This window comes from Fringilla coelebs, assembly GCF_963513975.1.
Source record: "Fringilla coelebs genome assembly, chromosome: 1".
NCBI classification, from domain to species: domain Eukaryota; kingdom Metazoa; phylum Chordata; class Aves; order Passeriformes; family Fringillidae; genus Fringilla; species Fringilla coelebs.
The window spans coordinates 89,751,076-89,997,263 of record NC_140028.1 but is presented as its reverse complement, the minus strand read 5'-3'; the positions used below and the strand labels follow the sequence as shown (position 1 = coordinate 89,997,263).

The following is a 246,188-nucleotide window of genomic DNA, read 5'->3' as shown; positions in this document are numbered from 1 at the left end:
AGTGTATCCTACAAATAGACACACCACCATTAGAAAATAGAATATGAATTCTTCCATTTTTTTTAATATTTGTTTTAAAAAAGCTAGTGCAAGTACAATATTTTACACTGGAATTACAGAGAGTATGCACGCATATGGAAAAAAGTTCTCCTGTCACAATAAAAGCTCTTAACTATGTCTGTATGCACTTAAAATCTTCTCCTCTTTTCAATAAGGTGCAAAACGTTATTCCCTCCCTATTTTCTCCTTTGTACTGGCCATGTCAGCTCAATTTCTCCCCAACACAAAGCTGCGATATCCCTTTTACTGGGCCTACACTAGGAACTACACTGGAAGTGTGATTTGCAATAACCCTCATTAGTAATACTAGACAATTTAAAAAAAAATTACTTTAAAAACTACTGATGTCAAATGGCTGGACCTGACCCCGGCTCGGCCAAGCGCCACTGCCAGCTGCTGCCGGGAGTGGTGACATAGCTAGTACAAAATGGATTTCAGTAGCTCACCCAAACTGAAAAAGGTTGGGAAATTCCCCCACCCCCACTTTTGTAACACTGCAAAAAGAACAGTGTTCAACAAGTTAATACATTATTAAAAAAAAAAAAAAAAAGGAGCAAATACATACATTTGTGAGTTTCAACATTAGCTGACTGTCGTGAAGAGTTGCATCTATGCCTTACCAGATTAGTAACTTCGCGAAGCGCCTGGCTGTCCGAGCAACCTGCAGCCACCCCCGGCCCGTTTTTGCCCTCAGCTGCCCAGATCCAAACCCAGTGGACTGGAACAAGAATTCTGCAGAGGTTGTTCGACGGGAGAGTACCTGGGTCCTGGACTTTTAAAGCAAGTGCCAGGGTGGAATCCCCTCGCCAGCAGGTGTGAAGGGGCAGACCCGCACTGCCGGCAGGCAGAGCCAGTGGTCCCACCCTGGCTCCACCCTGGCTGAGGATCTGGGCCCTGTGAAGTTTCTGCCCACCACCAATCTTGTAGTACAGCAAGGACAGCTTCAACAAGTGACTCCGCTCGCTGCAAACAACACTTCCAATGCACACCTACTGCGTGGTCGAGGGAAAGGGCACAGGAGCTTTAACTGCTTAAAATAGAAACTAACAAAAAAGAAACAACCTTGGATGAAGCCTCCAAAAAATCCTCAGTGGAAGACTTGCGTCCTTTCAGCTAACAAGAAGAAAAAACCTATGGAAACCTTAGAGACGGTTATTGTATAAATACTACCTGTTGGCTGAATGCACTTCACCAGAACACAACTGGGGCTGGTTTCTGAGCGCCCAGGGGTCACTTGCACAGGGCGAGCGTTCCCATCCCCTGGGCCTGTGGGAGCCGAAGCTTGGGTCACCTCTGGGGAGGGGGATGGGAGCAGCCAGAAACTTTGCCCTCTCCACCCTGCCACCAGCTCCCAGCTGCCCAGCTCAATCTTTGGACAGGAAAAGGATCCTCTCTTCAGAAACTGCTTTAGGATCCTCTCCTTTTGGCTTCTGAAAAACATGAGTCTTGCCATTGGTCAAGACCGTCACTGGAACCGTGTGACCAGCTGCTCCTGGCGCTCTGGCAGCAGTGGTGGGAGAAAGGGGCAGTGACAGGGGCTGGAAGGCTGGGTCGCCTCAGGTACCATTCTGCTGCTAGTGCTGGGCAAGGATACCTTGTTACAAGCACTTCTAGCTTGTAGGTTGTACTCTTTGGATTTCATCTGGACCAGGAAGTGCTGAAAAAAAGCGGAACAGCATCCCCAGAGAGAGAAAAAAATGGGACCAAAAGGCCTCAGGTGGAAACTACGCAGGTTGGGCTCAGCTGGGCCTTGCATGCCCAGGGCACGGCCAAGGCCTCCCTCAAAACCAGCCTTGACCTTTGGGCTGCCAGGGGCTCCCTCAACGCAGGCAGAAGAGACTTAAAGCCAAACTACAACTGGAGAGTGAGACTCTCGTTTTGCACAGTAGCCACCCTTCGAAGTGCCTGGTAGCTGCACTCAGGAATTGCTGCTCCAAGGTGTATTTTCAGCACAGGAATTAACAGCGTGACTCCATTCCCCAGAAACGGGACCCATGTAATACGAACAGAAAATTAAGCACAGTTGTTCTTTAAGAGCCTTTTAAGTAATAATTCTTCCTGGCCAGAGCCAATACAAATCAGATCATCTAGACATGACATCTTCTATATACAAAAAACATGTAACTTTCAACCTTTCTCTGCTTTTGTATTTAAAAACTTTTTTTTTTTTTTTACAAACAAGGTATGAAACTCACTGTTCAAACAGAGCCATCTCTTTTTCAAACACTGAATGAATCATTCCAACATTCATTTTTCTTTTGTGCAATTTTTTAAAACATTACCTGTACTCCTCAATGTGAGTGCTTCAAAAAAAGTTTCTATTTTTAATAAGCTTCTCAAATTAGGTTTACATCAAAAAATATTCCCACAAGGTATAGTGCTACAAGAAAAGATCCTATCAGTAAAGGTAACACATCTGAAGCGAGGTCGTCTATGTAAAAGAAATTGAACTCTGGAGTAGAGGTGTGCAACGCGTTTGGAATTTCCCTATGGGCACAAAGCAAGGCTGTCCTCAGGACAGGGAATCAAGTGGACATGTAGGCATACACATAAAAAAAAATGCACACATAACTTCTTTGTGTGCAAACAGACACTTCTGCCTGGGGGTGTGTGTGCACATATGCGTATCTGCATCAACAAATTCTCATTTTGCTATGTATTACAGGATTTGGGAGAGTGGGAGGGTTGGAAAAACCAGAGAAAAGGAAATTACTGCCTCCACTCTGGTGGTATGTTCCCCTTGCTTTTCACATCAACACTGGCCAGAGCTCACAGTGGACTCTGCTGCTACCTGTGATGATGGGGAGGGAAGAAATGGAAACTCTACGAGTGCATATCTCATTCTGCCATTTGTCAAGTTTCTGGGACAGCAGAAGTGTTTCAATGGGCCAAATCCCCTCCACCTACCCAAGGCTTCTGCCCTGGTCAACCCCAACATTTTTCCAGTTGCCCAGTTAAGGTCAGGATCCGGCCCTGATTGAACCACACTTCAGTTTCACAAAGATTTATACATGTGCTTTACAGCAAGCCCCTGAGCAGCCTTTGCTGGCCAGCCCAGACCTCCCATGGACACATGTATAAGCGTTTGCAGAACTGGGTCCCATGACATGCAGAGCATTGCACCAAGAGCCACTCTGAAACAACACTATTAGTGTTTATAAGATTGAGAATTCGCTCTCCTTGACACAGGCTTTTTTTTTTTAAAGCAGTTGCAAGAATTAACAGAATTTCACCATTCCTTTTTACTACTGGCAACACACTTTAAAGTAATATAAATCTCTGCAGAGAGTGTATTTTCATGATAACCAACAGCTACAGTTCATGCTGAGCCTGCTGCTTTTGTATTGCAATCTAAATGAGATCTACAAAGTTTAAACCATGAGATGCAGGAAATCCAAACTTGTCTGTATCATTGTACATCCCTACTCCGGAGCAGTAAAAGTGCTGCTTCTGGTCACATCAGTGTACCACACATACACCAGCCCCATCCCTGAGTAAAAGGTGTGAAAGGTTTCTAAATGTTCCTTGATTTAAGGGAAACAAGAGTAGTGATGTCACTTCCCCATGCTGAGAAAATGACGGGAACGACAGGTCGAACAAAGCGACAGTGGAACAAAGGAATTAAAGGAATGAAAAAAGGAACGTGTGTCTCTCCCTTCCTCCCGAGGTCTGCATCTTTGAGGGAAAGCAAGTCTAAGGGCAAGGTACAAAATGGTAAAATAGGTCAACAGCGACTCCAATTCGGGTCTTGACCAGAGGACTCGAGGTAAGTGACATCAAACTCAAATTCCCCACGATGTGGCCCAGACAAACTGAAACAATGCCTAAGTTAGACGCTATAAGGAACAGTCACTGTATATATAGAGATATATAGATAGATAGACAGATAGATAGATAGATAGATAGATAGACAGACAAATAGATTTTTTTTTTTAAGAAATCCCTATAAAGAGGTTCTTGTTTTATTTTTCTTTGCCCTGACTAATTTCTTGGTGATTGTATGCATTTCGTTGTAAACTAAAGAGGCCTGCTACAAAAGGAAAGAAACAAATAGACAAAAAGAAAACTGCTCTTAGTTACTATTGCAAAGCGGCCGCCACGCAGAGCAGAGGCAGAGCCTCCTCCTTCGGCTTCACCTCAGCATCCCCATGCTTGCGGTGTTTTGCACCTGCCCTGGGGACTGATGGCACTCCCGGGCCTGGGGCTGCACCACAAGGGATGCTCAGGGCCAGAGGGAAAGGCAAAGCCCCACCTTGCAAAGGACTTGGCCCCAGTGGGAGCCAGCTCCTGTGTGCGTGTGCCCAGGCGGAAGGTGGCACTTGGCCATATGGTTGAATGCCACCCTCTGCCTGGATGCCATGTAGACATGAATACATCTCTTTTTTTGCCTTTTTTTTTTTTTTTTTTTCTTCCTGGATCTCTTTAAACAACAAATACAAAAAGGGTTCGTGTTTCCCGGGGCAAGGGATCTTCTACCCTTAATATGGTGTGGGTTTTTGGAGGGGGGAGGATAGGGAGGGACTTATTAATGGTGGGGGGCAGGGGGCAGGGAGAAAGGTAGAAAGAAAGAATTCAGAAGAGACAAAACCAGGGGAAATCAGAAGTGGGTATGAGATCTAGCTAACACTGCACAGGTGAGTCTAAGTTGGCACGTAAAGTATTGCACATCCTACAAAAGCTAAAGCATGGAAGGGGACAATCGTTTGGAAAGAACCAGTTATTTCAGAATTCCTCAGTCTGAAATACAAGCACAGAACTAATACATTCCTATTGCTCCAAATGTATTTTTTTATTATTATTAATTTTTTTTAGTGTTAGTTGAATAGATCCAGTCAGTTTAATAGCCCCTGCTTCCTTATTGACCACAAATGTGTATGTGTATGGTTTTACTTGAGATTTCTTTTTTTCTAAGTACACGTGAAGTACAGAAATAGTGGTAAGACTGTGAACTAAAATCTGTAATTCTTTCTATTCCTTTACCATCAAAGCTTAAAAAAAAACAGGAAACAAAATGAAACAATAAATTGCAAGTGCCCTGAGCAGAGTATATGGAAGATTAAGCAACTTCTCTGAGCAGAAATATTAACAAATAAGCACTAACTAAGCTGTGTGATTGTGAGAAGAAACCCACTCAGCTATTTGGTAGCCCGCTGAGAGGTTAATAAAATTCAAGGAAATTCAAAAAAAGTTTCAAGCTATTTTAAACATATTTCAACTTTTTGGTGCACCCCAGAATATGGTATAAAAACAATTAGGTCTGGTGTGAGCTAAATTTCAAGTAACAAGTAACAAGACTGAAAGATGGGGTTTGGGGTTAACATTTCTTCTCTCAAAGAAAAGCACTGTATTTCAGGGGAGAGGGAAAACAAGACTTTAAATAAATTTGTTCACTTTAGATTACTGTGTTTCTAATGATGGACTTTGATTTCCTGTTCTCCCTATGAGTACAGCTTCTTCAAAACTACCTGAAGGATGTGAACTCGCCAACCAAAAATGACGACACGAACGCTTGCTCACAGAGGGCCCGAGTGCGATCCCACTGCAATCCCACTGGGATCTTCCAAGAAGCAGCGACAGGCTTTAGCACTCAGCCCCGACACCCTTCATGCTCGCACCTCCCCGAGGCTCGTGCAGGAGGTTGGGTGCACAGCACCTCAGAGGATCCGGCCCTACACGGGGAAAGAAAAGACTGAACGCGTGAATCCCCCTGCTCCTACTTGGTTTGTACCAAACTCCTGAAATGTCGCCTTTCCAATGGGAAACGATGCAATTAAAATAACAAATAACAAATAATAATAACAATAAAATAACAATAGGTTTGTTTTCAAAACAAACAAACACCTTGCTTACTTATAGAAATGGTTTTTTTTTCTGGAAAACTCTCTCAGCAAGTCTGAAGAAAAATTCTCAGAGGTGTCCCGGTAGGACCTGGTTCTGTGTGGCCGATAAGGTAGAAAGACCAAAAATGAACTCTGAAAGGAACGTAACCCTATGAAATGGCCTAGAGCGTAGGCAGGTTAGTGAGTAATTGCTACATTTGTTTATGCTCTTTCAGACCCCCCCACCCCACAACATTATTAGGTAAAAACTGCAGGAATACCACACAAATGATAAACTCAAGATGTGCAAATTGCAAGATTCTTTAAAGTCCATCTTTTTCAAAAACACTGGACAATGATTTTTCCTCTTTCCTTTTTCCTTTCTCTTTTTTTTTTTTATTATGTCAGCTCGCATATGCCTTTAACTCTTTCTCAAGCATTAAAGTTTAAAAAGTGCCTCCTATTAAGTAGTCCTTTGTGGACAATGACTGTCACATACTAGTTCAATAATTCACATTCATCCCTTTGAAACCACATTAAAACTTTCAGCATCTTGCCTGTGAGAAAACTTTACATAGTTGCATGTAGTTACAGTGTTGAAGAGATTTGTTTGTTTGTTGTTGTTGCTTTCCGAGCAGATTAAAGTGATATACAGTACGTACTGAGTGTTAGACCAGGATGCTCAGCAATAAAGTGTGAACAGCATTTTAAGTGCTTAAAGACATTCTAGGTTCATCTTCAACAGCGGATTCCTGTGTCACACACCGCAATTTGAAAAAAGTGGCACCAGTTGTCCATAACCAAGAACTAAAACCAGTACTAGAGTTAAAGACAAAGATTTGCAACCTAACTGCAAACGATGGATGCCTGTGATCTCAAAGGGGCAGTCTGCGTCTACCTCGTGGAAGCAAATGTCAATGGCGTAACCCGGTCGATTTGTCTAACACTGCACAGAAACAGGATGGAGCCTGAGCCAGGCGCATCCGCAGAGCCAGAGGCCTCCTCGCACACCCACGCACACGCACCCACGCCACACGCACACACCCACCCCAACCCCCCGCCCTCAAGGGAAACCCTGCGGGGCCACCGGCGCGAGGCTCCGCACAGCCTCGCCCTCGCTGCCTCTGGGCAATGGAACTGCACTAGCAAGCAGAAAGGAAATGTGGTGTGGCAGTTTGCTTTAGGAATAAAAATCAGTGCAGTCAGACCCCATGGGGGAAAAATATATATATACATATACACACACACAAATATATATATATATATACACATATATATATATATATATGTATAGCAGAGCCTTGAGTAAGAGTTGGCTTGTTGTTGAAAACATCAGAGACTGTCTGATCCTTTTCAGTAACACACCCAAGGGTTGGTTGTGTCCTCAGCATCCACCTGGGGTGAGGAAACCTCATCACCAACCCACCAGAGAGCGGCTGTCCGGCCCTGGGGGCTGGCACGCACCCACACCCACACACACGCACGCACACGCACCCCGTGTTTGACACACACCTCTGCTACAGTTCCCTTCTCCTCACCTCCCCCCAGAAAAACTAGAACAGGAACCAGAACAACAAAACAAACAAAAAGCGACGAAAAGAAAACAAAATCACAGCTGGACCCTGTCCCACACGAGGTGCTAGAAAACAGGAGCCATGACAACACATTCATTTCCACTTAGGGTGTGTGAAGCAGATACTGCCCCTTCTGTAGCTCTCGATAAACCTAGTCACTGACAAACACTTGTGGAAAAACATATGCACCAGTCTCCTGCATAATACCAGCTGCAACTATAACAACAAGGTTATAACATAAACCTAAAATAAGATGATAACATGTAAATACTGGGTTATTTAGTCTACAGTACAGTAATCTGGATAAAAATGACAAGGGATAGCCTAATTTCCTTTCCCCAAACAACTTTTACTTTCCTACGTTGGATCGACCTTCAATGCAAATCTTAACCTCCTGAGGAATAAAAGAAGGCTTGGGAAGAGTCAAAGGTGGCTCCTCTTCTGATTTCTCTAGTTTTCGTGTTTCGGGGGCTGACCACCTCCTCTTCCTTGTTGCTGGGGGCTTGCTGGGTTCTGTTTTGGTGAGCAAAGGTGCTGCAGGCAATCCTATTTTGTCCGGAAACTTCAGTTCACCGTTCTCAGCCAACATCTGTGCGCTTCCCTGATTAATCCCGTTTTCCTGCTCCGCATACCTGTGTCTACTTCCAGCTAGACTGTCATTCTTTGAATGCTTCAGCAAGATACTAGCTGAGTCCATGGGCTGGCCCTTTTTAATAGAGCCGTTCTTCAGGTTCTTGAGTGTGAGCGATATGCAGACGTCCCCCACTGAGAGTTTGGAGCATGGCAAATCAAAGAGCTGGTTGGTTCTTTCAGGGCAGCACGATGACCAGCCTTGTCCAAATACAAAAAAAGGGTATTCTACCAAGACTTCCACGCTGACCTGCAGAAAGAGACGGGACAACACAGGAAGACAGAGGGAGAGAGAGGGGAGAGCATGAGATCACTCCGTGAGCCCTCACACGTGCAGTGCTTGCCACAGGGGAGAGGGATAAAGCTGGAATTGCAAAGGTGATATTCAATTTCTGCAAAATCAGAATATTGGTCACCAGACTTCATGCCAGCTGTTGTCACCAGCTCTTAATACTTTCTCTGAGCTCAGTATTTCATAGCACAAACTTCAGCAGGAATCGAGCTTTACCTTTATCCAGCCACTCAGACAGGCGTAAGAGTTAAAACAGCTTCAGCGTCTGGCCAATGGTTTCCTACCATCCCCTTGTGGTACCTAGAACTGTAATTTAAATCTAAAGACCCTTTCCAACCAGAGGCTGGCTCAAGAGAAGCTCTCAGTTCTGACATATGATTTTCTAAATGACCACAGGAATGTCATCCTGACCTCTATCTGAACAAGCACTCACTGAGCAGCGTGAAAGGGTGAAGGTACTCCAATTGCCATGGGAAGGCCACGAGCACATACAAAGTTGTAGCCATTAAGAGCAGCAAGTGAAAGCCTGCCTTCCCCCAGCAGTCTGTTACCAGTCCAGTTTCTTCCCTTCTCACACCTGGTCTTCCACTCTGCTGCAGAGTTTATCTCCTGCACTTCCTCAGGGAGGTGGTCGTCCTTCCTCCTCCTGTGGTTCCTGCCCTGTGTCTCCTTTTCTGTACCATGTCCCCTTTCCCTCTGGTTCACCCCAATTTAAAGACACATCTCGTTAGGAATCCTACCTAACCATCTTATGGGGAGCTGCCATGGCCAGAACAGACCAACAGCAGGTGCCTCAGGCTCCCTGACCTTGCAAATGCTGGGCCTTGAGGTCCCAACATGATAAAAAACACCTGATAAAACCATTATAAAATACCCACTTATCTTTGCACGTGGTAGCAGTCCAGCACTCACTGCAGGCTCAAACACTTGATGTGGACTCATGTGATTGTCAACCCACGGGGCTGACTCCCCCCCCTCCCCAGCACACTACAAAGAGAGCAGGAAATTCTGACTAATACTTCTTTAAAACTTGGCAAGTGTTTTTAACCGCTGCCTGTCACACCAGTGCGGTCTGAGACTGTAAGAGGCTGGCTTGTGCTGAAAACAGATACCCACTGCTCTGCTCCCACAGTCCTCATGTCCTCTGGAGCTCTTCTCAGGTATGGGGGCCCAATCCCACTGTGATGGTGCAACCCGAATTTGGTAGGGGTAAAAGAGTAGGAGATCACCTGAATACATGTGCTCACCTCATTTCTGAGCCATTCAGCAGCCACAGACTACACCAGCTGCCTGGAGAGTCTTTCCTCTCCAGGACCACAGACTCACTTAAAAGGAACATCACAGCAGGCTTGTGAAACCACCTCTCACCCCTGGAACGAGTAACGCCGTCACACCCAGCTTGGCTTTGCACCATTAAAAATGCATTTCCACACAGAAGCAGTTTGAGATGCACACTGCACTCCAGAGTTCCAACACATCTGTTCATAACGTTAAGTGTGAGCCTTGGGATGAAGTTGCACAGGCTGTCTCACAGGAGAAGCTGGAGTCTATGGAAGCACAGCCCCCAGCAGCCCTGCCCCTTCCCTGCCAGCAGTGTCACCCCCACAGCTGCTCTCCCTGCAAGCAGGGCCCCTGGTAGTGCCCCGCACACCCCACCAGCTCCACAGCCTATTTGGGCAAGAAGACTTGCTCAGGAATGTCTGACAGCTCGGAGACAGACGCTCCAGAACCAGGCAACCAATGATTCCCACCGGATATTGACGGTGCCTCTGACTACGTGCACGCCATGCACTAGCAGCCAACTGCTGTTTATGGAGGGTTAATTCTGTTGGAAAAAACCTAACTGAGTCTATAAATATATGCTATGCACTTCTGCAACTAGGCCAGTGGATAACACTGCATCCATTACCCTGCCACTCTACCTGCCCAACACAGTAAGCCGCTGTACAAGGAATTTCAAAAGGAGCAGTTTAGAAGTGTAAGATACTACATCAATTGTTGTCATGCTAAACTCTTTCCAACCAGAACTATTTGCCAACAGTCAAACTACACACACTGCAATAGTGGAAAGGGACCTGACTTGAGCCCTGGTTTAAGCTCTGAACTATGGAGAAACTGGGGTGAGGTAACCATGAAAGCCCCATCCCTTCATGTCACTGGATAGAAACACTCCAGAACGAGGATTTGCAGAAATATTTGCCCAGAGCTTGGGATTCTATTCCATACATATGCATCTCAGTTAATCTGGAGTCTAATCAGGAGCAGTAATGAGTATGCAGCATCCCCCATGGACTTACATGGAAGCTGCTGTCTGCACAAGAACTGAGGCTGTCTCCAGGCATGATCATCTGGTGGACACAGCTTTCTCCTTTATATTGCTTTGCTCACATCTTTCTTTCTTCCTGCTTGCCTGCTGCATTTTTTTTTTCTTTCCTTTTCTACTTTTCCATCCTTGTCAGAAGCTATTTGTACCTGTGGGAATCATACCTGGTTGTGTGCATCATCCTTACCAACACACAAGTTCCTCTTGATGTCAACACATTTCCACCACACATTATGCTTTTTTTTTAAATGTAGTATCCAAAACATTTGCCTGAAGGGTTGATCACTGAAACACATACCAGAATTGGTAGTGGTGATCATGAATAACACCAAAGATGGTGGAATGCTAGAATCCCCACAATCTGGTCACACTGTGCATGTACCACTTTTGATTTAAAATGGGTTCCCTCATGGATTATCAAGCCCTGTTTTAGCTGTCTGCTCCTGGATTCAGCTAAGGAGGGGTTTGAGGCAACCATCTTCTAAAAACAAGTTTAAGAACTTTGAAAGTTCAGTAAAAACACCCCCACAAATTTTTTTTTGACCACTGCATTAAAACACAAACCCCCTTATTTTAAAAGCTTCCCCCCGACCCCCCAGTATTTTGCCAAAATTATTATAGGAGAGAAGGAAATTTGGAACTTTTCTAGCTACTACTAAGAGGATAAAGTAAGAAACAAACATGTTGGTTCCTCTCAAAGCATACTGAGGTTCTATTGCAAGCTACAGTTATATTTCTACTTGTTAACACTGACTAGTGAAAGCAGCCGAAACTCTTCAGCGCAGCCACTGAAAACTGAAACTTTCTATAACCCTTTGTAATTTTTATTTCTCAGCCAAACTCAGTAGGCAACACAAGCTTAAGACAGCTTAAGAAATCCCAGCTGGAGCCAGAATACTTTTACTAGGGGCTAGAAGATCTGATGCCCAGGAAACACCCTTCCCAACATTTAGAAACACAACTTTAGTCCTGCGCCTCGCTGCAGCAACCAAAATAACAAGCACGAAAGCAAAAGGTGCCTAATGAAAGCGGTTCGTGTGAACAATATTTTAATAAATGTAAACATGCATTTTCCAATTAAGTGTTTTTCTCCATAATGCTATTAAAATGTGATGAAACTAGGAGTGGCAGGTTGGAAACAAAGAGAAGGAAGCAGTTCTAGAAACAATGTGCAATTACGCAGCAGAGCTCTCCACTGAAGGCCTTGCTTTGGGTGTTGAAAGGCTCCTCGGGCCCAAAAAACAACTGGGTGGATTCACAGAATAGAAGCTCTCCTTCTCATAGAAAGAAGCCTCTGCAGTGCCATGCTCCCACACCACCTCCCCTATTCAGAAAACTTCAGGACTTCTAATGTTCCCCCTGCACTCCGATGCCTTCACAAGAGTGGATTTCCTGTGAGAGATTTCTGGGGCTGTAGGCAGCACCTCGTGCCACGGAACCACTCTCCAGAACATGCCCTGACTGGGCACCCCCCCAGGCCTGCATCTATCCTAATTCAGTCCACTGTTACTATAGCAAAGGCAGGCAGGGCTGGAACGTCAGGGGCTGCTGCTCCCTGCAGTCACGCAATCCCGTCATTTCCCAAGAGAAGCTGCCTCTCGTCCAGCAGACCACAGGCTGCCGCCTTCATCACATGAGCTGTGTCATCTGCTGCACTCCCAGAACTCAGGAACGTGAGGACAGACCACAGCCACCCATCACTTGGAGACAAAAGGACTTACTGTCTATGACCAGGGGACACAGAGATCACATGAGGGGAAGGCTGGCAGAGATCTCCATCTGCAGCAGTGAACTGAGTCAACATCTCTTTCTGTGTCTATTACGGTGACAAGGATAAGGAAAAGGGGAGCTCAAAGAAAATGTAACCATTTGTGTGTGCATTGAAAGATGTAAGGGGAAAACTGAACTAGATGATGGTCTTAAATCATTTACACTAAACTAGTTAGGGCTACTAACTGCATGCTCTAATGGGACTTTCCCATTTCTAGTGGTTATGATTCCAGTTTGGTTTTGTTGGCTTAAAAAAAGAGGAAAATTAAGAACAGTATGCTTATCTTTTCCATTTAATCTATACTTTAGAAATGACTAGGAGCTGAAGTGTAGCATTTCAGAGAACTTATTTTGCATAGCGTGTGTGCTTTGACCTTAACATCAAGGGAGGTGAATTACTGGCTTCTGTGTTCTCCTGGCAGCAAAAGGATGGATAGGTAATCATGATGAAATTCTAACTACAAAAATAATATATGGTATTCCAAAGAGATGTAGATCCTCGGGTCTTGTCTTCTAGGCACCTTGACTGCACAGGAGTAGCAGCTGGACGTTGGGTTCTGGCCCAGTTGATACTTACTTGACTTGTTAATCCAGAGCCGGGATGCTGTGAAATGGAAACCTAGCATCCCTCCAGGGGTAAGGACAGTTAGTTTATTTATTTCAGTTACCAAGGCATTCAGGTGTGTTGATTTTCCTCTAGGTTTCCTGGAAGAGGGATGGATTTTCCAGGTGACTGGAGGACTGGAAAAGCAGGGAGGATGACTCCTTTCTGCCTAAGTGCTGTGCTGGGGAGGGCCAGCTGAGGGCTTGCAGTGACATGACACAAGAGTAGCTACCCGGTGCCTCCCTGTTTACATTACAGTGGTATATGCTCAGCTGAAAATAACCTCCTACCTCTGTCCCTCAACTGGTGAGAAAATTAGCTAGTGTTTGCACAGAGCTTGAAAATACAGATTCATCAATATTATAATGACTTCCCAGTGATCCCTGGGAGGAGCGAGTAAGTGAGCCAAAGCTAATGATAACAACCCTATTTTTGTATGGCACTTACTCTTTACAAGTTACACTCCCTTGGTAATACCACTCAAAAAGCTCTCTCCTTGCAGAAGCACGTATGCAAGTGAGAGTCAATTGTAATGAAATACTTTGTGGAGCTGCACTACACACACAGCTCTATCCCCCTGCACTCCAGAGTCAAGAGCTCTATTTCACACGGCAGCACCACAGTGCTGGTGCTCAGAGCAGCTCGCCAAAGTACTGCTCTTTCAGAGAGAAGACTAAGCCTCTTCACACAGGCAATCTTCTAAGGAGTAATGACTGCTGCACACCTGCAAATAGGGCTGAATACTTCCAGAGCACCACAGCAGGCTAAGGGTGAGGTCACAGAGACTTCGAGCATGTAGAAATGCACCCGCTCTCTCTCTCTCTCCTTCTCTCCCCCCTCCCAAAGGCAAAGGAAAACCAGCAGTAGTCCCTGCTAGGCAGGGACACAGCTGATCTGGGAAGAGACCCAAGTCCTGGAATCTGCAGGAAACCTAAATTAAATTTCTAATCATATCTCTACGTGACTCGCCCTCCATTCTGGAAGCATCCCTGGTGGGAAACACAGCTGGGGAGTATTTTGGCTGCGATGATGTCAGCCTGCTCCCTATAGGCTTCTCTGTAAGGTGACACTTTGCTGGGTGAGACCCGTGTGCCGGGCCCTGGATTTGTAGAGCCTCGGACTTGCTCCCTTTCTGCCAGAGGATGGCACTCCACCCCCTGAAAAAGAGCAGCTCTTCCCAGGACCGCAGTCCATTGCCTGCCTTGACGGGGCTGTGACCCAGACATGGCACAAATGCTATCTGCTCATTTGTACCTCTTCTTCTGTGCAGACACCGATGGCCTGGCTGCAGGCAGAGAAACGTGAGCAAGATGAAAATTGCAGAGTGGAGATTGCTAGTTTTGTAATCTCATTATTCAAGGTACCATGGCAAATTATAGTAACTGGTCCTTATCCAAGGACAGTTCCTCTAACCTGAGATGCACCAAAATACAGTTAAGCAGTGGGGAAAAAAACCATCTCTGTACTGGAAGCACGAGAGGCTCGACTTCAATCAGCTGTGCAGATGCAGGCACATGCATGAACAAACCCACACAGGGAATCTGCCTGTTTGACTTGAGAAGGAGGACATGCCGCGCGTGGTGATTCACCATGTGTGTACACTTGGCAAAGGACAGGCCACAGGCTGCTGAGACTGTAAGGAATTTTCTGTGTGATCTGCTCCTCAGTACCATCATGGTTTGCTTTTCTCCTCCAAACTATCAGCCTGAGGTGTGTTACTACCTGTGTCTGTGCCCAGTTCCTCTCATTCTCCTTCTTTCTCATTCTGCTTCTCCAGTGCTGAGGCTGCAGCATCAGAGGTGCAGATGGTGGAGTTCACAGCACTCACACCAAACCAAAAAGATTTGCAACAGGATTATCTAAACTGAGTACCTCCAGGAAGCCAAATGCTACACAGTACATCTGAACTTTTCAGCATCAACCAACAGAATCTAAATTGCTCAGAAAATGAACAGCATCAGGATAACACTTTCAAATCAATATGCACTTGTTCTCAACCTAAAAACACCTCTGGAAAGTTAAAGGTTTTCTTCCTGCTTTGCAAACAGAGAAGCAGAGGTCAGAAGCACAGCCTGCCCAGACACCTAGACAGCTTTTCCTTCCAAATTGCACTTGACCACAGAGTTTACATGAGCCATGCAATGTTAAAACCACCTTCAAGAGAAGCTTCAGAAAAACACTGTAGTGCATTTCAGTAACTTGTGTGCACGAGAACCATTACCAGGCCGCCCCAAGTTTTTAAGCCATGGAAATTCACTGCCTTGTGCTCGACCTATCTCTTTAGGGTCGGTTTTGATCTGATTCTATCTCGCCCTTTCTGGTGTGAATGGTAAAAATCACCTATCAAAATGAAAAATGTAACCTTTCATACTCCCTACATTATCTGGTATTTTAATCTAAACTCACAAAAAGCACATAAGTCTTCCTGTGAGTTCCCCAGCTATAAAAGAGACCCATTTGATATCCAAGAGTCTATGTCTATCACCAGCGTGACCTGATGGCTCCCCAGCACAGAGAAGGGGAAGGTTTTTGGTCTACAGTTTGAACCACAGATGGATGAAGAACCTAGCCCGAGTGGATCCAAAGCAAGTGAGCTGCGATGTGGCCTGGGGGGCCAGAGCATGCGTTCCAGTGCAACCCCCCAGCCCACCAGGCGTTGCCATTACCTGTGCTCGATGCTCCCCCACCGCAAACTGTATGACGGCGATGCCCGGGCTATGGCTGTCTTCAATCCTCTCCACAGTGCTGGAGTCTATTTTCAGGTCGTTGCTAATTTCCGCGCTCTGTATGAAGTCTTCTGTTTTCAAGTCCTCTACTTTCTTCAGCTCCCCGTTGGCCAGCTGGATGATCGACCCCTTCATGAAGTAAGGGGGCAGCGTGGGGGGCGCGGCGGCAGGGGAGGCAATGGACTGTACCACGGGCAGGTGGATCTGCGCCTGCACCATGGTGGCCTGGTAGGCAGGCTGGGTGGTGAGGGGCTCCGCGCTGAAGTTCTCGCTCTTGGGGACGGCGGTGGTGACGAACGTGTGAGGCACTGCTGCAAACTGAGGAGACGACGTGACGATCGCAGGCGTGACTCCCGACGGCTCGACGTCCGCGCTGCCGACCGGAATCAGCAGGGACTGCGCGCCCGGGATCACCAGGTGCTGCGGCAGGCTGCCGGGGTAGCCGATGGCTTGCTGCTGGCCGCTCAGGTAGCCGATCACCGGCGGCTGGGTCCCGGTGTAGAAAGCCGTCGCCGGCAGCCCCACAGGGAGTTGCTCGGAGGCGCTGTGGGTGGTCTGAATGACGGTGTGAGGGGACAGCGTGGCCACCGCCTTCACCCCCTCGTGGCCCAGAGCCTGCTGTGGAGACAAGGCGTAGGACCGGTGGGTCGGCTTTCCTAAGTGCAAACTTGCCTTGTCGTTGAGGGCTGAAGGAGAGGTCTCACGGTTGGCAGCCTGCTGCACCTCCATGTCCGCCGTGGGCGTGCTGCTGTTGGGGACCACCATGACAGAGGCTCGGACACCTGAGGAATCCCGCACGCCGTACTCGGCGGGGCTCGAGTGGACCACCACGTGCCTGGTCTCATAGTGATGGGGAGCTGGTTTATTGCCTGCTTTGACTAGACCCATGTCGGCAGAAGGCGAAATGCCGTACCTCCGGCTCTTCTCTATCTCGCCGTTCAGTACCTCCTTGGCCTGCATCGCCTGCAGCCGGCTGCTCTCGGGTTTCTTGGGGGGATCCCTGGTGACAAAGTGGCCCCCCGAGTCAGTGTACTGCACCACCACTTGGGAGGAAGGGCCGAGGGTGAGGGTGTGCGGGATCACCGTCTGATGTGGGTGCAGGGGGACTGGGATGGTTGGAGGAGAGACATTTCTGACGGTGCTCTGGGAAGAGCTGGAAATGTGGACGTACTGGTTCTGCTGGGTGGGTGGAGGAGACCCAGCAGCGATCAGTCCAGGCGTCCTGACCAGGTGCGGCTCAACCTTGTGCCCCTGCTGGCTTAAGCCGCTCATGCTGGCCAGCAAAGTGGAATAAGCCTCCAGCTGGGAGCGCTGGGATGGAGTGGTCGCAACGGCGGTGGCCGCCGCCACGGCGCCGGTCGCAGAATTGGCCGTTGGGGAAATCAGCTGCGAGGGGATGAATCCGGTGTACGATCCACTGTACTGGGGCCCGACGAACTGGAAGGTGTGCTGCAGGTGAGTGTACTGCACGGGGGAAACGGGGGTCCCTGACTGGGAGAGGGCGGGCGAGTACACTGTGGGAAGAGTGGTAGAGGCCGGAACGGACCTGGGCGCGCTCGGCGGGGAATAGTCCATCCCTGCAGACAGTGACTTGTGCAAACCCTGCTGCAAGCCTGCCTCCACCGAGGAGGTGCCCCCAGGCCGGTGCCGGCTGCCCAGGCAGCCCTGGCCACTGGGTGTGCTGGGGAGCCATGCCAGGTTATCTGCACGGTGGTTTTCGTTTGGCAGGACCGGCTTCACCTCCGAAGGCAGGCTGGTGGCAGGGATTTCTCGCTTCTTAGGTGGCAGGCATTCATTGCTCCGCTCTTGGTTGGATTTCATCTTTCGCCGTCCCCCCTCCACTGTGCTTGCTTCACTGTCTGGCTGGCTCTGATTTCAGTCTGATAAATGGAAAGTCACATTTGATTTCTGCAGGGGATCCAGTGACTTCATGAGGAATCATCTCCCTGTGAGCCCGATCCTCCGACAGCTCCTCTGGATTCTGCAACGAAAGGGTGGACAAGGGAGACAGGAGTCATATCATCAACAATGAGAAAGGAAAACAAATAAGCAGACACCCTAAATCAGCAAACAGGAAAAAGGCCTCTGGAGAATAAAATAAAAATGGTCAGGCATTGCCACTCTCATGTCAAGGAGCAGTTGACAGCTAGCTATGCTGTAAATAGCAGAAAAATCCTGGGCATGTCTGCTAAGACATCAGGAAAACATTAAAAAATTTAGGCATATCAGAAACAACCTGGCCATAACATGGCACATTTAGCAGCAGTTATTTATTTCCCAAGGCCTATTCTCCTTCCCCTACAAAAACCCTCCGTGTCTCTATGGTGCCTGCTTTGTTCTTCCAGCTTCTTCTTCCCCTGCAATGACGACACTGCCTTCACCCTAACGTGCCCTAAAAAAACACAGGCACACAGCAGGGAGCCCTGAGGAACAGGCACACACAAAATATTGTTAGCAACAAGTCACGGTGAGTGGTGCAGAGGGACGGTGGTGTGTCACTCCTAAACCCCTGAAACCCAGAGACACCGGCAGGGCGACTTCACGTGACACCTTGCAGGGCTGTGGAGGCAGCAGCTGTCTCCTGTCCCCCCTCCACACCACAGCTCATTACAGGGACACGTGTGCTTCATCTCCCAGTCTGGCAATGAAGCTCAGCCACGCAAGCTATTTACAGCAGCAGCCCAGAGCCAGGGATGGATCTGAGCCAGGTTTTTGATGTCTGGTGGGGTTTTTTTGACCCAGTGCTTTGAACTCCCTCTGTTACTGATGCCTCACATTCAGGTGTCCAGGCAGGACTCTGCTGGGAGGAACTCCCTGCCACATGCAGGTAGGCCAGAGCCAGGTGCTGGCACCACATCCATCTCTGGCAGGATCCAACCCCACTGTTTCTTAGCCGCTGCTGCACCACAGGAGCTGTTGGTACCACACTCATGGCCATGGCCACAGGTCCATGAGTTTGACTCAGGTGTCCTCAGTCTTGGGGACACCTGCCCAGAGCTGCTCAGAAAAGAGTGTTTGAGTTTCCTGATCCAAATCATGAGCCCCCACCACGGTAAAAACTCGCAGTTTCATATTGGGCTGATTTTGCTGTTGGAGCAAGTAAGCTGCTTTCTCTGCATCACCAATTTCATCCAAAGGCAACAAAGTCTTCCCAACTCTTCTATTACCTGCTAAAGAAAATGTTGTAACTGTAATGTGTATCACATTTACTCTCTTCCTGAAACCTTGCCTTGCCTAACCAACCTTCATGATGAGTGAAACTCTTCCTCAGCCCCTGCCCAGCCACCACCTGTCATCTGCATTTCTGGCTGTTTTGAAAGTTGTTCAAGAATGGGTGATGAGAAGCTGCGCCCCTCACATCAGGGACAGCTCAACAAGAAAAGCATGCATTACACGTAAGAATAGAGAGGAAGAATTAAGAGTGGATGTGAAAGAAGATGGAATTAGGATATAGCCCACTTTAAAGGGAATGCTGAGCAGCAGTAATGATACTTATCTTATGGCAAGTAATATTCCTTTGGGGGATTTCTTTCCCTGCTGCTTCACTTCTAATGAACAATAAGCCTGATGTTTATATGTGTACGAAGTACTTTGAAGACACACTAGACTCAGATTAAACCTATCTTTAAAAGCACTCTTTACGTTTATGGTCCTCCAAGCTGCTGTAAGCCTGTAGGAAAAGTCCAAACCTTCTAATGGTTTGATACAATCAGTGTTAAGTTAATTACTCCATTCTTTAAATATTGATAAACAGTAATGAAACAACAACAGCTAGAGCTGGAGAAGGGGGGTAAAGCACTGTTTCAGGGTAGATTCCCTGGCTTTGAGGAGATAGGGAGGATCAAAGAACTCAGGGCAGCTTCTGATGTGCAAGGGCTGGTGACACCCAGAGCGCAGCAGCCCAGGCTCTATCCTGACCTGCCCTGGTCTGTCAGCGCCATCACCTCGGCACCGGGGCTGCGGCGACGAGGGCAGCCAGGAGACAGGGCCCCTGCTAGATCAGCATGGGCCTTCCCCTCCTCCTAACAGTTGCTCAGCGTGTCTTGGCAACAGCTAAAATTATTATATTACACATGACTTACAGATTTTTCTTTTTAAGTTCGACTAAAAATAAAACTGCCGAGCTCACATTTGCGCAGTCATCCTTGGTTAACTTTAGCTCTCTGTAGCCTTCTGCCCCGGGCAGTCGGCTTGGGTAGGTAAGTCAGCAGATCCTGGACCAGGCAGCTGCCCAGGGGGGACATCCTCAGAATGGGGTGCTCATCCTGCTCCCCCTGCTACAGGGAGCTTGTGCTGGGCTTGGACCATCCTCCAGTCTCTTCTGGAACATGAGATGCAAATCCAGAATTTAAATGCGCTCCCACGGGGAAAAGCTGGGAGCAGAGGCAGAGGGTTGGCTTCTCTGCCTGCAACAGAGCAGAGAGCTTGTATATGGGACTGAATAGGGACAGCCTCTTTTGCTGTGATGGGTAAGCCAGGCTCCCCAAAACCAGTGGTTCCAAAAGTTCGAGGCATCTGGGTTCAGCTTCTCTGCATGGAAAGCAGTACTATGAAGCTCTATGAAATGGGGTAAAGTTTCATTATGCAGGAACTGAAGCAAAGATTTTATTCCACTAAATAGCATTGAACCACTGAGGTTTGGGTGGCCTCCAATGTCAAAGCTAACATCCTTCAAAAATACCAAGTACTAACTCCTTTGGGCTGTGCATTTTGGTTTTTTTGGTGTAAATCTTTCAGATGGCTGAGTTCATCTTTACCAGTAACAAAAGGACTGCCCAAAATCTCCTAGAGAACCAGGAGGAATGAGTAAATTTAATGGAGACAAGGGATGAGACAGCCATAGAGCAGTGAATACTGCCCCACTTTTTCAAGCCCAGGCACTTCACAGTGAGACTTTGAGCTCTTAACAGACATAGGACTGGATTTGCAAAAAATGGAAATATGCAGCATAAAACAGCCTACTTCTACTTCAAGATCTAAAAGTAAAACAGTAACTTTACAGCATTATTCAAGTTCCAGCAACAGTAAAGATAAGACAGGACTGATTTTGCTTGGGAAACAACAAAAGGGAGACAACCCAAACAAGAGTGTCTCAAAGGCAAGAGGTACAAGACCTGGTTAAGCATTTTTTTGCTGGCTGTCCTAGAAAGATGAGCTCCTGCCTTCTGTGGTGTGCCACAGGGTTTGTTATTTGCATGCTTTTTTTTTTTTTTTTTAAATTCAAGACATTTTTCCGACTGGAGCTTTCCTATAACTTCAGAGCTGCCAATCACGATTTGTAGATATGCAAACAAGCAGGAAACACCAGGTGATTTTTTGTTCCTGCGTGTGTCACAAGTGCGTGCGTGCGCGCAGGCATGTGTAATTATGGCTGGGAAGGTAAAAGGGACAAAGAGATCAGGGAGAGCAGCTGGACTTTGGTATCTCTGGCAGTGAGTACACATGGAACATTGCTAAACTGTCTGGACAGCCAGTGTCCGCTGGCAGTCTGCCCACACTCAAATTCCTGGAAAGGCTTAAGGCAGAAAAGTAATCACTTGGAGGAGTCACCATCTGGGCTTGCTCTGGTCCCAGAGGGATTGCTCACTGGAGCTCGGGATGTGCATTTTCATGCAAAACTCCGGGATCTCTTTGCAAAGCACTTTAAATCTCACTATGTTTCCCAAAACAACATTTTTCTACTTATTTCATCTAATAAATTTAAAACACAGGAGAGGATATTGGGTTATAGCCTCAGATGCTGACCGCCTTTATTTATCTGGAGTTCACTGCAGCAAAGGTAAAACCAGCGATGCAAGCGTCCAAACACAGCTACATGCTGTGTCCCACCACCCAGGACGGAGCCCTGGGGTGAAGAGAAGTTGGGGCCAGAACCACAAAACACAGCAGCACCTGGCTATGCAAACAGTGGGACTTTCACTGCCTTGAGAAATCAAGCACTTTCTCTGTCCCGTGGTGCAGCTAACATCCTTTTTTGGGTCTTTAAACCTTCTTCAAAAACTTGGTCCCTCCATCCTCCTCTGGTGTCTGACCCTTCCGCAGTTGCCAGCGAGCTCACACCGTCATGTGCCAGCAGGACAAAGGACTAGTGCAAGAAGTAAATACTCAAGGGGGGGAGCAGTCGTCAGCTTCTAACTTCAAGGGTATTCAGTTAAGCCAGTCGCATTGTCAAAAGGTTCCTTTGATCGCAAATCCTAAAAACACACAGAGTACTATGACCTTTCAACTTCCACTTTCCAGCTCCAGGTATGACCGGCAAACTCTCACATTTATCCGTGAGATACATCTAGCGCACATTTAAAAAAACTGTGTCTCTCCTCCATCAGACACTGTTGCCGTGCCTGGCACGTAGGTGTTAATGCAACATTCGCAGAGTCGAGCCTGATACGCGGCTCTTTCTGTCTGGGGTGTTACCGGGCAGATGCAGCAGCGCAGCCTGATGCTCCCGCCTCAAAGCACCCGCCCGTCCTATCACGAGTGAGTAATTTCGGCAGCGCTAGAAAGGAGCGAGAAGGGGAGGCACTTCGTCCCACCTCTCCCCTCCCCTCCAAGGAGGCTGGCATCTTGCAGGATCAGATTCAGAGAGGCGAAAAGACAGACACACTGCAGAGGGCTCCGCAGCTGCACTCTGCCTCTCAGATCCGTACGCCAGCTTTCTCCCCTCCCCGCCCCACAGCCTGCCCGCTGCCAGCTACATATTCGTGGTTGTAACTGCTGCAGATTCCATTAGCCCTGCCATGGGCAGCTCAGCGCAGGCCAACAATAGCTATAGGAGTTTATTGTCCAACCCGACCAATTTCACAGCTCCCTGGCAGAATTCCCGGGAGAGCCAACTGCAGAGATCCATTAATAAGGAACATGAAAACCTCTAATAAAATTTGAAATTTTCCTCCCAAAATGAAAGGATTCCCGATCAACACTGCATCCACAAGACAGATTGTCCGGTGCAGTGTTAGTTCTTATTATACTTCTGGGAATATGCCACAGCAAATTGCTACAGGTTTTGGCACAGTGAGCAGTAGTTCTGCACGTCCTTCCTCTCCCCAGGCACATCAGACAGACTCCACACACGACAAAAAGCAAGTGATATGAGCAAACCTCAGGGAGCACATCACCAGATGAGAGATCCTCAAAGACTCAACATTCCCATTAATTTAATGGAGTGGTATGTAGGTACCAGAGTTGAGAGAGGAAGGTTTAGGAGGAAAAAACAATGTAAGACATATTGCCAAAAGGATAGACAGATGATGGAGTTCCAGGACAGCCATTCATGAGTACGGGTGATACAAACTGATTATCAGAAAGCTACTCCACTGGTTAACTGTCTGTTTTTCCTACTTACCCTGAATTCTGAGGATAAGGAGAGATGTGCGTGTCCTAAGTAGGGCACTTGCCTCCTGAGCTGCTATGGTTAGACTGTGCTTAGTTAATAACACAATGTTATTATGCCTGATAGGCGCTGGTGAACTGCACAAGAACATGGCACTAAAATTATCTTTGGTTTTAGTTAAGCTAACTGCTGAATGAAGAGTTGGAATTAACCAGAAGTTTGCAGGTTTCTGCCATCAGATCATCTGGGTGCCATCCCTTCATTCTGCAGCAGGAGAGATGCCCTTATTTTCAGCATCTGTCCAAGTCGCTCTGTGCTCTGGGTGTGCAGCAGACCTTTCTGTCCTTTCTGTGCACACACACAGCCGTGCAGCTACACGTAAGCCTTGCAGGACTGTGAGTACTGTGGGTGATTTAAACAGATTCACAGCTGCCTACATCCTTTGTTTATACAGAAAAAAGCTTTCAGCAAAGGTGACCCCTCCTCTTCCAGCATGCTTTGCAGAGAAGTGGTACCAGAGCACAAAGTGCAAGATGCCAGGGAGGCAGCAAGCAAGGAAGCATTTCCTCCAAGAGCTGCAAGCTGACCCCATGTCAGGGCTGACACTGGAGGGCTGTATTGGCCATCCTGCCACCCTCCCAGCCCACCCCACAGCAGCATCCTCGCTCCCTGGCACAGAAACCCCCCCTTGCAATGCCAAACCTGGGCTCTCAGATGTCAGGGGTCAGGCCCAGCTTCTTGCTTCTGAAACGCACGATACTGGTTCTCAAATAAAAGATTTATTAAAATTATAAAGGTGAAGGCTATTGGTATTATTATTATTATTATTATTATTATTATTATTATTATTATTATTACTACTACTTATTTTAACTTGCCCCTCTGCTGTGTGAGGCCTTCTTTCAGGCTTAGGTCTCTAGCTTTTCCCTGCAGCCCACAAGATCAGAAACTTATTAGTTTGGCTAAAAGTGGAATTTCCCTTCTCATCATTTGACACCAAGAAACAGAATTTTGTGAAATAGCATCAGATATCCACAGATAAGAATGTATGAGCTGACAGTGCTGATTACAGTGAAGTTTTTCTGAGGGTGAAATGCTAGATTCCATAGTGTTCTGCCTCTGTGGGGGAAAGGAAAGGGTGTAACTGCTAAGTGAGGGTCTGAGCCTAGAGCAAAGCCATTTGAGTGTGCACAGCTTGATGCGCAGCTTTCTCTCTCAGCTGCACAACAGAAAGTGCACCTCAGCTGACCCTATGAGAAGCAGCTCCATCTGCAGCCACAAAGGAAGGTTCTGGGGCTGCTCAGGCCTGGGGTCTCAGCTCAGGCTGACTGCCAGCTGCATAGTCCCACGTGGCTGGAGCTCCCTCCAGCAGCTCGATGATTTACCACCATGCCGCACTGAAGCCTTTGCAGCCTGACAGAAGCCTGCCAAACCCCTTCAAAGCCCTGCTCCCTGAGCCTTGGAGTCAGCTGTGCCAGGATATGAGGACCACCAACCCAAGATGCTCAAGAAGGCAGCATTCCACTACACACATACCCAGAGTCTGTGGTGGCAGCATGGAAATCATGGAGCAAACTCATGTAAATGAAAGTACTCTTTTAAGCCCACCAACAAACAGAATGGAAAGGGGGATCCCACCTTTGCAACTCCACAAGTGGCCAGCGCAGCATCCAGTCTTTTATCTCCTGCTTTGCAGCGACTGCTGCCAGAGCCGGACATCTGACAGTGCTCAGTGACACCCTCTACTCTCACACCCATCCCCTAGAGGCGCTTCTGCAGCTTAAATGAGTGAATAGAGCTCATTTATAAACAAGTCTAATACAGAAATTACTTTGTTGATGTTTTTCATTTATCTAAAATGTGCCTACAATGTGGCTACAATGGGAGCTGCCTACACAATTTTCCATTGAAAATTTCACATGAGTGACTCTAAACGTAGCAACACCCACTCGCCACTCATTTTAACTTGTGACAGAAACTGTCATGCCTGTATGAACACATTTGTACTGCAGATATGTCACACAGGTCTCCTTCCATGTGTCTGAAAACGCTCGCTAACATTCTCTCCATCTTCTGCAAAACAAATTAAGAGAGACGCCTGGCTTCGCTGCCAGGAGACTTGAATAAGACCCCCACGAAAAATTACAGAAACCGGGGGCGTTTCACCCCTTTGAAGATCCAGCCAGAAACACCAGCAAGCAGCAGCCAACTCGGAGCAGCCATTTTACAGATAAGCACAGGCGCTCACGGGGAGGAGTGTGCCTTTAAGCCTGGCTGATAAGGGGACAGTGTGAGAGCACAGCTTTAGGGGAAGATTTGGAAAGGTCATCTGCATGCTCAGTGCCTTTCCTTGGAAGTCTTCCCTGCAGACTGCTTCTCTGGTAGATTCCACGTGCCAGCAAATTAGACTATAATTAGTCCATCTGTAAAGTGTGAAACATGAACTGATGTTAAATTCCCCTTGAAATGGATTCCAACACCTTGCCTTCGCTCAAACTTCATTCAGCAAAGCTTGAACTTGAAGCCATTTTGCAACAGCCCTTGCTCACTGCCTCAATGCTCGCTTGGTGCCCTCCCAAACCAGGATGACTGACCATCACTACTGAACAAACAGAAAAGCCAGCAGCTCGTGCTGGTCTCGAGGCACACTGCACATACCCCAGTGCTGCAGACAGAGAACAAGTTAAACATCCCCCTCAGACACCCTTTTTTCCTCTAACTCTTTATTTTTTTTCTTCTTCATTCCAGTCAGTTACATTTGGGTATGGCCTGCAGCATCACCCACTCGTCCTGCACAGACCCTCACGCTGACCATCTCAGCACAGGCAGTGTCGTGGGGGTCAGTGCATGCAGCACTACACACGAGCAAGAAGAAAGCCAGATCAACTCTTCTGCACCTTCTCTCTCTCTGCAACACCTCTCCAGGCCTTGCAGCCCACAAAACCAAGTGACTAGTTACTCTCCCTGATTCAATGAGTGGGGAGCCTCCCTCCTGTTTAATGGGGAGCAAGCAGATAAAATGTGCACAGAACCCAGATCCATCACCAATGTCACTTGACTGAGGCCAGCATGGCGAGGCTGAGATCGCCCCAACTGTTCTGATTAGGCAACACAGAAAACAATCAAAAGAAAATGAAATAATGCAGGATTATACAAACATGGCAGGTTCCACAGTCACAAGCTTCAGCTGCAATTAAAAAACCCACCCGTTCCAACTAAGAATGCAAATCATCATCGTTGCTCTCAAGCGGGGAACGTTGACAAATGAAGGCGGTGTGCTAACAGGCAGTGCCAGTACTCTTAATTTAAGTATGTGAGAAACAAAGGTATGTACCATCCGGGGCTGCCAGAAAGAACTTGCCTTAAACAACAGTCAAAAAGAACTCGGAGGACTTTAAAAAATTGCTTTTTTTAAACAAAAAAACAGATACAAGAAAACCTTTTGCTCTATTTTTCCCAGCCAGGTGAAGAAAGAACAAGAAAACAAAAAAAATCACACAGCTCCCATCAAGGTTATTTATATACAAGTTTTGAACTCAGGAACTAAAAAAATTCCTGCGTTGAACCTGTGGGTCCAGTGAATCACTGCTTGGAAACCTCAATGGATCTTTTGTAAAAGTCACTGAGCCACAAACATGCTTTCTCACCGCTGCGATCACTGCTGTGAAAGCACCTTACCCATGTGCCCCAGGAAATCCACGGCGCAAGACAAGTGACTCCCGGCACCAGTGAAATGGACAAGAGGATGACTAGCTACCTGCAGCTGGGTTCAATCCGAGAGCTGAGTAATTATTGCAGCCCTCTCCTGTGGCTCATATGGAGCGCAGCATGGAGCTATAAAGCGTTATGCAAGTCTAATGTGCTGCCAGATCTCTTCGAGCAGGCAGCAGCCAAGTCACTCCCTCCCACCATTGGCTCAGCTTCATTAACTTAATCAGGTATTCATTCATTCATTCACTCACTCATTCAAAAAAAAAAAAAAATTACTCTGAATCTGGCAAATAGCCAGTGCCATGCATGCATGGAGCATGCTCACATCAGCCACTGGGGCTGGAAGAAGAAGGATAACGTAACATTCCTCAAGCTCTGAACAGGGCTTTAGCTTTGCACGCAGCCCAGGCACAAACACGTCTTTGCCACGGCCTCCCCAAGAGCACAAAGGGCTTGGGAGGTGTGCTGAGGTCAGACGCTGGCGCTGGAGACCGCGGAATCGAGAGCAGCCCTGTAAGTCAGTGCAGCCAGCAGGAAGCTGAGTAGAGAACTTCCCCAGAGCAATGACTAATTAAGCAATTTGATTATTTAGAGGGGAAAAAAAAAGGAATTGTGGCAGGATCGACACAACTCATTTTGCTGCAAGGTTTGCTTCCCCCTTTCTTCTGCACTTACCACATACGTTGCACAATTTAGTCAAGACAGAAGGGACTAAAGCAGAACAGAAATAGGGTTTTAAAGAAAAAAAATTTAAAACAACAACAACAACAACAAAAAACAAAACAGAAAACAGAAGGGAAGCATCACTCAGCTAAAAGCAATTGGTAATGGAAGTCTGTTTGATCCCCATATTTATAAATGTAAGACTTCCTACAAATGCATGCAGCATTCAAGCATTGAATACAGCCCCCTTCCTTGTACAGTTCTTGCACTTACTTTTCTTACTCTTTGCATGTAAGTCTGCAAAGAATGTTATTACTTCCCTCTAGCTGTCATCAGAATGACTTTCACTGCATTTTTTCCCCAGCACACTACAGGAAAGCTGCTTCATAACTATTGCAAAAAACAGGCCTTGAGAGTCAGCTCTGACTTTACTGTGAAGAGCTTCACGCAAGGAGCCAGGCTGGACACTAAGGAAAGGGGAAAGGCATTACATTTCCCTCAGTGGAAGCTGAGCAAGAGCATGGAAGCAGTCAGCATCTCTCCTCCCTTACCTCATTCTGCCCTGTGTCTGTGTAAAAAAAAATACCAGATGGCAGATTACTCTGAGCAAGTCCATAAAAGTAACTTGGAAATATAAAGCACTTTGGACTTTTTCAAAATAGCGTTTATGGTTATATAATGAAAACAATATATCCTGGTGCAAATCTTCAGCCACAGACCTAGCTGACACGGCTCAAGAGCATCTACACTCCCCACCCTCCCCCAGTGATTAAAATCAGATGTTATAAGTCTCTATGCTCTGTTATTATGGAGAGCACAAATATTTTCTGTAGGAACTTCAGGTGCCTCTTCTGTAAGATGGCCTAAAAGTCACCACATCTGAAATCTTCTGTGGCCACCACCACAAACCATGATACAAATGGCATATTGGACAAACACTTTCAAAAAGGGTTATTAATGTAAGGCCAACACTTAGCTAAAGGTCTGCAGTTCAGATGCACTTAGCAAAAGCATTTAAAAGACTCCAAACCAGAACCTGTTACTCTGATCCTGACTCCACTCCTGACCATACCACAGAAGCCCATGGTTAACTTGAGGATCCCTTTCTGAAGCTCTCTGTAGGTGGGTGGTGCTGAAGAGAACCCGAGTAACTAGCAGACAAGCAAACACACAGCTTCTGAGGAGAAAGCTGTTGACATGTCCAAGGGCTACAAGTGAGATTTACACATTGCAGCTCATCAGCAAGTGAGCAGTGAGGTATGGCTGAACATCACTTCTTTACTACGTGACAGCACCATGGATTTGCTGACTATAAGAGAAAAACTATTCAGCATGCTTTCACTGCATTAATAGAATTAAAAAAGAGAAAGAGATGCAAAGGTGTCTGAAGGCAAGCTGCTTCTTAGTCCTTGGCCTCCTGCACTCCAGAGTGTGTAGGACACCAGCCAAGCAGTCTCGAAGTACTCTACACTGAAGTCAGCCTCCTTCACTGGAAGTTCAGTCTTGGGCTAAGGGCCTGTCAATTATCTAAGCTCTTAAGCGCTGTGGCCCTTTTGTTACCTTTCTGCCCATCTCTCATCCTTCTCCAAATGCGGTCCAAAGCTTGGAGGCTCATTCTTTTCATTTCACCTCCCTTCTCTTGCCCTGATGCAATTCAAGACACATTCAAGACACAGTACAAAGCCTTCCTCATCTGCCCAGGCCTAAGTTTCCCTGTCCTGCTTGAACAGCAGCTCAAGCCTTCTTCACTGCAGTCACCTCCTTTCCTGGCATCAGGGCATCAAATCCCCTGAAATTCCTTCTCCTGAGCCTCTCCTCCATGCATCATGCTCCATACATGGGAGCACCCAGCAAGGTGTGATTTCTGACACCAGAAGTAGCTCTGCAGTTTTAGAGCAGGCTATCAGAAGACGGTCAGGAACATAAAGGAGCAGGAGAAGAAAGCCAGCCTGGGAACACTGAGAATTTTATCCCAAATGATCCAAACTTTGCAGAAGTTGTAGTTTGGTCTAGATAAATAAAAGGGATGTGGTTTGAGCAATTCTGGTTGTTTATATGAGTAATTTCAATGCTCCCTCTGAAAGAATCATTAGAAGAGTGTGAGATTTCATGATTCAAGATAGGAGAATGAGAAGGCAATATTTCAGCACTGTGAAATGAGGCTTGCGTGTCTAACCACACTACCAGCTCAGAGTTCACTTCTCACAAGTGTCAAGTATATTTTCCATTCTGTACTTCTGCAAGCCCTAGTTCTGTCTGTTGTCATCACTCATGGGGATTTACCTAATCCCTGAAACGGCAAAAAAACATCATCTTTTTTGCTGGAGAAACAGAATCATGTCTCAAGCACTCTGAAAAATTCAAATTGTCTGTATCATTTATTGTAGCTTCATTCATCCACCCTGTGTTGACAGTATAAATACAAATGATGCCCATAACAAAATGCTGAACTGCAGTCCAATGTATTAGTGGTATTTCTTAGAGATTTCCACTCACTTTTGCTGCTTCTCTGCTCACATTCCTCACACTTCAGCATACTCAAGCAGCTGCCCGTTTATACAAAGCCTGAAAGAGAAATGTTGATTCCCTTCTTCATCAAAGCTGGTGACTTTAGCTCTATCCCCTGGTCTGAACTAGAAAGTAGGGCAAAGGCAATCAAAAGTTAGTGGTTCATTTGAAGTCTATCATCTTGCAACTCAGCTACAAAGGGAGACTCCAAAACTTTCTAAGCACAGAAATTCACCTTTCCAAAGTTTGATTTTAAACACTAGAGCCGCTATGTTGACCTTTAAATTCATGATATCACATTATACATGGCTGGTACAACTTGCTGTAGAGCTCCGCTCGTACACAAGTAAATGATGGTACAGTTCCAGATTTCTTTGGCACTCCTTGGACCCATGCCAGCAAATCCAGCTCAGAATTGCGTGTCCTCTACTGACAGAGCTCTCCTATCAACTACAGCCTTTTGCACAGGGCCCAGCAAACCTGTGTTAGCCCTTTTGTGGCGACAGACTCGTCTCCCCAAAGTTTGCCAAGGAGCTTCAATGGGTACTACCCAAAGGGCTCTGAAGTGCTACCCCCTGGCTGGGGCTAAGGCAAGACCTTGTGTGAAAACTTCTCTATCCAAGGATACCTTGCTAACCACCAGATTTCAGTTTCCACATCAGTTAAGGACCTCTCAGAAGCATTCCAACTAAATTAGGGGAAAGAAAGATTCAGCCTGGGATCTGAGTGCACAAAACCTTTGTGCATTCTTCTTGAAGTCAGAATTTAAGTGCTGCTCTCCCAGAGAAGAAAATAGTTAAAACAGGCTCAGATTCTCCCATTGCAAAGCAGAACCCAATGAAGAAACTCTCTTGAGAGAGGACAGCTCCTGGGGGGGGTCCCTTGCAAAACACTGCCTCATCTCACTAAGACATCCACTCCAGCCAGGACAAACAGGGAGCACTGACAAGACAGTCAGGCAGGTCTGATCATGGAGGCACCCTGTGTCTGGCTTCACAGTTTCAGAGGCAATAGCTGGGAATAGATGTGATGCATCCCACTGCTCTACAGCATCCCCTGCAGGCCCAAGAACATCTCTCACCATCGCCATTCCTACAGCAAAAAGGAAAACGGATTTTTTCCTGGTTTTATTTAAGCCCGTTTAGTTATGGACCAAGTGATTCTCCAGCTTCTGAGCTGCTTACCACTTTCTCTCTCTGCCTACTGTTTGTCTGAATGTGTAATGATTTTACATCTGTTAATCTGGTTTGGTTTCTTTTTCATACTGTTAGTAACTTGCAGACTCCTTATGGTAAATATGAAATAAAATGCTGTTTCTTCTGCCTTTTGTTCTTGTGCTTATGGATGAATGACATATTTTCTTAGAAACATGAAATAACTACTGCAATGAGTGATAGATAACCACTTTGGTACAATGGACACGTTATAAAAATATGGAATGATCATGAGATCATACAACCAGGATGACTAAAACAACAACATAATTTGTCAGAATTTATTCAGCTCCTAAGGAGAAAAAACCTTGACAACACCCTGCTGTAAGGTTAGTGAAACTAAAATCAAAATAAGGTACACAAGTCACTGTTGCCCTTTGGCTAAAATTAATTGAGAACTAATGGTGTCTAATAAAAAAGGCAGGAATTTTTCAAGGAAAAATTACATTAGGAAATGTTTGTTTTCAAACCTGAATCTGTTAGAGGCAAAAATGTTTGAATATATTTACAGCTGGGAAAAACTGCTGGAACTTCTTTGTAAATATTTTCCCAGTAATATTAAAAAAATTAAAACCTATTTGCTGGTTACAAAATTAAATGTTTTAAACACTTAATGAAGGTGTAATTAAAAAATGCTGTAACTACAACAGGAATTTACTTTAAAATGAAACCACTCTCTAGCTTGAATACAGGACTATAGGCTTTGCTGTACCATTTTGTAAAACATTTTCACCTATTACCTGATTTTCACTTTATCTCAGCTTTTTAAGTTTTTCTCCCGTTAGACCAAGAAATGTTTTTCTGAGATTGTGGAAATTCTCATGGGCTGAAATACCATTTCCTCTTATCTCTGATTTCTAATTAGATTTAAATCTTTCCTAGCTGGGGCAAGACCTACCCAAGCATTTTGAAACATATATATATATATGTATATGAAAATTCCCATCGTTGCTCTTGCCTGGCAAAAACCATGAGCTACACTGGAAAAGGAGTCTTTCTTCTTCTGTGACAGCATCATTCAGCTCACCTCCCAAAGGTTCAATTCTGCCTGCAAAGTCTTTCCTTTCAGTTCAAATTGCTGCCAAAACAGCACAGTATTCTCCCTGATGTACAGCCCGGTTGAGCTGACAGCTACCACACTGGATTAATGAGAGGGAAAAGAAGAAAGAGAGGGAAGGGCACTGCTATCCTGTCTGGTAAATTTGGGTTGAAGGAGCTGCAGCATCTCAGAAGCTGGTCCATTCCATTCAGTGGGGAAGGAAGGAGAGAGGAGATGTCTCTTGCACACGTGCTGCCTCAGCTGCTGTGGAAAGCTGCCTGCATGACTAACACAAGGGGCACCACAGAAAGATTTTATAATAATCTCTAAATAATAATCTTATAATAGTGGGGGATAATAATCTCCCATGGGTTGCACTGCTATAACTCTATCAGTGAAACCTTGTGCAATTCCAGTTCACTAGTGGGCTCCTGGCAAGGATGGGAATATGATTGTTACACCTATCCACTGAAAGTGTTGGAAGACTCTCAAAAATTAGATTTTAGCAGGTGATTTTGACAGCTCTGATTTGTGCTGCCACTCAACACAGCTGAAACCACTCCAATGAGGAGCTGCAAAGGTGGGGGTAACACAACTGAGACATCTGCACCACTCAGGTCAAGGCCTTGCCCAGGGCCCCTGCAGAGATCCATGGCAGCTGCTACTCCAAGTGTGAGAGCCCAAGAGGAGCAAAGCGCTCTGAAAACACTGCGAGCCACAGCACGGCCACACTGTACCAGCACCTAATGGCTCTTCCATGCAGTTGCTCTACCTACATCCATTAAAACCCCATACATGTCAGAGATAAATTACCAGCTGACAAAAAACCAGCAAAAAAAGCCCTGCATACCACCTACTGCACAGACCTAATGCTCTAATTAGACTAGGTGCCTCCTCACACAGCTTACTTCATTTAGGCAAATATTTCCAGTGGAACATGCAGACAAATCAGCCCTGGGATCACCAGCAGCAGCTGCTGCTTTCTGCATGCAGAGTGTTGAGCAAATCAAGAGAGATGAGTTGCTGCTCCCATCAGAATCTCAAAGATGTGGATGACAACGCTGGTTAATTAAAAGACACAGGATCAGACTAGAGGAAAATTGTTGCTCAACAGCTTAGACTGAAAATCAAGCTGGTCTGACAAGAACAGGAGCTTTACCAATTTTCAGTCTGTGGTCAAGTCTTTCTACGGCTCTGGTGTAAAATTACTTCTCCCCACACTGCTCTTTTCTGAACTACTGTTTGAGCATTTTTTTTTTCTTTATTCTCCTCATCTTAGCATTTCTGTCATTCTTGCTTCCTCTTAAATGTTAGTTTCTGTCCTTGCTTCAATATCACTTAAAATGCCACTATCACTAACAGCATGAGACTGAGTCAGAACTGAGACTGCGCACTCACTCACTTTTGATTCTAGGAAAGAATTACTAAAAGCCAAAAAAAGTACTGTGAATTACATGCCCTCTCACTAGTGCCCAGGACAGAAGAATTGCACTAGCACAGTATGTATACAATCACTATGAAGTGTTTATTGTGTCACACTCTACATAAAGATTTTTCACTCTGTCCTGTCTTTTCCCACCCCCCAACTTTAAGGCTAAAGAAAAAAACACTGAGAAGGTTGGCAGACTGATATGGGCATTAAATGATATTTCAACATGTTCTTAAGGATGTTTTTTCTCGTCACTCCCATTTTAACAACATTAACCATTGGTGAAGAAGCCTTCCTGAGGGGGCTTTCTTGTACCCTTGTTGGGGGCGTGGTGTGGGGGGGCATTTATTCTGTTCACATTCACTACAGAGAAGCCACACTTCACAGGCAGGTCAGTACGAAATTTCTGTAAAAACTCAAACTACTGATCTCAAACAAGTGTTAAACAATCTTAAATATGCATATGAATTGCCATTTGGTTTGGATTTAATGGCACAGATTATAATCTTTAAAGAGAAGAGCTGATGCAGGAAGTTTTCTTCACTTCCTACCTGCAGAATGTGGCCTGGAGACGTTGGATGCAGAGGAAGTAACACAATCAGCATCATTCTGGTCAGATAATAAAACTAATAGAACATTTTTTGATAGTTGTTAAATAAAGTTTTCTTCTTTACCACTAGAATTTGTTTATGGCTATGGGAACAAGATCAGTCCTTCCTTATATTAGGAATTTATTAAGAACCCAAATGACAATTAAATGAGCAGAAACAAACTCCCTCCATAAGCATGGGTTATATTAATGCAGTGGCAGTACTTGCAAAACATATAAGACAAAGTCTGTCCTGTGCCATTAGAAAGAAAAAGCCAGTGAAGATCAAGAGTCTTTAAAAATCAGTTATAGGAGATTATCTAATTACCATCATATTTAATAGTATATGGCTTTAATAATTTTCTGTTATCATCAACTGCTAGCACTAAAAGAAAATGGGAAATTGGCTCTAATGCCAATTGATAATGGGAAGGATACATTCTGCCCTCTGGGTCCTTGGTTTGGAGCCAGCTCAGGTTGAAAGTGAAAGTCATTCCTGCTGGGTACGTTTCTGAAGTGAGCTGGTGTTCTTAGGCTGGGTCCAATTCCACATGCACAGAACAAAACCCATCACCACAACAACTGGCTGTACTGGAGATGGAAATTCTTGAAAACATTCTGTCTATGGCTTTTTGTTAGCATGCAAATAGATCCTAGCCTGGAACGAGGATATTTATACAGGAATATTTATGCCAAAGTAAATCTCACCAACGGTGACTGTATGAAACTCGCATGCATTTTATATCGCTTTAAAACTAGAACGATTTGCCTTGCAGCATCAGGGGTGTTTTTACCCCTGTGCAACCCTATCAACTTTGGTGAGGGGCAACAAACCCAGGGACCACGAGGTCTAACAAGACTTCAGTAACACTGACAGCCAAATGTGCATCTCAGTATTATTGCTGCTCATTTTTAAAACGCCTGAGCAAGGCTCAGCTTCAAGGTGCATCCTGGGTCAGGCTGAATCTAGAGGACCTACACTGGCTGAAGAGTTTACAGTAGGTTTGTGTTCCCAGCAGGTCACCTTAAATCCAGCTAAACAAGCAGTCAAATTCAGTTAAACTAACGCAGGTGCAGGTCAATAAAGAGCTGAACAACTCTTCTTTTTTGGGAGGCTGGATACTGCAAAGTGTAAACCAACACCCTCTCCCTCGGGACAGCTCCTTTCCTGGCAGAGGCTGCAGCACATTAACAAGGCAGCACAGCTTGCATTGTAGCTGCTGTGCTGGCTCCATGGATTAATGGAGACTTTGTCCTCTGGGGCTGTCAGCCCCAAACCTTTCAAGAGAAATGAAACCTCCGAGAGGAAAAAAAGAAGAAAACCAGTAGTGGAATTACAAATAAGTGTCTTTCTGACTTTCAAATGAGACGTGAAGCATCTTCATTTACAATTTAATAATTCAGTAAGCACTTTATTGGAAGAGACTATCTAATGGGTTAATTTCCAAATGTCATTTATCTTTACTCATTGGGGATGACTTTCTATAATTCACTCGAGGCTGCAACACTCATAGATTAATTCATCACCCTCCAACTTGAGAAGATAAAAGCCTAACAAGCTCTAACCTGCTACACAGACTATATTTAAGCAGTACAGGATAATGATAAATATCTCCCATAAAATGTGTTCTCTTCACACTTCCTGCAAAAACTGCTGAGCGAGCCAGCTGGCGAGATGGAGCCGACGGTCCTTGCTCACAGCCCCACCATCCACACATGGGGAAACTGGAGCACTCCCTTCCCCAGCATCGCCCTGATCCCTGGCTGCCCACTGGCCTCCAGAGGTGAGCGCAATTTTGTCCCCTGCTGAGGGTTTCTGTGGCCCTGTCCACACCCCAGCAGTGACTCTCCTTGTGCCCGGCAGGCAGGCAGGAAAAGGCTGCTGGGGGCTGTGTGTGCAGGTTGGTTTCCATTAAACGCGCCCCACTTCCCGGGCTGGACCGAGCACTTAGCAGAACAAAATGCAGACTGGCTGTCTCCCCAGCAGAGAGGAATGACTATTGTAGGCAGAGTGGGGAAGCAGGAACCGGGAAGAAGGCAGATCAGGCAGCAGCACAGGCCATTGCAGGGCCCGGATGCAAACTGAATCACTCCTCGCTTCCTTCTTTCATGTGCGAGTGGTGGATGCTGATAAGCATTCAGGGAGCTCACGCTCTGACGCACTCCTGCCTCCCGAAGCCAGAGGAGGTCCAGGCCAGTCCGTGCATCGTCCCCTCCTTACCAGATGTTACTCCAATGCTTTCCAGGACTGCTTTTAACATCACAAAGATTTAACTGCAGCCAAGTTCAATGACCTCCAGCTGGAGCTGGCCTTCCTGCCCAGGGCCTGAAGCCTAAGTGACCTAAGAACAGCACCAGGATTTTCACCTAGCTCATCACCCCATGTGGGAACAATCTTGTATCTCCAAGCAATGCTGATAGTCAGCATCCTTCCAGCACCACCTTCCCCGAGTCCTCTCCTCACTTGCGTCATAGTGTTAAACACACACTGATCACTCGGTTTGGAGAACTGAGAGCAGAGCAAAGAGCCAGCCTTTCCAATGTGCTGAAGAGGAGTCCTTGGCTACAACTGCATTTCCCAGCCATCAGACCCTGGATGTGTGCCACTGGGAACTGGAAGGGTAAACCACTATGATTAAAAAGTATAGTTACCTTCTACAGACACACTTCCTCATCTAATTAATGCAAGACAAGAAGCCTTACTCCCAGCCACCTGGCCATTTTAATGGGCTGAACACATCCACCATATGATTTTCAAAGCTGCCCTTTAGGGTAAAGGTCATTTATTTTGTTGTGTTAAAAGCCCTCTAGGTCTTCACAAAGCCTGACTGTGTGGGAGCTGCAGAAGTCTCACTATCCTCTTCCAGGGATGTGTCTTCTTCCAGGCCAGCCAATATCAAAGTCTGATCTAGAAAAAAAAAGGCCTTACTCTGGGCCTCCACACTTTAATGAAGTCCTGTCCCCACAGCTGGCTGTGCACAATGCCTTCACATTTATGCTTCCCTCTCTCCCATGAGTTAGGGTAGCATCAGATTAGAAACAATACAATAAACAATTTAAACAATTTAATCCTTTCCTGCCAATTCTACCTACGTTTTATTTAGACAATGTATTTGGATTCCCAATGGTATTTCTTTTCAGATTATCATGAGCTCACTGCAGTTACTGTAGTTACATACCATTGACCAACCACTTTTTTCCCAAAATATCTTTGCAGAGGTGAATTCAATTCTTCAGCAGAGGCAGAAACATGACTAAATACTTGCTGCACAGATGAGCTAGTAGCACAAATTTTTTGGTCTAAATTTTAAACCTCAAAGAGATGCAATAACAAATGAATGAAGGTATATGAATACATGCAATGAAGAAGAAATCCTTAGTACCTCTCATGTATCTATTTCCATTTTCTGATTTCAAATTATGAACTACTGAGACAAGGAACTTTTTTACCAATTCTACTAAGAGTTTTCTTTGAAGCTGGAAGGAGATGCGGGGTCACAAGTTTATGAACTTATTGCATTTTCCCTGCAGCCTTATGTTGCATCAGTTTTGGTTTCCTTTTGTTTTTCTATCCATTCAGACCATAAGCATTTGGTGGAATGATCTGGCAGCCATTCTGCACAACACCTCGAGCAAAACAAAGTGAACCCATTTCTTGGTCACTTCATGAAGTTCTCACACAACAATACCTCATTGGTTTCCCAGGCTGCTGGCAGTGGGCAACACCCAGTTCCTTACAGAAAGGCAAAAACTATGAAAGCAATAATAATAATGCAACTAGGCACCCATAAACAGTGTAGAGCAACAGAAAAAGAGACTTCATTGACCACTACAGTTTCTACTCCTGACTGCTGAGTTGCATTGCTCACATAAGTGGCAGCTGCTCCAGCACCACTTAAGATCCCAACCTGGCCACTATGGGGCTGCAGTGTGTAACGTACACACAACTGCTGAGGGGAAGGTGCTCATTCCTGCTTACTACCTTTTCTTTACATCTGTCATTTTTGTGGAATCATTTGCCTTGTGTTGCTGAACACATTGCACTTGTGAGCAGGGACAGAGAACCAAGTTCAAACCCTTTTTCCAGTTCTCCCTGTTTTGCAGTTAAGAGCAGACACACTGGGACACTGACCAGATGTTGCAGTCAGTCACCTTCCATAACCAAGCTCCTATCCTCCCTGGGGCTGCACAGCTTCGTGGGATTTGGAAACACATATGAAATCCTGCCCCCAGAGGAAGGAAAGGTAAAACCTCTGTGAAATTTGTCAGGTTCAGCATTTTGACACATGCCATCTGGCTACTGCCACCAATATTTCTAAGCAAATGGAAGTCATCTGATGATACCCTGGGAAGTTTACCCCCCCAAAAAAATCTTTTCTTATACAGCATCAAGACATTACCAGCTGCCAGGCCACAAACATGGTCTTCCAGGAGAGGGTAACACTTCTACATATAAACTACGTCTCTGTATCTTATGATCAGGATGCCACTAATGTTGGGATAATTTGACAGATGGAAATCCACTCTCCAAAAGAAAACTGCATGGAATATGGTATCTTACAGAGAGTAACTTCAATTTCTGTGTGGGAAACAACTGTATGAGGAAGAAAGTCTGTGTGTTAATACCACAAGTAGGGGACAGTAACTTCTGTGCATCTTTAAAACTGTTCAAAACATGGTTATATCCCTGTTTCATAGCACTGGTTATGTTTGGTCCCTATATATGGCATAATTTACCACTACTTAATCTTTGGTGAAAAAGTAAACAAAATCTTGCGCAGCCACACTGCCCCTTAAACTGCTCCGCCCTGTCTTTTTAAAAAATTATTATTTCTTTTTTTAACAGCCCTAAGCAAAACTCTTAGGAATTTTTCTAAGGGAGTTTGTTAAGAGTTGGGTAGATTCATATGATAAAAATGCAGTTGTCCTCAAAACTTGTATAAACAAATCTATAAAAGTAAATAGTAGCCCTTAGAAGTATAAACACTCAACTTTAATTTTTACATAGTTTCCTTATCTAGCAATATTTTTTTTTTCTTAGTAGATACCTTTGCCAGCACCAAAACACAATGTTTTTCATACAGATCCAGTCACTGGGTATTTCTATGCACAAAACTGTTGACTGAGTGACTTTAGCTCATTTGAGTAGCAATCAAAGCCACTGTTTCTCTAGGTATGGACCTAAAATTCCAGTCAAGTGCCTATTAATGTGAAACCATGGGAAACCAGTCTGCTTAAAGTCTAATCACTGAGAACATTAAGTAACTTTTTTGGGAAGGCAGGCTTACATTCTCTGATGAACCGGACCACTGAGACTCCAGACGCGGTTGCCGCTGTGCCAAGCCACAGCTATCTGATGAGGGGGTGGAAAGGGGCGAAAATAGCATTTGAACAGGCAGAGACCATGAATCCAGTGCTTTGCAATGAGTTCACTCCAATGAACTTGTTAACCAAGCTCTGGGCAACCAAGCAACTTAATCCAAGCTGCAGCCCAACTAAGGCACACTGTGCATTACTACAGCAACAAAGTGACAGACCTATTTCCTGGGAAGCCAGAGAGGTTGTGACTTGGGCATGTTGTAAACTTGCTGGAAAGATTACATTTTAGTTTTTGCTGGGGTTTTTTTGTTTGGTTGGTTTTTTTGGTCATTCTTGTTGGGTTTTTTTTTAAGTGAATAAACATACGCAACAAACACTTACTTTCCTTAACTACTTCATAGGATGCAGTACTCCAGATTGGGTTTTCAGAGAAAACCAACCCTTCCAGAGAAAGGGCAGAACTGAACAAAAATGTTTATAGAACCTTGGTATCTCTAGGGGATGATTTTTGCTTTATTTTCTGGTATTTGCTATTGATTTTTATCTTGTCACACATGTGTCCATTTTTCTTTAATTTAATCCCTGCACTTGAAATCATTTCTCCTGGCAACGAATGACTCAGTGGTTAGTTAGACTGTGGACTCTCAAATCCTGTTTCCAACTCTTCATTTGCTCATAGGGCAAAAACATGTATACACATCTTTAAATCACAAGAAATCTATTCCAAATTTTAATGGCTTAACCTCATTGTGCCCCAGCATAGTAAGAGCTCTTTTTATAACTTTCACTTCACAGATGGGAACAAATACTTTGAGTTCTTCAGGGGATGCTGCAAACTGGCACTGGCAGCAGGCTGCATTAAAAGGTCACACTGAAAACTGTTGTGTTGAGGAAAAGGCACGTATCCTCTTTGAAACACCAGCAAAACAGGCTGAGGGGATAGGAAGCAGTTGGGGTGTGGACAGCTGGAAGCTGCTTCCATTTCAGTCATGACCCTCATCACTATTCTATTTAATGTTCTGGCAAGCTTTTCAGTGCTCTGGCATGACCCATCCAAAAAAAAAAAAAAAGAAAAGAACCACCACCAAACCACAAAAAACCACAAAAACACACCTTCATGCAAAGTAACAGAGTTAATTTTCATCCATCATCAAAAGTCATCTTTTAAAGGAAGTGTTCCCTTCCACATCATTCTGTGCCATTATTCAACTGACTTTAACAGGAAAATGAGGTATTTTAAACCCCTAAAACTGAAAAATAATTTCTGATATTCTGTTTTCTTGTAATAATACTGATGATGATGTCACTGAAAACTCACTCAGTAGAAAACTCTAGCAGTTTCTGAGTGACTCAATAGTTTCAGCGCAGTGCTGTCTTTCAGATTCAGTAACAGATTTTACTCCTGAACCTTGTCCCCTGATGTTTGTGAAACTACCCCAATCATATGGGTTATCTCTCCAGTCTTGGCAAATTATTCCAGCTTTAGTTTGTTTTAACACTGCTTTTCTTTCATCTCCCACTTCAGGTTCACTGTCCTTATGTCACCCCAAAGAGCAACCAAAGGATGAAGAGGGATTCTTGGGGAGAACAGAGATAAAACAGGAGGATAAAGGCAAGAAGCTATTTGTCTGCAATCCTGTTAGCAGGGAAAATGCTTTACAAGGCTACCTGGTGGGGAACATGCCTTGCCCATAGCAAAAAAGCCTCCATGTAGCTGCTTTGTAAAATTCCAAAGTATAAAACCCGTCTTTGAAGCCAAATTAATGATCCACAGCACGTTGGAAATTCTTCTGACACTTCCGTAGACATAACGTTCTTTCACCCTTTTGACTTTCAGCAGAGCCTCAGGAACAGACCTGCTCAGATTGATAAAACTTGGAAATAGAAAACACCAGCAGGGATTGCCACAATGGAAAACACAATGAGGAATACAGGGCATATATTTGTGCCCACAGCTATCCTTTCAAAGTTACTCCAGGCTGAACATTTTGGGATATAAAGGATGTATTCTGTGCACATTCTAATGGGCACAGGAGTTAAGAATGGGAATGACAAAGGATCTCATTCTCTTAATCTAGTTTCTTAATTCTTTCTCTTGGGTTTACCTGGTTAGTTTCCCTTTTTTTTTTAGCAGTAAAGTTTTCATTAGTATAATTCAGTCTGTGGAAAACTAAAAGACGATCTGCATTTATGGCTTGCTAAACACTATCATCAAAACTTTCTGCAAGGCTTAGACTATTACCTTAAAACAATGGAATTTCTGTAGGTCAAATCTTGTCCCTCCCACTAAAACAAAATTAAGGAAAAACAAACCAACCAAACCAATCAAACAAAAAGCCTAAGAGAGCCTGTTTAGGGACCTGAGAGTTCTCAGCCCTTCAGCAGAAGCCCCTAATTATAAGTGAAAGCTTGAGTCTCCCAGGAAATTTATAGATCCTGGAGAAATTTCCACTCCTTCAGCCTGTTGCCTGCCCTCCACTAGCCATGCCTTTCCCTTTGTGCACCTCTGCAAGGACCAGGCTGTCATTGATGACACTGCCAAAAGGATCACCATAAATTCCTGTGTAAAATTCTCCAAAACTCTACGCATTAGAGGCTGGAGCGTACCAAGCAACTTCCTCTCAGTTTCTTCACATCTTTTTTGGCCCAGTATCCTAAACAGACACAGCTCCAAATATTGCTGTCTTGTAGGAAGAAGCTGGCTGCATATCCTGCTCTCCCTTTTCTATCTAGCCCCTTACAAGTGCTCTGATCCCCTTAGGTGGTGAATCAGATCTAGGAGGCATGTATGAGGCTCCTTCCCAGCTGATGTGTTTCAGGGACAAGTGGCCTTCCAGGTTACAACTACTGCTAGGGTGCCCAGGTTAAACACATGGGACATTGCTTCTCTTCTTTTCTGCAAGGTCAGCCCACACTAGTTTCTCTAGGGGCTCTAGACTGCTCTGCAGAAAGGGAATCCATGGAGGATCACGTATGTGAAACCTGCATCTAAGAGCATCTGAGACCCAAAGGATACTACGTGGCCCAAAGGGCACTGAAGGAGGACATGCAAACTGCTTAGATGTACTAAGGGTTGCTTTCAGTGCCTCTTAATATCAGGCAAAGTTTGGTTCATGTTGTCTCACTTGATGCAGACAAGGGCAGCCTTTGTGCCCTTGAGTTACTTGGCTGGTGACTGAGGTTCTGATCATTTTTAAACAATAGCAGAGGAACTTTAATTAAAATCCATTTCTAGCCTGTAAAATGAGAGTGACTGCAACAGTGGCTTCAGACTTGCAGATCAGGCACCTGTGGGACAAAATATATTTATCAGTGCAGCACCTTGCAGGGGAGAGCTGTACATACCACAGGACAAATGCTGACCTCAGTTGCTAGGAGACTTTTCATTTACCTTATCACAAATGCCAGATTTAGACTAAAACAGGTAACAACCTCAGCTCCTTGATCTGCCCTCATTCTTGGGCTGCACACATTAATCCAGTGAGAGGACTTGCCATGTCTGAATGTCTGGATAATTTCCCTTTGGTAGCCCCTTTTGGCCTAATAAAAACCATTCCCTCTCTCCTCAACACATGCTGGAGTCTGCAGAAAGCAGCAAAGCATCACTGCAGCGCTCTGTGACCCTGAACAACCTCAACAGGTGTCTTGCTCTTGTGGAAAACACATGTTGCTCTGCCACTATTAATACACCAGGAGTGTGAACAGCATATGCATGTTTGTTTGCGTGGGGAGCATAAATTACGGAGATCCCAGGTTTGCAGTCATCACCTTTTGAAGCTACAGAGCTGTTTCTGGGGACAGCCGAGGTGCAGGGCCACAGGCACTTGGGATAAGGGAGGAGTGAAGCCCTGGGGGTCAGGCAGTCACGGGGAGCCTTCAAGGACAGACCCAGCATGCTGTGCAGCTGAAGGTCTCAATGCTCTGATGACCAAGAGGGTTCACAGATCAAGGAAGAAAATAAATTAATTGTGCTGCCTCCAGACTGCCTGGCTGAAGCCGTCCCTCTGTCAATCGCCTCCCCCATCACCACATGGACAAGATGCTCACTCCCCTCACTATTCAGTACAAGGCAGGAACTGGTGATTGTTTCAGATTTAAGAATTCAAAATAGCAAGTCAAATTGATTTCGTGGGAACCGAGATGAAGAGAAGTACTGTCAAGCACTCCCTCTACTTATCGAGTGATGAGTAGGAAAAAAAATAAAAAATCTTGCTGAGCTAACAGCTGTGGGGTGACATGTCCCAACAACTGTATTTTTCCTCTGGATAGTTCTGGATCCACACACAGCAGAAAAATAAGGCCTACTTCTGTAGCAAGGAAAAAGCAGCACAGATTATGAACTCATGGACAGAAATAAGGTTCATGCACAAGGCACAAAACCTTTCATCTTTTAATCTGACCACAGCTGCCACTTCCAAGCTATACCAAGTGGAAAAAGGGGAGAGATGATGGATGTAAAATGCTCTCTGCTCATTTATCTCAGGGCTTCCCAATTTTATCCACAGCCAGAAGAAACTATGTTCCTGGAACCTTTCCCTCATGGCTGGAAGATCTCTAGAAGGTGAAAAAGTCTTGGTTACGCAGTGCAGAATGCAAACGGAAAACACAAGGAAAGTAACGCTATTTTTTTCCCCTTGAATTCAAATAGCTGTGCCACAAACCCATCCCTGCTCTAAATTACTGATGCAAGAGAGAGATAACCAGACAACATACATATGCACCCCACACACCAAGTGTACAGGGACTAGAGAAAGCCTGCATTCTCTAAATTCATGGACAAAACAATGATAAAATAAACAAAAATATTTTAAAAATCCCACTGCTGACAGCTAAAGGGAGAGAAGACTAGCTTTTTATTGCCCCAGAGGGGTCATGCCTGTGCATGATGGAACTATGGCCATTAGCAACAGAGAATAGATGTAGGAAGTGTTACCACCCATGACATCCTTCGCAGCCGCTGGGGAGTCCAGACCTCACACACAGATAACATTTTTTTCCTGCAAAATGCACTGGTGAAGAAAGCATTCCCACACCCCTGCTCATTGTTCCCCCTCCCTTTGCAAAGGGATAGCTCATAGTGCTTCAAGAAAACAAGGTAAGAATCAGCCTGGACCATAACCTCCTACCAGTGAGGCAGTGTAAATACTATTGGTCCTCATGCAAAGAGTCAGTGAAATTAGGTCTTTGTGCAGCCAACTGGTCCTTGGCTGATGGGACCACCTTCACACTCTCAGGGCAGTACTGTACATCCCACCTCACCTTTTGTGTCCCCTAACCTTGGGCTCACACTGCTGATGATGGTCAGTGAGTAATCTAAAGCTCACTGCACCTGAAGTCTGTGCAAAAGATCAGGGAAAACCTCAGCTGTCTCCTCCTGCACCAGACTTCTTCCAGATTTGCCTCCCTCTCACCTGTTTCCTATCCAAAACTCACCTCCCAAAGCCCAGCAGAGAGCAAATCTATGGATGTATGGATTGCATGGAGCTGCAATTCCCTAATGCTGTCCCTCTCACTGTGGCTGTACAGGCCAAGGCAGGCCTGGGAGGGCACAGGTCAAGCTGCTCTTCACCTGAGGTGGCATTAAAATTTTTTTTTATTTTCTAAAGCACAGATAACAATCAAGCAAAACCAAAAGGGAATTCAACTTTTACAGGTCTTTGGAAAAATAACTATTAGAGCAAACAAGGCAGGAACTTGATGTTGTTGGAGCAGGGCTCCCTGCTTCTCTACCAGCAGGCAGCCTGCCCTGCCTGCCCTGCCTTCTCAGCCTGGTGCACAGAGCAGTGTGGTCTACAAGCCCCAGAGTCACCACCTGACTCTGTGTGGCATCCAGCAGCATGCTGATTCACAGCCATAGCTATACCTGCTTCCAGGTAGGTAGAAGATCCAGAGTGTAATTTGCAGGGACATCTGCAGAGCATTGCTTCCCTGCTCCATTTTCCTGATGCCTTCTGCCTATTGGCCTCTTTTCTGAGCCACCTTTCAGCAAGGGCAATGAAACAAAGCAAAGAATCCAGAAACACTTGGACTGGGGTATAGTCTTTAAGAGCACATTAGTGGCATTGCAATGGAAAGAGGCAGCAGCTGTGTCTTTCTCGCCATTCAGCTTGCTACAGCTTACTCCCTGCTTTCACACAATTGATTAGTTTGAAAGAAAAGTTTATCACAAAAGCATTCATTTAATTCAGCTATCCACGGAGGCCTCTGAAAACATGCATCACAGGTCCCATTCTCAGACTCATAATGATCAGCTCAGTCCCCTGCAGCCTCAAATCCCTTATTTAAAATGCACCTTTGCATCCCACTACAGTATTATAGAGCCGACAAAGCAGCAATTAAAGAAAAATATTTTTTAAAGGTAGGAATGGTGAGGGAATAATCAGAGATACAATTGTCAGAGCCTTGTGTTAACTAAGGACACCGGAGAAGTATGGCTGATCCAGCCTCCTCACCACTTAATGTGAATAAACAGCTTACGAGTGGGAGAGGCTGAAAGGGGAGCAGCCTCCTTCCCTGTCACGGGAGAGGGAATGTGATGATCACCAAGTACCAAAAAAGCTCTTATTTGTGAAAGCCATGAAGGGAAGGAGCCTGCTGCTCCTCCCCACAGCTTCCAAGCGGCGATCGTGAGCTCCCGGAGCACAGTGTCGCTCATCGCGCCATCACATGGCAAGTCTCACGCCATCTTCTCAACGCAGAAACACAACTGGGTTAAAAGACAAAAGCCTTGTGACATGCCTTTGTTTCTAACGAACTATCGAAGTTCTTGTACTCCTGTTTTCAGAAAAGCAGCCCTGAACCTAAGTCAGTGCCCCCAGCTTTTCCCAGAGCCGCGTGGACAGGCCTTCGTACCCTCAGAAAACACAGCACAGAATCCCCACACCACCGCAGAGCAGCTCCGCTCCCACAGCGGGCATGGATGCACAGCGAAGTCTGAGGTCTCCTGGCACAGAGCTCCCCTCTGGCCACTGGCCAGCCATGTGCTGTCTGCAAGCAAGGGGTCAATAGCCTGGGATGTACAGCAAACCCCTGGAAGGAAGGGCTGACCGACCATACCCTTTACGCCGCTCGCCTAACGGCTGGTGTCACTTAAATTAAAACACTGACCGTTAAGTTTGGTCCCTGGCAGGCTGCAAAGAGGCAAGGCAGAATTTTTCAGTTAGCTGAGAAGCAAAATAAACAGCACAGCCTTGACCTCATGCTCCTCTTGCCAATAAAGCCTAACCACGGAGCAGAAAGGACAAAACCCAAGCACAGAAGAAATATGATGGAGTGTAACATTTTCCCTCCAGCATTCGAGGGGCTGGCTCTTCCCTTGCAGAAGTGCCACTGTCACCAAACTCTCCACAGCACAAACACATGCACAGCCATGCATCTGCAATATAAAGGCCTGTACCTAACAACTACAGGAAGGGACCACACTGCTGTCCCTAGAGGTTTCCCTAAAAAGACAGTTTTACAAAGACTGGACACCAGAAAATGGCTTTGCAGCAGTTCAGCAGAACAATTTCTATAGCCCAGCTTTCACAATCAACTTCCTTCTCAAAGTGCCTTGGAGAAGCCTCCAAAAGACTCCTGGAGGATAGTTTTGAGGTAAAGTTGCAATGCTTCTCATGAAAACAAAGTGAAATGAAACATATGACAATAGTACAAATACCTTACGCTAAATGGCTCCTAAACAGAAAAGTCTAAGCTTTCCCAAGAAGGGTTCAAGATTGGACTGGGCTCTAGATCTGAAGACTTTAATGGCTTCCTCCTGCATTAGTGTGAGCATAGAACTTCATGGTCACTCAGCTCAGCCCTCCCACCGTGCTGCTGGCCTGTGAGTACAGTTCTCCTTCAGGCTGGCATCAACCGCCCCAGCTTCTGTAAACAAACTTATCGCCTGTTTAGAAGTAAAACAGAAGGGAAATGGACCAGGAAATTATCCAATATGGTTCTGAATGAGCATTTCAAGTGGCAGGGACCTCAGGAGTCCTATAGTTACCACTGCTGGAAAACAATTCCCTGCTAACAAAGACATAAAAAGACCCACCCAAGTAGGAGAAGGTCTGCAAAGCTATGGAACTAGGAGAAGCCATAAAAGAAAATACATTACTAAGGAAAAAGAAAAAATCAAAGCTAGAACACCAAAGGGGGAAGAAATAAGTCTCCAGGATTAGCAGAGAGAAGTACAGATTTAAGAAAGATCCATTATGTGAGTACAGCTTTGTAAAAGCTTACAACACCACGACCTTTAAAAATAGCTTTATTCCTATTGCCACAGTACCACCACAACCTGCATCAAATAAAGTCACAATTCGTCAAGGAGCTGAATGCACTGCCTTTAATGGGATTTCATGGTGCTCAGTAACTTGCAGGATTAGGTCCCTACCACAAAGCACTAAATTGTCTAAGAAAACACACACCAGGAAATGACAGTAAAACAACCCTGGAGAGTTACACTGTGCACAGTCTTTTATATATAACTTAACTCTATCAGCTGTTACAATAACAGATACATTCAACATCCCAAGCTGGAATTCTTATGCTGATGCAGGGTACTGAATGCTTTTGAAAAATGCACCGTCTTCCTTAGCTGTTACGTGCCAGATTAGAGTGAACATCCCAGCTTTTTATTGTGTGCTTTGGGGTGGGGGAGTTACCCTTTTTTTCAGTGACTTATTGCTCGTGAAAGTCATTGATGGCAACAGTTGGGTTACTTCCCATCCCAAACCATCCCTTATCAATCACCACCTTGCAAAGCCTGCATGTCCAAAGCACTGGTTACTCCAAATTGCTGTGGGGCAATATTGGTAAGGTTGTAGTTACATCCCTTTTTCCTTGGGCCACACTCACATTTAAATGTGTTGTTAAACCTGGGATTATCAGCTTCTTGTGCTGACAGTGAGACAGGCTGTGGGATGACCACAGCAGGGCTCCCAAGGGGCTGCCTCTTCCACTGGCAAGACACAGGCAGGGGGAATGGCATGGCCCATGCCCCTACACAGCATCTCTGCATGGAGATGGCAGCCATGGGGAGATGGCAGACACCAAGCTGTGCCAGGCAGCACTGCTGAGCACCCAGGATGGATAGTCACAAGGGACTCCATTCCTGAGTGAACAACAGAGGGTCTGAAGATAAGCACCCATGGACACTGACATTTGACATACCTAGAGGTCTCAGGAGCTTCTTTTGGTGACTAGGGTGATGTTCTACATAATTTTTTGTAAGAAAAGCACACTGGCACTCCAGGAGCAGGGATATGCCATCAACAAAATCCTTATGCTCTCCTTTCTTTCAAGGGTCAGATTAGAGAGGCCAATTTACACAAAAGTAGCATCACGCGTTTCTTTACTATAGTTTTTCATTGTGTCTTCAGGGCACATGGTAACAATCACAGAGGAAGGGACTTACACTCTAGATGCTTATCTGGAGAAACAACTAAGTGTGCAATTTCTACAAACCCAGGTGAAGAGATGCCAGCAGGTAGGGAAATGCCTATAGAGCCATCACTCTGTGGTTGCTGCAAAAGGGGGTGAGGCTCTGGGTGTAGGTATTGCTGATGGCAGAGGGTAAGGGTGACAGGAAGAGCCCCCCACCCTGGGAAAAAAAAAAGCAAAAAAAAAAAAAGCAAAAAAAAAAAGAAAGAAAAAAGAAAAACCACCCCAAACCAAAAACAACTAAAAAAAAGAGCTGCTTGCAATAGAAAAGACAGTCAATGGCAATAGAAGAAAAGACCCTGCAGGTTACTTCCTGCTGCTGAGTAGCCTGCCCATATTCAAACAAAGCCTACAGTCCCATTAGTGAGGACTGTGAAGCTAAGATGAGTTTGAACTCACCAGCAGTAAGGTTGTGCAAACAAGAACATCAGCCTAGTAGCCTTCTCTCTGAGAGTGTTTGTCAGGACTGACAATCCCTGCTCAAGGGACATGAGATCAAAACTGAAAAGGATGCTTGTAGGTCAGGTTTAAACCTCCAGAGCCTGTGGGTGGGTGAACAAAGAAGGGGTGGGCACATATGTAAAAATAAGAGACCACAAGACACCTGGTTTCTCAATACTGCTACTAGCCTATTCCTTCCAACACCATTAATAGCATGCCAGACTTCACAGAAACAAAAGCAAGCAGCCAAGCTCTTCCTCCCTCAAACAATAAAATAGAATAGTAAATCAGAGGCAAAGACTGATTCAATTAGCCCAAGATCTTTTTTGATAAAGATTACTCAAATAAGCCACATACGGAAGCTCTCCACATTTACAACATTTCTGCACCATTATTTGTAATAACATGACACCTCACTTTCCAGAAGGTGCCACACTGGATACTAATAGCACACTTATTATTAGATTTTCTGCATGGTTACATAAGCCTGCAAAAGGGGAAAAATGTAAATGATTCAAGAAGATATTCTTCTTGTGGTTCTCATGAAGTCTTTAGTATCTGAAGATTGAAGACAATCCCTCCTGGCAAGAAACAATCAATTTTTATGCTTCATTAAAAGAGTTCTTTTAGTACTTTTAACAAAATGCTCAAAGGCAAGTCAAGCAAAGAATATTTTTTTTTAAATCTAAATATTCTGCACTAAATTTTACTCTCAGATCTTCTGAACTCTTTTTTTCTAAATTAAAATGAAGCTGTGCATGCAACTTTGTGTTTATTTATTCCTTGCCATCCAACTATGATCTGAGGACATTCTACCCTGTCTAAACCCAAATGCACAAGTGGGCATGAATTTCAAAAGGGGACATTATGAAGACAAAAAGCAAGGGAGGCATGAACTACCTCTGGGAACACTGAAGCAAGAAGACATTCACCATAATACAAGGTAATAAGTCAATGTCAGCCCCACCAGAATAACTTACTCATGTCAATACACCGGCAGTAGGTGCTCCAGAGCCTGTCCACCTGCATGACAAGAGCACTTCTGCTCTTTTATTCAGGAATGCACAGGTAATAGCTGTGATTTCTTAAGTGCATGATGGCTTGTACAATCCCCAGGGGATCTTTTCCCCAAAATCAGCATCATCCCCAAAGTCCATCTCTGCACCCACTGGATCTAAGCCTGCTGGTCTCCCTCTGGAAATACCGTCTTACATGAAACACACCCAAAGGAATGGTGGGCTAAGCCATGCTATCAACCAAATTTATCTGGTATGACTTTACAGGTCCTTCAGCCATATCACAACACTACACACAGCATCCTACAATGCAGCAGATGCAGGAAGAGTTTACTACACACTACAGCATCTGTCCTTACCTATCAATGAGCAGAATGCTAATTTAAGTGTCATGTTGTCTCATACTTCACCGCTGTGCAAATGGCACATAAATGCCGCTGTCACTGGTGCATAGAGTTTGCTCGCAGATAAGTGCAATAAATCTAACACAAGTTCACAGGGCTGCCTGACAAGTAGCTGCAAGCAGGAGTCACTGTTCTTCTCTGTTTAAACATAAATGGTCTCTAGTAAAGTTAATTTTTGGAGGACTCAGCGCTGTTGCCTTAATGCATATGGAACAGTCCCCAGCTTGAGGCAAGCCTCCGGCAGGAGCAGGGAATGAGGTGGACATCACTGACACAGCAGAAGGTTTTGCCACTGCACTGCCAGATCCAACACCTCTCTAGATGGTGAAGACAGCTCGACAGCTAGCTCACCTTGTTTCTGGCAAACATGGTACTCTCACAGCTCATATGCAAAGACATACAGTGCATTCTGAGATGCTCATTGAATTGCCCATGTGGGCAATTCAAATTTCCATGAGATGGAAATTTTAGGGTACTGTATTACTGTACCTTCATCTACTGAAAAAACCCTAGGAATTAGGAAAGAAAAAATCAAGTACTGAGAAATTGCTACGCCTTTACAGACAGAGTAAACTGCAACAAGGGTATTTTAGATCCTGCATCCAGGTCATGGTACAGGAGGCCAAATTCAACCTGGTTTCTTTACCTAAACTACAGCTGGTAGTAGCCATGTTCTCTCTGTACATCCCTGGTAAGATGACTCCGATAAGCAAGCCACGATGACAAAGGGTGCTTGTAAGAAGCAACCATTACATTCTGGAGAAGCAAAACCATGACAAGAACCTGGGGACTCTACCCTGTGATCTCTGTTTGCAAGAAACAAAATTATTTTGTGTACTGATGGTCCTCAAATCCTTTGATGGATTTTCATAACTCTGGGAATTCAGAATTTTAACAAAGAACTTTTCTGTCCTCCAGTACCCCATGAAGGGCCTACAGGTAGCTTTGAACAAACATCAGAGTACATCTGCGTCCCTGCTCAGTTCATTGCCAAAAATGTACTTTGTGTGACCATTATTACTTAAGTTAGGCTTCTAAATCCATTTTTAGGAACCTGAAAAAATACTTGATTTTCAGATGTGCCAGGCAGCTGCATCTACTTGTTACTCAGAGAGAGGATGCAGTTGTTCAGCACCTTTGAGTATTGGACCAGCTTTATTTTGGTCCCTAACTTCAATCACACATAGAACAGCGGAGTCAAGTGAGATTCGAATCCTTTTCAGCGTCACGCTTTTTATACCAGCAAGTGATAAAGCTGCCTGTATTAGCGAACACAAAACCGAGCAGCTACTTGGAGCCACTTGTACCAGCGACATCCCACATTTAAGTAATTCCATTCAAGTGTAAATGAGGTGCATTGCAATTTCAGGATTATTTACTACATTTGTTTAGTACAATCACTTTGCAGGATGCCTTAAAGCGCTTTATTTGCAGAGCTGCAAAAATTGCCCCTAGGAATATGGATTCAAGGTGTCGCATTTTATTTTTTTGGAAACACTGAAAAATCTGAATAGAGCAACAAAAAAAAAAGCAACAGAAACACAATTTTGGAAACCTAGAAGAATGGTATAATATTCTTTTAAAAATGCAGCTCTCAAACTAGAAGGAAAAATGCTTGCTTGTCCCTCATGCAGCTGGAAGCTACCTGTATTTATGGAGGTATAGAAAGTAAAACAAGATAAGGAGGACTAATCTGTAATGTCTTGAGTTAACTTAATATACCAAGATTGAATTTGTAAGCAGATTATTATATTAATTATTTACAGTCTTGCCTTAAGAGGATGTACATTTTTGTGTGTGTCTGCACATTTGGAATTTTTTTTATACATTTATAACTGCTGATGTGAAGAGTTTTGTTCTTTGCCTTGGAAGAAATTATCTGTTCTGCCTTCATTTACACTGATCTAACTCTAAAATCCAACAGTTACATTGCTGTAAAATTACTATTATCAAGGGGAAGAACATTCTAAAATTATCCCTTCAGCAGAGAGCACGAAGCCTGAAACTCTCAGTGCTTTCAACACCATTTATCGGGACTGTGATCTCGGCACGGCTGGTAATGCAGGCAGCCGAAGCCATGAAAGGGAGCTTTGTGCCCAGCCACACACCAGGCCATGTAAGATTTCCAGCTTTTTGACTGGCCAACAGGGATGTTGCTCTTAGTAACACAGCAAGATTGATTAGGTACAATAAAAATAGGGCGTTTGGAAAGACAGCAGTGAAATAAAGTTCCTCCTCTATGAAAGCTGCTACAGTGCATGCAAGCAAAAATTTGCCGAGTAGTCAAAAAAAGGCAAAACGCTCAAATATTTCAGATGCTCAGCTAGTAAGAAGATTCAGAGATTTGTTTATAATGGGAAAAATCTCAGCCCTGTCTGATCCAGAACGAATGCAGCATGATATCTCTGGTGAAGCACGCACAAACCTACAACTGTATATCTCCAGCATATCATCCCATGACAGAACACTCAACTACTCACACTGTAATTGTGATGTTTGCCTTCAAGACCTTATTCTGACTTCTGCCAGGACTTTGCTCCCATGGGTGTAGGCTGGCCAGCTGAAAAAGATCTTCCCTGGAGAGCTGCCCTCCTTCAGAAGGCTCCAGCAGGCACATCCCAGACAGGATGCCAGAAAGCAGAAATGATTGAAGTGAACCAGCCTCCTCTCTGATGATCCATGTCCCATTTCCTCCCCTTTGGGACTGTTTCAGGGGATGTAGGCTTAGAAAACAGCTTTTTCCTAGGAAGACAAGGGTAGAGGGGGGCAGTCCTGTTGGCCAGCTGAAAACCACAGAGGCAGCTCCTTCACAGGTTGCTCCCAGGGCAGAAGGAACAGATTAGGACCAACATTTCTGTTGTATGCTGTATGAATCCTGCATTCTCAACAACATTTTGTGGATTTTCCTATCACAGACCCCTGAACCAGGTGATATGAACCTGGATCCACAGACAACTGTAAAATTTACCCTGATGTATTGCACTGTAGTAAAAATTTCACCAAAAAATGTGCTAGTTGAAAAAGGCTCTAAACCTATCAGCTAATCTTTTCCCAAGATGATTAAGAATGAATAACCCAGCACTGAAGTTTTACTCATCTGTCAAAAAGCATGATTGCCCAAAGTATGGGCAGGTGATGAGCTCTGTTCACAACTGGTACAAAGCAGGGTTTCCTAACTCCAAAACAAGTAGATGTTCCCCTGCTACCTCCACTCTGCTTCTCCATGCAAAGGCTAAGCATGGCACAGTCCTTCCTTTCTCCTGGCTCTTGCCAGCCTTTCAAACCAGGCAGGCAGGTGCCTGCTACGGGTAGCGAGCAGAAAGATGTGAGATGGTGATGATTCAGTGCTCACAGTGCTCTCCTGGCCCATGGGATGGCTTTTAAATGACCTCCTTTCACATTTCATTGTTCCATGACATCTTCATGGAGTTCAAGTTAGATTTTGGGCTGGGTAACCCTCTTTTCTCCCTTGGACTTTTGCCCTTCCTCTATAGTCCTCATCCACATGCCTGTTTCTTAGCATTTATATAGCTACCCATGAAGAGATACTGAAATTGTATACACAAAGAAATGCAGATTGGACCAGCTTTGCTGCAAATCCCTGCAGAGACAAGCCCAGATAGTCTCTCCCCGTGCTACAAAGTTTGCAGAGCTGCTTTAAATATCTCTTCTCTTCAGAACACAGATTGGCTCGTCGAGGTGGTATATACACATTACTCTGTATACTCTGTATGTGTGAACATATGTTTGATAGCTAGATCACTCTATTCCAATACATAAAACCGCGTATACACTTGTTCTTTTAAAACTTCGCTGCTGCTGACTTTCGTAGAGGTTCCCTCCAGGAATCTCACTCCTCTCTGCCCTGCTCGCCCCCGGGAAGGTTTTCTTCCAGCCATCAGCAGGACTTTCAGGTTGGCTCCAGAGCAGAGCAACGATGCTGCGAGCATCAGCCAGAGGGGGCTGCGAGAGTGTGTTGTGAGATGCAACAGCCTTGACGAGCTGAGGCTGCCGACTGTGCTAGAGGCTTTTCTCGCTTGCGTAAACCATTTCTTGAAATAATAATGCCTAAAATAGTGCAGCAAGTCTTCAGGTTCCTTGCTTTTTTATGCATGCAGAATTAAGCAGCCAGGATTGGAGATGTACATCTGCATGCTGACTGGCTATTAGAGCTGAATACCTGAGTCTAAGACTGTGTGCAAAAGCAGTCAGATCCTGGTGCCACCGAACTCACAGAGATGGTGTTGTGCGTTCAATCCGCAAGCAGTTTGTTAGCAGGGTCTCTGTCGTTCAGCGTTTTCTGACACAGATAGATGCTAATGGTAAAGAAAGGGGCCAGACTTCTTGGGATAATGCACTTGATGGTGATCAAAAATGTTTCCATGGAGCTTTACAGCAAAACAAAAATTGCTGCCCTTTATCTGATGTGCACACATTTCATACTTGCAATATGTCTAAAGTGATTTTATGACTAAATCCTGGGAAAAATGCAAAGAATGCTTGGCTAGAAGCATTCTTTTCCAGTAAAAACACAACATGGCTTATTAAATGCGGCACTTAGAGAAGGCTATTCAACATGAAGTGCATTTTTTTTTTTAGCTCAAGACCGAAAACATGTGTTCAGATATACGTTTTCTTTGGCTTCAGGCACCAATTTGACTGACTACATTAGAGGGGTCTCCAAACCCTTTTAGCGTACACTAGCTTCAGTACAAATGAAGTGCTATTCTATTAAACATGCCACGGTACTGCAGCTGAAGGCAAGGTTAAAACCTCCTGACTTTTTCAGAATATATTAAGCAGAAATAATGGAAACAAAAAGCTCCATTAGGTACCTCGTTAAGATTTTTGTAGTTGCTGATCAGCAACCTTGTTATGGCAACACTTTTCAAAGTCACTGCAAGAAATGTTAATTGTGGCAATGGCGGGTGGGGACAGTGCACAATGAACTGCGGGAGCAGTACTATTAGTGTTACCGTGAGAACAGATTATGCCATTTCCATTCTATCTTTGAATTCTGGTGGGTGTAGGGTGATGTGACTCTGAGTGATGTCAGATTACCCAGCCTACATTTTTCTTGGAAAGAAGCTCCTTCCTCCACTTCTCTGGCAGGAGGGCTTGTAAATACTGCACTTAGGAAATCGCAGCTTCATCAGACGCTGAAACGATCCCCGGGCTATCTGGAATTTTTTAGCTGGACCACTGGAAGGTGTACGCTGATTGAATACCTGGGAATACCAGAACATGCACACTTGGGCTTGTGACACGGTGAGAACTGATAGCAAGGGGTAGTTTTCTGCACTAATCGCCAGGAAACAGGACTTCACTCTCCCCAGTGTGGGCTGAAATCCAGACGATCTCAACCACATTTGTAAGCGGGTCACAATGTCACTCTTCTTCTCTCCCATTAAAAAACTAATTGTAAAAGCTTTTGTCTCTAATCTGCAGCTAACAAACCGGCAACTCTGCACAAAGGGGAAGAGTGCAACTCAGTCCAACACGCCTGAAGGGTTCTCAATCTCCACAGCGTGCAACTACAACCCATGCAACTGCCCGGAATACAGCCGGGCAGGAAATGCAATCAAATGCTGGGTTTTGCTTTGAAGCAGATGTGGATTTGCACATCTGTGCTCCCCCTCCCTGGCCCAGTATCCCCGGAAGGCCGTGTAGTAGAGGATGCCCAGGGACACACTGCGGTGCAGGGCCGCTCGCCCGGCACAGGCGCTGACCCACGCTGGGGCAGCGCGCAGACCTCTCCAGGTGGCTCCGCTAAACTCAGCAAGAGCGAGCAAATTTCCTCCCTCCCTGCTCCAACACATGCACAGAGGCTGCAGGACAGGCGGCCAAACCATAAGGATTACTCACTTTACATTCGAGCCAAAGATAAATGATTTTAAACTGCAGTCAGGGGTAAAACATGCTCTCTCCTTCTCAATGCCGAGGCACGTTTCCCAATCACGTGGATAGGTCATGCTGGCGCTGGCTTTGTTCAGCCAGGTGATTTTTTTTTTTCCTATCAGGGGCTGTGGACTGTGCTGCTGTGAGAGAAGAGATTGATTGTTTATTACTCTTTTTTGTTGTGCTGGCACAGGTGGGGAGCCAGAGATGCTGGTCTGGTTCAGTCTGTCACAATATACCAAAAGCCTGAGTTCTACTCACTTTAGGAGCACATATGAGGGTGGGCATGCTCCTTGCCCTCCCCCTTCTATACTGAAAAGCAGCTCCAGTAACTCTCAAACCAGAAAAAAACACCTGCAAACAGACCTAGAACGAAGCCCAGAAAGAAAGAGACATCAAACTGCTGATTTCTTCTGTTGCTGAACTCAGGCAGGACTGAGCGGGGATGAACTACACACATCATCTCCTTTTCTGTGAAAACCACTTGCATAAAACTACTCTCCCCTTCATACTGCACCAAACAAGCTCCTAGTGATACTAAGAGGCGAGATCTGCTGATGCCACAGCTACGAGATGGTGCCTGCATTAATCATTTCACCTCCTGCTTTTTAAATGCTTGAAAAATTCCCCTCTCACAATGGAAAAAAAAAAAACCCTCTCATATGTTAAGAAGCATTTGTTTCTTTTCTGAAGTAAACACAGGAATTGAATTATTCTTTTTCCTGCAGAAAAATATGATGCGGGGTTTTTTCACTTTTGCACTGGGTTAAGACAAAAAGAAAAAAACAAGAAAAAACACACCTGAAATCCACAAATTTGAAACTTTCTATTTTAATATCTTTTCCACATGCACTGAAGCTTTAAAAATTAATTCTGAAATTAATACTGAAAAAGAATAAAATTAATTCTGAAATTAATACCGAAAAAGAATAAAAACAAAAAGTAATTCTCAGGTTTGATGATCCTTAGCGCACACATACACTCTTACAGAAGAACACATACAGACTTTTCTATTAGAAAAGTCGTTCATACAGGGAAAGAAGTCTGTCCCCAGGTGCTCACAGAAATCCCAATTACACTACTGGAAGGTAGCAGGATGGAGAGACCAGCTAAAGCAGCCTTCAGTACACACCTGGGTCAGGAAACATTGCAGAACAACCCCTCAGCTCATCTCCCAAATGCGAGTACTCAAATGTGATGAAAGTAGAAGTAACATCACTTTGAGCCGAGTCTGCTGGTAATTACACACGTGTTAATATGTGCACATGTAAAAGGCAGAGACTGTTTCTCATACATGGAGATGTGTTTTTATTCATCTTGAGGCTGGTGTGCAGAGTTCTCCCCCTGCTGCACAATTCTACCCCTCGTGATCCTCCCTCGGCTCCTTCTGTTCCTGCCTCATTCTCCTGTAACCTTTCGGTGCCTGGTCTTTACTCCTGAGATACACTTAGCACTGAGCCATTTATATCTCATCCAAGATGCTTGTCTCACACTTGGCACACCTGATGAGCCCTAAAGGGAGCTGCTGCCATGTGAGGCTGATTTGCTCTACACTTAGTGCCACCTCATCCATATCAGTGTCCCATTTACCTTGACAATTACAACCCAGACCCACTGATGCGCCGCCCGCAAATGTCAGGACAAGCTCTGAGATGCGTGTTGCTCACTTCCTCTGCCTCTTAGATCTGCAGGGGAATCTCTGAATATTCTCCTGACCTGCTGAAGTTTTTCTGGTGCTTCCTAATTTTTGTGTGCTTAAACCAGATCTAGAAACCAATCCCTTGCACACTGTGTTTTGTTAGCAAAGCATAAGCAATTTTTCTCCAAGCATCTCTCTCGCTCCTTTACTGTTATCTATTTTAAGTAACTTTCAGCTGAGAAGAATGTCAGACTGACTGCTCTGGAGACCAAGGTATTTCAGACAAAGGAAACAAGCACAACTCCCTTTCTCTATGAAGAGTTGAAGGTGAGCTCTCTATCCTCTTCAAAACTGCATCTTCTTTCAGGCTGCCTTAATTGCTGAAAAATCCCTGTTCACCAAACTGATGTACTGCTGGGCAGGTACAAGACCCAACCTGTCCACACAAATCTTTTTGCAGGGCAGGACTCAAATCCCTAGATCAAGCAGGATGAGTTACACTGGTAAAGAGGTTGCTCTCTACTTCCATACAGTCCCATACCTCCACAGACAATGAACAGAGGCAGTCCTAGACAATGTGCCTATGTAGAAAGGCTTCAGCAGAGAGACACAGGGAGCCAGAAAATACAAACTCCTCTGCTGCTGCCCAGGGCCAGGTGGAGCCTTCCCAGCAGTCAGTCCAAGCAGACACACCAGCAAAATGTCCCTGGCTGAATTGTGCCCACGCAGCCAAGACAGCTGGTGAGAGTGAGCATCTCACTTCTCACTCCCCCTCTGGGGGAGGACAAGACTCTCTGTTTAGCCCTCAAAGGGGAAAAAAATCAGGATCTTGGCCTTCCAGTTCTGCTGTCAGCAATGCTGAAATCATCTAATTCCACAGGAAGAAGAAAGTGGCACTAGAGGAGCAAGAAGGGCCGCAGTAACAGGTAGCTACTACACCACAACCCTTCAAAACCACTCTTTCCAGTTAAATATTTCTCCACGTGAGAAATTACTTTCACTGAGCAAACAGAAGTCTTGTCATACCCTAAAAAATTCACTCATTCAGAGGCAAATAGGTTGGCTTCTGAAGACAAAGTTAAGCATGAGCCACAGAGATGGCTGCTGAGGAAGGCAGCGGTGCAGTTGAGTCATTAGGTTAAAATTAGTACACCAAAGGATGGGCAAGACAGGCATTCCATAGAATATTCTGTTGTGGTTTAACTTCAGCTGGCAACTAAGCATCAGAGCTGCTTGCTCTCTTTCCTCCAGTGGGATAGGGGAGGAAACTGGAAGGATAAAAGTGAGAAAACTCGTGGGTTGAGATAAAGACAGCTTCACAGGTAAAGCAGAAGCCATACACACAAGCCAAATGAAACAAGAAATTCATTCACCACTTCCCATCAGCAGACATGCGTTCAGCCAGGAAAGAAGGGCTCCATCATATGTAACAGTGACTTGGAAAGACAAATGCCATCACTTTGAACATCCCTCCTTTCCTGCTTTTCCCCCCAGCTTTATATGCTGAGCATGATGCCATATGGTCTGGAATATCCCCTGGGTCAGCTGTCCTGGCTGTGTCACCTCCCAGCTCCTTGTGCAGCCCCAGCCCACTCTCTGGTGGAGTGGTGTGAGGAGCAGAAAAGGCCCTGACACAGTGCAAGCCCAGGTCAGGATGAAAACATCTCTGTTACCAACCCTGTGTTCAGCACAAATCCAAGACACAGCTCCCTATGACCCTCTTTGAAGAATTTTGACTCTATCCCTGCCAAAACCAGCACAATTCTTCTGAGATCTAACTGTAATGGCAGACAGGACCATTTAGAAAATATCTCAGAATCTGAGTGCAGCAGGTCTGCTTACAAAAAAAAATACAGAGAGGACCATACTTTCTGTTGAATTCTACAGGACTTAGCAGAAACACAACTCCTGTTTCTATCATTCTTTACCACTGTTGAGATTCAGCTCCTTCTTGATTGTAAAAGTAAATTTAAAAAACAAATAAAAGGGAAAGAATAACTCACAAATATGGCCAAAAAATCACTACTTTCCTTGCAGATCTCAAGCATGGCCTTTAATTCAAAAGGTTCACAACCATTTTGAACCATCTTTGTTTTCTACAAGCATACATTTAGGAAGATACAATGCTGTCTGAGAGATGACCCTGACTGCTCCTTTGAAACAGGCTTACAAACAATGAAAACAACAAAAGCACATTAGCAAGCAGAAGCATGGTTCATTATTTGTAGGCATTACTCAAGTGTTGACAAATGCTGATAAAAAAATGAGTAAATCAGGCAACCAAAGCCCAGTGTATTACTAAGTGACAAAATAAACCTTGAAAACCTTGATCTGCAGGCAAACTCTATTTTTGGGTTGTTGAAAGCAGGCAGCCAGCCAGCAGTAGAAGATGATGTGCACAGTGACCAACTGCTACAGTGGTTCGTCACCATCACACAAATTGATTAAATATAGTCTGAATCAGTCATTTAATATAAGAGAAATAATGCCATTAAAATAGAATATGGTTTTCAGGATCAATACTTCCTGCTAAGGAAATAAAGGTTTTGACAACACCTTGATATATATTTCTGCCTTGCAGCCCATCTGTGTTCTGGTATTTCACTGGCAACAGGAAATCATTAACCTTGCTTTTCTGAGACTTGGAAAAGTACTAAACCCAGCTGTAGCATCTCAACCTGTATAAAGCTACACAAATCCTCTTCCTCACTTGGGGAGCTCTTGGAAAGGGGAAACACAGCATTGAAACACCAGGCAGCTGCAGATGCAGGATGCTGACACCCTGGTCCACTAACTGTAGTAGAGCCCTGCATGGGGAGCACCATGCAGGAATGTGTGCCCGCTCCCTGACCTTCTTCTCAGGAACCATCCAAGAATGCAATCTGTGCAAGCTTCAGGTGAACAGTCATCTCAGCCACAGACTTTCCTCTCCCTAAAACTTTGTAGCACAGACTTGAGCTGAAGGAAGTGAAAGGTTTTTCTCCTTAGATTCTCCATGGATTGGCAAAGAGAATAAAGAATCAGCAACCCAAAATCCCGCAGCAGCCTGGGGAGGGGGAGATAAACACTTCCATGTCATTCTTTTAAAGAGAACCTAATGGCAAGTAAAAGCTGTGAAGGATATTGTGCTGCAAACATAAGTGACAGAAAAAACTCACTAGGCTTATTAATAAAAAAATAAAGTCCCTAGTTTTCATCATACATATTGCAGCTTTCTAGCCATGTACTGGAAAACTACCTTTATGGCCAAAAAAACAAGGGACATAACTATGGAGACCAAGCCCCTACATGAAAAGTGGAATTCAAGAACTTATGACTTGCTTGGATACAGCAGAAAAGTGAATGAGTAAAACAGGCCTGTTCTGCTCAGTCATTCTCACTTGTAATGGCTGTATGCAGCTTGCCAACAGCTCTTCCTCAGCCCTGGAGAACAGCCTGACGAGCCCGTTCCAAGTGAAGTATAAAAAAGTTTATCACTAGGTAGTTTTACAGTAAGGCAACTTCTGCTCTCTTTCATTCGGTTGGTTTTTTTTGGGGGGGGTTTTGTACAACAAGCAGAAACAGTTGCAGGGCAGGAAGCTGAACAGAGAGGGATTTTTGTGTTTCCGCAAGGAAATCCCTATTCAAATATATGCTAAAATACAGTGCTCTTAGAAATCCCCGTGTGATTTCCAGATATTGTCAGTGTTGGCACTGCCCAGAGATAGCACAGCGAGGAGGAGAGACGCCTCAATGGTGATGTTCAGACCCCTGCCCAAGGCAGGCCCTCTCCTGTGCCTTTGCTCGGTGTAGATCAAATAACTCGAGTCACATGGCTTCCACCCCTTCCCACTGGGGACTATTCCACAGTCTAACAGATCTTACCAAATGGAAGTGTTTCTGGATTTCAGCCTACACTTTCTGCACTAAAATTTATCCCACTACTTCTAGTCATAGGACCACCCAAAACAGTTTTTCAAATTCAGATATTTATAATCCCTCAGGTGCAGCAGTGGTAGTTTTAACATCACTCTGCTCTTTCACCGTCTTTGTCTCTCACTCAGACAAACTGTATCATTTAATTCTTAATCTTTCTTCTCTATAGTCCATTAATCACTTTTGCTGTGGCTTGTCTGAATTCCCTGCAATTTGCCAAAGTCTTTCTGGTAATGAAAGACACACACACATATGAACTTTGTATCTCCTAAAGTGCTGCCTGATAAAAGGCATACAACTAATATGCATGCACACAGAAAGACACCAGACATTTTCCAAATTCATTCTTTTTATAGAAAGAGCTTAACTTCTTTCAGGCAGGAAGCAAAAAAGGCATTTGTCTTTTTAAGTCCCCTCAAAGAGGTGGAAAAGTCACACGTACTTTTTTTCAGATAAGAAACTGCCTGACTCCCAGCTGCTTTCCACAATTGCTCATTCCACCTTGCAAAAGCCATGTATTTATCGATGCCTACCTCTTCCAATTCTTTAAGGAATCTCACATTAAAACTTTATGTTCTGGTCTCAGAAATCATCTGGTCTCACCTTCAGGAACAGTTCAGCAACAGCTGCTTAACAGCAGCCTCTACCAATCCTACCAATCCCTCACTCTCTCCTTTGCCTACTTTTTGCTAGAAAAAATGGCCAGGGAGACAGGTCACAGATATGAACAGAGAAATCCAATTCAGCATTCCCTTTCCTTAGATTTTTAGAACTTCATGTCACTGATGAACAACACAACAATGAAGAGAAGGCATAATTTCCTTTGGGACCCAGAGTAAAACTCCTGCCCCCCTGATGAGGAAGCACACCTGTGCTCCACCAGATATCTTAGGCTGATTTTGGGCAAGTATATCATTGTCCTCTGTGCACCTGCTACCTTCTCCCAAAACTGATTTTTATATAGAACATATTAAAGCGTTTAACCCTGAATACTTTAAAGGCTATTCAGTAACTACCAACCATTGGAGAAGGTTAACTTTCTAGCTATAGTTTTGGGGAGATATAAAATAAAGATCTTGATTTTGTTCAGATGTGATTTCATGTGATATTAAGTTCTACTTAATTGCAGCAAGATGAGGAAAAAAATGGGTAAAAGAGTGCATATGACATTCAAATGCACTTTAAAATGAACATTCATTGACTGCGAGGCAGGGAAGAGGGAGAGAAGTCTTTGCAGATTAATGCCACTTACCTGCAGGCAAGTTCTTTCCTCTAGTAAGACAATTAGAGTGAGTATCTAGCATTAGAAGTCATTTTATTTCTTGCATTTGCCTAGGGCATTTTTATTTTAGAGACTTGCAAAACAAAAGTCAAAACCCCAAACATACTCAAATAGCCACTGAAAACCTATTTCCCTTTTTTAGTCTATTTGCAGGCTTACACTATCTAATACACATTAAGAAGACACACAAAAACTCTGCTCTACTCACTCGTTTCATACCAACAAAACATGTACATGCAAATACCCTGAGCATAAAGAGAAACTCTTAAAGTCATTATGACATTATTTGTACCCTGAAGCAAGTCATAATTTGTATGCACCCTGCCAAGTACTTTCTGTCAAAGCTAAAGTAATTATTGAGAAGTATGAAAGCAGGTGTCACTTCTGGCAAGTTGTAAGATAGCTTCATATTCTCAGTTGCAATGGGATAAAATGATCCCTAAAAAGAGCATAGCAGGCTATTACTTTACATCCAGTATATATGTGAAACATAACAGTTGCTGCGTGTACTTTTTTTTTTCCTTGTCTTTGGTATTTTAATTACAGATTCGAGCTCCTAAAAGACAAAACCTAAAAATATGTACAAAATCAATCCCATTTTGCATAATTTCTATTTAGTTTCATAACCAACTGTCAAGCCATCTGACCCTCATTTGCATGTGCTACAAGGCAGGCAGCCGAGCTCGCTTCCACGGCAGCGAGACACAGACTTTGTCCCTGCTCACTCCCACGTACCAACCTCCGGCTTCTCGGATGAGTCTCTGCTCCAGCACTTCAGGACAGAGGGGACAACGATTGTTATGATTACAGGGCCAAAACCTTTCCTACTTGGGTGCCTAGATTTAACTGCCTAACTCCATCTTTAGGCATCTGAATGGGCTGCCAGCGTTTCAAACACAAGCCCAGCATCTCCTACTTGTTTCTGTCAAACTTGCCAGAAAGAACATCTGCCTTTAATTAATTTCGAGAGCTGCAGGTATGCAGGACCTTTGAAAGCCATCCCGCTTGCTTCAGCCCCTAAACATAAATCCAGGTGCCTACCTCTAGGCAGTCAACTTTTAAAATGCTGAAAAAGAAAAAGGTAGTCTTATTAAATGAATAATATAAAAAGCCCCACACGCAGATAGTCTCAAGGCCCTTGGAGTCTTATTCCATACTTGACACGTGACGTGATGTAAAAGAAAGCACATCTGATTTTGTCAGAGAGTAGCACTTCATGCTGTAACTGGAGTATGTACATTGCTAGTAATTAGCATAATTATAGTAAGGAAAGACACTCCGGGAAACTTTCTTCAAAAGCTGCTCCTCTTCCTCAGATAAGCAACCAAGCAAACCAACCCCTCAAAGTAGTTGTATTTATGCTAACAGTTTAGGGAAATTGCAAATTTACTAGTGTAATTATTATGCAAGTTTATTTTATTTTACTTTCATTCAGCCAGACACCCACATTCTTGACAGTGTAGAACTTGAAAAGATTTCTTTTTTATTTAAAAACTGCAAACAGAAGAAAAATACAGGCTACCACCTGCCTCTGCAAATCTTTCACATGTGCATTTGTGCGTCTGAGCACTAAGCAACTGACTATCCTGTTAAGAATAATATTCAAACATGGCAGCAATATTCCACCCTACAACAGGGCACTGACTCAAAAGGCAACATGACAACACACGTTTGCATGTGTATAAAATGCTGTTCTCCATCAGGGACCAGGAATGCTTTGCTGTAAGACCAGAGATGTTCTTCCTGAGGCTGATCAGAGAAGTTCTTGGCTCCAGCACAGCGTGCTGTTGGACTTAGTAAAAAGACTCCCTGCTCTGGGGCTGTCCTATTTCTATTCAGGACATGCCAGGTAAAGTGTATGCATGTATGTGACTTCCTTATGAGCATGCAGGATCACATCTTTCCTTTGGATTAGAAAAAAATGGCACAAACCAGGCCTACAATACAAACACACCATGCAATTAGTCCGTACCTGTGAGGGGGAAAGGCTCATACTGCCACACCTGAATGCACAGTTTCAGACACTGTACTGTATCCTGAACTGAGCCACCAAAGGCACAAAATCCTCAGAACAAATGAACAAAATCATTGTCATTACTGTTGTTAGTATTTTTTTTTCTAAAAAAAAGCGCCTCAGATTCCAAGCAGGTTCAACCTCTAGGTGGAAAAGGAAAGGGGAAGGAAATATGCCTGGGGAAATGCATTTATGGAAGTTCTACATGAGCCTCATGTAACTACAAGGGATGGGGCAGTACTCCACAAAGGTCTTGTTTCTGCCACGACCAGGATGACACTTGGCCCAGCCCTGCCTCCAGCATCCTGAAGAAGCTGCAATTTGCTGTTATCATTGCTGTCATTTCAAAACTTCTCCCACAGTGATCATGTGGGCAACAACCTCTCTGCCACACCACATTCCCAGAGCTAGTGCTGCCCCAGGCCTCAGTGCGCAAGCTCTCCACAACTGGGATGGCACTGGAGGATTTATCCCATCGATCCCCAGTTTGCAAACGTTCCCAAATCATAGGCACAGGCAGGCAATCACCACCTCCTCCTCACCCACAGGAGCCCCAGCAGGCTGCAGCCAAGCTCGCTTTGTGGCCATGCCGTGGCAGGCTAATCCCCACACCTGCTCCAGTGGCTCGCTGAAAATGAGTTTTTAATCTTTGCAGACTGGCAGCTGTTCCCCCCAGCCATCAACAGCAGCCGCATCTCATTGCCACTCGCATCGAGGCAGGGGAGAGATGCCACACCTGCTGCCCAGCCACTGCTGCCGGGGGCAGCCGCAGAGAAGCCCGAGCTGGTGAAGCAGTACACCAAGGAGATGCTCCTTCTGTGCCTCCTCGTGCATGCAAGACTGAGAGCTGGGTACAAAGTGGATCTACCACATTCCCTCTGCACACTGCAACAGGATCTGCCTTGCACTCCCATCCTGCCCTTCCCACAGCACGAATGACCTGCCAGAAGCATAAAGGGGCTAAAGGGTGGTGTAGGGGTAAGAGGGTCTGGTCTTCCTCTGATACACCGAGCAGCTGCTTGACATGATGCACAGGGGAAATTTGTGCACGGGATGATGTCTGCCCAAGTGTGGAGAGGAGAATCCATCTCACCACCAGGGACATCTCCTTCCCTTGCTTCAGTCTGGACCTACAGCTACAGCTGTTACGCTTTGCGAAGATAGCAGCACAGCACAATTAGATACTTTGCAACCTTATCACATAAGCTCTTTACGGGCATGCACACGGGTCAGACAAAGGGCTGTAGGTGGCCCACCTTGCTTAGGAGGAGGCAGCTGAGATGCTGGCCTCTGAGTGCTCTGCCCTGGCTCATCTCTACCACTGAGAGCCAGCACACTACTCCTTACAGTGCTCCTTACAGCTCTGCAGCCTTCAGAGCAGCTCTGTCCAGAGAGACCAGCTGGCAGGCTGGCAGTGCCCACCTGGGTGAATTTCAAGGAGAACGCTGCACTTTGGATTCCCATAGGAAGGCAGGAGAGCAGCCACCTACACATACCCTGCTCCTCCCATGGCTCCTCCAGGCTCTGGGAGGTGGCCTGAAATAACAACACTACTCATTTTTCTTTGACATTCCCAAATGGAGGAAACAGGAAGAGCAGCCAAGCAATAGGAAGAACCAGAGAAGGCCATCACATATTTATTTGTCATGAATTATGCTTAGGAGAGCAATAGGCCCAACAAGCTATCACTCATCAAAGCAGGTTTTTACTGTGTGTCAGAGCACTGCATTACACTTCAGCAGAAGCATTAACTGGACACTAGAAGGACAGAGGTCTCTGCTGCTCCTCCCTTTCAACCCGTCTCCAATTTCATCATTCTTCTCACATTGTCTCTTAAGACTGTGTCTTGGAAAGAGAAATATTTTCTTTACTGCACAGGACAGGATGTTACTCTAGGACTTAACAGGAAAACCCCTACCCAACACAAATGTGCTTCTGGTAAGAAATTTCTCTGCTAAACTTTGGATGAAGCACACAAAATCAAACATGTGCACACCTCCTCAGTTCCTCATCAGAGAGAAAACACATTGGCAGAGGGATGTGCTAATGCAAACCCATGTGCTCTGGGTCCTGGCAGCTCAGGCTCAGAGCTGCAGCTCCTGGTGCTGGCCTCTGAAGACCTGTAATTCTGTTAGGAAGGCAGCAGGACTCTGAAAAAGTCTTGCACGTTATTCCTGAATGGTTTCCTTGACAAGAAATCTGCACACATAATGAGACCAACAAATGGTTCCAAAAGTGTCCCACTCATGGGCTGTTCCTGGGAAGATGTGTTGCTCCTGCGAGACCGGGCTGATGGCGACAGCCCAGATACACAGGGCTGGGCTCTGCCATTGAAAGTGACGGGACAGCACTTACTCTAAGGTAAGCATTCTCCAGCAAGGTTTGGGATGGGAACAGGGCGGCATTTTGTAGGTGGAGAGACAGTAACACTTTCAGAAGAACCGTTGATATCCGCAACTGAAATAAACCCAGCCAGTGAAGCTGATTTGAAAGCCTTGACACCTAAAGCACAGACACCAAGTGTACTCTTCTGGGTGCTTCTGTTGCTGCCCTGGCTTCTCACACCACAGGCTTGTGTCACCCAGCCCTGCAACCAAAACACGTGTGTTTTGTGCTGCAGTATCCTGTCACACAGGGACAGCCGTGAGAAACGCCGTTTGCAGGGAGACTGAGCAGCATCACCTTTCTTCCTTTTAGTGTCAGTAACAAACAGCAGAGAGCTGCCAATGGAACAAGGATATCACCCTTGCAGAGATGCAAAAAAAAAAAATCACAGGCATGACCCAATTTTCCCTGCACCTTACCACCCCGGAAACACTCTTTGAAGGGGTTAGTCCACCCACTGCAGTATTTCTGCTAGTGACTCACAAAATCCCACACGAGTCCGATACCATTTGCTTGATAAAACCAGCTGCCAAAATGAAACTATACATTTGGTGCTCGAAAAAACAGGGGAGAGATAAAAAAAACCCCAAACATAAAACCAACAAGATAAACCCCTACTAGTTGTTGTTGGTAGTGAAGTGGTGGAACATGAAATTCAGAGTGCGTGGTGCAAGAACAAGGGTGATGGTTGCACACAGCCCCTTTGCAGGCAGGGGTATGAAAGGGCTCTGCTACCAAGAATTCACCTTCTGTGTTGCAACTTACACAGATGTTCACATAATTTCTTGCATGTGGACAGCAAAAGCAGCACTAGTTTCAAGAATGCGATGGTCTGTATGCTAAGGATAAGAAAAGAAAACTTTCAATGTGTATCCAATGTAGCAAAACTGTTCCCAAATGCATTCAAAAGACCCTGAATTAAGTCAATTACAAAATTCAGACAGGACTTCACAGTGCTCTTTCTTCCTCTCATTTAAAAATGTAAATTAAATTATACTCAAGAATCAGGAGATTCAGGAACATTAAACATATTGGAGCATCACAGTGTTCAGTCACCGTTACAAAACATTAACTAAACTTGCTCTGAAAAATGTTTTGACTATTTATAGAGAAGCCAAGGAAGAAAAGACAAAAAGAAGATGCTTGCTGGGCTGTTGGGTTTTTTGGTTGGTTTGGGTTCGGTTTTTTTTTGGCAGACTCTATTTGCAAGCAGCCAAACTCCCTTCTGTTTCTGAAAGACAAACTAACAGAGCACTGAGGTCACAGGAAGAGATTACTTAAGGTTGTGCTTGAATTAGGGACAGCCTTTTACCAGGTGTTTGACCAAAACACACCAAACTCCAGCTCAAGCCCTGCCCTACCAAGGAATGCTGCTTAAATACTGCCTTAAAGAGAGATATTTCTATCAGCCTTCTCCTGAGCAGCCCTGGTAGGACTCCAGCCCAAACCCTACTGCAGGTTAAAGGCTGACATTTCATTCACTTCAAGGGATGCAGGGTCATGGCATAGGAAATTAAAACACCCTGCACTTATTTTGGGTGCCCAGCGCCCCTCAGGATGGAGCTGTCACACAGCTCCAAAAACTGGGAAGGGATTCTGCAGCAAATCCGCTCCTGTGACAAGTAAAGAATTTTTAATTTGGTCCATTTTCACAGCAGAAAAGAGATAAAATTTGTGTTCAAATAGGTGGCTGGAGAGAACATGCAGCAGGTGAAGGCCAATGCCAAAAATTCCAGTTAACTTAATTTAGGGTTTTAGTTGTTTTTTTCAATTTGACATATGAAAAGAATTTCTGAAGTGAACCAAAACTTACATAAGGAAAAAGGCAGGTAAGGAAATTTCAGAGGTACCTTATAGCAACACCTAAAAAGCATGCATGCCTCTCCCCACATAAAACAGGCTGCAAAGGGCACCAAGAGTCTGTTTGCATGTCCTCCCTAGAATAGCTTCAATATCACCAGAAACCTCAAGTATGCTCCCACCTTCCTTGTCAGCTGGGCAGAACAACAGCTCTTAAGAGCTGCTATTGGTTCAGTGAACTCAAAGGCTGTGGAACTGCACCATCAGCTGCCTGCAGCATGTTGCCCTCCCCCGTATATTGCTCTAATGATATGAGTACAAGAACTCTGTGTCACCTCCAAGTCCTGACATTTCCTCAAGCAAAAAGTAAAAAAGAATGAAGTAAGACAGCAGAAGGGAGTTACTCTGGAAAGCTGAGCAGCACCAAACAAAACTGCTAATGTTCTTTTGGCAAAGCAAAAGATTTGTATAACACTTTTTCCTCCTACTGAATGCATTTACTCTTAAAAATCGATTTCCTCTGACACTATTTATTGCTGCACATTACTCGGTGGTTCGAAGAAACTGCATGGAAAATCACAACGTTACGCTTGTTAAATTGACCCTACAGGGTCACACCACCAGTGCATGCATCATCCCAAGAGGCAAGCCTGCCAAAGTCATGCTGTGCATATCATCACTAAACCCAAGACAAAATGCAAATTTGGCTGTATCATAGCTTATTTGCATAGCTTTCCATTGGGCTCGTACAACCTTTTTTGCAAAATGCCAATTTACTTCACTTTCCTACAGCTTATTACCAGTGTGAGGTACTCACAGCTTTTATGCAAGGCAGACTTCGTGGTTAAAACATTAAAAGAGATAATTAAATGCCTTTTGGAAATAGAACATAGCCTTCAACATAATGACATACGGCATTTGACTGGGACACAGAAATGTTAACGCCCCTTTTCAAAGGTGCAGACTCTCCTCCTCTCTTACATGTGAGAGCTGCACAGCTTTTTCTGCTTTTTATCTGATCTGCAAAAGCAGAACTATTTGCTTGCAAACTATGAAGGGCCTGAATCCAGTTACTGAGTACACATTTCACTCACACTGATATCAGAATGGATGGCTGCCAGTTTAGTGTCTTGGCTGGCATTCAAACACGCTGATTGCTGAGCCTCCTTGGATTCTGCGTTCATGATTAAAAAAAAAAAAGAGAGAGAGAGGGAAGGAAAAAAATCCCCAAACACAAAACAAACCCTCCACAAACATTTCTGACATGCTATTGGGCTAATTTTCCCTCTCTCCTCTTTTGTAAGCTCGGTCTCTGGAAGCGAAAGCATGTAAGTAGCACTCTCTGTCGAGAGAAGCAAATAGGGAGTTTGGACTTTATCTCCCAAGCTACGTAGAACGATCATTAGTTCCCTCCTAGCCAAGAAATTTTCACACATGTAGCAGGGGCCAGCCCTCATTAAAGTCAGCAGCAGAGAAAAAGATCTGTTTACACTTCTGTATTCTCACTTGAAAAAATGGAGAAAAAAGCAAGAGAATGAAGAGCTTGAAATGCTCTGAGACTGATGTCACAGCGAGTGACAGGGAATGGAGAGGTTCCTTGCCTTACACAGACCTATTTTTTCCCTTCTGTTTTCTTCACTACTTACTACCAAAATCTACCAGGTTGAAAGGCAGGCCAAGAACTACTTGATCCCCTCTTCTGAGCTCCCAAACACCCCATCTCTGGGCACACTGCTTGGCATGGCTGGTGCTGTGCAAGCCCTGCTTTCTCTGGCACGGCAGCAGACGCTGTAGATCAGACCACTCAGACATTTCCATTGAACTTGACAGGTGTTTGTTAATAGGCTCTACAATACATTTGGGAAGGGCCTCCTGGAATTGTAAAATGCTTTATTACAACAGTTTAACAAGCCCAGTGCACACAGTTCAGTGTATTATTTTGTAAGGCTGTAAATGCAAGAGACCAAAATCTGAACTGTATGGCAATACACATGTAGCCTATAACTAACCCAATTAATGGCAAATGCAGTTGTACAGTATCTGTAATACTGGAGCTGATCCTGACAGGTCAGTCTGGGAGCCTTTCTGCTCCTTGCAGAATCTGTCATCCATGTATTAGCACAATTCACAGAAACCAGGTATATCTATTCGGTGATAACTCCTTGGACTAATTATTAGAAAATTCAATTTATGCTAATTTGCCTGAGGGGAGGGGAGCATAAAATTAACTTGACACATTTATTTAACTTTTTACATTATTATTATTACTTAAAAGTTATGACAGCATTGTGCCCAGAGGCCCCAGTCAGGATTGGAATCCCACTGTGCTCGGCATCCCGCTGCATGTGTGTGAATTTCCTCCCAGCTTAATTTCCAGGAAAAGGCCCCATCCTTGGGTAGTGGTTTGACCAAACTCTTATACAAGTGTTTGCCCTGAAGACAGGGAGCAAGGCCACGGAAATAAAAGGCACAAGTGGTGTAGTTGCATTAAGCCATCACATCCTACCATGCATGAGCAGCACTCACCAAAAACATTCCTATTTCTGAAGAACGCAACTGTTGAGTCACTTTGGTTTTTACTATTAAACACATCAACACGAGCAAGCCCTCTTCTCTACTGCTGTGTTTGCTTGCTTCTATTTTATAAACAGACCCTCATCCAATGAATGAAAAAAAATCCCACACGGGGTAAAAGGCCTCTGAAAAGAAAAAAGATACATGTCAGTAACCGATCCAGGGAATTGCCAAAATCTCACCTCTTATTTTAGATGCACAATGTGTAACAACACATTTTTTCCTTGCAGTGAACTTTGAAGTACCCTTTGAAGGATATCTGCCTCAGAGAAGCAGCTAGCTGATCCACCTGCCTTCATTTCTGGATGTACAAATGCCAAGCCTGAAAGGTCACCTTTTGGACAATCATAACAACTGATTGTCCTTGTCTAAGCTGGTCTTTTTATTTATATTCTATATGCTTAACCTCATTGAACAACTGTACTGGTCATACTATATTATCATATTAATCAACATGCTATCATCATATTGACTGAAACAAATTCAAATATTTTACAGTATTTAATCAGAACTAGGGAAAATGGGAACTTCTCTGAGTTGGGCCTTAAAATTAAACTACTGAGAGTACTGGCCAGTACTAAGTACACAAAGGAGTGAAAAAAGAATTGCTGAGAAAGGGAATGGTGCCTTCAGGAGTGATTAGAAGACTGTCAGAATTAGGAAAATATTAGCATCAGAATACCATCTCCTCCTCTGGCTCTTTGGCAGTGTTTTAGAAACAAGCCATCCATACTGTATGCTCTTAGTGTTTGCTGGGGCTAAAGGGCACCACACAAAAGTCAGCATGGTCTAACTTTCAAGGAGCCTCAGAGGCCCCTCAGCTCAGGGGCACGGGAGATGTCAGCAAGCACGCTCTGCTCCCCAGTCTTCCTCACACCCCAAAAAGAGCTGAGATTAGTCCACACAAGCAAAGAAAAAATAGAAACATCAGAAAAAAATTCACGTGAGTGGACTGTCCTAACAGCCCTATTTTAGGTCTGCATTTCAGCTGGGGTGAAAGCAAGCACACTCACCTTTCAGGCTGCTGCTCCCCCCCAACTAACTTGTCTCTCCGTGCCCAAACACTACAAAGACCTTGGAGCAAATTTAAACCAAACTCACACACTGGTGTAGCAGATGGAGTTGTCTTCTCCAGAACTGCAGGAGCCTATTTCAAAATGTGAGTTTGGTTAATGAGTCTTCTGCTAATGTTCTAGTTTCCTCTGCTTCTCTTTCTGCTGAAGATCACCGGAGTTGTTTCAGGGTTCAATTAAATATGTCAAGCTTTTTACATGCAGCTGCAACCTTGCAGCACAAAGTGACACGGAGGCAGGTGAAAGAAAAAGACTCTATGGTTTAGCCACACACAAATTCAGTGTATTTTGCATATCACTCCTGAAACAAACTGGCAGCCCACACCAAAAAGACTTTTGTCTGGGAAGAAAGTGACATTTGAGTCACCTTTGTTTTTCTCATTAGATATGAAGACATCAAACATTCCCCTCCTGTCTAATGGCTCCTTTTTTTGCTTCTATCTTATGAGCAGGGCATATACTTCTCTGTGGTCCTTTAGAGCACTGCCTGCTTGACTCAGCACTGTGACATCTTGTGTGCATGTAGATTGTCCCACCCTGATGAAGTGTGCAAGGTGCCACCCGCGGCTGAGCTGCCATCCTGGCAGGATGCTGCGCCACTCTAGCTGTTAATACCAGAAGGGTACATGAGGAACAGGTGTGTGAATTGCTGCTCCTGCCACCAGCAGAAAGCACCAGCTACCCATCCCCCCTTCACACTGCCACATTTTGCTGAAGAAGAGGCTTCTGAACTCTGTCGATTTTTGCCCTGCAGGCCACACAGTGCCTTTACCAGAGCTGTTAGTGAGACACCTTTGGCTAGATTATGCAGCGAGACAAACTTCTTGGAAGGGGAAATTTAGTCCTTTTAGCATTTTCCTCCTATCACTGGCTCTTTCTGTTCTTTTTAATTCCCAAAATAACAACAAAATATATTGTTTGACAACAGGCCTTTATCAGATTAAAAAAAAAAAAAATCAAATTAACCTGCTTACTTCAAAGCCATGCTCTCTTAATTTTAGCTGGCACATCATGAAAAAAATGGTCTAGAACTAACCTCAAACAGTCATCTGGAGAAAAACAACATATTTTCCCATGTCATCACCACTATAGCACATACTAACCACAACTATTCAGCCTGTCAATTTTCAGTTTATATTATGATAACTTTACCTAAAAGCATTTCATGGTTCAAAAACAGTAAGTGCAATGCCAAGGAAACATTTGCTGAACTGACGAGCATGGCAACACTGGTGTGAGGAATATGCTTTCTGCAAAATGGGAAGCAGTGTAAAAAAGAGATTTCACTGGGAACAACGGACTTTTCAGAAATTCCCCAAAACAGTGCTTCAGGTTGACTAAATCCCATAATCTAGGTTTAGTTTGGTCCTCGGGGGTGAATTTCCCACAAAAATCTCCAAGAACTGTGATGAATGGGAAAAGGAACACATGAATCTTTTTCACTTGCACTGGTATTTCCACTGCCACACAGAGGAAGGTTTTTCACATCTACTGAGCATTTAAGAGAGGTAAGAAAATACAGATTCATGCGAGTCTGGACAGGGGACTATGTGAAAGGCACAAACCCAATGCATTTTAGAAGGACTTTTGGCTGTGCTATCTTCATAATTCACAAGGAACTAAGCACCATACAGTCTTCAATTACTTTCCTCATTTTATGGAGACAAAGGAAATCTATCATGAATGAAGCAGTGTGGTTCAAATTCTATATTAAAACCCCTCAACTCTGACAATCATATACCCACACTCAGGCTTCAAAAACATTCTCATGTTACAACACTGCCAGTGTCACCATTCCAGAAGCAAATGAGAAGTTACTGCATAACCTCCCAGTGATCCAGAGCAAGGAGAGGATTGTTGAAACAGCAAGAACTGGAACTGTATGCTTAGGTAGGGACAGCAAACCAAGTGAAAAAACCTAAACCCAATGAAAACAAACAGAAACCCCTTGAGAAGCCTACAAAAACACTCTGCAGGCTATGCTACTACTCTCTTCCTTGTAGTGATTTGCCCAAATTTAGGCCATGGTGACACCATGAAAGTTTCCATAATAAATTAATTGGTAGCTAGCTTTGCTTTTGTGGGCTGCAAGAGCAGCCCAAGCCACTTTGCTTTGTGACTTCCTAAGGTGCAACTTAGACACTCCAGGGCAGCTTTACTCCCAGAGGTGAGCAGGAATGCATTTCCCCTTCTTGGTTTTGGTGGGAGATGCACTGAAGGTGAGGCATTCTCCCCTAGGACAACCAATTTCACTGCCAGCTGGACTCTAAATGAGCCTCCTTTAAAGAGCTATTGTTAAACCAGGCATTGTTCCCTGTTCCTCACTTTTTATGGATTAGGAAGGATGCTATTCCAATGTGCCCTCTCTGGACAGACCTTCTGCCTGGAAAGAAGTAAGAAATAGTGAGGAAGGGGTAAGGGTGGGGGGAAATGGGTTGAACCCTGCAAGTGAGCTTTCATTTATTTCAGAAGTGAGCAGTTATCTGTCTGCAGGGCCCCACATCCAAGCCTGACAGTCTGAAACAGAAGTTCGAGCAGATCTTCCATGAACTCACGGTGAGTCTGAGATAGACCACATCCAGCACTCAAAAACACAGAGCTGAGCCCCTCCACTGCTCCTACAGCAATTCCTGTCAGTGGATGTACTGCTGATGAAGCCAGGACTGTGTGGTGCCCAGGCACTGCTGCTGTTAGCTGTATCTGCCCCTCATCCCATGGAAGCTTTAAGGGAGCCACTAGGTGAAAGCACTGCAAGTTGTGTCCACCCACTCAATAAACTAACAGCCATTTTTTATGCAAGTACTGCAGCTCAGCAGTTGTACTATGGAATCTCACAAAGTATGAGACTTCCTTAATTTAGAAAAGCTGCATACTATATCAACTACTGAAAATCTTGGTGTGCAGCAGAAAATGTTTTGAGTCAACAGTCTCAAAAGTATATTTTTGTTTGATTTTACAGCATGTTTGATGTTTTCAAAATGAGACTTAAGGAAATGTAGTATCAGATTTGAAATCTTCTCTGTTGAATCTTTTATTATTTTCAGACTATGCAACGTGCTTTAGTTGATTTTTTAAAAAATCAAAATCAAAAAACCTTGCTTCACCATTGAGGCTTTATCATATCCGCAGTACTTACACATGTACCTAACTTGCAATCAGTCAAGCCGACTGCAGTCAAAAACACAAGAGGGTGTTAAAAAAAGTAAGTGTGCCCTGAAGTGTTGTCCTGAACAAAAACTAGACACAACTATGTATTAGGTGTCTCTAAAATAGGTCTTTCATGTCTAATAAGTACAGATCACAATATACATTGTGTATCAAAGGGTAGGTAAGAGATGCATGTCTTGAGGAAGGAAACTGAACAGAGAAGAACTGAAAGCCTCTGGGCATAAGATGTGATTGTTTTATTAGAAGGAAGATTATCACATAGAGGCCAAGGATAAAGTTGAAACTTGAAAGGAATATGAGTCAGGGAAGCTGTTCCAGATGGCAGAGCCATGTGGGATGTGACTACACCATCTACTGTGGAAATAAAAAGGAAGAAATGAAAACTAAGTGTTGCGAGAGCATATAGGACTGACAGTAAAATAAGAAAGAACTGAGAGCAGTAGAAGGAAATTAAAGGCAGAGTGATGAAATGAGTCCTTCAGAAATTCTGAAGTGCAGCAACACCACTTCAATCAGCCAATACAAAAAAGGCTCAGTCACACTGCTTCAGATAAACCCAAACGTCTCAGAGTTTCAATGCCTGCCCAGAGCACATTTTCTCTGCTTTTGGGTTTGACATATCATGTGGGCAGCTTCTCAGGAGAATCTCCAAGCATGCACTGAAGGAACAGTCAATTACCAGTATATCCACTTACTGCTGATTCCATCCCTAGTGTTATAGCCAACATCACAAGTGAGTTAGACAGAATTATGTAAGATGGTGTCTTGGGCAACTTAAGGGAATTTTTAAAAAGTGAAAATTAGGCTGAATGTTATAAGACTTGTTAACAAGTCCTTGAGAGAAGTGGAGGAAACCATGAGGTCTGGACACTGGGAACTTAATAAAGCAAACACCTTAAAAATGCATTGCAGTGACCTGTCCCATCCTGTCAGGAAAACAGACATGGCATGAAGCACATAAATAGGTCTTCTGCACCTCTTGCTTCAATGCAAACAGGAGGTACATGAAAATAAAGCAAAAATAATAACAGACAAGCTAATAGACAAAGATCTGAAACACATTCAGACACTATTTGCAGGATGTAAATTCCCTTTTATTCAAAGATGGGATTTTCAACCAGAAGTTAGAGGTGCCCTTCCTGGACTAATTAGTCTGTTCACTGTACAACAGCCCAGGGTGCTATCCACTATCATCCCAAATGGCTGCAAAGATTGGTGGATTTGGAAGCCAAGGTGCACATTGTCTGAAACCTCCATTCTCCACGCAAACATACACATGCACATTATGACTTCTTTTGCTTGGAGCATCCTTTAGTTACATTTATGTACTCAAATGCCCAGCCAAAATGGACTCTGACTACTAAAGCCAAAGCAGTAATAGTAAGTTCAACTCAAGAGATTCTTATTAAAATGGCAAATAAGTATGTTACATTTAAATAACCCCTGAAAATTATTTCAGAGACACGTCTGATCTTGACTTTCTTTACTGAAAGCATAACCTTAAGTCCATCAAGTCAATAAAAAGACTTGGAGACTTGAAAGCTGACTTTAGGCTACAGTTATTTTTTCCATGACTGATACTTTTCCAGTCATGTTTCTTCCTGGTCACGGCTTCTCCATTTCAAAGCAACTGAACTCTTAACCTGCCTAAACTAACATTGTTGAAAACAACTGATCTGAATGAAGGTAGCTTAAGAGCCTTGGTCTTCTTATAATTGCCTTTGTAGAAGCCACAGAGCCTGTGGTCAGTTGGCTACTTGCTTACATGTCCCCTCTTCCCAGTGAAAGGATGCTTCTGCAAATATTCCTTATTAAAAAAAAACAAACCAACCAACCAACCAACCAACCAAACAAACAAAAAACCCCACCAACAATATGGAAATCTCTCTTGCAAAGGATAAACTTGTTCTTCCAGGACACAAGATTAATCTGATTGCTTTAAACTCCCCTGGCTTTATCTGGGTGCATAAATGAGACATCTAACTGCTACAGCCATGTACGTCAGCCTGCCAGACACAAAGCAGAGCTAAAAACCAGCCTGCAACTCTTGCATATCTTTCACACTTATTCTTTCAGCCTTGAGGATGTTTTCTTGGTTAGTCAACTTTAAATCTATCTATTGTATATACAGTATTATTTAAAAACAGCACTCAAGCGTACAAGATAAACATGTACCCCACAGAGTTACTAAACAAGAGAATAAATTTGCATCCCTGTGAATTTACTACTGCCATGTAGTTGCCTCCAATGTACAGAACAATACAAAAGCAGAGTGCAATGCCAAGTAAGTGAGAGGGCTTTTGCAGAAAAAGGCCAGTGATCTAGAGACACAAAAAGAACTGTGCAAGGGAGAAGGTCAGCAGTTACTAAAAGCAGGGCTTGCCAGAAATTAAATGTGTATATTGATGACAGAGAGAGAATTTTTTAATGAGAACAGGAAGGCTCTTGCACTTGGTATACATGGGGAGAAGCTGCACAGTTACAAGGAAAGAGGGCAGCTCTTAATTTGCATTCACTGCAGAAGCTAGATACGAGCAGCATGAAGGGGACAGAGCACAAGAGCTTTGCCAAAGGTTCTAAAAGAATCCAGAAAAATTCAGAGCTCCTTGTGGCAGAGGAACCCAGCATTGTACAGAAGAGTGAAAACATCCCAGGAACATGAGAAAGTCATATTTCACGCAGCCAGAAACAAAAACACCTCCAGGATTTTGAATGGCAAATTCAGCCAGAGCCCTTCTAACAACACATCCTAAAGAACAGAGAGTAGGATTTGTGCTCTGCCTTCTCTCTGAATTTACCCATCTCTGCACCATCTTTGCTCTGGTGTCCTTCAACAGCCCAGCCTTGCTCCCCATCCTGCCATGCTGGCCTGGCAACTGGGCAAGGGATGCACAGTCCTCTGGATGGAGAGGTGGGACTCACTGCCGGCCATCATCAAGGAGAGCTACCAAGGCCAGAGCTTGGCTGTCTCTTTCCTCTCACTGTCAACAGTAGCTCATCCCTCTCACCTCCCCTGCCTGTTGAATTCAGCTGCAACAACAAAAATAATTGTAGGAATTTAATTGTCTTTGAGACTTTTGCTTCCGCGGGACTTGGTGGGAATTAGCCAAGACAGTGTTATGGGGAGAGGAGGGGAGAAATGGGGGTGGGCAATCAAACAGACAGGCAGCATCACCACCACACACACACCTCATGTCCTTGGAATCCAAACTAAAAACACCCAGGCTCCTGAGCAGAAATACTCGTAAAAACATTTCATAATGCTTTACCAAGGAGTGATATCAGTATAATTATCTGCATTTTATGGCTGCAGCACTGACTGGTCATGACACGCCTCAAGTCACCCATCAGATAACTATTCCTTCTGGTTCTGCCACTGTGTCTCCTGACTGCAAGTCAGTGCCTTACCAGTGGAATCATCCCAAACCACAGGCTACACAGGAGGAAAGGGCTGCTGGAGTTAATATATTAGTATCTAAACACCAGCTATTTGCTGACAGGACAGAGGAAAAAAAAATTATAAAGACATGACAAAAACCATGAAATGCAATTCTCTGTCCAAAAGACAAGACTGGCCTTTAACAGGTTCAGTGCGCTTAAATTGTAAATGCATTTAATGAAAAGGTAACATAAGACAAAACTGTGTGCTTAAATTAAGAACCAAAGGAGTATCTCAAAGAAGACTGAACAAGAGAGAAGACAGGATTTGAAACTCCAGCTTTCTGATTGGGTGTCTTCTCAAACTCCTGGAGCCCCCACTCTTAAAAACCCATCACGTTTCCTCTGCTCTTCAAATCCAGTCATGCATAGCACTATTAAACCAAACTTTACCAAAGCTGAATTTCTACCATTTCCCTTTTTCTTTTCGCATGTAAAAGAATAAAGTAACTGGCAGTTGCTCAGGATTAATTTAAATGATTCCTTATTTATTTAAAAATAAATTTATTTATTTTATCCCTTAGGTTTCAAATTCTTCATACCAGAATTAATTCTTACAAAGGGAGGAATGTTCTTATCATTGTAAGATGAATCTAAAAACAATTAGAAAATAAGAAGACAGGAATTATTGAATGAACTTTTTACTGCAATTAGTGATATGAAAGTGCAGCATGAATAGTTGGTTTATTTCTCTAATTGCATCTCTTTCTCTGTATCTCCTCCTTTTTTACTGTTTTCAGGTAAAGATCAAGGATACAATTTCTTCCCTATTCCACCATAAAACTGGAGTCAAGTAATGCCCAGCAAGTCTTAATCTCTGCCAGTCTCCTACCTGCTGTCAGCCTGTCTGACATCCCGGGACAGGAAATGCCTCAAACTGTATTCTATAAACTGTCCCACACTGCTGCTATGACTAGTCCTAAGACTGGTGGTTCTCATAGGCAATTGCAATTCTAGTGACAACCACTGTCTGAGATGAAAGGCTTTGCAGTGTTTGTTTTGAGCTGCTGCATTGCTACCACTACAAGTTACTGCATATTAATGCAATGTCAAAAGAAGTACCATGTTGGGATGTCAGGACACAGCCTTGCCCTCATTTTGTAACCTCCTCTATCGAGGTATCAAATTCTACTTCCTGGACCACCTTTGAACTGGATTAAAATAAATCAAGTGAAAGGACGCTGTCAGAAAGGAAAGACGAGAACACGTGGGAACAGTCCCCTAAATGAATGCTCCTCTCACTCTGCTACAAACATGTCCATATCCACTCTGATCAGGCAGGTAGGGTGGGTTAGAGCCACATGTAGCATCTTGGAGGGTCACACACTGTTTAGATAAGGCAGTGGTCTGACTAAGAGCCATGAGAAAGCCTCCTACAGTCTCTGTTCCAGTAAGATGGTTTACAGACAAACAATCATCAATCTGCAACTCCTCATCCCCCACACCATCTTCGCCAAAACAGAAATGGAAAGTACAAAAAAACCCCCATAGAACCAAGAAGAGACACTTTAGTATGACAAATCTTTTCTAAACCAAATCACTTGGGTTTTCCAGCACAATACAGGCACTGAGACTGAACCCATCTGAGTGTAATTTCAGTTTCAGCTACACTGATAATGCCAACTTTGCACAACCACAATCAAAGTTTGTTGTGCTCTTCGCGACATTTTGGAGTCCTGAAGGAACATGTAAATAGAAACACCTTCATTAAGCTTAAGTACATTGTCATAAGCCTTAAAATGCTAATCATAATTAAGTTAAGGACCATTTATCCTACTTCCAATTGCTTTCCCAAAGAAGCAATCACTAGTACTTTACATGTTACCTTTAGCACTGGTCTCATCACACAAGAGGGTTTGTGTTGGCATGGTGGTTTCCCTCTTTGACCAAGGATAAACACCATTCTCTTCTGCTTCAAGGCTCCAGCCCTGACATGCCAGACAGCCTTAGAAGCATGCAGAAGTTAACAAGCAGGCTCAGGGCTCAAGCTTGTAAGAGTAAAAACAGCTAATTCAGGTCTTCACAATGGGGACCATGGGTGCAAATACCGGCATTCGTCCCCTGTGACTGGTAGTTTCTCCTGCTGCTCCCCACTTCCAATTTCAGAGCAGTCATTTCAGTAAACAAAGCTCTTCCTGCTCCCTCAAACCATTTTTATGCATTTAATTGGTGCAGATCTGGGAGCAAAATGAAAACTGCCAATGCCAACCTGACCAAGGAGCAGCATTAAATCTGGAATTCTGATTGAGTTGTCTTGTTACAATGCTCCTGGCAAGCTCTTACTAGGCAACTCGACTGAAACCAGTCACTAAGTCATGATTTAAAACTGGTGAAATACCTGCACTGCAGTGAAAAATTATGTACACACTGATTTCATGTGTGGTTTATACAAAACAAACTTCCTCTAGAAAATGTGGAGTACAGCTCATTCTGAATCTACTCTGTCTTATACATGCGCCAGGGGGTGCAAAGCCAGCACACATCCGTTTGCAGGAACAAAACACATCCCTCTAGTACTAGACACACTGAGCCAGTGTTTACACTCTGATCTGCTAATAAGGAGACCCGGGAATTCCAGAACACGAGATTTATATTTATTGCTATTTTACATTGCCACAGAATGTGCCAAGTTTGGGCACTTTAAATGATGAGGGCTGCTATTGCACATTCCCTTATCAGTCTTTCACACAACTGCGTTACTGAAGCATCCTGATAAGAATGTCTAAAATGTCTGCTATGTTTTAAAACAGCAAACTCTTCCTTTTCAGCTCTGACCCAGCCATTTCAGTCAACAAAGCTCTTTCTAGTTTTTCAAAACACTTTCTACTCACTTAATGATTGAGCTCATACTGACTGTCTTAGAAACTGCAGCTCCCCAAAATAATACAGCACAGCTATTTATTCGTGGCTTGACGTGGTATTTTGAGGACTACTATTTCACAAGATGGAATGAAACATGAACATCCATCTTTTGACGAGATCCAAGTTCTGATCACGCTTCAGAACATTAACGCACCTTTTAAACGAAGTAAATCAGGAAACTGTGCGACTAAAAGGACCAACTTGCCAAACCCAGCATATGTTTTTGCACTTGCTTTTCCATTCCCAGGCTCACTCAGATCAATGTATATATAGATAGGCATACGTGTATGTGTGTATACATACGCATTTGTTCTCAACCGCATCTCCCAGGAAGTGCCAGTCAGAGGAAGAACAGTCAGTGAGTAAAAAGCCACGTCTACTATAATGAGTGAAAACAGTTTTATTTCTAGTCATTTTGAGATTGTCAAGGTCTTCTTTGATTGTTTCTTCTAAAACCTGTCTTCTGTAAGCTTACACAATGTCTTTGTAAAAATATTTGATAGAAAACTTAGCTGCAATTGAATGTTAAAATACTAAGGTATGGAAGTCACCTATCCCTACACTCATTTCATTCTGCAAGAACCCCACCTGGGAAGGAAGAAGGGAGAGGTGGAGTGGGAAAAGAACAGCTAATTAGCAAGGTTTCACAATCTAAGTGCTGAACTACTAATTCAACAAGCCAGCCCATTTTCCTGTCAGTCCGGCACGTACAAAGAGGATGAAAAGTCTAAGTTTTTCACACTTTTATTCCTCAGTTTTACCATTTGTGGTTGTCTGCCTTGGTACTTCTGTCCCCTCACACAATGCCCCCAAATCCCTCAGGCTCCAGAGCACCACCTCCAGAACCAGGAAAGTCATTCACATGCAAAAGAATGAACAGGACGGAAGGCACCCAGCAGGATGTGATTTTTGTGAGAGCAACGAGGCTACAGGCTATGAGCTGCTCAAGATCTTCCCTACCACTTAGTACCTTCACTGCAGTCCCAGCAAGCCACCCAAGGCTGAATGATGCTTGACAGCTTGTACAGTAAAACTGCAGGCAATACCTGTGCTGGCTGCACAGCTGCTGGCACAGACTCGGGGGTTTGCGCCAAGCGGGCTCAGGCACTGCGAGGGTACACGGCAGGGCCAGGCTGTACAGACACACTTGTTGGACCGTCACCAGCAGCACCCTGCTCAGTCTAATTAGCATAACCAGAGAATATGTAAGGAGAGAAGCAGGGCTAATTAGCCTGAGCAAAGCACCTTGTCAGCTTGGGAATCTCTGCACAGGGCTTGGATGCACAAATAGATGTACCCATCGTGACTGAGTCTTTCTTGCTCCCTGCAGTCAGCAGGTATTTCATTATGCCCAAGAACTACTTACTGCTGAAGCAACGTGTCTTGTCATGTGAGAGCAGAGTGGGGTGATTCCTCAGTTCTTAATGCTGCTTTTGAAGCAAAGAACTGCAGGGATCTTATATATCAACATATGATGCTTTCTACCACTGCTTGTGCTTAGACAGATACTCAACAGCCTTCCTTTGCGTGATCTTTTTTGAGGGAAGAGGATCCTCTTATGGTTGCTGGGTATTTGTTTATTTCTATTTCCTTGTATAGCATTCTAGGTAGTTGAAAAGGAGAGGAAGAACACAATGCTGAGAATAGTTTCACTACTTCACTGTACCTTCCCCATCTCAAAATACTCTCCAGATGGAAAGAGTTTATTTGGAAGTAGGCAAGCAGAAGGCTGACTGAAGAAAAGTGATAATTACATTAGAATAATAACAACAAGAAAACCCGGAGCTAATGAAGCCTGACAGCTTCATTTAATTTAAGAAAAGACTTTACCCTATAATGAAGACATATAAAGCTCTGCAGCCCTTTCTACGGATGCCATGAGGAGCAGCAGGACTGCTTACTAAGCCAAATCCCTTCAGCTGAACTGGTTTGACTGGTCAATGATAACAAGAAGGAAGGGCTTGTACTTAGATCTCCTTGACAGCTCTGCAGGCTATCCCTCAGGTTGAATAAAGATAGTTATACAAATGTTTTAATGGTAAAAGTAAAAGTAAAAAGGATCCTGGTGATTTGCACTGTGGAATTAACGGACTTGTCTTAACTCAGAAATATGTTAGGAGGACCTTCCCACTGCAAAAGGCAGCAGTACATGACTGAGTGACTAAGAAACAACATTTTGTCTCTTTTCCCCGTAAGAATCTGACTCTTTAACAAAGTCACTTGCAGAGCACAGCTTTACAAAAAAAACAACAAAAAAACCCCAAAAAACCCAACCAACCAAACAAACAAAAAAATACTCCTTTCAAACAACATAAAATAGGCCCAAAACATTTTAACTGTGAATATGAAAAGTGTCAGCTCCTCCAGGGCTCTTCCTGTTGCTCCACCCTGAGTGTCAAACTCCCTTTTACTTCACCAGAGGTTCATGGTTCATGTTACCTGAAGTTTCTTTTTGTCAGCTATTTACACCAGAAATGATAAATCAAGCTGTTGAGAAGATGAGTTTTATCTGCCAGAGACACAAACTCATGGGAGCTGAAAGCTTAAAGCACAATTTGCCCACTGCCTCCATTAAGGACACTTCTGTTGCAAGGAATCTCCGCAGCTCTGTTTATAAACGTACGCCTGTCCGGGAAGCCAAGACGCATTTTGCCCAGCTTCTTTCAACGGACACAGCTTTTGTAATGTTTTAGCAGGATTCACTGCAGTCCAAAAGTTGGAAGTGAGACAAAGGGAATTTATAAATCACCACCCCAATTCTGACTGAAGGTTGCCTGGCACAGAAAACCACAAATAATGTTCCTCCCCTCATCTCATGCAGCCCTCACTCCCCAAACAGATTTCTTCTATTACTAGTGCAATAACTTGGTAATAAGTTGCACTGCTGCAATAAACTTTATTTGCCATTGTAGGGAGGGTTTTTCTTTTATTTAAAGAGCTGCCAAGAAAACTCATTAGGAATAAATAAAAAACAGCACCTCCGGTTTGCTTAGTCTGTCTCTAGTTCTGACACCTCAACAGGAAAAGAAGCTAAAGGCAATCCTGTCAACTTGCTTATCTTCTTCCTCTTGACCTTTGTGCCATCAGGTGCCTCTGAAACATTCATCAGTGTCTGTAGCTGGAAGCAGCTAAGCTGATTAACAACAAGAAACATAAAACTCACTGAGAAGGAAACCTGATAACATCAATACACCCAGTTTGAATAAAAGTATCTGATACTCCTTCCCAAAATATGCATCGATGGTCAACATGCCTAACAGGCTGCAAACAAACCTGAAATAAATATGAATGAACAAATTGTTCAGAATAATATTCTGCTAGAAAGGGCTCATGATTCCTCTTAACTAACCTACCACTACCAGCAGCCTTTCCTTTTGAATGCACGCTCCAAAGAGAAAATAGGAAAAAATCTCCTCTCTAGGAGAGCTTAATTTATATTCTCTTCTTGCTGCTGCTGCCACAAACATTATCAGCTTTGAGAGAAGCATTGGCAGGTTATGAGATACTGTTAGGGTCATCATGGGCACAGCAAACCAGCTCACGAGCAATGCTAACTATCACAGCAGCAAAAGAAAGCGGCAGTGAAACATAAGAAGCATAAGAAAAGCGGAAAGAAATTCTCACAGGCATGAGACACCTGTGTTTTGATCAGCTTCACCCCAGAAACAACTTGTAAATAGTCGGGCAGCTTTCATGCCATGCTATAAACCTGTGAAGGCTAGGCTTGGTTCCCCCAATGCTTCTTCTTGGTTTCATTGGAAGTCTCTTGGACCAAGCAGAGCTGTCAGCAAGGATCAGAAATTTCTCCAGCTGGCACCACCAAGTTAAAGATAAGGAACCAAAAGTTACAGTGCTGAACTACAGGAGACACTTTTTGTGGCCTCATGGACCACACTAGTATTGTGATCATTAAAGGCATAATTCCCCTGCCTGCATTGCTGCATTTACCCTTTCCAAAGCACTGTGCACTAGGACTGCCTGGACTTCTCTAATGCCAAATCATGAAACAAAGCTGACAGCAAAAAGCTGGGGCAGCAGTTGAAGTGACTGCCAAAGAGAAATCTGTTTGCTCAGGCAAAAGCTGTTCTCAGTCCAAACATGGGAGTCATAATCTTACAGCCATTTGCTTGGAAGACAATGAAAGGAAGGCAGAACAGACTGGGAAACTACAGCTTGCCACGGTAGAGAAGAGAACAATCTTTGTGCCCAGATTTCTTTGCTCTGCAGGGTAAGTTTTACAAAGATGACAACCAGTAGCAACATGTAGTGGCCTCAGGCGTCCTGCCTGCCTATCAAAGACTTGGATTTTAGCCCTGGAGAAATTACAGCTTCTCACTTCTCTGGAACCTATACCGGACAAGAAGAAAGCAAGAGAGTAATGAATGACCTAACTAAAAATTACTTTAATACATGGATTGCATACTATAAGCCATGAACTTAGGATTGCAGGGAGAACTGAGAGGAGATATGGAGAAAGAAAACATCACGTATTGACAGGAACACCATAGCCATAGAAGACAAAAGACAACCAGCTGGGGCTGCTACAACAGCAAAGTCATCTACTGGAGTGGTAGAGGCTAGCACACTGAAAGAAAAGCATGGGTCCAGCAGATAAGCCCTGGAGACAAAAGAGGAAGCTCAGCAGTTCAGGCTGGAAAAGACAGCGAGGAAAAGGCAGCTTAGGAAATCATTAGTTGAAGAGCCAGAGAAGAGAAAGGTAAATCCAAGGAAGCTGCACAGATGTAAATAAAACAGGTACTTGGTCCTCTGGAGCACTGGTAGCTTACATTGCTGCACATCCTTCTGCAGGCACCTGGCCACCTCTCTGCTGGCTGGCAGGTGCAAACAGGTGCGGCCCAGCTCTCGCCTGCTGTCCCTAGGTGTCCATACACTGATCATACGGGGGATCCCCTAACAACAAAACAGCTCAGCTGCTGCCAGCTACCAAAGCCAGTTTGCCACCCCTGCAGCCTGACGATGGCCGTGGCTTCGAGGCCGAGAGAGGGGGTGAGCTGACCTGATGCACAGAAACTCCCACCACCACCACTCACTTTGCGTCTGCACAGGCACGTTTGCCCTGCAGGATTTCTGCAGCATCCATTTTAATCCAATGTTCAACAGCTGCCAAAAGTAAACCGCCAAACCGAAGGCCCAGAGTTATGGTCAGAGACTTTTTTTTGAAGCCCCACAAGAGACTCAAACTGTTTTAGCTTCCTCTCCCAAACGACAGCCTTGAGCTGTTCTCGCCTGGCTGCCGGAAGCCTGTGACGTGAAATAAAAGCCAGGAAATATGACTTTCTGAATAAACATTTATTTGGTGAGAAATACTTCTGATTTTTTGGCAGAGAAATGGCAGAAACCTGAAGCCCTATGTATAGCATGCCTGCAGAGAGCAATTTCTATTTAAAGGGAAGCTGCAGCTGTCTGTAGCTCTTAATGAAGAATAATGCCTAGGAATAAATTACTGCTGTTTCTGAGAGACATTTCTCAAATTAAAGCGATTCTTCCCTTTTTCCCTGTCACTATAAATACCAAGTGGCATGTACTGGGCTGTTGTTTGGAAGAATGGACACATGCAGCTCTGCCTTTTCTCAGCAGCCTGGTAATTTCCATAGAAAACCATGGGGTGATTTAGCATACGGATACCAAAGCGACACAAAAGCAGAGACATCCAGAATCATTAAGTCTGCATGTGTTAAAGCTTCCCATAGCTCTTCCAAGGTGTGTACAGCTCAGAACAGAAACCAGGCATCACTTCCAACCACGCCACAAAGCCGGCGTTGAGGCTCCAGGCGTGGGAGATGGCCGCTCACAGAGAACCGCCACGAAAGGCTCGCTAACCTTCCATTTCCATCACTTGCACAAGCCTCCTGCTCCCCCAGGCAGGCAGAGAAGGTGATGCTCTGGGGAGAGGGTGTGCCTGGGCTGCAGCCAGCCTGGCCAGGCAGCTCAGGAAGCAGCACTGACATCAGCTCCAGAAGCTGTCGCTCCCAGACCCGTCGCAGCTCCACGTGCCAGGAAAAACAGCCGGCAGCCGGGGGGGAGTACAGGGAGATAGGACCCAGGGTAAAGGAAGCAAGGAGGGCCAAGGAACAGAAAAAGAAGGCAGCAGCTCAAAAATGGGATGGAACTGGGGCTGAGCCATGCGCAACCATGGTCCCCCGGGACCCTCTTCAGAGTCAGCCCTTACAGCAGCAGGTTCCCCATTGAAGGCAGGGCATAGAAAGCCTGTCTGGGCAAGAAGTGGGGATGTTTACTATCCTACCATCTGCAGTTTGCCCAAAATAACAGTTATAGATATGAGATCAACTGAACACGTTTCTGTTATTGACACATACTGGATTTAGAGATTTATTTTCCATTTCCCACAAACCGTGCCAGAGGTTTTCGCATAAGCACAGAAAAAAAAAATTATGTGAAGAAATGCCTGCGAGTGAGGAACATGAAGAGTTTATTCATTGCTCCTGTTAGAATGTGTTTGTGTGGCTAGCACTGCAAAAAAGCTGTGGCATATGTTTTCAAGATGGAAAAAAAAACCTCAGGGTACCTATATTCTACTAGAAAATGACAAAACCGTATGCTGGAATACACAAGGTACCCTCTGGCAAGAGCAAAGGAGCCTTGTCTTGCTTCATTTTTGCCCGTACTAAAATAAACGTTCCTCCTTAATGAACCCTCCTAACATCCCTTTCTCTCTCCCCAGAAGTGGAATATGGACTTGATTTGTACAAGCACTGCTATTCCAGAAATGCATTTCATCCAAATGAAGAGAGCAGGAAAAAGGAAGCGAGAAATTTGTACTGTTTAGTAAACAGGCAGTTTCTAGGTGGATACAAGACACTGGTCTCAATTTACTGCACCCCTCCCTCCTCACACCCCCATTCCTCTGAAATTTGCCTGGGTGGCAGAAGGAGGCAGCAGAATGGAAGAAAACAGCTACCACTTGCAGTGGGAAAGGTTTGATCATTTTCCCCACATCTTAACACGACAGCACCCTGCAAACAGGGAAGAGAGAGCAATATTTTTCAGTAAATATGCCAGTATTTCCTTTCAGGAGAAACACTGTACCTCCTCATCTCTTTAAACTCCCTAAGAGTTTAAAGGAAAGAGGAGAGGAGGAGCCTAGCTGACTGCCTCCTTCTTGCAGCAGTGTTCTCCAAGCAGAAGCCAGGTGACGAAATACACTCTCAAGGAACTGCCAGAAATCTCTCCATCACCTACAAATGATTCCTCAAAAGGAACCAGTCCTGGAAGCCAGGGTAAGAGCAATTCTCAAGAACACTTTTTCCCATCCATACCTGGTAAGAAGAGTGCTACTTTTTCTGCACTAACCAAGGCCTCCTGAGTATAATCAGGGTTTTGGCACCACAATAGCAGAACATCACACTGTGCTTTAAGAGGGATGATTTTAAACTGTTTAGGATGGGGCAGAATGTAATGATCCCACTGACAGCATCTTCAACAGATATTCCATCCCCTGCAATGGCTGATGATTGCCTCTTTCAGTTTACCTGGCTGATCTGGCACACCACATACCTTACAGGACCCAGGAGATACTCTCCTTCATGCTGCTGAGGTGGTGCTGCTGTTGCAATCAGTGGAAGTGATTGCAACATGTTAAACAAACATCTCCTGTTATCCCAACAGCTCCGCATGCTAGGATGGTTGTTCATTATTACTACTACTACTACTGTTATTATTATTATTATTATTATTATTATTATTATTATTATTATTATTATTATTATTATTGTTGTTGTTGTTGTTGTTGTTGTTGTTGTTGTTATTAATTGTTATTGCTATTGTTATTGTTATTGTTATTATGGCTGTCCTCTCCCGTTCTAGGATGCCAGCATGCAAAGTAAGTCCTTGTGGTTATAAAGAAGCCTTTCAAAGGCTGGGAATAAGCTGATTCGGCCATGCCTGCTTGGATACATGGACAGTAAGAAGCTCCACATCTCAGAGGCCCCTTATTCATCTTAATGAGCTACTAACTTGGCAGCTTAGTGGTAACTAGTAAGTAACAATTCCAAATGTTGACTTTGTTAATTATTTCACTGTAAATCAATGCAGGTGGGAATGGCAAGAGATGATAAGAAATTTTCAGTGTCTTCTCTCATATTTATTTTGCAACTGGTTCTTGGGAAAGCAGCACCGCTTCAACTCTGTCTCAATCTGCTTCCCGAAGCCTGAACACAAAGGGAAAAGCAGAGCAAAGGAGGGTATCCAACTCTGAAGGAGCTAGAAGGCATGCCAGAAAATATATTTATATTTACTATATTAATGGAAAGCGCACAAACTAGTTTGCTGCAACTGGAAGAATCTGCAGCTTGTTTTATCTCTACTAACATCTTGAAGGACCACTGCATACTCTGGGCATAAGAATTAAATACTAACTTGCCTAACTTGGAAATCCCCATGGTTCTTTCTTAAGAAAAAAAATAAGGATTATTCTAAAACCTGGCAGGCAGAGAATTCTTGTTTTCCTCTTTTTGTGAGAATGTTTACATTTGATCTCCATGTTTGCCCATTTCAACCCAGAAAAGCAGTGAACTTCAAGAAAAAAACAATGAACATAAAAATATTCATGCTTTCTCTTTAGCCATCCCTCATGGGAACATTTTTTGGATTAATACCACAGCTGACTCAAGGTCTCAGTTAAGTGATTGCGTTTCCCTTGGAAAGGTGTGCTACTCCAGTTCCCATGAGCACAAACCTCTGAGAGGAGCATTTGTACTGGAAATACTCAAACTAATATACAAAACTGACCATCAGGAGTTTGGAATGCCAGAAATAACAACAGAAATAACTACATTTGCATTCCTCTACTTTGAAAGTGGTCAAATAACTTCAACCATTGTGCAAGCATGCATAAAACTCCTGAACCCAACCTGTAGATTCATGGACTGTTACCCATTGTATTTTTCATTCTTGTTAGGCTACACAGTCACATGGCCTTCCAATGCCGGCTCACATATTTAACTAAAAAGCAATAGCAGTATGACAAATAACTGTAGCAGTCCAAGCAAAAGAAACCCACCATCTTTCCTTAGATAATACTAGTCTTCCCTTAAATTTATTAAAAGGAAAAAAAAAAAGAGAGAGAGAAATTCAAGTCTTTGGTGCTCAGTGCATCACAGGAAAGAGACCAAACATTACAGGGAAGCTATTATCTCCCAAAAGATACAATTGGAAGTATTTGTTATCACTGCTAGGAACTCACAACATTCACTTTGTTCTTCTTCAGGGAATTCTGGATTATCCTTTAGCATGAAGATTTTTCAGAAGCTGCTGGATTGTTCACAGGTCCTCACTGGCTTTCCTCTTTCAAATAAAGTAAGGTAGAGCTGTAAAACAAAAGCAAAACCAAGTAAGAAAGGAAAGCAAGGGAAAAAAAAAGAGGAAAATCCATAGAGCTGTTTAACAAATGAACAATTGACTCCTACATCTCCTTGAAGCAAATGCATTTTTAATGAGCTCCCAAGATGAAGATTCTAGAACAGAGTGAGTGTATGGCAAACATTGATCTAGGATAGGAAGAGTCATTTGCCCTGTACATATTATCATAAAAAAATAAAACCCAGTTCAGAATTGCTGAAGCAGATACATAATTAAAATAATTCTTGGATACTTCTGTTGTTGTAACAAGAGAAAGAAAAAACTACTTGGAGTTGCTGTTTAGAAAAGTGTCTGCAAACAAAGTCCACAATGTGCAGAGATCCACACAGCAAGATTTTTGTTCTCAATGAACTTCTCCAAGGAAATGCAAACACCTATCTATTTCCATGGCTATCTGCAATATTATAACAGAGGAGTACTGAATCCAAAAATACACACACACACACGTTCTTTCTGTTCCTCAGTAGGAAGTATTTTTCATATTTGAGATTTTTAATATTGTGTGGTTCTTTCATTGATTTTTTTGGACAAAAATTAATTGCGGACCAACTCTTAATTTTTTTTTTTTTTTAACCTACTATACAAAGAATCAGACTATCCTCAGCCTTTTTATTGGGGTCTGAGGAAACTTCTGGGTTTCATTTTTATGTGAACCCCACACAGAATACTTGAACTTGAGTGTATATTTCAACAGGCCCCACACTGAGCTTTTCTCCTTGAGCCAGGTTCCCATGGTCTCCTTGTGCTTCCCAAATTCTTAATTTCACTTTATGCCACCAACATTTCATACCTCCTTAATGTAAGACTTCTCAAACATTTCACATGTCCCTTCAGGGTTTGTGCACATCCTACCAGCCTTATGGCAGAATCCATGTCCTCAAATCAAAAACAAGCGCAGGACCAAACTCTACACCTTAGACAGTGCAAACTCTCTTCTCTTGTTGGAGGAAACGAGGCAATCCAGAAAATTATTCATTTGACCTATCAAGCATCTGGCTTAGGACAGAATGATTCACTCTCTAGAAAGGTCTGGCTCTCTCTATAAAGTGAGTCTAGACACTGAGCTCAGATGAGATGGCTACATATGAATGCAGATGAATCTCACACTGCGTGAAGGCAGGAAACAAGTCAGACAGATGGACAAGCGCAGTTCATGGGTGAAGAGCAGAGGGAAGACAATGCAATGATTAAAAAAGTTGCTCTTCAAGAGAACTTTACACCCACGACTGTTTTAGTTGAACATACAAAGCAACAACAACAAAACCTTCCAAAGCCCAAAGCAGTATCTGCCCAGCTGATCCAGTTTTGGTGTAAGACTGCTCCTGGATTTACTGGCTAAGGTTAAGTGCTCACAGAGCAGCCTCTGTAAACAGCACCCAGCTGGTTGGGCAGGCACCTGGCAATGATGATGACAGTGATCACTAGTCTCAAGGTACAAGTGTCTTCGACCTCTCCCTGATGGACTGTAGCAATGCAAGATACTTGTTACAAAAATCTTCCCAGTTTAAGACACAGTAGCTTTTTAGGAGCTACAACTCCTGTGTGACAGAGGCACAGCTACCTCAAGAGCCTTCAGACACCCAGGCCCTGGCTATACTTTCAGGACTTTGGTCAACAACTCTCCTCTACTGCAGTAAGACTCCGCTGCTTATCTGACAGACAAACCCACCATCAGGGATGGTCTCACAAGATTTTTAACTTTAGAAAGCAGACCAAAGAGAGAAAAGTAACACAAATCTATTAAAAAAAAAAAAAAAACAAAAAAAACCAACTTGAAACTTTGCTTAAAACAAACCAATTTATTTTCAAGCCATTTATTTTTTTCTTTAAATTACAAGACGGTCACAATTAAAAAACCTCCATCTCAGCTCAAAATACTTAAACCATTTTGTTTCTAAGTGTTAAAATGAAAGATCTCAGCATTTGCAAATTATTTATGGGAGTTTTTTTCCCCCAAAATTGCAACCCTCAGAATTGCAATTTTTAATCCTTATCCCTTGTCATTTAGCATTCAGGGGAACCTTCAAATGGAGTCCAAATGACTATGGCAAAATATTTAGCTTTTCCAACAAAAATTGACGGCTTCCAATTGTTTTTAGTAAGAGCAGAGAAGTTTACTCCTTGCAAACTCCTGCTTGGATGGACTCCTGCAAGCCTCCCTGAGAGTCAGCTGTGTGGAACCCTGGGCTGACACCCACCACACTCAGTGACTAAGTCCTTCCACTAACTTCAACAAGTGGGATTAGGATTTTTGTTGGAATTCAGGACATCCCTCTGGCTGTCCTGGACTGCAAAGAGCCCTGCCAGAGAGCTCAGAGACCCTGGCACAGAGCCCAAGACACTTGTGGTTTTGATTATGACCCATAGAGCAAATTACCAACCTTATATGAAGATCTGCAAGCCACGACAGTTTGAGTAGAATGATAGTGAATTTATTATGGAGTGAAAAAATGGATTTTTGGAGTTTTTAGAATGGGGATTCAGGGGGCAAGATGAAGGAATCTGGGCATGTCCAGCCTTTCTCCTTCTCGACCTCCGTCTTCTGCTGTGATGTTGGCACTTTTGGATTGGTTTAGAGTAGAAGCTCACTGTCTAACATAGGTGATAGGTATTGAAAAGTAATTGTAACTATTGTACATGTAGTTTTTAGTATAAAAAGATTACACCTGCCTGGGGGCAGGCAGAGTGCCTCTGACTGTCTTGCTGAGCAGATCTCAGCTAGACAGGAGAAAAAATTTTATAGATTTGGTACAATAAACAACCTTGAGACTGAGAACTAAAGAGCTCTGACTCCTTCTTCGAACACCAAGCTAAGAAAAGAGACTTTCTAACGTATCTCAGAGTCACTCTAACCAACTAGAGAACCCAAAAGATTTTGATTCTGTTCAAGTTAGCAAGGCTCCAACTGCCCAAACCAGGGCTTTGATCACTGAATCAGGAGCGAGGCTGCTTGCCAGCTATGCAATGACCTCGTTATCAGCCTGGAACATGACTTGTAGACCACAGCACAGGGACACAGGAACAGGCCACAAGCAGTACCTGCGCAACACAGGGCAGTGGTGGTACTCTGGGGCAGATACCTTCTCCCCACACTCACATTTCACAGGAAAGATGATATGAAGCAAGGTAGCTTACACATCAGGCAAAAACAGGGGCAAGAGACCTTGTATTTACCACAGGGTGCCTTTGTACCATGCACACAGCCAGTTATTATGGAGCAGATTATGCACTATAAATTCACAAGCTAGTTTAATTTGCTACAGCTTGCTCACTTGACCTTACCCATAGGCACTTCACTCTGTGAGGGCCAAGGCATGTCTGCTTGCAAATGTTCCCAGACACTTTTATGCTTAAGATTTAAAGATAGCATAGCACAAAATTCAGGATGCATGGAGAGATGCTGCTTCTTGAAGCACAACCCTCACCCGAAGAGCAGAGCACTCAGTCCCTAATTGTGACAATCTTTTTGCTATGCAGATCTGATGGGCTCTGATGACATGCTCTTCATGGAACATGGAAAACAGTCATAACTTGGAGTGACCAGCAGAGAAATCTGGTTCACAGTACAATCAGGTCTTAACCAGACTTTGTGACTGAAGTTTCCACAGGATAACAAACCATTATCACATACACGGTTACCGATCGCATCTCCGCTATAAATGGGAAGCGTTACCAAGGAAGCTGTTTTTTTCATGGTCCCACAGCATTACGGTTACTCAAATATCACAGCAGAGCCCTGTCTTTGAGAGCTAAAAAGGACACTGTGCTGACAGATTAGAAGTGTAATTGAGACATGAACAGATCTCAAATGAAAGAACATGGAAGTATTTTGGGACTAAAATTGGACCCCAGGGCAATCAACAAATAAGGACTATAGTACAAGCGAGAACTGCAAATTGGCAAAACCTGAAAACCAGAAGTTGGCTACGTGCAATATCCTGTATTTATTCCAAGAAAAGGTCATGCTCTCCCATTTTGCTTTGAAGATCAGGCAGTGAGAGATTACCATTTTACTAGTCCTTTCCTGCAGGTTTTTAATTGTCATCCCTTGCTCTCTTGCATGACATAATTTGGTTTTCCTAATTCACAAATCAGCATTAGCTAATAAAACTGTTTAAGAGACGGCAGCCTTGTGCCCAAGTTGTTTCGTTGTTCGCTATTATCCCTCAAATAATCCTTCAACTCAAATAAAACCGGAATTCATTTCCTGCTTTATTCTCCCTCTACATGAAATAGTTTTAGACAGGTTCAATCCTGCCTCACCACAAATGGGAAAGGCGAGGTTTTATCTTCCTGGAGCGTGCATGATTTCAATTACCTAATGTGTGTATCATCTATCATGTCAGGAAAGAACTTCTAAATTATTTTCAACAGGTTTAGCTGACTTTACACAATGAGAAAAGATTCTTATGGAAATAAATTTGAAAAAAAGAAAAAATATTTTAAAAACCAGAAACCACAAACCAACCAAGAATTTAATATCTTTTAAATTTCAAGTTAATAAAACCTTCTCTAAACCAGCCATTCCAAACTTTGCCCATCTGAAAATCTTCTGACATTTTGTCTAGTGCATAAAGGCTGCTGCTGATGTTCTGCTAGTGTAAAAATTACTTAAATCCCAATTATGCCTAAAATTAATGCCATGGTGAAGCAATATCACCTTAGGACAGAAGAGGTTTTGTTTGCATAAAACAGGCAGGCATCGCTCTGATTTCTGTTTAGCATCCATTCCTCATTTGACACTTGATCCTCCAAGGCTTTGTCATGTAAACAAACATTTCCCATGGCTTTGCATGTGGTCCACAGTGAAATGCCCAACTTCACAAGGTGTTACACCCACTTTGTGGAGGGTGAATAACTGTATCTGGGTGCATGGGAACAGTGAATCAAGTTGTTAGCACTTTGCATATCCTGCAGGTCCTAAACCAGAAAAACAGGATGCAAGATCATGGGGCTCAGACAAGCAAGCAATCCATCCTGCCCCACAATTTGCAGCAGAGGGAAGAACTTTTATGTTGCCTTCCCCAGCTCTGTGAACATGTGACATCCCAGCCCAGCACATCTTTCCTGTGTGAAAAGCATCTCCAACGTGAGTGCTTACTCAGAGGGAAAATGCAGGACAGGAACATCTACCTGTGAACAGCAGAGATGGGAGCAGCACGCGGGGTTAAAAGGGCAAGGCTGCAGCTCCAGCACAGGAGCCACTGCTGAAGATGGCCACTGACTGCACAACGAAGGTTAGCTGTGAGTCATCTAGAAATCAGTGTCCTGAGATTTAATCTAAAGACCATTATTCATCATTGCTTCACCCACAGCAGGTATTTTTCACGACTTAAGGCTCAGGTAAACCACCCCTCATTTTAGCATCAGCCTATGCAAACAGACTGAGAGCTTTTAGCCGTACTCACTGGACTCATCTGCCCTTCCAAACCTCTTCATCTGGAAACCATGGAAGTAACTTTGCTCTCAGAGCCATCTGCACTGCTCTCGTTACCCATTCCCTACCTCAATACCTTTGAACAAGTGATTGGAAAACAGATGAAGGCTCATCACCGCAGTTGTACTTGGGAAGAAATGCAGAACAGCTCAAATTCACACTCTCCATTTACATGATGCCTAAGGACAGCACAAACACAAATCTAACTAGGACCTCAGAGACATCACTTTTACACAAATAACAGCAATCACAACCATACTCCTTATTTATACTTCACTAATACCCAGATTTTACAAAAAGGCATGAGGTTAGACTGTGCTTGGCCCTGTGCTTCACTTAGTGGTCTCAGTTTCCAAGTTCCACGTGATTTTTCCCCAGAAAGAGAGTGCAGCATAAGGTATTAAAATAACAAGCCAAGGGGTGGGCTGTGGCGCAACACACAATGCCACCAGGTGAAAACTAAGAGGAGCTTGTTCAGGTTGTTTTGTCCAAGCAGGAACAGTGCAGAACCACAAGAAGAAAAATACCTCACAAATACCTCCTATCAGATGTCAATGATGTACTTCTTAATAAAAATCCATCACCTTATTCACATCAGCACCCCCTATTTGCCACTTTTTTAAGGCTATCAAAGGAGGAATATTGGCGGGTGCGGGGGGCAGGGGGGGAATTTCAACACAGATCTACATTTCTCTGAGGATGCAACTTTCTTCATTCTCATACAGAGGTTTAAAGTAAAAACAACTCTGTTGCCTGCATGCTTGTAACATGGTCATCTCTACAGGTCTTCTGAGCAGAAGAGATTGAGAAAAGAATGCAAATGGTCCATAATAATTCAGGCTGAGAGCCAGTAATGTTGAACAGATATAAGCAATAAAAATAACCACTCTGGATGCTTCTGTTACATGACATAAATATTTCTCTTTTTCCTTTATGGAAGCTATTATGCAAAAAATGCAGCTCAGCCCTGAGTGGATACAATGAACCTCCTGCATATTTGAAGAACTGCAGCACCCTATTAACTTGCTACAGATGACAGCAAGCTCAAGGGCCTTCATAATATGTACAGACACCCCTCATACGATGGCCACAGCTCTCCTGCAAAGATGGTCTGAAAGGAGAACCCAAATGATGTGAGTTGCAAACAGTAGCAGCAGCAAAAGCAATGGCTGAGATTCTGTTTAATGGCAGGCAGTTATTTTAAGTAGCCAGAGGCAAAACCTCCTGAAGAAGATTGTTAATGCTACAACCCAGAAAACCAAGAGAAGAGGCTTGATCTCTGGTAAGAGCAGTAATTCCAGGAGATGCCCACAGTACCAACGCCCTGGTGCCGGTAAGATCTGAGTCTGTGCCATGGCCTTTGCCTCACTGGATTCAGCCACAGGTGCCCAGAGCTACTCATCTGCCACTTACGCAAAGTTTTCAGGGAGCAGCTTCCCCGTCTCCTCTACCTGTGCAGCACGCAGGGCTGAGGAGGACCTGACTTACTTACACCAGCTGCCAGGCTGGGGGGACACACACGGGCTCAGGCACGAACAACGACACCACCTGAGCTTGGCTTCCTTAGGAACCAGCCCAGAACGCACCCTTAACCTTCTCCCCACTTCCAGTGCCGCCACGTCTTCTGCACTGCTGATGCAACATGATACGGAGCTGGAAAACAAAGGCACTATTGACCAATTTTTTTGCAGGATTAAGATGACTATGCTGGCTTACAACAAAGATTTCAACTATTTCGACACCAAGTGCTAAGTAACAGGAACACGGCTTGGCAGTAATTCCAGAGATTACCTGTTGAAACATTAATGACAAACATCTTTTGATGTGGGTTGCTTTATGTGGTGCAAAAGGCAGCACTGTAATTATGCATTTCCTTTCTATGAATCTAGTATTTAACAGTAAAGCATGACTGGGGGGGACTGTTCACGTGTATGTTTGTGTACGTGCGTGTGTGTGTGTGTGTGTGTGTGTGTGTGTGAGGAAATACTCCACAGCTGAGCCTTCAATTTACCAGGGTGGCTGCACGTAGTAAATCTGCAACAGGGGAGCTCAGCCGTTTCATTCATCCTGCACCAAGCAGAGGGCTAAAACAATTGCCACGCTTAAGACAAATGTCAGTGTGAGTCATACCAGCCGGAGCGCAAACATGTTTGCTGTCGGGTGAGTCAGAATATCACATCGTGAATTCACAAATCTTCCTATAAATAATAATTTCAGAAATTGTTGCATTTCTTTATTACAATGGAACTTTAAGTATGATGCCAAATCTATAAAGGCTTTCCTGACTACAAAGAAAATGTTTTTTCTCCCATTCCCTTTTGCTTCTTATTGCGTGTATCTGCCTACAGTAGTAGGCTGCCTGCGGTACCTGAAGTGGTAATTGCATTGATTCGCACTCAGGAAAATGCAAGCATGGCTCAAAATAGGACCAAATGAGAGACAGCCCCCGTCCCCCTAAAAAAAAATATAACTAAATATAAGCAGTAGGACCTCTCATTTACTGGATAGGCTTTCTACATCTTTTCTGATGCCGTAATTCTGACAAGCTTTAGCATGTTCAGCACTCAGAGAAAAAGAACGTCATGCTGGCATGAGACACAGAGCAGCTGAGAAAAGGGGTGAGAAATGCTGGAGAAGTGGTGAGAGAGAGGCCAGGGCAGCATGGTGCGTGTGAGCAAGGAGGGACTGTGCCTGCACTGTGCTCCACAGTGTGAGCACCCACAGCTAAAGCACCATCCCTCCTTCAGGGAGTGCTCAGCCTTAAAACAGCGTGCAGAGACCATTCCTCCCCAAGAATATGAACGTACCTGGTAACAAAGTTAATGCACTGTAATGATTGGCAATGATTATCCTTGCCTAGCTCTAATTCAGGAAAGTATCTGAACCAGAAGTTATGCAAGTGCCTTTTGAAATAGGGTTGAACTCCAGGATATGACCAAATTTATGCAGGAGAGTCCTGATAAAGATATGTGTCGTGTCTGTGAGTAAGGGGGGGAAAGTGTTTTGGGTAAGGTTTTTGGGGGGGTGTTTCTAACTTGATTTTCAGTTGGGAATTTATTCTCATCTTACATGAAAGGGAATTCATACACATACAAATCTCCTTACATCAAATCAAGACAGTCTTGCTTTCGTCTAATTGTTTTGTGGAATAACCACTCAGAAGTTCATTTCTGTTATCTTTCTCAAACAAAATAAAAGGCCTTTTAGAAAAATTTTATTGCTAAAACAATGAAATCCTCCTGGGAATGACTTCGTTATGGAAATCAAGTGACAGTTTCTTTTATCTAGCCAAGCAGCAAGTCTGCATTTATAAAAGGCATTCTATGCACGAAGTACAGTGAGTAGGAGGACATGAAAATGCTATTTTTAAATCAGATTTCAGCATTCCTCCCATACAGATTTCCTGGACTAATAACAGCAACAACAATAATGATAATTAATAATGCCAAAAAAGGAGTATCATCTTCAAGGTGAGTGGCATGTGAGAAAGTGAATTGTAGTTAAGGACTTGTAAGATTTAGGGACAAATGTAAGGTCCTTTCAAATAAACTGGCATTGTGCCATGAATTTCACAGGATTTGAGATTTGCCCCCTAAATTTCATACTCTTTTTTTTTTGTTTTTTAAAGGCAATAAATTAACATTATGTGCAGCATATGCTGCATGTCTACCATTTGTTTTCTTGCAGGAATTGTTATTTTCAGAAACACCACTAAATGAGAAGTTAACTGTGGAGCTGTTGCTATCACTGTGTTTGGGTAAGTGACCATGGCAGCTTTTGGAACTGGGGAAGAAAGGGAAAAAAGCTCTGAGAAAACCCAGGGCCAAGCAATATTTTCAAATGCAACAAGAATAAGGGTAGGATGCAGACTTTGACCCAAAGCTTAAAAGAAGACACTGTAAAGATCCTTTTCTGCTTTGCTGACCTCTGGACCCGTCTCTCAGGACACTCACAGGGCAAAGAAGTTGAATTAACAAATACAGAGATAGTGTGGGTCAAATCCTTCCTCTCTGCCAGGAATACCTGTCTCCACCATGCTTGAAGTGCAATTTTCTGAGGGCAGATGTTAGCCACGATTACCAGAAGATTGTTACTCAATTGTGCTATTGTCTACCAGTAGTAATTAGAATAACCAAGAACACAAACAAGAATAATAAAAGTGAATGAAAGTGAGCAGGCAGTAACAAAATGCCCGGGACGCCGAGGTGCAACGTGAAACCTGCTGGAGTGCTGGCACTTGAGAGTAACCCAGCATTAGGAAGCCCCCATTTCCCATGAGATGAGAGCAAGGCAGAGAAATCACACATGCTGTCTGTCCCTCTCTTACACTCAGCAGCTCTAACACAGAGACACGTTGTAGTCTGGCACTGACTCATGTTTCAAACTCGGGAGCACCCCCAAGACATGTGCCTGCACACAACCCCTGCTCATCCCCTGGCTCGTGCTGGTGCCATGAGGTACCAACATTGTCCAAGTGATTTTCATCCATGTTTTTAATCCAGTGCAAACCCCTCAACAGCAGTAGCATGAAATGTGGAGGAGCAGTCTTGGCATGCTACCAACCCAGTGCAAAATCCGCCACCTAACTAAATCAGGTATGGTCTCTTTCGGAAAGACATTATTTAAGGACCATTCAGGGTATGTTTGGAAGCGCTTCTACTCTCTCACTCCCCTACAAGGCAAATCTTCATGTCATTAACCTTTATTTGCCTTTTAAACAGTAAAATGTAAGTCTGTTACAGAGTTCCAATTTGATATTTTGATCATCTCCATCTGCTTAATGGGAAACGTGCAGTGGTAAGAGAGGAAAAAAATAGGTATGACTGGAATAAGTTTGAGCTGTTTTCCTTTTTTGTCAATTGCCTTCTGCCAAACACGCTTGCTGCTGGTCACTTGCCTCGCTCACTGCCAGCAAGTGCTCAGCTGGGCACGTCACCAATATTTAACCCTCAATAAAATTAATTCACAGTAATGCTTTGCACTCATTTAGGGTTTTATATACCACTAACGCTTTGAAAAAATTAACTGCACGCTCTGTAACACACCTGCAAGGTAAATTGAGTATTGTTATTCATACCTTATGCAAAAGAGAATTTCACTGGAGATGGGATAATTGACCTGCCCAAAGCTATGCAATACAGGTGCTTCTGTTTCCTGGTTCTCTCTTTATGGCAACAGACCAGTTTCAGCCTTTTCTAAAATTCAGAGTGAGTTCTGTCTTCTGCATCTTTCTGCTGCTGAGGGAAAGCAGGGAGCAGGTTTCTGTGCCCAGTGGTATGAGTGGTACATGGGTGCTGTGGGACTGGTTCCTAGCTGCATTGCCTGTGGTGGGACCAGAATCAACAGGACTGCAGCACTCTTGTTTCTACCTCCCTATGGTAAACGAGGATTAGTTGCAGAAAATTATTTGATCTATATTTGGTCTACAATAATTTACTAATAATTCGGTAAAAGAAACATTAGAAGCCTTTTTCACAAAAGACTACCAAGTCTTAGCTTATCTGGATGTCTTCTAGTACTCCAAGGAGGACAGTAGAGGACTCAGCAGTGTACCACACACTGCTCCTCATACTCCCTCTCTCTTCCCCTCAACAGTAAAAAAAAAAGGGTAGGACTAAACACATAAAGGTTTCATCCCAGACAAACGATGGCAGGGTGGGAGCAGTGTCCACTGCCTGCTCCTGTGGGCTGCAGCCACTCCTGCTCACTGTCACATGGCAGAAAGCACCACACTGAGCTTGCCTTCAGCCAGCACTGGTGTACTGAATGGACCTGAACTGAGGTGAAAACCCTCACATGTCACAGGCTGGACAACAGATTAATGTAGTCAGAGATCCTGTTACAACACCAGCTGTTCCTCCTGCGCCACGACCAACAGACACAGGGTAGGTGAGACCCAACCACACTTACTGCATTAGAAATTAAAGAGTTCTTCCTGTAAAAGATCTGTAGGCTTATGTGCAGTGACACAATGACAGCAGAAATGCTAACTACCAGCCCTACCAGTGGATGCAATCGTCCCACTTCGAAAGAGGGCTTTTACTGGCAAAGCTCATCCCCGTTCACAGACCAAGTAAGCCCTACCTTTGATCAAAGCAGTTAAGACTGGAAAAGCACTTGAACACACTGATCAGCTCCTGAGCTAGGACAAGGCTTAAGTAGAGGGGTTTATCTCTCACAACCTCTCACTTTTAACCACGTTTGGTTGGGTCAGGGCCAACTTGGCATAACCAGATCCTGCCCGAGCTGCAGGTTTTGATTGCCCTCAAACTGTAGCTCAAGCCAAAGCCTCTTTAGCTATCACACCTAAAAGCACTGCCACCCCTGCAGATCAGCAGATGAGCTCCATAGTTTAAGTGGATTAGCTGTGCTGAGCAACCCTGCTACATTCAGTTCCACTGCTCAGTGCTCCAGCTTCAGTCAGCAGTGATCTTTTATACAGCTGCTCCAGGAGGGCTTGCTGCAGAGGACAGAGCCGGGCTAAGGAGAAGCTTATGCTGTCCTCAGGCTATAGGAGAAAGACAAGCTTGGAAGTTGGGCTCTGTGGGCTCCCCAAGGAACTCAGTGAGCCAATAGAGTTCTTGGAAAATCACCCCCTCCCACACCCTCTCTGGCGCCAGAGTTTGGGGTTGGCTTCCCACTACATTGTGTGACTAGGATGAAAAATATAAGCCTAAAACACCACACAGCACCTTGTCAGGACTTCTTATGAAAAATCCTCAGCAGTGGCACACAGCAGAGCACTGCATAAGCCACCACAGCAGCAGGATGCCCTCCTTATACCATCTTAGTCTGAGAGGAACAGCCTCTGCTGTGTCTTAGCAGCTACAAACCTCTGTTCCTGTAAACCATTTCCCATGTACACCATTATCCTTCCCTCAGCCACTCCTCCCAAAGGCAGCAGGCAGAAGTGCTGCTAACAGAGCATAATCAGTGTGAAGTTGTAACAGTGTGGGGGAATGTGGCAATTCATGGAAAATGTCTTCAACCAAAAGGCAATTAGCAGTGAGTCTAAATGCAGCAGCAGAAGGGAGTGGTTTCCTAACAAAACAAGCCCTGTTAAAAAAAAACAAAAAAACTCACTCTAATACTTGCTTTCCTCAAACAAGCAGCATTCTCAGGACTTTGAAAGCATGTAGAAAAAAATACCTCTGTGAAGCTTTCTGTAAAGATTATTCTTTATAGACACATTTGGCAGCCCTTTCTGCTCTGTCTCCTAATGCTATTGAGTATAACTATGTTAAGTCAATAAGCAAAGCCACTCAAAGGGGGTTTTTTTGAGGTTTTCTAGGCCAAGAGAGGAAACAGTGCAATAGGAAAGTTTTCAGAAGTGGGAGTTGTGCCTGCCTTGCTTCTAATTGTAGTGAAAATGTCAACCTCTGTGTTGTGTTTCAAGACTTTACACTTCAAAATCATTCCCTCTGTGCTTTGAATTGCTATACTTTTAAGCTAACTACTTCTGAAAGTGCTGTTTAAGAAATGACATCTTCAACCACATTTAATGTTGAGAATAAATCTAAATTTGCAAAGTCTCATTGGGTCCCTGCAAAAGTGAAATTTTTTTATTGTACTTGACAGCCATTCTCTTGGAAAGTATCTGTGCAGAAATTTAGTTTAAATTACTTCATATCAAGACATTTAAGAGAAAATGGGGGGTTGTTATAAGTTAAAATTAATTATGATCTTTTGACCTTAGATTAAAAAATCACCAACTTTCAAGCAGCAAACAGCATCAAAACGAATTAGTAACCTTACAACCTACCCCTGTGCAGGCATGTATTAATCGTATTTCAGAATCATCTCCAAACACACATGGCTAAAACAACTGAACAAGGCTGACTTGCTTTCTCCCTTGTAAACCACCAAAAGTGGAAGCAGGTTCAGGAACTATGGTGAGACTGACAGGCCCTAACTGCCTGTGGAAGGATGTTCTCTGCCAAACTGCAGGGAGCTGAGGGAACCTTGAGCTCTCCAAGTGTTCCTGCATACTTTTGACTATCAGGGTAATTAGAAGGCCATGCTGTCATGAAACACAGAATATTTATGTTGCTTCAGCCTTAACAATTTTAAAATATGGAAGATCATTTCAGTAGAGTCAAAGCAGAATCAGTAATGCTCAGATATATTTACACTCTGTTGCTCAGTGTAGTAAAACTAATTTGCAGTAAAGGTTTATTGCTAAATTCTTGGGGAGACAGAATAGGTAAGTAAGCAGCTCAGAACGTGCAGGCTCAGTCAGCTCAGTCAGGAGGAGCTATTTTCTACCTAGCGTGACAGTGCCCAGCACAAGGAGGCCCCAAGAATGACTCCAGTTCCCAAGTAATACTTTCACCAAGCAGAAAATTATACTGTACCTTGTGGGGCTGAACAACTTGAAGTATTATCTTGAGGTCTGCCAAAGCTGTTCCAGATGCCAGGCTTCAATTCAAGCCCATCTATTTTTCATATCCTTCTCCCAGACTGCCATCTCTCCGGTTTAAAGGAGCACAGCAACTACTTAACCCGCAGAAAAAAGCTTCTACTGCTGCTCAGGAATGACCCCCCTCCGGAGTATTTGGAAATCACACTGATCACCTGGCAAGGAAGTCCCACCCCACTTCTTGCTCACCACATGATAGATGCTTGGCTAGACCAAGCTGAGGGGCTACAAACAAGCTCTTTCATTGGCACTGGTTATTTCTGCACTTGAGAAGGAGGGATATATGGCCTTCCCTCTGCATTCTCCATGCATGGATATGATTCCTCCTCACTTCTTCCGAAACTAATAGGAAAAAAAACCCCCCAAAACCCCCCCAAAAAAAACCACCCCCCAAACAAACAAACAAACAAACAAACCAACAAACAAAAACACAAACCAAAAACCATAACCCAACAGGAGCAATGATGTCAGAGAGCCTTCTACTCCAAACTCCAGCACCAGCTCAGGCAAGAAGTGAGGAAACATAGCCCTATCACAAGGGAAACAGCTGAGCTATTGCACACAACAGCAACCCTTTTGACTTCACCAGAAAGTGCCAAACCCAGTACTAGTTTCCAAGTGGAAAGGCTGCCTTCCACTCACCATGCAGACTCCAGAAGAGCTGGACCAGCTTCTCAAATATCCCTTGTCTGCCACAGCAGCCCAGCAAACATTGCCATCTAATCATTCCCATAGTACACTAATCCCTTCCTGGCTTGGCACAAGGTGAGTACAAAGTTTTTGCTAATCTTGCATTTATAGTAATTTCCCCCTCCCTGTCTCATCGTGTGAATCATCCCTGTTTCCAAGCATCAAAGAGTTAATAGAAGAAAGAACCACCCTACCATGTGCTTCACTCAAGGGTAAGTGGACTGGCCAGCTACCAAAGCAGATTGTTAAAGACTGTACCAGGCTCCTGATTTCTTTTTCTCTCAACTGCAATAACGTAAGGATTGAATGTGGACATAAATGTAAACCTAGACCACATCTGCTGATAAAGCAGAGTCTTTGTACTTGCGCAACTGCCATTAACTGTACACAAAATACTTAAATTTCATTAATTCTTCTACATTCAAAAGCTGACCTGCAGTCTGCCCGAGGCAGCCAATATGAACTGCAGGCTCAGCAGAATTGCACATTAAAGACAGAAGGGAAACAGATTATAATACAAAATCAGACTGCTAGGAAAGTGAATCATTTGTGCAACTGTTAAACACTCAGAGCGTTTTGGGCACACTTTACCACACCAGATTACAACACAGCTCTGGTGGTTCTCTTCTGAAAGACAGCTTAACAGGTTTGTTAGGTTTGTGTTATTTGCCCCTTTCATCACAGGCATGAACAAAACTGGTGCCTTCAGGACTCTGTCATATTCCACTATTAAACTTTTCTTTTGAAGTAATTGAAGGTACTCTGCTATTTGAAGATTTCTACCTTCCCATAATTGCATTAATAGCTTGGAGCAGAGTGTACATGCATATGCAAAACGTTTCTTACCAAATATCTCTCAGGGAATTTCAGATGTGCATCTTTGCCATAAGTGTTCACGCTTCTTCTCGTAAGATAGCTTTGCAGCAGTATTCTAATTCTAACTAATTTTTTGGTAAGATACTTCCACCTTGCATTCATACCTGTCAGACATGGAATGTGGAGCTCCCTTGGTTAACTAGTACCAAACCATTTGAAGGTTTCTCCATTACCCATCAGGTATAAGCAGCTAGGACCTACCTAAAAGGACTCCATCTCTAGACAGTTTCATTTTGAATGACATACATTACCTTGGGCCAGCTTATTTCCATGTTGATTCATGTTCTGCTCTGCTGTGATCTCTAAGGAGAACAACTCAGGGACTCATCTGTCCCAAAGCCATTTGTCTCCTGTTTCAGATTCCTTCCTATTTCAAGTCTACCATAACTGACTTATAGGCAGGAAATCCACTCAGGGTTGTGACTGGTGACCCTTTCTACAGTTTGTATTAACATGATTATTTACATGATTGTAATTAATAAGAGGAAAATATTTTAATTTGCTAGCAAATTCAATTTTCACATCTATGAGCAACACAATCATGTCTAGAAATAGATGTTTACTCTTATATGCTGAGCTTGGAGACACAAAACAAGATGTATTCTTGAAGTGCCCACATGGCACCTATATCTAATACTGCAATCTCAAATTATGCAGAAATCTGTGGTAACCCAGTCTGTTTTCAGTTACCCAGTACCTTTCTAGCTAATGAATAGTTTAATTAAAAAAAAAAAAAGGGGGCAAGGGAAGGTTATGATAAAAATTCATACTCAGATTTCAAAGACCTAACAGTGTTGGAAGATGCACAGTAGATCACGCTCAGAGTACTTCATGCAAAAATATAAATCAAGAATTTTTTGTCCTTACACTCAGGGTTGCTTAAATGTGTGTGATTCATGTGGGAAGCCATTGCTAACAACAACAACAACAGTCTCTGCAACAAAAATGTAGAAACTAGAACTGAATCTTTGGGTTGAGGAGTACAGTGACTTTGCACAGGAATTGCACACACCCCATCTACTGGCTTTTCAGAAGACTGAGAATTTTAACAGCAGCAAGGCAAGATTATCTTGCACTGGAATTATTTACTGAGCCATGCCTGTGAGATTAGGGCTTGATTAAAGTACAGGAGAGCATCACCTATCCCAGAAGAACCCCAAAGCAATCCAGAACTGACAAAACTGTTCAGAGCCTACAATGGTAGAAATACAGGTCACAGGCTAAAAAAAGTAACCCAAATCATCACAGCACCTTGTCCATTGTGACAGAAAACTAATAAAGAATCAGAGAAAATGTTCCAGCTGACAGAGGTATTGGTTTTGCTGACTGCCTGCTGTGAGGCCTGCCTAGCTGCCTTTAAGAGCAGGGGCAGGGGTAACATCCAGCAGAACAGATAAAGGCAGCAAATGTTCACCCACCCACAGCAGAGACTTCAGTCAGTGGCTGTTGTGCCACCTCTGCAGCACCCAGGGAGCACAGCCATTGAAATTTTTAATTCAAGAAAGTTGCATGCCACGTCATTAGAAGAATTCACAACAAACTTCAGTCACAGAGTCAGAAATGGAACTCAAGTTATGCTCTGTCAATCAGGATGTTTGATCATGGCAAATCAAATTATCTGCTCGCCTCTGCTGAAAGCTTCCCAAAGCCGGTGCAATCTCCCACTCCTCTGGTAGCAGATGGTGAAAGTACTGAGAGTAAATCCAGCTGCTGGGAACATGGAAAGTTTTGCCATTGGAGTGTCAAATTGTGACACTTCTTTTCCCAATGAATTAGTAATGTTAATCCATCCACACTGCCTCCCCAATGTTGCCAGTGTCTGCCTATTCATCTCTAACTCCATAGTTGCAGGCAAGGGCTCATAGAAGTGGCCAACAGCCACCACAATGTCAATCTATGGTCTTAGGAGACTAAATACATTTAAATCTGTCAATACACTCTTGATATGAAACTTGCATAACACGTTGGCTGTTACTGATAGTTGTGTGAAATATAAGGTGGTGTGTGATATAGATTAGGGGGATTTTCAATGCCTCTTCACTTTTCACCCTGGATTTCAAATTAGTTTCATTACCAGTGAAGAAACTCATTCTTTATCACTGGTTTCTTTTACCAGTGCTGTCACACAGATGCATAATGGACACGATTTCTAGTAAAAGCCAAAATCACAGAAATTTTATTTGCATATAGGGTCAGAGATGTTTTGAAAACAAACTTTTCAATTATCTATGAAGTTTGGAGGAACTCAGCTCTACAGAAAGAAAATTATGTTTTTCCTTCACTTGCTACTGTCCTCCTCACAGACCAAAGCCTGCCCTTGCATCCAGGGTGACTTCAGCAGAGTGGACTGGGTTCAGAGCGACGTAATGCATTAAATGCTCATTTTTCATACAACAGATCAAATTTTGTTTTAAAAAGCTGTCTTTACTCAGAGCATTTTAAACCAACTGTTTGATAAGAGGCTACCGTTGCTGCTCACCCTTTCTTTCCATTTTCTGTGCAAAAGTTGTGAAGGTACAATACTGTTTTAAGATATACACTAGCCAAGGAGAGTACAGTGATGGGAAACTGGTATTTGTGTTTTGTCAGTACCGGCAAAGGTGTGTCTGCACAAAGCTGTGGCAACTGTCAGCAGCTTAAAGCAATTTAGATCTCTGCTTGTTTGTGTGCCAGGCAATCTTAAAGAGCTGCAGAACTCTCTCTTCTAAGCATTGAGATCTCAGTAACTTCAACTATATAAACGCCCCAAATTAAAACAGCATTTTCACCAATTTCTAGGAATACACCACAGTTTGGATGACACATTATTCCAGTGCTCAGTTTCTTCTGGACCTGAAGGCATCCTAGAGGTCTTAAAACTCAGCCTGCCTTCAGCTCCAACTGGAGCCAGACCAAGCATTCAGTGCTGGCACCAGACCCACTGCAGCGCCAGACCACGTTAAGCCAAGAGCTGGGGAGGTGTTTTTAGGAACCCTTGCAGAAGGCACCTCTGCCAACAAGGTTCAACGAGGTTTCTGCTGGTGACTTGAGAAGACATATTGAATGTCAATTGGCATGTTTATCTTCTTTAAACACTGAGCTTCCTTTCTAACATCTAATAGGGCAGGTTACTGGTTTAATTCTAATGGAAACTGATCAAAAGACCCTAGATTATTTGGCTGGCTTACCTTAAAAACTTTTCCTGCTTCAGTTTCCATGCAAACTATATTGAAATAGTATTCCTATGAATGGAGACCCTATCAACTAAAAATTAAGGAGATGAAGAAAACTACCTTTAGTACTGGGTTATGGATGAAAATGCCAAAAACCTCCCATGCCAACTGAAGGACCTGCTCCACAAATTTTCACAAGGACTACTTTGGAAAATAAAACCTAGAGAAGCATACTATATAAGGCCATTTGAAAATTCTATTCCTTATCTACAAAAGTTCTCAGTTGCCATCATGGTTCATTTATTTAGGGACAAAAGTAGCTGGCAAACTAGCGCAAAAAAAAAGGAACAAGTAAACACTGGCATTCTAAGTGTTCTCTGTAAGTGAAGATAAACAGCAGTGGTCAAGTGAAAACTGACCAGCTCTCTTTCCATACCGCTGGCTGGGAACAACCTGGATCAAGGCTATCAACCCATTTAAATGCAGAAATGCTTTCACGATTTCAAGGCAGAACAAATATTTCTTTTTGTCTGCACACTTTTTAGAAGACATGAACAGTAACTTCAGAACAGAACATAGATGCCTGTTAACAAAGCCAATAACAATTATTGCTGTGTCTAAGAATCAACAAAAAAACCCACCAGTGTATTCCAAAGGCATTCGCTCACAAAGCAAACTCACTCCACACAAGCCCCAGCACAGAAACGTGATAGTATCTCATGATTTATGTTCTCTCAGCAGGTTGTACCGGGTCCTCCAGATTCCATGCTTGCCTTTGAAAGCAATTAAGTTTCTAGCACTTCTGGGAGCGACAAAAGCTCTCACTATGAAAACCTGCATGCTGCACTCGTGCTGAGTCTGCAGCTTGGCAGACTGAAACAAAAGCACCACAAGAGGTGTGAACTTCCCCCACTTAACTCATCTGAAAGCATTAGTATGTGAAGGGCCATCTCTAACTTTGAAGCTATTTCCAAATCATGTCTTTGTCCAGTGCCCAAAGAGCCAGCTGCCGCTGTGATTTGGAGAACATTTGCAAAGCCCCTCTCAGCCTGGAAAGAAAAATCCCTTTTCTCATCAGCCTGCACACAGAAAGCTCTACAAGTTCAGCTAATGTGAACTACTCTAATTGCTCACAAGACAGAGTACCCTTACTTACATAAGAGCATGTCCAGACACCTCGATGAAACCTGGGTCCTGCTGTGCTATGCACTGTACAAACACCTGCTCCATGGAGTTTACAACTTGCACAGAGTAAACTGTACCTAAGGGAAGACAAGGGCAAGAAGCACATGTAGAGAAGTAATCAACAGGCATTTCACACAACTAGCGTGTGAATTCTGCTTGTAAATTATTATAGTACAGGAATGCTGCCTGATCAAAAAATAGATCTGTGATATATCCCTGGCTGAATAAAACAAACAGAATAGCAGCAAAGTCAAACTATTAAACATCCTGGCCCCAGCAACAAAAGCCCCAGTGCTGTTCAAAAAACAGACTGCCTGGACAAGGCACAACATCTTTTACCTTCTGAAGACAGAAAAAAGCCAAAGCCATTTCCCATCACTGCTCTAATTCTACCCAAACTGCAGGAGAGTGACCTTTCGAAGCCAGAGCGCTGAGCCAGTGTGACAAACACGGCAGTGGGGCGCGCGGAAGGGCGTGTGCCAATGGGCAGCCCCAGTACAGAGGGAGGGCAGCTCCTTCCAGGCAGGGTGGTGACAGTGACCCACCTCTTGCTTACAGCAAGGCACGCCGGCCTGAGACTCCAGCCAAGGGCAGTTACTCAGGGATTGCCCTTACACATGGAGTTCACATGTCATTTACTCTGGGCAAACGAACTTGCCAAGACCAACATTTTTTCACATCCACTTTTTTTCGCACCTTAGATTCAGCATGTTGGTTTTCAGGGTTTATCCTCAAAACTCCAAATGAAATCAGCTGGAGTGATGCATACTCAGCACCCAGTATTCTGTAATTTTATTTTTTACTTATCAGTGTACCTGTTTTCTCTGCTATACAGTAAGACACCCAATTCTGTGTAAGTACAATAATTTCAGATAGTGTCATTTTCAAAATTATTTAAGCTTAGTTATGAGAGTTAACCTGGCTCTGTTTCCTTCTGACAACATCTGTGGTTTCATAACTTTAGGTTTTTGTACCTCTCGCTCACCTGTTACAAAGCTAGACTTAGAAATTCAGCGAAATTATTTATCAGGGAGATCTGCAAAAAATTACCAACTGTGATTTTCTACCAGATTTAGAAGAACATTTCCTACTCTCATCTCCTTCACTTAAAGTTGCAATCATCTCTAAAAACCAGAGGTAAATACTTTTGGAGGCAGAAATGTGCTTAAAGACACATAATGGCAAGAGTATAAGATGCTTCAGTGCCCTCTAAGCCCTCTTTAAAGTGCTTAACGTCTTAGGATAAAAAGTATGAGCAACTGTGAGCTTGGTCACAAATAGTTCATTAAACATACAAACATATACAGACATGTCAGAAATGTTAAGCCAGGAGATAAAAGGCAAGGAAACACCAGAAATGTGGCCAATATGTAACATTTAATCTTTATTCTTAATTTTGTGACCACACAGGGCTTGTTTTCCACAGGAAATGGTGCCATTCATGGTATAGTAAAGCTATTACTCTAGCTTTTGGTATTACGGAATAAGAGATCCTCACTTTGTTTCATTCTCAGCATTAAAAATGGCCCTAGATGCTTTGCTTTAAAGACAGAGCAACTATTTCCTTCTAGGTTATTTTCTGGCTGTCACCATATTACCTAACTGCCTGATTCACTAAAATTAGCACATGTTCACAACACCCCGGTGAGGAGGGTTTTTTTCCCCCCATCACAGAGACAGAGAGACTGAAACTGTGGACAAAGGTCTCTTCCAAACCCAGCTATGCTGCTTGATGAGATTTTCCTCCCACACATGTGCTCAGCACCAGCTGCCCCTCTTCCTGTGCTGACTGTCTCCCTTCAGAAGTGCTAGCAGTCTGGTGTAAAAGCGTTTTGTAATCCATTATGGTGAAAATAAACTGGAGCAGCTACAAACTACTCTTTAGGCTCTTTTATGCTAACCCAGTTTTGCCTCCAACCAGCTGGGGAGGACTCACCAAAGAGGGTCCCATCCAAGGGGAAGTGCAGTGAGCACATGGGAAGCTTGTGCTGACAGAGGCAGACCCAAAATGGGCACCTGCCCTGGTCAAAATCATTACCAGGGCTGAAACTTTTAAATGGAAACAGACCTCTTCTTTTGAAGGAACAGACATAACTGCAAGCTATCAGGGATCTCACGTGAACCAAAGCTGTAGCACCCAGTTTGCAGTCACAGACACCCAGTTTGCAGTCACAGATTCATGCTGACAGCACAGGGACAGCAAGATTAAGGTGTGGGAGCAGGTGGAAAGAGATGAATTCACACGAGGTGCTACTGCCAGAAACACACTTGTTGCATCCTCTTGATGGAGATTGCTTCTCCACCACTGAGCTGCTCGAACAAACTGTATGAATGCTCTTCATCCACTTCAAGTGTGAAGTTAGACACTTTGAACAGACTTAGGTTTAAGCTAAACTGCATTTTCACACCAGTGTTTATGTACTGATGCAGAGGGACAGGATTGCAGGAGTCAGTCCACTGTCTCAGTAGGGCTACGAGGCTGCATCAAGTACTTGGGCTACAACAAACAACTGCAGGTGAAATGATCCTGTATCTTCACACCAGACAGGACAAACAGCATCCAAATGCAGCCTCAGGAATCACAAACTCCATACCAATGTACAGAACAGAGATTTCCCTTTTCTGTAGCTTAAGTTCTGTTGCTTTCCTCCTCAGACTCTACACCAGCTCCCTCTCGGTTTCTCAGCTTAATCCCAATCACATCACACAATCCACCCCTGGCAGTACCACCAGCTCCAAAATGCTGTCCCCACACTTGATGCTTTTGGCCTCAACTGCCCCTCCATCTCCTAGTTCAGATAGTGCCATGTTCCTCACTACGACTCCTGAGCACATCCTCCATAGCTTGTGTTCCCTCTCCATCCTTTCCTTCTGCTGCACCCTGTCTGGGCAAACAACAGCTTTTCTGAAAACATGGGACAACAATCTCCATTCTTTTGCCTCCTGTAGCCTAGGACCACAGCACTCAGGAGACCGATGTGGAAATATCAAAGCAAGTTCTTCAGCTCTAAAATACAGCATACTCAATGCTACCTAACGAGCTCCTGCTGTTTGAGTACAAAATGAGAGACATTAGACTTTATATACTGACTGATTATGGACAAGTTTTGCTGCAAATGTGAAGGCAAATCCCTCAGATTGGGGCAACTCTACAGCCAAATTTCAAATATTCACCCCCAAATGTGAAGGTGCTACACAGGTACTCAAATGAAACAGCTGACCTATTTTTTAAAAAGGTACAAAACATGTGGAGTTTTGTATCTTGTTCTCAAGACAACCTCAATCATTCATGCTGAAATGTAAAAAGAAAGAAAAATCAACACTAAACTGCCACTGCTTTTGGAAAAAAAAAAGTGAGTTTAAAAGGTTATCCTGGAAAAATCCTGAATGTTGTGCAATACTGATTGCAGGCAGTTCAATCTGCTTTTCCTACATTACTTGCCATTTCCTACAGCTACTACTGAGAAAGTCCCTCAAACAAATCCATGATGTAGAATAAAAATGAAAGATTATAGGCTCCAGTGCTCTCTGGACATATCTCAACAGGAGAACTACAGATTATAAAAAAGATGCCTATTAGTGAGGCAATAGATAGCTAACACAGAAGACAAGACAACCCTGTGTGCAGTGAATTTTTGACTCAGATATGCAAGAGACCAGAAATCTAAGTGTCACAGTAACAGCCTATTTACAAAAATTAGGAGGAAATGTTGATTGGTTTCTATAGACACAAACATTGTTATTGACACTTGAATCAAGCAACTGGTCTTATGTCTGAAAGCAAGGTCAATCTATGATCACTGTGGTTCAGCAGACAAAGAAAGATGGCAAGAAAATCTTGTTAATACATTACTTTCATCATCTAAGAGTCAGGTGATTTGGATACAAGAAAGCAAATAAAATTTCTTTAAACCAAACATTCAGTTCTTTCATGTAGCTTTTCAGAAGATGACTCTAATGTGAAAGTTTGTGGGTTTTGCTCCAGCAGCTGGGTGGGCTGGATTCTGATCCATTATGCAAATGACTCAAGCGTTTTTCATTTTCTAGGGTGCCAGCTACACTCCTGAACCCTCTACAAAGGGAACCACCAAAGCTGCTGAGCCTCACAAGAAAAGAACAACTAGGTATGAAACGTTTTTTCCTCAAAGATGACTACTACCCAATTTTATGGCATGACAGAGAGGAGTTGTAAAGTCACAGTCTCCTTGAGTAACTCTTTTGAAATAGAGGCAAAAGGTCTACCTTTCTAATTTTATTGAAAGAGAGGCAAGCAGGAAGATTATACCATGCAGCATTTCAGATCTGGGCTTTGCAGAGAATCTTTTCAACATTGAAGTTAAACCTCTCAGATTTTAAGGAAGAAAAAGAGAAAGAGAAAGAAAAAAACCCTGCAAAATAGGTCCTGCTTAGATGGGATCCCTCCCTTTGTTGGATGGGACCTTCCTATAAGGACAAACTTGACTTGCACTCTTGATGCTTCCTAATTACTCTCCTCCCCAAAATGAGAGGTTAAGCATGGGTTTGCAGGGGTGATTTAAAAACCAGAAGTCTTAAGGAGCAGCAGGCAGGCACTCTCCAAATGCAGGGGTGGAGAGAAGGTACAGATGGGCTGATCTCTCAGGTGCTCCACTGGAATCCAGGGAGCTGGGAGCGGGTCTGCAAAGGGACTTAAAACACTGCTGAGACTTTCTGAAAACCTCCTAAGATAAAAATCAGGGATTTAACCCCATCACACTGTATGACACAAACTCTGTCCTGTCTTCAAACACCACAAAACCCACATATTTCTAGCAGTACATATAGAAACACCTGACTTTTAATGCCTGTAATAAACTACATCTACACTGGGAGAGTCTGAAGCATTACTGCCATATCTTCATAACCTTGATGAGAGCTGTAGCACAAAGAAAGCCTGGATGGTTTTTTTATGCCATATAGACAGAGCTCTAAGTTGCTGACTTCTGTATTAAGTTGGACTTCCGGGCTCTCAACCATCTGAAACAAAAAAACCCCAAGCTCTGCAAACATTGTCTTGTCTTCTGCATTCATCTATTGCATAGGTCTATTATGTGGACCAAGATGAACTTTTTTTTTTCCACTGAACAGGTAAATATATATATGGGGAAAAAAACCAAAATACATGTATCAGTACGAGGCTTTCATGGCACTCTTAAAGAGTCAGGAAATACCAAAGAAGCAGCAAGGAAAATTGAAACCTTCCTCCAAGTGGAGATGAAATGAAACTAAGCCAAAGAGCGTTCTACTATTCCTCATGGAGAGTGCTCTGGCTGGAGAGCTCCTTTCCTCCATCTGGTGAATGTATCTTGACTAGTGAAAGATTAACACGGTACAAGAGAATGTAGCTGCAACCTGGTGTGAGTGCCAGGCTGAGCAAAGGGTTCAGCCAAATCCTCTCACTTTCAGGAGGAACTGCTGCAGGAAGAAGCATACCACGTCCAAATATACACTTATTTTCTGAAAATATGTAACTGCTCAGATCACAAGACAAGACAGAGATTGTGTACAGCCTGCTATTTATTTCATGGGGCACACAGGAGTTAATTTTGATTCACATGAATTTTGGATACCTGATTTAATAACATCCACATCCGTTAGTGTCAGGAACCGAAGTCAGAGGTTGAGGCAGGTAAGCAGTAGCAAATCAGTCTCCATGTTTTAAAAATCATCCTGATTTTCCTTTGAGTCTTCCAGGAAAATCAGATATACAGATCTCTCATCCTCACAATTCATCACTCTCTAGACTACGCAACAAGTCCCCATAATGTTCCACTTTGGCTAGCAGAGCAGTGAACAGATGTGGAAAAAAATTCACTCACTAGTGAAGAAATTCAGGGCAAGAAAATAAACCAGAATTAACTGGACTGTGTCCAGACCTCTTCACAGTTTTATGAAGAAGAATGTGAGGAAGCAGAGGATACACACTTTGATGTCAGAGACCCAGTTCCCCAACTGAAACATGAAAAACATGGTCTAGCAAGGGGTGTGAGGAAGATTTCCATCACCATAATTCACTAGATAGTGCTTTGGTGCAAACCTACATGACTTTCTAGGTTGAAGAGCTATAGCAACTTACATCAGATAAGATGGTGCCTCCCTGTATTTAAAGAAACACAATTCTTTAAGGTTCAGATGGTTATGGACTGGTCACAACAGACACCCTAAAATATCAGTAAGTTTGCAATAGGACATCTCAAGGGACACCCTACCCAGCATGTCTGGAACACCCACAGGGCAGGAAGCAAAGGGCTCTGAAGGGGGGTTTCCTGGAGCAAGAGCAAGTGAGCATCTGGAAAAAGTGTCCTTAAGCTTGAGATCACACTGGATGCAATACAGCGGAGGTTTGGGGTCTTCCCCTCTCCCAGATAACCTCGAGCAACTTGAACAAGAAGTCTTGTCTCTACTCATACATAGAAAACAGGTGAGAAGAGCCACGTACAAACTCCCTGTGCAGGAAAAACAGCCCAGGGTTTAACCTCCACTTCCATGCTGTGAAACAGCTTTTAAAAGCTGGAGAGAGGAGAGAGATTTGAGATAAATGGCTTGATTTATTACCCATGACTTTGCTAGAGGTTTGGGGTTTTTTCGACACCCTAGTCAGCAAAGAGAGAGAAAAAGAGAGAAAGATAGTTAATGTGAAGAGTCATCTGAAGGTCTAAATCTCCTGACAAGTGCTATCTAAACTTGGAGGCAAGGCAGTAGCTGACAGAAATGAGAAAATAAAAATGGAATTTGCATCAAGTGAAAGCTTCACGGACAAGCACTGTCACTTCATTTTGTTTTTAAACAACAAAACAATTCGACTAAGTGCAGAAGCAAAATGCAGGGGGTGTGCTGCAGGTTTAACAGTTGGGCTTTGGGAGTTGATACACAGATTGAAGTCTCCTCCAGAGCCCCAGGGCAAATTTCACTCTCTGAAGCAGTACTATAGAGGGAGAGTGTTCAGTGATGTGCCACTGTCTCTGAATGTATAAAGGCTCCAAATCAACGATGTGAGTTAGCTGAGGTAACTGAGCTGTGACCACGCTGAACAAATGGGAGCAGGGAGAGCAAATGAATGACAAAAGAATGAAAGACCACAATTTTAAAAATGGGGAAAAGGATTCAAGCAGAAGTGTGACCTACAGGATAGAACAGTTGCAAATGATTTGGCAAATTTATGAAGTCAGTCCTCAGCATCATTGATCTCTTATGAGCGTTTCTGTACTTCATCTGCAATATGATGCCAGGAGCAGCCAGTAGCAGTGAGAACAGCTGTAGGAGTTGCGCCCAGGTAGAGGAGCTCCTCCACTTAGTGAGAACTCAAGGAGAAGCAGGTTGAGGAGCATCAGTGAGAGAGAGAGACAGAATACTGAAACTGCACCCTATCTCCCCTCCCTGGGACAGGCCCAGCAGGCAGACAGGACACATGATACAGAAGATTCCCTGGTGTCTCTCGGCCTGGCTGAACTCAGTCACATTAGGGACAGGGGGCAATGGTGCCAAATTCCTGCCCGGCACAGCACGCATGTTCCCTATGTGCCTGCCACACCTTCCCAGGTGCCCTGGTACAACTGGCATGGGGCTATCCAAGTGGAACCAAACAACAACAAGGATGATAATGGTTCATCTGTTGGGGCCAGCTCTGTTTAATGTCTTTATCTATGATGTGGACAAGGGGATTGAATGCACCTTCGGTCAGTTTGCAGAAGACACCAAGCTGGGTGGGAGTATTAATCTGCTGGAGGGTAGGAAGGCTCTGTAGAGGGATCTGGACATGCTGAATCAATGGGCTGAAGCCAGTTTTATAAGGCTCAACAAGCAAAGTGCCAGCTCCTGCACTCGAGTTCCAACAACCCCATGCAATGTTACAGGCCTGGGATGGTGTGGCTGGAAAGCTGCCCAGTGGAAAAGGACCTGGGGCTGCTGGCCAGCAGGTGGCTGAACATGGGCCAGCATGTGCCCAGGTGTACCCTGGTTGCCAGTAAATCCAATGGCATCCTGTTCTGTATCAGCAATAGTGTGGCCAGCAGGAACAGGGCAGTGATTGTCCCCCTGGACTCAGCCCTGGTGAGGCCACACCCCAAATCCTGTGCTCAGTTTTGGGTCCCTCACCACAAGAAAGACACTAAGGGGCTGGAGTGTGTCCAGAGAATGGAAACTGAGCTGGGGAAGGGTCCAGAGCACAGGTCTCACGAGACTGAGGAAGCTGGAGTTGTTTAGCCTGAAGAAAAGAAGGCTCAGGGGGAACTTATCCCTCTCTACAAGTGCCTGAGAGGAGGCTGTAGCCAGGTGGGGCTGACCTCTTCTCCCAGGTAACAAGTGATAGGACAAGGAATCAAGCTGTACCAGGGGAGGTTGAGATTGGATATTAGAAAAAATTTCTTCATGGAAAGAGTTACAAAGCATGGGAGCAGTCTGCCCAGGGAATTAAAAACCATATACATGTGGCACTTAAGAACATGGTTTAGTGGTGGACTAGGTTAGGTTAACACTTGGACTCAATGATTTTAAAGTCCTTTCCAACAGTAACAATTCTGTTACTCTAAACATGAGGGAGGGCAGTTGCCCAGGTCATGCAAAACTGTGCTAATGAAATCATAGAGGAGAGCAGATCTCACGGGTCAGTGAAGAAGGGTTCCCCACACAACTGGAACCTTTACCTGCCAAAGAAACTAATTTTTGAAGTGGTTGCACCCCTCTACAGAAGCTTGCTAAAAAATTAAGACCAATGCTTAATCCCTGAGGCAGAGTGTGTATGAGAGGTTTTCTGGTTCCTTTGGCATTACAGAATTAAAGTAATTTCCTCCTTTTCATGACTTTCTCCCAATTTCAACTATCCACATCCAGAATTATTGCCCATTTAGAAAAGAAATACTACTGAAGGGACCACATCCATCAGAGTTCTTATTTCATTCCTCTGAAACTTGAAATTCTCACTAAGACACAGCACGAAGGATTTTCAAGCACAAGGTCCTTTGAACATACAGAACCAGACATCTCAACCTGCTTTTAGCAGACCATAAGATCTTCCCCATTAGGAGTCCCCTGGACATTCAACAATATTATATTAAACAAATACTGTGGGAAAACAGAAGACCTAAAAAGTCCATAAAAGAGGGAAGTGTATCTCAGCAACAGAAAGTACATGCTCACAGTACTCAGAAAAATAAATTCTTGCCTGCAATATTCATTAGTTTCAAACACAAGCTACCAGAGAAAAGTCTGGCTCAGAGAAACGGGGAAAATACAGATTCTGACTGAGCTATGCCTCGATGATTTTTTAAGATCAATTCATTGCAGTAATTAATTAGACAGATCACTCTTTTGTAGTCTTCTTTATTAGGTCACAAATCCATGCAAATTATTAATTTCTTCTACTACTTTTAGTAATGATCTGCTTGAGAAGTTGTCTTCGCTAAGTTCTTCAGTTTAATACTTATCTTGCAAATGTGCCAGTTGACTAAGAAGAGAGGAACAAAAGAAAAAAAAATCTGACACAAACCAGCAAATGTTAATCCAGAAGAACATTAGTTGTTAAGAAGAAAATACCAACAGTAGAACCAAAAATAGCTCTTCAACCATTTGTCTTTTCAAACTTGTTTTTTCTTCTTAGGCTCCATGCTTCTCATAACTGAATATTTCTTAGGCTTGTACTGGGGTCTCTCAGAACCTCTTTCCACTCAAAGAAAAATTGTCTTTTTCCCTATCACATTATTACCAACCATAATAAGTGCGTTTATTTCTTTTATCTCTGTGACTTTCTTGAGTTTTGTCTACTGTTTATCTAGGTGCAAAAGCTGGTGGTCAATGCTTGCCACTTTTTTATTAAGTATTCCAATGAAAAGTGATGCTGCATCTTACTCAAATGTAAGTTTAAGCCATCTCTACTTGGAACTAGGGAGGAACTAGGCTTTGCCGTTGGCAAAACTTTGCTGTAAATTCTTCTCTCATCCACCAGAATTTCTCCTATCACATGCACCTTTACATTTTATTTTTCTTTAAATGTGTGACTGGCTATCGAACCAAGTATTTTCCTTAGGCTCACAGAAGTCAGGTTTTATGCTATCCTAGTGTAAATTGAAATGATGGCCAAAGCAGAAAAGCAACAAAATGATCAAAAGTCACCTGTCAAAACAGGAATATGTAGCTGCTTGTAAAAGTCAAGATATGCTGTATCTTTCGTGGCATGCTGGAATTTTGTTGTAGTTGTTCCTTCCCAATAATTAACAGATGGCAGTTTAGTTTTAAAACAAGGGCATTTTTTAATCAGTGAACCATCTATGCTACTCAACCATCTGATCTGTCTCAAGGTCATTGTCTTCAGAAGTGGGTAAGAATTACATCATCTGTCCTACTATAGGATGGCAATTACATCATTGATCAATACCTGAGATCTTAGTGTGACCAACAAATTCATCTTAGGGATGAGTTACAATTGGGCAGATACCACAGAATGTAAGTCCTATTTGCTTCAATCCACACACCCATTAAGACTAAATTATAAAACTATCAACTCTCTTATTTGTAGTACAGCACAAGCTGAGAGCTAAGCAGTGCTGGGGTTAGGAAGGTGCCACAGTGGCATGCCTTTTGCAAAGGCAGAGAAGATCATCTTTGCTTTCAAGAGCTTACAGCAGCCTGAAGTGACAAGAGCAACGGAAGGTGGAGGAAAGATGTGTAAGCAGATGGCAGCAGACCACGTTATTTTTAAGCCTTTAGTGGTGATGCAGTTTGAGGTAGTCACATGTTCATCTTCAACAGCAATAAGCTATTTTAGTTCCCTCTTGCCTTGAAACAGACCTGGAACAAGCAAGCAGCAAGCTCCTGTGTCTTAGTGGAAGATGTGTGCACTTCTGTCTTCTGCTCCCCTGCAGCTGGTCTGGCAGTGAAACGTAGGGTTCTGCATGCTGTGGGAAAAGATCAGCTGAATGAAAGGAGCATGAAGGAAGGTCTGCAGGAAGTGGATAAAGATGATCCAGTCAAGACTGAAATTGAGTAGAAGAGGCTCAGGGAAAAGAGGAAAGTTGGACCGAACAACAAATCCGCTTAGGATAGAGATTTATATGCGGTTTGGACTCACAGTTTGTCTTCTGGCTGCTTTTGCCACTGTGCCTCTTCTGGCTCAAGTCTCCAAGAAGGGACAACTCCCTCGATCCCCCTTACAGGAACCTGTTGCAGAGGAAGAGCTTGCTTTGCTCACCTTTGCTCATGCAGGGCTCAAGCAGCCCTCAGGACCAGGGTAACCTGAGGAGAGCCCCACTAAAATGTTTCAGCAAATACCTACATTAAAATTCAATAGAGGGTGGCAACTCACCCATGGGGGTGGATGTATAATATACAGCAGTGCCTGGAGGCACTGACCAATTGGCTTCTCTACTGGCATACAGTGAATGACAGCCCCCATCTCAAATACAAGAAGAATATGAGTAGGAATAGGAGTCCCAGAGAGGGAGAATACTAAGTCAACATTTTCACCCCTGGATACACTAAATTAGGTACCAATCCATATTTTGGGACCTAAGTAGCTGGCCTCCTTCACAGCAGTGCTGTGTGCACCCAGAGGCCCATTAAAGTGAAGTAGAGGGTTGCAGGAGACTTCCCTGCTCTGAAAATCAGGCTGGGACTAACCAGATTTGATAGCTCTGACCTTAACAGATACAGCTGTGAAACACAGACAAGACTAGCACCAACAGGGAAATAATATGAGATTTCTAAAACACAAATTAAACGCTGAATCTTGCAAATACATACACTGTAGCTACATGTCCTGTAGCACCTCTAAGGGCAAAAACTGACTTGGCCATTTAAATGTGGGCTTTTAAAACACTTGATTTTGCAGGCTGTAGGTTGCCTGAAGGACAAGCAACCTCCTCTATCTTCTACTGTCAGATACACACAGTGGATATTTAGTGCCTATCACTCTGTCTTCTCCCTATAAATACAGAGATACAGTGTGGATGTCTTTAACACATGAAGTCAGTAAAAGCATGGCATCAGAGAACACAGCACAATGAACTCACCTTAAATAAGAAGTTTTTATTTCAGGTTAGGGCAAGGTAGTTAGTAACTGTTTTTCTGATAGGGACTACTCTTACAAATCTCTCATCATGAGGCAGGAAAACTCCCTGGCTTTGGAGTAAATAGCGAGGTAAGATTTGCCTCTGTGGGGCTCATTACAGGCTAAGGGCATTAGACCCTTTCTCTTGTAACAAATCCTTGGTGTATTTGCAGTAAAAAAAAAAAATTCAAAATTTTGTTTAAAGTACTTTAAGTTCAACGTTCAAAGCCTCAGATCACATTTGCAGCAGATTTAATAGGGCAGTACTGCTGGCCTCCAGAAGGGACTTCTTTACCCTTGCATACTAAAGAATAATTACACAAAGAAAGGCTAATTCTGCCATCCCTTGTACCAGGTTTATGCTAAAATAAGTCCACTGATGAATGAAATTAAAAAGGCATGAGACTGCAATAATCAAATACTGAATCTGGCCATAAAAAAATATAATCTGCGTTATCAAAAATGTAGTTGACTCAAGAGATTTCTTTTCCTTGTTTCCTACACAGAGACACTCTTTTTTTCACATAAGGAATTTTTGAAGAAGCAACGCCTGTAGGGTTCCGGGTTCATCACAAAGTTAAGTGCAAATTCCTCACAGGTAACAGGAAATTAAAAGACAACAGGAAAATAACTTGTCCATACAGCTTTCCATACAGATTTTCAAGCAGATAAATATGAAGTTAAATAAAAAATTAAATGCTGCTTCAGTTTCATGACTGCTAGCTCTTCATCCCTGTCCCAGAATCCAACTGTGTTCTGTGGAAGAAGAAACGCATCAGTGCTGCTCATTTCACCTACAATGAAAAGTAATTTATTGTGCCTAACTGTGAAAAGCATACTGGTATCATCATCTAGGAGTCTGTATCTCACAAGAGTTGTTTCTGTAATTTGCCCTTCTTTTGAAAAGAACTAAGATTAGAATAACTATGTAAAACCTGCAACTAATATTAAATTAATTGAATGCATAAAAAGTTGCTAGGATGATGGAGGTCAGAAAGAGATGTATGTGTGGCACAAAAGGAAGTACAATATAGTTATGAAAAACCTATTTCTTAATTACTAGTGAGACACCTTAGTCTCAGATATTACAAAAAAATTCAAGAAAAATAATCCTTTTCTCTCAAAATGTGTTTCTTGATAGCCAATTTGTTAATTTAAGAAATAATGCAGGAAAGAGTGAAAGAACTGATCATTATTTCTTCTGTGTTACTAAAAGGGAATCTGCATGAGCACAACTGAGGGGGAATAAACTGAAAATTAAACCTTTATCCTGAAGCACCTCAGCACTGGATACCCTTAAACACACCTAAAAATACCATCATTTTTCCTAGCAACATGGATGATAGCATTTGTATTTTGCCACTGGAGCATTAGCTAGTTAAGCTTAAGAAAACTCAAAAGAATAGCGTCAGAAAAGGGTTAGAACAGGAGTTGCATACCACACTGAATGCTCACACTGCTTTACAAGTCCCTTGACTGCACAGGAGGCACAGAAGGCGAGACCTTTCCAACAACCAACAACTGGTTTATGTCTGCTGTGGCAGATCTCTTCACTATGCAGCTACTCAGTTTCCAGACAGGTAAGATATAAATCCCTGAGCTCCTATTAGCACATCAACAAGAATAAACTCCAGTCTTTTACACTGCTGAAGTATTACATACAACAACAGAGACTCCTGCTTCTCAAATCCAGTGCCAGCATCTTCCAATACGCTTGCTTTCTACTCTCTCCCCTCTCACTCTTTGCTATCTGATGTTTTCAGTTACCTCATACACACCTCACTGATGCTCCAGCTCCCACCTACACTGTCTTCCCAAGCCTCAACGTGTAGCTCCTTCCCATGTTACTCAGCTTTCCTATTTATCTTCCCATCACTGGTAACCATCCCACTGCTCCTTCCCTAGGCTGATAATCTGTTTCTTAAAACAGGCCCTAAATTTTTTTTTCCCCTTATACCAAAAACTCATAAAACCTTTATAGGAATCTATGGAACTGATAACAGATCAAAGCATTGCCTTTGCCTTTACTTCCTTTAGAAGGAAGGACATGAAAAAATATCATCAAAGGCACAGTCAAATTTATAAAAACTAATTTGAATCAGAAAAAAAAAAAACCTCAGAACAGATGGTTTGACACCCTATCTCATCCAGCCAAGTACTGGACTCACAGAACCTCACTATATTACATGATTTCAGAAAGAAGGCACCTTTATCAGCATAAAACTAGGAGATCTTCAGGCTGTGCTGCTCAGAATAGAGCATAGAAAACTAAACCCAGCTGACTCCCACAAGAAGCTTTTCCACGCAAAAGTGGAAGGGATTAAAACCCCACACCGTAAGAAAAAGAAGCACAGTCTGATCAAACCTAATGCCCCCAAATGAGTCTGCAAGTTGGCAGCAACAACACAACTACAGAGAATAAATTTGGGGCTTCTTGGATCTTGACTACATCAAGCTGTTAAGAGGAAAACACTTCTCCTTCCTTAGCTGTGAAGTACGAAAAAGCAGTAGAAGGCAGCTGTGCTTTCTGACTTAACCTTGGTTAAAGAAAAACGCTACAAATCAGAGCCAGGGGAACTGTTCTCTGTGGATGCATTTCCTATTGAGGGTGGGGAGTTGGGCTCCTCTGGCCACCACTTCCACATGAGTGCATCTCCACAAACTGCAATCTCCTTTCCCTGGATAACCTTCATCACCAAATGCTGAACACACTGATGAAGCTGATGAACAGTTAAGTGGGGGAGCAGCTTGACCAACGGCTGATACAGCAAGTGTGTTGCATCACTTGATAGCAGCTTAAAGCATGAAAATTACTCTTTTGGCCCTATATCCTCTCCCTCCCCATCAAATGGGCACCTTCCACCTGCCAACATGGCAAGAGTGACTTTTGAAAGGAAGCACCTCAGGCAATCCAGAATTGCACACTGGCAGCAGTGAGCAGGAAAGAAATTTGCCTTGCAAAATAGCTGGGCCTCCGAAGTCCCAAGTGTGGCAGGGCACAGACAGAAATATTACAACCAGCTCCAACAGCACAGAAAGATGTATCGTGCAGGCTGCTCAAACTCACATATGGCCAAATAATGTTGCAAGAACCTTTGTGCAACAGGTAGGGGATTGGAAAAAGCAGTTTTTTAAAGAGAAAGCAGGGAAAATGGCACTCAGCAGGGAATCAAAGGTGAACAAAGCAGAATCCTCTGTCAAAAAGACTGATGCTCACTGATTCTGGAAAGGAAGATCTGTATCCATGTTGTACACAGAGTATGCCCAGTTTCGGGATCCAGTCTGCTCTCATCAACGGCTCTTTATAGCTGCCAACACCAGACTACAGCAGAACCAGGGCTTGTGCTTTCTAGCAGTGAAAGCAGGACCGGGGGTATATTCAAACAGATACTGATGCTACATACTCTCAGTTTTATTCTTGAACAGCAGAAACTGTAGTAGTAAAGGCTTGTTAAGCATACACAAGTCAGAGTATTTCTGCATGCAATTAATCATTATTAATTTGAAGATACTCTGTTAGCAATCCTATTTTCTGCTTCCTGAAACTCCAATTAATGAGGGCCAGCACTCAATCTAAAAATGTTTTATTTTATGTGTTGAACAAAAGCAACAACAAAAAAAAAAGTTATTGTCTAAACACACAAAATGTTCTCACAAAAAATTTCCTTGCAATTTTTGAGCAGAACAAATGACTTAAAAAGAGAGGTTGAGCAAGCCAGATTAAATAAGTATAGCACTTAAGAACTTGGAAGCAAAACAGTTTTTATTTAATAAGCATATAAGTGGTGTTTCTACCATCACTGCTATTAGCTTTCTGCTTTCTCCTCTCCAACGTCTGCAAATTATGATCTCAGAAAACAAGAAAAGGTGAAGTGTCTCTGAAACAAATGAGTGAGGAAATAAACATGTCTTGTTTGTGATAAATTTGCTACACACATTTTTGAATCTATAGTTTGCCTGTCTAAAAACATTTCCAATGGCCCTTTTGCGCTTAGGAGGAATAAAATTCACTTTCATTTTCCCTAGTATTTCAAGTGCTTAGGTATGAGAAAACCCAGGTTATTTCTTGAAACAATTTTGTCCCAATTAGGGGAAGATGAGGTTGATGACATTGCATCACACGACATATCTGCTGAAACACTTCATCTGTCTTCCATAAAATACTTCATGCCATTACTAAGGGTAGACCCTCTGCACCAGATCATAGTGAACATAACATCTGGACTCTTCTTTATAGTCCAATAATAGCACAGTGTGAAGACAACTGATCTTAATGGCCTTCAAGTCACAAGTATCCCCAGAAACTGAAGGGGAAGCTGTTTTCATCAATATAGGCTTTCATAGTGAGATTTCTAAGCACTGCATTTTGAGACAGTAGAAAAATCTGTAGCTATTTCAAATACTTTCGGAATACCTTTCCCTTACATCAGTCAGAAGGGCCAGCTATAAATACTCCAGCTGTCTAAGCATGTTCCTTTCATGATACACTAAGTGCTTTGAAACAATGCTGGTTGTTATTTCAGACCCTAAGCCAGGTTTGTTAAAATCTGCCCAAATATCATACACAGGAACATGCAAAAGATGAAAGAGCCATGCTACAAATAGAGCAACTGCAGAGGCTACTGTGGGCCCTGCCCACATACACTCCAGTGTATTTTTACACAAAGCCTAGCATTGCATCATGCGGGTGCCAGCTATAGCTTGTACCATGCTGCCAACAAAACAGGATCCAAAATCAGATAACAAGGAAAATTCTAGGGCAGTATCTGTGTACTAAGAGGAACAGAATTTGTTGGGTTTTTAAGAATCATCATTGTAATGCTTTACACAGACACTGAAAGCATGGATGCAGACAGCACTACAAGCATCAGTGAGAAATTATTTCAAACTCATCAGTCTGACTTACTTCTCCCCTCCTTTCAGGCTTTCTGAACCTTGAGAAACACTACCTGGCTGTTCTCTTTGTGCCAGAACAAACCACACCACTTCTCTGCCACTTGGACTTACCACAGTAAACTTTTAGATATTCACACAAGAAGACAGAAGACAAAACAAAAAATGCTACACAATCTTGTGGACGAAAAACATCTGATTGCTTGCAATTTAAAGCCTTGACTTTCTATTTCATTAAACAATAACCAGAGTTTATCTCAGAATAGAAAATTACAGCTCGAGCTGCACATCCACAGCTGAACCCAAGCTGTAGCCTTGTTCAATCATTTACTTTTGTAGGGGTTTAAAGAGTCAACAGTTCTGCCATCCTGCAAACATTTTTCACCCTTTATTTCCCTTTATTCTAGCTGAATGACGATGCTCTGTAGTAAAGTTCTGCTTGGCAGAGGTGCAGAAGAACCAGAAGTCTCTTCATGTTGCCCAATGAATATGCGGTGGAATCACCTCAAGAGCAACACGACAAACGCCTCCCAGTTTCCCTGTGGCTGCTGGTGCCACCCCTGCAGCAGCCAGTGCCCAGCTGAGCTCACAGTGACCCCGGGCTCCTCCGAGTGCCACCAGCGCAGCTGCGGTGCCAGCTGGCACCTGACAAAAAGTAGGAACATGAAAACTGAAACGAGGGTTGGGGAGGAGCGGGCAGGGCTCACAAGGCAGCTGGTCTGAGGTTGGCTCTGAGCAAACTAAGGATCAGGGCATGGGGTCATGCTAGAGAAGACCATCTCAGCAGCAAGAAGTACTTCAGATGCAAAGCTTTGAATTATAAACAATACAAAAAAAGAACACCCAGGCAAACTCCAGATTTTTAACATTCTATGTGCAGATCTTTACTACATTATTTACGTGCATGTTCATTAATAGTAAGCAAATTACAATGTGTGCCAGAGATCATGAATCCCCTCAATAATGTAATTCCATAGCCCTTCAGATCCTGAAGTACCACATGCAGTACTACTCTGAGGCTTCCATGTTGCAGTACAAAATGGAGGGTGGTGAAGGGAAAGGAACACATAGCACTTTCACAGCAGCTGTTAATGCTGTGGGTTACAGGCCAAAGAAACAGCTTTGGAGAAGCAGGGAGGGGAACCCATCTCCTCTCCCCAGACTGCACCCCAAGTAGTCTCTGAGGAAACTTGCCCTCACTCTTTCAGTGTATCACTTTGATCACACACATGGAACAGGCTGATACCTTCCTGACCGCAGCCCAGCAAACAAGACCGTCTTTCAGGCCAGCCAAAAATAATGACCCCTCAAGTGAGTCATAGAGCATATTGCCATTTATTATCCAAGACAGTTGCTTTAATAGTGCTGCTACACTGGGAATTCAGTTAACTCACCCCACAGACTGGATTTCAACATTATTTAAGCTGTTGGATTTCCATCAAAGGCTTAAAAGACTTGGTGATTTTTCATTTATTTTTAGTTTTTAAAACCATAGAAGAAATGTCACTCGACAAAGATTTATAGCTAGCCCAATGGCAAGTCTGGTGTTGGTTTGTAAGATTCCTGACAAACCCTACTACTTTAAAAAAGTAAATTTAAAGGAAAAATAAGACATTTTAGAGTAAGAACATTCCTATCAGAAATGACAAGTAACTTTCTCTTCTCCAGAGATCAGGCTTACCACATTTTTATGTGTACTGAATAGTCTGAGTTTTTTAATTGGAAAGCTATCAGACAAACTTTCTTGGTCCTTGTTTTTTCTGCTTTCCACCAATTTTTTCCTTCTGCTTCTCACTGACTTTTGAAGACTGTGGCTGATAAATACTATCATTTTCAGCTAGTAGCTTAGTCCTAATCAGGTCATATCCCAGTTCCCTGCCTGGGGTTCTACCCAACAAGCAACACTGATCCAGCAGAGCCATCCTCCTCTCTTGGTTGCCATAGATACTCTTTGGTGACCTTCTGACACATTTACTTGGCTGGCAAACAGAAACTGTCATCACATCAAGTGCTGGTTCCTCTTCTTCTCATTGTTATTAATATCACTCTTTTTACTAGTGGCACTAAGATCATTGCATACATATTCACTTACTGAGATTGCTATACAGCTTCACAGCGAGGTCTGAACTGCCTCTAACATGCCTCCTGCAACTGCTTCAGCAACTGAAACCACTCATACTAACCCAAAACACACACCAAACCCTCTTAGAAGACATTGTGCCAGTGGAAGGCTCCAAACTAGAAATACAATTTCAAAACCAAATCCAATCACAAAGAGCTTTATTAAGTTTGGGATTTATTACGGAAGCGCTTCAAATTTCTTTCTTAAATTATTCTTCCCAGCAGGCTAACTTTCTTTTACACTGCCTTCCTTTCCTTCTAAGGCATTTTATGATCCTTATTTTAAGATCTTTATTTTTGCTATAATCTGAGGAACAAAAGAGGTCACTAATACCTTTATTTGGTTTGTATAGTTGGAGAACATCTGGATCCGAAAATGACAAAAGAAGAAAAAAGCAAAAGAAGAAAAATTTCAAAAAATCCCACAAAACTTACATGAAGAAATCAAAGGTGCACGTTTCCTAAGAATATTCAAGTTGGAACAAAGAAAACTACAGAATATCAGAGTTTTCCATAGAATAAGTGATTCGATTTTCAATCATGGAAAAATAACTATATTTAGAAAGGCATAATACATAACTTTTTCTTCTGGTAAATTTAGCGCAATTGGAAGAACCAGATGGCCACGTAACTATGGAGTATTCATCTCTATCATCCTATGTAGAAACATTAGAAAAAAAAAAATCCTACATGTCTTGAGACTAGCCTGTGCAGACCACATAATAACAAATGAGATCATTATGTACAGCCTCCAAGCAAATGGTCTTTTGATTTTCATCAATTTATGTATGCTTTGGAATATCAAGTTATTATAATTCTTTGGTGTTAAAAAAGGCTTGAAGCACTATCCTTCCAATTTAGCCTAAAGATAATACAATGATAAACTTCTACTCCCAATAAATAATCACTAGGACACTTCAGTTATCAGAATTTGAAAACACTGGTGTTATGAAACATTGGTTTACTATTAAAGTGCAAGTGAAGAATGAAAAGCACAACTCCAAATCTCAATCTGAAAAAAGGAACACACTCACCCAAGCATCACTGATGCACACAGCAAAAAAAGCACCCCAGCAAAAAGAAAACTTTATTGCCACTTTAACATTCCTTAGTAAAGAAAGCTTCCTGGACAAGTTGTGTTGGCAGCTCCACAGCATCCTTTCCCAGAGTTTCACTCATGCAAGTTGATGGCATTGAAAAGCACGCTTACAACCACTGCTCAGTATTAAACAGGTCTCCAAAGTGCAGAAGGAGGAAGAATGATGCAGTGCCAAGACTCCTTGGGTGGGATTTGGGAGCCTCAGCTCTCTGCCATGCTGCCCTTTGGGCCATGAGCCTACCTTGGGACTTGACTCTGCAATCTGAGCAGTGGAGGCACCACACCTTCCTCATCTGAGGGGAGCACAGTCAGGACAGACACAGGGAAGCCTGAGAGAATTCAGGCTGGTTTTGACGCCCTGCATGCAGGCTTCCTGCATGGTGGGCTCTGGAAGCGTATCCTGCATTTCTGTGTTCTGCTTTCACCAAACAGAGCAGTAAAACTGGAGGAACTGGAAGGAATCGAGTAACTTTCACTTTGACAAGCACAATGAAATTCTGCCAGCCTTTCCACTTGAAAAATTACTGATTTAGACACACTCCAAAAATAATAGCAGTTCTGTTCTAACTTCATGGCTACAGCTATGGTAACATTTTCAGTACTGCCATGTTTCTGAAATACAATCAATGATTATTAAAAAGTTTTCTTAGAATAGCTTTGAGGTGAAATCTAATGTTCTGTTTTCATAGACTGCAAACAAATATGATCAGTGCTGACATGAAAAGCATTTGAACTGTGCAAACACTGTTTTCTTCTACAAGCAGTAAAGAAAAGCACCATCCAGGACTTGGTCTAGCTGATTACAAACTATTTCAAGCACTGTCTCTACGCATTGTGTTAAAAATAATATAATGAAGTTTTTTTATAACACAGAATTTAAAAACATGATGACAACTGAAGAACTATTCAGAACACAGGCTCTGGTTTTAAACTATATTCATGTCAGGGAGGGTCATGAGCAGATATTCTAATAGTACTTTCCCCCTTCCCCCCCCCCCAAAAAAAACTTTCATATAGAATGCCCTAAATGACACATCCCTCAAAGGATTTCCCTCCTGCTTGCCCACAAACTGTCCAGCCCCCACAAAGCTGAACGGATTGTGTGTCAGCCCAACTAATTAATTCAAGCTTACAAATAGCTACCCAATCATTGAAGGCTATATACCTACACAGTGTTTTCCCACACATATTTTACTTGTGTATTTTATGCTTAGACAGCCTAATATATTAATCAGTATGAAAAGAAGAGAAAGGCAAAATGAACTGTATGATTTAAGCCTGGTTCAAGATCATATTACTTGCCTAGAGAGTGTAAAGTGGCCTTTATATGTATGAAGATCAAACCCTGTGGGTTGCTCTAACCCAAAATATTGCTAGGTTTGACTTCAGCAGTTACAGTTCCCAAGAAGGAAAATATATTTATAGATATAGTCCCAAAGACCAAATAGTTCTTCAATCAGTAGACGTGTCATTCTAGAAGACATTGAATATGCATTGAACTCTTTAAGCTCTGATTAATTCTCTCAAGAACACTACTTGACCAGACCTTAAACACAGAAACAGTCTGATGATGATTTCAAACATGGTGGTTTTACCCTGCCCTCCTCCTTTTTTTCCCTTTTTTCTTCACGGTTCACATACATCTGCTCACTTCACTGACTTGAGGCTTACAGCAAGAAAATACAGTCATGAAACCCAGTTGTCATTAATTGCTAGTAACATCACAATTACAGCCAGGAAAAAAACACTGCTGAAAACTCAATATATTTTTATCTACACATATGTGACTACAAACAACTTCTTTGACACCAGATATGCCACGCATTCTGTACCCACCACTGCAGCTTCAACCATGAACTTATCTCTGCTTAACCCTTTAAAACACAAATAAGTTGTTATACTAACAAATAAAACAAAACCAAAATCCAGAAATCAACCTCCTGTGGTTTTCCTAACTAAACTACAGCGTCTTTCTTCTCAAGGGGAAACCTCAGCATTTGTGTACCTGTGAATTGGTTTTGGTGCTTTTGTAGCTAATTCAAACATTTCCCCATGCAAATCACCCAAGCTGTGGCAGACCACGGGTGTCCATGGCCAGGAACAGTGTAGGGAGCATCTTCCCGACCAGCCCAGACACCCTCTACACAAACCACATGCAACTCAGTTAACTAAGAGGGGCCTTTGGCACACATTTGGAGAAACCTCTGAACTCCTGTCTTTGTGACACAGCATGTGAAGTGCTGTACCACATGCACTCTGTAAACTTGATACCAAAGCTGGCTGGAAAATATCCACCAGCACTACCCTTAACTCCACGTTCCCACGGTCAGCAATCTCTCCCAGCTGAAGCCACGTGCCCCTTCTCAGCCACATGTGACACCTCACCCAAAATATCAGCCCATAAGGGGAAGGATCAGCATCAGCAAGCCAGGAGTGAGTTTTTTGGGTAGGTATTGGGGGCTTTTGGCTTGTTTCATTTGGTTTTAGGGGGTGGGGCAAGGGGTGGTGTTGAGCCAGCCCTATATTATGATGATAAAGCAACAGCACCAATGTTGGTGAGGCCAGAGCAAAATGGTGTTGTCATCTTTGGTGGTTCCCTTCTAGGAGGATGAGAGTATCTTAACTGAATGTCCAAAACATTAAATCTACTTTCAGTAATGGACAGAAAATTATATTTAACCAGAAGGCCTCAGTAACAGCTCTGTATCTCAATCACAGGCCCAGCACAAGCAGCCACAACTCACAGTGCCTCTACCACGTACTATCAGTACCTTGCAGACCAGGAGAGTTGAGGAGTCACTCCTACCCTCTCCCTCAGCAAATGGTCAGTTTGTCAACAGAGAAAAATTCTGCTAGGAAATGAAGAGTTTAGCAACTAATTTCCATTGAATTACTGGGCAATAATAATAAAAAAGAGTCCACTTTAAAGCAGCTTACTTATACAAGCAAAAACTGGGGTAACACACATCACTTCAGAGGTGTAGCAGAAAAAGGAGATTTGTCCTTCAGCTATAATCAATGAAGACCAAACACAGTCTTGCAGTTCTGCATGGAAAGGTCTCAAGCACTGGGAAGGAGGTCTTCAGTCAGTGCCACCCGCTTCAGCGACAGATGAATTAGGCTGACAGAGTGCCCATGTTTTGAACTTTCTCGTATAAAGGATAAATATAAACAGTCACATAGAGCAGATGGACAGTCAGACAGCTATTAAAAGCTCCACAGATAACCCTCTGGCACTATCACCCACATAAAACAGATACTGAAGAAATTTCATACACAATAGCTCTTGAGCTCAGATATTCTAAGGCAGTTAAGATCTAAAGAATATGCTTTTTATATTACACAGATGATTGTCCATTTATTTGGTAAGAGAAAGCCAGGCACACTCAACAACACACTTCTTGAACCATTAACAAAGCAGAATTCACTTTTTTGCTTCTCAGGTTTAGTGCACACGCAGAGAAGGAATTAATAACTATTACTAACCAGAGCAATACTGGAGCTTGTCAAATAAAGATCCATTTATTTTCAAAGTATTGCTGTTGCTAAAATTTACCAAAAATATTGTATCTTCTGATTGCTTCTCTCAACAGTCACTGTAGCAGCACAAAGCCAGGCAGAGGCAGCTGAACTGACACAAGTTGCAATCTCTGGCACTGTGTGCTTTTTAGCACAGCATTTTGAACTGGCAATGGAAAAGAAACCATTTTGAAGCACATTTCACTGAGGAGCTCCCAAGAAAAAGGTTGCAATCGCAGACTTTTACAGATGTTCCAACCTGCAATGCTTCACTCCCACCATTGTTCTAAACACTGAGTACACACCCTCCACTCCACACACACACTCACATGCAGATACACGTGCACGCTCACATGCACTCGGTGTCACACCATGTACCTCACTTCTAATAGTAAACCTGACAGAAAGGAATTTTATTTTTACACTTTCACACCTCCCACTCCTAATTAATGTCAGTCAGCATCTTCTGCATACTACAGAAGTACACACTGCAAATATACATGGCCTTATCTGTGCTCTGTGCAGGGCAGGGGCAAAAATTTCCATTCTTGCTAGAAATTGAGTAGGCTCTATGTGATGGATTCACACAGGAAGGATCTGGAGATGCACAACCCTCCTTCAATGACCCTCCTGAGAAGTCAATTAAAATGCTCTGACTTTTGGGGGGAATGTTTCTGTTGGTTGGTTTGTGCTTTTCACCCCGCAGCTATGAATCGGAAGCAATTCCCCAGTTCAGAAGAGTTGTTGCAGACTTCCCGAGGTGCAAGAGGGCTCAGGGACTTGCCAGTACATCCTGACAGCTGCCAGGAACAGTGGCAGTAGTGGGAGGGACAGCGAAGGAATTCTGCCAGTGACTTCAGTAGAGCCAGTCCACAGTGTTTGGATATCCATGGACCAGAGCCAGACCATTAAGAGCACTGGTACTTACGGGGTAAGCACCTCTACTTGCACTCCCCAGCTGTCCCAATAACACCACAGCAACAGAACTGAGGGTGGGAAAATCTTGCTCCCCAAACCCAAAGCAGACAAACTTGGTTTCCCAGCACACACACCACTCACTTCTTTTTATAGACTGCTTTTCTCTCGAATGCAAAAGTAAATCCAGCTCAGATGATTTCCCTGTCTTAACTTTTGTACAAGAGGAAGACAGAAAGCTAAAAAAAGAAAATTAGACGCTTCATGAAATCCGTGATTAAGACACAGAAACTATCAAGACAGATGGGCTGAAACACTCAGGGAGCTTCAGTTCAACAACCCATGTTTTTCAGAGATCTACAGTACGCTATTGTCTTCTCTGTTTAGAGATTTTAAATCCCATTTTTCATTGCAGTAATGTAACACCATTTCTAAACTTGGACTACACTTATTGGGTAGTCCAAAATAAACCCCAATATTTACTCAACTAGCACAAGGCCCTAGCACCTAACTACACAGTTTTCCCCCCCTCTTCGCTTCTTTTTTTTAGGGTGCGGGCAATGGTCACAGCTGCTGGCTTGTGAGCTTGCTGGGGAGGCAGAGCAGGGTGACTGCAGATGGGGGGAAAGTAAGAAGCAGCACCCAGCAGCTCCCTCTGCTCTGCTGCAGGCTTTGCTGCCGTGTTTGCCCACGGGAGGAGCTGCTCTCACTGTCCTTAGCAGGGTATTTCACGCACACAGAAATACGAGGCCAGCCACGCACAGAACTCCCTCTTATAAACGTTTGTCTCCCAAGGGCGAGAAGCAGAAGCCAACACTGCACACTCTGAAATGAGGAGCCAAATGCTTCTAGCAAGGGTGATCTTCCCCTCCACAAGCTCCTTGCTCACAGCAAGGACTCAGGCTGGTTCATCCTGCCACAGGATCTCTTCTTCCCTCAGAAATTGAGTCCTCTTTTCTGTGCAGCACGCAAAGCAGTCACTCACACAGGAAAAAAAAAAATAGAAGGGGCAGGGAAAAAATAAAAAAGGAAATCTGTGACTCTGTGCTTGGCAAAAGCCAGCGATCAGCAACAACTGCCGAAAGCTGAGTCACTTTTTTCCCTTCCACCTGGCAAGTGGCTGCCCCGATCCATTCAGCAGAAAGCCTCTTTCCACCAAAACTGGCATAAATCTGGAGTAATTCCCTCCATTTCAATGGAGCTGCTCAGGATTTATGGCAGCATGACACAACAAGCAGAATCCTGTGTGCTGAGAGCTACAAACCCTGGTTTTCCTGCAGGAGACGGTGCTGCTTTGCTCTTCAGGCTGTGATGCCAACCATGCAACAGCATTGATGCCACGGCTTGTTCTATTTTTCCTGATGCTGTCATCTCCAGCAGATGCTCTGCAAGCAGGACCTTTGGAGAAATCACCCTCTTTCACACACTGCAGGAGAATTTTGACGACCAGAACATTTATTAGCTTGAATTAATTATTTTTTCAGATTTCATTTTTCCCCCCCAGATTTCATTTAATGTTTTAATTTGGTTTAGCAAAGATTTATAAAATTATTATTTTTTAATGTCTCGCTGGGCTGTGTGAAACAGAGTTCAGAAGACAGCAGAAATATCTTCTGTGCAGATGATGTGTGAATAAGTAAGGGATGAGATCAAGATTTAAGGAATACCAATCAGCTTTACCAGACAATAATCTACTCTATTTATGTTCTCAGCTTAAGAAAAAGCATTGCTAGGGGATTTATGCATGCACTGGAAGGTTTCTAAAAGCAGGGAAAACCCTGAAAAAAACTACCTAATAATCCCCTCAGTATGCAATGCAGTGGCAAGCAGAATAAAAAATGGCAAATGAACACAACCCCCAACCTTTGAAACAGGGCTATTCCAACTGAAAAGAGCTTCAGCTTTACAGGAAACACATCACCTATGTAAAAAAAAAAAGCATTCATACATATACCAAGGCACTGACAGGGTTTTTCTAAACAAATGCAATGAGCCTTGTCTGTCCTGGCTAAGTACATTTACAACATTCAAGCACGGGATGTAGCTGCCTAGAAACAGCAGTGTTCATGTCGTCCTTTCAATATGGGGAACACAGTGTGCTATACAAATATTAATTTAGCCTGAACAACCAGTGAGGTATGCAAATATTACTCCCAGCTTCAACTGGGATTGATTTGAACACAGAGGAACAGCGAGGGGGATTTTTAGCAGTGCTTTAGGAAGCCAGCTCCCAGCCAGGGAGAGCTGGAATCTTGCACGTCTGCAAGCTCTTTCAGAAGCCCTGCCCCAACCAACCTCCTAGACCTGCCTGTTCTCTTCAGGCGACCCAGATGAGCAAACATTTTCTGTGTCCTGACTGGTTATGCTGCCAAATTCAACAAGGCAATTGTGCAGACATGGGTACACTGTGCAGCACCTCCCAGGTCCTGGTTTTTACATGGTTCAAGAAAAGCCACCACAGCTACTTAACCAGACAAGAGGAACTGCAAGAGACTCCTGCTGGGTACCACTACTGTCCAAAAAGCACTGATGGTGTAAAAGCAGAGAAAAGCAGCAGGAGTTTCAGCAGCTGACACTGGCTTCTTGTTTACTGGGTAAGTTGCAGAACCCCTGGGGCTCAGCTGATGAGGACAGGGCCTGAGCAGCAGTCCAGCAGGTCTCACTGTGTTTTTTGCCTTTTTAAAGTTCCACCTCTAATAGGGGAGGAAAGAAACATTTGTGAAGTCAAGCAGACAAGAAAAGGAGAGCTGAAACAATGCAGATCTAAGTGACCTGGAAAGAATGATCTCCTGCACCATTTTTTTCTACCATTCCACAGAATAGCAGTAGAGGAAAGTGAAAGGCAGACAATTGGGTATCTCAAGGACAGGGCACATAGAATTGCAACTGAGCACAACACCTTTAGAGCAGCAGCTCAAAGAAAACAATTCTCACAGCAACCATGATGCTGAAGACTATTCAACTCTCTTCCTCAAGAGCCTTGGTTTTAGCTTTTTACAATTCTGGCAATTAAGCAAATTAATATTTTAATAGAAAATGCTTAACATAAACATAAAGTATATTTTAAAATATTTTATTTAAAATCCTGTGATATCTGCTTCAGACTGATATTTTGAGGGCAAGTTTCAGGGAAAACATCAGCCATTTTGGAAAGCAGGCAAATATGTATCACTGACTGTTAAATTTACTGCTGCTGCTGCTAATTTACTTAGATATAAAAATGGCTTCAGGCTCTGGAGAAAGTCTGAAAATTTGGAAGAAGTATTATGCTGATCAGAGATGTGTTCTTAGCTATCCCTGTGAAAAAAATCTCCTATATTTGGTTAATTTTTAATCTTGGGGGTGGGAGGCCAGCAGCTCAATCTTCAGACCTTTCAGCAATGCAAACTTCACACCCCAGGCTTTGACACAGCTCTACATGGGCCACAGCACCTATGGAAGGACCTGTCTGCATAGGTTCACTGCAGAAGAAAAGACTGAGCTCTAAGTAGTTTTGGGATTTCTGAAGTCAAGAAACCACAGTTACTAAAGAAAGACACTGTACTTCAATGTACTATTCTTTACCTGAATATGTACAGAAAAGCAAAGAAACAGTTGGAGCTTCTAGGTTGATTTTTTTTTTTTTAAGAAAGAAAATCCATACAAGCAGCAAAGTGCAAGCACTTAAAAAATCCCCACCACAGAACTTAGCAGAGTAAATATTTTCTGGTAACCCAGCGTGCCAGCATAGAAGATTCATGGTCTGCTGTTCTCTAAAGCATCCTTCTCTTTCAGGAGCAGCACTCAGAGAGGGTGACACAATGCCAAGTTACTCTTCCCTGTATTCCAAGGCACCTCCACTCAAATGCCCCCAAATCCCATTTCTTCCTTGTCAGAAATCTTTGTTAACAAATTTCCCTTTTCGTTTATTTTGTGAACTGTGCTTGTCTTTTTTTGTTTGTAAACAAAGAAACAAAGAAAAAGCCAGAATGTAGCAAGGCTCTGCCAGAACTCAATTAATAAATAATGAGCATCGAGTGGTTTTGATCATTTCCTTCTGCGTGAGCCTCACAAACTGACAGTAAAACAGCATATGACCCTTTACAGAACAATTTTGCTATCACATCACATTACATCCTCCCTGGAAATTAAGAACACAAATTTGCCATTTTGAATGGGAACGGCCCATCCAGTTTGGTTCCGTGTTATGCGCTGGGAAGTCCAGAGCCAGCTGCAAGCCAGCACAGCAGGATTTGCAAAGCATCCATGTAGCCACACAGCAAACCCCAGCACAGCCTGCATTAACTCTGTCATTATACAGGTGTGACTTACACTATTTTGTTGGGCTTTTTGAAAGACATAACTTGAGCTCAAGTTCAAGCAATTCCTCAGGATGTACGAATCCACAGGGATGGGAAAAGCAGGAAAGGTGAGGAGTAAAGACACCCTATCCTGTTGCTACATCTGGAAGTATAGGGATGCAAGAAGTTACTTTCATATTCAAAACTGGAAAATGGGAAAAACAGGAATAAGAGGTGTTTAAAGAAGGAAGAGGCTGAGATCTGCCGAAAAACCGTGTTCGGTCATCTGGAAAAAAATAAAAAAGGATGGCTAGAGAGCACATTTTGCCACAGAGACAGTGCAAGGGAATAGAGAAACACACAAACAGAGACAACTACATGAGCAGTTTCCAGCATTGTGTTTAAAAATAGTGGCCAGGAAGACAGATTCTCATTCCATCTTTGTTGGCATAACTTTACTTGAGAGGAATATGCTAAATTTGTACCAGCCATAGATCTGCATCCTTCATTTATAAAGAGACAAAACCCAGTATTAATAACACCTTTCTGTGTCCTGGTGTTTATGAGCACACCATCTGTTTGCATTTGGAAACTGCCCACCATACATGCTAAATTGTCAAAGACACATGAAGTGGGCGAAAAGTTAATATTTCCATGACTTCAGCCCTAATTTGACTAACACCAGCACCAAGTGATCTCCATCCAAAGCATAAACATACTCCTTATAAACTGCTTAAATGCCAGTACTCTAAAGGCACAACTGTTCATGTGTTGTAATCTCTCTAATGAATAAAATTCAGCTGCATCCACAAAGAAAAGTAATGTTTGTTGACACATCACCGAAAGGAAGCAAATAATGGCTCACAATACTAAGAAACCTGATGAAAATGGAAGGGAAATTACCCTCTGAATAATTTTGCATGACCCATAAATTTTAGTGGGCTACAGGGAATACAAACTCAATCGTTCCATGTTGTTCTCTTGCAGATACTTTCATTTTTATATGTATACATAGATACACTTTTTAAATGCACATTTACTCTCTTTTTCTAACTGTTTAAATTGCTTTGGGTGCAAAGGAAAGACTGAATTTGGACTCTTGGATGAATCACATGCACAAACTTTCTGAAAAAAAAAGCATGTGAATAATAAAATAAACAAAACAAAAAAGAGGATAATTTTTCTTCCCTGTCTCTTTAAGATACTGATGCTTTTCAGCCACACGGTGAATGCTTCATTCAAATAACAGAACATGGATTTCTCTTAGTAACTGCAGCTATAATTGTAGCAACTGTTTATACTGCTTCCATCCTATCAGTGTTACAATTGTCCAAAGCAGAAAGCAGAACACTCAACTAAATTGCCCTCATTTCTTATAAACTCTTTTTTTTTTTTTTTTTTTTTTTGATTACAGAAAAAAATATCCAAACTCCTTCAGAATGTTACCCCTCTCTTCCGTTACCTCCTTTTGCTCTTGCTCCTTTGGCACCAAGAACATGAGAAAACAACACTGCTTTCCTTGCCTTCAATGTTTGGCAGCCTTTTCTTAAACAAAAACACTCTGATTCAGTGGATGCTCTGCCCACTATTACAAATAACATGCCCTTTCCAAAAGTGAATCTCTTAAGGACAGTGTGGGGTAGCTTTATCTGCAGTCATTCACCAACTAGTATCCCATTTAGGATCTAGTAAGATCTGGCTCTTAGCATCTTCCTCTGCTGTGTATGGCATTTGCATGCATATTATGCAAAACAGGGATGACAATAAATGGCCTGGGTTGTTGTGTTTACTCATACACAGAGAACATATCTCTCATGTATTCTCACTATCATGAAAAGGCACAGGCATGAAGAGTCCATCTCTGCATGGAAATAGCATGTTGGGCAGAGGGGAGGCAGTAACAAACCCAACTTCACTTACTCTTATACTGACAAGAAGAAAAAACTCCTGCATTGTCAAAATGCTAGACAAATTGTATCACTTAAAGCAGTTGCTACTCCTAGGTTTCAGTATGCTTCACTGGAAAGCAATTTTTTAATAGCATTATTAAGGTATCACACCATGATTTATTCTTATGTGGTTTTCAACTTGAAGTGGTTTTGCCTGCTGCATTTACTTTTTTGGCTTTAAGGAAGGGTGGCCCAATAATAATTAAATTTAAAAAACCAAACCCAGCACAAAATATAACCGCTTTGATTTACAGGGTCAGAGAAAGAGCTTTGAAATGTCCAATAAATCCAAACACTATTTCCAGTCTTCCTTCTCGTTCACTCACTATTCTGCGTATTTTCCTTTTTACCCTTGAATAACATAGGAATAAGCCAAGCATATTCCATTTATCTGCTCATTACATAACCTATTCCTGCTGTATTATCATTCTATACTTCAATAACTGCGCACATTCTTGTTACCCCATCACAATAAACCATCAGAACAAGGAAACAGACTTCAGTGTGTGGGTCTCACATTTTGGCAGGTTTAAGAAAGACAGGAAAAAGGGAAGAGGGGGGAAAAGAGCAGAGGAGAACAGGAGGGAAAGACAAAAGCAGGGCTTAGCCTTTCGCATGGGAAGGTATGCCAGAGGACAACCACAGTGCTTCTCAGCAAAGCTCCAGAGATCCAGGTCTGCAACAAGCTATGTGCTGAGCACTGGTATGGAGTGCTGAGCACCAGCTGCTCCCACTGCAGCAAAGCAGATCACTGCCTCACTCAGGACTGAGCTTCTGTGTCACAGACCCTCTCACTTGCTGCTGCCCCCAGCACATGGCATGCACCAATTGTCTTCCACAAGGGCTCCCAAGCCCCTTGGTGACACCATCGCATGAAGACCCTCACCTACAGCACGTGACAGGGAAGTGACCACTGTCACTGAGACCACTGTGGCAAACATCATGATGTCAGCTCTTTGACCCTGACACAACAGTCAAACACAGCAGCGATACAGAAGCCATTGTTTTAGCGATAAAATGCTAAGAAAGTCTAGGAAAACTATAAACTTAATCACCTAATTAATGAAACTAAACTCAAGTAATCTTCCCTCTTTAAAAACTCTGATGGAGCATCAATTACCTTCAGTCACTTAAATGAACAAAGTTCTCTATGGTGTTACTTCTCAACTCTCACAAAATACTCCTGGAAGTTTTTCGAGCATTATGGGAACACCTGAGTGCACGTGTTAAAATGCACATTTAACGAGCCTGGTTCTTCTCTCAGTGAAATCAGCTGCCCTTAATTTAAACAGCAGGAGACCTGGGCCTTTTCCACTGCCATGTTCCTTATCAGAGCTCTATAAATGTCACATCTTTATTTTATTAGTGAAAGACATATTTTATAGATTAACAATAAAAGCATTCTTGTATGTGAGTTTTCTAGCCCCTGTTGAGACTCTGAATTCTTGAAGGTCAAATAAAGCAGTCCATAGGAAGGGGGAGAAGAAAATGCTCTGCAATATCCTTTTAAAGAGCCTCCACAGCAAAGAGAGAATAAATAGCTGATTTGTTACATGGCTTTGAGGGCAGCCACAAATGCTAAGACCACAGGTAAATGAATCTGGTCATAAAAGGAGCAGCAGCTCATCCAGTACCGTATCTACATTAGTTAACTTTCTTTGTGATTCAAGTCCAAGACTTTGCATTGTTCTATTTCCGCCTATTCCTCTGCTCTGGATTCCCTTTGTGACACTTTTATCAATGGAAAATCGAGGGAGGGATTTCCAGCTGAGAGCCCAACAAAAAAACAGGAGGTTCAGTCTGGTTTTCTCACTTGCGCTGCAAGAACCATTTCAGCACTAGTAATAAAAGCAAAACTACACAAAGGGGAAAAAAAAAAAAAAAAGACATGACCTGAAATTATTTTAGCATCATAAATACTTTACCGCTCTTTATTCTGCAGCATGATTAGTGTCACACATTGGCACAATAATTTGCTAGCTTAAACAGAGCTCCTTGCAAATAACGAATTTGTATTAAGGGCTGCTGTCAGTTAGAATTCCAGGGAAATACAAAGGAAAAGATAACAGTGCCATTGGTCAGATCTACTCTTTGTTATGCCCTTGCAATTTGGACAGATTTGTAGCTGCAGTGTCATAATATTAAAAAGTCTGACTGCGTCCTCTGTGAGTGGTAAGGAAAATACACCCAAACAACAAGGGAAGGCAAGCAGCACAGTGGGATGGATTGAGCACAGGGTCATCCCCATGGCCTCACCTGCAGGTGTCATTACAGCAGCCCTGGCGCTGCCACAACCACAGCCAGTCAGGTGCTTAGTTTAGTTGTAACCTGAGGAGGTGTCTTTGAAAATGAGATAATTTGTACTAACAGGATTTTCAAGGTAATTTTCAGGGGATAGATTTGGTATCATTTAAGACCAGAAAAGACTAACAATCATACTTTTAAACATTATGGCAATACAGACCATTAATCTTGGGAGGCACATGGTATAGTAACAAGAGAGTAACAACTCCCATGCATTTATGTGAGCACCATTGAACACAGACAACACGGTCCTTGAAGTCCAGAGCTATTTTCATACACCGCCAAAGAGCTCCAGACACCACCACCTTCTCAAACAAAAAATGTCCCAAGGCTTTCAATAGTCAATTATCCAACCACTGCAGGCTCTGCTAGCATCCTAAAGACAAGTGAAATATCTTTCTCTTGTTCACATGTGTAGTCTGTAAGGGCTCTGCAGAGAGAAGTACCTTTTTGTTTCAGTAAGAAGTGGAGGAAGTTATCATCATCTCAGCTGCACAAGCTTGTCAAAACTGCAATAGGGCAAGAAGAGAAAAGCTGAGAGTAAAATACAAGGGTGGAGAATCAAATACAAAGACTGTCTTCTTAAAGATAGAGAATACGTAAAGATGTGCCTTAAATTAAAAAAAAAAAAAATTGGCAATCACCATCATGAAATAGCCTCAAAGTTCAGAAGGCATCTGAAAGAACATTGTATGGCACCCAAATTCTCTTCTATTTTTTTGGTCAGTTGGAAGAATATTTTCAAAAGCTCACATGGATTTCAGGTACCTAAACCATAACGAATTGTAAACTAGGAAACCTTGAGAACTTACTGCTAGCATTCTCTGAATCTGTAACACAGACCTGTTACAGGGAACAAGAGTTTGGGGAGAATCGCATACCAAATACCTGCCCTGTAGGTACCCCCAACAAGACAACATTGTTCTCATTCTTGCCAAGCAAGAAGGGATAAAATACTTGCAATGTTTTTGATGAAACTGCTGAGGAATTGTCTTCATTCCTAATGCCACAAAACCCAAAGTTTTTAAAACAGGCTACTATTTAAACCCAGTTTTACACTGAGCTTTTTATGTCCTCCCTAAGTCAATACATAAACTTCATAAATGATCAGGCAAACCCAGAGATCTGAGTTATATGTCCAGCTCCAACCATTTACTTTATTGTCTTCCACAACATACAGAGCAATTCTCATTAAGTAGCTGAATGTGTAAAAGCTCAGTAGAGAGCTAAGAAGTTCCTAAAACAAAAATAATCTATGGGGCAAACTATGTGTGAAAAAAATTAATATAACTTGCGTGAAGTCAAATGAAGTAACTGAAGGAAGTCTATGTGATCCCAGCAGACACAATCTATACCACATCACTGACAAATCAAACAGGAGGAAACATCCTTGAAAATATTCAGCTATTTGGAGTTTTCTCAGCTCCAAATCCAGACAGCAGCACATGAGTAGGTTACATTAACTAAATCCATCAAGAAAATCTCCATATAATGTCTGATCATTGCCTAGGGTCTGGTTTTTCACTGTGGCCAATCTCTGAGAAAGACATCAGAAAAGCAAAAAAACCCACACAACACTAAAACAAAGAAACAAACAAAACCACAAAAATACAATCAAACAAATAAAAACCCCCACAAAACAAGGGAAAATAGCACACACACAACTCAGACCTAATAACTACAAGCCAAAAAATAAAGTGAAGGAAGAAATCACTTCCCATCCCTGCAGGTAAGGTCGAAGTTCTCTAGCACTAGATTTGAAAACAATTAATATGAGACCAACAAGTTAAACGGTCTTAAAGGGTCTTTTTAATTTATTAAATATATTTTGCTTTAATCACATTAATTTTTCAGAAATGTACAATAATCTTTGTGGTTTAAAATTACTTTGTATTCATTTTTTAATGGAGAGTATTTTTATTCATCTAATACATTATCCTTTCAAGAAAATTATCATACTTGACTACAAGTACTTAACGGGGCACTAATTAATACTCCTATTTCTCCTCAGTTAAAACTCCTTTGAGAAATGAGGTCAGAAACCTGGTTTAACACAGAAGACACTTCTCAGAGGCTAAAGGGGGAAGGGACTCCACGGAGGACACCCCCTTTGAACGCCAACGCCCAGCCGGTCAGCGATCGCTCTGGCCGAGCCCGCAGCTGATGCTAAGCCCCCGAGCAGCAGCTGGCCCGGCAGCACGTCCCTCTGCCCCGCACCTCATGGACGACAAGAAGGAATTCTCCCACTTCTTGTTGTTTAACGGGGTGAGTTTTACTTTCCCCACTCCCGTCCGCTTGCGGCAGGCAACCTGCCGAGCTCTCCCCGGGAGCGCGGCCGAAGGGTTTGTCCTCCCTCCCTCCCACGGCCCGAAGGGTTTGCTCCCTCCCACAGCCGGTGCCGCTGCAGCCACTTGTTCCCCGCGCCGTGACACAAGGACGGGCGGGCGGCTCCACCTCCCTCGGCGCAGAGTCCCCGCCTGAGCCGCGGCGCCCTGCCAAGGCTCCTGCAGCGGCTGTGCCCCGCCAGGAACGCCGCAGGAAAACGCGGGTTACAAACACCTCCCGGAGCTGTTTCGGACTCGGGGAACTGCTGCGGGGTTAAAGGGCCAAAGCAGAGACCACGCGCAAGCGTTTCGGAAGCTCTCAGGAAATTTGCAGACACTCACCCATGGACTTCACATTTGGGTTCGCTCCGCATTGTCTACTAATTGCAATTATCTAAGAGCGGCTCCGCGATGGGAGGAGGGGAGGAGAAGAAGGCTTCCTTTTGGCACAGCTTCTTCAGAGTTCAAAGGACACATATGGCCTGCAAACACAGCGCAGGGAATAATGTAAAATTAAAGGAGGGATGAGAGGAAAATGAGAACGCAGCAGGGACAAGCGCTGTTCTGGATCTGCTTGACTGGAATTTTAAATAAAGAAACAGGAGGGAAAAAACCAACAAAACCCCCAGACTTATTTTAATTCCACATCTGAACAGAAGGAGGGATCACAGGAGGGGGCCCACATATGAAGGGAAGACCTCTGGGGAGCAGAACCTGAGCACTTCTGCGTGGGGCAGAGACCCCGAGCCCTACGGCCCCAGCCCGGCAGCAGGACCCAAAGGACTGCCCAGAGAGCAGGGCTGGAAGCTGCCAGAGATACAGCGCTTCAGGAAATGTACGACCAACACCTCCAAAGAGACAGGACGGGTTCACTTCAGAATAAACACGTGTACAGTACCAAACCTGCAGGGAAGGACAGCCTGTCTACCCACAGAGTAAAGCGAGGAAAAATAAAAGAGTCCAAATAGCGCAGGTCCCAATTTCCCTTGCGGTGCTCGTCTTGCCACACAAAGAGAGCCACACAAAAGTCAGCAGCCGGCTAGATGGTGCCTGTGTCCATGCCAAAGGCTGACACCTGCTTGTGGCCTTGTCTTTGTTAGGGCAGAAACCAAAGGCTGTTCTTCTCACTGCAGGGCATATCAAGCACAAAAAGAAAGAAATAAACAAAACAAAACAACAACAAAAAAATCCACAACAATTCTCGGTTGTAATTTCTACATAATTATTGCACAACAACCACCCATAATGAGAGAATGAATTTATAACCACACACAAGCTATATTTACCAGTGGACTGGTTACAAAGCAAAACAGCAGGAAACCACAATGTGTGTCTTCATCTTAGCTCCTCAGCAGTGGTGCAGAGCAAGGCTGCCCCTGCAGCAAGGCAGGCTGGGCAGGTGAAACCCAGGCACAACCACTGAAGAGGAGCACAGCCTTATGGGGACAGAACCTGGACCGAGCAGGGCACAAAGATGCTGCCAGATCGTCAAGGGAAGCTATGTAGAGGTGCAGCTAGAAAGACTTGTTTTTCCTCAGGGTTAAACAGTCAGCCATACCAAGAAAACTGAAGGGAGTCTTGCCTCCTTCCAGAAATTTTGATACCTAGGCAGAATTTTAAAAAAAACCTAACAAAAAAACCCCAAATTTAAAACCACCCCACAACTGGACATGCAGCTCCCTGTGCAATCAGGATCCAGGAGATGAACCACCCCTGCCCCTTGAAATGAACAGCCACTTGCAGACAGCACTTTGTGCTCTTCTCCCATCAGCTATTCAAGTTCGCCCCACAGCAAAACGGGCACAATTCAACCCAAACTGGGACAGTGGGATTGTGCCACAAGAGGAGGCTTGACGAGGTCAGCAGCTGAGCCCCAGATGACAACTTTTCATCAACTGGGGAGAGTTGATTTGGGTCTGCCTACCAGACACCATAAATTGCTGAGCTCGGGGGACCTTCACCCCTTCAACACTGCTTTTCAGGCAAATTTGGCCAAAACTGCCTCGCAACCTTGGAAGTTACTGGGCCAAGTTAAGGAAAGACAGGCAGCACACTCACAAGAGGCCCATTTCCTCAGGCTGACATCATACAAGCAGGCAGCATCCCTGCTGCCAGCAGTACACCCCTGACCACCTTGCCCCAGCTGCTCCTCCTCACCTCCCTCTGTGCCAGTACAAACCCTCACACTTTCCAGGCCAGCATGAGAATGATGGCGAGCTAGATCCAGGAACAGATCCTGCTGAAAACTTACCTTTTTCTTTTTTTTTTTTCCCAGGGATTATTTTTAACTTGGATCCTTTCCCAGACCCAGCTCAGAGCATGACTACACAACGCTTATGTCAGCACAAGGAAGCCATCTAATGAGCACCCATGAGGGGGGCAGGATCGCTGCCATCGCTATCCTCACCACCTTAATGAGCTTGTAAAACAACAGCCCATAGACAGCAGGTTAAAAAGTCACAGAGCTTCAGTAAATTGAGGATGGCACATACAAAACCAAAAAAATAAAAACCGAAACTCATACACACAGGTTACCTAGCCACTGCCATGTCAAGCTGCCAAAACACAGCAAAAGCACAGGGCCCTCCACTGAGGAAAAGCAACCCTGCAATCAGCTCCACCAAAACCCCAATGCAGAAGGGCTCCTGACACACACCCACGGAAAATCTTGGTCATTACTACTTCCTAAATAGGACACGCAAAGAAAACCCACAGCATGTAAACCACTGGTATCTCAAAATGACCTTTCTCTTATCTCTTTGGCTAGGCATGCTCTCTCTGCCCTGCTCTGTCCCCGGAGAGACACCAAACAGCCCAGCCCCAACTCAAGGAGGAAGCATAAAAGCAAAAGAGAAGGGAAGGTGAACAGATCAAACAATTCTCCTTCCTCATGACCTGTGGATGCAAACCCATCACAACACATTGTGTAAACTTAACACATGTTAAGATGGAGACAGAAATCCATGAGTACTGTCTCTGGTCTATGCTGACCAGTGCATTATTATTGCTCTGGTGGCAATCAGCGAATCTGTCATGAAAAAAAAGGATGTGTTGGGTTTGCTATCGATCCTTATAATTCCTGCCTGAGAACAATCATACCATCTTGAAATATAGCCCAAGAGAGCACAGTTATTCCGGAACTGAGCTGCTTTTGGAAGATGAGTAAAAAGCAGTTACATGCTCTTAGATATCTTCTTGAGATTGCAGACAATTGTTCCTGGCTTTACAGACACATTTTCTGATCCTTTAAGTATTCTCTTCCCCCTACTGCTGAAAGAGCCACACACAAATGAAGAAAAATCTGGCTATCCCAAGAAATCATGTAACTGACTATACACAGAGGGCTGTCAGGTAGGCACAAAATAAACTAACTGAATTAATATGATTTTTTTCTCCCTCTAATATCCTTCATTTATAGTCACTGTCAGTGTGACAACCAAGAACAGTAAGTGGAATGATTTCATGCATGATTTCATATCTCAATAGTTCATTAATATTGAGATATTCTATATCCCCTTGTGCAGCAGACAGTTTCTATCACTTACGTTGTATTAGGGCAACAGAGTAAGGCACCTCAAATGAAGTCTGGAGCAGTAACCATTCCCTCAAACCAGAGCTAAAACCCAGACTAAGAGATTGTGACAATTGCCAGATCACCTCTTTCTCCTCACTGAAGTCTGGACATCACCCGTGGATGGGGAGACAGAAGCACAAGCCTCTTAAGGAATCCAAAACTGCCCCCAAAAATGCATATGAAAACACATATTCCAAGCACGGCTAGAACAACAGTACCAAACAAAACATATGATGCTAATCCAAGTGTTACAACAAATTGTCCATTGTAGCTGGAAAACAGAGAAACACAGCCCTGAAAAGGGATCAGAACAATACTGACTTAAAAATTGTTAAGGGTTCTTGTTAAGTGTACATTCTAGCATATTCATGAAGCAGGTTTTTTTTTGAAGGTAGGAAAAAATATGAAAAAACAGGTTAACAAATGAAATGTAAATAGTAAGGAAAAATCAAAGATATAACCCAGAAGAAAGCTGAGCTAAGAAATACACAAATATTTTGTGTGCATATGTGTGTGAAATTTAATGTAATTCTTAATTCTAGGTGTCTTGGGTAACACCTGTCTGTTTTCCAGACCTGAGTTTCAGAAGTTTTACTGAAGTTTACTACTTTTTCACAAATGGATTCAGAAGGACCGTGGTCTCTTTAACAGTGAAGTTCTGTCCTCCATTGCACACATGTTCCCACTGACTCCAACCAGCCTAAGGTTAACTATAAATGCAATGGAAAGTCAAATACAAAGGTAGCTTGTTGCCTATTTTTTCCCTTTTTTCTGATGTGCTATTAGGCTATTCATAATTAATATAAAATACTTTTGTTTTTTAATTAACGGCTAGGACAAACAAAGCCTCTAATATTTTACAAACCTAATTGATGCATAATACTAGATATGTGTTCTAGGTCTCTGTTTTTTAGATCTTTATTACCAAATTCTGACTTCTTTTCATTCCATTAATGCTTTCAACAGGTTATTAAAAAGCACAGTCTTGCTAATTTACTGTAATGTTTAGGATACCTACTCTAAATTTATGGAAGCAATCAATAAATTGATCAATCAACAAACAGAAACAGAAAAGTGACGAAACATTTTGTTCTATTACTGTGGCAAATCTAAATGTTGTTTTAATTATTCATATAAATATCTCTAATGCATTAGTAAATGTGATGTATTGCACACCTACTTTTTTTACCCTTTTAAATTCTTGGGTCCCAATTCAGGAATGTGGTTCCTTGCAGAAATACAAAGAAGGCCTCTGAATACTTTTTTTAGTATTTGATTCTAAGTAGTCAAATGCTGTCCTGCTTTGGATCCACAATACCACAAGATTACTTACTCCACAGCACTCTCTGCTGAGAGCAGATCCATAGGGAAAGTCACATAATGTCACACAGCCTTGTAACACACCACACAACACAACCATGGGGCAGAAGCACCTCTCCATCGCTCCTGCCATAGCCAGCAAGCAAATTCCCAAACTGCTGCCTGGAAGGGGAGGCAATCATGTGTATTAATATTCCACTGAGCAAACTAGGATGAAGTGATGAGCTAGGGAATATCCTTCGGAAGACAGGTCAGGGTCTAAATTTTGGGCCTGCCTAGACAAGCCCCTCCTCCTTTTTCATCAACACTTAAAATTCTGTGCACCTTCTGTACCCAGGCAATGCCCCTCTCACTCATTCACAGCCACGCTCACTCTGCCTACCCAGTAGCTACACTGAAGTAGTAACTACCATCCTTGTCCCAGGAGAGACACCAACAGCACAAAGAAAGCTGCAAAGCCCGTGAGTGATTCTGCATAGAGGTGGAATTTTTCAAATTATGATAATGAGCTTCAAAAGAGAGTGCACAGAGCTGCACAGATACACTCCCTTTTTACGTCAGAAGGCACATAAAGGGTTGACTAACCTCTACTGCTTATTTTACATTATAATCTCACCCCTCCCTTATTTAGCAACTTCCTCCTTAAGCCTGGCATCTCTTCTCCATTTCCCTCACAATCTTGGGGCCTTTTCCTCTCGAGATTATAATCTATTGGAAGTTCCCCCTCCCTGACCACTACCCACATCACAGTCTTTGTTCTGGCTCCCTACAGCGCTCAGTGTCTGGACAGGCTTCACATTCATTCCAGATTTATTGCTGTCCTGCTCTTCAAAGCTTGTGAAGCAGGTTTTCATTCAGCTACCCTTGCCTGCCAGGATGGGGAGCAGTGCATGGAAACTGAAAAGAGTTCATGAGCACCAGGTGAGCAGGCCTTTGCAACTGAAACCCAAGGTAGAAATGCTCACTGTGTGTCTTATTTAGTTCAAAGGCGAAATGTTTCTGTCTAGGATGTCTGTTTGTATCTCAAGTCACAAAGAAGCCATTAGTACCAATAATGTGTCATTACGGGGGCGTCAGCAGAGACTCCACAGCTAAGGTTAATTTGAGATGCATAATTTAAAGCAGAAATAAAATCCCTCCATTTCACACTTTAATGACTCAATTCAAATCATTCTTCAAATTTGACACAGCAGCTCTTAAGGGGACAGTTGCATTTTTTTCTTGTCCCTTTTTGTTTTTTCTGGCCAATTTTAAGTAAAATACTTATCTAGTGCAGAAGTAAAATACACAGATCTTTCATTTACAACCACTTTAACCTGTCTTCCCCCTCACATTTCTTTTCAGCAGTTTCATACTTCACACATTCACTCTGACACATTAGAATATGCATGATACAGGCCACTTCCGCAAGTTAAAAAAAACCAAACCCGTTCAGAGTTAAAATTTCACTCATTGTAACCCCAGGGATTTTGCCAAGAGCAGCTGACAACACTGTTTATCTTAAACATACCACATCACTTAGGTAACAGTAGTACCCGCACAATTCTTTGTCCTTAGTATTTCTACTCTCAGCATCCTGCTAAGATACATTAAATACATAATCCTTGGTTTTCAAACTGAGGCAAAGACAGAAGGATGCTGTAGTTTCAACAAGTGCTTCAAGCTGGTCCAAGTCTCCCAAATCACAGATAATTTGTTCCGTCAGGCTACTTCCCTGAGAACAGCTGATAAAACACAGAAATAATTAAGCAAAAACCCATCACAACATAATGAAGCAGCGTGATAGTGAGATCTTCATCCTGCTGAGGACGCAACACCTCTCTATCAGACATCTCCTGCCTCTTGCTGTAGATTCTTCAATAAAGCTCACGTAATAATACAAAAATGCATAGAAACATAGAATGACTTTTGTCATCCAACACAACTCTATTTTGTTCTGGACTTTCAAGAAATCACAGTTCAAGCACACAGACATTCTTTGGAGAGCTGCCCTCAATGCTAAAAATGGCAATGGAATTGCACAAGGCAGGGGGGAGGGGAAGGAAGAAAATTCCAAGAAAACTTTGACTCATCCATTGTAATTCCTCAGGTTTTTGGAGCAGAGAATGGAATGCCGTCAAGCTAAAATTGACAGAGCTATTTTCTGATCTCTAAGTGATGTCAATACTTCACAAATCCACAAGTGCTGGGAAAATTTTTCTTTGCAAAATTCTAAGAATGACTCTTAAAATTTGTTGGGTTCGGGGAGGGGGGGAAACTCAGAGCTAAAAGAGGTACTTGAAATTAAACTCCTACGTAGGTGTGTTTTTGAATACTGAGAGTATTAGGCTTCACAGCTTTTTGCTACCTGTGACTCAGACTTGCTGCCACAGGTGTCAAGTCATCAGGGACTTAACTGGAGCTCTGCAGAAACCTACTGCTTTGTGAATATTTTTTTAACTATATGTTAAAAAAAATCACCCTCAAAGACAGACAAAAAGCAAGCTTTTCCACTCAGTAAAGACCTGAATCTTTCCAGCCACCAGATTTTACTGTCCTGTCACCTTTCACCTAGAAAAGCAGATTTTTCTGGTTTTCTGTTGTTTAATTCTTAATGTTTTCAGAACCATATCATGTCCACCAGCATTTTCAGAACAACACAATGTCAACAAAATCTAACAGGCAAAACAGCTTCAACAAAGTTCTGAGAATAACACATCTACTCTGGCACGCCAACACACTATTTTTAATTGAAGCTCATTAAAGATGTAATAGAAGAAAAATTATATTCACTTCCAGCACTGTTCCATCAATGCAGTGAGATAATCATGCTGCTGTACCATACATAAAGCAATATTTATGAGTAGTGGTTTAGGTAATTTAATGGAAAGGCAGAAAGCAATGATTCATTCCTTGTTCTATCTGTTGCTGAAAAATTACTTTTGCCAATTGCAGGGCCCAAGCAGGCACACAGAGAGATTGGTTTCAAATGTTAGTAAAACAGAGACCTGGAAAATGAAAAGAGACAAGTCAGTTGAAATGCCGAACAAAAGGAAAAAGTCTGGATTACAGATGAGAATTACTTTACAGAGCAGCATACAAATGCAGGCCTCTGAAGTAATTTAAACCAAATGCAGATTGAGACTGAAGTCATTTAGTGAGTCAGCACAGTAATAGGACACTAAAATTACATGTGAGAAAAGTGCAATCCTTTTGTGTAACATACTCTTTTTTATTCCAAATTTACCTGAAAACAAATTAATTGTATCCTTTGTGTTGTACCTTCTTCGTTTGGTTTGGACTCAACCCCTGCCTTCCAGAAAGAAACAAATTTTGCACAGGCTGACTAGTTGTGAGCTCTGATGTCTAGGACTTGAATTTCCCTTTCACAAAAGTTTCATCTCCAGACCATAACCACATTAATAAACAATCATTGGCATGAACACTACTGACCCTCTTCCAAGTTATGATTACTTTCCTCTGAAAATTCTTTTTTTTTTAAATTAACAGTTAAAACCAAAGCTGCAGAGAATCATTAAAGGTTCTGCCTCCCAGATTCTGCCATCCCAGAGGTTTCGATCACCTACAGCCTGATACAGATGGGGACTTCAGTGCTAAATATGTTCCCCATCAGTCAAAGAAAGGCTTTGCTTTCTATCTGCTTCAAATATTTTTTAAAACCATAACGGTTTAAAAAGCAATCTTCATCTCGGTCTTGCCTCATACTTTCAAAAAAATGTAATTCTGTGAAAGCCACAACAATTGCTTGTTCAACAGAGACTGCTACTCTCTGAAGTGCTTTCTCAGATAGATTTGTATGGACATACGTGGGAGAAGTGAATACTCCAAAAATATCCACAATAGATAACAAGTAGCATCTAGAAACAACAAAAAGAAACAAAAAGAAGAAAAAAAAAAGAAAAAGAAAGTACTCCAAATGCAGCCCAAATTGGAACAAATGCCTACAGTAGCAACAGCACAGGAAGAGCAAAATGTTATTGTACATTACTGGCCTGCAGCCCACAATTACAAAAAATACTGCAGTATTCCACAGTAACAGCGTAAAATATTATCATTTCAAACAAGCAGCTGCAGCACCCTGCCCACAGCAGCCACGTCGCAGAGAGCCGGGGGAGGTGAGGGCTGCCAAAGGACTCCCCACTGCAGAGGGGAAGCGGGCCACAGGGTTGGTCAACCTTGGGATGCCTTCTCCTGACACCCACGGCTCCCATCAGGGCACAAAGACCCGCTGCTCAGCAGCAAAATGCTCCCACATGGGCTCCAGCTGCTGAGCCCTCCAGCAGAAGGGAATAATGATGCTCACTCTGCACTCCCCTCTTGCTGTAGTGTGCCTTCTGCCAAATCTTCATTTTCATATTGTCTTGGATTCAATAAAATCTCCCCCATCCCAGCTCCCCTGCACTAATGCCTGTGGTACCCGGCCCCCTCCAACAGCCAGCCAACAGGTTTTAACAGTGGCCTAGCCAGGGGCTCCCAGAGCAGAGATTGGCATACAGTGCCATTGAGATGGCTACCATTCACCTCCCCAGACAGTGAGCAGCCACTCCACAGGTCAGCAGAAGAGGAGACAACACGCACACAAGTTTATCAGCAACGTTCGTGTCAACTGCTGTACCCGAAGATGGCCAGCACAGAGGGCAGTCCCACCACAGCAAAAAAAAACCCCAAAAAGCAACAGGTAAGTCCATCTGCTCATTGGCCTGCACTGCACACTAATGAATAGCCCTAAGGAGGATTAACACCTACCACATTTGTGTTCTGCATAGATCATAAAAAACGACCATCTAAGAAGCCACATCTTTTCTGCAAACTTAATGCACTTGCAGAACAAGCAATCAGAGGAAAAGCAAAGCAGAAACCCGAACTAATGCAGTTTTGGCTAACTAACTACCCCAGTTTCAGCTGAGATGGAGTTAATTTTCTTCCTAGTAGCTTGTAAGTTTTGTGGGTCTTGGAATTAGCATGAGAATAATGTTAATAACAACTCATGTTTTAGTTGCTCACTAGTCAAGGACTTATCCATTTCCACATTTTGCCAGCAAGGAGGTACAGAAGAAGCTGGGAGGGACCATGACCAGGACAGCTGGCCCAAACTGGCCAAAGGGATATTCCATACAATAGAGCATCCTGCTCAATCTGTCAGCCGGGGGAGTTGTCCAGGAGGGGCTGATGGCTGCTCGGGGACAGGCTGGGTATCAGTCAGTGGGTGGTGAGCAACTGTGCTATGTACCACTTGTCCTTCTCACATTTTATTTCCTTTCTCTTCTGGTTGTCTCTCTTTCCATTACATCATCATAATCATCATTACCACCACTACTGTATTATTGTTGCTGTTGTTATAGAATTAAACTGTTCTTATCTCACCACATGGGTTTTACCTACTTTTTTCCCAATTCTCTTACCCATCCCACTGTGGGGGTACATGGAGTGAGTGGCTGCATAGTACTTGGTTGTCATCTGAGATCAAGCCATGACACTCATGCTTCCTATACAGCCTGCAAATAGTACAGATTCTCCAGACAAAACTGCAAAGCCTGAGCTTTGCCAATGCTGCCTCAGGTATTTGGCCTCTCCCCACTGTCCAACAAGCCTGAAGTTAAGTTTGAAATACACAGACACTGTCGGGGCACGTTTTAGGGATATTCAAACCATGATGAAAACTGTTTCTCATGCAGCGAACCAGAGATTTGATGTTTTGAGGAGGGAACAAATTAACTGCCATACCTAAATACTTCCCAGTTCACCTGCATTTCTCATCTTTCCCACACCAGATTTTCTCTGCCAAATACAAAGGAGACTGTAGTGTATCTATGTGCAATATATATGCAATAAACTGCAGTAATATATGCACTAGATTGAAATACTGCATTTTTGTATCCTCATAAGCAATTCATTGGATGAAGGATGCAAAGTCCCACAGGGAGTACTGCACATACACATTAAATCTCTGGGTGGTGAATGTGACTCTGACGTATGTCTCTCTAGTGCATGCACAGCTAGAGGCTGAAAAGCCCTAAAATGTTGTGTCCAAGGGCAAAAGAAGAGGGAGAGAATAAAACAGAACCACATATCTATCAAGAAATGAAAAATTTAGGCCTTATGGATTTCTTGTCTACAATGTCAAAATTTTTCATGTCTGTAATTCAGCTACAGTATCTCAAGAGAGGGCTTTTCAGGAGGTGGGAGTCCAGCCACTGTGGCCTGATTTGCTCCATGCCAGGGTGATAAATCATTTCTTGATGTCTTGGAAATTTCAAGATCCTACTTCTAAAGCCTCCACTGTGATTTCAAAGACCTCCATCCAGAGGAGCGGTCTAACTCCTTAGAAGAAAAAAATACTCAGGGAAAAAAAGCATATGGCTGTATAACAGTCACCACCACAGAGGCCTTTCTCCTTTCCCTGAGTTGGTGTGTCCTGGCCACAGTGACTAGGAGAAAATAGCTGCTGTGCTTTTGCAATCACCTTCTAAGGCAGAGGAGAATGGTGGGTGAGAAAAAGTCAAAAACTTGTTTAAAAGCTGCAGTTTAAAATTTCTGGCTACTCCCATTTCATGAAGTAACTTAAAACCATTCACTGCTAGAAACTGTGTGAACCACTAACTTCAGATCTGGATCCTGCCTTTTGCAAAGCTGCTGGTGGGCTTGGATCCAAGGCTTTGGTTCAAGCTCTTATGTACTCCATACTGAAATTACTTATACTATACATCCTTTATAATAAATAGCCTCACAATGAGGAAGGAAAGTATCAACACAGTTCCTTTTTACATCACTCTTTCAAAAGTTTAGGGAAAGCACTGGAAACATTACAGCTTTTGAATATTTTGCTTTATGTGGTTTACAGGCAGCATAGTGAATGGCTGTGCAAGCTTCACCCATTTTCCTGGGACATGCAGTGTGACAGAGTGAGTCCCAGGCAGTCGCCACCAGAGCTGAGCAGAAGGGGCATGGTGACACTGGCACGGCCACGTCTCGCCACAGTGCTGCCCTGCACTGTGCCACTGCACTCTCCTGCCTCCCTGCAGTGAAGGTCTCCATTCTCTGTCCCCACCACCTCCTCTTTACAAAGGCTCACACACACATACTGAAACAAAAGAATAATTCCATTATGTGCCTGGCAGCCTGTGCACTTTCCTTCTGATTCACAATAGTGGCACCCTATTGAAAAGATCCATATACAGGGGGTGAGAAAAAAAAATCTTAAGTCTCTAGCAGGCACACATATTATCAAAGCCTCATTTCCACTTAACACAAGTTTCTTTGGGATCTAATGCAGCTGATTTGAAGGGAAAATACAAACAAACAAACAAAGTCTTCTTCCATTAGCCAGGGCAGGGGGTGGGGAAAATCGAACCAGTGCCATCTTTGTTGAAGAGCTCCACAAAACTAATGGGTCAGGAGAGCTGAGGAGCATGGTCAGGGGACAGTTTGTGACTGATCACTGCCATCTGAACATGGCACGCTGACAGATGAACGAAGAGCGAAACAAAAAAGGCACGTGTTTAATCTGGGCAGGCTCAGTCCCCTGTGTTCACTCCCAGTGCAAAATACAAAGCAGGAGAGAGTCAGTCTCTCTGCCTGCTCAGCTCAGCGCCCACATAAATCCCTGACATATACCACAAGACCTTCTCCATGCACACAAATGGGGACATCATTTCTCCACATGCTGAAAAAATAAGAAAGGAGAAGGATAGCGGTACAATTTAATATATCCTAAAATGGATCTTTTGGCACCAAAGAGGTTCCCTCAAATACTCTGACAATGAGCTCCTGCACTCTGTGATACCAAAAAAGCTAAAAACAACCTCAACGATTTTCTGAGTGTAACATAGAGCTGATAAAATTATTATAAAGGCCACACAGATGCTACGAAATACCTCTTCCTGAACTTCAATGTGCGCTTCCTCAGAGAGCAACAAGAAGGCAATTGTGAACGGAAAATCATGTGCCGTATCCTGGCCTGACATCAATGAAAAGAAGGCAGCAATAAAAGCATTTTGATTTATGCTCCAAGAAGGAATGCTTGCCTCCAAGAGAGTGGGATGGACAGAAAGCAAAGGTGGGCTGAGGGTGATCACACAACAGAGCACTTCTCTCCCACTGGTTTGGCCAACACTGTCACCAGCACCTAAAACGGGGCTTGCCCCAGAGCATTTCCCGACCTTAGCTTTCAAACAGGTTTGCATTAATACCTATTTTCACAACTACAAAAAGTGCCTCAGACTCCTGCTGAAAGAGTTTGTATTCCTATTTGGGCTCACAGTCCCTAGTGCAAGTCCTGCACATAAAAAGGAGTTGGCTACACTGATCTGAAAAACTTTTGACCTGCTCAGAAAAATCAGTAAAAATACCTACAAGACCACTACAATATCCCAAGCAATGGCCCCTGTCCACTGACCAGAAAGGGTATATTTAGTTCCCTGCAGTGGGCCTGTTGATTTCAAAAGAAACTTAATAGCTCTGTTCCTACAAAGCAAATACAGAGCAATCACCAGGGTTCAGCTACACTCTCCTCTCCTCTGAAATTTGGTAACCAACATATGTCTGCAAGTGCCACTTGCCAAAAGGTTTTGATTCTCTGCACATTTGTGGGAACGTACACCCTGCTTTTTCCAGGTTATATGTGTCTTTTTGATTTTACAGATTTCTTACAGCAGTTTTGTCTTTTTCAGCAAAATTGTGGGGCAGAACAGAGTAAATAACTTAAAAATTTTATTTAAGAAAGATGCTGGTGTTTTTTAGTGCTAATTTATGCAACATTTTCATTGGCTAAAAGTTTTACAACTGTAGCATTTTCTCCTTACTAGATTCAGGTTTGATTCTTTTCTAATGAGAAATGAAAACAAAACAAACAAACAAACAAACAAAAAAGAAGACTAGAGGGAAAAGGTGAGTTTCTCCTTGCGCCTTGTCATTGTCATTATTAAAAAAAAATTAACTCTGACAACACAATTCAGCCTCAGTCAGGGAACTTTTAGTTCAGTCGCTATTCAAATATCCAAGTGCAATTTGCCACTCTAGTTATGAAAGGGGACATTATTTTCTTTACACATTTAACTCCATTTGTTCAAAGGCACACTGATGAAGCAATTAAGGCAGATGTATTGTTAAAGCTGGTATAGAATTCAGAGGCTTTGCTAAGAAGTTTGGTATTTCAATGAGGTGTTTGAACATAAAAATGAGAACTATGTATTTAATATAAAAATATCACTTAAGAATGCTGCAAAATCAGATTACTCATGACATTATCACCAACAGTAAGAGATTAGTATATGCATTTTTCTGACTGCGTGTTCTATGTTCTTCAACAGCTTTCTTCAATAGCTCCCATATAATATAGATTCCAAACTAGGAACTATTTAGGCTCATGCCTAACTTTCAGGGAGAATAGCCTCATTGATTTAAACAGGGTTTAACCCTTATAAATGTCAGAATGATTGCCAGTTTGTGGGACTGAAACTCATGGGGGCCATTTACAAAAAGATAAGTGCATTGCATATTTTTACTGCCGTTTCTGGGTTTGCCATTACAGTTCTCTCCCTCCCTCTCCTGCCTGTTTTTATTGCCTTCAACAACAATATCATGACACTCCGAGGTAAATAATGAATAATTTAATTACAAACACACTGTAACTTATGACAAGACCCTGCAATCACTTACCTCAAATCATGAGTGTTTCAAGATGCAATTGTTAATCTCCTTTTCTCCCCCCTCTCACAGGAGATGTTGCAGACTTTTTTTTCTGGTATTTTGCATTAAAACTCTTTGCCTGTGCTCCAGGATCTTAAACAAAAACAAAAAAAGAAACACTAAGAATGAAAATGTCATTTCAAGCAATTGGTGGGTGGCTCAGGGGAAATCCCTGACCTTTTTTGAATGTATGTTTCATTATCTAAAGCAAGTGTGGTAACTTCCTCCAGCAGCAGCTCTTCTGTGAGCTGCACTTAAAAAAAAAAATTAAAAATACCCAAATGAACAAAAAAAAATAAAACACTGGTTTAGACCACTCAAAACCATGGCATTTTAAAAATTCATAAGATAGCACACTACAAAGTATTCATTTAAAGCACAATCCAGGATATACCAGACTCCACAAATTTATGATGGCGAAAATGGAAGAAAACCCAGAACACAAACCAGAAGAAAAATCATTATGTAAAGTATTAAACTGCTACACAGCTTTATTAGTGCTATCACTGTTACTACAATCACTAATAGAACATATACGGCCCTCTCCTTCAGTCTTCACTGAGTTCCTGTAGTATTTCTGTAGTAGCAGTGTGGGGGAAGTAGTAGCTGTGCTGGAGAAGCAATGCAGCATTAGCACTACAAAACCCAGCCCAGCTGTCGAGGGAGGAAGGAAGGGAGGAGGAGCAACAAAGTAGATGAGTTAAGAGTAACTGGCAGGTCTCTAATACAATCAATTTTGACATTCTCTACCATCACCAAAAAAGGTCTGAAGGCTTTTGACTTTTCAGTGAGTGCTGCTACCAAGAACAGTTTCTCACCGCCCACTGTTTCACCCTCCTCCCTCTCCCGTACCTGCAGCAAGGCTTGGCCAAGAGCCAGCTGAGTATGTAAGACTCCAAACCAGGCTCTGTCAGCAGGAAAACACTGCCAGCCAGTGCAGAGTTCACATTCCCTCTGAGAGCATGGTCTTGCATTTGCATGGCCTCTCTGGATTACAAGCATCCCAGCTATTTCTCTATGAACAATTTTTAGGACCAACAACCACATTCATTTTTGCTCTGTAAAAACTGTTCCCAGGGTTACACCTGTGGCTACCCCCGCTGAAGCCAACAAATTTACACAACATGACGAGAGGATTTGACCTTGTGTGCATGTAAGCCAGAACACTTTCATTTTCTTCCTTGGCTAGAACAGACAGGTCTGAATAATTTTCCCCTTCCTTTTAATTAAGAAATGAAGATAATATTCACAGCCTTCTGTGGCTTTATATACCTCAAAAAAGACAACTTTTCCAAAAGTGGTCAAAAAGTACAGGTTTCTACACCACAGTGTATTCCCCCACACACCCTGGAGGAAAACAACCCAAAACTTGAAGCGGACCACAACACACAAATAAAGAGGACCTTGACACCTGTACAAAGACTGTGCCTATGTCACCACTCCCCAAAGCTGCTTATGTACAAAATACTCTGATTAAATTAGCCTGGGCCCCTACTCAACCGTGCTTATTCCCTCTGACGTGGTGCTGCCTCTTCCTTCAAGGAGCCTGCTCTCACTCTACACCAGTCAAGGCTGCAGGAGCCAAGCCTACCACTTGCAGGAAGCAGACAAAGCCCTCTAAATCTGTGACACACGTCCAGAGAAGGCTGCAAGTTCAAAGTGAAATGAGGACAGTCTGTCCATGACTCATGCCACCTAGAAACCCTTCTTAATTTAAGAAAAAGTGTTAAAGGGATTATCTTACAGAGCGTCACCCTGCAGAATTAACTAGGTTCTGCCTCTCATTTTTTTCTTGAACTCAAATACTAGGTGGCCAAAGATCAAAATCAGCATAAAATCCTCCTGTTCTCACTTTACATACTTACATTTTAATGCTCTGTTAAAAGAGTCAAATAAAACTGTTTGATGGACAGATTCCCAGCTATCCTCCAGGCTTTTCTGCATGACCTATGGGCAAATGCTATGTGACACTTCCTGAAAGGCTGAAATAGCTCTGAATGACACTTGAGCTTCTATAGTACAACTACAGCGTGAGCATTTTGCTCCTAATGCACACTGTCACTTAACCCAAAATTTCCCCGGTCCCTGCCTCTACAACAAAAATAAGAGCATTCCCCCATCTCAGAGGGCAGATGCAAGGAACACAACACCCATGCTGATTTAGTGGACAATCTAGAAACAAGGAGAAAGTTATAGAAAGTTACAGATCTCTTAACTCAGGCTGAAACTTTGCATACCCAGAAAAAGACCCTGCAAACCAAAATAAGGAGTGAGTCATCAGCCTGCCCCTCTGAAACCATTTTGCTGGATAATCATTTCACTAGTACAACTCCCTTCTCCAGGGTGCTCCCAGCAAGCGTGGGGGACACTGAATGGATTCACTGTATTCGCACAACAGCTTTACAGCTGCTGAAAAAAGGCCTATTGTAGGCTTGCATTTTACTATCTTGAGTAGCATACATAAAGTTGCTGTACAGCTTCCATTACCCATCTGATCCTTACAGAAACAGGAGCAACAAATCAGCATTTGTCAAAAGAAAATAAATTTAACTGCGATGGAGCAAATAGTCGGTTTTCAAAAAAAAAAGAACAGAAGTAATAATTTCTATATCAGAGGGGATAAAACACTAAAAATTCAGCATCACAAAAATACTTTAAACTCATTCTGCCATCCTTTTTTTTTTGGTTACAATATAATATCTGTGAGCCAAATTCAAATTTCCCCATCAGAAAGGAGCATCAGGCTTGCCATACATATATGCACTTCCTGCAGTCATGAGGTGCACATGACTTGCACCTCCATGCATTTATAATATTTTCTCAGTAACCAAGATAGTATCAAAACCAACAGTGAACTCTTAAAACAGAATTGTTGGGTCACACTTTACAAAGACTCACTCAATAAGCCAGATAATCCTGGACTTTGCAAAACATGTGAGTAGATCTGAGCCCCTTTGTAGTGTCTGTGGAGTCAGGGAAAAAGACATGAATTAGGCACATTCCTCCCAGCATTCGACTACTCCACTCTCCCCCTTCTGGAGAAACGAATGCAGCTTCAAACAAATTAAAGGAATATCTTGTCAGCTCCTTCACTCTTCCCGGTGCAATAAATGAGGCGGTGCTTGGCTTCTCTAGCTCCCAGCAGAGGCAGGTCTGAAGTACAAATCCTCCTTCCTCCTCCCATACACACAGCATTAACCCTGCCAGCTGCAAAGATGCCGAATTGAGCCAGGGCTATCCAGCAGCCTATCCCAGCTGCAGCACATACTACTAGTAGCCCCCAAGAATTAAATGATGGTTGAACAGCACACATCTCCTCAAAACACAGCACTTCCCTCAAAAGCTACGAGATTGGACAAAAGTTAGAGGATCAATTTCTCTGCCTTCTGGCTTCAGAACTACAGGAACACAACAGGTGCTGTGCTGCTCTGCACTCAAAGGCAGAAATATTTTGCTTTTCAGTGAGAGCTGAGACAGGCACCACCCCTTGCTTTGCCAGCTTGGGACTTAAAGAAAATACCAAGAGAGCACAGCAGCCTGATAAAATACCAGCAGTAGAACGCCTCTTTTCCAGTCTTCCTTTATTTCACAGTGTGGCCTCTTTCAAAAGGTCGATAGAGCTGAATGGACTGAGATGATTTTCCATTCCAGATAAACTGCATGTACGCTATGTTAGAATGACTTGACTGTGATCAAAACTGATGAAAAACCACAGCAATGGAAACAAAGACTCAAGTAAAGAGAGAAATTAAACCTCAAGACAAGCTACAGAGAGAGACTCCTCTCTTATTTCTGGATTTGGGCAGGCTTACCTACCTCCAAGCATGGAGAGCAGACAAGACTGCCAGCCTCCTTTGCCATCCTCAGGGCAAGCAGTTCTGGGGTGGGCCTGGGCAAAAGTAGTGCTATTGCACGTGACAGGACAGAGCCAAGGCCAGTTGAGAGCAGTGGATTGCTAAAATGTGATCTCATTTTGGAATGAGCTATGAGGGATGAAGAAATGACAGCACCAGGCTCTCTGCACACCTCTCACCATGGGGACAGGAAGTCTTCCCCCCAGATCTCATAAGAATGGACCTACTACTCTCCCTTGCCTCTGCCAAGCGTCTGGCAGGCTCAGGCACACGTTCCTATGTGCTATTTACTCCTTTTCTTGCCTTCTGCTCATAAGCATGCACACACCATGAACTCCTCTCTTTTCTGAACAGCCAAAGTGACTTTATTGCATGATTTTTGGACTAGAGCTACCAGCCCACGCTCTCTGCCCCCATGCCTTGATGCCACCTGTTTATCATTACAAGGTGACACAGAGCCATGCTCTCCCCCACTTACCCTGAGGCGTGTCATGTCTTTCCAAGTCATAAAGCCCCAGCCTCATCAGGTGCTGACCTCAGGCTCTCCCTGGCACCCTAAGTGCCTCCTTTATCCCAGCATGAAGGTCTGAGAGAGACAGACTGCATCACAAGTCAGTGGCTTCATCCCTTGGCAGCGACCCTGCCATATGACTGCCTGTGCTCAGAGGCACAGCCCTCCTTGGCTCACGACCTCTGAAAACAAGGAATGCCAGTGGATACAGAGCTGAATACCCTCCACCCACTCTTTCACTGGCCAAGCTGCTCTGAACAGTAACATACATCCTCCTGTAAAAGTTCAGCGTGTTGCCCACAAAAAGCAGCAGGCAGGCATGCCTCTGCTAAAGAGCACATACAGTTTAGAAAGAGATGTTAAGAAAATGAAATATGGCGTGATATTCAATGTGCAGATACATTCTGGGTCCTTCAAAGGAAGGGCTCTAGAAAAACAATAGAAATTCCATGTTGTTTGGAACAGATGGGCCTCGTATTTTTTTCCTATTGCCTTCTGCTTTACTTACTCATCTCACCTACCTTCTAGCTATATGAGGTTGTTTTTTGGGATTTCGTTGCTTGCTGCCGTATAGAAAGATCTGAACAATCAATATTCCTTATACAATCATGTATCTCCAGTGACAGAGAGTACAGGAGACATTCAGGACATTTCAGAAGAAACCTGTGATGACCTTTGTTGCAGGAAACTTTGGAGGCCTTACCAAGCTGTTTTTAGAATAGAAATTTGACTAAGCCACAACCAGCTCATCACCACTGTGGTTTGGTCTTACTTTTTGAGAGTAGCAGGACTATGCCAGCAGCTAAAATCTTCCAGGCAGAGGAAGAAATGTTGTCACCTGCCTGGATTCAGTGAGTTGGTTGGCTACAAAGATTGGTTGGTTTTTTTGTAGTCAAACCTACTCTTTTAATCAAAAAGAGACAGGAAACTGAGAAAGACAATGCTTTTCTCTAAGTCTACTTCCAAACCTGTCTTTTATTAAAAAAACCCTGAAATACTGTACTCCTACTTCTGTCACCTCTACTTCTTTCTTTCCTTCAGCACAAGCCATAACATGAGCATTTCAGCAAATACCAGGTCTGGTTGTATGCTCCCTGGGCTGCCAGCTGTCAGATCCAGAAAGCAGGACTGTCACATCTGCCAGACCAGCTCTCACACCTACTGTCTCAGATAACATCATGTATTTTTCCAAGTCATGCTAGCAATAATATGACATTACACATCCCCTTCTCTGCCTCAGGACACACACCAAAAAGAGGCTGTACACCTTTAAATAAAGCATGCCCAGCCAGTGTCTTTTGATGGCCGAGAGCCTCAGCTGAGTGCAGTGTCTGTCTGAGCACCCTCTGTGACTGAAGGTTACAAGCACTGTCCCCACGTGAGCACATGCTCACATCAGCAGGTCAAGTACCAGCCACTAGACACGGGTCATTACTGGTTAAGCATCTAATGTGCACTTGGCATTCTACAAGCTCCTTAAAGAAGATACGATCCTTTCAGTAGAAAGGATCTTCTTCTTTCAAACTTCTCAAAACAGCCTTCCTTCTCAGAAGCCTACTCACATCAACCTTCCCCTTTCAGTAATAATTACAAAGAAAAGGGAAGAGAGTACAAAAAGAAAGAAAAATTATTAAACCCGTTTCACTAACTGGCACAACTACACACAATCACATCACTGAAAGATGCCTTTCTTTCCATGCCTTCATCTCACTACATCCCTATAGGGCAAAACTACCTTCTGCTTTTGCTAGATCAGGAATGCAGGTTTTAAAGCAAGTCTCCAGGTAATCCATCCTGCCTGGGCTTTCAGTTGTATTGTGGGGTGGTCCTGCAGCACATGAACAAATCCCTCTTGGCAGGAATTAACTAGAAGCATCATGTTCCCCAGAGTGAGCAGCCAGCAGCACCAGACGACTCAAGTAAAAGCAACCAGAAAACATGCCTGGTGCAAACCTCAGCATCCCACCACAGTTTTCATAGATACTCTCTCCAGTCGGTCCATGCTACTTTTTAATGTAGTCATAATCACAAAAATCAAATATTCTGCTGTCATTCATCTTTATGCCACCAAATTAAAAGATATTATTATATTCTATTCTAAAATTGCAACAGTGTAATACTGACAAGCAGCAAGAGCATCTTGAAACGAACAATGTAAAGAATAGATCAAAGTAGTTTCAGCTACAATAACTAACCTAATTTCTGTAGTTTTGCAATGAGCTCTTCTAGTCTTTAAATTATCTTCTCTTTGTCCTACACCAAAATAGTGAGAAAACAGTTACAGAAGGGGAAAAGTAAAACAAACTGAAAATTTTCTCTTCATCTTTCAGCGAAATAGTAAAGAGTTATTAGAAAAGGGAAAAAGTAAATCAAACTGGATAAAAATATCAGAAAAAGTACTACTTCTAAACCCCATGAAAGCTAATACTACTACCATTAAACCCCATGAAAGATAATAAACATAAGGCATAATAATAAAAATTCAGGCATTAGTTGTAAAAATTGCAGAAAATCCAGCAGAAAATTTTAGGCAGCAGTGCTTTTTTAATATATTGTCATCTGAGCTTATGTCAAATATCTTCTGTTTTTTGTCCTCACAGTAGATCTTTTGTTCTCTTTGAAAATGTCCTTAAATAGACCCTCAAAATCGACACTTATCATAACTAATTCAATTAATAAGACAGTCATCACATCTTTTTTCAGAGCATGAAAAGCCAAGAATTCTATGACATGATGTCTAGCTTTACTTTTTGCCACCCATTAAAAAATACCTACTGAGTCTGTGGAGGTTTTCAGGCCAGTGGCTAAAAGCCACCTGTACAAAATCCCCCATACTTGTTTCTCTTCCTCATCAGCTGTTTGTCCCTAGCAGTAGCAAGAGCATAACACACTAGAGTTTCACTGCAAGCTGCTAAGAAATACCTTGTGATAGAAACTTCCTTGCGTTCCAGGCACAGGAAACCAACTAAACCTCATAGATTAATCCGTTCAACTTTTGTTAAACTGTTCTGGACCTGGCAGCAAATTTGTGAGCAAAAGTGACATTGACCACCGTGCTGAGGACCTGGCTGAGGCCAAGTGAAATGCTCTCTTAGTATTCAAATCCTTCTTGAAAGCTTCTCTCTTCCTTCACACGCCTTCCACGCAGGAGACGACTCTGAGGTCACTGCAAGCAGGAAGCCCAAGCACAAAGGAAGTATGTGTAAAATCCACAGTCTCAACTTCACCACCACTGTCCATTTTCATGAATGAAAAAGGCAGAGTCAGTATGGGAAGCTGGGCCCTCTCACAATTGCTACCATGCTGTTTTTCCTTTCCCTCCAAAGCAATGTGGATCTGTGTTAGTTTCCTGCAAAGGCAATTGTTTCTACGTATTAAACCAGCCAGGGACATGTTTTCTAATATGGTTAATTTTTAACAGCACAGCTTTGGGCCTAACTCCTTGTCCTGCGTTTTCAAGAGCTGTTTGAGAAAGTTTGGGACCTTTAATAAGTGATCTGTGTGTTTAAACTGCATTCCCTGGTAACTCTATGCACAGGACAGAAAAAGTGGGTTGGGCTCTAACCTCCCAGCTCAGCAGCACAGACCAGCACCATGTTCCATCTGTCACACAGCCCTGGTCACATCACCTTGTCCATCTGTCCATTTGACTCATACAGAATATGTGAAATGAGTGAAGGTGCTGTTAGTTTAGAGTAAGCTGAACACTTACAACCCAGCATTTACCAATAAAGCACGGGTAAAGTAAAAGGATGTGGGATATTCTCCCTCATTAAAAGTCCAAGCAGTCCCATATGCAGTGGAGTCCATGAAGGCTGGTTCCTGTGGCTTTGCCTTCACATGACCCCATGCAAAGAAAGATGTACACTCTCAGCAAAGCTAACCCTGAGCAATGGCTGATCCCGTTGCTCTCTCACATTTCTGATAACACAGGCCAGCCTTCAGAAAGGTCAACCATTTCTGTTGTTGTTCTATACCCAAATCTTTGTTCCACAAAACTGCTCAGAGCTCTATCTGCCTGTTAAATTTAGCTGGAGTTGGTCAGTGGACTCCAACCTTACTACAGAGACTCAGGGAGATACAAAGATAGTGTACTCCAGAAGGAAAACAAACTAAAATATTCATCTTGGCCTGAGAAAAATTATGTTGAACTGGCAAGAAAGGTAAACCAATGGATCTGATGTTAAAACTCAGAACTGCAGTGCAAGTTCTGTAACATTCATCAGTAACCAAATAAAGCATTGTCTTGCCCAGGGAGGTTTATTTAACTTAGGCTGGTTTGAAACACAGCTTTACTTGTACTTACTGTGAATTGCATTCTGTTTATGAATAATATTAGGTCTATCTTCTGGGAAATTAAATTGTAATCTGTTGTCTGTTCCATTTCTTTAACACATTCAGTTTACTACTGTAACTTATTTGTGATTTACCAAATTCCAATTACAGAAAGTAGGACAAGATTTTGTTCCTATGCAAGACAGGAAAAGTACAGATAACAGATTCAAATCTGCTTCAAATGACAGAGGACAAGTAGATGTCTAGGGCTTTTGAGGGAACGTGAGATAATGAAAGGGTTTTTCCCGTGAAGGATCAAAACAAATTATTTTTCCTTTACGTTATTCATAATATAAGACAGATATCATTAGAAACAAAGCTAAGTTTATGGAACATTCACAATGTTGCCTATGGCTACATATGTCTTATTAATTTTGGTGAACAGAGTTTGTAACCAGAAAAATTATTTAGAGCCGAATTTATTTTGGATATTGCACCTCTTTACATACATACACATGTACTAATGCAAGCTGCAGTGCAGTCTAATCTCTCCATTCATTTATTCACCTAGGACAAAACTGTTTTCAACCTGCATATATTTGTCATGACAAAGCACTCAACAGTTTCATTTTCTGGCACCAGCCTGTGTCACTTTTAACATTATACTGTCTTTTCCAACGATTCCTTGACGTTAGACCTAGGATTTCTCTTTGGTGACTACAGCTAGTAACTATACTACCACTGTCCTGAAGAAAATGAAAGTAACCCTTCAGCCTGGATGAGCGACATTTGCAAGGAAACCAGCTGTGCAACTTTCTTTCAAATAGGCTGAAATAGACAACAACCCACTTTCCGTAGCTGGTATATTACTAAAAAAAAAAGGACAATGATAATTACATAATTGCTTTAAAATAAGTTTAAAAGCTACAAACACGCCTCCTTGTACTAGTCCCCTGACTCCTGTTTTGTGCTAAAATACATATGCCTCAACATATAGGTATATATTTAAATGCAATCTGCACTAGATTAATCAATTTAAGGCTCAAAAAATTTAAAGATATTTTGAAAGTCAGCAAGGACAATTAGGCTCCTTTAGGCTTATGATAATCATATAAAAGGACATAAAATTTGAGGTAAGATTCTTCCCCAGAGTGGTAAACAACCCTTCATTTCATGCAAGTGAGTAGCATCAAGCTCAGAAATTTGCTGTGTAGTATTTTCAGAAAGACACCTAAACTCTACAGAAATATTTCATCCACCTGTGAATGCACGACTTTCCTAGGCCTTTTCATAGTTATTAGTGGGATCTTCTCTTTATTATTAAAAACAAACTGTTCATCATTGTGAAAGAGTGAACTGCTCTCCCAAGTTCCAGTGAGTGTGATTGTCACCAAGCACTGACATATTTGTACTAGAGAAAAATGTTTCATTAAAAAAAAAATCCTTCGCTCTTACTTCAGTACTTTTTCAGGAGTGCTTTCCACATATGTTAAAATGTTACTTAAATTAGCATCTACTATTTAAAATTTGTGCTTTTGAAAAATAACAGCAGCTGATCAACACAAAACCATGATATTCTCATTTCTTGCGTCTTTTTGGAGCACTGGAGATTGGTATGCATAAACAAACAGAAATGAAATCCCTCCACATCCCATCGACATTATGAGCCACTCATTAGAAGTGGGAAAAGACAAGACTTATGATTTGGGGGTTTTCCTACCTCATAAGATTTTGCAGCACACTCCCCAGAATAAGCCAAGGAGGCTCTTTCAGGTCCTAAAGCATTTATATTCTGAACTTTAGGGGCTCCGGAAGTGAGCAGAACTACTCAGATGTACAAGTTAAACACCCACCCAGCCAGAACTGTAATCCAAGCCAGTCAGCAGTACCACTGTTAACTGTCTGGAGGAGCTGAATTTGTTCCTTCTGTCCCAAAGCTTTCCCTTTCTTTTTATTTCCAGAAGATGAAAGATAAAAGGGCCTTCTGCTATTTGTACTAATCACCTGTTAGTCACAGGAGTCTGAAAGGCAAACTGACACATCCACTCATTTTTACTGTTTCCAGTATTTACAGTATTATTTCTCCAGGACTGTGAAGCAGCTGCCAGTGATTACTAGAATTTGGCATGTAGAAGCTCATGTATATGAAAAAAACATGATCAAACAATATGCAGCTCATTAAAGAAAGTTCCTAACTCTGTTCCCTGCCCTAATACTTTGTTTTTATCTCCTGGAAATATTTACCACACCACCTGATTAGGCTGAGCTGCTTATGTATTTTGAAAATACAAATTATGCCATCAGTCATTCATGGTATGACAGTAAACGTGCAATTATACAACTCGGCAAGCTCCCGCAGTGCACCAAGGCAGGCACAGCCCCACACAGCACAACCACACTACCCAGCCTTTACTGATCTCACACTAAAACTTGGGCAATAAAACAGCCCACACTCCGAGGAACAAAGCTTGGACTGGCTCTAACACATTCACCAGAGTGATCAGAGCCATGTCTTTCCAGTCTGCATCTGCAGGCAAGGTGAGAGGGAAGCACTTGCAGAGGAATTAGTGACTGCACACTTTTCTAGATGTGTAACAAATCTACTTTCCCAGAGTTGGACTTCTGTGCCACGAAGTTAATGGACCTCAATCCTATGTCAAAACCCATTGTCATTCCTTCTTCTCTCTCCCCTTTCTTTTGTGCTTTTATGGTCCTCTATGTGAGGATTCAGTCCTTCACATACATGCAGAACTGTACTTCCAGGGTGTCACCCTTGGCTTGTAGGAGTAGGATCCAACCCTTTTAGATTGTGACAGCTCAACAGAATTTGCCTATGACCACCGGGACTGACAGGCAGCTTAAGAACCCTGGGAAATCTACGCTTCAGCTTTTACTTTGGTCCTCCTTTCTACCTCTCCTATGACACTTAAAAGCCCCCCACTACACAAAACTGGCAATAATATTTACAGTGAGCTAGAAGGCAGAAAAGTAAGAAATTATAGTGTATGTATAAAATTCATGCTGCTGTATTTATTTCCAGTCTCATGTCTCTGTCATAGCACAATTAAAACTCCCCAATGCTAAACAGCTGGTTTCCTCTCTGTTAATGTGATACGCTATCTTGACTCACATGATACTGGATTCACCCAAGGCTGCAACTCATTCAGAAAGCTAGCACACATGCCATGTCCCATTTAAAATCCAAATGAGGTTTTAAAAGATCGACCTACATCTACATAAACCTCATTCCTTACTCCTTCGGAGAGGAGAACATCATCTGAGCAAGACTTTCCACCCTCAGAGGTCCCAGCCAGTGGTCAGTTTGACTGGCATGACACAGGTAGCTGCAGAGGAACTGCTCTCTGCATGTCCTCGTGATGCAGAAAGGAAGAAGCAATCGGTCCCGCACAGATCTGCACGGCACCAGAGATCTATTTATACAGCTCTAGCAGGCTGAAACTCTGCACAGAAACTGCAGCCATCTCTTCAGCTTTCAAACTGAAGAAGGGGTGGATGTCTCTAATTCTGATTCCCATGGTGTTCCCTGCAAAAATGACAATCATTTTAATTTTGCGTGGGGTAGAGCTGCTGGCATGTTTCGCACGTCTTTCCCTACACCAGCTTCAAGATTCTTACACCTCAAGGATTATCAGCTTTGTCACTGGGTATTAGATTCCATATCTGAGATTTGTAATATGGCCACCCTAATCGAGGGTAACACTTCCCCACTAAGTTCAATAGGCACTGCAGCTTTTTTTTTTTTTTTAGCATATGACAATAATAAAACAATCAAAAAAAGACAATTTAGAATCATACTATACCCAACTGTCATTTGTAAGACTTTACTGTATCATTAGTCAGAGCTTCTGGTGACAATATAACCCACAAGGCTGAAACTTGAGTGGTTTATACATGTCATCAAAGCCTTAAAAGATAAAAATGCCACCTGAGAAAGTGGGAGTACTTAATTTTTTATAATACTTTTGTACTAGTATAAAGCATTCACTTAATTTAAATCAGTGACTTCTTTTCTTAAGGTATTTGTATCTGTTTGATCTTTTACAAATATCTATTTTTTTTTTCAGATCTAATAGTGCTGAGTACTTTGAAGACAACTTGCCAGGGTTTATTAATTAGAATTTCTACAAACCTTTGGGGGTTGGGTTTGGTGGGGGGTTTGTTTGTTTGTTTGTTTGTGCTAGTGTGTTAGATTTTTGTTGTTTGTTTATTTTGCTGGGTTTTTTTTCCTCCCCTCCAAACCAGGGCAGAGCATTGCAAATGCAAAATTCCAATCACCTCCCCCAGATACCAAATTCTTTTCATGAAGTGGCGGATTAGTTATGTTACTTGGTAACAGCTGTATGGTGTAGTGGCTTCTACTAGGTCTGTACAAACACATGTCCACAGGCTAGAAAACAAAACCAGACAAATTCTCAGCTAATGTGTAAATGCTAAACTCCAATGAAAACTAGCTGTAAAGGAATGCTGTGACTCAAACTCATCACAGCAATAGCTGTGGATATTACAACAAGTTACACAGGACTGATTATTACATATCAAAACTTGACTACTGACTTTCCTAGCACTGAAAATACTCATAAAAATGGAATAAGAACATTAAAACATTTTTTAAAAGTCATTGAAATTAAATATGGTCAAATTAGTTAATTTTATCACAGTTTTCCATTAGCTCATGTTGCTCTGCTACATTTTCAATGTATTCATGGACACAGGCATATGCATGCGCACACACACACACAGGTTGGTGAAGTAAAGGAAAAAGAAGAAAATTGGTTTTATGAACAACCAAAGAAGTAGAAATTAAATAACAGACTCGGCAGATCAATGAAGCACATGCTTGATTTCCATTATCTTCAGTAGAGCTTGACTACAGTTCAAGTGCTTTGATGAACGAGGATCCCCAAAACACAGTGCTCCTCAACCTGGTTGTCTGAGCACAGCTTTATGTGAAACAAAACACTTGAAAGCAACTAAAGGTATGGAAATGCTCAGGTTTAGCAAATGAAAGCCTTGTAGGAATTCTACTAGTTAGGAAAAAACCCTAAAATTTCATCACCTCTAGCAGCTTTTGAATAATGCAATGGTCTTTCTGGCAGCTTCATAAAACCATATGTAATCCACAGAAGAAGTTCTACAATGTCTCAGCACTTCCTGGGGACTTGGAGCAGTAGGGTAGCCTTGCAACACAAGCAGAGATTAATCATTTTCTAATGCACAGTAATAAATAATGTATCCCCCATAGTACATAAATTAAAGCTGTAATTTCATCCCAGTTCTGTGATGACACCAGAAGCCCAAGATGGAATTTCAGCCTCGTTATGACCAGTCAGGATACACATTATTCCTAAAATTATGATCTGAGAGTTTATAATGAACTGAGGAGTTCTGAAGGCATTACCAAAAAAGAAGAATATGTAATTACAAGCAGAAAATAAAATTATTAAGTCAGATAGTGTTTGCAGAACTTGCTAAAGTAAGCAGTAAATCTCATCCCTCAAAAGCCCACTCAGCATTTTTGTAGCAAGGCAAGCAAAGACCACTACTACTATCAAAAAACTGCAAGTTGTTCTAGTACCACAGGACAATGCCTCCACCACAGCAAACAGTAAGAAACTACATGCTGAAGTTCAGGATTTGTGTTACAGAGTCCTTATAATGTGGAATATATGTGCTCCTACAACCATACACAGCATTTCACTTGGAAGTCAAACAGGTATTGTACAGGTGCACAACAGGCATAAAATATCAGGATTAAGTCACAGTATATCTCAAATCCACACTCCTATCTGATAAGGAAGCTACTGAGCAAAACAAAATATTAATGATGAGAAGTTTTATCCTTCTAATGCAAATATATATATATATATGTACACATACACACAGAGTTTATACAGTGTAAAGGATCTCAAAAATTTTCATGAATAACATGGTCCTAATATTTCTCCTGCAGATAATTTCAAGAAATCTTATGAAGACTCAAAAGATACTTTACAAGTCTAACAACAAGCATTTTAATGCAAATAAGGTTTGAAGTATGAAGACCAAGAGCCAAAATAACCATCTATATAGAGTTAACTGTTATATTCACCCTGACTTTTGCTACCAATTCCCATGATTTTTAGCAAATCCCACAAGATTTCAAGGATGTCTGGAGCCAGCTTTCTTTCAGAGACAAGAAGAAAATAACTTTCTGACCGTCTTACACAAACAAGGCATGAAATTTCACAGGATCATTCACGGCCTGGAGTGGTTCCACATTCTGAACTTCTTTGCATGGTATTATTCACAGATTTATCTTATCCCCCCTCCCTCCCACCACATTCTTGATAACGTGAGACTCATAAATCATGCTCACTGTCTCTTGCTCTCTCTCCCCACCTCGCTTCACTTAGGTTTGTAGCTTAAAGAGCTGTAAAAAAAAAAGTAAAGGAGGGGAAATGTGAAGATTATGAAAAAAAAGTCAAATGAATTGGTGCAGAAAGATGATTTTTAAAAGCTGAAACTGTTTAAGCTTAGAGTAACAGCTTTTGAATATCTGATGCTTTCCCACAAGTCACTGTATTTTTTGTTCCTTCCAACTCTTCCTCTTCCCATTTCTATAATGGTAAAGTGTTCAGACTTGAATACCTGAACTTATATTTTCTATACTCATATTTGAGCACCTTAACAGTAATGTTCTCATATTCAAGGAGCCACTCACCCAGAGAAGCCTACTAATTTTTCTGTTCTCTTCTAATCTCTCTGATAACCAGCAAAATTTTAAATCTGCATATAACTATTTACGTGCCTACATCTGCATTTAAGGACACATTTTCACAGACCTATTTTCTCCCTTTTTGCCTTCCCTGACTATTCACACAAACCAAAAAAAGTACCAAAAATCATGAGAAAAGGACAAGGAAAGCAAGACAATTGTCTAAAGCTCCTTGCCTCCATGCTTTCTCCACAAGAAGCATATCATCACCTCTAAATAGCAACCTGAAACCTACTCAAGAGACTTACGTAAGTCATGAGTCAAGAACTAAAGCAGGGAGTGTCAAAACATTCAAAGACACAGTACCCTCTGCTCCTAGTAGTAAAGGAGTAACTGCTGAGAATATGCAAAGATGATCATTGCACAGGAGAAAAATCGCAGTAAAAACTTGTCAGAGACCGACAGAATCCCAGAATGGTTTGGGTTGGAAGGGACATTTGAAGAGCTGTTCCAAACCCTCCCTTGACACGTGCAGAGACATCTTCCCTGGATTATGTTGCTGAAATCCTACCATTCAAAAATCAGCCACACAAACTGAGCTACAGGCTTCAGCAACAGTAGTACACCGCTAGAAACCCTCTGACCTGGTATGATCTTGAAAGCTTTTTATGTCTCAAAGAACAATATAAGCTCCCACAAAAGTGTTAACATGTGCCCAAAGCATGCCTCCACCTGCCTTTTACTGGGGATTCAGAGAGAGAGAGTTTTCTATGGAATCTCTTAGACAGTAGGTTACGTTGCTCGTGAGATACTGCTCACAGGGAATGGCAATCCAACACAGGGACTAAAAGGTGACCCTGTAAATAAATGTCAGCTGCAAAATCAAATACCTCTCCTGAACAAACACTGCTATATTGACAGTGTAAACAAAATACAGAGAAGAGAAATAATTCCCCAATGAAAAAGAAAGAAGGAAAAATACCTAGAGGGAATGGCATATGGCAAGCTTAGGTCACTATAACTCCAGCCAGTGCAGGCTCTTCCCATTCTCATCACCATACCCCCTCCGTGCCTAAGTATAAATGGAAGGGTTACCTATCAAGTTCTCTTTCTTCAAGTAAATATCATTTTCACTTCATGTATTCTGAGGACTATATAACTTATCAATTCAGAAATTATTCTAAAATCATGCTTATATAATACATACCATATTAATTTACATTCTTACTGCACTACTCATACAAACACATACAATAACTGTTGCTCAGAATGCTTTTCTCCTATCTGGGAATTATCTTACACTTGCACTCTAAATTTAAAGGCATTTTAAAAAAAAATCTGTAAAACCTGAGCACTAGCCTATTAATTGGTCTTCTTTCCCTCATTGTTAGATCAACACACAACACACGACACATGGCCAAGGACTCAGAAGCAGTGAAAACTTCAGTGCTTGCAACCCAGGGAGAGAAGCAGGACTGCAGAAAGAAGAAGTACAATTGAAAGAGTCCCTATTTCTGACACAGCACATCTCAGAAGAAACACTGGCACCTGTCACAATTAACTGTGTGTGAGGACTTCCCTACTGACACCGTACCCAGAGATGTGGATTCTTCATCACACAGAATTTCAAGTTGCCTCCTGGAAAAAGGAAGGAGGAGAAGCATTGAAGGGTTTTTTCACAATGTTTGAAAATTATGTAACTCCACTAACTGAAGAAGACTCATTACCATTAACTTACTGCATTGTTGCAATACAGGCATTAAGAATCCAAAAGCAGAAGCTCTTGCTGCTTATCCAAGTATTGATGCTGATTTGTTCCTGACAAAATATAGGACAAATGAACATACTGCTAATGCATACTGTGTTAATTATTCTGCAGTGCCATATAGTAACCCTGATGGAAGTTCAAAGGAGTTGTGACAAATTCGGATGGAAACAGTAGTATATATAGTTTAAATTTGCATTCAGTCATTTGCAGCTATAACATGAGAGAACTGAGTTGGGAGGCTGCACTGCTGCCTAAATGATCTCACATTATGCTACCAGATTAAATACTCCTGTGAGATGAAACACTGTAGAGGGCTGAAGTTCAGAAAATCTATTTCAACCCTGTTTTCTAAACCTCAGTACAGCTCCAACTCTCTGTTATTGATACCAATTCAATGGAACACATTTACATTGCAAATCCACACCAGGCTTAAAAAGTCAACCAGTTAGTGCACAACACTGAGTGCAATGGAGGGCCTGCAGACACTTACAGACAACACATTGCCACAACAAAGCTTTAATTTAGAGGAAAAAGTACTGGCCTCTGGATTTGTAAGAACCACCCAGAGATAGGAACTGGGAGTACATAAATAAGCAGAAGCAATTCTATGAGCCTACACAAAGCGATTTCCAAAACTCATCCTCCCACATCTTCACTGGTGAGCTGAGCAGCAGCAGCAGCAAGTTGCTGTCTGGGACCCCTACAGGGCCCTGAAACTGGGCAAAACCCTGCTCTGTGTTCAGCCCAGCTACCCAGGACATCAATGCCCAGCCTACAGCCCATGGGACACAACACTGACCCACAAAATGCCCAATCCAGCTCATCACTCACTCACCCATGGACCTTCTGGCATCCTTTGCCCCTGGAAAAACACAGCAGAAGCTGCCTCACCCCAGGGCACCTTTGGCTCCCACAAGCCCACCGCAAATTGTGGCTTGCAGTACAAAAGGGGCTTGAGGCTAAGTCTCTCTGAACACAGCAGATCCTATAGCAAACTCCACCTGTCAGGGAAAACCCAGAGTCAAACCACTGCAGCCCACCCTCGCTGAGATGACCCAATGCACTCCTGAACACAGACACAACTAAACATATCAATGGTACATATAAGCTTTCTCAGTAAAAACAGATCTGCATGCATTTACAACATACAGCCTTATGTTTTGATACTGAAGTTTCGTTACCTCCCCCACGCTCCCTGAAATAAATATATTTTAAAAATTTCCGTTGGCTTTTTTCAATCATTAATCACATTCTACTAATAAATATTCTGACAGTGACATTGTTTAAACAACCTCTTCTCCACCCAAAATCCACTGGCAAAATCCACATGTAAGCTGACCATCACATAACCCTGCTTTTGAATGCTAATTGAAATCCACTTCCCCCAGCCAGCACAGTAAAGAGCTACTCTTTGAGAGGGGGAGTGCAGAAAAGAAATGAGAGAGGGGCCTTTGAGAGGAAATAAAAATAGGATCCCTTGATCCCACCATGACATGGCCCAGACATTCTCCCTGTGGGGGAAGACAATGTTTCTTACAGCAGTAAGAGTTTTTTTAACATTTTCTTCGCTTTTTTTTCCCCTGTGCAACTTTGCTTCCTGAAGAATGCTTTATATAAAAGACATGACATTTGGCAACCCAGCTCTGCTGCTTTGAGAAATTCTTTGGCAAGCATCCTACGTGCTGACTGCATTAAGCACATCAGTTTATTTATTTATTTATTTATTTATTTAGGCAGAAATCAGAAGGAGCAAGCCATACAATTAATGCACAACACAATATCACTTCATCCAGAAAAAATGGGAGAGGACCTGGGGAAGGAGGAGCTGGAGTTTCTCCTTTTGAGAAACCTCAGCATGGGAGCAAAAACGGTTCTCCAGCCTCCAACTGTTGTTGCTGTTCTGGAGCATACGCAGCGATTCTCAGATCTCAAGGCATTTAGGGAACATCAATTAATTAATTAATTAAGACTGGATTCCACATCAAAGGCAGGTATCATTACACATCTATTTTGCACATGGGTAAAACGAGCCACAAAGTGAACCTAAGCCTGTCCCGAGGCAGGAAGCACTGCCTTGCTCCTGCTGAGGGAAAGCTGCCTGCAGTATCCAGCAGGAGGGCTCAGCATTGGCCACCTGCAGACCCACACTTCCCCCCTCACATCACAAGAGAAAACAGAAAATAGAGATATTTCTACATGCCACCATCTTCCCAAGGGTGCAGCCTGTGTCTGTGAGGCACAAGAGCCCCTGTCCATAAGGACTGATTTCCTTTGCTCCACATTGTGTGCCCATGATGTGCCTCAGCACCGTTAGCAGCAGGTCAGGGACAGCACCATACATATCATCATGGTCATGGGCTGGGAAAAGCAAAATCTCTGAGGGTCAAGGACTCCAATGAGCAATAGCTATCTCCTAGTCAGATGCCACATGCTGAGCAGGAGGGCCCTACATTCGTTGCTTGGAGTTATGGACTGTATTAGTTAGGCTTACAAGAGAACAAGATGCTTCTCAGAAACAATGGAATACTTTTGCTTGTGACCACCATTAGCCCTATTTATTTACACCAGGGTTCAACAAAGCTTGGCAACACACTGCCAGGGACACCCAACAAGAGCAAATTCACAAAATCATGACGTTTTCAAGCTAAACAGGAAGGAGAGATGGGAACTGGAGATGACATAACACACCTGCCCAGAGACAGAAGCTGGCCATTCCACAAGCCTGGAAAGGTAAAGCTCCTGCACTAACCACATATCCCCTGGTATTTTCAAGCTAAACTGCTAGCAGCAAATGCCCCAGCCTATCCAAGGCATTGTTTAGCACACATAGCAGAAAAAATGTTGAAACATAGTCTGGTGCCTTCCACAGGAAGGAGCTACCAAGTCTCTAACCCTGCAGATTGGGTACTGAAAGGACTTTTCTCCATCTCAGAGGGCTGAAATGGGACTAGAGAGTCTACCTGATCAGGTGGTGCTGCTTCAAAGGCTGTGTCCATGGGCACAGATAAATCACTTAGCCTTTGCAATAATTTTAAGCAGGTTCAGAGTGGAGGGATCCTGCTTAGATCCTTCTTAGATCCTGTTTTAGAACCTCGGTCTAAAACAAGTGTTAGCTATTTAACACTGAAAAGTGCTTTCTACACACAAGTCTAAAAGAGACAGATGTGTGTTCTCATCTGTTGTGTGCGCCCTGATGTAAAAAAGAAGTCTAACTTTGTTCCTAGAAAAGAAAATCTGGCACAGCAATCTAAACCTGCCTGGTGTTTGCTAGAAGAATATGAGGACAACTGTTTTTCTTTTAAATAAAAAGTCTCGCATTACCCTCCCTTCCTGTTCTAAAACTTCTTCCAAGAATTTCTCTCCATTTCTAGGCCAATTTTTATGATATCCAAGTAGTTATCACAACAGCACTATAAAAGCACAACTCTTCAAGGTTTATTCAGAGCAAACAGACCTCAACCAGACTGCCAGTTTTGGCAGAAGTTTGGCAAGTCCTTGGTCCTACCAAGGACTCAATACAGTAAGACACAGAACTCAGCATCAGTAAAACTGTACAGCAACCTCTGCCAATCATCTGTCCTCAGTGAAACATTCACCAGGCTCTCCTTTGAAAAAGATTCAGGGATTTTAGTACTGAAAGGGGCCAAATGCACACAAATCTGTCCACAAAAAAATCACTTGTGAAATTCCCCTCAACTGAAGCAAGGAAATACCAAGCCTTCAGTAGTGTTCCTCAGTCACTCTCTTTAGCCTGGAAACAATGCACTAGCACTTTAAGTGGGGATTTCAGGCTTGGTGAATTGAGTTACTGATGCCCACGCAGGATACACGCCTTGGTCTTCAAGGTGGCTCTGAAAGTATAGGCCAAAAGCAAGCGAGGGAAACCTCAGCACAACTGGTTTCAAGCTATGATCTCATTAGCTCAACACGCAGGCTTGAAAGTACACACGAAATTTGAAGGCAAGGGGTTTTGGATCTGGGTGCATATACTACATGCTAAAACACAAAAATGCACACATTGTCCCAATGCAAAATTTCACACCAAATCATTAATAAACACAGATGTGTTTAAACAGAGGAAACAAAAATATTCTCCACCAAACATATCTGTAATGGCAACTTAGAGGAACTATCATATTTTAGCAGAGACTGGCAATCTCACTAGCCTGAGGTGCACAGTGCAGAGATGCTATGAAAGACAAAATTACATAGCTTAAAACTTATGTACAATTATTTTACTTAAGAGGAAGGAAAAGGTTATGACAGAGAGAAAAGACTTGGAGGTGCAGGGTGGGAAAAGGACACAACACATGAGAGAGGGACAAGACTGGGTTGTTTTTAGCTTAACACTTGCCAAGTGAAAAAGCAAACATGAGTCATAGTAAAGGTAACTCAAAGTGTGATGTGACTGCGATGGAGAGCTGAGCAGACCACACTGCATGAGTCAGCAGCACAGATAAAAAGGGTGATAAGAAGCAGCAGATGGGACATGTCTTTACTAAAACAACCCTGCAGGACACAGGCCTTCTTTGCTCTATTGAAACAGTCGTGCCAAGCTGCCACACGCTGGCTCGTACGCTTGCGATTCCTGTGAATCAAAGAACGCCACGCAGGGTTAGAAAAGCAGCAGGCAAACAGCTGCCGACAGATCCACATGCAAAAACCAGCCCAGAAAGCAAAGCAACAGCACCGCCCCAACACTCACACACCCTGACGAGCGCCTGGGACACCACCCTCCAAACCACTCAAGCGGCGGGGTGGGGAGGAAGAGAGCAGGGGAAGGAAGCAGTTACTGGAATCATGGCATTCAACCTGGCTGTCAGCCGGCTTTTCCCTTCCTGCTAGTCAGACTTGGCTTTCCTGGTGGGTGCAGACGGCAGGCGGCTGCAGTATCCCCACCCCGGCCACGTTCTGGCTCCCCTGCAAGCACCTGCAGAGCCCGGAGGCAGCTGCACCTGGAGAGCTCGTTCGTGTCTCAAGAAGCCGAAAGGGCAGCTGGGGCTACTTGCAGAGCTACACTCCAGTGGACCTGCAGCTCAGGTGGCTTTGCAAAACTCAGGTTTAAAGGTCCGTCTTTTTTTTCAGGGCTGCGCGCCCTGTTTGCTGCAAGAGCAGAACATTTAGCTCCATGTTCTTGGGCAGCAGAAGCCATACAGTCATATGCAAGGCCACATTACCTGAAAAATGCAAATGCTGCCCTGGCCACATGAATAACCTGCAGTGGTGGTTCCTCACTGTCAGGGTCCCTCCACTCTGAACCTGGTCAGGAAAGATGAAGGTCCTCTATCACAAGCTCAAATGAGGACAGAGACATAAGGCAAAGCTCAATTCTCCTTTCATCTCACTTCTTGGATGAGGTAAAATTATACCCTGCCTGTAAGGGGCAAGATGGAAAGTAAAATGCTCTATTTTTAGACACAAGATCCTGCTTCATCAGGTTCATCTAATTTCTAAGAAACAAACTTTGGCAAAGGTCTGCAGCTGAAGGGGATGAAAAATTACTTGTTTAATTTTCTTTTAGTGAAGCTCATAGCATGACTAGCATAAATCTAAGGAAATCCGCTTTAGCCACATAGACAGACCAGCTGTTTTATTTGGGATAGTCCCTATATTTTAGCAATATATATAGAAAGAGAGATAGAGTTTGTTTTCCCCAATCTGTCTTGCCAAAATAAGCGTGTTACGCCCAAGCATTTCAATGGAGCTAGAAGGTGTGTCTATTCCCCCTGCTCCAAACATCCTTATTTATAGATTTCAAAATTTGACAGGTATGCTGAGGAAGAGCAGTTGCTGAGCCTAACACACTCTGCACAGCAACAGATCTGTTGTAACAGATTACAGGCAGAGAGAGAGACAGGAAAGTGTCGTACTTTCCTTCTTTACACAAGTCCTTGCTTTCAAATGCAGCTTTTTTGGAGATAACGACAGCAAGGGCTTGTCTAAAATAAAGCTGGACTGAGAGCCAAGGCTCATTGCAGCCCCACAAACAGCAGAGCTTGGCTGGCTCTGCGCTTTGGTCATGCACTTTTCTAACCCAAGTGTGTATATTCCAAGAAGTAGGTAGAGGAACTGCTCCTCTACGGTTGTCAGGAACATTAGTGAAGGGGGAGGGTGGTCAGTCTGTATAAAAACCAGTAAAGTTAGTTTTCATTTCCTGTCAGTTTAATTTTTATCTTAGAGGCTTCATTAGCTGATATTTTCTGGCCTGCATGCAGTGGAACTCCTTTTGTTACTCACTCACAGAAGGTCCCTGTCAGCTGCCTGCAGTAAAGTGTCTGTGCTCCTGGAATCCACCCTGCCCTGCCCGCCATTCGCAGGCTGTAGCAGCCAGTGAATCAGTCTGCAACCACAAATTGTGGTGTGACCTTCCCCTTGTAAGTCTACAAACATACTCCTGATTATAGCATCCACTAGCAAACTGTTAAAAAAAAACCCAAACCACCTAACAACAAAGAAACAAACAAAATCCCAAAAACAAAACAACAAACAAACACAAAGAACCCCAAAAGATAAATGCACAGGATTCATGGAAGATGATACGCAATTTTTCCCCCAGACTAATCTTTCCATTACCCCTTGAAGGGTTTTGGCCATGCAGAAACACCCTCATGCTTATTTTACTGCTGGGTTTCACACTTACTGGTTTTCTTTGAACTCATGGTTCAAGTGCCTCTATTTCTTCTGCAGATGATTCCTGAAATTGCTGTGCAATTTGCATGTGGACATACAGTGTCAACTGACCTGAACAGAATTAATGACAAACTGTGATCAGAGTTCAGATGCAGACTCAGTGAGGACTCCCTTGACCTCAGCCTGGTGACAGTGCTGCACTTGCATAAATCCCACCACAGGGCTCTCAGGCCACTAGTGCAGAAACTGCTAAACAGTGACAAATGGATGACAAACCATGACTGATAGTTCTCCAAAAAGGCTCCTCATCTCTCAGCAACAGCCCCTGTCAATACACACACTTCTGAGCATCACCTTTCAAAAGGACCCATCAGATGCACTCATCCCTCTAAGCTGAGTTCCAAGACACAGTTAGGCAAGGGTGGCACCCTGCATCAGAGGCAGCTGAGGATAGGCATCAAGCTAGGAGAGAAGGCAAAGGTGCAAGTGAGGAAACACAAAGCTTATGATGCTAAGAGTTAACCAGCACAGTACATACCAGGAGCAGCAAGTTCTTCCCATGCCTGAACTCTGACCAGGAGTAATGCTGGGAAGAGTGTGCAGCCAAAGTCATGGCCAAGGGAGATGGAAGAGGGGCAATCACCCAATACTCCACCCATGCCCATCCCTGAAGATTTATCTCAGCACGACATCATTGATTCCTTCCCCACTTTCCAAGAACTGGCTTTTCTATATACATTAGAAAAATAAAATTTGTTTTTTCAGTATCTTTCTTTCCAGCTCGTGTTTGCAAAGCTCTCCAAGAAGAAAACTGGAAGACTCCACAAGTGATCAGTGTTATCACATTTGATCCATATGTGCCACCCATGGGACCAACAGCCATCACTGCCTTTTCTCTCCTGGAAGAGATTATGTAGCATATCAGAAAACAAAATTACTAACTTAATTCCTAAAATCTCTCAACAGTCTTCAGTCTCAGTTCCTCATTTACAGCTGGATGAATCCGAAAGACAGAGTCACTTTTGCAAGATCCAAGAATGTGACTGGGAACACAACAGCAAAGCCTCAAGCTCTGTTCCTCTCCTAAGTCTGCTACATAACCCTCTTCTCCCCCTCAGGGCAGAGTGGAGATGGGTCACCACCTTCTGCATACAGGCTAATATATATAAGTGATTTCTTTCTCATGCACTTATGTATGTAAATTAAGACATATTCTAAACTAGGTTATGACAATGTACATTACATTCAAATGTGGTATCTGTTGAAACTGTTCAAATTCAGGGTTGTTGTTTGATCAACATTTAGAGAAGGTTGTTTCCTGCTGAAGTCACAAAGAAAATCTCATTGCTATCAGTTAATGACTACACTTCTTAAACCAGGCCTGCCAGACAGCTTGCAGCAGCAGAGTCTTCTGCCAGACCTAAGAGGGTTTCTGTCATGTCAGTGCATTTAGCAGGCTAAATTATATAGCTGGTTCAAACGAAAGAAAGAGACTGGAAGTTGTAGATGTAAGGAAATAGGAGTTAAAATAATTTCTTAACAGAAGTGATATGCAAGAGTTCAAGATGATGATGATTCCCAAAACTCTTATCTAATGACCAAAAAAACAAATTTGACTTAATAACTAGAATTAACAGTTCCTTTTAAAAATTACTTAATTTTAATGCAAAACAAGCTGATTTTTTTCCCTCTTCTCCCCTCCTATTTTTCAGCTCCTATTTTAAGGAAGCATTTAGTTGCATGACAGAAGTGTTTCAGAATCTCCTTTTTGGGCGTTTTTGCTGAACATTTATTTTAATGTGAATATAGCCTCATACAAGTCACATGAAAAAAATCTAATCTAGTCAACAGTGAACAGAAAGCACACCACTGATTTTAAAAAAATAGAAAAATTAAAGGCCAACAGAAATCTATGTTGAAGCAGATTAGTGGTAGAACATCTGTAGAAATACAATATAGTACAAGTTTAAAAAAATAAATGAAATTATTTCAAGTACTGAACGCATTCTCTTCTTTAAGGACTATAACTAAAAAGAGTAAATGCAAAGCAAGATTTAGAAGCTGGTGATTTCTGTAAAGTTCTCCTGATTGCTGATTTTAGTCACAATTTAAATCAGCAGTTTAAATCCTTTGAAGAAACTCCACAGGAAGAGCAGTGCTGATTTATTTCTTATGTGATGGGACACTCAAGATCACGAGGAACATTAATTTTCTGATGCAAGCAGATACACTGACAGAGACAAGTGCACACTGCTATTCCATATTTAAAAAGGCAAGAGACTAAAATATATGCACATATGTGCACGTGTGAATACGTGTCCTCATTTTGTTATCACACTCGATCAGGACGCAGACCTGCATAGCAGCAGACTAGGAAGAGGAAGCTCTTGCAAAGAGCTAATGAGCATCAATTCTTGAGTGCTCAGGGCAACTCTTCCAGGCGCAGGAGCACCAGGAGTGGCTCAGCAGCAGGTCCCTTGGCATAGGCACAGCACTGTGAGGCCAGAGCTGCAGGGCCAGGGACAGGAACACACGGTGATGTCTGACTGCCCGGGGTTAGTGTGGATACTGCCAGGATTATGATAAGCCTTGCTAAATCCATGCCGGGCACATGGTGACTCTGCACCATCCTCTGCCACTGCTCCTAGGCCCGGGGTGAGGGTGACAGAACATCCTTCAGGACCGTCAAACCAGAGGCTACACTGAGCAGGACACAAGGAGCGTGGCTGCTCTCACATGGAGGCAAACTGGCCCTCCCAACTCTGGAAACTCTCCGAAGGACATCCTGGGGCAACTCCATCGCTCAGCTTGTTCTCATGCATCATAGCACCATATGAGACCTCCTCTTCCCTGTCATGCACAGTGACAAGAACAGGGGAAACTGTGTTTCAAAAAGAAAAGTACATTTTTGTACTATAGCAGAAATGGAGTTGAAAGACTTCAGGGAACCTGCAGGAACTTTCAGAGTCATTGAAGGGATCCTCCAGTGAAGAAAAAAGGGAGGAAAGCATCCATAGGGACACCACAAGGCATTTCTCAAGGCACTTATTGTAACAAGACAACAGAGAGTAACTTGTGTATAGATAGCAATGAGGTAATTAAAGCTTAGTTTTTCTCAGCCTGCCCCCTACTCCACATAAAAGAAGCCCATAAGTGCACAGACATCAAGATTGAAAACACAACATCTTGCTCCAGTTTAGCCCCCGTGCCTCTTAAAGTACTGCTGGCTTGACCATGGCCGTGCTATGTACAATCAATAACAGGTACTGATAGTGTTTGCACAATACTTCAATAAGCAAAGTCAACCAACATCTCTTCCTCTATTTCTGTATAGAGTAAGATATTTACAGGAACAGCCTTTTGAAACACTCCAGTAAAATTAGCTTGCTCAGATTTTTTTTTAAACTAGAACAGAGAGCAGAAGGGTATCATCATCATCATCGAGTTTTGTCCATAAGTCAGCTGTCTATTTGCTACTGGTATGTTGCAATAATGAATTGTCACTATCTCTTGAGTTATTTGCTGGGTTATTAGATTACCTAAGTTCACAGAATAAAATAAATAAGATTTCTTCATTATTTCCTGGGAAACGACCTTCAGAAGCATGTATTCCACCTCCTTTCCCAAAGCAATACCCAAAATATTCCCGTAGGAGGTTTGTCTGTTTTATAAAAACCTCCAGTGATGATGCTTCCACAACTTACTCAAAGGCAAATAACTGCAGGACCAAAATATCCTTATAATTTCAAAGCTTTCTTAAATGTTTACCTAAGTCTTGCCACCTTCATTTTGAGCCCATTTCTTTTAGACCTAACCCCAAGCAGTCAGGCCGTACAGCTTATTCCCCTCCTCCCCGGAGGAACCTTCCACATACTTGAACACTACTATCATGTCTGTTACTGGCCTTGTCCCCTGTAGACTAAACAATCCCTATTCTTTCATCTTCTTTCCCAGGTCATGTTTTCCAAATCTTTCATCATTTTTCCTGCCTTCTCCCTGGACACCACCCAGCTGGCTCTTGACTGCATTGTGCCCCAAACTAGATGTTAAGCCATTTCAAACACTGAATGGAGTGGTGGAGTTATTTAATGCCTTTTCTTTTGACACCCTAAACCAGTGGTTTTTTGAGGAACACAGATAGGGATGGGGAACCCTTGTTCCCTGTATGACTGTATGACACCTGTGGTCTCAGGTCTGCAACCCCTTTCCCTCTCAGATGCGCTGTCCTGCACACATGGACCAGGCCTGCAAGGATTTGAGCTGGGACACTTCCCTACAGGCATGGTCACCAGCTCCAGGGTCAGAACCGAAGCGGGCAGGGGATCAAAAGAAAAGCTGCCCACTCAGCAGAGCACTGGAAGCCCAGGTGCCAGGGGAGAGGAGAGAAGGTCGTGTCACAGGCTGGTTTTCTCTGCTGGTCAGGGAACCAGCTGGGATTTTTTACCACCCTATTCAACCAAACCAGGCCAAACAGCTACTCCAACACAGCCCAACACCTGCTCACAGACCTTCTAGTGTAGAACCACTACTGAGTCAGCGCCATTCTGTCTCATGCAACAGGATACTTCTATCTCTCTACAGCACTTCTATGTTTGTATCCTGGCTGGTTTTCACAATTTTTTTCCCAGATTATTTCTCCTGTTAGCCAGGACAGCGCAAAACTCTAATCCTGCCTTCCAAGAAGCCTGCAGCCCCCCTTCACACTTTTTATCCTATGTAAAATTAACTGCTCTCTCTGCTCCATCAATCATTTCAATAATGAAAACAGTGAGTATTACCAAAGCCAGGACAGACCCCTGGGGAGTCTCACTCACTCCAGTCTTGCAGTTTAACAGCAAACCATGAATAACTACTTTGACTAATGCCTGGTGAAATGCTGTGCACCCACATTACAGACCAGTTAACTAGACTTCCAGCCTGCCTCAAAGAAAGCTGTGTTAGAAAGCAGACAGAGCCCCCCATTAAAGAGGGAGTAATTTCAGTCAGACAGAGGGGTCCAATTACACTGTCATAGGCACTGTTGGAAAGTCTTTGCTAAACACTGCCATAAAAATGTAATGCATGCTGGTAGGAGAAAAACGAGGGTTGATAACCAAGCTTAGGATGACAGGAAGAACTTCAGCAGAACTGAGACAGCAGGAGCTTCACTTTGCTTCCAGCAAAAGAGAGACTTGGAAGAAGCAAACAGAAACACAATATAAAAGTTACAGGAATTTTGTGCCTTCCATCAACTGCTGCCGACTTAGCAGTAAAAGAAGATACTATCACACAGGTGTGGTTTTGTTTGGCTTATTTTAGTAAAACCAAAATGTTTTCTTAGCTCTTCCAGATGTTTTTCCAAAGTGCATTCTTTACTGCTCCCTAACAGCCTATTCTGCTCAAGGATCACAAACAAACCTGACAGATAGCAAAGACCATGGTTCCCAAAACCCTGATAAATGCTTTTAATCAACCACTGAAACATCCCCATCCCCATGCCACCACTAAGAGAAGCAAGTGGCAGTGGCTGGTGCCTGAAACAGGGAGAAAGGGTAAGTTCCATGGAAAGTGAAAGGTGAGGCAGCTTTCCAACACTGGCTCCCTCTGCTTGCCAAAATAGCAATGCCCAGCCCACGCCTCACTCCTACTTCTGTGGAAGATGCACTCACTTCCCAGGAGAGTTTACTCTCGCAATGCAGATGTGCTTCACTGAGGCAATCGCGCTCTGTTGCGTAACAGAAGGCAGAATTAAACAGTGTGTGCTGCTCGGTGCGTTTTTAAAATGTACACCACGAGTTACTGTGGAGTTCAGCGATGGTGCCAAGACTGTTAACACAATGATTTTAGCAGGGAAGAATACATCATATCCTCCCTACTCCCATGGCTTATTCGCGTCGTAATTTTGCAAAATCCTTTTGTACTCGTCAGTAAAATATAAAGTCACACATCTGTGTGACACATCTGTGTGACTTTTGTTTGATCTTTGGTGACTGGGGGTATCGTCACCTTGGGACCTAACACACCTGCACCAGTGGCAGGCGCAGGGCAGCTCTGGGAAGAACCTGGCAGGTGACTGCACCAAGGTGCTCAAAGCTGAACCCTTCACCCCATGTCCTACAAAAGAGGGATTAAAAAAAAAAAATTATTTATTTATTACAAGCAGAACACAGAAGCAATAATTTCCAGTCCCCCCTGTGAACAAGTAGGAGCAACATTGCAGATACTTCCATACTTTGAATAAGACTATACAAACATTTCAATTCTTCTCTGTTTCTGGGAGTTGCACAATGCCATTCCTCTTCAGAGGAATACAGGTCTTTTGTAAAATATATTATGCATAACCCAGTTTTCCACAGCAGAAAACTCACCAAGGGAATACTGTTCGCTCATACCAGAAATGCATCCCAAAATTACAGTAATTTATAGCCTCATTTTCATTGACAAAAGAAATAATACCATTCTCTTCTGACAAATATCAGTACACTGAAAAAGTAATGAATAAATGTCTATAAACAGGTATCAAATAAAGCAACTGTCAATCACTGCAACAAAACTTTAATTAAATCATATGGTAAGCAAAAAAAGAAGTAAAAACAAGTCATATAATCTGAAATCAAACTAAAAATCTGTCTGTCATGCCAAAGCAGAATTCAGGGCAGTAAAATACCATAACCTGTTAAGTAATCGGCCATCTAATTGTTAATTGTAAAGTTCTAACTTTACAAAGCAAAGACAAACATCAGATTCAGCAAAGTACTTTGGCATGTGCTAAAGTACATCTGTATTTTAGAAACATATTTTATGTGACTGAGTTTAAAACTCTGAAACTCTTCATATACACCTCTACTGTGATTTTTTTTTAAGAGAAAGAAAGTGATCTGCACAGTTCACATTTTAGTATTACAAATCAAATCAGCATACAGCCTCAGCTGAATACATATTTCTGGAGACACATCAGAAAGAAACCTGAGGATTAGCCCTAACACAAAAGGATGAGGGAGTTGCATGCTGTCATCCTGCCAATTTTCCAGAACAGAAGAGTTAGCAAATGAGGCATAAAGCAATGCGAGCAAAGAAACTCATACCTGCAAAAAAATGCAGAAGTATCAGGTGTGCAAGAAAATGATAGTAAGTACTATCAGGCCAAATCACAAGAACTGCTGACCAGCTGAAATTCCTTCTGGCCTCAGCTGGAAGTACTTAGCACCCATAAGGCTAGTTAAACTTATAAGCCATCCTAAATTGATGCTACAAATTAAATTTGAATATTCAGCACTACACTTTTTAATGTCTCTAACCTTCTACTGGAATCAATGTAAGGCAGCAGCACTAACTGAACCTCTAGTTACATTAAGGAAAATCTTCCTGAGTGCCTCCCTATCTGTTACTGTAAAATTAATACAGTCCTCTCTCTTTTATTTCTTATAGTGATAGAGGGAGCAACATCACATATATAGCTGTGCTATTGCTGTAGGGGAAAACCCAAAAAGTTCCCATTTAGTCTCTGAAAAATCTCTCATTACTGCAGCTGGAGGTACAAAGACAAAAGTGGGACACTGCGGGGCAAGCGCCGAAGAAAGAGACGCGCACTCAATAGGGCACATCTCGGAACAGGAATGCAGAGACCAGCCCCAGCTGGGACAGAGGGACAGTCACGTTGTGGTAGGGTCTGAGTCAGCTGCACACTTCTATATCTGCCAAAGTGGGCTGACAGGTTTCATTTGGCAAAGACTACTTCTGGGGGAGGGGGAAAGCCAAGGTGGGGATGAGGAGTTTCATACCTGCTTGGGGACAGCTTGTAAGTGACTAATTATTCTGATACATAGGATTTTAAAGAATTAAAAGAAAATAAATTAATTCATTAACTGAAGAAAAAAGGTTTAACTTATTGAATAAGACACCACTTTAAGAGGTTTCCCCACTTTCCCTGCTGTAAAGCACTTCAGAAAAATTCAGCCACTGAGCTACTGCTTCTCTTGACCTTTTCACTGAAAGAGAGCAGAGTAAAAACAGGAAAGAGCTAAACTGATATGCATTAAAGATGCTTCATGTTAGGAAAGTCTTTTGAGTCAATGCTGCAAATTCACTCTGTGTCAGATTTGCCAATACACTGCTTGCTAAAGGCTATCTATTGGGAGCAGCAGCAGTCAAAGCAGGCATGTTGCCTCTCAGCTGTTGCAGCAACACCGTACACACCGTATGATGCAGCTATGTAGCATTTGCATTTGGTGCTGGTTTTCCACACCCAAAAGTTCACTTCATGTCTTTTGATTAATTTATAATGTCCTGAGCCCCCAGGCAGATTTGGTCTGCTGATTTCCTTTTTCTTAACAATAATACAAATAAACATAGAAATGAATCTGTTGTCTGAGGAACCCTTCTACTAATTCTGTTCTTTGATGGTTTGGTTGATTTACTATGGTGAGGAATCAAGAGTGAAGTGGATCGTAGCTTAATACTGAGTGTGGTTAATCTTCCCTTTGCATAATGCTGGTACACTATGGCCCAAATACCAGAGATTTATTTGATGTGTACATGCTTTCAAGCATTAGTAAACAAGTTGCAGCCCATTATGAAAGAAGAGCAGATCCAAACAGTTGTGAAGCTCTTTATGTACTAGATTGGCATTGGCAGTGTAATATACTTACATCTGCATGCGTACTAGCTTTAAAACTCTGGGCACTATTTCATGACAAAACATCATTTTTCAAACTGTAACTAAAAATATGGCTGAGATCACTTCCCATGACCTGATGCACTGTTGTCGGAATCACAACAAAACTAAGCTAGAGGCACAGTCTTTTTCTCTTTTTCTTCTTATAATTGATTTTATTCCTCGTAACATAACCAAAATGAGGAAGAACTTATACTAGAGCCTCAAAAATGTACAGACACATTCATTCCCCTGAAAAAACACAAAGCATCTCTCACTTCTCATTTCTTAGTCTTCCATTACTTTGAAGAAGATGCTATAGAACACACAGAAGTGCTCTATGAAACATCACTGAATTTCTTACTTTACTAGTCCTCTCAAATAAATTAGAATCCTACATTCTATAACTAAAACATTCTTCTTGTTGTTCATGTACAAATAAAAACAAATTTCTTTCTTTAGAGGTTGGTCTTAAGAGCAAAGCATTAACTTAAAAATTAATTTTAATAGGGAAGTTTCAAGCAATGGTACAGTGGAAGAACTTGGAGTGCGCAGAAGTTACTTGCATGTGGCAATGCCCCCTGGATAAAAGACCCACTGTGGGTCTAGATTATTTTAACACACACAGGCAAAACCCACCCAAACTGTAATATTAGGTATCAATAAGTCATTCTCACAATATAGTGCATTTTTCCTACCTAGGAGAAGAATCATGGTCTCAGACACAGTCACCAGCTTTAGAGTGTGGCATTCCTTGCACTCTCACATACATAACGTGATTTTCAGCAGATCTCCCAGTGTTTATACTGACCCCCCACATAGGCTACAACTGTACAGCAGCTGTCACTGGCCTAGATTTTATCCTGTCCTGGGCTGAACACTGACTTGGGATGACTCAGAAAGAGTGGCCTCTGTTTTTTCCCCTGCTTAATAAATAAAGAAGCCACAACAGAGACAGAGAGAAATTCAGAGCTGGAAGCAGGAAGGACTGTTCAGACAGCAGTTCCAAAATCTCATCTGTAGAGGTGTAGAAAACGTACACTCCTAGAGCAAGGTCTTCAGATAAAGCCTCAAATCTTGGTGGCAACTATCAAATGGACACAAAAGTATATGCCTACAAAGGAGGTGCTGTGAGAACAAACAAATCAGTGACTGAGAGACGCCAGGATACCACAAAAAAGTAACACAGTAAGAAGAGAGGATGCCAATGTCTCAGATAAGCAGTTATGGCCATGTTTACTTAAACTGTTCTGCTGAGCTGTTCCCGTTTCAGGCAGAAAACTTTGATTAAAGGAAGAGACTTGCAGTTCTGTCTTCATATTTTTTTCCCTTCAAAGCATGAAAGAACTTCCTTTTTCAAAACCAATTTAACAAAGTTTACATCCAAACCCTCTCAGTCCCAAAAATGTCAGATCTGAGCTCTATTAAAAGCAGCAGTTAGTGCAGCCAAATGCTCCACAGTACATTTAATAGACTATAATATTTCTAAGGCCTTACTGCCTGAAGTCTATGATCTGGAAAACCAGCCAAGCACACCCACCCAAGAGCAACGACTGCTACAGGGAGAACTCTTATCTCCCTGTGGTCCTCTATCACCACTGGCATGAGCAGACCAGGGACTCTCCAGCTACAGACAGTGAGCATACAGACTCCCTCTCTGGCAAGAGGAAGCCTGAAGGAAGCAGACAAATTAGAAATGAAAGTTGCGCCAAGCATGTAAGCATAGAGCTACTGTTTCAAACTTCAGGTCCTGCCGTTTTATGGATGTGTTTTCTTATTTGATTTTATTGGACCCTTCTTCTCCTAGGCTACTGCTTCCCTCATATCACTTACAGTTCCTCCCATCCGCTTCTGCCTCACATCCTTCAGGCTGGAAGATTGCCCAGATCAGCTTCCCTAGTTCAACCACTAACTCCCTTGATGCCAGGGAGGACCAGAGTAGGCATCTGCTCCCAGCTCAGGTATGAGCACCCTGCACACCCAGCAGTACTTTCCCCTAGCTAGGCTAAAGGATGACTGGTACAAGCATTTTGATGCAGATTTCACAGTTGCCAGTTGTGACACTGGAAAATACAGTTCATGCAGTCTCCTGACAAAACACCACACCGCCTGTTCTTCCATATAAGGCATGCGTGTAGGAAAGTAAAATAGCTTTTCTAATAGGTTATGCAAAGAGAAGCGCTTCCTGGTACCTATTACAGCTGACTGTGAGCTAAAATGATTCTAATTACACTGTTCAGCTGAACTCCAGCAAGGTGCCATGAGTCCCAGCAGGAAGAGCTCTGCCTGAGCAAAACCCCCCATTGGGCCCCTCCCTGCAACCACGTGTGGGCAAGGCCCGTGCCAGGGGTACCCAGCCTGGCATGGCCTGCTGCTCCTCTTCTGTCACCAATGGCAGATGGCAGGAGCAAGGCTGTCCCCATCCGAGCAAGAATCTACTCCTAAATCAGGTTTTCTAAGCATCAAACCTGCTGCTGAGGAGCATTTTCCACTCTTGCCAGCCTGACTGCTCAAGATGAAGCAAAGGTTTGGATGACTGCAGCTCATTCCATGTTATCACGCCAATGGGTTGATGTGGATTCCCAGTGAAGCATGAGAGGCAGCACACTCAGATATGAGCCAGGCTGAACTTTTAGGAATGGTTTCTCATGTTTCAGGCACATACCATTTCACCTACCAGGGGTGTAGTGGAATTTTTAAAGATCAGTCAGAAACAGTGCAAGAAAAGGGGAAAACATTATTATTTGCCTATATCTAAATAATGAAATGAGGCATTTTTCACTTCCGTGTTTCAGGATCTCAAAAATAGGAAGGGGAGTGTTATCATTTATTACAAGGTATGAGAAATGAATGGATTCTGACAACAGAAACACTTTACTCCCTCTCATAACAGAAACAAGCAGAAAACATTTTACTCCAGAGGATGAGTTCTCCAGAAGGCTTTCAAGTTGTCTGAAAACAGCCATAACTATAACACTGCTCACAGAATGTTTGCTAACTTTATCAAAGATGCTCTCTATTAAACATTTATTTTTATATACATTCACTTAGCTATCCTATTATATTTTCAAAGTCAGCTCATTTAACTACTTTATTAGATCAATAAAGAATTTAGGATAGCAACAACTGCACATATAGTCAAACAGAAAAACAGAAGTGCTAATTGACTCAAAATGGACAGGGGAAAAACCAGGGAAAGTTACATTAAAATGAAACAGTATAATTAGAATTCTAAAAAACAATTGGCATCCCAAAAAAATAACTTTTATGACCTCTCTTCACCTGCAGAAAGGCCAAGCAACCTTTTACTCTTCTCCCACTTGCAAGGTTTTCCCAATAAAAGTGAAGCCCACTGTAGAACGACTGCACCAGCTGACAGCCTGCTTTGCTTTCCTGAGTCCCTGCTCTTCAGAGGCAGGCTCCAAGTCAAGAGGTTCACAGACCACAGTCATTGGTCACTGCTGCCACCACAGAGTACAAGCTAAAAACCACATTACACTGCAAACCAACACTCACAACCTCCAGCGAGGCCCGCAGCAGCCCGTAGGTACATTCCCGCCTTTGTGCACAGGCAGTGCAACACTTGTATCCAGTTATCCCTGAGGGGCAACGTTTCAAAAGGATAGAAAAATTTAGGTAATAGACATTATGCAACGCTTGAGTTGTGTTTAAACAAACTCCAGGCTTATCAATGAGTTGCCTTTTTTTTCAGTTCTCCTGAAAGAGTGCAGAAGGTGAGCAGGTTCACAGGCAGCCCCCACATTCCTCATTCCTCTTTCAACCCCGTACCTCAGTTGCAGCACTGGCATGGAGCACCCACAAGCATATGCTCTCAGGGTAAACCTGATCCTGCAACAGCACAGAGCAGCAGGAAAAACCCTTGAGGAGCAGCTGCTGCAGGGGCAGACTGAAAAATTAAAATCTGGTCACCTGCACGCAGGCAGCTCCCCATCTCTGAACAGCACACAGGCAGGGAGGCCCTAGCTTTCACAGTTTGAGATGAAAGAGCCCCAGCACTCCCATGATCCACTTCTGGAGGAGCCAAAATGTCCCCCCAGGAAGGACATCTCCCAGGTTTGATTGCCCTACTCCCAAGGGTTCACATGTTACTACATAGTTCTGACCAGAGGCATGAGCAATTTATCCCTCCTCAGCCAAGTGATGCCAGGAGAAATTATCTCTGGATTGAACTGCATAAGGCTCTGTGGTCCTGCCCGTGCCTCTTCCTAGCTCTTCCTCAATTTTTCCAAAAGGCAGGGTAATGAACTGCACTCAAGGGGGCACAGCATTGAGGTACACAGGCTTTGGAACAGCAAAAATGGTAAAAAAAATTCTGGGTCACAGTCCTGACTATGAGATTTTAGAATCACTAGCTATGAAGTTCATACTCCAAATGGCTAAAGATTCGGCTTTGAAAACAAGTATTTAATAATAATATAGAAGAGGAAGGTTGCGGACAGTTACACCTCAGGGTATTTCCAGAAATGACAAGTATTTTACCATGCAAACTCACAAATTCTGCAGCATACTGAATTTGAATATCTACTGTACATCCTGGCCATATACCATATTGCTAGCAAATGCCACAGTGCAAAATTTTTTTTTAAGACTCCCTATATCCCCAGTTAGACATTAGAATGCAGTTTACACAACAGTACAAAAAGCATGTTACATATAGCATGTTTTGGAGCAGTTACCATATGCTCTGTCAATAATCTATGGATTCATAGGGCCCCAATTTACAATAACACATTGGTCACTCACAGCTCCATGGAAGATTATTCCATTCACCATAACAATTAGCTGACGTTTAGGCTTATGTCACAATTCTTCAGTCACATTTTTATGTTGGTCAGCTCAAATATACCAATGTTGGGGTTCAGGATTTTTTTTATTGTTCCTATTTCTTTAAAGGTATGATCCTAATTTTATTAATTTGCACTAACATCAAGGAAGCAGGTTCAGACACTAAATCAGAAGATAAATGTTATCTTAACAATTTACTTCTATGCTCCTTTGAGCAACTATACTATAATTTTTTTAAAAAATATAGTTTAACCTATTATTGTACCACTGGCAGTAGAAGTGGTTTGAAAAACAGTTGAAGAAATAGAGAAAATACAGGATGTAAAAAAAGTAATTTGTTTCAGTATTATTACTCCCATTTTGGGCTGTGTTTCTGGGCAGTTAAAATTAAGACGCTTTTCTAAATTTTGGCATGGGGAACAGGCAGTAAAATAGATCTATCTAATCATCTGCAGCAGCAACCCATATTGTAACAGGCCAAAGTCTCAGAAGTATTTTATTTTCTTGGTTTCTGTTTAGAACAGAGTTCTGAATAGTCAGGTGAGTAGGTGGCCACAGAATAAAATGTCATTTACTAGTTACAGCCTAACCTAAGGTATAGGAGGTTCACTTTCCCCTCTGTAGCTCTAGACGCTCCCATACAATCACCAGCATTGAGAAAAATGACTTCAAAATAACACACTGGAATGCTTCCAAGATAACATTTTCCATTCCCTCTGTACATGCTGTGAATCACCTTACAAACTGCACAGCCCTGGAGAGTAAGATCTCCAATGCATTACTATCTTAGTCTAGGTTTCCTTTGTGAAAATGAGATTGTGCCTAACGAGTTTAATAACTCACAGGGCAGGCTGAAATGCCATTGGCATCACTGAGGGGTCAGGAGTCTGCCTGATTTGTACATTGCAGCAGGGGATTTGCATTTCTTAATACAAGTGCTGCTGTTACACCCTTTTTACAGGAATACCAGCAACTGCCAGGGATCTGTGATTCCCCAACAGGCAACAGTCCCCTGCAGAAGGTACCTCAGAGGGGTTGTTCCCATGTAGGTTACCCACACTGAGACACAAAGGCTTTGCCATCATTCCAGTGAACTGCCCAACATTTCCTCCTGTCTACAGTGGCATCACACAGCTAAAGAGAGCTGCTTACACTTGGCAAAGCAGAATGATGCCACTTCTACATAAATATGTTGCAGCACCTACAACTACAAGTATATAAAAATTTCAGAAGGTAAAGTGTACCTTGCTTTGGGTTAGTTGGGTTTTAAATACATACCTGCCTTTTTAATTTGTCTGGTAAGCAGTTTGTGCAGAAAGAAGCATTATACAGTAGAAAAGTATGCTAAAAAATTCCATTTGCATTCTAAAGATAAAAATTACCATTAATCACATCTGAAAATGAGAGAGTCTGAAAGCACAAGATATATTTTTGAAGGGAAAAAGTGGTCACAGCTACGAAAACACTTTCAGAAGGGAGGCTGACAAACTTTTCCTTCCTGTCCCAAAAAATAAAACGCCTTTAACTAGTTTGCATATAGCTAAACAGCTAAATTCAAACTGGTGCAACCTATACTACCCATACAAAGCCAAAAAGGTACTCTACATACTCCACTGACAATGAATTTTGGAAAGCAGTGTACCTATCAGTACTACAACCAGCTAAGTGACTTACCAAATCATCTATATAACAACAATTGCCAAAAGCCACTAAGAGATTTATCAACAGTGGGGCACATCCACACCAGCACTACACTGCAGAGAGTGACAGAACAGAAACATTCCTGCTCCTTCTGTGGGCTCGGCTTGAGCTGGCCTCTTCTGCTTGCAAAGTATCATCAGCTTTTCCAAGTCTACATCTTTATTGTGTATCCTCTTTGAGGGATGTTGTGAAAAGAAAGAGGAGGCACAGTCCTTGGGCTCCATCATGTAGGTAGGCTGAAACTTACTCATACATGGAGGGCTGTGTTCTCCTGGTCTCACCACACATAGCCACAAAAATCAAGCAAGCCGTAACAAATTTATAGTAAGGGATTGTGCACGCACTCACGTGCACACAGATGTGGGAGAGCGAGCTTGCCTGTTTAGAAAAAAGGGACTGTCAGCACTGTTTTATGTTTAGAAAAGAAAGGCCTCTCTTTAATAAAGTAACCTGTTGCCAAATCTCAACTTTACAGAGGATAACTTAGAGTCCATCTCAAGCAAGTTTGAGACTGGTCACAAGAGTATACATGCCCATATGTCTGTTCTTGAGCCCACATCCACTCACGTCTTTGTGCAAGTGAACCCAAAACACTTCATAGCCCTGTACTCTTAACCTTATTTCAAATAGTCTTCATCAAACTGCAAGTGGGGGAGGAAGGGGGAAGACAGAAATGGTAAAGATATCTCTTTGCTTCCAACTTTCCCTGCAGAGATATTACCAAACAGGATATAAAATGTCTAATCCTGAAAGGTAATTTTGTCACAGTTTTCACAAGGCCTTTTTTTCAATGTATATGAAAGGCTTTAAAACTTTTCTGTCTTTATCTGATCAAAATGATATCCTTCCTCCTGCTGCCCTGGCATTCTTTGTGGTGAACTGTTTCAGTATCAATATTAATATTCAAATGTCAAGTTTGTCACACTACATTTCCTGTATTATTTAAATCATTCAGAACAACTATTATCTATGAAATATGAAACAGTAAATTTTTGCTATCTGCTTAAAATTTCAGCAGCCCTATCTGGGACAGAAGAGCACTTATATTAGTCACATGGCATTTTACTTAGAAATGTAGCATTCAGCTTTTCTAGCAGTACTTCTGCATTTCCCCAAATTGTCTTTCGTTGTTTCTAGCAAAGCTACACATTTGTTCTTTTTCTGGAGTACAACCGAGCCCTGAATGTCAACCAAATGTATAGTATTTAGAATATATTCAGTATTCAGATATATATTCCCTAACTGATAGTGACTTTCACATATAGTGAACCCTTGAGCTTTGTGGGGTTTGGGGGGGCTTTTTTTTAATATTCATAGAATAGTAATTATGTCTTCCATTATTTATACTACTCTTAAAAAAATTACTCTTTTATTCCTGTTTCAGTACTTAGTTGAATCTATTTCTTTTGTGATTACCTAGGCTGTGGTCACACATCTTTGGCTGTAAGGGGTATTTTTACTGTAACATGTCGTGTCTTCAAAAGCAACATATTTTAGAGCTGCATAGCTGAAATGCACTGAACTGTCACTCCTTTCTACCAAGTTGCCAAAGTTCTGGAGAAACTTTCATATAATAGCACCAACTTAAAATAATGAATGCATAATAATCCACATACAGAAAGGTGCATGCTAATTAGATACATTTTTCTCCTTGTCAAAGAACAGCTTCACAAGGAAAGCATAAAAACCACACTGAGCCTTCCATTAACAGGGAACACTTGAGGCTATAGATCAAAATGAAACATCTCAAATAGCTTAAGGAGAGCTTTATTTTCAGTGTACGGCTTGATGATGCCATAAAGAACTTTGGTACCATTGCACAAGTCAGTTATTTCCTCCATTCTCCCCTCCAAAAGTGGAGGGTGATTGCAGAACATGCATGCTTCTTTCAGTCTTAATTCACTCCAAATTTGAGCCAAAGGGGTCTGATCCTAACACTCCAAAAGTCAACAGGAGGAACGCCAGTGGGAACAGGGCCTAAGACAACATTTCTACAGTAGTCAACAACACTGAGTTATATAAATACTTCCTAATATATCAATACTGACTGGTCATCAACATTTCCATTATAATCTTTGTACTTGGAGATAGCTGTATGTTGGATGCTGTCCATACTTCTCTCCAGCCAGCCGAAATGAATTGGTTGAGTGATACAAGGCCCTCTCTCTCCTCTGGAGACCTGCAGACAACTAATAGAACCATAATTTTTCACACAAATCAACAGCATCCTACCATCCTAGGCTGAATTCCAGTTTACCTACTTAGATACAATGTACTTTTGCAGGGCTATAAAAGGCAGCTTTGGTTTTGTTTCAGGAAATAAAGGGCTAGCATATTTTTCATGTAGTATGTCATGATGTCAAATAATCACGGCCAGAAATGCAACAATTAGGTGTGAACAACAGCTTCTGAATATGTGTCCTGCAATTCTTCTTCACTTTGTTCACAGTGCACTGAGAATTATAAATTTAGTAATAAACAGCAAAATCTAGTTACCAAAACAAGGAGCCTGTCACAAATGCTCTTGAAAAAATACCAGGCGTATTACTAGCATCACAAGCAGTATTCTTCCCACTCCTATCAAAAAAGCCATCCTTGAATTTGATCTCCTTGGACTCAGAAGAATGGCTGTTTGTCTACAGAGCCTCAGCACTATTATAACTAAACTCGTTATTTTAAAGTGCTTAGAGTACCTTGGGCATGACAGAAGACACAAAAAAACCCAAGTTCTGTTGGACAATATGAAACTCGTACTAATGTGACTTAATTCAAATTCACAAGATACGCTGAAGCTGTTCCAAAAAAGCATTAGGGCATATTTTGAGGACAAATACTAGGAGTAAAACACAAAACTTGTCTTAGTTTAACCAACCTCCCAACACAACTTCATGAATCTTTTTTAAATGAACCTGAGTCTTTTATCTCCTTCCTGCTCCTGGAAAGATGCTAATATTAGACCCACCAAACTGCACTGACCAAGAATCAGCTCTAGAAGTAATTCTTATTTCTGAAGAAATTAATTAATTAAGGGAACTGATTTTTAAGAGCAATGTGGGTAAAATGTGAGTGCAACTGCTTCATGCATTAGTTGAGAGGTTTAGCTGAAGGAATGGGCATACATGTTACCCTCAGTTTTTACAGTGAAACATGTTTGTTCCTTCACTTGCCCTTCCAGTACTTCTCAGTATAGACCCACTCATCTTCAAGCCTTCCCTGGACCAGAAGCTGAATGATGGCAAGGACAGGTATTTGCAAAGTAGTCCTATCACTGCCCCCCTGAAACTCAACAACTTCACTGTGTAAGATATAAACCTGTTGAGGAGAACTTGCTGTGAGACTGCAGAACACTCTGCTCTGCAGAACCTGGGCCAGAAACAGCATGGTGGACACCAGTTACACAGTGCTAACCAGGTGAGGTGGGGTGAACTCTGTGTGGAGGCTTAGACCACGCTCTTTCTTCACAGCTGAGGTGTTTCAGTGGTTTTTTCTAAGGTGCAAACACGCAGAGTTTATACATTTATGTTGACAGGTTAGCAGCTTTGCTCTCAGTAGTAACCACAATTTCTTTTGAAGTTTTCAGCTGAAGTTAAGAGACGACCCAGGTCAGTACTCACACATCACACACCACAGCTTTCCTCAAGCACAAGAAGAAAAACCCAGCAACGAAAAGCCCGGCTACAGAGTAAACACCACTTACACACATCACAAAAGCTCTTATTTTCCATGCCCATCCAAGACCACAGATTTCCTAAGACTGAACACTGGCTCTCCATTAAGGACCTCTGAGCCTATCCGAGTGTCTCAGCTCCCTGCCAACCTGCCAGCTCCCAACAACTGGGCATTGCGCATAACAGAACTGCCCTCAGCCAGCTACAGCAATGCACTCAGCATCCAGACAGCAGCTTCTTTTCATTCCATACCTTCTTGTACAGGCCTTTGTAAAACACACACACAAAATCTTTACTAGTATGGAGGGAAATCAGTGGCTACAACTGCAAAGCGCCGTGTTGCTAGCCAGAGACGAAGAGCACACAATCCGATGCTGAATGACTGCCAGCAAAGAGGAGTCGCAGCTTAAGGCCTCAAAAGCACTTGGAAAGCTGTTGCCTGGCTGATTACGTCCCCATGAAAGGGTAAGGCTCCAGAGCAGCGTGCACAGCAGATTAGAGGCAGGGCTCCCAGCAGTGCCGGCAGGAGCTGCAGAGCTGAGCCGACACACGTACTCTGCAAGTGCACCCTGGTGCGTACTCGCACGGCAACGTGCCTCCTAGGGAGAGCAATACCCGTGAGCGGACAGGCTGCAGTCCCTGGGCAGCCACCAGAGATACCTGCTCAACTTCCTCTGAAATGAACAGGTCCCTAAGAAAATTTAAACATCAAGTGAGGGATGTGGTAAAACTCCAATCAAAAAAAAAAGAAAAAAATTAGTAAGGGCAGTGTCTCTGAAAAAAGGGACAATTTGGCATTTGCAGTGTGTACAAGATGTCTTCATACACTTTCCTGATTCCTTGCCAGTAACTATTCAAAAAAGACCACTTAACAAGCAAACAGGTCTTCAGTACAACAAATAATAAAAAAGAGAGCAAAGCTTGTGCTATTTAAATATCATGAAACATTCTGCTAATCATGCACAGATGGAAGTACAGACGCTTCTGCCAGACGCCTTGTTCAGAAACTTTGCTCTATTTTTAATTATTTGATGCACAGAGGACCTGTTTGCTGATTAAAAGGGCACTGCCTTTAAAAGCACTCCATCAATATGGAGTCTAGCGTTGTTTTTAAAAGAGGACTTAAAAAGTAGTAACTCATACCTCCAAGCTCCTTGCACCAGTTTTTATAATCTTCTACCATGAGGTTGGGGTTTTTTTCAGATGTTTTTCTCACCTCAAGAAACTGCCTACATACGGGAAAAGTGAAACTAACTAACTAACTCAAGCTATTGTTAAATGCACTGAGTAAATAAATTTGGAAAATGTGTATTAATCAATTTGGAAAATGTGTATTTTCCTCTAATATCCATTAGTCTGTAACTTTTTGTTGTTACTTATAAAAAGAAGGGTTACCAATTTCCAGATAGAAGTTATTTTTGATGTTTTTCTGTTTAGTCAAAAGCCTCCTTTTTGAGAAAACATACCAAATCCAGAATTATCAATCAAAATAATTATTATATTGTTTGGGTTTTTTAAATCTACTATAACTACAGTATCATTCCAGTAGTCAGTTGATGGCAAAAGCATGCTGATACACGCGCACACACACACACACGCAAAAAAAACCCAACTTAAAAAAGCCCCTCTTACATATTTCCACTTCACACCTTAAGTGAACTTCACTCATTTGGTGGGTGCTTCATTCTGGTACTTCTCCATAGCAGTCCAGGAATTTTTCCCTCTCTGAAGAACCTCACTCAAAATGCATACTATGTCCCTTTTATTTTCTTTTTCTGAATGAAGTGCTTTTCAAAAATTCTTTTTTGATTTAACTTACATTTCACAATGTATTACTATAGAACTTTATCACTGGAGCAGAATCACAGTATGAGAAGTGATGATAAAGAAGCCCAAAGAAAAGTGCTCAAGCTGCTACTTTTGACCAATCAGTATAACACATGAAAATGGTATGACATTTTTTTAAATTTACATTAGCAATATGAATTATTGCTATTAATACAGTAAAAGAATCCTTTGATTAGAAGATCACATGATATGATAATAAAGTAATAGGTTCTCCTTTATTTTATGAGCAAATGACCCAGGCTCATGCTCAGGTACAGAGAAAATAACTGAATGAGTTTTGGTTTTGTGGTATTTCATTGTTTATGTTTTTAACAATGCCAGTATGTAACATTTTACAAACAAATGTATGCTACTGATTTGTTAGAGATCAGCTGACAAGCCTAAAAAGCAAGATGTCTGCTGAAGAGACACTGCAGCTAGAAAACAGGGAACACTGACAGGGGCACACAGACTGAAAATCCAATGTTCAGCCAGGGAAACAGGCACCCACAGAGAAGCTTCAGAGAAGAAATAATGGTCTTTTCCCATGAGAAGAAGTAGAAGGCTGCATGGAGTGAAAGGCTTGTCCAGGCAGATCACTGGGGTTGCAAAGCTCAGAATCCAGCTATGACTAAACTAGGAAGGAAGAGAGGTAGATGAAACAACATTCAAATTTGCATTTCTGCAGAAAACTACTGAGGTATTGAAACACTCTAAGCAGAAGGGCATTTTAGACACATAGAAACACACACAGAATTCCAAGGGAAGACAGGGTCTACACAAAATCTAAGTATTGTGCCGGTAACAAACGCAGTGAGGGAGACGTGTACAAGTAGGTCAGATATGCAGCAGGAAGAACTGCTGAGCACAGGAGAATCTTGGTAGAGAAGGCGGTGAAGAGAAAAACTAATTGGCCAGAAACAAGAGAAAGAAGTCTGGAAATGGCTAAAACAGGACAGAAGGAACAAAAAGGCAAAACATTGTTTGGGCTGTGTAAGGACAGATTAGTCTTATTCACCAATACATCCACCTGAAGCACAGGAAGAAAAGAAGACTGATGACATATGACTAAGCAACAACTTTCAGTCCTTCTCCACTTGAAGAAAAAGCCAAGTGACTGCTCTACTCCCACCAAACAAAGTGTCTGATCAGCAGCGCTGACCTGTCTGCGTCAGCTCTGAGCCCAGAGGCTCAGACACACACCAAAGGCCCCAGACTCTATCACACCATATTTACACCCACATGGCTCCATTGAAACCACCCAAGTAAGTAACAGAGGTGGGAACCTGACCCCTTATTTCACCACAGCCTTTGGCTGAGCACCTCGGTGCGTTGCACAACACGCACCCTTCATGTTAAATAAGAGCAGCATAAAACCACTGGTTGCTGCAGCCTAGGTTGCACAGCACTGCTGGTTTCATAAAGACACCCTGGCTGAGCTGTATAAACAGCACCAAACACTGCAGCCAGCCAGCTGACAGCTCAGATGAACGCACTTCATAGCAGAGCTGCACACATAGCAGAAGTGTGTCTTAGTTTGCATTTCTCCCATTCCATACAGCCAACATGACATTCACCAAGTTTGACTCCTTAGGTAACAGGGTTGTACTCGATTGCCGATGTTTAACGTATTTCAGATGCTTACCTTCTACCCACCTCAATTTTCCTTAGGGCTCTTTCTCACTGTACACTAACTGATAACATCTGGATAGTAACCTCATGTAACAAATGTCATACTTTCACTGAGGAATTACTTTAATTTGCTCAGTCACTACACATAGTATTGCCTCTGAGCCTGCTACTGAGGTGCAATCAAAAGAAACCAGTGGTGAAAAACAAATGGCAGAACACATCCATGCTGGTTGTATCACTCTCACACCTGAAGACCACACAACAAGAATTAGTTACTCTGTCATCTTGTGCAAATATGGAGCAAAATGCAGACTTTTACTCCTTCAGTTCTTCCAGTTTTGCAGTATCACATCTGTTTTATGACACTTTTCTAATGCATTTGTGAGCTATCCAAACACCATATAGCGTAATTTTAAACTATAGCTTATTGTACTGTAAGCTCCATCATCATCCTCTTTCCCTGTAAAACAGGACACATGTATTACACATGTGTTACACATACACATGTGTTACACATGACATATATCACTTACCTCCCCACAGTTTAATTAACCAACTGTCAAGTTCACTTCAAAGGAAGTCACATGTGATTTCCAAGACTGTCACTAACAACGAAAATATCAGGCCAGATCACAGCAGAGATCCAAGAAAGCTAAGCAAGAGTTGCAAGAAGGAAACGTGATACTGAACCCTGATTCAAAGAGGAAGCAGACAAGTCCTAAACAGAGAGGTGCAGCAGCTTCTCAGTTCTGCAAACAAGGACATGCAAACACAAATGGTATGACCAGACCAACCAGGTCATCCTCAGCTAGTCCATCAGCAGGCATTACTTACAGAAGAGTGATGTTAACCGAGTAGGCGGTGGGAAAAAGGAAAAGCGAATCCAGAGGAAAGAAACACAGTATCTAGGATGTATCAGGCTCTCCTTGTAATAAAGTAGAGGGATAGTACCATTTTATTTGGTGCCAAGGAGAGAACAGAAGTGGTCAGCAAGGAAACCTCCATTGTATGTTAGTGAGTTGGGTTTTCTTTGTTTTCAACCTGAGGCCAAATTTTAATGCATTAGCATGTAATTTAAATCTTGTGTTAACTGAAGATCATGGTCACAATATTCATATGTTAATGTTTTATTTGCATAACTATTGATAGAAATAGTGTTGGCATGTATCCATGTGTCTGGGACCAAACACTTTAAAGTTCAATCTTACACACCTCTGAAGCAGGCAGATGAAAATCTGTCTAAATCAACATCTAATAACTCTTTGGCTGCCTCTGGAAAATAAATATGATATCACAGCTCAGGATGCAGGTTCCTCCACAAAAGCTGTCATGGTTTGTAGAAGAATTTGTCAACGGACAAGTCCTGTCAGTGTAAGCAAAGCTTTCATACCACAGGTGAGGCATCCTAAGTAATATTTATTTTCTGATAGTTACAGAGGATTTTCTTTATTCAGCAATGCCTCTATAGCACTACGTGAGACATCTTGAGTCATTAAAATATTAAATTGAATGAAAAATAGGTTTCAAAAAATTAAAAAATGGTTCAGCGACCTTCTGTGAGGTTTTGACTCCTTGTGTTATTATTATATTTAAAATGCTAGTTCACTTCATTTTATAAAATCTCAAATTGTATTTGTTTTTTCTTCTTGTATCTTTGCTTCTAAAACATGATATATTCTTTAAAAAAATCCAAAAAGGAAAATGGGACTTATTTTTCTATTTTTTTAAAATAATCTCCCAAGCTACTTTCTATCTGTCAGTATATTTGCTGTCATTGTGTTCATATTTGAATTCTGTACTTCAAGCCATCTTTGATCAACTTGATTAATATTCCTTTCAAAAGATTTTATAGCTGGTGTACCTCACTAACACAAAGTAGATTAATCTGTTCTGAATTATATGTTTCATAAAACTACTGTTCCTCTGATTAATTTTACAAAAATACATGACACTATGTACAAATGAGTCTTTTCTCATTGATAAAACAATCCTGTTACACAGCTTCCAGTACTGGGCAAGAGATATCATTGGGAATATCTAATAAATCAGCAAGCCTGATGATGCAATGTCATGTGAGCTAATACAAAAAATACTGTATTTTTATTTAGTAAAGGAAAAATAGCCCAATTCTCAGCTTATAGCACTGGCTCAGCCCCAATGGAAATCTTCAGGTATCAGTATCAGTAGAATAATACCACCATCTAGTCAAAGTGCCTGTAGATGTTCCACAAACCTTTCTCCACTGAAACCAGTAAAAAAAATTTATTCAAATTCAATAGCACGGTTGAGTTTCAGAGACACTGGGACTGAACAGGACCCATCTGACTCCTGATCTGCAAGAGAGACTCACTTTGACCTTACCATGACTGTCATGAGCAGGCTGATGTCATTTCACCCCATAAATCCCCTCGCCTGGTTGTAGCTAAGCACCGCTGAACTTAGGTACCCTCTAGAAACACTGTGATGCTGTAATTAGCAGTGAGACTTCTAATGCATTCCCCAGCCAGAAAAAAGAGTTGCTGTGGCCACTGGAGTAAAAGAATGTGAAAAGGAAGTGGAGAAGAATGAATAAGACAGGTAACAGCAGAGAAAACACAGTAAAAGCTAACTAAAGTATCTCATATTAAAAGAATACAATAACCACCAGGAGTCTGCTGTCAGACAGGTACTACAATAAACAGTGGTTTGTTTGGTTTTTTTTTAATCCATTAAATTGATTATTTTAGTGAAGAAGATCAGTGATACATGGAAGATATATCTCTGACATAAGCTTCTGCTTCTGAGCACCTAAATTACATGAGGTTTGGTGCTTGGGGTTTTTTTGAGAAATTCCATATTTAAACATTCTGCTTGCAGTGCAACAGCAACGTAAACCCTTGCTTCATTTTTTGGCAGATACTGTGCATCACTCACGTTCAACTTATCATTAACTGTGAACTGTTCACAAATCTTAGTGTGGTTTCAATGCTCCTATGGCAAGGCTAAACAGCATTTCAAAAACAATATCCCCAGGCCCACACTGTAGTTTCTGAAGCACAGATTAAGCACGGCATTCTGCTCAACAAGCTCATCACTGTTAAGTAACTCATCAGAAAATAAAGAGGGAATTATCAAATGGGAATTGCCAAGTAATTAGTTCTCTGAAGCAGATGACATACAACTGTTAAAGGGAGGGGCTTCCCTGCTAGTCATATGTCAAAGTAGAGCCTCCTAATCTGTAAATAAAAATTCAGTACATATGATTAGTGTGATGGGTTTTTAACTGCTAGTGGTACATGGAGAATAAAGTTACAACTTCTTCTACCTAATAACCTACTAGGATTTTTTTTTCCCTTGAATATATTAAATTTTCAAACCATTCTGGATCTACCGGCTGTAAGACTACCTTGGGAAAGCTATGAATACAGCGCAGTACCAAGCAGAAAATGTGTTCAGGGGCTATGGAAGAGGATAAATGCATTTATTATTATAAACATTTGAAAATATCACTTTCTAGTCAGGTGCTACACATGCCACTGAAAAGGAACCACACCAATGAGAAAATATTCAGTAGCACAAAATTTCTGAGCACAGTAAAGGAGGATTAAGCCTGCTTTTGTAATTATCCTTCTCCATTAAAGCCTGACTTTCTTTCAAGTAGCTGGCCTCACAGAAATGTTAGCTGTACAAAATTACAAAGGCCTTCACATGTGGGTACCTGACAGACAAAATGCGGTAATGGTCACAACCACAGTCCAGTACAAGTGAGGAACACTTTGGCATTTGTACTTTTTATAGAACAAGGAGTGACACCATAAATCCTGAAGCCAGGTTCACATGTAGTTCCAAAAAAGTAACTGATGAGAAAATAAAGAGGCAATTATCAAATACAGGGTTTGCCTCTGTAACAGTGTCCCAAGATGAGAAACCCCTCAACCAGCACATTTAAATCCAGATGCTGCCACCTGGGCTAATTTCAGACCAAAATCATATCCCTAGTAACAAGGGCTAACTTTCTTTCAAAAGCACAGCCCTGGTTTCAAGGCAAGGCAAACCCCACCAGCACACCCCTGCCCAACACACACAGCCAAGGGAGAGGGCAGCAGGAGGGCATACAGAGATGCTCAGGCTTGCACACAACTGCACATCACATCCAGACACCTCACCACTTCTCACCCGCAGGAGATGGAGGTTCTCCATCTACTCACACTAACATCCAAAAGCCCACACTTTTAAAGGAATGCTAACAAGTTGGAGAATGTGGGACAGCAAATCTCATTCCATTTGCAAATACACCTTTTAAAAACACCAAGTTGGAAGGCGAATCAAACCTCGGATAGTGCCTTATATCACATTATGAATGTCAGCCTTGTGTTTTTATGTAGGTATACCACTACACCCCATGCCATCTACACTTCAGACCATGTTATGAAACTTTCTATCAGTCAGACAGCAGGCCTTCAATATCTGCAGAAGAAACAACAGGGGAAAACCTTGAAAGGTTATGGCTGAGGTGAGGGGACCAAAAAGCCTCATTTTTAAGACCTCCATCAGCATTCACATCACTTCATTTAATTTACTTTTTAGTTGCTCACACATAAACAATTTAAAAAATTTAAATTATTCCTAATTACTATCCAGTTATACCTAGTTCACAGCTCCATTTCACTTGTGCTGTTAATGCATTAGAAATCTCCATTGCCTACCTTCTTTTAGCCCTACAGATATTGTAGGCCTTCATAAAGAGCATGAGAGAAAAAATAAAACCAGCTATGATAAAAGGACCTCGATATGAAAACCAAAAAGCTAGCACTGCACACAGTAATATGGAGACAGATTAGTTCTTTTTATGTTCACTATTTAGTATTTTAAAAGGGCAGACTGTTGCCTGTTTACAGAGGTAGCCAGAAGTCTGCATAAAACAGAAATTGTCTTATGTAAAAAATAAGCTATATTAGGTAGCATACAGACATACTTACTGAAAATTCAGCCAAAAAAATCTCTTACAAATGGGCTGCAGCTGTAAATTCATCCCAGTACTATGATTAATAAATATCAAGTGACTTGACAAGAGAAAAGATTAAAAAGAACTCTTTAATTGTTAAAATGTCCAGTATCTCATGCAAAATCCTCTCAAGACGACTGTATAAAAGAAAGCATTGAGTCATTTGCCTACGTGGAAGGAGGCAGTGCACACTCTGAACAAATAACAATAACTCTATGTTTTGGACAGCAGGCCAAAATTAACTAAAAATAAAGAAAGAAAGGAAAGCTGTATCTATTTATTTATTTTTGCTTTACTTTTACTAATACCCATGTCCTTATCCAGGCAAGATGCTTAGCTGGCTCTGCAGAAAATGCTGCTTAGATTAGAAGGGTGAGCACACCTGGACAGCTGACACACAACAAAGATGTTACCCACTGAAGCCACACGAGTGAAGCCATGAATGCACATGCAGGGACATTAGGCCTCAAGTATGGCTTCTGAGATGCATTCTGGATGCCTTCAAACGTGTCCCCTGTTCTGTCCCTCTGACAGACTCCAGGGTCATAACCCAGGTCTCCCTAAAATGGAGCAGGGCAGTTGCCACCTTCACCCCAAAACAAGTGCAAAAGCCAGAAAGAGCATTTCATACTCGCACTCATCATCTATCTGTGGCTGCTCCCTGTACAGTGCCAGGTCACGTTTCTTTCACATGTTACTACTGTGAGCTCCTGCTGGTTTCCTCCAGTAGCAGAGAGAAGTTTGTAAGCAGGCAGTGCCTATCCCAATAACTTTTATTTCACTTATTTAGTTATACAGTGGGCCTGGTTTTGATTGTTCCATAGAAAAAATGAGAACTAATGAGGTGAACAGAGGTACCCCCAACTCAGTAACTAAAATGTCCAACAATAAGAAGTTAAACCAAATCTAACCTCATCTAAGGTCCACAAATACAATACTAAACTTCAAGCTGAGCTGGTATAGGAAAACCAGCATTTTAGTACTATATTCCTATCATGCCTCTGCATCAGACTTAACTAGGTTACATTTTTAATCTAAAATGTTTGTTTAACGCTAAATATATTGTCTCCCATGTAATTGCAGAAAATACCAGATGCTAAAATATCCAAGGTGACTTAGCAATACATTGTGGGTAACACAATCTGATTACTCATAGGACTTGACTAATGCCCTATAAACAACTATTTCTTCTAATTAAGAGATATAAGTTTTTCCAGCAGTAATCATTTCTTCAAATAAACCTATTTTTCTACAACCCAAGTTAATCTTAAAAAATAAAAAATTAAATGCTTTGTGTAACTGATAACATCAAAACAAAAAACTTTCTTCTATTTGATGTCCCAAATCAATAGCTGCTACCAATCCAGTTTTCTTCCAAAATGGAAGGACAAAGTGTGCCAGCGCATGGGCACTTTTTTTACTCTGGAGAAACTCTTATTGCTCTGAAGTTACAGCAGTTACTACTCACCCCCACCATTCAAGCTCCTTTGGAAATTGTAACAGGCCTGCCCTTGCATGTAACTACTTGCCTAGGCAACTTCCCTCTAAAACGCAGCACCCTTCCCCACAGCCACAATAAAATGTAAATGATGCACTGCATACTTTTCTATGACATGCTGTATACATTAAGAAGTTATTCTGCAACGGAGAATTTCTGATCAGCCCTGCATAAATAAGAATGCTATTGCAATTAAGCTTTCAGATTGTAAATTTTAAAAAGAAACCCTTTGATTTTCTGCAAGGAATCACTATATTTCATTTTCTTTTATTTGAAGACACAGGCAATTTTATTATGACCCTTTATCTTTTTTTTTCTTAAAGCATTAGCAGCATTGCCAATCCCAGACACTTAAAAATCATAGAACAGGTCCAAAAAACCAGGCTGGCTTAATGACAATCAGATTAAAGAAATAAAAAAAAAATTTATGTTCTTTTTATTGGCAGTATTATTGTTGAGTCTTGGGACTTGGTCTTTTCAAGTTATTTTCCACAACCATATGGGAAGGAGAGAGAGAGGAAAGGGACAGCAGCAGACTGATACATGTGCACTTTTACATCTTGTCTGGCAACAGCATTTCAGGGAGGAAAATCAGAAGAACTGAAAGCACTCCTCAAAATAGAGCAAAAGACACACAGATACATCAGTAGTGACTAATTATCCTGGGAACTTTTCTAATGCCAGACAAAGTTTAATGCACAGAAGAAACACAAGACAGTGGAAAAGCCAAGCAGGCGACAAGCAACAGGAATCCTGAAAATTATCATAAAAGTGAAGGAAGGATTTATTCAATTTTACACATGGCATTTTATAACAAGAATTAAAGTCTGCCAACTTTTCCATTCATACTAACATCTTCCAGTAACTGAATATACTCTGACCTCAGGTGAGCATAAAACCACCCATATGGAACCCACCTGTTCTCTAAGTCACAGAACTGAGTTACCAGAGTGAAAGGAATTTTTCTGAGCAGAGTTTCTCAAGGACCTCTACTGCCAGGCAAGGGAAGTACAAACCTATCACAGGTAGGTAATCACACAGACACCAGGAAGGTGTGCACTTTGCCTAAAGCCCAGAGCAGACAGCGTACATTTGCTGAAGAAAATAAAAAGCATTGCATTCTCACCTTATTGGCAGTGCATAACTGTAGGGTGAAGAAAAAAATGATGGTGGTCACTGTCCTACGGGGTCAAGAATAAATTCACAGCTTGTATTGCTTGCCCATCTGGCTTGGCCTGCAATGTGACTGTTGATCCAGGAGTTGAGGCGATGGAAACCAAAATAAAGAGAAACAAAAACACAGTTAAGAGTCAACATTTACAGTCATTTACAACACACTAAGATAACCCAAAGGAGACTGAGAGAGGCTGCTTTTACTATTACTCAAGCACAAATAAACCATAGATTTAATTCTGCAGACAGAGCTCATACAGTAGAGAGCAGAGCCCATTTATTCAGAGAGCTCTTTTCCTAAATGTGATCTTAATGAGGTGAAGAATCATAAGCAAGTGAAGATGACTGTCTTCACTGCCAACAGAATATATTTTATTTGAGAAGCAGTAGCATTCTGAAAACATAGTGCTGCAATTACTACTACTAGGTGAAAAATAATCACCTATTGGAATGTGACTTTACCTTCTACACTATTTTATCATTAAAGATGGCATGCTACAGTTGATGCCTATTACTGTAAATTCCCAAAAAAATATAAACAAAGAAAAACTTTAACAATGTGGTTTTTTAATTTTTTCTGGGATTTTGCTCAGCAAAATCATGAAGAGCCAGCACTGAACTTCTGCTGACATCACCTACTAAAATACGTTTGGGGTTTTCACTTGGAATCTCACCAAATATTTTTATCACTCTTGGTACAATAAAAGGATTTAGTGGGACCATTTCTCCCTCACTGAGAATCGTTTCTGTTGTTTCAGTTTATGAGCATACTTACTTGTTCCTATTTAGGGAAGGATTTACACGCATACTTAACTCTAGATAGGTTCTTTAATCAATCCTCATTCAGCAAAACCCTCACTGGGACATCTACTAAAGTAACTTTGCAGACTGGGACCAATGCACACATACAGATTTGCATGTGTTGTACAACCACTTCAAATGACAGTTTTGAGAGGAAAAAAAAAACCATGAAGCATTACATTCTCAACACATGCACTGAGATCAAAAAGGATTTATAGTCATGGATCTAGTTTTTGTCTTTTTGCAAAAAGCAGGAATCTGCAAAGTTTCTTATATTTTAAAATGTTAGTCATGCATCACCTCAGCCAAAGCCATGTAAAAATCCTCAACTTTCTCATATAAAGAATGTGAATCACTGAATAAGACCTCAAAATACAGTGCCTTTGACCGAATACCTATTTATTTATTTATCACATTTGGAGTCTTGCTTAAAAGTAAAATGAAAGGATGAGGACAGGATTTTCACTTTGCAAAGCTTAGGCTATTGAAGTCACGGGAATATTGCAAGTCAGTTCTTTGCAATGAAATATTTACCTGTGCCAAGCCTGCCATACTTCTCTTTCTTGTTCTAATTATATTTTTATCTGTTAACACAGAGTTGGTTACAGCAGTCTCAGAAGAGACCTACAACTAAATCTGTTATCTGCACTCTCTGAATTGTACACACCATACCTGCACAGTTCTTCAGAACAACCAAATCACTCACAACCTGTGTGGTTATAGCTGAGGCTGTCACACAGCCTGACTTCTCTCAAGCATCACCAGCTGCAGCTGCCTCGCACGCTGGAGTAGGTTTGCAGCCAGCCAGTGCTTCAGACCATCTATGCGATCCTGACAAGCACTTCCTTTACAGCCTGCCACACTTTTTTTATTGCATTTCCCTCTCAATTAGTACACCACAACAAAAGCAGTGTGCATATGAACAATCACAATGATAATCCTGACTGTCATCTTCTAAGATGTACTGCTAAACCTCAGCAAGGGGAAAAATTAGGCCTTGATTTTGTTTTACTAAGACAATTACTTTAAAGTTCTAATGTTTAAATCTTTAGTTGCTTTTCAGGTGACTGAATTCAAGTGTCTATTTTCTTAATTAATGGGAAACTAGGCCACTGGATCTATTACATAAAAATTTGTTAAGTGAAATTCCATGTCTCTTGTAAATGTCTTTTAAAACAAAACTAGTTTTTTCAACCTTTCGAAATAGATTCAATCAGTCTAGAAAAGGAAAGTTTCACTGTTTATTTTTCAGAAAAGTTTTTTTTAACTATGTATATATTGCCTTTTTGAAAATAATTACTTTCTAACACTCTTAGTCACACAGGTAATTTGTCTTACAATAAAATATGTATAAGCATCATGCAGCACACAAAGGCTCACACTACAGGAGTTGTCCTGCTCATGACTGTTCTACTCTCTCCAGCCAGTCCTCCTAACGAGCTCTTCTATTTCAAGACACCTCCTCAGAACGGAGGCAGCCGCACCGAGCAGAGGATATTCCCTCCTAGGCAGAAGGCAAGTTAGTTGAGGCACTGAGAAGTTGCACTTCAGTGCAGGAAATTGCCTGCAAATACCCTGTCCCCTCACTCCTCCAAGAAGAAACGTTCTTGCTTGGCAGGCAGGCTGAGACCTGCAAACTCATCACACCAAACCCAAGACCGCCACTGCCTGTCACCACAACAGCTGAACCACCAACAGGCATTTCTCATTGCCTCCTCCTCCAGCTCCAGTGCTTTAGCATCAGAGCGATTAAAATATCTATTTTACTGAGATATTTCTGGATTGCTTTATGTTCCAGCCTGATACTACAAACAGTCAGGAGCTGTGGGTGCTGATGATTTCTCATCACTGAGACACAAAATCCTCCGGGCCAAGTTCAATATTAGTGTCAGTGCACCCAAGATTAGTGACTGGAGTAGGGGTGTAACCCACTTCTATAGACACTTAATGCAGCTCCTTAATCAGGCAAAAATCCTATTTAAGCCCACAGTGCTTTTTGCCATGAAAAGCAATATAGAGAAAATAACAGTGATATGCAGCAGATCACTTTCTGAGCTCGGTTACTCTACTACATGCCTGGATTAAATCCAATAAATTGAGTTATTTGAGATATACACCCATGTAAGTGGCTCACAATCCCATCCCCTGGAGTTACTCCAGATTTATGACATTAGAACACAGTGCCAAATTTACTGCTTTTAAAAAATTATACCTACATTTATGGAAAAATGGCTTAAAAGAGTCATGTTCAAACAATGAGAATGAAGACAAGTATACATTGCTTGGTGAAACATGTTTTTAAGAGCAACATTCAGTTCAAAGCTAATTATATTACATATCTTTTGATGCTGTTATAAACTGAGTCAGAAAGTCTCCTGCTCTATGGCTATAGTATTTTGATGAGCACAAATGCAAAATATACACCCATACTAGAAACAAAGTGTTTGCTGAGGCAAAAATTGTTTCTATACATGTGAAACTGCAGTCAGATTTCACCTAACACACAAAAGGGCCTAGACCTTGCTAAGAACTATGAGGAGGCTTTAACAGACCCAGAGTGACAATACTGACATCAACTAACACCAATTTTCATCTTACCAGCCACAGGGAGCAAAGTACAGTACAGGAGTGGAGAATAAGAAGCCTGTGGCCTATGATGAGAATGCTGGAATGGGAACTGTTAGCAAACACTGCTACAGCCACCAAACAGTTAAACCAGACAGACGGGGGGGGGGGGGGGGGGGGGGGGGGGAAGGAAGAAAAAAAAAGGAAAACTCTGAAGAAACTATACAACTTTGCGAGCTGGTATAAGCCAAAAGCATTTTTACAAAGTACCACACCTTCATTAATTTGCTAATAATACACGCAAGTGGAACTGACGATTTGGCTGACCTGCTAAGCGTGCCACGTACGGTCCCATCTGCCTGACACTCCAGTGAGCAAAGAACACCCTTCCCTAGAAGTTCGGCCATTAGGAACCCACCACCGGCATCTTTCAATTTTCGGAAAGCCCGAGGCGCTGGCCGCGCCGGCCGTACGCCACCAACGCGGCACACGCAGGGCTGGCGGTAGCCCGCTGGGTCGCCCGCCAGCCACACACGCACCTGGCTGGCCGGTGAATACGGTGAATCCCGTCTGTTACCATGGCAGCCTGATCTAATTACATGACTGATCAGGGCTGGAGTAAGCGCGCTGAAAGCCTGCACCGCTGACATGTCGCTACATGATGAGAGAGACAGACAGACAGCCGAGCAAGGAGGAAAACCTATCGACCTCTGCCTTATGTAAAAAGTGAGGAGATTACAGCCACCCTTTCAAAACAGCTGCTGCCCGTAAAATACCGGGCCAGTTTTACGAACAAATTAGGTGCAGTAACGTACAATTACTACTATTATCCCGCAGCATCACAAAAATAACTACGGCGCAATATTTTCCCTGGCCATTCTCAATTTCCCTCTCCCCCATTCATAACCCTTGCTCCATATGAAAAAACTGCACCGTCTCTATCAGTCGAACAGAAATAGATTAACAAGAAGCCGGGATTTTCCTTCAGGGGACAGTTTCATTCGAAACTGAAATTAAAAGTCCTTGACTTATCAGTGTGTCAGCAGAGTAACTCACTATGCCCGACCGTATCTGACGCGTGAAGTAACCATTACTGCATAAAATACATAACCATGAGCGTTAAAGGTTAAATTATAAGCTGCTTTACAAAATATGAATTTCTTTACCATATGAAAGGGAAAAGGTATTCGGCAAAGGTCATTTACCTGCACACCCTTCCCGTTCTGTACATAGAAATCATTTGTAAAGAGGAAGGTTTTACAAACCTAGATTTCTTCGTCTGGTTGTAAAAAAAATGCCTAAAATTTTTCCCCAATTCTATCTGGAGTTCGGGCTCATAGGGGAGAGATGCTGCTCGGAGGAGTCCCTATTACACAGCATACGGTAAACAAAATAAAAATAGCCTGTCGTTCTCGTTGTCTACACAGTGCATTATATAACGGGCTTCCGACTTGTTTTCTTTTCTATTATTACTCTTCAGTAATTCCTCCTCTTCAATAACATGTAAATCGCTCCCAATTCTGTCATTTTATTATTATCGCTATTACTATTACAGTAGGAGCTAACGCTTTTCCAGCACGCTTTAATTTACACTTTAATATATTCTCAGGAATCACATTGACGGATTCAGCACCCACAACCGTACACGGGGTCATTTATTTGTTTTTCTGCCGGTAAATTACGATGCCTTAGGGTTAAAAAAAAAAACCAAAAAAGCCAAAAAAGCAAAAAAAAAACCAAAACCAAACAAACCAATAACCAAAAACCAAGCCACCAACAACCAACCCCAAACCCCGCAACCCAACCACCCCCCACCCGACCCAAGCAAACCCAGAGGCAGCGGGGGATCGGTGAGCGGCAGGAGGGCAGCGGCCGCCACGGGAGGCGAACGGAGCCCCAGGGCGGCGGCGGGGAACCCCTGCCCCGCTTCCCCTCGGGAAGCCGCCGGCCGGACCCCACAACCGCGGGCGGGCAGCGGGGCGGCGGCGTCCCGCCGTCCCCCTTCCCCCATCCCTCCCGCCCCGTCCCTCCCGGCAGTACCGGGTGGCGTCTGCAGCCGGCCTGGGCCCTGAGTGAAGCGAAGCGGGGCTGCTGCCGGGCACATCCCAGCGCCAGCGCCGCCTCCCCCGCCGCCGCCGCCGCCTCCTCCTCGCTTCATTCACCCTCCGGCAGCCGCCCAGCCCCGTACTACATACGCCGTGCGGTGGCGGCGACCGGCCCTGCCGGCGACCGGCCCCGCGCTGCGCCCCGCCGGGTCCGCCCGGCGTACGAGCCCCGCACGGCCCCCCCGCACCGCGCCGCGCCGGCCGCGCACGCACACACGCGCACACACACACACACACACACACACAGCACCGCACCGGCACCGCACCCCCCGCCCGCGCACACACACACACACACACGGCACGACACGGCAACCCACACACACAGCCGGCACCGCACCCCCCGCACACACGCGCCGGCACCGCACACACGCACGCAGACACACACACACACAAACATACACCGGAGCCCCCACGCTCGCACACACACAACACGCACACACCGGCACCGCACACCGCCCCCCCGCACACACGAGCACACGCGCAGTCTCACACACCCCGAGGCCGCCGCCGCACCGGGGGCAGCCGCGACTCGCAAAATGTCCACCGTCCCCGCGGCCACCCACACCCCGCCCGGGCCGGGGGGAAGCGGGAGGGAGGGGAAGGGGGGGGGGGGGGTGAAGAAGGAGGAAGGAGCGGAGCGGAGCGGAGCGGGGCGGGGGGGGGGGGCAGGGCTGTACGAGCGGCTCTCGCCGCGGGGCCGCCCCGGTCCCCCGCTTCCTCCCGTGTCCCGCATTCCCACTCTGTTCCCTGTGCGGCGTCCTCGGCCATTTCGCGGCCGCCCCCCTCTCCCTCCCTGCCTCCTTCTCCCCTCAGGGCCGGGCCCGCGGCGGCAGCGCCTGCGGGCCGGGCCGGGCCGGGGGCGGCCGCAGCGAGGCGGGCTGCAGCCCCGTGTCGGGGTGGGCAACGCGCTCCCCTGCCCCCTCAGCCCCGTGTTTTTCCAGCTGGAAATCGCCGGCGGTTTGCAGTCTAAACAAGGGAAGAAGCCGCGGGCGGGTGGGGGGGAGGCAGAAAGCAGAGGAGGAAAAAAAAGCCACTTACTGTAAAGTGTCAGTGGAGGTGGGGTTGGCGGGGGTGGGGGGGTCAGAGAGAGACTCGCACACAAATGTCTTCCTAGCTGATCACGGGGCTTGGGTCTGCTTTTTGTTTGTTTGGCTTTTTTCCTTCCCCCTGCAGTGACACAGGTCCGGGATGTCTCCACCACTGTAGTAGAAATGATGTCTGCGGTACAGCGCTCGCTCCCTCTCCGCTCTCCAGCATGTAAATGGGTAATAGAAGCCAAATATGGAGCAGTTGGCTGCCTCTGCAACAGCTCAAGGATCCTACTTCATGCAAAAGGCGGGGGGGGCGGGGGGGGAGGGAAGGGGGGGGGAGAGAAGGGAGGAGGAGGAGGCAAGGCAACACTCTGGCAGTCGGCCAAGAGAGCCACACAGATTATTGCATACGCACGGCACCGCCGGGCCAAGGCGGCCTTTAACCCTTTGCGGGCCGCCGCACGCTGCCCGGGGGCGAGCAGGGGGGCTGGGGGCTCGCCTCGACACTTACCTCCTCCCTCCCCTTGTAACACTTCAAAGGCCAGGCTGGCTCTCTACGGTGGGATTAATCCCTGCGCATGCCAGTGTTCCAGAGAAGTCCCCGCTCCTGTAGCAGGCTGCGTCGCGGGGCTCTCAAATCACTTTGCAGGCGGAAAGAAATGAGATGGGGAGGGGAAAAAGAAAAAAAAAAAAAACAACCCAACCCCGAACCTATATTGTTTAAGGGGGAAGAAACAGATAGCTAGCGACGTGTGCTGTCCTTCAGAAAAGGCAGGGAATGCTGGTTTAAAGGATGCATGAAAATCGGTTGCTCAGTCAAGGCTGGTCTGTCTCTCTAAGGGAGGAAATAAAACTGTGCTGGAAACCAGGGAATACTCTGAAGCAGCCTCTGCGAGAGTCAGAAGAGGGTGATTTTATTTAAGATGCCATATTGCATTTTGCTGTGGCGAACTGTGAAGTGATTTAGAGCAAGAGCCTGCATCCCACTCCCTTTTTCTGAATTAGTTTTATTTATCCGGATCCTTGGCATATGCTTGAGTTGCTTTGTAGAAAGTACCTTCCACTTCATTCAGACCAAAGAGACTCTGACTCATACCGTCACTGAACTACAAGACAGGCAGGGCTGAACCACGCATGTTTGGGTACTAATTCCCTCTGGATTCCTCAGCACTGGTTTCATCAAAGATTCAAAGATCCCTTTGCATCTCTCCCAGCTGTCTGTGGACCACCGGAAGCCACTCCTGAACTACCCCCCCCCCCCCCCCCAACCATGGCAACTTACACTCCCCTGGCTCTCCAGAGTCAGTGTGTTACTCTCTTACTTCCCTCAACGCAGGTGTCTGCAAGCTACAGTGATGGGCAAATAACACGCAGAGATGCAAAACAGAGACCAGAGAAAACATCTTCCTTCTGGACCGTCTCAGTCTGGTCTTCACATTAAAAAAAATTTAAACAACCCCCCCACCCACACCCCCAAAAATCAACTTACTAAGCTAGGTACAACTTAAAGAAATAAGAAACAAATGATGAAAGCAATGAATAGGACATATGCAGGCAAAGGATGGTGGATGCTATGCTTGCCTGCAACCCAACAGCGGCCCATAAGAAGCCATTCACTCTCTGCTTTGGCATCAGGAAGAGAAGTAGAGTACAGAGGCCCCTCCCCACGTCAAGGACATTGCAAGAAAATGTTGCATAAATACCAAAGGCTGTTACATACCAGCTCCAAGGAGCTGAACGCTGTGGGGTTCCAGGCCTCAGAAAGACCTGAGATGTACCTTCCATGTAACATGGCCATCCAGATCAAGCTGTTTATTGCAGCTTGTACCAATTTACCACGACAATAAGCTTCAAAGTACTAGGTTTCTAGCAGGTATACCTCCTATGTGTCCCTTTTATATTAGCATTAGGTTTTAGCTGCAAATTAAATCTAGCATTAAGAGTCTAGAAGCAAAGTACCCTAGGAGTCAGCTTGCCATTATGCAGATCAGCAAAGAAGTCCCTTCTATAAAGGACTGTACTGGCTTACTGTAATTGCTAAAGAACATACTAATAACATTGTAAGCCGCAGCATTCTGGATTTAAGAGTTGATACTGTAATACAGACTGGCTTTAGGAAATACAAGGATCTTTTACTACAGTATCTCCTGTATCTTTAGTTCAGGTCCACTATTAAAATCAACATGATTTTCTGTTCTAGCAGTGATCTGGAGACAGAAGCAGCAACAGGCCAAGATATCTTGACAAATATGCCACTCAGTACCTACAAGAGAGTGAATCTAAAGCAGCAAAGCAGACAGCAAAATTGTATTCTCCCAGCTAATGTAAGATTCATTGATTTAATAAAAGGAACCAAGGGAAAGAGACAAAGACTGGAGATTACTGAAAATCAAGTGAAAGCCCTGGAGAAACTGAAAACCCATCATCAAGGTTCAATTCAGAGTACAAGGCATTCTGTCTGCCACCTTTTTTATTCCAGTAGTACAGAGTGTTACCTCAGGAGAAAGGAATCTTTCCTTCTCAAACATTCACCTTGCCAAGAGGTGTGGCACACGCAGAGAAAGAGAAGCCACATTCATGCTGAAGCAAGCTTTGGGCAACTTTCCCTTCTGCAGCAGGCTCATGTAAGAGGCTTGTGTGTTCCTCCACTCTGTGGCTATAGTGTTTGCCTCAGGACCCTCATTTTTTGCCACACTGTATACTCTAGGCTTTTACATCTTTGTCTATGTTTCTGCTTCAGAGTAGAAAAGAGACCCCCACAATGTAAGTGCTTTGTAAGTTAAAGCAATAGTGCTTTCCTTAGCTAGCATGGCTCTGGGAAGTGCCACAACTGCCACCAGTCACGTCAGGTTCATAAGCCACTCTCACCTCTGTTCTGACTTGATACATGTTGATTGCACTAACAGACAAGGGACGAGGGGACTATGCCTCTATGAACATGGCCTAACACACAGGATATGCAACCATGTCACAAGATGTCCTTGTGCCTCAGCAGCTCCCCTGCCCTATGCTGGGCCTCAATATATTCCCTGCACAAAGGATTCCACAAAACATCGAGGTGCTGATGAAGGCAAGTGAGTGGGACACAAGAACCCACATAGACCCAAGCATTTTCATTTACTGCTGGTGATGTGCTGAAACTGATAGGACTCCCAGGAGAATATAATCAGACCAAAAGATACTAAACAATTTGGCATGCAAGATGCACACTGTCTAGAAGGAACTGTTTTTCAATTCACTAGTTGTAATGTGCCATCTACGCAGCATGTTTGATACAATTAATAGTACTTATAAAAAAATGGGAAAATAGGAGGCGTAATAAATTGGATTTTTTTTAACACAAGCATTCAGGGAAATGCAGTGAATGACAGTGTATTGAGTGTGAAAAGTAATCTCACGATTATTGATCGTTACAGTTCAAATCTTCAATCTGTCATAAAATGACATTGTTGGTCTCATTACAGCCTCTAGTGGACAGTAGTAATCCACCTCACAGACCTGTCATACTATTTGCTCAAATGACAAGCATTATCAAAGCAGAGGTTACTCTGAGAGAACACAGACATACAGGTCATTCTTATCCACCAGAAAAAAGGAGTTTTGAATACAATCAAAGGTTTGCTGTCACTGCCCGTAAGGTGCCTTGCTTTACTCTTCAGGTATAGCATTGGCTTGTAAATAAACAGAGAACTTCTGCTATTCATTTCAGCTTCTGACAGCTTTCATAAAACTAAATTAATCTCAAATATTTTTATAACAGAAAAAAATGGTTGCCATGTTTTTGGCTTAAGTAAGATGTTTTTAATCCAACTCAGAATCTGCTGACTGTCCAATTCACCTCCTATCTATTTACAGCTCTCTCACATTCATATAATTTTTGCTAATGCTATTTTTGTTATTATTTCAGACATATGCAGCTGATTTAAGGTATTTTTACAGCTTTAATAAATGAGAAACTATAATTTGGATTACAGCTGGCTAATTAAGGTATGCTTTCCTCAGGAAAGTTAAAAATGTACACAATCTGAACAATAATGTGTTTGGACTATATCTTTAGGTGTCACTTGTGTGAATGTAACAAAATATGACTAATGTCTTTAATTTTTGTGTATACACTTAGAAATGAGTGTATCCCCTGTCAAAACATTCCCTGTTGATGATGTCCTCCAGAACTCTGTGATTATCTTCAGATGCAAGGAAATTAGATTGGTAGACACAGAGAGCCAATGCTGTATCTTTAAAGCCACAAGTATCTTATGCAAATTAACATTTAGTGAAAGGAGAGTAAAGCATTCATGAAAACTAAGCAAGTATGTAATACTACACTTTACTCAAAGAGAAAAATCTTATAGTCTAAAATGGTGGTCCTTTGCAAGTGAATTCAAAGGAAAGGCTGCCTCAATTTTTTTTTTGTTTTGTTTTATTACACTGTGGCTAGGTAAGGGTTCTAGGGTGATGAATAAAACATTATTTGTCATGCCTTACAGTTTAGGTTACGGAATATTTAGGTTAAAAAACGTTTACCTTATCGTCTTGATTTTTTAAAAGAAGCAATCAAGTTTTCTTTAAATAACAATAGCTTCAACGGCTTTAAAGTAACAATAGGTCCTTAGATGGAGATCTGAAATGAGATGCTGTATTTTTGTTGTTGCTTTTTTAAAACTGGGCAAAGCAATTCATCGGGGAATTAAGAAAACTGAGGACTCTTCTGAAGTCTCAAAATCAAGTCTGATTTAGTCTTTTGAATACGAGGTCTGTCAGTTACAGGTCACTGCTTTGAAGATCTGTTAACCTACCAATGACCACATCAGGATGGATCACAGCCACAGTTAGCCCCATAAGCTGTGGCAATCAGTGGAAAAAAGTTCTCATCCCTTCTCTAGGGGTGCTTCGCTGGTTTAGGTGCCTATCAAGTAATAACTACTGTGACCCGTTAGGTGCTTTATGGCCAGTGCTCTTAAGCCATCTGAGGTCTCACTCTGTGTCCTGGCCTCCATATATCTCCTCTGACACTGCAGCTACCCAGATGGCTGGTGTGAGCAGAAGGGCCGAGCACAAATGGAAACTAAACTCTGTCTTATTCCTGGAAGTGATCATTCCATCTTGGGGTCAAAGTACACCAGCAGAACAGAGAGGGGAAGCTCAACTCTGCAGAAATGCTTTGTTTCCAGGCATGTCACGGCAGTGCTGTTAACAAGGATTAACATTCAACCAACACGCAGGAGAATTTGCCAGCCACTGTCTGGGAGAAGGCTCTCAGGTGCTAGCAGGAAGCAGCCAGAGACCACATGCCCTTGTAAGAGACACATGTTGTCCCATCCCTTTAAATCATACCTGGTACAGAGACTTATCTGGGAGTTCACTTCCCAGGATTTTTTCTGTCTCTTAAGGGCGTTATGGTCTAGACAGATTAGATTAACATCTACTCTGTAAACACCTAGGGTTGGGAAATATCTCTTGACCTTTCTTAAAACGTCTTACCCACATATAAGGCACTGTGGTTTCCAAAACCCAATAGTCTCTCTGATCAATGCTATACAGGTTTTGATAAGTGCCATGAGTTTTTATGAGAGGAAGGGAATGGGCTAGAATGGACTGGTTACCTGTTTGAACAGACACAGAAATTGAAAAAAAGGATTTTTGACTCCTAAATCCTTTAATGGCCCCAACTGAGCTGTTCTGGTCTATTGAACAAATCCTTCCTACCTCATGGATAATCAACCTACCAGACTTCCAGAGCCACTGTGCTCAATCCTGCTGCCAAGTCTGCTCTTTTTGTTCACATGCTAAAAATCGTCATGTTTTGTTGAGAAAAATGCTCAACTTATAATGACAGCTATTTTCTACTCTTACGGTCTCAACCTCTTCACAAAATATGATATACACGGGCCTTGCCCCCAAAGCTGTCATGCAAATTCAGAAGTCTGGTTTACCAAATTCATCCAATATAGGTGAGTTTGAGCTCATGCCTTGGTTTCAAGACAGTGAGAAATGCAAGCTGCGTAATGTTCAAGACCAAAGTTATTTTGTATCTATTTCTACTTCAAAAAGAAAACTAGTAACTAAGACAGTATTAACCAGAAAGACAGAAATGGCTTTCAGATACAGGCGACATTTACACAGGAAAGAGCTGTATTTCTTTGTTTTCAAAAGGTATCATATAGCAAAAAACTGCAGTCACCTGATGCACAGGAATGAAGACTTAGAACAGTTCCTAAACATCAAGCAAGAATTGAAATGGGATAATTTTGGTATTAAATAATTGCTATATCCCCTTTTATTTGACTCATAATTGGAAAATCACCAGGCAGAGATGGACAAGACTCATGATAGTGTATTGCCTGGAGGGTAGGAATTCCTCAGCCTTGCAAGGCTTTCGCCAACCTAAGTGAGCATGGTAAACATTTACCTTCAATTTATCCAATTACAAGCTGACAGGGTATTTTTCATGTTTCTTCTGCAAGGTCACAGGTACACGCCCACAGAACCCTAAAACTCCAGAGTTTTTTTCAAAAGTCCTGGTAAAAGTGACAGGAGGCCTGAGATAGGATATGACATTAAATCATAGTTACTTCAGCTTGTGCAGACCCTTTTATAACTAGATTGGCATCACTTTGACTTCTTACTGAACAAAGGCAGCATCTTTCCCTCAGAGATCTGCCAGATCCTCATGCTCTCACTTTACCTTTCAGCAGATGCCTTTCTACTAATGACAAAAAAAGGTTCTTATACTGACTGGGATGTCATCTCATGCCTCACTCTTTCCCCCTACCCAGTTTTTCCACAGAAGGACTCCCATTTATGCCTGTCTTACTCTGCTTGATCTGTCCTTGGTCTGCTCTCATCATCCTAATATGATATTATCAATTTATTTATATTTAAGGTAATGAAAGATACCCATTCAAAGCTCTAGAAGTCCTGAGCCATAGCAATTACAAGCAAAGCGCAACAGTGTGAATGAAGTTTTATCAAAAGGAACTTACCTGGGCAACCAAGTAGACCAGAAACACCTGCCTGCTGAAAGTTCATCTCTAGTCTTCTTCTAAAGTGGGTGGGGTTTTGCCTCAGGGCCTCTTCAAAGATCATAAAATTCAAACTCTTGTGAAGTGCAGGTTCTATCACATGGATAGATTTGCTCATGCATGGACTGTTTTGTCATGGGATCAAGTACCGCCAAGAGAATGGAGTGGACACCTTGGGGGCAGGACCATCTCACAACCAGCTTTCCTACTCAAGAGACTCTAGTTCTGGAACATCTCCCAATATAGAGTTTTCACAGCTTATACTCTCATAGAATCACAGAATCATTAAATAGAATTATAGAATCATTAATCATTTTGGAAAAGACTTTTAAGATCATCAAGTCCAAATCGTCAGCCCAGCACCACCACTATGTTCACCATTAAACCATGTCCTCAATGCCATAGCCATACATTTTTTGAACACTTTCCAGGAATAGTGACTGCACCACTTCCCTTGGAAGTCTGTTCCAATTCTTTTCAACTTTTTCTGTAAAAAAGAAAAATCTTTCCTAATATCCAATTCCAACCTCCCCTGGTGCAATTTGAGGCCATTTCCTCTTCTCTCAGGAAACTTCTCATCTTCTTTGTGCAAGAGGACATAAGAATGGCCATACAGTGGCCATAGAACAGCAGTGATCATAAGCAGGTGCTTAGGGAGACATGGGCATTATAGACTACTTTATCCATGTACTATCCAGCCTCCCACTATTTTCAGCTTAAGGAATTTCCTGAGAAGAATGTGGTTTCTGCCCATTTAGTGACCCTCAGTGGATTTATCTCCCAAGATTTGTAAGTCTTCTCCATCACCATCTGTCACCTGTAGGTATGTGCTATGTCACATTGCATAGGTCAAGTCCCTGATGCAAGAAGAACCCCCTCATCCTGCCTGTTTCAGTCAGTGTTCCTAGCTCTCTCACTGAGAAAGGGAATGGCCAGTCCCTACCCATACTCTCAATGCTACACAGATCTTTGCAGCCCTCTATCATATTACCCCTTTTTCCAAGCTGGAAAGCTTGTTGCCAACACCCAAGTCTTCATTGCTTCTGCTGCAATTCTTACCTGGATTTGAGTCCCTGTCTTGGTCTTAGTCCTGAGACATCTGCACTCTCCCTGTTCTTCTGCCTGTGGAAAAGTGATAGTAAAAATTGTCCTTTTATTCCACGGAACAGTGGTGACAGAGAAGTACAAGTATTATTACTATAAAAGCAATACAGAATGCTCTCTTTTCCCAAGGCTTAGCCAAGGACTTGGAAAAGCAACAATTCCACATATCAAGGACAAGAGAAAACAGTAGTAATGTAAACAAAAATAAATGCATGGTTCTATCTACATTTGTTTCATACTTGTTTAGCAACACATGCTAAAACCCTTCCCATTTCATAAACTACCTTTGTGAACCAGTCCACTCCTGTGTAAAAATCAGAACTGATGGGACATCTCCCACCAAACTCAGATATTTCACACAATTATATGCACAATAGGTCCGAAAAATATGACATGCTACAAAAGCGCGACTGCCAGATAGTTTTCCTGCCATTTAATCTGTCTCTCCCCTTTCCATGACATATCTCATTCCTTAGGACACAGGTATTAAGTCATTTCTTTCCCTTAATTGGCCCATCTTCAGCTAGGTGTGTAAACCTGTTGTCTAATTTAAGGTGTACAAGTTGTCCCGTTGTCTTAATGGTTCTGAATCATACATTTAAAGTGAGCTTTGTGCTTGAGGGTATGGCCTCGTGAACATGTTTTAGTGAAGCATTCAAGGGTGTGGATTTACAGGACACCAGCTACCCTGCAATAACTGCACAGATGAACACCCTTTGCCTGCTGGTAAATGCAAAGCAAGTTAGCCCAGAGAGAGTCTCAGCCAAGATCACCTCTGCCCTCTGTACAATTCCTCTTCCTGCTATCCCCTGAATGCTGCTCCTTTTGCAGTAAGCACGACAGTTGCATATGGAGGCACCACCACCTACCTCCTCTCCATAGTGATCCATCTCCAGACACAGCTCAAAGCATACTTTTTCTTAATACACCTCAAAATCTTGCAAACTGAAGTCATATTTAAGGGACCTTGCCAGCCTTGCTGCGCTACTTCAGCCTCTTTTTTCTTTCATGTTTATATGATAGGATATAGTCTTTGCAGAGTCTTCATAAGGTATTATATATACATAGGTCCTCTAATTCTTGAGCCCTCCTGTTTCCCCCTGCTGGTTAAAAACGCATAGCAGTGGGGAGCAGGGGTGTGGGAAAGGGCAAGCAATTCCTCAAACAACTCTGAGTCAAAGCAGGTACCCCCTTTGGGAGGAGGGAGCAGAGGGGACAGACCTTGTGACTACTGAATACCAGTGGCTGCTGCCCCCAAGGGTATTTCTGAGAGCCTACAGGTATTGTTACACAATGTATATACTTCACAGGGTCCTGAGCAGAGTTTATCAGCTGTACAGAAATTCCTGCATAGTTTATCATCTGGGCAAGCATCCCAGCACCACTGTTGTCTCTCGTTAGAGTCTCTTCAGAGTATTAGAGGTTCCCAGGAACATTCCCAGAAGCTTTTAGCTCAGCATGAATCACTGCCAAGTTGAAGAGTTTCTTCGAGTCTCTTGTAGCAATCATCCTGAAAATTGCAGAAGAGTAGCTTGCAGGCTCTACAACTGTCCCTAAAAGGCTCAACTTGTACAGGAGTCATTGTCTGGCCTCCAAAAACATTTATCTGAACTGAGACACATTTATCTCAACCTTGCACACATTTAAGGTCTCACCAATGAGATCACAAAATCTCCTTGTAGCTGGAAATAAATTTTTTCCTTTGGTGATTTTCTAAAATCTTTTTTATTTTAGATTCTAATAATCCCTCAGGTCCCTAAATGTGGATCAGCACCCTTTCCTGTTCAAACTAGATGCTCTAGTCAGCCATATAAGGCCAAGTTTCCCCCCCAGGCAGTTTACAGCATAGGCACACAGGTTATGCTGTCTGCAGTAAATGATGCAGTGGAATACTCCATTATGTGACTTATCTCTCAGAACAGTTACCTCCTGAGAAAAGACTGCAGTTTTGAGGCCAGCTGACTTTTCAGAAATGGCAAACAATCTGTGGGACAAAAAGGTAGACTTCTCCAAAGGTGAAATATTAGTGTTTCCTTCTTCCAACCTACAAAAATTATAATTTTCTGAAAACAAAATGAAATAAAAAATTCCAACAACCACCAAGCCCCTTTTACTCCCAAAGAACCTGCTTCTCCCTATTTATCTGGCTTTCTGAGGATTTGCCTTTGACATGTTCACATTTTTAATGCTTCTTACTAGCCAAAATGTTAAATGGATGACTTAAGTTCCAGTATATTGCTTCCTCTGAATCTGTTACTCCTATAGTGGCACTCTCCCTTAGTAGCACATTGAACTGATGTAGTTGATGGTCACCACTTCCTAGATTCCCTCTAGTGCTCAAATCCTCAATGAACAGATAGATAAGTGTGAAGAATTTGCCAGCTTGAAATCTCTGCTATCTGCACAACAGACCAAAAATTGATTTTTAATTATTTCAAGACTTCAAACTCTAAATATTTGGCTGTATAATTAAAATCTGGATTTTTAGAATATACTGAAAATGCATTTACCCTTCAAATGTTTCACCTGTTAGTTATTCTACTTCAAACTCTTCAACTCTACAGTGTTACTATTTTGTTTTCTTTGATGTTTGTTCCTTTTAAGCTAACCCCAAAGAATTTCACTCTCGCCCACTATGGTTATCAAGCTATGCTTTGTTAGCACTGTAAGTATTTATGATATACAACTCTCTTCTGTCCTTCCCAATATTTAGGAATTAATTCTTTATATGCATTGATTAATAGCCCTTCTTTCTTGATATTCCTTTTAGGAGAGTTTGGAATGACCACCAGATAATCACCTCCATCACTTGGTGACACTGCTCGTGGTCTGGTGTATAACTCTTGTATAAGGGTGCTTGGTATGTGAATACCCTCCTTAATCGTCATCGTTTGTTTCAAGGATAAAACAAACAAAACAATAACAAAACATCCTTTCTTTTGCATGCTGGAAGCACATGCCATTAATATTAATTAATTTATTTATTTAAACTTGGTTAAAGCATTTGCTCTTAGGCTGGGAATGTGACTGCCAAGTTTCCTGCCTGCAATTTGTTACGGCTCAGTAGTAAACTCCTGAAAATAGGAATTTGAAATGGAAATAGTGACAGGCCTTTTAACTACACTATAATAAGCAGGGTGTTTTATCCTGCATACTGTATGTCGTTACACAATGGCAGCCTATCATAATGTGCACGGAAAACAAACAGGGTCTCTTTAGATCACTCTTCTGGCTAAAACTGGGCAGACAGAGGAAGCAAAACAGGCTGGAAAGACAAAAGACTAGAAGGTCAAGAACACCACACCCAGACCTAAGCCCTTCTATTACACAGTGGAGCACAGGGATCTCAGAGAACTTGGACTTGAATAAATTGACTTTGATCAGCTTGCCATAAAAAAAGAGGTGTAGCCTGCTATATTGCTAAAGGAGGTAAAGAAGGAAACTTGCCCATAGTCTTCAGCTGCAAAGTAATGTACCCAGACCCACCCTGTTACGCAGAGCAAAGCTCCAAAAAGTATGTTTCTTGCAAGTCTTTCTTACTTGCTTGTAATAGTATGTTTCATGTAATTCTGCACACATAAAACACAAAAACATTAAAGCTGGTTTGCACAGTAGCTTTCCAGTGACAACTGTAAAGTGCAATTTTTCAGAGCTGTTGAACATCCAGAGTCCTAAAAAGTCACCTGAGTTTCTTCAATCCACACCTGTGTAAATGACAGCAGTACTACATTTTTGTGAAAAAAGAACAGTGCTACTGCTTTTTATGAGGTATTTGGCAACCAGGAAAATAACTGAATCACATGTGCAGAACAGAACAGCAGAGTATCTGGGACTTGAACAGAGCACTTCTGCTTTGTAGAACACATGCTTAAACGCTGTATATTGAAGTGCCACATCACGTCTATTTTTACTAATTGAGTTTACTTGTGTTTGGGCACTGTACCAGCTACTCAGCAAGTCCAGGAGATTAATGTAAAAGCCTCTCTGCATTTAGAAAGTATAGTCACTCTAGATTTACAGCTGCTTACTTTGAGGGTGGCTGACTGCTGATCCTGATGTCTTTGAGCAACAGATGGTTTTCTGAGCTGCACTGATAATGAAAATGATATCATTTACCTCCTAACATTGAAATAAAGAGGGAGAAAAAAAGAAAAAGCAATATATTAATCTTCTACAAATAACATACCTTAGTACACAGCAGAATAAGAGGAGGGGGAGGCCCAGTCAAAACTCAAGGAATAGTATTAGAAATTCACATGAGGACAAACTTACATAAAATAACCCATCTTGATCTGGACTGTGAAAGTATTGGCCCTTGTAATGTTAGAATTTATAGCTTTAATCTTCTTAAGAGCTGCATGGCTCTTCTCACATGCAGGGAAAACAGATTTGATGTTTGTGAGATTAAAACTACTGAGCTGAACTTTGCTTGTTATTGGCCAGAAGCACTTGGAAACCTAATAAAGCATTCCATTAAAATCTTGGCATTTTAGTAACACAAAAGAAGTAGGCTTCTCAAAATATGAGTCCAAGGCAAAAGGACACTTTGGGGGGCGGGGGAAAAGATTGTGGAATTTGGATTTTAACAAAGTTTGCAATGACTTTAAAATAGATCAAAGGAAACATGAGGTAGAGTGGAACAATAAGCGCTTGATGTAACCAGCAATGTCCAATTCTTTGTTGTTTAACTTTATTACATTTGAAGACACTTTTTCATGTTCTTTTAAACCTCATACTTTTGTAAGTCTATGAGTAGCTGGAAAAAGTACAACACGTCATTGACTGGCTGTGTGGTCTCTAATAGGTAATGTGAGGCCTGATTTTATAAACTTTTGGGGATCCACAACCACAGCTGAGATCCAGTTGGGCTACTCATATCCTGGTCATTAAATGACCAGCTTTATTCTGAAATAAAGAGCTCCATTAAAGCTGGCTAGGCTACAATTTTTAGGCGCACAGTGAACACGTATGCATTTGTAGTCAGTATACGGTTTGGTTTGATCTATGAAGTCACAACTAATATTTCCATAGAGAGAGGGATAATACTTGTGGTGATGGCATGAACTGAGTTCAAAGCATGACTGATCAAGGGTTAGGATCTTATCAGCAGTGGTAAAACCTTGTACAGTACCATTTGCCTAGTGCCAGCTACACTGCTGAGAACCCTTGCTTGCCTTCACCAAGGTACAACGAAGAGAAGCCTCATACACTACAGCTTTTACTGTTTTGCTTTGCAGTCAAACAAACAGGCAGAAATAGGACATATATCGAGTTTAAAAGAAGTAAAGCTTCATAACCAGCTCTAAATACAACAAGTCTCTTGCTAGGGTTCAGGGAAGAGGTTTGGGGTTTTGTCACAAGGCAAACAGCATTAATTCCAACTCGCTATGAAATTACTTTGTCCTATCTGTACTGACAAAGCCCACCATGAAAACTATGCTCAAATTTGCTTCTGTATGCTTACAGCTAAATCAGATCTTCTACATTCATTCTACTTACAGAATCAGGAAGCATGTAGACTATCTTCTGGAAAACTTGTGGTTAAAACACTGGAAAGCCTGTAGGGATGATCAGGCAACAATCAAATGGTTACAAACAAATTTTAGCCCAGATTTTACCCCACACAGAGAACCAGTGTTGAACCTGTATTACACAGTTGACGCGAGTGAGACCTACACAAGCTCATCCCATTGTAGATGACCACAGAGAATTCATTTTTGCAATTCTATTTTCTGCCCTTTCAAAGAAACTCCCCTTTACACAGAGGAACATTACCGGGTGCTCATAAACTGGCTGCTAACATGGCTGGTATGCTTCATTTTTTGTGGCACTAACATATGAAGAGCTATCTACTGTAACAGATGCTCTTTGACAGTGCAAAATAACAGCACTCAGACTTAAACTGTAAATTATAAACAATCCCTCTCTAACTACAAAATGAATACACAGAATGGGGAGCCTTGTCAGCTAAGATATTAGTAAATCAGGTTGAGGAAGACAAATTATTCATTAAAGCTAAAGTAACTAAAATTTTATTCAGTTAACATTACTGTCATTAGAGTTCTCCTGTTCTTTGCCATAATTGGTAGATACGAAAAAGAGTAATTATAAGCAACACATAGTAAAATCAGTTATATGTTTTCTTGCTATGGAAAAGCTACATGAAATGTTTCTGTTCTTCCTTTTTATTAATTTCTATCAGTAGAAAAGATGCTATATAAATGCTTACTAGTGGTATGTGCCTGGCCACATCAAGACAGCCCTTTCCCAAGGGATTTCATAATTATTTTTTCTCCACCAAACCACAGACAGGACCGTGAATTAAAAGTGACCTTGATGGCCTGGCAGTGCAGCTGCCATGTATTTGATTATAAACTTACTGGTACTAATGCTGAGGAGTGGTACTACAACATAAGCTGAAAATTAATTCAAGCATAGCTTTCTTCACATAATGTCCTTGGTAACCTGGCTGCAAAAAGCATTCAATGCTCAAAGATTTTTTTTTTAAACCTTAAAAAAAGAAAGCATTCCATTTTTCCTCCCCATGTCTTCCAGCGCCAAGTTCTCCAGAAGGATGTGCTCAGGGATAATACCCTAGATTACAAGGACTGCAGCTACATCTGGAGTACTTGTGATATCTCAGATATAAAACTTCTTCAGAAAGGACATGGAGAACTTGCAGGAAGCATGGGTAAAGGAATGGGCACCCCGTTACACAGCACAGTGGTTCCTGCCCTATAGTGGCAGCCTCTCAGGAATTCCTGCACACCCTGGCAGGGATGGTGAGCACAAAGCTGGCTTTCCCAAATGCATGCAACTTCCCACCACCTAATGAGGGGTAAAATGAGCTGGCAGCTCCTAATTTCCTTCAGCATACGCCAGGAAAAATTTTTGTGTCACTCAGTTCAGGATCAGGCTTAAAAGGCCCAATTCTTACGACTTTAGAAGAAACAGGAATGGCCAAGAAAATACCCTGGCAGGTGTCTGTAGGCAGGATCTAATATCCTGGCATTTCATGGGATTCCTGGATGGGAGTCTCAAACTCTGCAGAATGACAAATGCAGCCTGGTTTCACCTCACGCACTTGCACTGCCTGCATCTCCTATGATACCTGGAACTAGGGTACCTTATCTACGTCTCGACAGCATATGTTAAAGAAGCAGGACTAGCTGAACATCTCCCTCTCCTCTGAGAGCCAAATTTACCTTCTTTCTCCTTCACAGATTACATAGGGAAGCAGGCACCAACCCCATCAATTTTGCAGATGCTGGCTCAGAGTACACACAGAGGTATATTTTGGGTGCTTAAAGAGCTTCACAGCATTGAAAGACTTAGCTCAGAAAATGCAAAATGTCGGGGCCTGCCTTCCAGAGCCTAACAAAAGGGTCTATCAACATACTGAGGAAGGAGGCTCCCTCTGTTGCACAGAGCTGGCTCCATGGCTCTTTCCATCTCCCTAGATATCCAGGGTATTGTACGCAAGTTAGGAGGAAAGCAGCAGACCAGAGTCAGCATGCAGGGGAACTTGGTGGTCTCATGGAAGATTGCTTTAGGTAACATAGCAAAAGGACCTCCCAATGTGGGCTGTGACTCAGCCACAGTTTGGATGGTGAGAAAGCCTTTCAGTCCCCACTTGTCATAGCCGACCAGTCTCATTTTAATGCACAAAACAAACTCACTGTACAAATATGCCGTGATGGGCAGTTTGTGCCCATGATGCAAGCTATACCCAAACAAGCAGAAGGGTCATAAAATAAGGATTAAAGTTCAACAAGGAAGCTGATAACGAAGAAGCTTATCCAGACTATGCCCTATTCTAGCCAACGTTACGTTATCTTCTAATTTTAGAACAGCTGACAGTTTTTCCCAGACCAGAAGTTGACAAGAGGCTGAGCAACGCCAGTGTCGTTAAATCTTTGTTTTCAGGCACAGTGTTGTCTCCACACTGCAAGAAGTTGTTTCAGCATGTGAAATTTTGCAGGAAGGCACACACTGACGCTGGATGCCCATACAGGGAGCTGTGTAATATGTTGAAACCATCTGGCATTTTGTGGTTTTGCTGTATCAGTCAGACACACTGTCTGGAAACACAGGGCTCAAATCCAGGGTCCTTAATTCAGGTCAGATACCTACAGATGCCTGTGGTCGTTTGGCCAGATTGGAAGCTGCAGAATAAAGCACTTAATTAGGTGGCTGAAGTTTATGACGGATTCTAAGGGCAGCTGAGCTAGAAGCCTATTATTGTTTAGGAAGTTTTAGTAAATGTAATTACTATGGCATGTTTGATATAACACACCATCTTCACAAAGTGCTCCAAAATAGCACTTTAAAGACGGGTCTTGTTGCTGTTATGCTTTGTACCTTCTGACTAAGGAATAGGCCTGATGATGTAGATCCCAGTGTGAAGCTTACTGAAAACTACCACTAAAATTAATAGAGCATAGTTATGGAAGAGTATTTTGTATAAAATTGCCTTCTCTGGAGTGTGAACAACGCTGCTGAAAGCAGGCTCTGGGTTACATTATTCCTGTGATCCAAATTTTTTTAACCAGCTGATGTCACTTGGGAGATTTAAAGTCTTTATAATTACCGCTCAAGGCCTAGAGGAAGGGGGGAGGAAAGACAATGCAATTACGTTTCATATGTTGATTTAGAGAGTAACCTGTAGTGGTCGGTTAACTTGTTTCATCTATCAGGAAAAGCAAATTAATTCTGTATCCAGTCGGTTTTATGAGTGGCAGCTCATTTTGCTTTCCCAGTTAAGCAGGGAAGAAAGTGGCCTTTTGTCACAAACAATTGCTTCCTGCAATGCTGCAGAATAAGATGTAAAATAGGCAAAGAGCTTTGGATATAGCTTCCAACGTCCTACTAAGAAGTAAAATTTCTTTCTTTCATCTTCCCTCAGAGAAGGAATTCAGGTTATGCTCTGCACTAAATTAAAGTGTTCTGCTCAGTTATGTACATGTACAGCTTTGAAAACTGTTCCTGCTTCTAGGTCAAGGGCTCTCCCTGTGGCCGGGTGCCAGCTTTATCCCTGGACTCCCATAATCCCTTGAAATAAATCAACTTTCCATTGAAATCCTCTGCCAGTTCCACTTCAGACTAAAATGTGCTGTCTGTAGCATGATGCTCTTTTATACTTTTGTGGAAACAAAAAAAAAGAGAAACAATGTGGCCATTGTGTACTGGAAACTGTTCCACGTAACCCGTATTGTGTATATTAAAGTCTATCTTTGTATGTTGCGCTAACGCAAGATTTCAGTGTTTATTATTAGAACTAAGAAAAATACCTTTGACCAAGAGAATAATTCGACTGACTGAAAAAGATCCCAGCTTGTGTGCGTGTGTATCCCATTACTACTCTGCTCACGTGGACCGAAGTATGAGGATGCATTATACTACCTCCCTGGGCAGATGAAGCCCTCAGATATTTTTTTTCTCTTTCCTCTCCTTTTTTTTTTTCTTTCCCCCCTTAATATCAATTTTCTTCTCTGTGTGTTATAAATGAACCCGAATACATTCACACGTTCCTGTCGAAGACTAAAAGCTGTCACTTCATTTCAGGGAACCAGGCAGCTTTAAACTCAGCTGCAAGAAAGCCCAGATGCTACTACATCTCCAGGGGAAACTTATCTACTCAGAAATGGCAAAACTTTGGAACAATAATAACAAAATACAGCTTAAAGATGCTGATGCCGTTCTCCTGTTGGTGCCGAGGTCAGTACTTTGGAGAGTGGGTGCCAGTCAGAAATTACAGCACTCAGAAGACTGACATTTCTGAAAAGCTCTGCTTCTCCTCAAATCTCAGTAACTTTAAATGGTCTGCCAGTTAAATCAGAACAGCTTGGTATAAAGCCTCCAATTTTCTGACAACCTTTATATTCTCTTGGCTCCTACAAGGCCCTAAAGCTGATCGTGTATAATCCTGAACTGAATGTAAAATAAATATGAAAACCTGTCATGATTTTAAAGTTTTCCAAAGGATATTTCACTAAATAAAAAGAGCTGCATTTTTGGCACACAAATGCTCCATATAAAAATCACAGTTCTTTAAAATAAAGTTACACAATGCAGTGCCAGACTCTGCCCTCTGAAGTTCCCCCTGAGTGCTGGGGAGCAGCTACATCCCCATGAGCTGGCTGGCCCTGAAGGTCCCGCGCTCCTTTTCCCCTGCACAGTGGCTGTGCGAATCAGGGCTGCCACCGGCCCCAGCCAGCCCAGCCCCAGAGGGTCCCTCCAGCACAGGAGCCTAGGGGGAGGTACCCGGGTTTCCTCCAAGCTGGGACACAGCCCGTGGTGTGGCCAGCCAAATCTAGCAGTGGCAATTGCTTCCATGCTTGTGGTGCATATACAGCCTGAGCAAATCGTGACCCAGAGCTCACCCAGCCTTCATGTCCTTGAAATATGTTGCCTAAGAAAATAACACTTGTTTGCGGAAAGCTCTTCCGCTAAGCCTGCATTATTTAGCTAGCTACATTAACTGTGTGCCAAGGTGTGGGCTATAAGCTGGAGTGTCCACAGCACTACAGCATGGAAATGAGTTTAAATCACTGACAAACTAGAGCTGATGTCAGGCTCCACTGGCTTCACAGACCTCAAAAACATCTGCAAGTCCAGAACACAGCTATAAGGCCGGACAGAGATGCATAGGTCTAGCAAAGTAGGACCCAAACACAGCAACCTTGACAATGGACATGAGGTGCATTTTGCATGAAGCTGTGACTTGACTAGCAAAGGATCTGAATACCACCTAGCAGGAACTTTGGAAGACACATCCGGCAAGTCCTGAGGTGGTAGCTCACTGTTAAAATCACAAGTTACGTTTGCACAGTACTGTTTGGATGGTTGGGAGGGAAGAAATGGAGGCAAGACAAGGCATTTCAAAAAGGGAAAATCAGTGCTGTCACTCGCAAGGTTTCCAGGTTTGTCTGCAGAGTTCGTTCAATGTGCAGGTTTTAAATGTTACGCACCTGTGTCTCATGATCTCCTCCTGGGACAGGGTACAGGCAATTGCACTGGATAAAAAACCACAGTTAACTATACACATAGAACTTTAATTTTAGGCCAGACTTGGTGAAACTATCTGGTTTTCTCCTAGAAGCCCTCAGTGGACAGTTTCTTCACTTAGCTCTGCCACCTTCGGGCCTTCTTTTTAAGTGAGGAGTGCAGCTGAATGCAAGAATTCAAAGCAAAACTCAGCTGAAACCATCATGTTTCATCTGGTTACATGTCAAAACCTCAAACCTTGTGTACACAGGGCTCAAATTATAAACCCATCAGGCCCAACCCCAGAGCTGGACCCAGGTTTGCCTGGAGAGCCCGCAAATCTTTTAGAGAAGCTGATACAAGTTTTGAGTTCATAATGACTTGAAAACCCAAAGTGGCCAGGAGACTTTTTCAAGTTCAAACAGTGAGCTAGAGGGGGAGCTACGAAGAGACCACAGCCCTGGCCACTTCACACACTGCTACCAACAGAGGTAGAAACTCACTCTGCTTGAACTTCATCCTGCATAGTCTTTGCCAAACCACTCAAAAGAACCACTTTTTTTGCCTGTTAATTGTTTTAATAAGTCACATGGCAATGAATGACTAAAAACTACATCATCCCTCTAAGGATTCAGCTGTGGAAAAAGCATCCATTTAGCTGCAGGGTAGTTATTACTGCATAGCTTTGATTTTGCTACACAATGCACACCCTGTTTATGGAAATGCTTACACGCTGCTCCGGGTGAAATCATCATCACTTACAGGTATACGCTGAAGCTAAAGGAATGACCTCAGATCCACTCATCTAGAGCCCAAATGAGCCCTGGCCACTTATCTGAGTCTCCACAATGCTCTCAGATGTTGGTTAATGTCCCTTTGGACATTTTTGAATGCCACCCAAATCCTTGCATCTATAACATGAAAATAGAACTTCAAGGTGAGAAAAAACAATTGCAGTTAGAATACCTGTCCCTCCTGCTGGCTTCACCATGGCACATGTCTCACTGGGGAGCACTGGGATAATTTGAAATTGACAGCACAGAATAATGTAATAATCCCTTTCGAATCTACACCATCATGCAGTGGTCACTTATTTGCTGCTCCACATGCATTCTACCAAAGGTTTAAGACTCCTGGCAATACAGCAAGCAACTGCTTCAGGATCAAGGCTTAATGCTGGTATACCATCAGGGCTGAGGATTGCTACATATTGCTTTCTAATAGCCCCTGCTGTTTGACACCTGGAATGGCAGTAAGGAGCTCTGGAACTGTATCCAGAGTTCTCTATCAATAATTGAAAGTACTTCTACAATATGGGAAAAAGAGAAGGGGGAACAGGGTTCAAGGCTCAGGTCTGTTTAAGGTCTTGGAAACATTTTTGTGGGGTGAAGGGTCAGCATTTTTAAAGTAAGGTATGACTTACATACACAAGTAAAAACACAAGATTGCAATATATACCTTTTCCAATTCAGGTTAATTAGGAGTTTACTGTACTCCCAGCTAGTTTGGCTTGCAGGCAAATTTTTTTTGAGCTCAGCAGCCAGGACTGTATCTAGGGCTAAGCTTTCCCACCATATCATTCCAATAATAAAAGAATTTTTCTGGCTTCCTGTTAAACCATGCACTGATTACAAAATTCTTTTGCTTATTTAAGGCCAGATTCAATAAAAATCCTGTCCAGCTTCTGCATCATGAAAGGCCACAAAAGCCCTGAAATATTTTGGTTTTGAAGCCTGTGTGGGCTTCCATGGTTTGGATGCTGGGTAACTGTTCCAGTGAATGTGGTCCTCATAAAGCTTTTAAGGTCCTGCTCCATATGGACCTAGTGATTTCTCTTTATTCTCTCCAGTGTGGATTACAATCTACTTCAGAGAATCTCTGATTTCTGCCTCTAGCTACAAGCTAAATCCTAGAGGAATAGGTCCTTTTCATATCAGGTCACATCCTCTGCAGAACACTGACAGAGAAATTCGAGTTTCTGAAAAGCAAGTACACTTACAAAAACCTGGTATGTTTTGCATGCTTTATATGAATATAAGTGAATGGTAAAATCTAAAAGGAAATTCAATAAACTACTCATTATCTATCTATATTCGTATGACTAAGCTACACGTGGAATGTAGCTTTTATCCTCCAGAAAAAATGTACAGATGTTCTATAGAAAACTGTATGAACAAACTTTAACCTCACGACTGCTATTATTTTGTAATAAAGGCTTACAGCATAATGTGAGCTTTTTTTAGAATGTAAGTTCCATGTGAGTAGCGTGTTGTTAATTTAATATTAATGCAATGCACCAGGAAGAAGTCTGCACAGAATCTCAAAGACGGAGAATCACAGTGCTGCAGACAGGAGATTTGTGTCGTGGATTTTATTTGTTTCAGCACTTGGAACAAAATTCATTGACCAGGATTCCCATTGCCACAGGGCAGTGGATTCGTCTACCAATGTTTTCACATGCCTTGGTATGAGGGTTTTGCTGCAGCATTCCCGCTACTGTTCCTGAGAATCATGTGGTTAAGTCACCTTGTGCTGCGCAGAAAATTTACCTCTCACTGTCAAGTGCATATGAATGAGCTTCTTTTTTGGGAACAGCAAAAGGAAAAAAGAATCCACTGAATAAACTTTTGAATTTCTTTTGCTGAACCATCCTTCAGGTAGCAGGTGCAAAGACTTTTCACTAAACTTGCAGATTGCAAATGCAGTACCTGCTTTGGTTGCAACACAAACGAATTAAAGCAGGGGAGCAGAACAGAAATCCAGTTTCACCCATAGTGTTCCTTTCTCATTGCCTGAGCCCTTTCCTTTGCAGCATCTGCCATTCAGATTACATATCTTGTATTCCTCTGAGGAGTCAGTTCACTGTCTCATCTCCAAATGCATTGGTGAAGTAATTTATCACTCCCATTATTATAATAGCTTAGCAGCTCCCAAGCATGTAAAAATAGCAACAATAATTTCTCCCACTTCTCCTTCCTCAGCACCCCATAGGAGAAAGAGCTTGATTAAATCTGTAGGGGTTATACTTGCACTTGTGTGTTTCTATAACTTACAGAGGAAGTTTGACATTTTCAGAAAGTGATGATGTCTACAGACATCTTATTCATTGCAGGAATTCCTCAGTCTAGATAAAACTTCTGGGAAGGTCCTGTGTCCAGAAGCCTCCTTCTTTTGCTTGACAGTTTCATTGCTTCTGTGAAATGCACTCATGTGCCATCATGATCATGAAGGGCGGCCCAATCTCAGAAACAAAGAAGGCCATTTCCTTCAAAGCCTTCCAGGATCAAGTTTGAAAATCTACCCAGGACTCCATGAAATGAAGCAGAACCTCCATGCATAGTAGGGAGGGAAAAAAATGGGGAGATGTTTATGAACAGACCCATGGCAATGTGTGCATGATAAACTGACAGTCTGCTCCCATTTGTTTCAGTTTTCCAAGCATGTGATTGCAAATGCAGTTATCATTTTGTGTGGACCATCACAGCTGCACTGCACTCATCAAAGACAACAGTCTGGTCCTTGTGAAATGGAGATGGAGTTTTCCTATTTCTGTGCATAGTCTGTGGGCAAACCCTAAAGCCCAAAAGTTCACAGAGGTGCAACAAATGTCTACCACAGGCCCTCAGCACCTGGAATAGTTATGAAAGGAAGAATTTCAAAGTACTCCTCTGCTTCTACAGTCATCATCTAGGTCTAAACTGCTAGGAAAAAGTATCCTGGTTTTTCTAAAGGCATAATTTCAAATCCATTTTGGTTAAACCAGTGTAGAAGACATGGGCATTCTCATATTTCAGTCCAAAACCATGTCTGGTTTGGTTTAAGCTTAAATCTTTTAGGAATTGATTTTGTATTTGCAAATAAGATGGTCTTTAGCTAGCACGATTAATTTGATTTACATGGCATGTTCAAACAACACTGATACAGCTGGTTAACACAACTGGTATCTTTGACTTGTTTGGTTCACTTCTGGCCACTTGCTCTGCGGTACAATGTCAGCTTCAGGTAACTACTGAGATAATTAGGGGAAGGCAATAATTATGCTTGCAATAATGAATATGAAAACATAGATAACATCTACAGAAAAGCAAGCACTGTAATTCACCACGTGATCTCCTCAGCTCTCCAATAGTTTTACATGTGTATGGAAAAAGCCTTGTCAGCCTCCAGAGATGAGGAGTTTGGAAACAGGAAAACAACTGCTCCTTGTGAGTCCTCTAGCCCCACCTTAGGAGAAGAGAATGCTTTCAAGGAGCTTCCTCTGATATGCACAGTTCCTCCATACATGTTAGCAGCATTTGATGATCTACAGTATCAAATATCAAGAGTGATCCAATAAAAATTATGCACTACCATTTTTCACTGGCAAAAGTTACAAGGGCAGTAACATTATGCTGTGCTACCCTGAAACTTCAGTAATGGGAATCAAGTTCCTGGCTGCCTTGCAGCTGATGCTAAAGATTAATTTTTGTCAACTTGATTAGCAGAGGACAGCTAAAGTTTGGGAGGTAGCTGTAGGATCTCACTCTGGAAGACCAATCCATGAATGAAGCTTACCAGACCACACATTAACTGGAAGATTAGATGGAAGATTCAAGTCAAAGGGGAGTATCACAACCTTCATTTACTGAAACCCCAAATACCCCATTTCCATATCCATTTGCTCAAACCTGGAAAGACCGTATTATGTTTCTTCTCCTAATTTAGCTTGAGTACCTGGGATGTTTCAGCAGAGGCTGTGAAACAAAACACCTCAAACAAAAGATGTGA

General features: G+C 42.7%; 1 protein-coding gene across 6 annotated transcripts; it reads right to left on the bottom strand.

Moving 5' to 3' along the window:
* Positions 1–6,943: 6,943 nt before the first annotated feature.
* On the bottom strand, positions 6,944–222,518 carry ATXN1 (ataxin 1). Of its 6 annotated transcripts, none has more exons than XM_084215223.1 (7): positions 222,317–222,518; positions 215,761–215,880; positions 162,104–162,226; positions 147,895–148,034; positions 92,156–92,279; positions 15,739–17,779; positions 6,944–8,333 (listed from the first exon to the last, which is right to left on the bottom strand). In XM_084215223.1, the coding sequence occupies exons 6-7, from the start codon at positions 17,617–17,619 to the stop codon at positions 7,803–7,805; spliced, it is 2,412 nt and encodes an 803-aa protein (XP_084071349.1). In that variant the 5' UTR covers positions 17,620–17,779; positions 92,156–92,279; positions 147,895–148,034; positions 162,104–162,226; positions 215,761–215,880; positions 222,317–222,518; the 3' UTR covers positions 6,944–7,802. The 6 variants fall into 6 exon arrangements, with proteins under 6 accessions (XP_084071349.1, XP_084071351.1, XP_084071350.1 ...); XM_084215225.1 differs by lacking the exon at positions 147,895–148,034 and adding an exon at positions 123,171–123,259; XM_084215224.1 differs by lacking the exon at positions 222,317–222,518 and adding an exon at positions 221,214–221,335.
* Between the last annotated feature and the right edge of the window lie 23,670 nt (positions 222,519–246,188).

Coding starts and splice junctions, on each gene's coding strand:
- ATXN1 (XM_084215223.1), bottom strand. CDS start 17,619: ATGAAATCCAACCAAGAGCGGAGCAATGAATGCCTGCCACCTAAGAAG. Junction 8,334..15,738: donor TGGGGGAGCATCGAGCACAG/GTAATGGCAACG, acceptor CTCTTTCTGCAG/GTCAGCGTGGAAGTCTTGGT.